At 35.8% G+C, this 288,358-nt stretch overlaps 1 protein-coding gene and 1 long non-coding RNA gene across 3 annotated transcripts; both read left to right on the top strand.

Moving 5' to 3' along the window:
- The first annotated feature begins 8,391 nt into the window (after positions 1-8,391).
- Positions 8,392-52,768, top strand: CRISPLD1 (cysteine rich secretory protein LCCL domain containing 1). 2 transcript variants are annotated; one of them, XM_079901914.1, is made up of 16 exons: positions 8,392-8,560; positions 8,948-9,133; positions 10,070-10,389; positions 34,700-34,818; positions 35,166-35,298; positions 36,330-36,445; positions 37,222-37,322; positions 38,979-39,119; positions 39,289-39,349; positions 39,459-39,525; positions 39,723-39,853; positions 41,685-41,728; positions 41,822-41,894; positions 44,914-44,989; positions 48,948-49,078; positions 51,718-52,768. In XM_079901914.1, exons 3-16 carry the CDS (start codon positions 10,132-10,134, stop codon positions 51,767-51,769), a joined length of 1,503 nt encoding a protein of 500 aa, XP_079758040.1. In that variant the 5' UTR covers positions 8,392-8,560; positions 8,948-9,133; positions 10,070-10,131; the 3' UTR covers positions 51,770-52,768. The 2 variants fall into 2 exon arrangements, with proteins under 2 accessions (XP_079758040.1, XP_079758039.1); XM_079901913.1 differs by lacking the exon at positions 8,392-8,560 and having other exon boundaries at positions 8,698-9,133.
- A 5,228-nt stretch (positions 52,769-57,996) lies between these two features.
- LOC307175939 lies at positions 57,997-199,132 on the top strand. The gene is made up of 6 exons (XR_013824558.1): positions 57,997-58,134; positions 59,123-59,190; positions 59,903-60,029; positions 115,206-115,355; positions 167,874-167,969; positions 196,614-199,132. It is a non-coding gene; the product is annotated as an uncharacterized lncRNA (long non-coding RNA).
- The last annotated feature ends 89,226 nt before the right edge of the window (positions 199,133-288,358 follow it).

The raw sequence follows: 288,358 nt of genomic DNA, 5'->3' as shown, positions 1-288,358 counted from the left end.
ACGTGGGATCTTCCTGGACCGGGGCACGAACCCATGTCCCCTCATTGGCAGGCGGACTCTCAACCACTGCACTACCAGGGAAGCCCACCTAGCAAATTTTTAAGTCAAGAAATTGTTTAGAGAAGTGATACGATTTTTCAAAGGAAGAGCAATCTCTCACTCTAGATAATTATGGAATATCATGATACATTTCATCCTTATTTACTCCTACTGGTCAGATCATGTAGACACCACTACTTATGTGTATTTGTTATTTTGTTAAGATATATCAATCAGCATTTTGCCAAGGCTCACAGAAATGTTCTCAAATGTTAAAAGTCACAGATGAGGGTATTTAGCCATGAACAAAATTTAGAAACTTCAAAACAAAATGCTTGGCGCACATGTTTTCTATTAGTTTGCTACTTCTTAACTCCTGTTCCCTACTTCCAATTTTTGCATTTTCTAAAGATTCTTTACTTGCACTGGAAAGAGAAAGAAGCAATGGGCTGGGGCAGAAGTGGTGGCAGAGAGAGAGATGTCATGGTAAGCACATTAGCTCTGAGGAAAAGATTTACCATCAAATGCTGCGCAGGTCACTTTATCTTTCTGAACATCAGTAATATGTGTTTCACAGGGTCGTTTTAATGTTGATATGTTAAATATAAAGGTATGTATCAGTCAGTCTTTTGTTGTGATAGTTTTGTGAAGCACTCAACATTAAAATCTTGGGGGTTATAGAAATATTTATTGAGTGTCTAGGGAATCTGACAAGTTGGCTCTGGTCTCAGCTGGATCCCAGGGTTTAGACTGGTTCAGTCCTACCTGAACTAAAGGACCAATGGCCACCTGGCCATGCTCTCCTCATGACAGGAGGCAGAAACTCCAAGAAGATGCCTCCAAAAGTCTTAGCTTTTACTCATAAAAGTATGAGTCTGTTGAGCAAAGCAAGTCACATGGCCAAGGTCAAAGGCAATGGTAAGAGAAAGATTTGTAGGCAAATACAGTTGACCCTTGAACAACTTGGGGCCTAAGGCCCCGCAACCCCACTTCACACAGTCAAAAATCCTTGTGTAACTTTCCAGTCGGCCCTTCCAATCCACAATTCAACCAACCCCGATTGTGTGGTATTTAATACTTATTTATTGAAAAAAGCTGTGTATAAGTGGACTAGTACTTATTTGTTTAGGGTCAACTGTAATTCAATATAACACCAGCTGGAATATGTGTGTTTTCAATGAATGTTTAAAACATAATGAAAACCCACTTCCATTTTTATACCTAAAATGTCACATTTTTATACCTAAACTCTAGAAAGTATATATGAAATTAAATTCTATATTATAAGCTTCTTCTGAATATAGTTTGCTATGTATTTCTTTTATATAAAAGAGTTTATTTTTTAAAAGATCCAAATATCTGGATCATCAGTGTAATTAAACCTTCACTTTAAGAATAGTGTCTTCTCAAGTCTAAAACACACGTTCTTACTCTCAACCTTCATTTTCTTTCCATGTTTTAGGGTCTACAGAAATCTAAGGGTATAGCTAGAACACTTCTATATAAGGACAATTAGGACAATTTCTTGAAAGAGTTAGGATTTGTGATGAAAACTTGAAAGGAAGGGGCAGACAGGTACATGCAGCAATTGAGGATCATGTTATAATTTGGGGCAGAATTTGGGCAAAGAGCACAAGGACAGGAATATTCAGGAGGCAGTGAAATGCCAAGAGTTAGTACCCCAGTTAAGGGAACAGCACGAAGCAAGACAGGACCAGAATACCTTCTATGAACAGTGCAGTTACACAGTATCGAGGTTATGAATGTTTCAGATCTGTTTGTGAATGCTGTTTATTTAAGTATATTTCCTATTTGTCCGTGCTCTGTTTATTATTTATAAAGTTATGATTTACAAAAACCAGTATTTGGTAGTTATTTCATTTTCTTTTCTTTTAATTCCAAAGCATTTCGAAAATCTCTGTTAATTCTTGTGCTTATTCTAGCAGAATACCTAAAGGTAACATATAGCAAGTAAACAGTAGCACATTTTCTTCCATATTTGCAGTGTGTTTCCCTACAACTTACCTAACTAAAATTAAATTTTCTTAATCTCTCTTGTTATCTAGTGAAATAATGCTTAACATTCAATTACTATCTACACATTTACATATATATAATTTTTATATTTTATAATTATATAAAAATCATTTAATTGTGGATGTTGTATTTGCAGAAAAACATCAGGGATTTTCATTTTTCCACTTTTGTTAAACATGGTTCCTTAAAATTGCCATTAAAAGTGGGCTGCAGGGTTTTTGCCAACTATTTCTTCATGGGTTAGCTAATGGTAGTTGAGAAAGTTTTTATCCTCCTTTTATTAGGATGAAAAGCCTGTCTCTGACATTAATGCTGTAGATGAAAGGGTAGATACTTTTCCTTTTATCATGCCTGCCTTTCAACAGCCCTTCCCAGTAAACCTGAAAGGCAACCTCTAACCCAGGCACATTGTGAAGCACTTCTGCAGATCTAGAAAGAGAAGTGATCATCAAAAGATGAAGCTGCAGCCAGAGTCCTCATGCCACCCTGAATGTACTTCAGAGACACTTCTTCAATTTAAAACGTTTCTAGCATTGCCTACTGTTGTGGATATTCTGATTTACAGAAATTAAAATATAATATTTCAACCGGGATGGAGTTTTTTATATCAATGAATAGCTCTTTTCAGTTTTGCATCTACAGCTGATGCTGTAATCTGCAATACTGCAGATGCTAACAATACACACGTGCCAGATCTTCATAAAAAGACATGCAGGGGATTCCTTGGTGGCGCAGTGGTTGAGAGTCCGCCTGCCGATGCAGGGGACACAGTTTCGTGCCCCGGTCTGGGAAGATCCCACATGCCGCGGAGCAGCTGGGCCCGTGAGCCATGGCCGCTGAGCCTGCGCGTCTGGAGCCTGTGCTCCGCAACGGGAGAGGCCACAACAGTGAGAGGCCCGCGTACCGCAAAAAAAAAAAAAAAAAAGAAAAATCTCTAGGTGAAAGTCATCTCCAGCATGATGTAGAGCTTTGTTTGCATTGTGTATTCTTGTGTTCCTGCCTACAAGCTTGTACATCCAGAGACATGTGTGTACTTTTCTGGTCAATAAGAATATTTCAAAAATCCAAATTCAATTGTTCATTTAACATATATTGTAAGTAATACAGAGGTCACATAAACATGATCTCTTTTCTCGAGGAGGTTTTAGCATTGTTGGAGAGCTAAGAAAATATAGGACTAGCCATAATTTATATAATAGAAATTGATAAGATTTAGAGGAAAATAAAATAGAGAAAATGGTTGATTGGATCAGTGATTTTCTTTGTGGAGAATGGTTAGAGTGTGAATATTCAGAAGAGAATGAATGGAAGAAACCTCAACCAGTGAGAACTTTACCAAGAAAGGCACAGAAGCATGCACAGAAATTATTGAACATATTTTTTTTCAAACGCGTAGAAGCAGTATTGGTGGTAGTAGATAACTTAAAAATGAATCATTGCATTTAGTGATTGCAGATCAGTCAAACTTCAAATGGATGACAAAATAGGTCCTCTGCAAATCTAAAAAGAAGCTTAAAATAATTACTTTCCTTTACATCAGGGGACAGATTAAGGAATTTTCAGGTTATGGCATCAACATGGATCTCAGCACTTGCATCTCTAAATAATCTGATTAAAGCATCGTAACTCTAAAGAACAAAGACATTTTTCTATCCCTTAATTCTGAAATTTACCTCTTTTCCAGAACAAATTCACGAAGAGTTTATAGTGATGCTTATAAGATATGCAAGCTTTTAATATAATCTCTGAAATCTTTCTATAAAAACTCAATTACTCCCTTGTCATAACATAAGAACCCATTCCAGATGGATCAAAGACCTTACAGTAAAACATAAAATAATAAAGCTAGAAGATAACATAGGAGATTTTTCTTCATGACTTTGGGATAGGCAAATATTTATCCAACAGGTCTTACACATCACTAACCATAAAGGAAAAGATTGAAAAACTGAACTTCATTAAAATTAGGACATTCTGTTCAAGAGACATGAGTAACAGAGTGAAAAGGCAAAAAAATGAAATGAATAAGAAATTTATAATATACTTTACATTTAAAAAGGACATGTTCACAACACTTACAAAAGATTCTTACAATTCAATAAGAAAAATGTATACAACTCAATTTACCTACTTAAATTGTACATAAGTATATGTTAGTACTCAGAAGTTCTACTCCAAGCTATACAGCCAATAAAAAAGGTGTGAATATGTGTACAAAAAGGCATGTACAGGAATGTCCTTAGCAGCATTAAGTCCTAAACAGAACTATTAAAATTCAGCAACAGAATGGGTAGAAAAATTGTAGAAGGCTCATAAAAAATAAGTAAAAGAACAAAGTATTGCTATGTACAACAACATGGATGAATCTTGCGGACATATTGAATGAAAGAAACAAGATACAAAAGAAGCCAGACAATGGGGGCTTCCCTGGTGGCGCAGTGGTTGAGAGTCCGCCTGCCGATGGGTTCGTGCCCCGGTCCGGGAAGATCCCACATGCCGCGGAGCAGCTGGGCCCGTGAGCCATGGCCGCTGAGCCTGCGCGTCCGGAGCCTGTGCTCCGCAACGGGAGAGACCACAACAGTGAGAGGCCCGCGTACCGCAAAAAAAAAAAAAAAACAAAAAAAAAGAAGCCAGACAATGAAATTGTCTCCTGTATGATTCCATGCACATAAAGATTAAAACCAATTTTGGGTAAGAAATTAGAATATTACTTACCTTTGGGGAGAATGCACCAAGAAGGAGGCACAAAGGAAACTTCTAGAAGATGGTTATGTTCTCTATCTGGATCCCAGTGGTTTTCACACAGTGTGTTAACTTTGTAAAATTTCATTGAGCTGTACACTTAAGATTTTTGCACTTTAATGCATGTATGTTACATTTCAAAAATAAGGTTATAATGATTGAACACTTGTAGTTAGAGTAGAAGGACTTATGTGTGACTATCTTGAGGCAGAGACAAATGGCTGCTTTGGAGAAAAATGGAAACTGTGTTCTACTGTAAACAGAACAGCTGTGAGAGGAAAATTCACTAAGCACTGCAAGAAACATTATAGATTATTTTTATCACGTGTATGGCCAGTTATTTCTATCTTCTACTTAAAAATTAAACTCTTATACTGCACAATACTTTGATTAAAGCCCATTGAGTTTATAAAATAGCAACTATAAATCCTCTACTTTAGTTCTCATAATAATAATATTTAACTCTTATTGGGTACTTTCTGTTTACCTGTTTTAAGTGCTTCCATGTATTAACTAATCTTAATACACAAAGTGAAACAGTGAGATAGCTACAGTTATTATTTTCTTTAAAGGGAAAAGGATCCAGGGCTGGTAGAGGCCAAGTAGCATAATCAAGGTCGAAGGACTAGTGACACGTCATGAAACTAACTCGGGCATCTTAATTTAAAATTACATGCTTTAAAACATTGTACTACACTGATTCCACCTCACGAAACATAACACAAATTCTATTCTTACATCCTCCAGTGGAAGATGGATTTACTAACAATATGGTGATAGAACACTCAGTGTGCCTCAGTTTTTTTTTTTTTTTTTTGCGGTACGTGGGCCTCTCACCGTTGTGGAGCACAGGCTCCGGACACGCAGGCTCAGCGGCCATGGCTCACGGGCCCAGCCGCTCCACGGCATGTGGGATCTTCCCGGACCTGGGCAATAACCCGTGTCCCCTGCATCGGCAGGCGAACTCTCAACCACTGCGCCGCCAGAGAAGCCCAGTGTGCCTCAGTCTGAGATTGAGGTTTGAGGTCATGAAACTATACAGTGGGTGAAATACCCAGAGATGAATATATACCCGAGTTTGCAATCATGGGGATAGACAAAACACATAAGAATATACTTAAAGATAATTCCTAAGTATGCACATGAGCAGAACATAATAGCAGCAGCAGCATGGAGAAAACATGACATTGCCAGAGGAAAGTATCTTCTTTGTAGAAATGTATCTATTAGAATGCTTTAAGCTGCAAGTAACTGAATTCCCAAGTCAGTGTGGCTTAAACAATACATTTACTGCTTTTTATGGCTAGAAAAACAGAGGCTAGGTGTTCAATGATTGTTCAGTGTCAGGGAGACTCAGGCACTATCTGCCTTTCTGCTCAGCCAAGGTGATAAGTCTGTCTTCAGGCTTGTCCCTCTTTGCACAACAACAGGTGCATCTTTCAATTTCACAAACTGATACGTCAGTGCCTGAAGGCACATTTCCTCTTTTTGCATCTTTTTATCACAAAAGAAAACCCTTGCCAACCCTCTCTTCACCCCCAAGCAGATTTCTTCCTTTTTTTCAGTAGCCAAGGTTGCAAGGCAAGCCCATGCTAAGTCAATTACTGGTAGCAGGGATGGAGTGTGATGATTGCCTTTGACCAATCAACATTCACCTCCTAAGGATGCCAGTTTGAGAGGATGTGAGAGGGCAAACACCCCCAGTGAATTGGAGGCTATGGGCTTGGAAGAAAGGGGGTGGGAGGCTGGTTTTGGGTTAGGCAACCAACAGTGTCTGCCACAAGAAAGTAGTAATGCTAAAAGCGACTGTGGCTTTATAAGTAACAGCCTTAGCCACAAACCAGAGTGGCTTTTGTGAATTCTGTGACATTTTCTTCTGTCTTTTACATGAATTCTGTGACATTTTCTTCTGTCTACACACAGATTTCTCAACAACAAATTAAAAAGTGAACACTATCATCTTTGAGTATTCCAGGATATTGTGTTTGATTACTCTTGAAGATGACATTTTCAGCATATATATTAAATCAGACATGACACGATGTATTATTGAAGTGTTAATACTTAATATTGTGAATGTTTAATTCTTTTATATAAAAATATGACCTGCAGTACCAAATTGGAAGCCGACAGAAACACTGAGACAAGGAATACAAACTTTTTTTTTTTCCTTACCTGGAGAAAGTTTTGGAATTAAAACCTTAAAGCCAAATCTAATTTTCTTTAATGTAAGCCTTTAGGTGTCTGATTTGTATATTGTGTGCAAAGGTTTATGATAGAAACATTCAAGAGTCAGTGCATTTTTCATTTCTTAGCATCTCAATTCCCTTCTTCACAACTTAAATTCTCTTTGAACATGTTACAAGTAATGTTATTACTTTTAACTGTTTTTTATTTGATACTCAGTATACTTTTCAATACCACATTAAAATTTCAGTATATAAACGTGTTCTTCATCCGATGTGACAAATGACAGTTCTTTTACCACATACTTTGGGGTCTTCCATCAGTTTCCAGGAAGGAAAACCAATGCATGAGAGTTATAAGTAACTCTGAAAAGTGCAAATGTCAGTCTTTTTTTGTGCTTAAGCTGCTACAAAATTGCAAAATTACACCTTCTATGAAAGTGGTACGTGCACCAAAACTTCACTTTCTGTGCCCTTCTGATAGGTCATGTTTCCCTTTTGTCTCTTTTCTGTATTGTGAGACGAAGGAAGGTCTCACATTCACCAGGGGCTTAGATTTGAATTTTTTGATCTGATAAAGTGTAATCGGGTGGTGTGGAAAGAGACAGGTTGCAACTTGTGATGATTTGGGAATTACTATCAGAATGTTTTACTTTCTTTTACCATAGGCCATAGACGCTAGCATTTAGAGAAAAAAAAATTGAGTTCATGGCTCACTACAGAAGGGAAGCAAAGGTAAGTAAATTAAATAAATGCTTAATAAAAAACATACCTGTAGAAGAGCACCACATTAATTAGGGTGAGCCTTTGTGAATTTAAAATGAGTAATTTTCCTACTTCCAAGTGTAGCGTGAACAACAGCGAAACTGACTCAGTTCACTATCAGTTCTAGGTTTGGATTTTGAATTCCTGTCAAGGTAGCGCTGATAAATTAACTGAGGCTACCCTTCATATCAACTCCATAAATGATTACATCATTAGGAAAAAAAAAAGTTCTGTGGTCACCTTAGGACCCGAATGCAACGCATTTTATGCATGAAGTGGAGCTCTCAACTGTCAGGTAATCCTGAGTCACAGATCACCCACCATTCTATGAAACCTCCTCCCCATTTGGTCATCATCATCAAGGTTTTAACAGAGCCAAAAAGAACAACTTCCCAATTCTAGACAATGGGTCTTGATAATGGAAGTGATGCCCTGGAGAAAATAAAAGGAAAAGACTTCTGCTCCCCAGGCTACCTTCTCCCCAGTCCCCTCTTCCCGCCCCAGTTCTCCTTCTAAATCTCCAAAACCCAACGTGTTAACCCCACCTCCACCCTCTCCGCAGGCCCTCTAGGGGGCAGCTCCTTTTCTGTAAGGGTTGTTAGAGCCATTTTAGCATCGAGTCAGGAAGGAACTAGAAGGACCTCTGAAAGCAGGGGAGCTGTGAGGGGCGGAAGGACTTGGGGGCCTCCTTGCATACGCCTCCCACAGGGTCCAGACCTTCCACGCCCGGGTCCCTGAAGCCCAAAGCACACGCACAAAGGCCAAGTGTCCCGGCTTCGCTGGGCCGAGGGGTGAGGGGCGTGGGGAGAAGCAGGGCGGCCTCTCGTCGCTCCCGCCGCGGGCCCCCGTCCAGGGCCGGGCAGAGGTGGGGTGGGCGAGGAGGGGGAGCTCACGTCACGTGCGCGCGCGCTAGGACCGCAATAAATGCCCGGGAGCTCGAGGAAGCGGCGGAAGCGCTCGGCGCCTGGCTCTGCGCGGGGCGGCTGCACCGAGCGGGGGAGCGAGGTCGTCTCCAGCCTTCGCCGCCCAGCCCGGCCCGGGTCCCCGCCCCTCGCGCCGACTGATAAGGCTCCGAGAAGCTCGGGCGCCCACCCTGGAGAGCTAACCGGGCAGCCGCTGTTCCGCCCCAGCCTCGGGCTCTTAACTTTGGAGCACTTTTTGCCTGCTCCTCTTTCCAGGTCCAGGGAGGAGCCGCGGAGGCCGGGGCCCACGTCCCCCTGCAGGCAGCGCCCCCGTCGCCCGAGGACGCGCCGTGCCCGGGTCCTGCCCGAACCGGGCTGTCTATGTGCAGTCGTGCGTGCGGGCTGCGGGAAGCCGGCCGTCTTGTTCGGCTCAGCTCTCGTAGGGAACTTCACGCTGGAGAGGTAAGGGCATTTCTAAAACCGCACCGCCTTCTCCAATCTACTTTTGGCTTCTTAAACTCTACTTAAAAAAAATAAAAAATCAACGTGCAGAGAATGGTCGGTCACTGAGGGTGGGTGGGCTGCTCGGAAAGCAGCCACGGTGGAGATTTGTGGGAGCTCCTTCTGAGTTTGTGAGTTTCACCTCCTCCCGTCGCGCCCTTTGGTTTAGGTTAAGTGAACAGTGCGCGCCTGCGGCGGGTGGGAGGAGAGGCTGTGAAGCTGCCCGCGTACTGTTGGATTTATCGGGTGCGGACCACAGGTTAGGCACACACTTTCTAGGAAATAAAGATTTTCTTCTTGACCTGTGGCTGTATAAGAAGAGACTTCCCCCAGCGACCGTAACTATTCACTCGCATTAATTCAGGGGTCCCTCTAGAAGTACCCATGGATATATGTGTGAATAACAGTTTGTACCTCTTTACAACATTCACCCTCAATTTCATAATTTCGTTGACATTCTGAACCAGAGATGGGACACTTGAGATAATACCTTAAAACAGAGAGAGAAACGTGAAGCTCTGGATTGATTGATAAAACATTCTAGGGACATCATACCCTTTGCAGGCTGTATGTAGTATCTAGCCATTTAAAGCTTTGTAATTCAGAAATTATTTTCAAGCTTTGGCTCCTCTCGGTTACTTTTGCCATTTATTTTTGGCGTCATGCACATTATCTTGGAAAATGTTGCTGTCTATTTTGTGGAAACAATTGTGAAAAGTCCTCTGGAGGAAAAATGGATGGGAGAAAATTTATTTCAAAAAGTGCATGTCCATTTGCTGGCATTGTATAAACAAATCAAACTGGCTCCATCCCTTTGTAACTGTTGGATTAGTTTTGTTATTAGAAAATTAATATCTGCTGGGATTTTCACCCTAATTACACTGCATGTCCTTATAGCCAGACGGAGTGGAAGAACCTTTCTTGGAGCTTTTCCCGGGGACATCCTGAGATCATTCATTATGAAGTGTACTGCGCGGGAGTGGCTCAGAGTAACCACAGTGCTATTCATGGCCAGAGCAATTCCAGCCATGGTGGTTCCTAATGCCACTTTATTGGACAAACTTTTGGAAAAGTACATGGATGAGGATGGTGAGTGGTGGATGGCAAAGCAAAGAGGGAAAAGGGCCATCACGGACAATGACATGCAGAGTATCCTGGACCTTCATAATAAGTTACGAAGTCAGGTGTATCCAGCAGCCTCTAATATGGAGTATATGGTAAGAAAAATTTTCAAATGGTATGTACATAGAAATGTTTAATAATGCTTTTAGCTTCCATGGTTAAATTCCATCATGCTAGTATTTAACCTTTTACTATTCGTCCTCTATAAAATTTCAGAAGAAAAAAAAGATTTTCTTCAAGAGTCTCTTCTTCCGCATACTCTTTTATTAGTGCTCCTTTCATTCTAAGAGCTCTTTGAATTTCAGAGTAGAAGTAAATACCTTTAGGTCTAATGTTCCTACTAAGTACTTTAAATTCTACTCTTAGGAGAAAGATTCCTATCCTGAAAGTGCTGATGGTTGGTGTATTTGCTTTTAAGTGACTTAGAATAATTGTTTCCTAATTCCTAACCGATGGAATCTTCTTATGAATGGTGGATCTGAAAAAAATCAAGGATCAGTAATTTGAAGATGCTTTCCAGATGGCTGATATACATATATGGATAGATAGGTAGATAGATATAGATATATGTCATTTCTTTTTTTTTCTAGAAAAGAGTATTTTTATTAACTGTCTAATGCCCCCATATTACCTTTTTTCCTACATTTTTTTTGAATTTTATTTTATTATTTTTTTATACAGCAGGTTGTTATTAATTATCCATTTTATACATATTAGTGTATATATATCAATCCCAATCTCCCAGTTCATCACACCACCACCACACCACCCCCTAATTTACCCCCTTTGGTGTCCATACGTTTGTTCTCTCCATCTGTATCTCTATTTCTGCCTTGCAAACTATATCATTTCTAATGGTCCATTGTTTCTTAGAAGTATGTAAATGACATATTGTAAAGTGTACATTTCTGTGGTTGCTTTTTGTTAAGGAATACTTTGGCAATGGTTTTTTTTCTTCTTCTGGATTTGTTTGTGAACTTTGATGTGTGAAAATAAGCCTGGGTGAAGGATTAAATAAAAATATGTGACTTATCCATAATAACCTTATATTCACTCAGAGTAAATTAGCAAGTTGGGGAAACAAAATTACTTTTTAAAGACTATTAGTTGTTACTCTTGTAAGACTATAACTCATTAATATTAGCATACTTCATACCCTAAATATTCAGAAAAAAATTCAAAAATCTATACTACTTGCATGAATTAGGAATGCACTAGCAAAGGCTGATAATAATCATTGGTGACCGGAAACTTAAGGAACAGTGGTGCTAACATTTCTCCTTTGGACACATTGCAGGGTACAGTTAATTTGAACACATTCTGGTTTTTACTTTTATTTTTGCACTTACATTAGTTTTGATAGGTATTCTCTATTTAGGTAACTTTCATGAAACATGGAAATTCTAAGGTAACATTACCCATTACAGAATATTTCATTATATTATTTTAACTTTTTCTAGCAAAATATTTTACCCTAAAGAAAGTAGGTAGCACTCAAGAGAACTCATCAGAGATTAAGAATCAGGGCCCAAACATCAGGCCATCAGGGTTTAAATTCTGGCACTGATACTAGCTAGGTGACTGTAGGCAACTTATAAATTTCCCTCTACTTCAGTTTCTTCATGTCTAGCACATGCACTCACCTCAGAGGGTTGTTGTGAGGATTATGTGAGGAATGAGATGACCTGTGTAAAGTTTAGCTCATTATCAGGCGTATTGCAATTACAAGGTCCCAGTACATGTTACTAAGACATATAACCAATTTTATGTCTCCTTATACTGTTTAAATAGAATATCTGACGAACTTGTTCGCTCTTTTCAAAATTCTGTGCACGATATGACATCTGTAATGTCTCACATTTCTGATTTTTGTGTATTTTAAAGTGTTTGTTCAAAGTACAAAATTCTATGACTTCTTCATCTGTGAGCTTTCAAACAGAGAGAGCCAGTCATGGAGCTTTTCCAAGTAGGCCACTGTATGCTTATTCCATGTGGATAGGTATTCAGTTGCTTTTTATTTAAAATAAGGAAGAACTTGAGAGTTTAAACTCGCAAAAAGAAATCTGAGAATATTTGTGTGTGTTTTAAGTAATATGGGAATAATGAAAGAACATTCTGTGATTTGTTTTCATGTCTGACTTCCAAAGAAAATAACTGCCTATTGTATGATGTCTGGTCTAAGATGTTTATATGAGTTTCTTTTTAGTTTCACTGGTTTCATTCTGTCCTTGAAATGTAGATTCAGAAACCAGCCAGGGTTTATGTTGTGTTGCCCTTAGATACTGTTAGTACTGGAACTATGTCCTGGCCAATAACTGGGCTGCAGAGGAGTTTATTTCCCAGTGGTAGTACTGGAACACATTTTCTAGAAAACATATTTATGGGAAAGTCTAAATGAACAATACTGTTTTATTTGAAATACTGTTGGTTTATATCTTACATATTAATAATGGAAGTACAGATGTAGATCAACCTGTGGAAACAAAATTTGTTCAAATAGTTGTTTAAAGTGTATTTATTTTGATAAAACAAAATTAAAAACTAACTAAAGAGCCACTTCCTATAAAATCTGCAATGCCCTATGATAAGTGCCACCACTTTTGGCCACTTACACTCTATGTGTCATATTATGTTAAAAATTTGCATAGCCAGTTACCTTATTTACATTTGGTGCTCATTTTAGTGTACTCTTTGTGCTTGAACTCCGGCAGCCAAGTCACATCCACGTTTATTAACATCACAATGCTACCCGTACTCTAATGCTCATTTAATAGGGTTAAAAATGGCTTCTGCAAGGCCACCTCTTCCCTTGAAGAGCTTATAGGCTGATTGAGAAGAAAGAATAGACATATTTGAAAATTTTCAAGTGAGCAAGGACACAGGGTTCTTTGTTCACATGTGTGAATAATGCCAGGGGAGCACAGAATAATGGAGAATAATTTAGGAATATTCCTAAGCGAGAGAGTTAATCAGTGGGGAAGATGAGGTTTATGTTGTTCCTGGAAGGTGATCAGGACCACAAATTGTGGGCAAGAGTGGAGGCCATTTCTCAGTTAGAAGAAGAGGAACCAACACACATGGAGTAAGTGGCAGGCTGGTTGTAGGAAACTAGAAGCAGAATAGGTTGATGGAAGCAAAGCCCTGTGGCAGAATCAGGAAGGGGAGAAACGAGTTGTTAATGATAGAAACCAGTGAACTTAAGGAGAGAGATTACCAGCATTTAACTTAGGATACATTGAAAACTGGGGCTTTTAGGTCATCAAATGAAGCTGTTACTGAAGAGGCAATGGATTTTTGAGGAAAAAACACTGGCGCTGGACCTAGGTTCTCGTGTTGTCTCTGCTGCTTACTGGTATGCGAAGTCTGACGGTCAGCAATCATTTTGGGCATTGCTTTTCTCATCGGTAAAATCGATGTAGGAATATAAAACCCACAGGCTGCAATGAGGTAAGAGATTTGACCCTGTTGAGCACACTCTTAGTTTTCTTCAAGCCTTTGCTTTCCATGGGTTTTGACCCCATCACTTGGTTCTTTTATTTTTCTGGTTATTTCTTCAGCATATTCTTGTTTGCTGTTCATCTCTTAAAACTTTACTTTTGGCCCCAACGGTTTTACTTTCGGCCTTCTCCCTTCCTACAGGACTTTATCTACTCCTTTGACTTTAAATACCATCCGTATATTGATGGCTCTGTAGTTGACACTCCATCCAACTGTCCTCTTTGAGCATTGTTTTCCTATTTCCTACTGCCCACTGGGTCCTCTCCATGTAATTTGACTCCCCAGTTACTTCAAGTTTAAGATTTCTAAAAAGCAAATGAGCTGCTTTTGTTCCATCCTTGCCCACGGTCCTACTTTTCTCCCTGGATGTCATGGACATCGGCTTAGTCCTCTCTAAACAGAAGACAAACAAACAAAAAGAAAACTGGGCACATCCTCAGCTGCTGCCTTGCTCTCATTCCCCCTACCCACTTCCACGTAAAATTCACGCACAAACATAAATACACAGTTACTTGCCAGATTCTCTAGATTCTGTCTCAGAAATGTCTTTTGAATCCACGTCTTCTGTTTCATCCTAACGGATGCTCGCGGTCTCACCCTCCTCCACCGTCCCCGTGATGGGTACCGCAGCTTCCCCTGCAATGGACTGTACCGTCTAGTCCTACTTTATTTCTACTTTAGTCCGCCTTCCTCTCTGTTATTCAGTCTGTCTTTTCCCTCAGACAAATCTCTGGTGGTCACTCAGCTGCCCAAAGCTTCTGTGAACTTCTGGCTGCTCGCAAGCTGAAGCGCACCTTGAATAACTTACAAAAGGTCTAGACCAGTATGCCCCATAGCCTCAACTCCTTTGCGTATCTTTGAATCTGTGTTCACACTTAAAATATACACTGTTCTTAGAGATGGTGGTTCCTCATGCCTCTGTGCCTCTTTGCTAGTTCAGTTTCCTCTGTGCCCGGAATGCCTGTGCATCCTGTCTCCTCCTGACAAATTCAAGAGTGCGCTCAGACTCTGTCTTTCTGTAAAGCTTCCTCTGATGCGCTCATTCCCCTGCCCCACTCCTTCTGTGCTCCTAAAGGATTTTATTCAAGCCTATTTATAGTATTGAAATTTTGTTGCAATTCGATATATACGTGTCTATTTCCCTTTCCAAAACTGAATTCCTAGAAGGGTAAGGATGTACCCTGCTTATATTTATAACCCTGTGCCTGATGCAAAGAAGTACTCAGTAAATATTTGTTGACTGAACATTGCTGAGTGATAGTAAATATGTGTTGAATAAAGGGAGGGATGGAAGAATAGGTAAGATTATATATGAGATAAATATGAAAGACAGGTGAGAAAGGGGAATTAAAATAATAAAAGTTCTGGAAGGTAGGATATCACCAACACCAGAGATAGTGACATGGAAACTGGAAATACCAGAGATGAAGGAATAAATAATCCAGGATTTTTTTTTAAATATTCATGCTATACTAAAAATCGTCCTGTAATATAGAGCTGCTGAGATAATACTCAAATGCTCTGGAATTTAAATAATAAATTAATTTAAATTAATTTAAATAATCATTTAATTACATAATTAAATTAATGAGTATTTACCCCTTCTAACAAATTTTTAATAGAGCCTCTAAAACTTATTGATTGGCTAAAATCCAAAATAGCTCACTGTGATAGAAAGCGTACCTAAGTCTAGAATGTATTTTAGCAACATAAGGACACGTTACCTAAAAATGACATGTGTCATTATATCATGCTAATTATATAAGCCATTTTCCACTATTATAACTATTTCCATGTCTTTTAGAGAACTGTTTTTTAATTTTAATTTTATTTATTTTTTATACAGCAGGTTCTTATTAGTTGTCTATTTTATACATATTAGTGTATATATGTCAATCTCAATCTCCCAGTTCATCCCACCACCACCATCCCCCCGTTGACAGATACTCTGCTCTGTGCCTGCTTGCTCTCACTTCACATATGGTGAGACTAGGGGCAGAAACTTTGCACAGCATTTTTCCAAATGTAGAACAAAATATATCTGGATATTTATCCTTTTGCTGGGCAACCAGAGGCTCCAAGCCAAATAGCCAGTGGTACTTGCAGTCCATGGTACATATTGATGCAAACAATGGCTTAGTTCCAGTTGTCACATATATTCTTTATATGGTCATGCTTAACACTGGAAATCCAGATATTTTTCTTCTGTGCTTCAGTGCAGCAGATAATTCCAGAAACTGGACAGGGGATAACCTAGTTTGCTGAACAGGGTGATGCTAGTCTGAGTTCTGCCCTATTTCTGACTTTCTGTAGCATGAATCCAAGCCTGAAAAAGTGATTTTTAGCTTGTGAGTTGCTCTCACAAAACAACTCTCATAACTTCACATTTTCTGACATTGTTTGCCACCAATGACATATATCCAGAATAAATGCAGAGAATGAAATGATGGCATCATAACTTATTTACCAAAGCTCAGTGTCTACACATTTCTCATCTTGCTAAAAGTGGCAGGAATTCACTATCAGGAAGGTTTTATTGCAACTCTTGATTCCTAAAACAATGATTCTTCTCTCTGTATACTGGCACTTGTCTGGTAGCTTTCAAAAGTTAAATATTTGCATCTCTTAATGACGTACAGTATAATCCATATGCACTTAGAGGTACATGAAATATCTTTCTTGCTTCAAAGAATGTTATTCTTATTTAAAGTTTATTCTATATTTAAAATAACATTTAATTTTCTTAAAGTGTTTTTATTTTACTTCACTAATGTTGTTTACTTCACTAATGTTGTTTAGATACAATAAAGCTATGTTTTGTTTATTCCTCTACTGAATTGAAAAGTTTTCAAAACCTTAATTTGATACATAGTTGTGTGTTTTTTTGTTTGTTTTTTTAAAGACATTGACACTTTAATGTAGTTTCCTTTTTGGAAGTTCCACTGTAGATGGCAGTACCTATAGGAAGAGAGTGACATTGTAGCTCAGTTCTACTGAATTTAGTAGTGACATTGTAGCTCAGTTCTACTACCCTGGAGTTCCGGGAGATTAAGATTCCTCATTAAATGTAAGCAGCAAACCTAGGATCTTAGAAAGGCAAGAGACGACAAGCAGTTTCATTAGGAGAGTGGAACACCCAGAGCCAGAAAAGTGTCACAAAATTTTAAAATTGTTATTGTTGCTTATTCCTTCATTCAGCAGGTATTAGGAATTTATCAAATACCAGGCACTGTCTAGGACCCAGCAGTAAACATAACAAACATTCTTCCTTTCCTGGAATAGGTGTAAAGATCCTCATATCCCAACTCAGCCAGGGGGCCCTTGTGGCTGACACAGAGTGAGTGTGGAAGTAATGCAGAAAATGAGGTCAGAGCTTTATCTGAGGAGAACAGATACACATCACTGTAGTCATTTTAAAGACTCACTCTGAGTCTGAGTGACAAGCCATTTGAGCCATTTGAACAGAGGAATATCACGGTCTTACTTATACTTACTCAGAATCGATTTGGTTTGTTGAGAACAGACTTTAAAGTGGTGGGAGGTGGGGCAATGGTGTGAGCAGGGATTCGAGGCTATTGCAACAATCATTCCAGCAACTGATGGTGGCTAGGAGTGGGATGGTAGCCTTGAAGGTGAAGAGAAGTGGCATGGTGTGAATCCACACTGAAACTCCTTTGTAGTCATGACATCAATATTGATAAATTCAAGGAAGCCTTGTTGCAAGACTAGTGCAATTGACTTGGCCAGCCAGGCAGCCAATAGGCTGGGAGTTACTGCATCTGGTGCAAGGTCTAAACCCACCCAAGCCCTGGCTGCGGTTTTTGAAAACTGGTGGCAGTTTCCATTCTGGTTTAAATATCGATGGGGAACTTTCAGCTTGTACTGACAGAGATTACAGAGGTTACAGAGATTCTAGAAATCAGCAGGTTACTGATACCCATTTTGCCAACCCAATTCCAAGAGATGAGAGGAGGTGGAAGCAAACTCTGCCTCCTTGCTTCCCAGGATAAAGGTGCTTGCTGTTTCTCCACGTGGTCTGCCCTCACCTCCAGTCTATTCTCCCACCCCCCCTAAAAACAAGAGAAGGTGAGAACTTTAGCAGAACAGGTCAGTGGCCCAGTTCCTGTTCATTAAGTACCAGTTGCACCATCATGGAGTGTGTTGTTGGGATTTTATTCCATCTTGGAGGTAACACAGACAGATTTTGGATGTGGGGTGTGGCTGTACAGATATTGCCTGAGGAACTGGAAGTATTGGAGTTACCATTTTTTAAGACAGGAAAGGATGTGGATAGACCAGCTTTTGGTAGAGAAAGATGGAGCTCAATTTTGGATAGATTAAATTTAAGATTTCCCTTAAATATCCAAGTGAATTTGTCATGTATGCAATTAGATATATATAGTCTAATCTGGACCATACAGTTAGGATTCATCAGAATTTAGATGGTATTTAAAGGCAGTAGAAGAGATGAGATCATCAAGGGAATGAGGACAGAAAGAAGAAATGTTCAAGAAGTGAGCCCTCGACATACTTTGCAGTGTAGACGTAGGGAAGGAGAGGAGCCGCAGCAAAGGGAATGGAGGACCAGGAAGAAAACCAGGGAAGCAACGTGTCCTGAAAACCAAGTGAAGAAAGGCAGAAAGGATTATCAACTCTGTTAAATGTTGCTTACAAAGATCAAGTAAAATGAGGACCCTTGAATTTTGAGATATGGAGGCCACACTGGAGGTCTGATAAAACAGTTAGGGTGGCATCATAGTGGTTCTAGGATGGTTCAAGGAAGAATGAACCACTTCCTGTGGGCCAGGTGGGCTCTGCAGCCTTAACTCTCTTCTAACCAAAAGTTTTAACTTAGTTTTAGAAGAGGTAGTTTAGTTAGGGAACATATCCCAAACTTATAATTATGGTCAGTAGGAAAATGCAGTTTCTTAGCTTAATTGTTTCTGTAGTTACCTTTACTGAATGCCTTCATTAAAAGCAAACGTGGTCATTTATAATCATTTATAATCACAATTAAGAGTGACGTTTAGTTCAAGAACATTCTTTGCTCTCGTTCAGCTTTGTTCTTTCACTTACTTCTTTTAGGAATTTATACAACCACATAACGGTACATGATTTAAAATTTAAATTCTCGTATTTTTGATGATTTTGACTAATTGAATTAAAGTTTATGAAACTAGCATAAATCTATGCTCGTTTTATATGTTATTATGTCTTTTATATATATATAATATATATATAACATAAAACATTTAGTTCATTGGAAGAAAATGTGAAAATTGAAGTGGTAATGACTTGTCTGGTGAAGGTATTACAGTAAGTATGCTTAATAACCCTTTCCTTATTTTTCTAAGTATTTGTTGTCTTCATAATTTCAAGAAGTTACAGAAAGGCATTTATAATTGATTAAAACAATTTGTTATTCTCATTGATAAATTTGTGATTAGAAAACATTTAATTCAACAACTACTGATTGAGCATTTTTGTGCCAGGCACTGTTTTTTGGTGCTGAAGCATACATTAGTGTGTAAAAGGTTCAACAAGCTAATGAAAATAAGCAAAGTGAGATGATAGAGAATGATAAAGGTGGAGCTAACATGTTAAACAGTTGCGGAAGACCTCTCTGAGTTAGTGGCTTTTGAGCTGAGAGCTGAATTACGAGAAGGAGTCAGCTAAACAAAGCTCCAGAGATCTAAGCAGAAGGAATACTGGGCAAAAGGTCTTTAAGTCAGGAATGAGGTAGGAGTCTTCAGGGACCACAAAGAAGGCTAGGGTGGCTGAATTTTATTTAGAAATGAGGAAAGTGTTAGAAAATGAAGTAGACATATAAGCAGGGGCGAGAATTCCTTTTGGGTCATTGGTGAAGAGAAATTTGGATTTTATTTTGAGTGAAACGGAAGGTCATTGGAAAATTCTTGGCAAGGGATTGACCCAGTCCTATTTCCTGTTTCATAAAATTACTCTATGTTATGGAGAGAGAGCTGCAGGAGGGTCACAGCTGAAAGCAGAGAGATAGTTAGGAAGCCACTGGTATCTTCTGAGTGAGAGATGATAGTGACTGAGACCAAGGTGACAGTGGTAAAGATGGAGAGAAGTGGGTAGTTTCAGGGTATGTTTAGATGGTATTGCTGATAGTTTTCTGATAGCTTTAATGTGAAGGGTGAAGGATAAGGATCTTAGATTTTTACTCAAGCACGTTGGTGGATAGTTGAAGCATTCGTTGAGACAGGAGGAGAAACAGAAAGGAGAAGGTGGCCGTGAAATCAGGCGTTTCTTTTTGGCCAAGCTTATCTTGCGATGCCATGTCATCCTCAGTTGAGTTTCATGGTCAGTGGAGAGGTGGGACTTGAGATAAAAATGTGGAAATCATGTAGATGCTGTTAGGGACCATCTTAACTGACTGAACAAAACCATCTGAGAAGATTTTTATGGACGGAGGTTGAACGCCTTGAATTGAGCCCTGGCCCAGCAACATATGGAGGTTGAGCAGAAAGGAGAAGCTAGCAAAGGAAGCTGAGAACAAGTGGTCAGTGAGGTTGGGGGAAAAGACAGGCTACCCTGGTGTCCCAGAAGCCAGGAGAAGAGAGTTCAACAGCTTCCATACTGCTGAGGAGTGAAGTAAGAGGAAGAAAAGTCAACAATGGTTTTGTGGACACAGAGGCTGCCGGTGACTTTGATAAGAGTCATTTCAGGGGTGGAGTATGACCTGAAGTCTCACTGAAGTGGGAGGAAGAGAACGAAAGGTGGGGAAGTTGAGAAGGAACTAAGTAACTCCTCAAGATACCGTTGCGGTGAAGATCTGAGAAATGGAACTAGCTAGCGCTACACGGGTATATGGCAGTGCTCTTGGTTTTGTTCTTTAAAGAGCATGCTTGTAAGTTGATGGAAATGCACAAGTTGAGAAAGCACTTGACATGGAAGGGAGAAAATATAACTCCAAAGTCAGTTCATTTGTTTTGACAGGAAAGGCTGAGGTTGTAGGTGCACAAGCAGGTCGTTTGGTGTATTTCATGGAAAAAGAATTTTCATGTGGGTGCTTCTGTCTTTCCCAGTGAAGTATGTAGCAAGATCGTCAGCTGAGATTGAGAAGGCAGGAATGGAGGGGTGTGAGGATAGGATATTATGAAATGGTAATTTTGGAGTTACTATCTAAAGATCTCTGTGGAGTCAAATGTATGAGATGTTTGGAAGTACTTTAAGTTCATTTGGTTCACCGTGCTTTAGGTTACAAAATTTAATAGATAGGGAGGAGGTTTACTAGGGTATGTGTTACTAGAGTATGTAGTAGTAAAGTATTTCCAAAAAGCAGGAAGATTTAAAGTAATGATTTCTCTGGTTTGCCGTAGGTCACCCCACTCTTTCCAGCCACATCGTGTGGTGTCACTTGCTTGACCTCTGAAGACATTTGACTAGGCAGCTCCTGGAGATGTGAAAGACATTAAAGGCATGTTAGCCCGGGTGGGGGGAGGGCGGTGGATTTTTTAAGTATTCAGATAGTACATAATACAGATCAAGTACAGATACAGATATAGACCAAATAATGTGTTTGAGGTTCAAATTGCAGAGTGAGGTTAAATACACATAGTTGGATGGGAACTCTAAAAATTAAATTATGGGAATGACCCAAATATGTGACTTGGATTAGTGGGTTATTAAACTCACCAAATGTAAGAACCTGGAACTATGATCCAGTGAAGCTTACTGTTTTTTTTTTCTTTTAACTAGTTAACAGAATCAATGAGGTGCAATTAAGTCAACTGCTTAGATATAACTTATTGGGAAAAAGGCAACAGATTTTCTCTATTAGAAACTCATTAACCTAAAGGCAATATATGAATATGGATACAATCTACTTAATAGTCTATATTAAATGCTTTATATTTTGTTTCGAATCAAAGAAAAATTTGAAGTCAAACGTCAGGAAATTGAGTAGCAAGTGTTTTTCATGGGAAAGCAGCTAGGTATGATTTGGGGAATAGAAAGAAGGGGTGCTTTAGTCTAGTGCCACTCAAACTTTACTGTGCATACGAATTCCCTGGAACCTTGTTAACATACAGATTTTGATTCAGTAGGTCTGGGTGGGCCCCAGTATTCTGCATTCCTAACCAGCTCCCAGGTGAAGAGGCAGCTGCTGTCTGGGATTGGAACTTTGAGTAGAAAGCTTTAGGCTCTCCGGAGAAAGCGAGGTCTAAATTAAGACAAGTTGACGCGAGGATCCGGATTCTTTCTTTTTCATCTCAACTCTCACATTCGCCTTCTCCTTTTTATAGCAACTCTAGCTATTAGTGCAGGAAAATAGAAACTCCTTTTCACTTCCTTTCATGAAGTGCTTAGAAACCACAAAGATAAAGAAGCTTGAACAGTAAGAGTGCCCAAGACTCAATGTTTAAATCAGCTTGGAGGAGGGGTAGAAAATGACCCCAAGACTCAATGTTTAAATCAGCTTGGAGGAGGGGTAGAAAATGACCCCAAGACTCAATGTTTAAATCAGCTTGGAGGAGGGGTAGAAAATGACCCCAAGACTCAATGTTTAAATCAGCTTGGAGGAGGGGTAGAAAATGACCCGAAGACTCAATGTTTAAATCAGCTTGGAGGAGGGGTAGAAAATGACCCCAAGACTCAATGTTTAAATCAGCTTGGAGGAGGGGTAGAAAATGACCCCAAGACTCAATGTTTAAATCAGCTTGGAGGAGGGGTAGAAAATGAAATGTCAAATTTAGCTGATGGCACAGTTCTGCAGGATGGTGGAAAGTGAAGTGCAGTCAGTGACAGGAGAGACTCTAAAGGCCATATGAGTGAGAAGGAAGTAGAATTCCAAAGCGAGCAAGAAAGGAGGTGGCTGTGTGGGGCTGGGAATGGTCAGCTAGATCAGTTAATGAGCTATTAGATAAGACCCAAGAACGAGCATGGGAGTTACTCTTTATAACTCTCCCCTTTGCGTTATTGTTGCAACTCAAACAGTACAAAGTAAGCAAACAGTACAAAGTAACCATCTAAACAGGGGAATAAAATATAAAACTATATCTTATGTTTGCTGAAGACATGGCAAATCCAAATCTGAAATACTGAAAGATTGACTGATATGCTCAAAAGAAGCTACCGTGAGATCAGATGTTGTCCAGAGGCAGGAAACCAAAGAGATAAAAAAGGTGGGGGGGGGGGGGAGACTTTTGAATGAAGATGGAATAAAAGCATCAGAACTCCTGTCTAGAAAGAAAGGGCTGAGAGAAGAGCTTTGTGAACTGAATTCCGTGAACGTAGTGAATACATCTAAACAAATAAAAAGCGGTGCTATTTCACAGGAACATCTGTACTGTTATTCCATATACCTTGGATTTTTTTATGCTGTAGGGATCTTGCCAAGCCCTGTTGCTTTTGCAGATGTTAGAATGACTTATGTGCATCTCGTTTTCTCTCTAGTGAATTTCTGCTCTTCCTTCAAGACTCACCTCTAAAGACGAATCTGCTCTTGTCTAAACCCTCCTGTACGGAGTTAGGTGCACTTCACCCCAGTTCCCTGGCTTCCACAGCGTTTCCTACCTGCCTTTGCCTCTGTTATTTACATCCTTGTCTCTTTCTCTAGCCTTACTTTCCTTTGTGGGAAGGAACTGTGCTTTCGTAATTTTTGCATTTCCCCGGCTGAGAGGCTGACACATGCTGTAAGCTCAGTTTATGCTAGTTGAAAGGGAAAAAATGGAATGAATGAATGAAAAAATAAAAAGATGATTGGATTTTCAACAGTGATTCTAAAATGGGTAGAATGAAAGAGGATTTGATTTGTTTTGACAAGAAAATACTATTAGAAAGTTGCAAAAGCATTCATTTCAAAGTGTTTATGTTTTATTTTTAAGTACATTAGCTTTTTGGTTAGGGTAAAATCATTCTAATAAGTATGACAAGTGGCTAAATTAGCATTGGATTTTAGTGACTTTTCAGAGTTATATTGGGTTATGGACACCGCTGTCTCATGAAGTGGGGATGCCCAGACCCTTCAGCAAGTAGGGATAGAGTCTTCCAGGAGATACAATGATCAGAATGCCATGGCTTTTGCTGGAGAACTGTTTTCAAAATGTAAATCAGAGTGTGATAAGAAGTACAAATGAATATATTTTAAACTGTATATAAATCTAAAAGTATTTCAGAATAAAGCAGTAACCAGGAAAGTCTTCTTAGAAGAGGTACATTTTGAAATAGTGTTTGGAAGACGTTATAGTCAATGTGTGGTAGGGGCCGTGGTTGAGGGCATTGGATGATGAGAACCTTAACTGATAAGATGTTGATATGAGAATATGTGTACAGTTGATTCAAAGAAGAGGGCATGGCTGTCATGATCTGTGAGAACAGCTGAAAAGATGAAAATAATCTTGCTCTATCAAGTGCGACTCATGGCAGACTTGAGCAACATAGCCCTATACATTTTCCTTCTCTGCATACCTATGAAGAAGCATTTTATTTGACATAATTTGGTATTAGTTTGACTTTTGTAAGTTATACAGTTATTACAAAGGATTTCCAAACTTTGATTATATTAACACTTTTTAAACTATTCCTCTGTGTGTGTGTGTGTGTGCGTGTGTGTGTGTACACTAAACTAAGCCTAAACTACACAGGTACTTACTTGGAGGCTTCAGTGGAAATATCATCCTGGAAATTTAATGGGAACAAAGGTCCTGACTTATAGAGTTGATTGTCAATAGATTCAAAGCAAAGCCAGGCATAACTTACTCTAAACTTCGTTTTATAACAGTGTGTTAAATTTGAATTCTAAGAAATTTACTTTTTCACTGGAAATTAGGTGACAGTGATTATCTTTTTTTAATCATTCAAAATTTGGGATTTAAATTTCTTCCTTAATCTCGTGAATATTAACAATGTGCCATAAAAAGATTATGTGAATCACAGCAAATGAAGCAGATTCTTAGAGGAACAGAGGAATAAGAGAACATTTATTAAGATATATTAGGTATCAGGTAATATGTTAGGCAGCTTACTAATACACATTCTGTGAGATGTTTTTATTCTCAGATATTATTTCTCGTTAGGAAAACAAATGCCACAATAACAAGGATTTAACGGGAAAAAATTAATGAAGGCTCTTTATGCAGAGTTGTGGGCAGGGCTTAGGCGAGCCACAAGGATGGGGGACACCCAGGCATGAATCGTGGTACCACAGCCTGGCGAGGACCAGAGCCTGATAGTAGGGCTGTATGAAAGGACACAGGCGCCATCACTGTGAGGCAGAGTACTCAGGGGATGAGTGGGGTTGAAGAGGGGGTAATACATACTTAAGTTCACCTCTCACCGTCTTACTTCCTGTGCATGTCTTCTACTGGCCAAATTCAACTAGAACCCAGGAGCCAAGAGAGCCTGAAGTAACTCAGGGTGTAGAGTTGAGCGTCTTGGAACATAGAGTATGGCAGCAAGTGGCTGAGAGTGACTATGTGGGAAAAAATGAAGAATATTTAACACAATATTCTTTCTCAAATTTTCAAATAAAGGCTTTGGTAAACCGTATTTTTTTTACATCATCTTCTTAGTCATTGTTTAGTTGTTGAAGACAAATGTATAGGCAAGTTCCTAAGGGACACCTAAACATCTGATTGACCATGCTATGGTTACTAAACCAGCTTTGAGTTTCCTAGCAGCCAAGGAAAACAGGAGACCATATGGTTTACATAGCTCTCAATGACTGTTTGGAAGCATAATAATTTATCGTTCTTGAAGCAGGAATTAGTGAAAACTTAACACAGAATTCCCAATATAGGAACAGTGAGCAACTTACTATAGCAGTTTCATTAAAAGTATGTAAACATATGCATTTAAATGTTTCTTATATTAGCCTTTGGTTTAAGTTGAAGTAATGGTGTTAAATTTTAGGTTTCGGTTTCTATTTGTCCAAAAACTTTATCTTTTACTAATTTTTCCAAAAAGAAGTTTTCATTCGTTAACCCATCTCTTTTTTCTTTTTGAAAATTAAAAAGACATCCCCGAAGACAATAAATAAACGCAATTAATATTTTATTTACTTGCAAAACTTGTTACTTTCAGTTTGCTATTTAAATATATGAACTGATGCATGCAGAGTGATTTATTATGAAAGTTTATCTTTCCTAGCATGCATATTTTAGGCTTGACTTTTAGATTAATCATATATCTATCTAAATTTATGAGCTATAAATAAATTAAAACATAGGTCCTCATTTTTATAAATTGGCTCACCTATCAGTTATTTAAGTAACTGATAGGTGGTACTGTACTTTCTCAAGTCTCCTTTGAGGTCTCCTTAAACATTCAAAATATAGTCTTGAAGATTAACTACTTCTCTCCTAAATGACAACAAAATAATGAAAGCATTATAGTGTTGAATCTATCACAAAGTCAATACAAAGATAGATATATATGACCTTTGCAAAAATAATCCGAGTTCAGCTTTTCAAGAATTACCTTTTGTTTAGCCTAGGTACATCATGAACACCCTTTCACCGGAGTTTATATCACACATGTATGTTTGACGCAGGGAATTTAGGTTCCTGTATCTCTGATCCAAGTTATTGCCCAGGACAGGCCAGCTGAGGCTGGAGATAATCGATGAGTACATATTGGCAACATATTATATGCCAGGTATATTAGGTGACATTAGGAAAACACAGAAAAAGTATGAGACAGTTTTTGATTTAAAATTCCAGTTTGAGAATTAAGACCGAAAGTAGTAGAAACAGATCTAGGAGAACATACAGTAATTGGTAAATTATATGTTTAAGAAGGTTCAGAGAAGGGTGAGATAAATGGAGTATGTATTGTGGTTGGAATGACTTCCAAGAGGAGAGTGATTGTGAACAGGACTTTGGTGAAAGGATAAAGTTTAAGTAACTAAGGAGGGGGGGAAAGAAAGAACAGTCCTGTAGGGGAAAATTTCTGATGGATTCAATGGCCGAGAAATATGAACAGACAGGTACTAGAACCTTGCTTCTTGAAGTATTCAGTGTATGGTTCTGGCACCAGTGTTAGAAATGTCATAACTTTTTGATTTCTCTCCTGACCTACCAAGTCAGAATCAGATCTTCTGATGATTTACCGGCACTTTAACGTTCCAGAGAGCCAGCAGTAGAGGACCCATGTTGAGGAGTGGGTTATAAGTGAGGTAGGTAAGTTATCGCCAGACTTGAGAGGGCCTTGGCAGGGAGATGAGAGATGAATCAGCAGATATTCTGTAGAAATGTAAGGATTTTGTTGAATTAATGCCTAGGCTGCCTCACAAAGACAATCTGCCCTACACCATGCATTCGGTCTATCTGTATAATATTGAAACAATGGGTTTAATTAAAATGATCTTGTCAGTTTATCCACACATTAAATTTTCATTCCAAAAATTATTTTAATTTTAGGAAAAGGAAGTGGCAATTCCCTAAATTATCTTTTTAAAGACTTTTAAGGCTTTGTTTTGAAGTAGATTTTAAGTAAAACTCTGCCTCATCTGCCTTGCATCTCTGTAATTTACAGGAGACCCTAATATGTGCATTGCCCTGAGGTAATGCTGCTACTTTCTCAGTACCTGGCAAAGCCTCTATGTCCTGAAACACAGGTGTTCCCTTTGAAATCTGAGCCTCGTGCATTTTCCTTGTAACTACAGTCTTTTCAAAGCAGGTGAAGCACAGAAGTTAAACACCGGAGGTAATATCTGAGTTGTAAGGAATGTACTACTACTGTTTTCTGTAGTGCTTTTTATACCAGATGACTTTGTCACAGAAACCTCATACACTCTTTCAGCGTAGATTGAGTGATTGATTAATTGATTTCATTGACGTCTATTTCTTTGTTATAGTTCTGATAATTCCACCATCGGGGAGAAAAGAAGGTGGCTAAGATTTTATAATGAGGCATTATTTTTGGAATTTGAATCTGAAGTTTTGCGAACCGTCAAATGTGTTACTTCCATAGAAAAACAAATTCTTTCCTGGAGATCAAGTTATTGCTATTGAGAGGATAACACTGACAGCTTATTCCATAAGATTTTGGGATTGCACTTTCTGGTTTAAGTAGGAAAACAACAGTGATTTGGGAGGGATTTATGTTGTGACATATGATGGATATTTACAAACCTGTTTTTCCAGAAGGTATGACAGGACAAGAATTATCTTTTTTTTTTTTTTTTTTTTTTGCGGTACGCGGGCCTCTCACTGTTGTGGCCTCTCCCGTTGCGGAGCACAGGCTCCGGACGCGCAGGCTCAGCGGCCATGGCTCACGGGCCCAGCTGCTCCGCGGCATGTGGGATCTTCCCGGACTGGGGTACGAACCCATGTCCCCTGCATCGGCAGGCGGACTCTAAGAATTATCTTTTAAAGGTTGTGTTTAGAAAGAGATGGCTCTATATGTCTTTGATTTTCTTCAACTGCTTCTATATTCATGAGCTGGTTGAAAAATCCTGGTGTTCCTTTTAGCTGTGTAGAAAAATTACGTGTGGAAGTCTGTGCCTTATTTCAAAGATTTTACCATTTGGTTTTCAGGACTAAGCTGAAGAGAGACCCATTTTGAACTTCTTACTGAGAATGTCTTCTTGTCGTATTCAATTATGTTGAAGTTTTACTGGGAAGTTTTATGGAAGGTTTTCAGTTGTATTTCTCTGTTTTGGACAATATTAAAACTTTCTCCAGTAGAGGTGATTCGGAAACAGTTCTCCTCTAGACTCATAATTTGAAGATTTGAAACCTTCTTGGCTTTGCAGTCTTGAAAATCACAAATCAACTTTTTCTTCTTAGCTAAGAAATAGCCTCTGTTGTCATCAGAAATATTATTTTATGTTTGAAAGTTTTCATGGGACTCTACAAGCAATACAGGGCACTCTAGAAGAGACTATAAGTACAAAATAATAGAATTTTAAAGCTAAAAGGAATTGAAGAGACTTACTCCAGCTTACTAATGTCAGAGACAAGGAAACAGAAGCCAAACTTGACATAATCAAAGAGATAAATTTGAAAGTACACAATTTAAATGGGAAAGAAGACTCTTCCAGGGTGTATCATGTATTTAATTAACCTTAGTTTGAATAATTGGAACAAGTACAAGCTTAGTTTTATCTCTGTCTATATAAAAAAAGGAAAGAAACACTTATCATTAATGACCTTGCTTGCGTATGTCTAGAAGACATAGCCCTAAGGAAAGAGTATTTTCAATACTCAAAGGTATTTTCAATATATGGAAAGCTGGAATGGTATCATTACTTCTGACAGCCAGTGACTGCTCAGAACTGAGGTAGGCTTAGAGACATGAGGGTGGTTTTCTGTATGCATATGTATATGTCTAAAAAGACAAATCTTTGTGGGATTCATTTTCAGGTTTTATTGCAAATGCTTATATAGTTTTTTAAAAATAATTTCATTGTTATTTATCATTTTTAGTAGGAAGGTAAGACCAGAGCTTTCAGCCTAGATTTGGATTTCCAGCGTAACTGCATTTTCAACACCACTGTGCTTTGATGTTGTTACTTTGCCAGAGAGCAATGCATATTTTAAAAGTCCATATTAAATTGCAAATTGTGTCATGGACTGGTGTTAATTGCCATTTAATTAAGATACCTAATAGTAAGATAGTCAAAGACCTTTTTTTTTTTTTTTGCATTTATCTTGGAAATCCAGTAAAGCTGTATCAATCCTGCAAAAAGTTATAATGAATTAAAACATTATTTCTAGAGAATGGTAGAAAATCTTGCAATCCTCTTTCTCCCTGCTTAGAATGACACTGAACAGTTATTAAATTATGTGAGAGTTTCCAGGCAGGAGATTATTTCTCTGTGCATTTAAAGGTATCAGATCATGCTGGTCAATTTCCTGTTAAAATTTCTTTGTTTACTCATATATTTTTTCATTGCTGAACTTAACTATATAAAATAAACTACTTCACAGCTTCAGTGTCACCTAGCGTATTTCCTTTGGTAGACTAACTATCATGATACCTTCACCAAGAAGTGCTTATCAATACCTTTGTGGATAAAGGGATTTCCATTATCTCCATCCCTACCTCTGATCTTTGAGGATTTATGTATGAAGAGTCTAATTACACAAATTTGCATCAAGCAGATAGTATCACAAAACTTTACTTCATGTGCTTTAATGCAATCTAAAATAATAATAATTAAAAAGTTCAGATTAATGTTTGACATATTTGAAAAAGAGTCTACTGTTCACTTTAGTTTTGTATACTAATATTTTTGAAGCCTCAGTTTTAAGAAAATGGTCTTCAGACAAATTCATAGTGACTAATTAACATTGGCTTTCAACTCTTGTTTAATGTACTACAATAATAATTATGACGCTATAAAGAGTCAGTGATTTCCAGGACATGAATCTTAGAATTATGTAAATCTGGAAAGAGCTATACATTTACAATAATCAAAGAATATATTTGAAAATACTTAATCCTTTGTAAGAGAGAAGCTATTCTCAATATCAAAGAGAAAGAAAGAGTCATATTACTAATGACTGTTTTTGCCTAATGTATAGGGATACAACTTCTGGTAAGCTAGCAATATTAACCCTATTAAAAACTACAATCCTGAGTGATTTGCAACTGTCATTGTTATTATAATAGAATAACAAGTATTCTGATAGGAATATGAATTGTTTATGCCCACCATATTTCACAAACGATAGCAGTCAATGGAATTTTCTGTACATGTCTAGCTGCATAATTTTTGATTTTTACAAACAGTATTTTAGTGCTGAAACGACTATATGCTTCTAGGTTTACTTTTGAAAGTCCTTTGTCAAGGTTTAAGGAAAGCGATAGGGCCACTATGGTGAACTGGTTGAAAAATGTCACTGGAGACAAAGTATGTTAATAGTATTCTAAATGTTTCTTTTAGTAATAAAACTTCAGTTAAAGACTTTACTATGTTCTCTGAAGGAACAGCTTACTTATGTAGATGGAAAATAGAGTGGTTTTTATTTCTGCACACCTCAAGTACCCATTCTATAAAGAAATGGTAATTTTAAGTGTGGCTTGGCTTTAAATTAGTCCTGGGTGAATAGTTCAGAGAGAAAAAATGAAGCCGGTTAGGCCATCTTGACTTAATTTGCAATCTAGAATTTAAATAGAAATGTATAGAGAGTAACCTGCATTTAAATGGGATGGGTATGAATTATTGCCAGTCTTAAAACATTATGTTGTAGCATAAAAATATACATTCCATGCTGTTGTCATGTTAAATGATGGTATTTCTTACAGGACAGCTATATTTTCAGTGATTTGTTTAAAAAGAATGTCCTTGATTTGTATTATTGAACTTGCCCTAAACACCAATGCTTGATTAGATTTTTCAAGTAATTACTTTGAAAATTGTCACTAACTAATATTTATTAAATATTGATAGCAAATTTTAGTTGCATGCCCTCTGCCTCAGTTCTTATATTAAAATAATGTATGTCCCTATTTTAATATTATAATAGTTAATTTTATATGCTCCACCCCCCCATTTTTAATGGATTAAATAGAAGACAAGTTATGCTATAAAACAACTTATCCATAATATATACTCAACAATTGATAACTCAGAGGGACCTGAGTTATCGTCTATCTCAACTGACACATTTTACAAATAAGAAAACATAGCTTAAAGCATTTTAATGATATGTCTTAGATTTTTTTTCCAGTTTCTACACAACAGATATATAAACAAACTTTGGAAATACAGCATATTTGTGAATTTGGAAATGGTTGTATATCTTCTCTAAAAACGATCCATCTTTAATTTCGTAAGAAAAACTGACATCTAAGGTTGTAGAATTGTGTGTAAAACAAGACTAAATTGACCTTGAATAAGGGTCTTAAGGACTCCCTTGGTGGGGTTTCTTGCTCTGGGTCTCTCACTTGTTTGCAGTGACCTGGACGTGCAAACTCACAGATCTCTTGACTGGGCTAGGAAAACTCAGACAGTGGGAACTCCTCTTGCATCTCTGTCTGTCTCTGTGTGGTCTCTCCATCTTATTTTTTTCAGCTACCTATTTAGGGTAGCTGAACTCCTAATTTGTGGACTCAGGTCTTTTAAGATGTGTGTCTTTAAAGAGAAAGAATCAGATAGAGTCTGTATTTCCTAACCTAGCTTGGGAAGTCTCACAGCGCCATTCTGTTTGTTGGAAGGGAATCACTATCTAGCTTAAATTGAAGTGAAGGGGAGGGAATTCAACTCTACCCTTTGTGGGAAGAGTGTTTTAAAACCATCCCAGTGGTTTCAAGGCTTTTTTTTTTTTTTTCCATCTAGGAACGTTTACGTTTTTCTTCTGGTTCCCGGCTGCTCTTTGACTATGAGATTGCTGTGTTGCTAGATTAGAAACCTATGGATAAGTATAGTTTCACTATGCTTATGACTAAAGTATTATATGAGAACCTGATTTCCAAGATTGAAAACAAAAATTTGATTGTCTCTTAAGGACAGCTTACTTTCCAGGGAACTCTACTTTGGAACATGTTTGCTTTTGAGAGATGACCATCTCTCCAACCTTCTGAAAACAAAAGGAAATCAGCATCTTACTCATTTTCTGGGACTTCAGCCAAATTCTTTGTTTCTTACCTAATTTGTCTGGGGATATAATGACAGCAAGTTGAATTATGCCTTTGCATATTACATAATACGTAATTATAAAAATTAGGTCTAACTTAAGTAATGAATTTAATTAATAGTATGCTTGTATTTGGCGAATAAAGTGCTTGCCTGATAAATACTTACTGATGTCTGTATCACAAAATCAGTCATCTTGAACATTTGATATTAATTCAAAGTGAAATTCAAGGTTTTACGAAAACCGGATACTTTTGCTGCTGTTAATTTTTTAGTGGCATGTAAATACACTTTTTTTGTGTGTGTTTTTGCTAGATAATAAAGATGCATTATAACGAAAATATACTTACCCTAATTTTGTATACATTTTACTTTTTGGCTTTGAAAGCATGATTTTATGTATTTCAGATCCACAAGTGAATGAGGAGGAATGTTTAATATGAAAAGATTATATGAAGAGTGAAGAAACTTCCCTTCCCCACACATACTTTCTTTTTGGTGCTTCTTTCTAGTGTCTTGTCCATTTGGCCTATAGTCATGATTAGGTTTCTTCCATCCTTAAAAATCAAAGAAAGTAAAATTCTCTCTAGAGCCTGGCATCAAATCTTTTTTGGCTTCTGCCCATCTTTCTTCTTCGTCTCTAAAGTATTAACAAAGTAAGTCCCACTTGCCTTCTCCACTTTCTCTTTCCAGTCACTTATTAACCTTCTGTGCTGTGATTTTCTGCCTAGGACAGATCTGAAATTGCTCTTAACAATGAATTAGCACCTAGCAGACCTCATCTTCCTTGACTTCTCTGTAACATTTGACCTTAATTGCCCACTGTCTTCTCCTGGAGTCTCTTGTCCTGTCACTTTTATAATTTAATCCTCTTTCAGTTTTCTCTTAACCGTTCTGATTCCATTTTCCCTAGTTCATCTTACTAACTCATTGTTTTTTTCTCCCCTTCAATTTTGATAACCCCAGACTTTTCTTTTCATTTCTTTTCTCATTCTGTATCATCTTCCTGAAGAAATTGATCTCTGAGTGAATAACTTCAAAATCCATATCTTCAGAGTGTATTTCTTTCCCCAGAACCCCAGTCATCTATTTCCACTTTCTACTTGACATATATACTGCATGTATCACAGACACCTCACACATCATCCTTGAAATATGCATTGAAGTGAATAGACATACACTTCTATTACAACAATCTATTTCTCTTTCTGTTTTTCTTTCTCACAGTTTGGTAACCTCATCAGTCTTCACCCTTTTTTTTTTTTCCCCCTCACCACCTTCCTTCAGTCATCCGTCAACTTCTACGAATTTAAATTCCTAAACATTATTTCAGACTGTCTGCTTTTCTCCAGTCTCACTGCTATCACCTTAGGTTGTGTCCTCATTTTCTAGTTCCAGGACTATTTTTCTACCCTCTTAACATGCCCAGAATCCTGTAATTGTGCCAATATTGAGTCCAGTTCTATCCAGCTCTTTGTTTTTACCACCACACTCACTATACTGCCTGATTTTCAAATTAACAAATTGAATATTAAACCCAGGACGTATGAAATTATTTCAGTAATAATTTTATAATTTTAAATATCACTTTATAAATTATTTAAAAAATATGAATTAATATTATTGAATTTTGTACACAAAAATGCATTTATATTTTATAGGATACAGATTCAATAACCATTCATGTATTGAGCAAATGTTTATTAACCACCTTGCCATATGGCAGACACAGATAATAGGCCGAAGGTACCAGCGTGAGTTAACTAACTGCCCCCAAGCAACTCACAGTCCCATGAAAGAGACATGTAGACGAATACTAACACTGCTGTGTAATAGCTGCTAAACAAAGGAGCATAACAAAGCTTTAAGAGCCCAAAGTAGGGAATAGCTTACTTCTAAGAGAACTGAAAATGTGTCAAGAATGTATTACATAAAGCTGTATTGTGAAGTAAGAGTTAGAGCCTGTTTGACAAATAATTGGGAGAAGGAAGTCTTAGGCAGAGGAAACGATGCCAGCAAAAGCAAGGAATAACATGTTTTATGACAGGGAACAGTATACAGAGATTTGTTGGATGCGGTTAGAGGAATCACTTAAGCGTATTTGTGTCCACTTAGGTAATTCTAATCACTTGTAGAGCAGATTGGAGGGATGAGAGGTGGATGAAAAGAGATTAATTAGGAGGCTAGTGCAAAAATCTATATGAGAGATGGAGAGAACCCAGACTAATATGCTGACTTTGCTAAGAAGAAGGGAGAAAACATAAGAACTGAGTAACATTATATTCTAAAGAAATATCCAAACTGTATATATACATTATCTGTTCGTGTCTGTATTTTGTTTTTGTTTTGAATTGTAGACATGGGATGTAGAACTGGAAAGATCTGCAGAATCCTGGGCTGAAACTTGTTTGTGGGAACATGGACCTGCAAGCATGCTTCCATCAATTGGACAGAATTTGGGAGCACATTGGGGAAGGTAGCTTAAAATACAACTTCTTGTTTCTGAAAACATAAGAGCTTGAAATGAAGTACTTACTAATTCATCTTTGTAAGTTTTCAAAGGCTTAGTGCCTAAAAGGAAAACAAGCAGTCACACCAAGACAAATAAAAAATAAATATCCTGCCAGAATGATCAGTAGTATTTTAAACTTATTTTTGTTTCAAGTAATTGATATATTAGTGATGTAAAGTGCAAAAGTATTTAATGTTAATAAGTTACCCAAAACTGCCTCTCTACCCAACTTCATCAATCTTTTTGGCAATATTTGGTTTTATATTTTCTCCAGCCTTACTTGATTTTTGTGGTTATTTTCTTTCAAATAGATATAGACCCCCAACATTTCATGTACAAGCATGGTATGATGAAGTCAAAGACTTTAGCTACCCATATGAACATGAGTGCAACCCGTATTGTCCATTCAGATGTTCTGGTCCTGTATGTACTCATTATACACAGGTTTGTTTTGGGTATATTACACTTTATTCGTTTAATTTGAGTTCATGTAAACTAACAAAGTTTTTGTGTGTGTGTGTGTGGGAGAACTTAGGATACTGAACATTTGCCTTCCTTATGTCATTTATATGGTTATTAAAAATATATTAATATTGATTTATGTAGAACAAGCTTATAAATTTTTATAAACAAGAATAATTATCGAAAAAAGTACAGACATTTCCTTAAAAATATTATTTCAATGATTTTACATATAAAATACTTTAATATGACCCCAGTAAGTGCAAAAGGGAAGAAATTCACCATCTTCAAATTCAGATGTCAATTTTTTTATTTTCAAAAAATAAAAATATGGTTTTATTTACCATGACATTCAATATTTACATGTGTGCAGCATTTATCATGTTTTTAAGTTTTCAGTGTTTGGATTGGGTATTGGACATGTTCTAAAACTTCTAAATCAAACAACAAATGGCAGATTTGACTAGATAAAGCTCACTACAGATCTGAGTTTCTAGAATTTCTATGACTGATTATTAGTGACTATAAAGCAAATGGTTCTGTATGCCTTTGCATGGGACAAGATTAAGATCAGTATTGGACTCCCTGATAGCCAGTGGCACAGTGAAAATGTCACATTGTATAAGAAATTTGAACACCTAAACTTTTGCTCCAGTACTTTCTGCTTTAAGATGAGAAATTCTGTTCATTTGGTAGGTAAGTTTCTTCACAGGAAAATTAATACGGCATTTAGGACTGTGAGGATGTAACATTTGAATTATTTAGTAATAAATAAGATGTTTATGTCTTATATCTGGATAGAGTTATAAACCTGTGCATCTCTTTTTTTTTTAAAGTTAAATTAAGTATTTCCCCAAGTCTCAGGAAAAATATTGTTTCTGACATTGCCTCATTTCATTTTGAATAGTAACTGTTGGTTGTCCAGTTCACTTTTATGCATTTTCTCTCAGATATGTTGCTGTCTTACTTCATCTCAGCCTACTTTTTCTAAGCCTTGCTTTTCTCTAATGTAGGTGGTGTGGGCAACAAGTAGCAGAATAGGCTGTGCCATTAATTTGTGCCATAACATGAACATCTGGGGGCAGATATGGCCCAAAGCTATCTACTTGGTGTGCAATTATTCCCCAAAGTAAGTAAACAAAACACTACTTGCATATGTAAGTATTTCTTAACAACATAAAAATAACTTTATATTTTTGATTTTTTTCCTTATTTTCAGTGTGTATTATTGAGTAAACTGCATTGTTTTAACTGAGTTTATGTCATATGGCAACAATTATGGTTGTCTAATGTGTAAAATTGGTGCTTAAAAGGAATATGAAAATTGAAAATATAATCTTTGTAAAGATAGGAATCATAGTTTTAGGGCTTCAGTTTTATTTATTGCACTACTATATTGTGTAAATGTTTAATAATTTTGGTTTATTAGAGATGAGAAACTATAGACCGAGAAATGTATTTTCACCTATGTAAAGACCCTTCAATTAATTACATTGAAAATATTGTACAACTGAACTTAGGGTCAAATCTACGTCTAAAATCTGTTTTTATTAAAACAAATGGGATATAGATGAATATTCCATAGCAGAGGTTAGTGTTTTGCAGAAGTTTGGTTTTTCAGTTTTTAGCAATATACATAACACATTATTTAGAATATTTTCAAAAGAATGAGGTAGCAGTGTATGTTTAAACTTAGTAATGAGATATCACTTCCCATCTGTCAGAATGGCTATCATTAAAAAGAACACAAATAACAAATGTTAGTGACGATGTAGAGAAAAGGGAACCCTTGTCCGCTCTTGGTGGGAATGTAAGTTAGTGCAGCCACTGTAGGAAAACAGTATGGAGGTTTCTCAAAAAACTAAAAATAGACCACCTCTTAATGGAGTGGATTATCTTTTGAAGGGGAAACTGGTGGGGCCACGCCCCCTACAAACATGGCCGGCCCTGTTCTGCTTGCCCACCTAGTTTTGGAGGAGGCTGTAGAGAAAATCTGTGCTACAAAGGTATGTGATATTGTGTTGTAATATTCAGTTTGATTTATATTTTCATCCAACTTCTGCATTAATTTGTGTTTGAAAGCCCAAAGCACATTTAATTATTACATGAAAAGTTTCTAGAACTCTATTTCAAATATTTAGAAGTCATTTAAAATATTTTTTTAAAATTTATAATATTAATAAGTCTATTATACCAACATGTATTTAAAGGAAAGATTCATGATTATTCCAGATAACCACTTAATTCTACTTTGAACTTATCCCAGAGTGACAAGTATATTTTCATTCTTAAAAGCCATCTTGATATAGTGTTGACTAGAATTATTTCCATAAATGTCATGATTTCTGAAGAATTTAGCAGTTTAACACAATTTATTTTAAGCACTTTAAGAGTTTTTGCCTAAATACCTATCCATGAATCTTACTGAACCATGCCCAATGAATTATACTAATTCTCTGCTTCTTACTGCAGAGTATACAATTTGTCATGCCAAAATAACAACAACAACAAAATATATATATATAATAGTATTATAAAACTGTTGTAAAAAATACTGTCTCAAATGTACTGGATGTCCTCAAAAATAAATATAAATATGATGTCCTTTTTATAACACATGAAGATAAAACTTACCTGACAAAGCTTTGTGAAAGTCATGCTTTTTATTGGGCATCCAAGTGAACATTTTTACACTCTTGTACTACTTTGTTCTTAATGATGACTAAATGAAGAATAATGCAGACCAGGTGTATTTGAAAATATGTGTAAATGCAGCCACTTTTCAGTACTTATAAAGAGATATCTTTTTTCCTTAATGATTGAGTGCTCACTAGCTATAATAAGTAGACAAGAAGTAAGCATATAGTTCACTGTGTAATATGAGCCATTTTTAATTCCTGAAAGCTTTTTTCATTGTGCCTGAGTCTGTTTTCCATCCCCCAAACCTCCAACCTGCTTGCTCCATTGCCAATGACCACAGTGTCTTACTAAAGCTGACTTTCCTCTGAATTCATACTTCCTTTTTCTAGATTCTGAATTCTTAGACATACATGCAAATAACCACATTTCCAAAATGTGCCCCTGTCAAGCCCTTAATACAAGCCAACCTGGAAAAAATATTAAATTCAAAGTTTGCATATTTTCCATTGTTAAGTTTAAATTTCTGCACATTGAATTTCCTTCTGCAGTAGAAACCTTTCCATGGAAACTGATATTGTGGTAAATAGCACAATTCTCCTTTCAGGAGAATTTTAAATGTGATCCTTTGGAGAATTTTAAGTGTTATCCTCCTGAAAATATGATTTCGTTTGAGAAAACAAATTCAAATTCACTAAGCCCGACTTCATTAGATCACTGTGTAGACCTCATGATGTCATTATGAAAGGTAATCACTGATACCACTTTAAAATATAAGTAAAGTTTAGAAATGATTCCATTTAATGTTAGCATAAATGAGTCAAGGGCTCAGAGGTTTATGCATCTGTTTTATTTATTCCAATTCAGTATGTAAGGTCACCACCTTAAGCCAAAACTTGTGCCAACATACAGTACTGATTTTTCTAGTATCTTTCAGCGTTAAACAGGCATATAAAGGTGTATCATGGGTAATTTGTGCACATTTAAGATGGATTCATATTTCCTAAATCCATTCTCTCTAACAGAAGGATCAGATAGCTATTACCCTCCTCAAGAAGAAGAAACAAATGAAATTGAACGACAGCAATCACAAGTCCATGACACCCACATCCGGACAATAGCAGATGATAGTAACAGAAACGAAGTCATAAGCACACAGCAAATGTGTAAGATCTCCGCATTATTTATATTTTAAAGTTTACATTGCTGGCATATTCAACTATATTTTATTAATCTGAACATTTTTAGAATGGCAAAAACTTGGCGTTAGACTGTATGGGATGAATTAGAGCAGCTGTTGCATCATCTAAATTATTATTATTTTCTAAATTTTAGCTCAAATTGTTTCTTGCGAAATAAGATTAAGAGACCAGTGCAAAGGCACAACCTGCAATAGGTAATATTTATTATTACTCTCAAAATTAACTGGCAAGATATAAAAAATATTTTCATTCTATATGGACATTCAGAGAAGCTAAATTTTGTTCCCCATTTCTTTTATTTAGATATGAATGCCCTGCTGGCTGTTTGGATAGTAAAGCTAAAGTTATTGGCAGTGTACATTATGAAATGGTAGGTATTATAAATGTCATTATTTGAGGATAGGATCCTTTCATATAATATTTTGATTTTTTAATGGGAAAAATAACAATTTATATATGTATAGCTATTTTGCTCAGAATTGTTTAAAGTCATACATAGTAACAAGTTGTATCCTATGCAGAATTCTTATCATTTTAACATCCTTTTATCCCTTCCTTTTCTCCCAGCAATCCAGCATCTGTAGAGCTGCAATTCATTATGGTATAATAGACAATGATGGTGGTTGGGTGGATATCACTAGACAAGGAAGAAAACATTATTTCATCAAATCCAATAGAAATGGTGTTCAAACAATTGGGTAAGTACCTAAATAATCCTTTGGACCAGAGGTTTTAAGTTGTAACAATAAGTTACATTCATTTAGAGCAAAGCATAGAAGAATTTAGTTTATAAAGAGAGAAGGTAATTTTCAAGGTTCATTTCAACTACATAATTTCCATGGGCAAAAAGAAGGAAAAGTATCTGAATTCAAAGTTGAACCCTTTTGCTTATAAAGATGATGCTAACATTCTAAATTTTCTAGTTTCATTAAGAATGTACAAATTTATAGTTTTTCCCATTGTGAAGCAATACATTTTTCAGCTATGATAAAAAGTGCCTGAGAAGGCTAATTGATTTGCATATTCTTCCTGCCCTGTTTGGGAGAATTATTTATTTCATGCAACAGTAACTTTGTTAATAAGATAGATTACTAGGTAAGAGAGCATTTTGCGAAGTCTCTAAATATGTAATACACTATGTCACCTTTCTTTTGTCTGTTAAAATGTGATTTGACCCAGTATAAAAGCATTGATTAACTTTTGAAATGTTTGTCATATTAAATATACTAAATGTATTATTATAAAACAACATATTTTCATATATACTCTATAGAAAGTAGAAAAATGTAGGCTTTTGAAATATCTTTGTAGTTTCTCTTTCTCCTATCTAAAATAATAGACATTATTGAACCTCATAATGGAATGCCTTTTCTTAGGAAATATGATAGTCTCCCTTCCTTTGTAACTGAACGATTGCATGATACTCCACAGTATAGAATTCATAATGATAAGAATTTGTTAAGAGTCCTTGTAAATTGGTGGAATGATGCCCCCTGTATACAATTTTATTCAAAGGCCTGATGTGTGGTTTTTAGCCATTAGTGATTAATCTCTTAAGTAAAAGCTTTACAGAAACACTTATGGATTAATTTATTCACTCAACAGATAGTTATCTTAAATAAATAATAAATATTAGTTTTTAGCTTTGGTAAGCCAAACATTGGGTGTTGCACTAAAGAACATTTATTTCCTATTATTTACCTTTTTCTTTTAACTTGTTTTTTTAATTGTTTATTATATAAACTCTCTTGAAACGTGTGTGTGTCATATTAAAGTACCATCACAAATAAGCATTACCTTTTGCAATAGATGTTTTTTATGAAAGCCTGGGTATAGATAAACTAATTAAAATACCTATTCTTATATTCTTGCTTTTTAATAAAACATATAAGGAGGAATTCATTCATTTATTGTAGACATTTTACTAGATACTAGGGGGAACAAAAAGATGAATGATACATATTCCTTTAAGGTCCTTATTATTTAGTAGTCTTTTTACACTGCCTTGTATTGACTATTTTGAAAGACTAAATTTTTGCTTCCATGGTAACAGGGAATGAGTATATTGAGAGTTTTAATTTTAATAGGAAACAAATATATAGATATAAATGTGTATTATTTTATGCTATTATGTATAAGTTTTTGAGATTGATAATGAAGAGATTTTTCTCTGATATCAAGAATGGTATTTATTTGCCTCATACTTGAACGTAATATGAATTTAGCATAAAACAGATGATTAATTCTTATACTGCTACATGTCTAGATATAGAATTCAAAGTTGAACCCTTTTGCTTATAAAGATCATGCTAACACTCTAAAATTTCTAGTTTCATTAAGAATGTACAAATTTATAGTTTTTCCCATTGTGAAGCAATACATTAAATAAGAACATTTAAGAGAATGTTCTTAAATAAGAACATTTAAGAAAAAATCAAACATTCATAGACTTAAAAAATATAAGAATTTATGTTGATGGTGATGCATGTAAGATGTTGACGATTGAAATTTTTATGTTTTTATCTTCAGCAAGTATCAGTCTGCTAATTCCTTCACAGTCTCTAAAGTAACAGGTTAGCACTTTTTTCGTCTTATTTTCTTACCACTCTGTTGCACATTATTCTTTCTAAAGGATTTGCTTATTGTTTTGTGTTTGAATTCTTCAGTTCAGGCTGTCACTTGTGAAACAACTGTGGAACAGCTCTGTCCTTTTCATAAGCCTGCTTCACATTGCCCAAGGTACTGTTTTCTAGATTTTCTCCATTTTTAACCTGTAAACAGGGGGCCTTTTACCCTGGATAACTGCTTTTGCCTGAGATTCTGGTGTCTCTAGGACTCAGAAGATGTATCATCTTGAACTGCTAGCAGCAGGGAGCAATGGACACCACAAACTGCATGCACTCTAGGCACTCCTAGTGTAGTTTCTCCAAAAAATGTGTGTGTGTGTTTTTTTTTTTTTTTTTGTCTCCACGAAAATCTTTATTTTAGCATTTAAAAGAAAGAATCACATGTTCATTCCCCTACAGCTTTATGAGGCTTGGCCACCCAGTAAGTTACAAGTTATGCACGTCAGGCACTTGTCTGGTCATTGCATGACTCTTTAATGGATCACATCAGGGCCAAGCAGCCCCTTTCCCTATGATTAGATGTAAAGGCAGGTACTGTTAAAATGTGTCAGCATTTTTATTCAAAGCATAACGGAAGTTGTAGACGAAGGAGTGTTTACTAGATCACTATCTACATTCTCACAAATATATAACAAGGTGTTAAAACCAGAGACTAGAACTCAGACAAGCAAAAAGCTCCTGCAGTCTTTCTTTGACCTGAACTTGCCTACGAAGAAATGAACTCAGTTTGAATCTACTGATCTTGGCCTTCCACAGACCAAGTGCTAAATATGGTTAAGGTAGAGCGTGCACAGCATGATCCTAAGGGCAGAACAGCTGGTTTTATCGCCATAGGGTGGGCAGTGAATGCGCAGCAGTTCTCAAATGCAAAAATAAAATTTTATAGTCAATGGGGACACCCTTCCTCCTACAGAAGACATTTTTTATAAAAATCAACCTTTAATTCAAAGTTATAAAAACTCATTCATTTATTACTTATATTTAAGTGGTTCTGGTTTAGATGCTAAAGTGTACTGTGTTATACGAATTTTAGGAACATGAAACTTAAATAAGAAATGTAGGCATTTCTTAAAAACTGTGTTGAAGAAGATCGGCTTCAATTGGTAAAGGTAGTTGCAATGAAGTTTTGTTTTTTTTTTTAAGAATACTTTTAGGAAACTAATTGATACTTTTATCAAACAATGATTTTCATATAGTCATTTTGTTGAGACTGATTTACTATGTAGAATGAATTATGTTTTTTCCAGTCTTAGCTTTGATTTCCTTTTAGTGTATGAGTGTGTGTACTTGCGTGTGTGTATGTGAATCCAGAAGAGCCAATCAATTTAAATAAGTGCCACTTGGCAGTTTCTTAAACTCTGGGAGTGAATTTTTAAAAATATCATGTGACTGACTGAACACTGATAATTGGACCCTATGTTTAAATAAAAGAACTTTTGGAAACTTTGAAAAAAGGCGCTGAAGTATCAGGAAGGGAGTAGGATATCTGGAGAAAGAACATTTCCATTCAGAGGGAAAGATAAACTCAAAGGCCCCGAGGATGAGATTATTCTGTATGTTTGAAGAATAACTATTAGGCCAGTGTGACAGAAGCTGGGTGAGAAAGTGAAAGAGGGGTAGGATATAATGTCAGAGAAAGACAGAATACTCAGGGCTTATTGGCTATTATAAGGATCCTGTCACTTGTTCTGAATTAGATGGAAAGCCACTAGAATATTTGGAGCAGAGGAATGATATGATTAGACTTGTATTCTTCAGTGTAAGTGTGTGGCAAAATAGATTGGAGGGGGCAAAATCGGAAGCAGGGAGACCATAGGGGAGCCTATTGCAGTGAGCTAGATATTGGAAGATAGAGCTCAGAGTTACAGTGATTGAGGTGCTTAAGGATGCTGTGATTTTATTTCAGTGTACAACGAATAGAAATTGGGTTGAATATTAGGTTGAGGTAAGGAAGGGAGTTAAGGATAGAATAAAGGTATTTTTTGGCCTGAGCACCTGAATAATGGAGTTGACATTTATTGTCGGAAGCCTACAGAAAGAAGATATTTGCGGACTGGGTGAGAAGATTAGGAATTTGGTTTCAAATATGCTAAATTTGAGATATTTATTAGGTCTACGTGGAGATATTCAGTAAGCAATAGGACATACAGATTTAGAATTAAGAGAAGAGGTCCAACTAGAGATACAAATTTGGAAATCAATAGTTTATAGATGATAATCAAAGCCATGAAATTGGATGAGATACCAAAGATGTGAACATAGAGAAAAGAACCTATGAGATGTCTGTGGCAGACAATGATTCAGTTTTTCCAAGTTATGTGTTTACTAAATTCTGCAGTCATATTGGGTACCAAATTCCCAGATACTGAGAGAGAGATACTTCCTGATGTTTCTTTCTGCTTTGGATACCCAAATTAGAAAGCTTCCTGGCTAAGCTTTTTTTTTTTTTTAAAGAAAAAGAAAGAGAAAAGAAACACATCTGTGCCAAAAGCTGGAAGTAGGTAAAGTAAGCAGAAGCAATTGTGCTTACTGCTGGGATTGTACAATTGACCTATTTCAGAAGGAAAACATGTGTATATATACACTGGAATGCTACTCAATCATAAAAAATAATGAAATTTTGCCATTTGCAACAACATGGATGGACTTGGAGGGCATTATGCTAAGTGAAATAAGATAGAGTAACACAAATACTTTATGATATCACTTCTATATGGAATCTAAAAAAAAAAATACAACAAACTAGTGAATATAACAAGAAAGAAACAGGCTCACAGGTACAGAGAACAAACTGGTGGTTACCAGTGGGGAGGTACAGTATAGGGGTAGAGGATTAAGAGGTACAAACTATTAGGTATAAAATAAGCTGCAAGGATATATTGTAAAACACAGAATATAGCCAATATTTTATACTAACTATAAATGGAGTATAACCTTTTAAAAACTGTGAATCACCATATTGTATACCTGTAACATATAATATTGTACATCAGCTATACTTCAATAAAAAATAATGAGTAGGATTTAGAATGCTGAGTTTACTTTTGTGTATGCATGTCTATGATCTTACTAATAAGAAAGACTGAAATAACCAGCTACTTAATATTTGTAAGCATGTTTTTATTTTTTAGAGTATACTGTCCTCGGAACTGTATGCAGGCAAATCCACATTATGCTCGTGTAATTGGAACTCGAATATATTCTGATGTAAGTACCCTAATCTATGCAGCTCTCAGTATCTATCTATATGCATGCACACGTGTTTAAATGTATATATGTACATTTCTATACAGAAAAAGGAACAGATTCTGTGTTGATATACATATTCTCGGAAAGGTCAATCATCAGTAACACTAAAAACTAAATATCTATATGCAAATATGCATGCATAATCATTTATCTTAACTAAATTTTTCTTCGTATCCTATCTATGTCTCTTATATCAGATACTAAATGAAATAGCTTGGATGCATCCTTGGGAAGGAAAAAGCATTTTATTTTTCTTTAACCTTCCTTTTGGTTCTTCAGTACTTGAAGTATAAACTGGATAATTAAGAGTTTGTCAAATGTATGAACAATATCTCCACTGCCAAATGGGCATTTAGCATGTAGCATAGAATCAAAACCAGGTAATCATTAAAATACATACAAAAGGAAACCAGTTGAGGGTGTATTGTAATGGATGCCAGGACTGGGGTTGGACGAGGAAGATTAGCTGTGATGGCTTCAGGGCCGATAAGTGCTTTCTGATCCAGGTTTCAAGTGTGGGTTGGTAAAGAGGATTAGTGCACATTTTAGGTGGGGTGAATGGCACCTACAAAGACATGGAGATGAGGTGAGAGCAAGTGAGCTGAAAGTGGGTGTGACTTGTAGGTTTGCTTGTATCTGAGCTGGTGAGATGTGAAGCTAAAAGGGGCTGCAGCCAACTTAGTGTGAGGGATGGAGGGAGGGATCCGGCTCTTGAAACATGTAATTGGAGAGTCTAAATACATGCTGATAAGTTTAGATTTTATGTGGCAGACATTTGGAAACCACTACCAATATCTAATCCAAAGAGTTCCAAAAGAAATATATTCTTGATGTACTTATTCAGTAGAATACTATGGAAATACAATTGTGAAGAGTCCTGAAATGTGAGTGTTACCACCACTTGGTGAATTCATTTCGGTTTCAGGTTTTTTTGTTTTTCAGTTCAGCTTTACCGTTAAAATTATTCTCCGAATCTAAGTCTCTCTCCCAGCTCCAGGTTTGCAGTATTCTTATCTGCAATTTCAATGTCCTGTTGGTATCAGAATTTGGTAGTCCTCACAATTTGTGCTTATCTTCTTGTCTCTGAAAACATGCTTTTTCTAATTTTTCTGTGAACATCATGGTCATTCTTTACCTTCTGAGTTATTGCCACTTTCTCTGTGAAGTGTATTGCTGGTTCTCCTAACCCAAGTATGGTGTTGCTTTTCTTTTTTATAAATTTATTTACTTTTTAAACTTTTTGGCTGTGTTGGGTCTTTGTTGCTGTGCGTGGGCTCTCTCTTGTTGCGGCGAGCGGGGGCTACTCTTTGTTGCGGTGCGCGGGCTTCTCACTGTCGTGGCTCCTCTTGTTGCGGAGCGCGGGCCCTAGGCACGCGGACTTCAGTGGTTGTGGCACGTGGGGTCAGTAGTTGTGGCTTATGGGCTCTAGAGCTCAGGCTCAGTAGTTGTGGTGCACGGGCTTAGTTGCTCCGTGGCGTGTGGGATCTTCCCGGACCAGGGCTCGAACCCGTGTCCCCTGCATTGGCAGGTGGATTCCTAACCACTGGACCACCAGGGAAGCCCGGTGTTGCTTTTCTTTAACCCTATTACTTTGTTTTTTCCTTTTATTTAGCACTTAACTGATTCTGTTAGGCGTTATGATTGTTTCCCCACCTCTTTTATTAATTTTTAAGTTTCTTGAAGGCAGCAGCTGGGCAAATTATGCATTATTTTTTCATCAACAATTTTACATGTGCCAAGATGTGAACAAGACAGGCCTAGTTCCTGCTTTAACAGAATTTAGAGTACGCAGTGATATCAGACATTTGGCAAACACCTTGAAACATAAATGTTTGTTTAAAAAAATTAATAAATATATATGAATGAGGAAATCTAGAATCATCAGAGATTTCCAAAGAAATCATTCTTCCCAGTTTGTCCCCTTAAGTAAAAAAACTTTTAATTTTACTCATGTCTGGTGAAAATCTTTCAAAATATCCTATACACTTCTGTACCTATAAGCCATCTCTTTGCTAGAGTTCAGGTTTTTATTAGAACTTATATCCTGAGATCATTTTATCTTTCTATCTCAGTGAAATGGGGTAAGAAATTTTGTATTACTATGTAGAACAAGTTGAAAATATATATTTTTTATGTGCTAAATACAGAATCAGAGATTCAGCCATTAATTAAGCAATCTTCCCATCCCTTACAAAATACATTATCTATTTAAATACAAGATATGGAAAAATGAGAAACAATCTATCAATCTCCCTCTGTCCCCCATCTTTCTCTCTTTCCATTTATAGAGTTACAACTTGTACATTCTATTGCTTTCAGCTTTTATTTCTCATTTATGACAGATGAAATTAATTTCTGCATTCATTAAAAATGTTCCACTGTTTTCACAGATATAGTTTTTTCTTTTCGTGGTATATTAGTTCTTACAATGTGCGGGTAGGAAAAGAAAAACTCTTCTGACCTTTGAACTCAAATCGTAATGCCTGCTGACTGCATAGTTATGGGCAAAACAATAGTTTCAAACCATATTAAGTGCTTGGATTTAGTGAATGTTATATCTAAGCACTTTTATTGCCTTGGGAAAAGTGCTGATGATAACCTTTTAACAGAACAGGATAAATACTGAGAAGTGTACAGTTATTTTTAATTCCATCTGTTATGAACCATATCGGACACAAATATTAATTCAGTGAGGGACTTTAAATGGTGAATAAAATGTGTCCTCAGAGTAAGGATATGGGGTTTTGGATGTATGGTATTTTGTGATATAGCAAAAACATGAAAAGTATTAGACAGCTTGGCATTCGGTCTCTCTGATCTAATAAATACTGACTGATGCCAGAGTTCAGAGCACAGTAATAAAGCAAGGTCACGTAAGATACACATGCTTATGTGAACTTAGAAAAGCACATTAGGTCACTCACATGTGCATAGAGATAAGAAAAGAATACACCAGTGGGTTCAGAAAAGACCCATCGGGATATGGGGTAGATTGCTTTATACTGAAACAGTTCAAGCGTTTCATTTTGTAGGATTTTGTCAGGCTATGCTCAGCTATTGACAAATTTTGGTAGAACATTTGGATGAAAGCAATTGTCAAAATCTACAGAAGACTTTAATTGGCCAAAAGAAAAGCGTTGACTTCTAGAATTCAGTCGTGTTAAAAAAATGGAAAGCGTTTGTTGGACCTGAGACAATTTTCTCCTTTATAGAAATTCCACTCAATTCAGATTATATAACTGGTACAATGCAAAAATAGAACTTCCTTAGTACCTCATGTCAGACCATTCAAACCAGAGTGATGTACATTGCAAATCTAGGTAGAGTGATGGTTATTCTTCATCTTTTTTTCTTCTTGGGCTTATTCTTCTGGGCAAGTTTTCTCTACATAGGTTATATTATCTAATAGGAAAAACCTCCTCATTTAATGTATGCCTGTATTTTGGAAAAGGGACTGTAGAGATATACAGAACTATGTTTGAGTTGCTCAAAGTCAAAACTGAATATAAATGAGGTCCAGATAATACCCCCTGTGAACGTTTGGTCGGAGTGACCTGAGTAGGAACTAGCAAAGGCTGAAATTTAAGAGTGATAAGTAGGCCCTTGAAGAGATAAAGGAGCTAATTTGCATTTTATTGCTTGGACAGTAGTAAAAGCTTGCTGTTTGGACAGATTAGCTGGTGAAAGGATCTTATCCTTGCAGCCACCCTTAAGATCTACCTTCAGGTGCGACTTGCTTGGCTCTAACTTTGTGTCTTTTAAAACATTCCTTTATGCACAAAACATCATCCTGTAACTGCTCACTGGGTATCCACACAGAGACAGATGTCAGCGACCTTGTGTCCAATAGAAGAGTAGGCTGGACAAGTTCAGCAGACGTTTTCTAATGATGGTGGTTTTTTCCTTTCTTCTTCAGCTGTCCAGTATCTGCAGAGCAGCTGTACATGCTGGCGTGGTTCAAAATCACGGGGGTTATGTTGACGTGATGCCTGTGGACAAAAGAAAGACTTACACTGCTTCCTTTCAGAATGGAATCTTCTCAGAAAGGTAAATAAATTGATATATATGTTTATAAACATATATATATTTAGATATATCATCTTTCCCATTATGCTGGCTTTACAACCAACTCTCCTTAGCATGGCTTTGAGGTTTCGTGACTGAGCCAGTGTGCTTCCTTTGCACGCTGTGTAATAGTACATCTTCCAGGGATGGGAGAAGCTGCAGTACCAGAGATGCCTGTCTCCTGCAGGCTTATAAAAATCAACATGAAAATCGGATTATGAGTCAGAACCACTCTTTTGTTAATTGATCTTATAATAAGGAAATTTCTTTCATCCTCTTTTAGATTTTCTAGGTTAGTTTTTACATGTAACTCTTTCTAGGTGAGCGAGGCACTGAATATTTCTCTACTCCAGTTATCTGACAAAGTATTTGACCAAAACAATGAGTCTGATTTTCCCCGGCACCAAATTCTCTTTTTGATTGGAAGTTCGATGCCGAATATGATGTAAATGAACTCTTTCAGGTCATCTGGTATTTGGCTCATTAGTAGTATATATTTCAGTGGTTTGAGAAAATTCATGTGACTTACTTTATTGAGTAATAATAAAAGTTAAGAGAAAAAAACCCTGTAGTGATTTTTTTTAAATCATTGGTACTTGGGGAAGTAATATTAAGTCCCGTGTATTTTGTATAGATACAGATAAATCCCTAACTTTTAAACATTTACTAGGTTCTTCAAAATTGCCAGTGGAGGGTTTGCACATATGGTAAAGTTTCTGTAAAGGACACAAAAGGATATGCCATGCAGGATACCTAGATTGCCTTCCACATAAGCCATCCTCATAAAATGACAGCTTTGTACTTAGCATCTATTTTCAGATGAGACTGTATCAGGAGGCCATTGTTAAGGAGGTGGCTTCTCCACAGCCTGACTTAGCTGGCTCATATCAATGCCCTAGAGTACTAACTTACCGTTTCTTAAGTCTGAAAAAATGTAAATTGTATTGCCATCATACTTAGTAATATTTTTAACATCTAAAAAAAATTTAGTGAGGAAATTTAATGGTCAAACCTGTAAGATCCTGAGAATTTCTTCACTGAAATGTAAACAGACACACAGAGCTCACTCCCCACACCCTTCCCCCATCTCTCTCCTTCTCTCTCTCTGTCTATATATATGAAAGGCACAATATATAAAGTAGATGGAGTTATAGAGTATGAGATGCAGTTTTATAAGCTAAACTGAGTAATGTGGCTTCATTTACCTGTCATATTTCTTAAATTTATTTTAAACCTATAAGGTAGATGATATCCTAAGAAAACTGAGAATAATAATTATTTATGAACATCTACTATGAATTTTCCAGATGCTCGAGGGCCCTTTAAGTATATTGACTCAGCTCTACCAGTAGCCTTACAAAGTCGGTTCTCTAAACTCTAATTTACAGACATGTTAACTGAGGCTCAGAAAGGTTAAATGATACGCCCAACGTCATATAACTAGTCAGTCTCAGAGCTCAGATTCAGAACTAGTTCTGTTGAGTTCAAAAATGTGTATTTTTCTGGTGTATCACTGTGTAAAAAGACACTTTCCAGGGCACTTTGTCAGTTTGTTTCCTACAAATAAAAATGGCTTTCAATTAGCTGTCTACTTGTATGAAAAACCTGGCTTGTGTATGTGTGTGTGTTTATTGTGTAATGTTGTGTGTGCACACTTGTGACATTCTCATCTCTTCTTCTAAAATTCTCCCCTTTCTTTCCTTACACGTGAATAAATATGTAAAAGAAATTGCACTTTGTCTCTCTCTTAGCATTTGTGTTTATCTCTAAAAGCTTTTTTGTATTATTAAGAAAATAATACTTTATGCAAAAAATATGGACTTCACAAGTTTACATTTGATTAGAATAAATAATAATTAATGCCATTATCAACCAGTTTTAACTTGAGGCATTTAAGCAAAACATACCTTGATTAATATTGTCAAATAAAATATAAATAATTTAATAAAGAGTAAAAGGAATGGTTTTGCATTGCTTTAAAGTCCTGTTTTAAAATACTTCTGAAATGAGATTGAGTGCTCTGTGTGTGTGTGTATGTTTCCATTTCAGTGAAGAAATACTTAGGACCTTCCAGATTTGACCATTAAATTTCCTCACTAAGATTTTTTTGAAACCACAGATGTTAAAATATTAATAAGTATGCTAGCTATATAATTTAAATTTTGTCAGACTTAGGGAATAATAAGTTAGTATTCCAGAGTATCTCTTAAGTATCTCCATCTCTTTAACTTGCAGTTAGCTTTTAACCATGCCGGTCAGTTGTAAACCTGTATCTTAGTATTTCCCCAGTAAAATGGCATAAGAGCCACTTAACTGTACTTTATTGGAACTAAAGGTGGTAATATATGAAAACATGACCTGAAATCTATAACGTTCTATATAAAGGACTATTATTACCACTATGCACCTTACATTTTTTTTAGCAAACTTGTGTACAGCCAAGATTTTAAGAATTATGTCATCCTCACTCAAGCTTTCCAATAACTATAAATCATAGTAGTCTAAGAAAGTTGGCCATCTGGATTCATAGAGCTGCTTTCTTGACTGTCATAAGAAAGCATGATTTGTTTGAAGGATTATATATGGAGATGACATCAATACACTCTGTGTATTTTTTGCAGTTTACAGAATCCTCCAGGAGGAAAGGCATTCAGAGTATTTGCTGTTGTGTGAAATGGAACACTTGGAGGAGGAACACTATTCCAAATGCCATATTTCTGAAGTTTGTATAAAACTGTAACATTACTGTACAGAAGATATCATCTATTTTCAACCCCCCATGAGTGTCAAATGCATATAAATTGTGATAGACTACGTCTATAAAATAAAACATGGGACATTATTAGTTTAGGGAAAAGTGATGAATATGTAATGGTTTTAGAAATCCTGTGTTAAATATTGCTATATTTTCTTAGCAGTTATTTCTACAGTATTACATAGTCATAATTGTTCTACATTTCATATGTTATATTATATGGTGCTTTGTATATGCCACTAGTAAAATGAAACTAAACATTGAATGTGAATGTTCCTCAGAAAATCATCTGGTGCATTTAAAAACAATAATAAAAATAGTAACTCTAAAAATGAAAAAAACACATACTGCATTTTCCCAAGTTCAATGCTATGATTACCTACTCCATATAATATCAAATTATTTTCCACATAATACCTGTATAGTTTTTCTCTTTTATTAAGTTTAGGCATATAGAATATTAAGTCCTGATATTGCACTTATTTTGTATAAAATAATTCCTTAATATCCAAGTGAATCTGTTAAAATGTTTGATTTCTTGGGAACGGTCTTAATAGTAAATGGAATTACGTCAGAGTAGTGGTACGAAAACATTTCTAGTGATCATATAATAAATGTAGGATTAAGCATGGGCAACCAGAGCTTTCTATGTATTGTTCAAACTGGGGTCACACATTTATATTGTATCCTGGCAAATACTCCTGCGGGCCAGGAAGTATAATAGCAAAAAGTTTAACAAACATGAACTGATGTATTGCATCACCATTGCCACTGATTTTCTTAATGGTAAATGGCCTTGTGTATAAATGTTGCCATATTATGGTATCTATAATGGTGATATATTTGTTTGTATGAAAAATGTATTGTGCTTTAAGACTAAAAAACTGTAAAATGTTAATTTTGGTAATTTTTTTTCTGCTGGTGAATTTACTCTTTCCTTGTAAACATATTAAAATTAATCATGTTTCAAAGTATTTTTTTTAGTCCCCTTTGTATCCTTATTTTGATTTAGAAATCATTTTCAGTTAACAAAATTATTGTAAGTCTTTTGAATTTGGGTTTTGACATTAATCTAAACAACACCCCTTATATCAGATGTTTCAGAGTCACCCTGATTATTTAGTTATTTGTTTGTGAAAGACGAGACAGACAATATATATTTAGAAACATTATATTAAGGGAAATTTCGAAAAAGAGAGATTTATTTATAAACTAGAAGGAAGGAATCTGAAAGATACAAAGTGATTATGAAAAATTGGCAACAAATACTTCAAATATTTTTAGAAAGGAAATGAGTAGGTGTTTAGGAACAGATAAAAGAGAGATAAATTACAGGAGGGATCAGAGAAAGCAAGAGATCTGGATTATACCAAAAAAGGAAAGAAAAGAGGGGCTCACATAAACAGCTGCTGGAGAGGCAATTGGTGAAGAAACTAACATCATGATCAGTTATCAAGTATTGGCTGGGAATTGGTTCAAAATGTAGGTAATCAAAAAGTAACCATTTATATATTAAAAATGTCAAAACTTAAAGCAAATTTTGTGGGATCATATTTTTTTCCAAAAGACACAGACACCTTCCTAAATACTGTGATTGAAATGTAAACACATATAGTGAGATTCATCTTCTGTTCCTCACTCCTCCCCGCCACCCCGAGTAGGGACGCCCCATTAATTCTGTCAGTATAAGAATTGTTATATTTGTCTCTCGTTTAGCTATTCATCATCAGTTTTCTGTACTATTGCCGTGTCTCCAAGTGGAGCCTTTTCATTTTGTTCCTCTCCATTCTTTTTCAGTGCATCATTAATTTTTACTGGAATTACTCTCTTCCATAAGTCCGTTATTTAAGAAAACCAAATCATCTTATAAAAGCATTTAAGACCCTCCATAGTCTTGCTCCATATTGCTTATCTCTGCTGTTCTACAGGGTGTGGCCTGGAGTAAGTTACATAACTTTCTATGCTTCAATTACCTCACCTGAAAAATGGGACAAATAATACCTCATAGGGATTGCTCTAAGAATTAATTGAGATATTATGTATAACCTACTTAAAAGAACATTAAACACAAAATATATGGTCAATATATGTTAGTTTTTATTACTAATATCTTTATAATCATTTTTGTTGTTATTTACCATGGGGAAACTATGCATCTGTCATAATACACTACTGATCCTTCAGCATTTAACTAAATGTGAAATCCTCCAGGAATTTTTCTGCAACTCTTCCGGTAAGAATAAAATAATGCTCTCTAATATGCCTTTTTAACTTAACCATATTAATTTTTAAATTTTGCCTTATATTTAGTTCTTTAAATTTAAGGATAAGCTCCTGGATAATGGTAATACTCTTATCTATCTCTGTACCCCAGAGACACAGTAATTTTTATCCTCTAAAAATAGTGGGTCAGTATTGTTGAATGAATAGTCCAACAATTCCTAATTTTATTCTTGATGACATAAGTAAACATTGTGCATGTTGTCACAGCAGAAATAAAATATTATAGCTAGTTAAAATAGTTTATTGATAAACATTCTAAATGTGGACTTAAAACAGAGTTCAATGCTTATATAATAGTATCAATATTAACATCATTATTTCAGCTTTCAAAGGTTAACAGACCACATGTTAACTATTACTTTAATGTTATGCATCTAATAAAAATAATGTGGGCATTTCAAGTAAAGCAGAGTAATCAAAATTTTTTTCTTTCCTAAATCTGTTGATAATTTACATGCTATAGTGTCTATTTTTCTATTCAATATTGTAACTTGAAGTCTTGACTTTTCTCTAGCATTTCTACTATGTTCTTAAATATAAACTCACTTGAAGAACATGGTGAGCTAAGAAAGAAACAGCAATGATTTTTGCAAACATACCAAACTTCAAGATTTAGGGTTTAAGCTAATTTATTGCACAAAGAATTACATTGTTCAGGTGGATTTAAAACACTTATCTGATGTGGTATTTCAACCCTGGCACCATAATATTTAGGAGTTGAAGAAATAGTTTAGTCAAATTACCTGAACCTCTTTCACTAATTTGCTGGAATTAAAGGCTAAATTATACTTTTGAGATTTTTAAAAGACAAACTTTTTAGAACTCTACTATTATGCCTACCAGTTAGATATTCTCTTTTTTTCTTGTTCTCCGATCCCTGTCATGTTCTGCAAAATAATGAGCGTAAAACAATGCTGATAAGCAAATATCTTTGTACTAGATCATTAAATTGTGAAAACTAATTTTTCAGCGACTACTAAAAAATACCTTCTAATTAAAACTCTAATTGTCGACTATATTTATGACTATGCTGATGAAGATGAAAACAGAGGGCCTACACAGGGCTGTATCTGATAAGCTCACTTTTAAAAAGGGACGTGTATGTAAGATGAAATAGAAATCAGGAATAAATATTTAAAAGTGTATGGATTGATTTAAAATAACATTAGGAGTGTTAAAATCCCAGCCTGACTGAGCTCTTAACTTATGCTAAAACCAAGATTTTTTTTTTTAAAGCCGTATGGGAACAACTTGGTTAGGAACAATACAATGAAAAACATGAATAAATGAACAGATAATAGCCCCTCCTGAAGCTTTCTGCTTTCATTTATTCTAGGAGAAGGGATGACATGTATTGAGCACCAACAATGTGTTAGAAACACTGCTTTAGATTTCATGTATATTATTTGATTTCTCACAACTTGTGAGGCAAGATTATTTTCCCAGATTTATGTATTAGAGTGTAGATTCTAAAAGGTTAAGTAACTTATCTCCATGTGAACTCTCAGAAGTTATTTAAATAAAGTTACGGACTTTATTTCAGATATTAATGAACTAGATTCAATCACTTTAAATCAAATTTATTAAGGTATAATTTACATTCAAGAATGTGTATGCATTTATTATACACTTTGATGAGTTGTATTAGTTTCCTAGTCCTGCTCTAATGAAGCAGCACAAAATGAGTGGTTTAAACAACAGGAATTTATTGTCTCACAGTTCTGGAGGCTAGAAGTCCCAGATCAAGGTGTTGGTACAGCTAGGCTCCCTCTGAATGCTCTAGGGAATGATGTGTTCCATGCCTCTCTTCTATCTTCTGTTGGTTTGCTGACATTTTTATGTATTCCCTTGGCATGTGGCATAAACCCAATATACACACGTTATCCTCTTTATGTGTGTGCCTGAGTCCAAATTTCCCTTTTGTATAAGTACACAAGTCATCCAATATGACCTCATCTTAACTGATTACATCAGCAATGACTCTATTTCCAAATAAGGTCACATTCTGAGGTACTGGGGATTGGGATTTAAACATGTGAATTTTGGAGAACACAATTCAACTACATTAGTGTTGACAAATTTATACATTTGTATTTACTACCATTATAAGGAGATATAAAACATTTCCATAAACCCCCCCAATTTTGTGTTGCTTATTTCCAGTCAATCCTCCAAACGCCCTCAGATTTGGCTATCACTGTTGTGCTTTTTATCAGTATTAGATTGAACACCTCTAGGGGTTCATATAAATATAATTATATAGTATGTACTGCTTTGTGCCTTGCTTCTTTTGCTCTGCATAATGTTTAATGTTTTTAAGATTTACTCATGTTGTTATATTTATCAGTAATTTTTCTTTTTTAAACATTGTATAGTACTCTGTTGTATGAATTCCCATCAATTTACTCATCCATTCATCTACTGCAGATGAATGTTCCATGTTTTAGGTAATATTGAATAAAGCTGCTACGAATATTCATGTACAAGGCTTTGCCTATACACATATTTTCATTTCTTTTAGATACATAGGTAGAAGAATTGCTGGGTTATGTAGCAAATATGTGTTTAAAATATTTTTGCTCACCTTTTTTTCAAAGTGGTTGTACCATCTTACAGTCCCACAAGTAATGTAGGAGAGCTCTTGGTTGCTCTACATGTTTGGCAAACTTGATTACATTTAATCTTTCTAATTTTAGCTGTTCAATACATGTGCAATCCTCTCTCATTTATGGTGGTTTTACTTTGCATTTACCTCATGAATAATAATGTTGAGCATTTTTTCATGTGCCATTTATATATCTACTCTGTGAAGTGTCTATTCAAACCCTTTGCCCATTTTTAAATGATTGGTTGTCTTTTATTATTGAATTATAATAGTTTTTTATATATCCTGGATATAAGGCTTTTGTCATATACATCCATATACATATAAGGATATGTATTTTAAGCAGTATATATGTAAATATGTATTTGCTACTTTAATGATGTTTTTTGGAGAGCAGAAAATTTAAATTTGATGGAGTGCAGCTTAATTTTTGTTTTGTTTTGTGTTTTATTACAAGTTTTCTTCAAAAGTCCTAATTTTGCTTTAATTTTTAAAAACTATTTTCACTGGATATAAGATTCTGTGTTGACAGTTGTTTGCTTTTAGTATCTTAAAGATGTCATGTCATTGCCTTCTGGCTTATGTATTTTCTGAAGAGAGCTTTGCAATCATTCTATTTGTATCCGTCTCTACATAATGGTTCTTTTTCCTCTGGCAGCTTTCAAGATTTTCTCTTTATCACTATGTAGAGATTGTTTAGTCTCATACTGAGGTCTAATCTTTTTGGGGTCTCTATGAAGTGCTCCCACTGATACGCAAGGAATAGCCACTCCGGATGCTCAGAACTTGTTTCCTGGGTCCTGGTGAGCTCTGGAAAAGCTTCCATTTATTCTTCTCTCATTGCTCTTTTTTGAGTCAGGCTGGTATTAAGCAAACACTCCAGGGGATCCTATGAACATTTGTGAACCTGGGCCGACCTTGCCCAGCGGCCATCTTCCTAGGGCTAGCGGCTCCCCCAACTGCACTCTAGAAGAGAAGCGAAGAACTTCCTTGCAGCCAGACTCAAGGCTCTGCGCCGTGAAGGTACGCAGAGCCAGAGTCAGGCCGCCCACGTGTCTCTCACCAGCCGACTTCCCGGTACTGCCTGGGATGGCAAGACTAAGGAGTTCCCCTGAGATCTGGCCCGGAGTCCCCGGCCAGATGGGCCTAGCCCTTCCCTACAAGGCGTCAATCTGGGACCGATCCGAAAGAGCCCGGATGCCGAGTCGCAGGATGCGCATGCGCAGTTTGGCAGTTCGCTCGCCCCGCCCCCCCTCGCCCCCCCTCCATCCTCACGGAGCACCTGCTCTCAGGCGTCCAGGAGCTGAAGGGCTGTGTGAACAGGGCCGGTCCAGCCTCGCAGCCCATCTTCCTGGGGTCAGCTGTTTCCCCCACTGCACTCCTGACGTGGAGCAGGTAAGGTCTTTGGAGCTAGACGCTCCGTGGCCCTGTGCCGGCAAGGTACACAGGGCGGCCTCTGTGGGAGTCAGGCCTCTGAGGCATCTCTCAGCAGCAGAGGACTTTCCCACGGGGCCCTGGACAGCAAGACTGAGGAGTTCCTTGGATCTGCTTCAGGGGAACAGGCGTCTCTGTTTTGGGGCGGGCTGGACCTTGGCAGCGCCTTGCTGCTCCGGAACTCCCAGCCTGCGGCCTGGCCTCTCCCGCCACTGCCCAGACCCGGCTGCGCAGCGGGCTGGACCTTGGCCCGACCTTGCAGTCTTAAAAATAAGCCAAATCCTGTATTTGCACTTAGCCGGGAGGTGAGTGTTCATCTATAGCTGTTAAATACAAATAACCTTTTTTTTTTTTTTTTTTCGGTACGCGGGCCTCTCACCGCTGCGGCCTCTCCCGCCGCGGAGCACGGGCTCCGGACGCGCAGGCCCAGCGGCCATGGCTCACGGGCCCAGCCGCTCCACTGCATGCGGGACCCTCCCGGACCGGGGCACGAACCCGCGTCCCCCGCATTGTTAGGCGGACTCCCAACCACTGCGCCACCAGGGAATCCCCTTTTATTTTAACTTAAAGAATTCCACTGGAAGTCTTTAATTGACTTCAGTTATCAAACATCAGAGAAGAAAAGAATTGGGAACTGTTGTCACTGCTCAATAATAAGATTTTTGCTCCTACTTGGCTCATTGCTCTGGCACTGCTGAGATGTGCAATGTAAGGAAATAATTATGATAATGTATCCAGAGCAGATGCGCTGGAAATTGTTCTATAACTTTGATACAGTTTTAATCGACCAAAAGAAAAAAAATCTTAGCTTCCTTTGAGAACTATAGTTGGACAACCTCTGTCTATGTTGTATATGAATTTATGTGTGTGTAAATTTACATTTTTTATAGAATGATGGTGTGTTAGATAAATGTCTTAGTGTTCATCTAACTACCATTCATCATCTCAGTTTGCAGGTGGAAAAACTGAATATGCACTGACTTGGCCTAAGTCTTATAGAGCTGTGAATAATTTTAAGTAAGTTCTTCAGACTTCCAATCATGTTTTCTATATTTCCCTGAGATAAAGCCAGGAACAAGCACACAAACCCAATGTTAGAGTCCCGATGCCTAAATGCTTTGAATACATCCTTGCACACTTCAGAAAGTATCAACAGTGATTATACTACAAACACTCTACCAGTAAGGGTGAGTACCATACTAATAAAGAATAAACCTAATTCGGTAATTTAATGTATCAATTTAGAAGCATATCTGTTTGTTGCATCAGAATCTCTTTTTTAAAAAGTAAAAAAAAAAACAACAAAAAAATTCACAACATATACACTAAGTCTGTAAGACATTAAAAAACTACCAGACAACTGGTATTGCTGTGTGAAATACTAAGAGGCCTATCAAATGATTTTATAAATAGTACTAGTAATAGCCATTTTCATAGAGTGCTTATTACGTGCCAGGCATTGTCCTAAACAGTTTATATGGAAACTCACACAGTCCACACTACAGTCCAGTGAGGAGAGGGCCATTATTATCATGTTCATTTATAGATGATAAGAGTTCAATAACTTCCTCAAAATCACCCATAAAGTAAATATTGGAGCCAGGATTTGAACTCCTAAAATATGGCTCTAGATTCTGGCCTCTTGTTAGTTATTTCTCTCCCACAGCCAGCATCTTTTATTAGCTGTATACACAGCCTAATAATCTCTTTATGCAAATATACTTTTCAGAATGGGTACAAGGTATGAAGATACTTTTATCATAAGCAAATGCCCTATAAAGTCATCTACTGCAGAGGAGGCTTCAATAACTAGGCCAACAAGCTCCCCACCTGGGTAAGCGACATCACCTAGACAAGTAAGTTTCCTGTTTTTCTGCCCCACGTTTTAGCCTCTAATTGGCCTTGTGTTGTGAGGGACTCCCCGTGAAAACCTGTCAGAGCTTTGACCAGTAAAGTTTGTGTGTGCTCCTGCCACCTTGTGGTTGTATATTGTTCCTTGGTCAGCTCTGAAATCCCCTACACTTGATATATATTTTCCATTTTGGTCATCTGTTTTTTATTCCTTTGTTCCTCCTTTCCTGTCTTCTTTTGGATGAGTCAGGTATATTTAATTATTCCATTTTTTTTTAACTTTTCCATTAACTTTTTAGCTCTATATTCATTTATTTTTCTCATAGTAGTAATTTATAGGGACTGTAATATGCATTTTTTATTATATTACTGTCTATCTTAAATTAGCACATTTGTCACTTCTAAATGCAAGTGCCTTCAAACAGTTTAATTCATTTACCACCACTCCTGCCTTTTGTGCTCGTGTTATCATAATTTTTACTTCTACATTTTTGATCTGCCTTATAAGACGTTGTTGTTCATTGAAGTAGTCAGTATTTATTTACATTTACTTTTTCCAGGGTTTGTTTACTTCAGAAGTTCTGTGTTTCCATATATTGTCATATTTTATTTAATATGAGAAAACATAATATACCGTAGTGTAGGCCACCTGCTCATGTATTTACTCAGCTTTTATTTATCTGATACATCTTTACTCCATCTTCAGTTTTGGAGGACATTTTTGCTAGAGAGAGATTTCTGAGTAACTTGTCTTTTTCCTTTTGATCACTTTAAAGATATTCCATGGTCTTCTGCCTTCTATAGTTATGATGACCATTAAGCTTTAAGTTTAATTTTTGTCCTTTTGAATGCAAAGTGTGATTTTCTTTGGCTGCTCTTAAAATTTTATCTTTATTTTTTGGCAATCAGACTGATAACCAATTGGTAACTAAAATACCTAAATCACCTGTAGATTTCTCTTTCCTTTTTTATTTTTCTTTGATTTGGGGTCATTTGTTTCTTTTCTTTTTGCATGCTTCGTATGTTTGAATTGGAGGAAAATTGTAGAAATTCTAAATGATGTTATCTTCCTCCAGGTGGGCTAAATTTTCTTTTGCAAAACAACCGCAGCACTATTGGATCACCTTGGTCCTATTAAGGCTTGGTTTTCGTCTTTGTTAGGGCTAGTTATTTTATTTTTGTCTTCATTCCCAAAGCCCTCACTATTAGAGCATAGCCTTTCTGGGGTCTCAAATTAAAGCACGGGGTAGTAACGAAAGCTACCCCTAACTTTGACTGGGTTTGAACTCCAGCTTTTCTCCCTAAATCATGTGGCTACTGCCATGTCTGCTTTAGCATTTTAACCTCCCAGATGCTACTTCTAGTAAGTTTTAAAAACATTTTTGAGTGTTACCCTGTGAGTGCACAGCAGGTCAGACAATGATTTAGGGGAGATGTGTATACTAATTTTTAAGCCCTCTCTCTGAGGTTTCCTTCTCCACTGGTGTTTGCCTATTAAATCCCAGCCAGTTTGGCAGCACCAACATCTGGCCTCAGTCTTCTCAACACAGTAAGACTTACACTTTCTGCTTCTGCTCTATCATCTCCCTTATCTGACATTTCATTATACAATTCCCTTCTCACAAGGGTTTTACCCCTTCAAGCCTGGACTATATTTGATGCTTTCCAAATCCATGTTTTATAGATTTTTTTCAGCTTTTATAGTTGTTCTGTGCTGGAAGGCTAGTCCAAAACAGGCTATTCTACACTGGCTGTAACCAAAAAGCTACAAATGTTTGTTTTTATAAGCTGTATTTTATTTGGAAGAGGTAATGAAGCCCATGGCAACAATAAAAAATTCAGATGTTCTAAAGATATATCATGAAAAGTATGTTACTTTGAATTTATAAAGTTTCTCTTTATAAATTCAACCAAGCCTCATATGGATTTACAGTCACAGATCTGCATGTCTTTGTATTTATGGATTTGTGCATACATGCATGTGAACTCTTAACCATTATGCTATTCTGTCTAATTAAGAAATTAACACCTCCTTATTAATTTAAAATATTTTGACCAGTCATTTTTCTTTTCATTTTTAAACTTGTATGTGTATGTTGTTAAATTTTTTAAAAAATTAATTAATTTATTTTTGGCTGTGTTGGGTCTTCGTTTCTGTGCGAGGGCTTTCTCTAGTTGCGGCAAGCGGGGGCCCCGCTTCATTGCAGTGCGCAGGCCTCTCACTATCGTGGCCTCTCTTGTTGCGGAGCACAGGCTCCAGACGCGCAGGCTCAGTAGTTGTGGCTCACGGGCCTAGTTGCTCCGCGGCATGTGGGATCTTCCCAGACCAGGGCTCAAACCCATGTCCCCTGCATTAGCAGGCAGATTCTCAACCACTGCGCCACCAGGGAAGCCCCTGTTGTTAAATTTTTTAAGTCTTTTCCTTAATGATTTCGGGTGTCATTCTGCTTAGAGGAGCCATTCTTACTTCAAGCATACATTAAAAAAAAAAAACTTCAACGTTTTCTTCAAGCACTTTAAAGTTTTTATTTATTATGTTTAAATATTGGATAAATCTAACATTTATTTTGGTATAAGGACTGAGGAAGGAGAAATCCAACTATATTTTTCCAAATGGCTCTCCATTTTTCCTAGCACTGTTGTTTGAATAATTCATCTTTCCCACATAAATCTGAACATGCTGTCTTATTTGAACTAAACTTCCATAAATATTGCTATAATTATTGGCTGTATCTTCTGATCTATCGATCTAGCTATCTATCAGCCAATACAAACATGCCTTGTTAATTTGCTTTGTAACATATTTTAATGTTTGGTATGGCTTATGGCTTACTACTTGTGTTTTTTAAAAATTGCCAGCGAGTCTCACATGTTTATATTTTCATAGGAAGTGTAAAAGTCATTTTTTGTCAGTTAATAGTCCAGTTTGAGACACAGGTATAATATTGGATGCCTTATGCTTTTGGTTATAGTTACAGTTTCTGCTACCATAATTTTTCTTCTTTTTATTAAACCAGATCAATGATATCCCCAGAGCCTATAATGTGAGGTCATATGTCATACACACTTCGTGATGTGGTGACATTCCTGCTCCCACTGTACACATCTTCGCTGCCCAGCAGAATACTTCTGGGAGAGATCATCCTTTTCTCTTTCTGTCTTGTTACAAAATAACTCTAATCCTTCTAAGTAGGATTTAGTAGACATAAATGTATAAAACATATCACAAAGAAGTATTTGATATAAATAGGCAGCAAGTTGTAGTCTCCACCAAAAAAGAATAACATAACCAGTATCTTTCAACATTGAGCTGTGCACTGAATTTAGAGAATGTTTTCACTTAGTTCCTGGTTCCCATTCTATCTGCTATAAATATGCATTGCACTGGAATATACACAAATTCTAAAACTTTGCAGCTTGTACCTTTTAAGTTATGATTCCAACCTACATTTTATGAAAGCAATAAATACCATAAAACTCATTTAATATTAACATTTTTCTTTTACATCCTTTAGTAGAGGAAAATGATCTTAATTTGATTTTTTGTTAGTCTGATGAACATGTCAAATAATAATTCCTCAAATTCCAGTAGTGTCTTAAAATTTACGAGCTTTTTTCACATGTAATATTTAATTTGAGTTTGACAAAAAGTCCATGAAATAGATGTTTATTTTTCCATTTTACAAATGGGGAAAGCAAAAGCAGAGATGTTAAATGGTTTTAGTGAACTCCAAAATGATTTGAAAATAAAATAAGATACTTCTGCTTTAAATATGATTGCTATTAATTTTGTTTATTAAAAAATATTAAGAACCTATGGAGCTGATTCTGAAATTTTCCATGCATTTACTGAAATAGTGAAATTATTGAAATAGTAGAGAGTGACATACACATTTTAACTGTTACTTATATCAGAATATTATATTGTCACAGGAGGTTCAAAAATATCACTTTTTTCTCAATCTAGAGCCTGTGAAATTTTTTACATCAAAAAAAAACAAACCATTGATAATCACAAAGACATAGAAAAGTGTTACAATCATACATTCCAAAAGGGGAAACTAAATATTTCTGTCATTTACTACTTTATTTGAAATATCTATCAACTTAATAAGGAGACATTTCTACCACATAATTTTTGAAACTGATGTTGAGTCTTTGAGAAGATTTCTGGTCTTGACTCATGTACCAAAAAAAGTATTATGTAGTTTAAGGATTTATATTGGATCTTAGTTCAGATTTTATTTTATGCTTATCATATAGTCTAAAATCATTAGAAATATTTCACCCAGAAATGCTTAAATGAAATAGTGTAGATAAAAATTGAGCAGAAGGTATGTTTGGAGAAAAGAATTAGAAGGGCAGAGAATTAGAAGAGGCTACTTTTATAAATGATTGGAAGACAAATGACCCTTGGTATATTTGGTTTTTTTCACAGAGTTAACAGATACAGATTAGAGACTGTTTTAAATATCCTCAGTGCTTGGAGATAATCCTTCATTCATTTGGTTGATGCTATATTGAAATACAGGGCTAGTGCAGTCACATAAGTAGGGCAGACACTTAGGATCAAAAGTCAATGAGTCGTTTTGCTGACAAGAAGTTAAGAGTTGAGAGCTTTGATAGTGTCAGGTCATTGGGGGAACCCAAGATCTGGAAGATCAAAAAATGGTGGGAAACTAGGTGGTTGATAAATTAGGCCAGAGTCTGGAATACCTAAAGTTGATAAAGTAGAATAAACAACAGAAAAATAAAAACAGTGAGAATACAGAAGAGAATAATAGTCTGGACAGGTTTATTTGTCTGTGATGTCAAAGAGAAACATATGGTTCAGTTGCCCTGAAGGCTTGTGTAGGATAGATGCAACAAAGGTAAGTGTGTCATGTGTGTCTTGTGTACATTACTCTAGGAGAATTTATCACTATACCTTTACTTGTTGAAATAGTGTTATTAACCAAAATGCTTGACCTTCTAACTGCTTTGTGTAAAAAAGAAGTAGTGATGCATGTGATCTGGTATGGACCCAACTAAGATTATTTAAGAGGATATTAGTCCATTACAATGTAAGTTCTACTTTGATGTATTGATTTTATTGCCTTTAAGAGACTTGTTACATTATAAATCAGGATTTCATTGAATACTGCCATATTTTAATCATTAATTTTTTTATTCATAGGATAGAGTTTATAAATACTTGTACATTTTGATTCATGTATAAGAATACACACACATAGTATATGCATATTAAGAACAATTTATGTCTGATCACAAGACCAATAATTTATTTTTTATGTATGTATTTTTTCTTTTTATCTGCACACACTCTATTTCCTTACAATACCACAGATGAAAAGTGTTGAAATTATAGCATCTCACATGTAATACAGTAAATGTGAAACTTTGCAAACATTTGAAAATAAGAATATAAATTAGGAAATCATTCATGTGCTCTTTATTAACAGGTATTGCTAAATATAAACTTTATTGCATGTGTTAAATTGTCTTTTCTGCTTTATACGAGTCATCTTGTTTAAACCATTTAAACATTTTCCTTTTGGCAATTGAAGAAATATAACAATTCCGAAAGGAAAGAAGGAATGTTCCTCCACAGTGAAAAAAAAAAAAATTAGACCAACCCACAGATAATTTCTGCTGGTTCTAATGGCTCTTACCCAGCTCTTTTGGTTAATAGGACATTCTGTTTGACAGTAGCCTTCAGTGTAGCACTGCCAGAGAAAGCTAGCCTGGGCACGCAGCAGCCAAATATTCTTCCACGTCGTCGCACGCTGAGTAAATCTTTGCTTACTGGCAGCCTTGCCCGCTGGTTGGAGCACTTGACTGGAAAGGAGAAACAGATATAGATGTGAAAACTTGGGCAGGGTGAAAGAGGAGAAATGGAAAAGTTCAGGAAAAAACAAGGGGAAAGGTTTTGAGAATTATTTTCCATAAAAATAAAAAAGTTAAAAAATTTTAGAATGATGAATCAAAGCGAGAAATGTTCTTGTGTAATTCATAGCCACACAACGATTGCTTCCATGGATTTTAAAAGCAAAGCAATACAATGAAAACAGTCTTTAGATAGAAGTATCAACAGTATTGACTTTTTTACAGGTTATTTACACTTAGATGAAACACAGTTCTAGCAAGAGTAGGATGAAGGTTTACTTCCAGGGAAACATGCCTCCATAATAAACAAGGAAGTACTGTCTTTGTTCTAATTATTTATGAGCAAAAATTTAGCATATATATTATTATTTAGATAATTTAAATATTGAAAATATTTAATTGTAGGGTAATAACCTAAGTAAAGCATAATTGAATTCCTGAGAATAATATAACCATAACTAACATAAACATTGTAATAATATTTATTGAGTGTCTGTTATGTTCTAGATGCATATAATTTATCCTACACCTTATATAATGAAGTGGATAAAACCTAAAAGGTTTCATTTTTGGAAAGATGACAGTGAGGATCAAGCACAAATAAGTCTTTGAAAGACAAATATCTTTTCAAGAGCATTATTGAAAATAACTACAAGTATAGATTAAAATATTTAGGAGTCTTAATGCCCCATGCTTCCTATCCTACAGCCATTCTTTTTTTTCTACAGCCATTTTTAAGCAAACCATTTCCATAAGTAAAATGTATACAGGTGATTGAATTTGTGTGAGGATAGAACAACAAACCACTGTCTTACAGTATCAGTGGTGACTAGACATCCATGAATGGAAAATGTATGAAAAACTGGCTAATAGCAACCCTTCCATCAGATTTGTCTATAAAGATACTAGACAGGAGAAGATAGATATGTAAATTTTCATAAGCATCAATTGTTCAAGGAGAGGTTTAGATATCTTGGAAGAGCTGGATGTGTCATATAAAGGATTAAAACAACAAAATATTACATAAAGAAATTAGGATTAATAGAATAATAAGGCATAAAATAAAAGGATGCACATGATGTGGGTGAGTTACGTTGAAGGCAGGACAGACATAGAAAGCAAATGAGAATAATGGAGCGGGTATCGGGGTTAAAGATCATGGTCTGAGATAGGGTAGCTGGAAAATAAAGGTATCCCTGAGCACTAATAGTAAGATTGATGTAGCTGGTGAATGAATGAGTTGAGAGATCAAATTAAGAAACTCTCCCAAAAAGCAGCATGATCGTATAAAGTTATAGAAAACATACAACAATTGCTAAGAGAGAGTGAGACCAGAAATAGAAATACATAAATCCACACAGAAACTTCAGAAAAAGAGAAAAATAAAAGTAAAAAAAGAATTTTGAAGAAACAATTTACATAAAATTTCCCAGGATTGAAAAATACATGTGAAAGACTTGTGATTGCAAGTATGCAGAGAGTACAAAACAGGAGAAAGGAAAATTCACACCTAGTATAGTGAATTTTAAGAATATCAAAGTCAAAGGGAAAATTCTAAATATTTTCAGGGAGAATGAAAAGACCTACAAAGGAATAAGTTTCAGATGAACATCAAGCATTTCAATAACACCACTGGGTACAAAATTTCAAAGGGGTAATATTTCTTAAGTTTTCAAAATAAAGAACTTAGAATTTTCTATTCAGACAGGTTGCTTAGGAAACTCAGGACTGGAGAGACTCCTTGGGGGTGAATTCCCTGGGTTTCTTTATTGCTTCACCCTGACATCTGGTTAGGGTGTTGCAGAAACCTCCAACCTGGAGCCATCTAAGGATACAGATATTTTTAAAAATTTCCAAGAAAAGGGTAGCCTAAAAAAGAAAACGTTTTTGGCAATATCTACTCAAACATCAACAGAACAACTGCCCCTGCCCCCATGGTTCCAGATAAGTGGAAGGTGAGGTTGATCTTTCAACCCACACCTGCCTCACAGAATCCAGTGATGCTCTGAATGCCCCCCCCCCCACCCCACCGAGTGCTGACAGGATCAAGTAGGCAGCTGACCTTCCCTCCTCAACCAGCTGAAGCAGGAGGTGTTTCCATTCCTTCGCTGGGGTGATGGCAGTGGGGCTGAGCAGAGCACTGATGTCTATTCCACACCCAGCAGAAGCAGGCAGCAGTCCCTCCAGCACTGCAGCCAGGTAGTGTCAGTGTGATCCAGTGGTGAAGTAAGCCTCCACTGCAACCTGGCATCAAAGACCCCGAACAAGGTGGTGCAAAGCCGGCTACTCACTCCTCTCCTCCAGATCAGTAGGTCTCAGTGGGGAGGGTGAGTATCTACCTTCACCCAGGATCAATGAGGCAAAAAGAAGTGGTAAGAAGTAAGGCTAGTCTGTATTCAGCTTCTCCCTCTTTCTTCCCCTAGTGGCAGGGAGCCCAGCGGGGAGTTGAGTTTGTACCCCTGGTTGGAGATGGTAATGCTGCACTAGTAGACACCCCACTTGTGTGAGGTAAGATGGTGAGGCCAAGCAAGAAGCTGATCCCAAATGCCTGCTTGGCCCTTGTGTATGTTTCAACATGGAAAAGGTCTGCTATAAATATGAGTACAATATATACACATATACTTATTTATTCCAGTGTCTTATAATGTCTGAAAGTCTAGAATGCAATAAAAACCATACCAAGAACCAGGGGAATATCATACTATGGATGAGAAAAGACAGTCAACAGATGTCAAAAAAGAAACAAATCAAACGTTGGAATTACCAGACAAGGATCTTAAAGTAGTTGTGATAAAAGCACTTAAACAAGCAATTAAAAGTTCTCTTGTAATGAATGAAAAAAAAAAACCAAAATCTCAGCAAAGAAAATATCAAAAAGGAACTAAATGGAAATTATTGAACTGAATAATACAATAACTTAATACATAATTCTCTGGATGGGTTCAGTAGTGGAGTGGAGATGTCAGAGGATAAAATAAGTGAACTTACGGACATATTCAATAAGATTTACCTGATTTAAGTAACAGAGAAAATGGAATAAAGAAAGTTAGTGGAGTCTGGGACTGTGGGACAAAAACTAAATAGCTACCATTCATATCATTGGAGTCCCAGAATGAAAGGAGAAAAAGAGTAAGACTAAAAATAATGACTCTCCTCTGCAAAAGACACTGTTAGAACAAGAAGACAAGTTACAGCCTAGGAGAAAATAGTTGCAAAACACATTTTGATAAAGGAAAATTATCCAAAATAAACAAAGGACTCTAAAAACTCAACAATAAGAAATCCAATTTAAAAATGGGAAAAAGGGCTTCCCTGGTGGCGCAGTGGTTGAGAGTCCACCTGCTGATGCAGGGGACACGGGTTTGTGCCCCGGTCCGGGAAGATCCCACATGCCGTGGAGCGGCTGGGCCCGTGAGCCATGGCTGCTGAGCCTGCGCGTCTGGAGCCTGTGCTCCACAATGGGAGAGGCCACAACAGTGAGAGGCCCGCGTACCGCAAAAAAAAATAATAATAAATAAAAATAAAATAACAAAAATGGGCAAAAGATCTGAATAGACCAAAGAGGATACACAAATGGCAAATTATGAAAAGATGCTCAATATCATATATCGTTAAGAAATTGCAAATTAAAATGGCCATGAGATATTACTACACAACTGTTAGAACTGGAGAAAATCCAAAATGCTGAGATCATCAAATCCTAGGGAGGACGTGGAGCAACAGGAACTCTTATTCACTGCTGGTTGGAATGCAAAACAGTACAGCCACTTTGGAAGACAATTTCTTTTTTCTTTCTTTTTTTTCCTACAAAACTAAGCATACTCTTGCCATACGATCCAGCAATTGCACTCCTTGGTATTTAAACAAATGAGATCAAATCTTATCTCCACATAAAACCTGCACATGGATGTTTATAGCAGATTTGTTTATAATTGCCAAAACTTGTAAACAACCAAGATGTTTTTAAGCAGATGATTGGACATAAACTGTGATACATCCAGACAATGGAATATCATTCAGTGCTAACAAATCAATGAGAAAAAAAATATATTGTTTAGTAGAAAGTTTTGGGAGAACTGGTTTATGATATGAAGAAGATTAAAAATGGATTCCAACCTAACCCAGTACTCACAGGTGAATGTCCAATGAATTAATGTCAGATGTCTTAATTAGGAAAGGTAAAATACTAAAGATAATAAAACTAAGGGAGGGCGCATATCTCTGCAACCTAGAAGGGAAAAACAACTTCTTCAAGATCACAAACCAAATCGATTCTTTTAGTCATACCAAAACTAAAATTTCTATTTAACAATACCATAGTAAAGAAATTGATAACTATCAGAATGAGAGAAAATATTTTTAATGTCTAGAATCAATAAGGGATTAAGATCTAAAATATACAAAAATCTCTTAAAAATTATATAAAATACGGCCCCAATGGAAAAAACAGACAAATTTATTTGTCAAAGAAGAAATCCAAAAAGCTCACAAAAATATGAAGACACACACTAACTCATAAGTGGGAAATACATGTTACAACAATACTGAGGTATCACTTTACACCTATTGGACTGGAAAAAAAGTAGAAAACTGGAGAATGGCGGGTGTGGGCAGGAGTGGGGGGATATAGGACCTCTGCTGGTGCAAAGTCTGACTATTGCAACCATTCTTAGAGCAATCTGGCATTACTTAGTCAAAGTGTGTATATGTATACCCTACCTGTACATCCTCCCTGACAGATTTACTTGCCCATTTATAGTTGGAATGTTGGTTGTCCTAATTTGGTACAACTTATGAATGAAGTTGCATGTTTATCGTTATCGTTGTGAGTTCAGTCACCCCCTCTTTTCTGTTTTTTTTCCTGCCTCTTTTTCCACTGTGCCTCACCTCAATAAGACATACAACTGCTACATTCATTTATTTTGCTTTAATGGAAAATTAATTTTAAATATTTGTTAGAAGAATATTAAGTGTGTGGTATAGAAAAAACCTGGTCAGTGGTAACATAACCTTGTTACTCGGTTTCAGATGAAAAAAAGTTGTTGTAAAGGTAATTTAAATGATATGGAAACTATTTCCAAAATGAGAGAGTCCACAAAGATCTCAGTTTTTCTTTTGATTCAGTGATAAGGTATGGAACTATTTGCTATCCCTGTCTGGAGGTCGGGGCACTAAAACTGTAGAGGTTGTGTATTTTGTTTCGATAAGTGAGTCTAAAGGAACAGGGTAGATTAAGTTTTTAGATTCTTGCATCATCTCATTGATAGTCACTATAACTAGAAATCATATAGTTTTTAAATGAGAGAAAAATGCAGTGCCTCAGGCAATACTGATGTTGAGTATTAGTCCCCTTTCACTAATAGTGTAGAGGTGGGTGGCAGTCTAGGGCAGGAAAGTAGCTCTGCTCCCCCTACGTCATTTAAGGACTGGGGTTCCTGTTTGTGTTCCTGTTGCTCTCTTCTTGGATGTTTCCCCCATCTGTATGGTTAAACCTGTGCCACTGCTGTGAACACATTTCAGCTTATCTGAAGGAGAAGGAGCAAAGATGAGGATAAGCTCTCTATCTTTCAAATGATGATAACAGGACATTTTTCCCATTACTTTTGTTCACATTAGTCTGAACGTTCTCATATGGTCACCCCTAGTTTCATGGAAACTGGGAAATGTAATTCTCATCTGCATGGCCATAACCTGCCTAGATCTCTGTTATTAAGCGTGGCAGAGACTGGCTAGCTACTCAGCAAACCCATTTTTTGGTAACCTTTATTAGTTCACTGTGGAAAAGGGAAAAACATTGTAGATGTGGGGCAACTAGTAGTGTGAAATGCCCTCCGTTATTCATTGTCAGATTGGATATAAAAGCAAGTTCCAACCAGCTACAAGAAAACCACTCTAAATGTAAATACACTAATATATTAAAGGAAAAATAATGGAAAATGATATGTCACGTAAGACTAATCAAAAGATAGCCAGAATGGCTATATTAGTGTCAGATAAAGTAAGCTTTATAACAAGGAATAGACATTTCATACTGATAAAGGGGTCAATTAATGAAAAGGATATAGAACTCCTAAATATGTATTCACCTAATAACACAGCTTCAAAATACATGAAACCAAAACTGATCTAAATTCAAAGAAAAATACAGAAATTTTAAATTATATTTGGTTAAAAAATGCACCCTTTCTCCTTATAATCAGAAGCAAGGTGATGATATCTGCTCTTACCACTTCATTAAACATTGTATTGTTTAATGCTGTTGGGTTCATATCCAAAAAGGGCCATATCCATATTGGCCCAGACCAATGTAAAGAAGATTTTCCCCTATGTTTTCTTCTAGCAGTTTTACAATTTCAGATCTTAGGTTTAAGTCTTTTATCCATTTTGTGTTGATTTTTATATGTGGTGTGAAATGTTCAATTTCATTCTTCTGCATGCCATCTTAGAATAAAATAGGGCAAGGAAAAGATATAGAAGTCATCCTATTTGGAAAGGAAGAAGTAAAGCCATCTCTGTTAACAGGAGTCATGATCTTCTGTGTTAAAAAATATATCATAAGGACTCTACAAAAAAGCAAATATAGTGGATAAGCTTATTAATCACATGCACACTAAAAACTCCCCCCAATATTTCTGAGGTGTATCAAAGACCTAAGTAAATGGAGAGATGAACCCATTCTCCTACATCTTTGTGGTCCATACTCTGGGACCCAGGGTGCCAGAGCAGTATCTAGAACATACCTGCTGACTCTGTTAAAAAGAAAGAAGAAGACTTTAGAGCAACTTTAAGGCTTGTAAATACATAGAACAAATATTTAAAAAAGCAAAAAGAAATTGACTCAATACTATTTCTTTTCACTTTCAAAATATAAAGAACAAAATAAAGATAAACATTGCAAGCTTAAAAGAAAAAAAAAAAGTGAGATGCTCTTAACTTTTAAAATCTTCCTTAATGTTTCTACCTACAAAATGGCTCATGTTACTTCTGCTCACATTTTATTAGCCAAAGCCACTGGTCAAGTTTATTTTAAAGGATGCAAGGAAGTATAATCTTTCCCCAGGAAGGGGCACCAGATATTGTTGAACAGTAATACAGTCTATCTTACCATCCAAGTTATTGATTAAAATAAAAAGGGGAAATTGCTCTGGGATTTAAGGTTTGGAGTTTTGGCAATGGAAACTAGTAAACCGTGTTTTCATTTTGGGAGACACCTCTAGGTTGACTTTAAATGTAGTACAGTCATATAAAATTCTTATCTTAATAAAGATGCAGAAAAAAAAAAAAGATGCAGAGGTCATTTCATAAATTGGGGCTGTTTTCAAGGAGTTCCTTCATTTTTCCTGTGGATCACCAGATATCCATCAGCTTTATACTCACTTGAGTTACTTCCACCTTTGCAGTTATGCAAGGATTCTTCTCATCTGAAAATCTTTATGGTATAGAATGACTTTTTTTGGTTCTTTGATTCCTTGCTGTCCCCAAATATGCACACATTTATTTTAGTTTAGGGTTTTATTACTAGTGATCTTAGAATGTAAGCTCCATGAGGGCAGGGAGTTTTGTCTGTCTGTTGCCGTATCCCCAATATGTGAAAGATTATAGTTCAATAAATATTTGTGGAATGAATAAAATTATAAGAAGTAAATGATTGCAACAGGTTTATTAATTAATTTATTTTTAGCTATGTTGGGTCTTCGTTTCTGTGCGAGGGCTTTCTCTGTGGCAAGCGGGGACCACTCTTCATCGCGGTGCGCGGGTCTCTCAGTATCGCGGCCTCTCTTGTTGCGGAGCACAGGCTGCAGACGCGCAGGCTCAGTAGTTGTGGCTCACGGGCTTAGTTGCTCCGCGGCATGTGGGATCTTCCCAGACCAGGGCTCGAACCCGTGTCCCCTGCATTGGCAGGTGGATTCTTAACCACAGCGCCACCAGGGAAGCCCGCAACAAGTTTAAATAATGATCTTATTATAGGGTTGTTCAAACTATCTTTCAAATTATACTGCCTTTTATAGAAAATCTCTTTTTTTGTTCTAAAAGAAGATACTAACTTGTATAAAATGTCATAGATCAGAGGAGACTAATGAGATGTAACAAATAAATGCATGTGGTATCCTGGAACAGAAAATGGAAATAGGTAGAAAAATTAAGGAATTCCGAATGAAGTCTGAAGTTCAGTTCATAGTATTTTACTAATGTTAATTTCTCAATTTTGATAATTGCATGATGGTTATGTAAGATTTTAACATTAAGGGAAGCTGAATAAAAGACAGGAACTTTTCTGTCCTATCTTTGCAACTTTTCTGTAGGTCTAAAATTATTTTGAAATAAAAAGTTAAAGGCATTTTTGTGACCATTAGGAAGTTTTGTACAACCTTAATTATATACTTTAGTATGTGTTTTTAATGTGATAAAAGTCTTGTTAGACTTCTTGAACATCCTCATCTGATAGTCATTAAAAAAATAAGTATTTAAGGATGGAACATTTCAGTTTTTGGATTTCCTTTAAATACTTCCACAAAATAGATAAGTGTATAGGTGAAAAAAACCTGGCAGAATATAGAAAATTATCAAAGCTGATAGATTGGTACAGGGGGTGGTTTCGTTTATTTATTCACTTTGCTTTAATATGTTTGAATTTTCCCTAATGAAACTTTACAAAAAGAATTAAGAAAAAAAAACACACACTGTTTATCTTTGTGTTTTGACAAATCTGTCTTTCATGAATACTCTGGAAAATGATACTGTTGGGCCTACCTAATACTCTTTCCTCATTTGTTTATAGAACCCCAATATTCTCAGGAGCTAAAATGCTCAAGGAAAGTGCATCCTTCCCTACTCCCCAGGGGATGAAGCATGAATATCTAAATGAAGCTTGGTTACCACATTTACTCTGTCACAGATTTTTTTAGAGATGATGAGGTGATTGAGTTACAGAAGAAGATATTTAAGGAGACATCTGCTTGGGGTCAAGGTGGCTCTGGTAAGGATTTTGCTCCATGGATATAAAGAGAGCAAGATAAACACACTCCTACCTTGAACAAAGTTCTGTGGCGATATGACAGCTTGGAGTTGTGCTTTTCATTATGTAGCTAAGAAGTGACAAGCATTTATTTTAATAAAAGCTAATATGCTGAGGATGGCAAAATGGAAAAACAGTGAGAACCTAGGACATTAATAATTTTGTTGAGTTATGACATCAGGCCTAAAACTTCCTATCTGCAAAGTTGTTAAACATCTTTATTTCATAAATCACCTTCTTTGAGCATTGTATTTCTTGCAGTCAGAACCATTTTCAGGGACTTCCCTGGTGGTGCAGTGGTTAAGAATCCGCCTGCCAGTGCAGGGGACACTGGTTTAATCCCTGGTCTGGGAAGATCTCACATGCTGTGGAGCAACTAAGCCCGTGTGCCACAACTACTGAAGCCTGCGCACCTAGAGCCTGTGCTCTGCAACAAGAGGAGCCACTGCAATGAGAAGCCCGCGCGCCGCAACGGGGAGAAAGCCAACGCGCCACAACGAAGATCCAACGCAGCCAAATAATTAAATAAATGAAAAAATACATACACTTGCAGCTGGCACAGTTACATAAACATTACTCATGATTGTTTCATGATCACCTCTAAATATTCTTTTATTTCCTTAAAATCAAATTTTCTGGGCCCACTTGAACTAATGTAAAACTATTAGGTCCTCTATTAGAATTTTTTTTTTTTTTCCGGCTTTATTGAGGTGATATTGACAAATAGAAGTTGTATATATTTTCAGTGTACAATGTGATATGTATGTATATATATGTATGTATAGATGTATATACATATGTGTATACATACATTGTGAAATGATTACCACAATTAAGCTAATTAACATAATCAGCTCCTCATGCAGTTATCAGTTTTTTTGTGTGTGGTGAGAACATGTAAGAACTACGCTCTTAGCAAATTTCAAGTATATTATATAGTATTATTAACTATAGTCAATATGCTGTACATTAGATCTCCAGAAATTATTCATCCTATACTACTGAAATTTTGTACCATTTGACTAAAATCTCCTCATTTTAAATGGGGACTAAAACCCCACCATACCCCCAGTCCTTGACAACTACCATTCTAATCTCTGTTTCTCTGAGTTCAAGTTTTTAAGATTCCACATACAAGTGGGATCATGCAGTATTTGTCTTTCTGTGCCTGGCTTATTTCATTTAGCATTATGTCATCCAGGTTCATCCATGTTGTCACAAATATAGAATTTCCTTCTTTTTTAAGACTGAAAAATATTGTGTTTATGATAGATAGATAGATAGATAGATAGTCACATTTTCTTTATTCATTCATTCCTCATTGGACACTTAGGTTTTTCTCCATATCTTGACTATTGTGAATCATGATACAATGAACATGGGAGTGCAAATATTTCTTCCTGATACTGATTTCATTTCCTTTGGACATACACCCACAAATGGGATTGCTGGATCATATGGTAGTTCTGTTTTTAGTTTGTTGAGGAATCTCCATACTGTTTTCCATAATGGCTGAACGAATTTACATTCCTACCAACAGTGCACAAGGATTCCTTTTTTTCCATATCCTCACCAACACTTATATCTTGTCTTTTTGATAATAGACATTCTCGCTGGTGTGAGGTAATGTCTCACTGTGGTTTTGATTTGCATTTCCCTGAAGATTATTAATATTGAGCATCTTTTGATACACCTGTTGGCCATTTGTGCATTTTCTTTTGAACAATGCTTATTCAGTCTTGGCACACTTTTTTAATCAGGTTATTATTATTATTGCTATTGAGTTGTTTGAGTTCCTTATATATTTTGGATATTGACCCCTTATTACATATATGATTTGCAAATATTTTCTCCCATTCCATAGGTTGTTCCTTTACTCTCTTGATTATTTCCTTTGATATGCAAGAGCTTGTAAGTTTGGTATAAACAATTTGTCTAATTTTACTTTTGTTGCCTGTGCTTTTGGGGTAATATCTAAAAATTATTGCCAAGGCCAGTATCAAGAAGCTTTTTTCCTATGTTTTTTCCTAGTAGTTTTACAGTTTTAGGTCTTATATTTAAGTCTTTAATCCATTTTGAGTTGATTTTTGTAGATGGTGTGAGATAAGGATACAATTTCATTTTCCTGAATATGGATATTCAGTTTTCTCATCACCATTTATTATTGAAGATACTGTCCTTTTCCCATTGTGTTCTTGTCACCATTGTCAAAGATCAATTGACTGTAAATGTGTGGATTTATTTTTGGGATCTTTATTCACTTCCATTGATCCATATGTCTGTTCTTATGCCAGTACCATGCTGTGTTGATTACCATAGCTTTGTAGTGTATTTTGAAATCAGATAGTGCAATGACTCCAGCATTGTTCTTTTTGCTCAGGATTGCTTCGGCTATAATGAAGGATAAAAATCATATGATCATCTCAAGAGATGCAGAAGAAACATTTGACAAAATTCAGTACCCTTTAATGATAAACATTCTCAACACTCTTTCATGATAAAAACTCAACAAATTGAAAACTGTCAGGTATATAGAAGGAATGTACTTCAATGTAATAAAGTCCATATATAACAAAACCATAGCTAACATCATACTCAATGGTGAAAAGCTGAAAGCTTTTTCTCTAAGATTAGGAACAAGACAAGGATGCCCCCTCTCACCACTTCTATTCAGTATAGTACTAGAAGTCCTGGCTGGAGCAATCAGGCAAGAAACAAAATTACAGTCATTCAAATCAGAAAGGAAGAAGTGAAATCGTCTTTATTTACAGTTGACATAATCTTATATGTAGAGCACCCTAAAGACTCCACTGAAAAACTGTGAGAACCAATACGCAAATTCAGTAAAGTTACAGGATACAAGATCACACAGAAATTACTCATGTTTCTATACACTACCTACGAACTATCTGAAAAAGCAATTAAGAAAACAATCCCCTTTGCAGTAGCACAAAAAAATACTTAGGAGTAGATTTAGCCATTGAAGTAAAAGATCTGTACACTGGAAACTATAAAACATTGTTGAAAGAAATTGAAGAAGACACAAATAAATGGAAAGATAGCCTGTGTTCATGGATTAGAATAAGCAATTTCCTCTTAATAATTTTTTCTAGCTACCCTGATCGAGAAATTGAAAAAAAATAGTGTTTAAACAGATCTGCCTTCTTTTTGATTTTCAACCATTGGACATTTCCTCTTCTTGTTTACTTTATTTCTTAAAACATGATGTAAAAGCCCTCTTTTGGGTAGGAAATTTTAAAAAGTAATCTTAGGTGCTTCTGTGTTTAAGTTTATTCACAATATTCTTATGTGTTTATGACTTTCCCCCCAGTTTATCATAGTTGAGAGATTTTCCTTTCTGTCTTTTGAATACACTGAACTACTTTTTTATTTATCTTAATTTTTTGGCTCTCTCAATTGTCAATTTACAGCAATATTATTTTTACAAAGAAAATTCAATTTCTGTACAAAATTTATAAAACTAAAACAAATAACTATTCAAATACTGAATTTATAGCATACATGGTGGCCCAAAGACTCTCTTTTAAAAAGTAAGGGAGAAGAAAACTGGCAGGAAAGCCCCAATTCTTTCTTCCTGGAAAACTGGGGGTATTAGCAATTTCTGATGTTTTCATTAGTTAAAAGAAAATACCAAAGTCATCATTCTGTGGTTCTGTCTTTTCTGACTTGAATCTGGGTTTCCATTTTTCCAGGCAGCAGTTCCTCGCTCCTTGGTACTTTACACTGGCAAGGATACTAGGCCTCTAAAGAAAATTTTGAATGAAACTGCTCAGGTATTAGGTAACCAGAGGGCTGCTAATCCTGTTACTAAACTGATTCATGAGTGGTCTTTTTAAATTATATTATATACCTGTCCCCTTCGTAGCCGTGTTATCCGCAGTGTCTCATGGTTTGCTAAGTTATAAATCTGATATATCACTTCCCTGCTTACAGCTCTAAGGCTCTCTATTGCTATGGGGTGATCCATGCTCCTTCTCAATCCATATAAAGTTTTCCATCTCCACGAAACGGGTTCTCCTCTCCAATTAGCCTCATCATTTACTACTCTGGGGTTGGAATTTATGGTCTAACTACACCAAGGTATCTGTAGATCTCCACAATTTGCATCATGCTTTTTACCTCTGCACTTCTGCTTATTGGTTTAGGAAGTCTTTCCCATTGGAATAAAAAACCCATATTAAATGAAGTCAACCATTTAAATCTACATGATATTTGAATAAACTTGACTCAAGCCCCCATATCTATATTCTGTTTCTGTATGTGTAAAGTGGGGGAGGGGTGCAGTATTTTAGTGTTTTCCTTAGATTGCTGTGCATTCCTAGGGCCTTTTTTTTTTTTTTATGGTTTCTCTGGGTCCTGATGTCTGGTTCTATTGAATATTCAGTTACACTCATGTCTTACTTCCTGGGACTGCTGTCTTCTCTTTGCTCCATACCAGTAAAGATGTAGGAAAAAAAAAAAAAGTCACTTTATTTGAGTTTCCTAAAACACAAGCATTTGTGTGTATGCCAGACCTTATCTTAGTCTAGGGTAATGGAAAATATTTAAACTAAGACAATAAAAATGATTCAAGGGCTTCCCTGGTGGCGCAGTGGTTGAGAGTCCGCCTATCGATGCAGGGGACACGGGTTCGTGCCCCGGTCCGGGAAGATCCCACATGCCGCGGAGCGAGTGGGCCCGTGAGCCATGGCCGCTGAGCCTGCGTGTCCGGAGCCTGTGCTCCGCAACGGGAGAGGCCACAACAATGAGAGGCCCACATACCACAAAAAAAAAAAAAAAAAAAAAAAAAAAAAAAAGACTCAAAATTGATTATAAGTTACTGTTATTTAATAATCCTTTAGGCATCATATCACTTGATCTTCTCAATAGGTGTCTTTTCCCCTAAGAACTTCAGTACCAGCCCTGTTGCTTCTTTTTTTTTTTTTTTTTTGCATCTTCAAAAGCAGCTTTATTGAATTATAGTTTACATATCATAAAATTCATCTAGTTTATACAATTCAGTGCTTTTTAGTAAATTTACAAAGTTGTGCATCACTACAATTTAGTTTTAAGATTTTTAGAAATTTCATGTAATGTCTGAAACATTTATATTAACATGTTTCCATGCAAATAACCCAAAGAAAGTTTAATGTTAGTTGTTTTTGTTTGTTTTTTTATACTGCAGGTTCTTATTAGTCATCAGTTTTATACACATCAGTGTATACATGTCAATCTCAATCTCCCAATTCAGCACACCACCAACCCCAGCCCACCATGGTTTTCCCCCCTTGGTGTCCAAACCTTTGTTCTCTACATCTGTGTCTCAACTTCTGCCCTGCAAACCGGTTCACGTACCATTTTTCTAGTTCCACATACATGCGTTAATATATGCTATTTGTTTTCCTCTTTCTGACTTACTTCACTCTCTATGACAGTCTCTAGATCCATCCACGTCTCAACAAATGACTCAATCTCGTTCCTTTTTATGGCTGAGTAATATTCCATTGTATATATGTACCACATTTTCTTTATCCATTCGTCTGTCAATGGGCATTTAGGTTGCTTCCATGACCTGGCTATTGTAAATAGTGCTGCAGTGAACACTGAGGTGCATGTTTCTTTTTGAATTATGGTTTTCCCAGGGTATATGCCCAGTAGTGGGATTGCTGGATCATATGGTAATTCTATTTTTAGTTTTTTAAGGAACTCCATTCTGTTCTCCATAGTGGCTGTATCAATTTACATTCCCAACAAGAGTGCAAGAAGGTTGCCTTTTCTCCACACCCTTTCCAGAATTTGTTTGTAGATTTTCTGATGATGCCCATTCTAACTGGTGTGAGGTGATACCTCATTGTAGTTTTGATTTGCATTTCTCTAATAATTAGTGATGTTGACCAGCTTTTCATGTGCTTCTTGGCCATCTGTATGTCTTCTTTGGAGAAATGTCTATTTAGGTCTTCTGCCCATTTTTGGATTGGTTTGTTTGTTTCTTTAATATTGAGCTGCATGAGCTGTTTGTATATTTCGGAGATTAGTGCTTTGTCCGTTGATTCACTTGTGAATATTTTCTCTCATTCTAAGGGTTGTCTTTTCATCTTGTTTGTGGTTTCCTTTGCTGTACAAAAGCTTCTAACTTTCACTAGGTCCCATTTGTTTATTTTTGTTTTTATTTCCATTACTCTAGGAGGTGGATCAAAAAAGATCTTGCTGTGATTTATGTCAAAGAGTGTTCTTCCTATGTTTTCCTCTAAGAGTTTTATAGTGTCTGGTCTTACATTTAGGTATCGAATCCATTTTGAGTTTATTTTTGTGTATGGTGTTAGGGAGTGTTCTAATTTCATTCTTTTACATGTAGCTGTCCAGTTTACCCAGCACCACTTATTGAAGAGACTGTCTTTTCTCCATTGTATATCTTTGCCTCCTTTGTCATAGATTAGTTGACCATAGGTGCATGGGTTTATCTCTGGGCTTTCTATCTTGTTCCATTGATCTATGTTTCTGTTTTTGTGCCAGCACTGTATTGTCTTGATTGCTGTAACTTCGTAGTATAGTCTGAAGTCAGGGAGTCTGATTCCTCCAGCTCCCTTTTTTTTCCCTCAAGACTGCTTTGGCTATTCAGGGTCTTTTGTGTTTCCATACAAATTTTAAGATGATTTGTTCTAGTTCTGTAAAAAAATGCCATTGGTAATTTGATAGGGATTCCATTGAATCTTTAGATTGCTTTGAGTAGTATAGTCATTTTCACAATACTGATCCTTCCAATCCAAGAACATGGTATATCTCTCCATCTGTTGGTATCATTTTCAGTTCCTTTCATCAGTGTTTTATAGTTTTCTGCATACAGATCTTTTCTTTCCCTAGGTAGGTTTATTCCTAGGTATTTTATTCTTTTTGTTGCAGTGGTAAATGGGAGTGTTTCCATAATTTCTCTTTCATATTTTTCATCATTAGTGTATAGGATTGCAAAAGATTACTGTGCATTAATTTTGTATCCTGCAACTTTACCAAATTCATTAATTAGCTCTAGTAGTTTTATGATGGCATTTTGAGGATTCTCTATGTACAGGATCATGTCATCTGCAAACAGTGACAGTTTTACTTCTTCTTATCCAATTTGTATTCCTTTTATTTCTTTTTCTTCTCTGATTGTCATGGCTAGGACTTCCAAAACTATGTTGAATAATACTGGTGAGAGTGGGCATCCTTGTCTTGTTCCTGATCTTAGAGGAAGTGCTTTCAGTTTTTCACCATTGAGAATGATGTTTGCTGTGGGTTTGTCATATATGTTCTTTATTATGTTGAGGTAAGTTCCCTCTATGCCTACTTTCTGGAGGGTTTTTATCATAAATTGGTGTTGAATTTTGTCAAAAGCTTTTTCTGCACCTATTGAGATGATCATATGGTTTTTCTTCTTCAGTTTGTTAATATGGTGTATCACATTGATTGATTTGTATATATTGAAGAATCCTTGCATCCCTGGGATAAATCCCACTTGATCATGGTGTATGATCCTTTTAATGTGTTGTTGGATTCTGTTTGCTACTATTTTGTTGAGGATTTTTGCATCTATATTCATCAGTGATATTGGTCTGTAATTTTCTTTTTCTTGTAGTATCTCTGTCTCGTTTTGGTTTCAGGGTGATGGTGGCCTTATAGAATGAGTTTGGGAGTGTTCCTCCCTCTGATATATTTTGGAAGAGTTTGAGAAGGATGGGTGTTAGCTCTTCTCTAAATGTATGATAGAATTCACCTGTGAAGCCATCTGGTCCTGGACTTTTGTTTGTTGGAAGATTTTTAATCACAGTTTAAATTTCATTACTTGTGATTGGTCTGTTCATATTTTCTGTTTTTTCCTGGTTCAGTCTTGGAAGGTTATACCTTTCTAAGAATTTGTCCATTTCTTCCAGGTTGTCCATTTTATTGGCATAGAGTTGCTTGTAGTAGTCTCTTAGGATGCTTTGTATTTCTGTGGTGTCTGTTGTAACTTCTCCTTCTTCATTTCTAATTTTACTGATTTGAGTCCTCTCCCTCTTTTTCTTGATGAGTCTGGCTAATGGTTTATCAATTTTGTTTATCTTCTCAACGAACCACTTTTAGTTTTATTGATCTTTGCTATTGTTTTCTTTGTTTCTATTTCATTTATTTCTGCTCTGATCTTTATGATTTCTTTCCTTCTGCTAACTTTGGGTTTTCTTTGTTCTTCTTTCTCTAGTTCCGTTAGGTGTAAGGTTAGATGGTTTATTTGAAATTTTTCTCGTTTCTTGAGGTAGGCTTGTATAGCTATAAACTTCCCTCTTAGAACTGCTTTTGCTGCATCCCATAGGTTTTGGATTGTCGTGTTTTCATGATCATTTGTCTCCAGGTATTTTTTGATTTCCTCTTTGATTTCTTCAGTGATCTCTTGGTTATTTAGTAATGTATTGTTTACCCTCCATGTGTTTGTGGTTTTTATGTTTTTTTCCCTGTAATTCATTTCTAATCTCATAGCATTATGTTCAGGTAAGATGCTTGATCTGATTTCAATTTTCTTAAGTTTACTAAGGCTTGATTTGTGACCCAAGATGTGATATATCCTGGAGAATGTCGTGCGCACTTGAGAAGAAAGTGTAATCTGCTGGTTTTGGATGGAATGTAGTAAAAATATCAATTAAATCTCTCTGGTCTATTGTGTCATTTAAAGCTTATGTTTCCCTATTTATTTTCATTTTGGATGATCTGTCCATTGGAGTAAGTGAGGTGTTAAAGTTCCCCACTATTATTTGTTACTGTCGATTTCCTCTTTTATAGCTATTAGCAGTTGCCTTATGTATTGAGGTGCTCCTATGTTGGGTGCATATATATTTATAATTGTTATATCTTCTTCTTGGATTGATCCCTTGATCATTATGTAGTGTCCTTCCTTATCCCTTGTAACATTCTTTATTTTAAAGTCTATTTTATCTGATATGAGTTTTGCTATTCCAGCTTTCTTTTAATTTCCATTTGCATAGAATATCTTTTTCCATCCTTTCACTTTCAGTCTGTATGTGTCCCTAGGTCTGAAGTGGGTCTCTTGTAGACAGCATATATATAGGTCTAGTTTTTGACTCCATCCAGCAAGCCTGTGTCTTTTGGTTGGAGCATTTAATCCATTAACGTTTAAGGTAATTATTGATATGTATGTCACTATGACCATTTTCTTAATTGTTTTGGGTTTATTTTTGTAGATCCTTTTCTTGTCTTGTGTTTCCCACTTAGAGAAGTTCCTTTAGCATTTGTTGTAGAACTGGTTTGGTGGTGCTGAATTCTCTTAGCTTTTGCTTGTCTGTAAAGCTTTTGATTTCTCCATCGAATCTGAATGAAATCCTTGCGAGGTAGAGTAATCTTGGTTGTAGTTTCTTCCCTTTCATCACTTTAAGCATATCATGCCACTCCCTTCTGGCTTGTAGCGTTTCTGCTGAGAAATTAGCTGTTAACCTTATGGGAATTCCCTTGTATGTTATTTTTCATTTTTCCCTTGCTGCTTTCAATAATTTTTCTTTGTTTTTAATTTTTGCCAATTTGATTCCTGTGTGTCTCGGTGTGTTTCTTCTTGGGTTTATCCTGTTTGGGGCTCGCTGTGCTTCCAGGACTTGGGTGGCTATTTCCTTTCCCATGTTAGGGAAGTTTTCAACTATAATCTCTTCAAATATTTTCTCTGGTTCTTTCTCTCTCTCTTCTCCTTCTGGGACCCCTATAATGCGAATGTTGTTGCATTTAATGTTGTCTCAGAGGTCTCTTAGGCTGTCTGCATTTATTTTCATTCTTTTTTCTTTATTCTATGCCGCAGCAGTGAATTCCACCATTCTGTCTTCCAGGTCACTTATCCATTCTTCTGCCTCAGTTATTCTGCTATTGATTCCTTGTCGTGTAGTTTTCATTTCAGTTATTGTATTGTTCATCTCTGTTTGTTTGTTCTTTAATTCTTCTAGGTCTTTGTTAAACATTTCTTGCATCTTCTTGATCTTTGCCTCCATTGTTTTTCCGAGGTCCTGGATCATCTTCACTCTCATTATTCTGAATTCTTTTTCTGGAAGGTTTCCTATCTCCACTTCATTTAGTTGTTTTTCTTGGGTTTTATCTTGTTCCTTCATCTGGTACATAGCCCTCTGCCTTTTCATCTTGTCTAACTTTCTGTGAATGTGGTTTTTGTTCCACAGGCTGCAGGATTGTAGTTCTTCTTGCTTCTGCTCTCTGCCCTCTGATGGATGAGGCTATCTAAGTGGCTTGATGGGACAGACTGGTGGTGGGTAGAGCTGACTGTTGCTCTGGTGGGCAGAGCTCAGTAAAACTTAATCCACTAGACTGTTGATGGGTGGGTCTGGGTTCCCTCCCTGTTTGTTGTTTGGCCTGAGGCAACCCAACACTGGAGCCTACCTGGGCTCTTTGGTGGGGCTAATGACAGACTCTGGGGGGGCTCACGCCAAGGAGGACTTCCCAGAACTTCTGCTGTCAGTGTCCTTGTCCCCACGGTGAGCCACAGCCCTCACCCCCTGCCTCTGCAGGAGACCCTCCAACACTAGCAGATAGGTCTGGTTCAGTCTACCCTGATGTCACTGCTCCTTCCCCTGGGTCCCGATACACACGGTACTTTGTATGTACCCTCCAAGAGTGGAGTCTCTGTTTCCCCCAGTCCTGTCGAAGTCCTGCAGTCAATTTTCACTAGGCTTCAAAGTCTGTGATTTTCTAGGAATTCCTCCTCCCTTTGCCAGACCCCCAGGTTGGGAAGGCTGACATGGGGCTCAGAACCTTCACTCCAGTGGGTGGACTTATGTGGTATAAGTGTTCTCCAGTCTGTGAGTCACCCACCCAGCAGTTATGAGATTTGATTTTACTGTGATTGCACCCCTCCTACCGTCTCATTGTGGCTTCTCCTTTGTGTTTGGATGTGGGGTATCTTTTTTGATGAGTTCCAGTGTCTTCCTGTCGATGATTGTCCAGCAGCTAATTGTGATTCTGGTGTTCTCCTAAGAGGGAGTGAGAGCACATCCTTCTACTCTGCCATCTTGGCTCCTCCTCCAGCCCTGTTGCTTTTAATCCCATTTCCAGGCCCTCTTCTCTATCAGGAGACTCATATCCTCTCACCTTACAATGTAAAGCAATTTCCACATAGTTCTTGACTCAGAATGGCTTCTCATAGTTAATTTAGGTAAACAAATGGACTTAGAGGTTCTGAAGTTTAGACTCATTTTTTTCCCATCCTTCAACAAATCTCTGTATATCGAAGTATAGACCTTATATTTTATTTGCTATGAATTAGGTTAGTTTTCATAGAAACATGGAGGAGAAACAGTACATTTAAGGTTTAAGATAAGTGTCTTTCTCTTCTCTACCCATCATTAAACACATGCCTTCCTTCTCTAAGCATACATCCTCTTACACATCTCTCAGCAAGATGGGAGGCTCTCTGATGGCAGGCTGCTCTGACTTTTTGTTCCTCAGATTTCAAGTGCCTGGATATTGTCTTATATGTAGTAGCAGTCAATATATATTTTAATTAAATGAAGTTTTGTCTATTTGCTGCATTTTTCCAAAACATTTTTGCTTCTTAAAGTTATCCAAAAGCTTGAATTTAATATTTAATTGTATTACTGTATAATATTATTTTTTAGTTATATAACACTTTAGAGTTCTAAATGCACTCTGATGTAAATTCGTTTTGCTTAATTCTTGCTTGGATTTTGTGGGGGCAAATATAATAGTTTACTATTATCCCTGTTTTGCAGATAAGGACACTGAGATACAAAAATATTGTTTTTCTAAACTAGTAAGTTGAACTCCAAACTTAAATCCATGTCTTTGTCCAGGATTTTTTCCCACTAATAAAGGATGCAATTTTTGTTAAATTGGAAAGTCTGTTTCTGCTTCTAAATTGCTCTTGTAGATTTGGAAATTATCAACAGAGCTATTTTATAAAAGCACACGTCAAAGCCAAAATGCTCTTTTCAATTAAAATTTTTAAATGGAATTTTTGAGGTTACCAATTTTTAAAAATGTATTGAGGTAGAAATCATATAACATAAAATTAACCATTTGAAAATGAATAATTCAGTGATATTTTAATACATTCACAATGTTGTGCAGCCACCACCTCTACCTAGTTCCAAACATTTTTGTCATCTCAAAATAAAACCCCATACACATTAAACAGTTTCTCCCCATTCTCCCTTACCCCCAGTTCTTGGCAACTACCAGTCTTCTTTCTCTATCTATGAATTTACCTATTCTGGATAGTTCACATAAATAGAATCATACAATATGTGACCTTTTATGTCTGGCTTATTTTACTTAGCATATTTTCAAGGTTCATCCACATTGTAACATGTTTCAGCATTTTGTTCTTTTTTTAATGCCCAAATAATTTTCCATTATGTATATTTGCCACAATTTATTTATCTCTTCAGCCATTGAAGGGCAATTGGGCTGTTCCTGTCTTTCAGTTGTTTTGATAGTGCTGCTATGAACATAAGTGTATATGTATTTGAGTGCCTCTTTTTAAATCTTTTGGGTACATATGAGAATTGGGATTTATGGGTTATGAGAATTCTGTGTCTGACTTTTTGAGGAGCTACCATAGTGTTTTCCACAGTAGCTGAACCATTATATATTCTCACCAGCAATGTATAATAGTTCCAATATCTCATTTCCTTACCAGTCCTGGTTATTTTTTGTTTTTCTGATTATATCCATACTAGTGGGTGTAAAGTGGTATCTCACTGTGGTTTTTATTTCATTTCCCTAGTGACCAGTGATGCTGAGCATCTTTTCATGTGCTTATTGGTAGTTTATATATCTTCTTTGGAAAAATGTCTATTCAAGTCCTTTGCCCATATTTTGATTGTGTTGTGTGACTTGTGCTTGTTGAGTTGTGAGAGTTCTTTATATATCCTGGATCCTAGACTCTTATCAGGTATATGATTTGAAAATACCATCTCCCATTCTATAGATTGACTTTTCACTTTCTTGGTAATGTCTTCTGATGCACAAAAGGTTCTAGTTTCAATTTAGTCCAATTTGTCTATTCTTTTTTCTGTTTTTCATGCTTCTGGTGATATATAGATATATAGATAATATTACATGCACACGTATTACATATACATGTGTTCAATACATATATAATAACACAGTATATATGGCACATTCTTTGTAGTAAATATACTACATTGTGAATTTATGAATTGTCTTAGAAGAAGTTATTTGAATTTAAATGGACAGCTGGGCCCACAACATGAAAACATTACTAAAAGCATAATTTCTTCACAAATCTCAATTTGGGCAAGAAGGAAGACTTGTGAATCTCTATTTTAAAGAATCATTTCATCTTCTCACTAAATTGTAGTCTTTCTGAGATTACAATAAAAAGTCTCTTAAAACTTGCTTTTTAACTTTTATGTTGCCACATAAGTAAAAGGAAATGATAGTGAAATATCAGCATCATTCTGTTTCAACATTACATTAAACAGAAACATTTAACTATGAAATCCAGGCATCATTAGTTGTCATCTGATTAAGATTTATTTCTAGTTATGTAAGCCAGATATTTACGGCAGCTTTCAAATGATCTAGAAGCTTTTTAAAAAATTTTATAGCACTTCATAAAATCATATATAAATTAGCTGCTTTGAGAAGAAAAAAATCCACACTTGATTGCCTCCTGCTGCTTTACAGATATCAGGTTGTATCATTGTATTAATAATTCGTTCGTTTCATGGAAGGCGTAAGACAACACAGAGCAAATATGTTGCTAAAAATTCATCATTCTAAAGTCAAGCACACCAGCTTTCTCAGGGGTGTGTGTGTGTGTTTGTGACTTTTGTCTTTTATGAAAGCGTTCATTGTGTAGTTACTACATAATAGGCACCATCCTAGTCCCTATAAATACAGAAAAGTTCCTTGCTTTCTTTGAGCTCTCATTCTAAAGATAGAAGACATACAATAAATATATTGATAAAATATCTAAATTAGATAGGAAGAAGATAATATATATGGAAAGTGTTCGATAAGTTTAAAAAATAAACTTCAAAATGAAATTCAACTGGTCTCATTTTGATGGGGAAGCTGTAGGCCCCCCAATTCAAGTCACAGTTCAGCAAACTTGGTGGTCAGTGATTGTCAATACATACCTTGTTTTTCTCATAAACTTCTTAAAACTGAATTGAAACTACATAGCTGGCAGAGCTAAGACATTATCACAGACACAATGGCAACAGCAATACTTTGTGTTTCATCCCAGTGACTGGTTACTTCTGGCCAAGGGAGCGATAATGTGCCTACTTAGACCTGAATCATCTTTTGTCAGGCTAGGAAAGAAAGCACTGATGCAGCCAGGTGTTCCTCTGGGCAGACGTCATTTGGGTTCTCTAATTTAATAGGGTGCAAATAGATCCTAAAATTAAAAACCCAGTTCTCTGTTTATTTCTTCTGATTGGGAAGCAGTCAATAAACTCCAGAAAACATGAGCTCTGTGCTATGTTTCCAATGTCAGCTGCCCCTGTAGCCAGCCAACTTTCACTTGCTATGAAAGGATTCCATTGAATTTCACCAACCAAAAACACAGGAGACTGACTATCCAGGAACCCCACTTTATTTTCAGTTATGGCTTCTTCTGTTTCCATATTTAAAAACAAAAAGTCTTTCTTAACTCTGGTTTTCCAGTTTAACCAGGTCTTCAATTTTACTAACAATAATGTGTTTATATGGTGTTTCAACCCAAAGGAAGCCCCAGTTCCTTATACGAATGTGTACATAGTCCCTCCTTCTTCTCCTCACCTCCCCGTCCCCCAACCCTATACACATGAATCTGGTCACATGTGAAATATGACCTCTCAAGGGTGGAGTATGCTTGATGCTGAAACAGCATATAACATTGGGTAGTATGACTGACTTCAGATGGGGTGTTGTAAGACCAACTAGCAAAAAAAAAAAAAAATTCATTAGAAATAGAACAAGGTGAAGAACTAAAAAGAAATACATGTATTTCTAGTTTAAGATTCAAAGAGAAAATTATTAGATAAGGATTAAAGAATGAAAAAAGGAAATCACATAAATTGGCATAAATAGCATAAAAACTATACTTTTATATAACTGGCAAACAATATAAAATTTGAAGAAAATACATTTTAATTAAGAAGTATTTCCTGGAACCTTAGATTAAGTAGATAGTGTCCTATGGCTACCAACATAGTTGAATTAGATAGATTCTGTTTGGAATTCTAAAAGTATGAAGGAGAATAATAAATAAGGGAGGTAAGGAAAATTCCACAAAGGAAATTTTAATGGTAAGAGGGGATTATACTGGATCCCTAATTATAACTGATCTTGGATTTGTGTAGTGAAAGCATTAAAACAGACACAGGCTCTTCTGGCAATTTTAGGAATAAAGATTCTCAAACAGGGCCTGATACGTGTGTACGTGCACGAGGGTATCAAGCAAACACTCTCCTTAAAAAGTGACAAAGCCACAAGGAGAGAGCATTCCTGTATACTCCGTACTCAACAACAAAAACAACAATAATATGCATCTGCTACAAAAGGAACAGAGGTGAAAAAAGAAATTTAGATTTATATTCCTTAAGTACAATTCCAGTTACATCCATATGCTTACCAAAAACATCAGTGACTGCATAGTGTATAGCAAAATGGATAAAACATTTTCATCCTAGCAGTTAAGCTTCTTTGTATTATGGCATAATTTATTTGTCTTGTATTATTTCTTACTCTTTCTGATACCCTTAGTGCCATTCCAAAGGAAAAAAGTACATTACCCTGCATGCTAAGAAAACAAAGGGCAGTTCTATTCACCATTCTACTCACTTTACACACTTTGTTTTTAATAAGTTGCTCTGTCTCATAATACAGTTTTGCATGTGGTATCTGTTATGCCTTAGCTAAAACGTTTATTTAGCATTTTAACATTAACACTTCAGAAAATCTCAGACCCATAGCATCTTAGTACTTAAAAGTTTTTTTAATTGAAGTACAGTTGATTTACGATGTTATATTAGTTTCAGGTGTACAACATAGTAATTAGATATTTGAATGGATCATACTCCATTTACAGTTATTAATATTTGTTATGTTCCTTGTGCTTTACATTATATCCTTGTGTCTTATTTATTTCATACCTAGTAATTTGTACCTCTTAATTCTCTTCCCTCATCTTGTCCTTCCCCCTACCCCTCTCCTCACTGGTAACCACTGGTTTGTTCTCTGTATCTGTGAGTCTGTTTCTATTTTGTTATATTCATTCATTTTTTTTATTTTTTAGGTTCCACCTATAAGTGAAAACGTACAGTATTTGTCTTTCTCTGTCTGACTTACCTCACTAAGCATAATACCCTCCAGGTCCACCCATGTTGTTGTAAATGACAAAAGTTCATTCTTTTTTATGACTGAGTAATATTCTTAGGTTGTGTCTGTATCTTGGCTATTGTAAATAATGGTACTATGAACATCAAGATGCATATGTCTTTTTAAATTAGTATTTTCGTTTTCTTCAGATATATACTCAGGAGTGGAGTTGCTGGATCGTATGGTAGTTCTATTTTTAATTTTTGGAGCAACTTCTACACTGTTTTTCCATAGTGGCTGTACCAATTGACATTCCCACCAATAGTGAACTAGGGTTCCCTTTTCTCAGCATCCTGGCCAACAATGATTATTTGTTGTCTTTTTGATGGTAGCTGCTCTGATGGCTGTGAGGTGGTGTCTCACTGTGGTTTCAATTTGTTGCATCTTAGTTTTTTAGATGTTCACAAGAACATTAATTTCAGCTCTTCTGTATTACAGGTGAGTCAAGTCCAGAGAGGGCAAAGAAATTTTCCAAGGTCACACAGTAAATAAGGGCAACAAAATAGGAACTAAACCCAGGTTTTCTGTCTTCCTGCTCTGAACTCTTTGCCAAACACACTTGATAGGCCCATCAACGTTTTCTTTTCTTAGCTATTCACTGAAAACCAGCAATTTGAGGACCAAACAAATCCATAAGGAGATGGGTTGTGATTTATTAAGTATCCAGTGTAATGTACACATTTGTGTGTGTTTACATGAAAATTTATGTTCTCTGAACTGGATATAATGAATAATTTGTGTATTTGATGGATGTAATGAGTCTTTTTTCTTCTTTAGACGCTTCTGTATTTTTTTTTACATTTTCTATCATAGAACCATTATTACTTTTTATCCTTGAAATGCTTTTTCTTTTTTCTATAATATGGGAGAAACAGCTAACAGGAACATTAAAGCTTGTTTACTGATGAAAGAAATTATTTTTAGACATTCTATTTAGTGTGGGTATTTTCAAAATCTGTGTGTTCTTGGCTTTGGGTCTTGCAGGGATTTTGCAGGAGGCCAACACAAATAGGGGAAGTAATGTGTTTCCCCAGCACAGGAGGAGACTGACATGGTGTAGGGTTGACTCCCAAAGAAGTGGCAAAAAGTCCAAATCATAATATGCATAAGACTGTGGCAAACTCCTGTTTGCACAGGGCTTAGATTGATAGCCACTGGTACCTAATTTTGTTTGGGGTAGCAGGAATTATGGGATGCAGTGATACTAATAATCACACAGTTAACACTCCTGTTACTGACTCCAGGCAAGTCTCTCTGGGTTAAAAAAGGACGCAAACCAGAGACAGGTGATAGAATACATCTTAGTAAAGGAAAGAGGGTAGTCAAAGTGAAATACTGAAACGATAGACAATATGGGCAATATGGCCCTGCTCTCCCTACCCCTTTCTTCTTTCTTAACCCAATCCCTTTATTAGTGCAAACCATGGCTTTAGGGCAGGCCTCTAATCCCAGCAGGCAGAGCTGTCCAAAGGTTTGGACAAACATTGAGAGGTAAGGGGATAGGAAAGGATTTGGAAGACTGCAACCCTGGAAAGAAAATCCAGGTCAGGGAGCCACAATGGCTTTGCATTGTGGTAGAATTCAGTGCCAGACCTCACCTGTTGGAGAGCCTGCAAGTCCTTTTGTACAGGCAGGCTGGGTTATTTTGGTTTATGTCCTGAGCAGAGCTTTGCCTGCAAGTTGAAGAACTTCAGTTCTCGTATTCTGACAAAAAATGAGAATGTAGAGGCCTACAGATATGATGGGATTGTTTCCTAAATGCAAAACTATGTTAGTCAGTTACTAAGTAGATTTCATTATTATGTAAATAAAAGTAGACCATTTGAAATGACAGATCTTTCTTAGAGCATTTATTCAATTCATGTTGTGTATATCTCTGTAGTATATAAAATAGATACATGTGTTGAAATATCAACTTACCAAAGAGAACTTATCTCCAGGCAGTTTTTCTGTTTGAAGAACTTAAATAAATAGTTCCTAAAATTATTTTTTTAACCTGGAAAAAAAATCTGTCAATCTGAGGAGTGTTATAAGCAAAATCATGTTGAATGTGATATCACAAGCAAGATTATATAGCTAATATTTGTACTATCCTAACATTAATTATGCACATTTATACATATTAACCTGTTAAATCTTTGCAAATACCCTGAGGGTAATTATTAGTATGGTAATTACACGAGCGAGAAAACTGAAATTCAAAGAAGTTGATCAAAATCATATAACCAGCTTATCTTACATTTTGAAATTCAGCCAGGTTATCCTACCTCTAATCAACACTTTAACATAAAACATTCAATTTTTCTAGATGCACAACTCTTCCTAGCTAGTATCTTCTTCTCTATTCCAAATAAAAGCATCCATTAAGAGAAACAGTAGTTGGGAACATTTCTGAGTAAATATATTTCCATCTTTGTTTAGTTCCTAAAACTCAAACAGATTATTCGAGGAAGACAAATTTAAACTGAATTGCTCAAGCTTTACCAAATTGTGGGTACGAATGAGCCTCTATACACAAAATTTCCTTGTTCATTACACAGTTTACACAGCTTCTAAGTCATCAACTCCCATCAAAACATTTCTGAGATGTCCCAGAAATATACTCATGAACAAAGCCCTGCATACTTGGTGCTGCTAAAATACTCTTCTCTGAGCAAAAGCCATTCTGTACTCTGCCCAGAAATGAGGACAGTTATTGTTCTCCTGGCCTCATTTTCAGGGTAGGCTCAGCCTAGGTCACCATGCTATACATTGGTGCAATAGCATGTGCTTTTGTAAATCTGAGCTAGAGTCTTAACTCCATCCTAAAGCAGCAATGTATTCTGAAAAGAGTATCACACTTGAAATCAGAATTTTCAGGTAAATTGGCCACATTTTCCCTGTGAGATCTTAAACAAGATATTTTATTGCTTTGAGCCTCAATTTATTCATCTTTAAAACTGGAGTAACAAAAATGCCAATCATAGGAGATAATTTGGGGATTTAAGAGAGATCACAAATGTGAGAACTTGATTTTACTACACACTTTAATGTAGGTATATTGCATTAGATGGGACTCTTTTGGTTCCAAGTGGCAAAACACCTTTTATTGTAACAGAAACAAAACAGAGTATGCATTGCAAATCTAAATGCAGCACAGCTGGGTCTGAAGCTTCCTTTGACTCTATTTCTTGGTGTGTCTTCCTTCTCTTCTTGGCTGTTCCTCTGCTTCACGTAGGTTCTCCCCACATGGAGGATAAGGTAGTAGCTGATAGGCTTACATCTTGAGCTTTAAAAAAAGAAAGACCCTTTCTCACCCTAGGTCTAGGTGATGCATTTCAAGAAGAGGTTGTGGTCAGCTGTGGTTGAACTATATGTCCAATTTTTTGACTGATTCTGTACCCAGCTTGGGTTACGGGGCCATAGTTAAGGGAAGGCATTCCAGAATCACACAGGGTGAGGGAAGGGCAGTTCTAGAGAGAGGGATGCTGGTGCTGGGCAGAAAAGAGACCATTGCCCACCGTAACTCTGCTACTGTTGTATCATAAGAATCTACATCCATCACATAGCTTTTTCTTATTTATTTAGTGTCCATTATTCTTCATCCCCACTGATGGCATTCAACACTAATCTACGAAACACTTCTTAAAATCCTACTCACTGCCAGTGGTGCCAAGTACTAAGAAAACAAAGACAAAACGGCATGGCTCTCAGTAGCTCACTCTCTAGTTGGGGAGACTGTGATGATACAGCATGACCTCTGTCCTACTAGAGATAAGCATAGAGTGCAGTGAAATACCACCCAGCGGAGTGTGGGGCTGGGTGGAGGAAGGTGCGGCAGAATGGGTCATGCTTCCCAAAGGACCTGAGTGTAAAATCAACCTTGAAAGATGAATAAGAATTAGCCAGGCAAAAATGGTGAGAAAGAAAATCTCTGTACAGTTTAACCAGCTGGTATTCTTTGCTACATATTTTTACCCCTCCTATTTTGATTGTAAGTTTCTTGATAGTGATCATGTCTAATAATTTTTTTGTACTATTCACAGTGCTTACACAATGACAACTACCTTATTGACTGTTGCTGTCTGATATAGTTAATGTTGGTGATTATTTTCATCACTGGCTATCTGGAACATTTTTTTTTCTTCTTCTTAGGAAAATGAGCTAATCATTAATAGTAACGGCATGGCATACAAAACAGTGTCTGTTTCCTGGAAAGCTTTTCAGATTTTGCCAGGTTTCATTTTTTTCACTCAATGATTCTTAATGCTACTCTTATAGCACCATTTTTAGCCAATTTAAGAAGCTACAACCATTCATACATGACAACTCCAAAGTGATGCCTCCTCTGAACCATCCCCTCAACTGAAGAAACGAAATCTGACTTTTGCCAACTGCTTTAGTCAAACTTTTGTTCAAAAAATATATTAAATTAGGAAAATAACATCATGTAGTAATGCCATGCCAGTAAAAATACCACCATGTCCAGAAAATACACTCATGGGTGGCTTGATTTGCCTAGAACAACTAATTAATTTTTTTCCCTTCCCCCAGTGACATACTCACATTCACAGATTGGTTGCTGGTAATATATGTGCTTCCAAAACCACTGATCTCAGATTTAATTCACATGCAAGACTTAGAAGCAAGAAAAAAAATACTGATTTTGAACACCCAGAGACAATTCTTTCTCTTTATGCATGTTTATCTATCTACATTTGGTGTGAGTGGCTTTAGATATATGCATACATAGATTGACCAGAATATTTATTCTTAATATATTGACTATTAGAGAGATTTTTACATTTAACTATATCAGTTGACTCAGCCCCCTCATGTGGTTGGGGTAATACAGATATTTTCTCTGTGAGTGTGGGGTAATTCTCACTTTTTGTGGATTTTGGATATAAGAAGGGAATGGGCAATAGAGACATGCCATCTCTGGAAACTCTGGCAGCATTTGCATTTTCCACGCCTGCTTTACCAATTCCACATCTAACCCTGTGAAGTTTGGGTTTTTTTGCACTTAGTTTTCATTTTGATTGTGTCAAAGAGATATGGACACAATCATATTCATTGACTCCAAGACGTCATTGGTAGAAAAATCTTTCTTTGAAATCCTCATTCAGTTCAATTACATTCAAGATATTTTTGAAAATGTTAAAAGGGATTTTTAAAAAACATGTATTTCTCTTTTCTGGGGCAAATAGGTGGTCCAGTGGTCTTTCCTTGCCTCCAGTGTGGAACTAGAGTGACATTGACCTGTGTGGTATGAGCACAAGAGAACCCAAAAAGATAAAATGAAAAGTATCCTTGATAAGAAAATGCGGAGTGTACATGACCCTGGAGCTCAAAACAGGACAAGCAGAAGGATAAATTCTGAGGCAAGTGGACAGCCTCAGCTTCAGGTTTTTAGGTTGCCTGGGGTGTGTCCCTGAATCGAGAGAAAGGTGTTAAGAATACTCTGGCAATACAGAAATTTTTCATACATTATGTGAAGTCAGGTTTCTTCACATGATGAATGCTTCTAATATACTTGGCATCATTTTCAGGATAGAACTCCTGTTACCACAATTACTTTTCTGGGCCGGGCCTTTCCCAGGGGGATAGGAAGTAGGCCAGCCATGGAGTCATACGATGTTTTACAGAGCTTCCCTCAATTTGACCTCCAGGAAAGGATACTGGCATTCAAAGTAAAGAGTAAGACCTCTGTGGGCTGAGAGTAAAAGGCAGTGTTGAAATATCTAGTGAATTCCCTTGCATGGAAGTTGAAGAAGCCAGAAAATAATGGGAGAATGACTTCCATCACAATGAGAAAGGCCCGGGAGGCATTTTACTTCTTCTCACTGGTCGGATCATACATGTAATGTAAAGAGGGTCAGATGCTACCTTCTACCTAGATATCTTTCTATGGGCCTCATGCCAGTCAGTATGCTTATTAAATGGCATTTACCCCCATCCTTACCCATTTTACAAAAATAATTCTGAGTAACCTATACTATGCTTGAGTTTTGATTAGCTGTCAATATTTTAGGGCATATGGGGAAATTGCATAGGTTTAAATGCTAAGTGCAATTAAGCAAGGATATTTTTGATAGATAAGGGCAGTAAGATAAAGCTAGAAAGGTGAAAGTGTTGTGCTGTTGATAGGAAAGATGCCCCTTCTGCTCAGTGGTGGTGTTCTCTCTTTAGACATCTGTCTGTGGATTGTGGGCCGTGGAATGTAAATATGGACTTGCAGAATATGAACTTCCTCCAAATCCAGGAGCCTATTGAGACCGTTGGTTGGGGAACTGATGATTGTAGGAATGGTTGGTATCCTAGGTAGGGTCTATGTGAGTTTATAGTAGCCTTCTCAGAAAGAGTGGCTCATGAACCTCCACTGCAGTTTGTGCTTGGCTGGAAGCTTGGAAAGGAAATGTGCCTGCTTTGAGAGCATGCAGGCACCAGGCTCTTGGAACCAATTTAATTGCAGTCTTCTTCACAGAAACATGTAATAGTTCTTGGCACATAGATATTTGTTGGATTCTATTAAAATTAAATTGAAACTCAGACATTTTGGTCTACATTTTATATTGTAACAGTGCTGATTCTAGAGGCACAGATACTTTTAATAACTTTTTCATCCATGTCTCGTATTTACTTGTTTGGAAGCTCTTTATAGATTGACCTAATTCCCTCTTATTATCTTATGGCTGGGTGAGATGTCAGCAAGTATCTCCAGGCTTATTCCTTTCAGCATATTGGCCCCATGAGAAAGAAAGTCTTCCCTACTATCTCTAACAGAAATTTTCTGAGGAATCACTGTTTTGATAGACACTGTTTGGCTTCAGTGGCCATTCTTGAATTAGGAATATCCTGACTGGCTAACCTTAGGTAACCCGCCCATTGTCATAGCTGCTGGGGAATGAAGGGCACGATACTGTGACTGACAACTCTGCTTAAACTTCATGGAGATCGGGAGAAGTTCTCCAAAAGGAAGACGTTATTGTTTCTAGTAGTAGAGGAATGATAGAGCATCCTGGGTAAATAAAACAAAAACTACCATAGTCTACAACATATGTGTTATCTCTTAATACTGGAAAGTTTCTACTTAGAATAAATAGAAGGATGTTCAGAAGTTCTCTTTATGTAAAACTCCAGTATAAGCTAATTTACTATCGTTTATTTCATTCCAGCCATTATAGGCAATCGACAATCAATACTTTTCAAGACAATATAAATTGGACTAGAAAAAAGGTAAAGCCCAAAATTACAGGGACATGGACAATGTTAATGAAATGATAGAATTCAGGCTTTGCAGTTGTACCATATTAGGACCATCTTGTACCTCAAAAGATAAACAAAACAGATGGAAATCAGATGTAGCCTAGTGAGTAGCAGGATTATGATGGTAGAAGAGTCAACAACTTTGAGCCCAAAATTGTCCTAGTTCCAGCCCTATCTTTCAAATTGATAATGGAAATAGAGTTCTAAATAGTCTTCTTGCCTTCAGTTTGTCCCACTTGCAATTTGTCATCGTTACCAATGTTATCAATCAAATACACATTTGTGCTCATTACAGTGTCCTGAAAGGCTATGGGGATGGAAATATTAACCACAGTGAGAAATATCAAGCTGGCTTGTCCTAGAAACTGTCTGTGAGGATCAGAGGAGTGATGTAAGCATCAGGTAGAACATGATATTAAGACAATTGGAGTGAGACAACAAGTCTTTCTAAGGCAAGTAAGTGACATTAGGCAGGACCGTAAGAGACAGCAGAATGCCCCAATAATGAAATAGGTAAAGACATCAATATTGAAATAAGGATATTGAAAAAGTGTGGCAGCAGGTATCAGGTATCATAATCAATGGCAAGGTGAATGTTACAGTTAGTGTCTGAAGCAGGGTTTGTAATCCTTAGAAGTTTATGGAAAGGCCTGAGGAGACCCAGGAAAATGGTATGTAGGACTTGACACATATGTGACCCATAACTTTTCACCAGTTTTTTAATGCTCCATATAACCCCTCAAATATTCACGCTGAAAACAAATCTCTATTCAATTTGCTTTTAACGTATAGAACTTATTTGATTTATTTATAGAATATTTAGAAAAAAGTGCCATTTAAATTACAGACATAATATTTGTTTAATGTTTATATGTGATTTTTAACCCAGAATAAGTTTTTGAAACTTTATATTCCAGTTTGAGTGACAATAATAACTTAATACCATGACTGTTTTTTCCACTCTGTTTTTCATTTTTATTCTCTACTTTTGGTTTATTTGGACAAAATAAACATTTTATAAAATGCATGATTAATCATTCCATTTGGAAGATTTATTTAAAAATTTTTTCCTCTCGTACATTTTAAAACAAAGTATTCTAGGAGACCTATTTTTCTTATGATAATAAGACATCATAGAGAAATCTAAGCTGTGTTTTTTTTGTTTTTTTTTTTGCGGTCCGCGGGCCTCTCACTGTTGTGGCCTCTCCCTTTGCGGAGCACAGGCTCCAGATGCGCAGGCTCAGCGGCCATGGTTCACGGGCCCAGCCGCTCCGCGGCATGTGGGATCTTCCCAGACCGGGGCACGAACCCACGTCCCCTGCATCGGCAGGCAGACTCTCAACCACTGCGCCACCAGGGAAGCCCTAAGCTGTTTTTAACAACTTAAATTTGTTCCCACTGCTAGTCACTTTTTAATGGCTGGGATAATAGAGTCATCTCTGTGCTTTCACACTCCAGTGGCTAGCACAATGGTTGGCGTGTAGTGGTTGTTCAATAAATATTTGTTGAACTGAATTGAAATGAATCAAATTGTAAATCTTTTCTAGTCACATGAGTGAAATTAAAAAATATACAACTGTTCTTGGTTGCCTTTGGGAGCTATTCTGATACTAATAATTAAACATTTGCCTTTGCGCCAAATTTTGAAATTTGAGTTGAGGTCACTAACCACATATAATCTGTTTCTTTCTGGAATAGATGATGAAAAAAGTTCAACCCTTGCCAACTCGTTTTTGGAAAGGAAATATGCGGATATAATAAAATTAGAGACAGCAGTATTTTATCCATTTTGAAAGTATTGATTCATAATTAAAATACTGCATGTTAAAAATTGTCAGCATTTACTCACCACAATATGTTGACATGAGGCCCTACCTGGAAGACACAAGAATTCTTAAAATCAAATTGTTGTACTACTCTACAGTGGATCAAATGTCATTCTATAGCTTTTACCCTAAAAGGATAAAACACTCCTCGAGTGCTTTCAATCTCATTTGTTCGAATTCTGTATTTGACAAGCAGCCTTAAGTGTACTCATTTTGTTTCTTAGGCATTTAATTTATTCCAGGAAGGGCTATATTTCATTATAGAAATAAATATTCTGATCCCTAGCATGGCATTATAAATAAGGATATTAAAATTCTGTCATTTCATTAGTTGACTGTTAAAATGACGTGTGTATGTATATATATAAAATTATATATATATACATACATATATACATAAAATTTGGGAGAAGAGATGACATCTATAAAGCTGAGGATCAGTTCCTAGGTCAGTAGTTAGCCTCCTGAGACAAAACTGCTAGGAGAAACAGAATTTGAAGAAGCTAATATCCTCTCTTGATATTTCTGAGTTACAATGTTTTTCTTACGGAATGATTTCTATCAAAATTTGAAAGTTAATAAAGGCCAGTTATGAGGGATGAGTTCTTTTCTTTATATGTGTCTATAACTAAGTTAGTGAATTTGGAATGAGGATTTCTCTTGTGGACTTTTGAAAAGGTAATGCCAAAATCTTAGGCTATATTGTTGTCAATGACACATTTTTTTCAATGAAAAACTTAATCACAACCTTTCAAAAGAGCACTCAAGGCTTTAACTTGTCTATACTCAGAATATAGACAGTTGTACAATCTAAGCCGAGTGCTTATCCAATTCAGTCTCTGAATTTAATATACCTCATATGAGAAAAAATTCATTTGTTTACATGGGGAAAAGAGTAGAGCAACCTAATACAAAATTATAGAATGGGAACCTTGTAATAGCCTCAGCTTTATACTCCAACATCTTGGCATGAGGTCAGTTTTGCTTATTATGATTGGCACAAGCAATAGACTGCCAAGTTAACCTAGTAGACTGGAGTAGATCTAGCTGTTTGCGTCATTAAATTTTGAATGATGGCGTATTTTTACTTTTTTCTGCCAACTTTACCTTTGATAAATAATTCTTAGGATCAATAATTTGTTAGCTGTGACAATCAGGAATTAATCCAGAGAAACTAATTCCATATTATTTATTTTACACCAAATTCTCAAGCTCTCCTAGGGGGACTCTGAGTTATTAGTGTGTATTAAAAGCAAAAACTGAATACAGTAGATTTTCAGTGAGCACTGAGTTCACTCCAGAAGCTTATATAAATGTTCTCATTAAGTTGCAGCTCTACAGCTGTATTAGAGAACTGTTTTATTTAATTCCAAAGCAACCTTTCCAGTGGTTGGCATATCTATCCCCAGGCTAAGGCCTTAAGGTCAGTTTTACACCTTTAAAAACATAATTAAAAAAATAAAATGAACAGCCCCCTCCAATTCTCCAAAAATCATTAATTAAGACAATCAATCCTATAGCAACTTTGGATTGGATTCATATCCCAAGGTGAGTTTTACAAAGAAAAGAACTGAAAAATGTCCTAAATTTCACAAATCTGACTGGTAAAAAATTTCTGGCTTTAGAATTAGATAACTGGAGGTTTGAATGCTAGCCCTGCTACTTCTTGGCTGTGGATTTGGGACAAATTACTTATCCTCTCTAAGCCTCAGTTTCTACTTCCCAATGTTGTTCTGAGTGTAAGTAAATAGAGTATGAAATTGCCTAATGAAAAGCATGGTGCAGTGTAGATATTTTATTTTGTTTACTGTCAGCCTTTCCCCATGATAAGGTGATTTACTTGACGACAGAGATTTTCATCTTTCTGTTTAAATGCTGTAACAGAATTCCATGAACATTCTGCCAGATAGGAATGCTCAGTAAGTATTTATTGAGTAGAATAAGTCTCAGTTTCTTCATTGCTAAAATGAAAGAGGAAATAATTTGCTACATATATTCTAATTTAAGGCCATATCATGATTACTTTTTTCCTATTATGGGGCATTTAATTTATTTCCAAAGTTTTAGAGTATGTGTCTGTACATCAGCATATTTTGTGACATAAACTTTTAAATTCTGTTTCAGCTGATTACCTAACTATAAATTAGTTGGTGTAGAATTATCACATCAAAATAAATCCATATTTTAAGGCTTGTAATATATGCAACAAAATATAATTCCAAAGATATTACTGATATATCAATTTATGATCTCAAAATAATGTGTGAGAATATCTGTTTAATCACACTATCATCAGAATTTTTTAAAATTTTGCCAATGTTAGACAATTTAATTTCATTATCTCTCGCTATCTTTGATTATATAAGATAAACGTATAATCTTATGAAGAAGTTTGCTGAGCTAACTCATGAGTTTTGACCACTGGTAATTTTAAAAGTCTTAACTATCCAATCATTGCTCAGTAAGGAGTGACTGAATGGGTGAGTGAATTAAGTAGTACACCCCAGCATGAAGGGTTATGTCAGCAATTTAAAAATACTGGATTCTTCAGACATCAACTTCTCCAAGTAGATTGAGTTATTGCTTTCTATGCATTGTGAGTATTGTGTACTGTGAGCATTATAATACTTTATGAGTATTTCTCATAAGATGGGGTATGATAAGTACTGTAATAGGAATTAAACAACATGCTGTGGGAGAGAGGAAGGGTTGAGGAGGATGGAAATATGGGCTTTGACTTGGATCTTAATATAAGATCACAGTAGTAAAAATGTTCACTGGTAGAGAGAGGGACTTCCTTGAAAGATAAAACAAGGGTGTCAGATTAGGAGCAAGTTATAAAAGATTCAGTTATTAGACTAAATGTACAGGTTTTTTTTCAAACCATGAATAACCATCAAACTTATTTCATCATGGGCTTCCCTGGTGGCACAGTGGTTGAGAGTTCGCCTGCTGATGCAGGGGACACGGGTTCGTGCCCCGGTCCGGGAAGATCCCTCATGCCGCGGAGCGGCTGGGCCCGTGAGCCATGGCCGCTGAGCCTGCGCGTCCGGAGCCCGTGCTCCGCAAGGGGAGAGGCACAGCAGTGAGAGGCCCGCGTACTGCAAAAAAAAAAAGAAGTTATTTCATCACCAGGTGGATTTTATCATTTACAATTTTCCAAAGCTAATTCTGGCAATGGTGTAGGGAAAGACACAGGGCTAAAGAGAGAGCCTGAATGTGTAGGTGCACTAGAGGAGATGGATTCAAATTTCTAACTCAAGTTAAGACAGTCTTTTCTGTCTTAAAAAACCCACACTTTATTCATGTGACAATATTAAAAAAAAAGACTGCCTGAGATGACTAGCTTCCTTTAATCTGCAAGATATTTATAAGCAATATGCAAATATTTAGTTCTTATTTTAATTCTTATATCACTTTGCTATAAAGTTAAAAGGTATCCTGAACTTGTACCTGAATTAGAGTATAGAAAATGCACAATTTAGGCTTTCTGTCACAACCTTTATATTTTTTCTAACAAATTATGGCTTGTCCTGAGAACTCTATTTTCTTCTTTGGTAGCAACAACAACAAAAAACCCTTCAAAGGCTCACAAATATGTGGTTTGTAACATTTATATAAGAAGTTATATGGAATACTTTCCTAGATTTTACAACTTATGTCATAAAAATAACTTCTAAGAAAACTTCCTAAATTTTCATATTTGAAATCCTTATCATTTTGGTCTTGCTCTTTCTCTATATCTTGTCAAAGTAGATTTTATGTATTCAACTGTTTGTGTAGATAAAGTATATAATTAAAGAGGAGTAAATTTCAACTACTCATTTGGGGGAAAATCACTTTTAAGCAAATTTACTGTACATGACTGTATAAACAGAAAAGTAGGATACATGCCGCTGCACAAAAACATATTTTGTTAGCTTGTAGGATGGCCACACAGGTTGACCGACCTTAAATCACTAGAAAATAAAGGCTTCTTGTTTTGAGCTGATCTACATTGGTTTGGGGCAGGAAACTCATTAGTGGTATTAAAAAACAGAATAGGCTTTTTAATTCATCACCTAACTTGATTTCAAGTTTTCTCTGTTGCTTGATTTTAATCTCTTGGGAGGGTGCCTTACTTTTCGCTGTTATCCAAGTCCCTTACTCTCAAAGAGATGTGAATAAGGACACTTCTGTACTGCCTTTCAAATGAGGATCCCCATGAGTCTTGCATGAAGTACTCATAGGCACCTTTTATAGTACAGGAAATGCAGGCAAATGGAGAGGTTAAGGAAACTGCTCAAGGACATTCAGCAAGTTGCCATCAAAGCCAGAAGTAGTACACAGGCCTTCAGTCAAAGCCAGAAGTAGTACACAGGCCTTCTGACTCCAAGTCCTTGGCACAACTGCCACATTTCAGTCCCTTTCTGATGTTGAGAGAGCAGCCATCTTGGAATCATTAATTTCAGTTAATCTTGCTGCTTAAGAAAGCAAGCGTGTAACAATAGACTTTGAGAGGAAAATAAAGCCCAGAGCAGAAGGTATTATTAAATTTAAATTTAATTCTTACCCTTCTTTAATCTTTCCTCCTGTTCTCAGTTGTCTGTTTCAAGAACCAAAGGTGAAAAATCAGATCGAGAGACAGTTTGTAATGGCGCAGGTGGGATGGCAGAAGTAGTACTGCGTTGGTGTTATTCACTTTATTCAACTCAGTTCAACATGTATGTTTTTTTTATTTTAATTTAATTTTGTATTGAGTATAATTACAACATTACATTAATTTCGGGCGTACCACAATGAGTTGACACCTGAATATATTGTGAAATAATCACAATAAGTGCAGCAAGTGTCCAACGTGTATGCTTGAAAGATTTATCCTGTCCCAGGAACTGCATGAAAACTCCAAACATGATTTAGACATTGCCCCTATCTTTGAGTAGCTGACAGTTTATCAGGAGAGACAGACATAAAAACATACATGTGGCAATAAAGTCTATGAAGTGTTAATATTCAGGACTGTATAGAGCATTATAGAAGCTAAGTGAATGGGTTCAGAATTTAAAATAAAATAAGCTATGAGTCTAGGGAATGTTCTTTTAGGGAAAGGATGCTTGGATTGAGCTTCGAAGGATTCTCATTGTGGCCAAAGAAAAAGTCTGAAGAGACCACAAACAAAAAGAATAAAATTGACAAATGCAAAGAGAAAGTCTGAAGAGACCACAAACAAAAAGAATAAAATTGACAAATGCAAAGAGAGGTGAATTACAAATTCATGCAAAGGGTTATTGTTTAATAATGAAACTGTAGAGGCAGGGAGTTGTGAAAGCTGAAATGAGAGAGGTAGGAAGAGGTAGGAAGAGACTTTGTATGATATGCTAAAGATCCTTCTAAAATCCTTGCCAGCAAATCCTCTTAGGAATGGGAGCCAGAGGGCATAGGGTATGATTTGCTTGTTAGATAGATTACCCTGGTTGCAGGGTGGAAGATGAGTTTAAAGAGGACAAAATTAAGTGGATCATGCAATAATCAAGAAAAGGTTGATAAGGCAATGACTAAGAAAATAGTAATCAGGATGATGACTGATGATGATAAGGTATGAAAAGATACAAATGAGTCTAGATAAGATATGAAAAGATGCAAATGAATCTAGACACAGACCTTACACCCGTCACAAGAATTAACTCAAAATGTATCATAGACCTAAATGTAAAATGCAAAACTATTAAACTTCTAGAAGATAACATAGGAGAAAATCTAGGTGACCTTGGGTATAGTGATAACTTTTGAGATACAACACCAAAGGCACAACCCATGAGAGAAAGAATTGATAAGCTTAACTTCATTAAAATTAAAAACTTCTGCTCGGTGAAAGACAATGTCAAGAGAATGAGAAGACAAGCCACAGATTGGAAGAAAATATTTGTAAGACACACATCTAATAAAGTCCTGTTATCCAAAATATACAAAGGACACTTAAAATCCAAGAATAAGGAAATGAATAAACTCTATTAAAAAATGAGCCAAAGATCTGAACAGACACCTCTTCAAAGAAGATATACAACTAAGCATATGAAAAGATATTTAACATAATTTTTCATCAGGGAATTGCAAATTAAAACAACAATGAAATGCCACTACACAGCTATGATAATGACCCAAATCCAGAACACTTACAATACCAAATGCTGGCAAAGATGTGGAGCAACAGGAACTCTCATTCACTGCGGGTGGGAATACAAAATGGTACAGACACTTCGGAAGACAGTTTGGTTGTTTCTTACAACACTAACATAATCTTAACAAACAATCCAGAAATTGTTCTCTCGGGTATTTACCCAAAGGAGATGAGAACTTATGTCCACACAAAATCATACAGATTTTTAAAAAATTTTTATTGGAGTATAGCTGATTTACATTGTTGTGTTAGTTTCAGGTGTACAGCAAAGTGAATCAGTTACACATATACATATATCCACTCTTTTTTAGATTCTTTTCCAATATAGGCCATTACAGAGTATTGAGTAGAGTTCCCTGTGCTATACAGCAGGTTCTTACTAGTTATCTATTTTATGTAGTCTAATGTGTATATGTCAGTCCCAATCTCCCAATTTATCCCTCCTCCCCTCCCTTATTCCCTGGTAACCATAAGTTTGTTTTCTATATCCATGACTCTACTTCTGCTTTGTAAATAAGTTCATTTGTACCCTTTTTTTTTTTAAGATTCCACATATAAGTGATATTGCATGATATTTGTCTTTCTGTGTCTGACTTACTTCACTCAGTATGACAATTTCTAGGTCCATCCATGTTGCTGCAAATGGCATTATTTTGTTCTTTTTTATGGCTGAGTAATATTCCACTGTATTTATGTACCACATCTTCTTTATCCTTTACTCTGTTGATGGACATTTAAATTGCTTCCATGTCCTGGCTATTGTAAATAGTGCTGCAATGAACATTGGGGTACATGTATCTTTTTAAATTATGGTTTTCTCCAGGTATATGCCCAGGAATGGGATTGCTGGGTCATATGGTAGTTCTATTTTTAGTTTTTTAAGGAATCTCCATACTGTTCTCCATAATGGCTGTACCAATTTACCTTCCCACCAACAGTGTAGGAGGGTTCCCGCACAGATTTTTATAACAACTTTATTCATAATTGCCAAAACTTGGAAGCAGTCAATATGTCCTTCAGTAGATGAATGGATAAATAAACTATGGTACATCCAGACAATGAAATATTATTCAGCTCTAAAAAGAAATGAGCTGTCAAACCATGAAAAGACATGGAGGAACGTTATCTCTATATTGCTAAGTGAAAGAAGCCAATTTGAAATGGTTACGTACTGTATGATTCCAATTATATGACATTCTGGAAAAAACTGTGGAGAGAGTAAAAAGATCAGTGGTTTCCAGAGGTTACTGGGAAGGGAGGGATGAATAGGTATAGCTCAAGAGATTTTTAGGGCAGTGAAACTATTCTGTAAAACACTACAGTGGTGGACATATGACATTATTTGTCAAAACCCATAGAATTTACAACACCAAAGGTGAACCTTAGTGTAAACTACAGACTGGGTTATAAGGATGTGTCAAGGGAGTTTCATGAATTTTAACAAATGTTCTAGTGTGGTGCGGGATATGAATAATGGGGGTGATGGTGTGCATGGACTGGGGGTAATCAAATAATGGAAAATCCCTGTACTTTCCACTCAATTTTTCTGTGAACCTGAAACTGCTCTAAAAATAAAGTTTATCAATTAAAAAAAAAGAGGTACAATTACTATAAGAGTGTGGTAATTGGCTGACTATAGTGTGAGGGAAAGGGAGGAGTCTATATGTTCTCCAGTTTCTGGCTTGTATAATTGCATAGACTATGGTGCTCCTAACTTTACTGAGAATATAGAAATAAAGGTTTTGGGAGAAAGGACAAATTAAATTAGGATTTGCGGGAACATACCATTGACTATATTCTTTAGTTAGCTCAAGATGTGACTCTGAGCCTCAGAAACTATGTCACAGCTGGAAACATTTCAAACTTCTAAGTGTATAAAAAAGATGAAATAAACCAAGAAATGGGACTGAGGAAAAAAGAATAGTGAACACATGATCAAGTGGGATTTATCCCAGAGATGCAGGGATTCTTCAATATATGCAAATCAAACAATGTGATACACCATATTAACAAATTGAAGAATAAAAACCATATGATAATCTCAACAGATGCAGAAAAAACTTTTGACAAAATTCAATACCCATTTATGATAAAAGCTCTCCAGAAAGTGGGCATAGAGGGAACCTACCTCAATATAATAAAGGCCATATACCACAAACTCAAAGCAAACATCATTCTCAATGGTGAAAAACTGAAAGCATTTCCTCTAAGATCAGGAAGAAGATAAGGATGTCCACTCGTCACTATTATTCAACATAGTTTTGGAAGTCCTAGCTACGGCAATCAGAGAAGAAAAAGAAATAAAAGGAATATAAATTGGAAAAGAAGTAAAACTGTCACTGTTTGCAGATGACATGATACTATACATAGAAAATCCTAAAGAAGCCACCACAAAACTACTAGAGCTAATGAATGAATTTGGTAAAGTTGCAGGACACAAAATCAATGCACAGAAATCTCTTACATTCCTATACACTAACAACGAAAGATCAGAAAGAGAAATTAAGGAAACAATCCCATTCAGCATTGCAACAAAAAGAACAAAATACCTAGGAATAAACCTACCTAAGGAGGTAAAAGACCTGTACTCAGAAAACTGTAAGACACTGATGAAAGAAATTGAAGATGACACAAACAGATGGAGAGACATACCATGTTCTTGGATTGGAAGAATTAATATTGTGAAAACAAGTATACTACCCAAAGCAATCTACAGATTCAGTGCAATCCCTATCAAACTACCAATGGCATTTTTCACAGAACTAGAACAAAAAAACCTTAAAATTTGTATGGAGACACAAAACACCCTGAATAGCCAAAGCAATCTTGAGGGAAAAAAATGGAGCTGGAGGAGTGAGGCTCCCTGACTTCAAACTATACTACAAAGCTACAGTAATCAAGACAATGTGGTACTGGCACAAAAGAGTAATGGAACAGGATAGAAAGCCCAGAGATAAACCCACGCACCTATGGTCAACTAATCTATGACAAAAGAGCCAAGGGTATACAATGGAAAAAAGACAGTCTCTTCAATAAGTGGTGCTGGGAAAACTGGACAGCTACATGTAAAAGAATGAAATTAGAACACTTCTAATACCATACACAAAAATAAACTCAAAATGGATTAAAGACCTAAATGTAAGGCCAGACACTATAAAACTCTTAGGAGAAAACATAGGCAGAACACTCTTTGACATAAATCACAGCAAGATCCTTTTTGACCCACCTCCTAAAGTAATGGAAATAAAAATCAACAAATGGGACCTAACTGAACATAAAGCTTTTGCACAGCAAAGGAAACCATAAACAAGATGAAAAGACGACCCTCAGAATGGGAGAAAATATTTGCAAGTGAATCAATTGACAAAGGACTAATCTCCAAAATATATAAACAGCTCACACAGCTCAATATCAAAAAAACAAACAATCCAATCAAAAAATGGGCAGGAGACCTAAATAGACATTTCTCCATAGAAGACCTACAGATGGGCAAGAGGCATATGAAAAGATGCTCAACATCACTAATTATTAGAGAAATGCAAATCAAAACTACAATGAGGTATCACCTCACACCCTTTAGAATGGGCATCATTACAAACAATAAATGCTTGAGAGGATGTGGAGAAAAAAACCTCCTGCACTGTTGGTGGGAATGTAAATTGATACAGCCACTATGGAGAACAGTATGGAGGTTCCTCCCAAAACTAAAAATAGAATTACCATATGACCCAGCAATCCCACTACTGGGCATATACTCAGAGAAAACCATAATTCAAAAAGACACATGCACCCCAGTGTTCATTGCAGCACTATTTACAATAGTCAGGTCATGGAAACAGTGTAAATGCCCGTCAACAGATGAATGGATAAAGAAGATGCAGTACATGAATATTACTCAGCCATCAAAAGGAATGAAATTGGGTCATTTGTAGAGATATGGATGAACCTAGAGACTGTCATACAGAGTGAAGTAAGTCAGAAAGAGAAAAACAAATATCGTATATTAACTCGTATCTGTGGAGTCTGGAAAAACGGTACTGATGAACTGGTTTGCAAGGCAGAAATAGAAACACTGATGTACAGAACAAACATATGGTCACCAAGGGGGGAAAGGGGGCGGAGGGATGAATTGGGAGATTGGGACTGACATATATACACTAATATGTATAAAATAGATAATTAATGAGAACTTGCTGTATAGCACACAGGACTGTACAGTAGAAACTAACACAACATTGTAAAACAACTATACCCCAATAAAAACAAAACAAACAAACAAAAAAAGAATAGTGAACCAGGAATGAATCTTGAGATACACCTGAGATTAAGTTTCTGGCAGAAAAGAAAAAAATATGGAAGAGACAAAAAAGGAATGATGAGAGCAGTAGGTATTTAAATTAGTCACTTAGATAACATGATTATGTTTGTATCGTAATTTTTTCAAAGAATCCTTTTATCAGAAATTTTACTTACATCTCATATTGAACATAGGAGAGAGAGGTAAGGTGTCAGTTCTGCAAATCCTTTTGACAAATTAAGAAACGAATAATTTCTTCATAATCTCCTTCACAGTTTTTATAATTTAGTGCAACCTTAAATGATAGTTCCATCTTTTTTTGTTTTCTATATTATTCCTAAATTATTTTCATATGTTCTACTTGCTTCTGTTTTTTCTATAAATTACTTACCCAAATCATTCTCCATAGTACAAAGATTCACATATCCAACTCTTTATTGAACATCTTCCCTAACTTTTTCCTTCTGGGTGCTCATCTCTGTCAATGGCAACATCATTAATCCAATTATCAAAGTCAGAAACTAAGAAATCACCTTGGCCTTCCTTCTCCTTCAGTCCCCACATCCAGTCCATCACCAAAGCCTATCACTTTTCCTTCCTACCGTTCAAGTAATTCCACTGTTTCCATTCTCTCTATGAATGTCTTTAGTTTAGGACATCATATTTTCTTCTGTAAGCTATTATAACCATTTCCTCATTCTGCCTTTAGTCTTTCCCCTTATGTATTCTGTTGTCAACACCATACACAAATTGAGCATGTCATCAACACCTGCTTAAAACCTCCCATTTTCCTACCTATTTCTTGAGGATAAATTCTAAAGCTCTTTCCATGGCATATATGGCTCTTCAAGACCTGGCCACTCTTACCCCTAAATTCATAACTAGCTTCTTACCGTATTCTGTGTTCCCACCATACTGAGGTACTTGCAGATCCTTGAACAAACGTTTATTCTTTCTCTGTCTCTCTCCTTCTCTTTCTCTCTCCCTTGGGCTTTCTATTCTATTTGCTTGTCATGCTCTTAGTTCTCTTTTATGTCTTTGAACACACACACATACATACGCACATACACACACACACTCTAGTAGTGAATGGATGCACTGGTGCTTCTTTTTGGCAGTACTCACTGATATATCTTCTCATGAAACTGTCCATCTCAAAGTCTGTTTCCAGGCAGCTCAATCTAAGATGCACGGTTTGTCTTTTCATGTCCAGTTAGGAAGCTTTCCATGATTAACCTTTGAGATACTTAGAGAACCTATAATTAGCTTATCTGTTATTTACAAACTATAATATAATCATTTTGCTTGCCAGTCAGTAAGCAACTTGAGGACAGAATTTATCTTTAATTATAGTATTCCCAATGTCTAGCACTGATGCACTTGATAATTCTTTTTTGGAATGAATGAACAGTATGCCCAAGACCATTTAAATATTTGCTGGCTTAAAGGTGCCTAAAATACAGGTTTCATGAGAACAAGTACCAGTGAACCACATGGCGGTGGTTACTCAATAAAATATGGGAGGAAAAACACTGGGAAGTATTCGTTGTAATTTTGCTATACCATTTTCAGACGTTGCTGTATTCCAGAGATCTGAATTCTTGAAAAGAGAATAGAAATATATCCACAATATTAAACGTGAGAGAGATTACACTAGAGATCCTCCCTCTTTCAGAAAACTCGTATAGTATTATGATATTAATTAATTATAGAGGCAAATCATAGGTGGTATAAAGACTATGTTATAATCCTGGAATGTTATAGCTGTAGTTCTATATACAAAGAAATAGGAATAGATTTACTTTCAAGAAATATATTTTTTCAAGCATACAGGCCATTGTCCAAAATTGGATCTGAGCATGCCTTTAGAGTTTCCTTTTACTTCATGTCTACATATATGTAAACATATTTTTAACTCAAGTTGTTTATATAAGATCAGCCAGAGGTCGTTGATAATGAAAAGTTAAAATTCAAAGTCCTACATTCAAAGTCTGTAGGCCATGAAATTATCACTATACTAAAAAAAAGTTATGTAGGTTTGCTGCATGAAAAATTAAAACATTAAGATACAAGAAAATGCATGTGAGAATAAAAAAATATTTGAGTAGAAACAAGGAATGTTGAGAGGAATGTGCTGAAAATAACATAGTAATTGAAACCAGGGAAAGGTGGGGTAAAATGACTGCTGTTAAAAATAACATTATTTTCAGTTATTGTTCTATATAAAGTACTTTCTTTTCAAAATTTATGTCTTTGACAAGTTCTTATACATATGTGAAATTGCCTGACAATTTCAATCACTGAGATGATTTTTATAATATGTATATAGGCACAAAAAAGCCATGCTTTTGTTTCTGTATGACTCTGTTATAGTTGCTGTTTTTTATAGCCAGTTGCCGTTTATAGTTCTATTTATTTTCTCAGTCTTTTATTTCAGCATGTAGTGTTTCTCAGAACTCGAGGATCATTACCATGGCTCTGTAACTGAATCATGCTTTAACATAAGAGTCATGTGCATATTTTCAGTGCTCTGACATACCAGACTTGCATATACTAATCTCATTCACTGTTCTTCACCCTCAACAAACCCATTTTAAATGATTTTCAAGGAGTTCTAGAGGTAGATTGAGAAACATGTGATGATAACAATGACTTATAATTTAATGACTCATGTAGCTAAGCTATTAACAAAAAAGCTGGATATACCATCTGTGATAGTTCACTAACAGCCACTTTTTTTTTTTTAATTTTAATTTTTGGCTATGTTGGGTCTTCATTGCTGTGCGCGAGCTTTCTCTAGTTGTGGCGAGCGGGGGCTACTGCTCATTGCAGTGTGCGGGCTTCTCGTGGTGGCTTCTGTTGTTGCCGAGCATGGGCTCTAGGCACTTGGCTTCAGTAGTTGTGGCTCGCGGGCTCTAGAGCGCAGGCTCAGTAGTTGTGGCACATGGGTTTAGTTGCCTCGCGGCATGTGGGATCTTCCCAGACCAGGGCTCGAACCCGTGTCCCCTGCATTGGCAGGCGGATTCTTAACCACCGCACCACCAGGGAAACTCCTACAACCATTTTTTGAAACAAATACAGAACAATAGAACTTCATTTAATCTGAAGCTTGGTTATATTTTGCCAGCTGTCTTATTGTCAACTGTCTAAGGACATGTTGATCTCATTTCCATTTTGGACATTATTTTCTAGTTGTCCTTTTAACTATCAGTTTTGTTGTAATATTATTGTTTCAAGTATATAGGGTTATAGTATAATTGAACTTTTAAAAAAGTTATTCCTTTTGTATTTGCCTCTTTGGATTAATTTATTGATATATGGATATGCCAGTAGTTGCTTAAAATATACTTGTTGGAATAAGTGAAATAATGCATTGTTAGGCAGCATTGTATTAAAAAATTAGTTGACATAATTGAGATATAGGAAACTTTCTAGTACCCAGTGATGACTTAAAATAAAAATTTAATTGTCAAATGATCTCCTGGTGATGTGGCAAGGCAGTAGATTTCAGTGCAGTTCCCAGACCAACAGCATCAGCCTCAATTGGGAAGTTGTTCAAGATGCAAATTGTCAAGACCCATCCCAGACCTACTGAATCAGAAACTCTGGGGGTGGGACCCAAATATCTGTGTTTGTAAAAAGCCCTCAGGTGATTCAGATGCATGGTAAAGTTTGAGAACCTCTGTCATAAATTACCCATCAGTATAAATCAGTGGAGGCTTTGAAAGATTTACATCAGAATGAGATATAATTTATTTACATTTACTATAATGCCACACTTCTTGTTATACTTACTATAATGCCACACTGCCATGTTACACTTACTATAATGCCACATGTAATTAATAGTTGTTCTCATCTAATTAATAGTTGAGCCATTCTGATGAGTTTTAACTATTTTTCATGAAAGACATCTTTGTCTTGCTAGTAGATTGATCCTTTTATCATTATACAATACACCTCTTTGTCGCTAATAATTTTCTTTGTTCTGAAGTCTACTCTACCTGAAATCAATACAGACAACTCCTCGTTTTCTCTTTTTCATTAATGTTTGCTTGGTACATTTTCTCCATCCTTTTACTTTCAGTCTACCTATGTTGTATTTGAAGTGAGTTTATTATAGTCAGCATGCTTTTGGATTGTTTGTTGTTTTTTTAATCCACTCTGCTAATGTCTATTTTTAAACCGGCATAGATGATTTGGATTTAAGAAATTGTTGATATGTTAAGGCTTAAGTTTGCCCTTTTATTTGTTTTCTGTTTTCTCTGTTTATCATTCCGCTCTTTCTCTCTCTTTTAACTTCTTACGGATTATTTGAATGGTTTTTAAGGATTCTATACTGATTTATTTATGCTTTTTTTTTTTTTTTTTTGCGGTACGCAGGCCTCACTGTTGTGGCCTCTCCCGTTGCAGAGCACAGTGGCCATGGCTCACGGGCCCAGCCGCCCTGCGGCATGTGGGATCTTCCTGGACCGGGGCACGAACCCGTGTCCCCTGCATCGGCAGGCGGACTCTCAACCACTGCGCCACCAGGTAAGCCCTATTTATGCATTTTTAAAATATATCCCCTTGTTAGTTTTCGTAGTTGTTGCTATAAACGTTACAGCATGCACTTTACCGATGCTGATGTTCTGCCGCTTTGAGTAAAGGGTAGAAAACATACTTCCATTACATCTTTTTACCCTTCTGAAACAGTTTCTCTACATACCTTGAGACCCACATCAGGTGGTATTATCATTTTGCTTCAACAATGAAGTATTATTTAAGAAACTCATGAGAAATAGGATAATCTACTATATTTACCCTGATTTTTAACATTCCTTTCTGAAGTTCCAAGTCTTCTATTAACATTTCTTTTCTGTTCAGAGAATTCCTTTAAGGCAGGTTTGCTAGCAACACATTCTTTTGGGGTTTGTTTTGGGTTTTTTTGTTTGTTTGTTTGTTTGTTTTCTTCTTTTCTTTGGAAATGAATTCATGAAGAAATCAGAAGCATGGCTTAATATTGATTCAGCAGCATTTCAAAACATTGTATTGATCTGAACAAAAGATTTCAAAGCCAAATTTGAAAGACATCTGGAGCCAGACTGCCTGATTTCTAAATCCCAGCACCACCATTTACTAGCTATGTGAATTTAGGCAAGTGACTTAATCTCCCTGTGCCTCAGCTTCCTGTTTGTAAAAGATACAAACGGTATCTGCCTTAAAAGGATTAACTCAGCTAATACATGTAAACTACATAGAACAGTGGCAGGCATGTGTGAGAAGTAAATGTCAGTAATTGTTTTTATTAGTGATTATGGAGCTAGATGCTCGTCACAGCATCTGAATTATTCAATTTCCTCTCCTGATTCCAGGCTGACGTAAAATTTTGCTTTAGATGTAGAACTAACAAATTATGGGTAGTGTGCTAATTATGTGGAAACACGAGTTTTAATTTAATTCCCAGTTCACGCCTCAATAGAACTTTGGCAGATTTCTTAAATTCTAAGGGCTCCTTTTTATTGTAACAAGAACAAGACTGCTCTTCTTCCTAAGGCCAATCCCTTCTTTGTATTTTGTTTCACATATAATATTGTGTTGTAAAGAACCTTTTGTTTTTAGTTATCTATTCTTACTCTCGTATTCATCAAATGTTTTTTCTCAATGGATTCTTCATATTACCTTTTATTTTTAAAGTATAATTTACATTCAATAAAATTTACCCACTTTAAGTCCAGTATGTTTTGACAAATGCATAGAATTGTGGAAACCACTACTACAATCAAGATATAGAATATTTCCATTATCTCAAAGAATTACTCTGTGTCCTACTGTGGATGAGTCCCTCCCCTATGTCAACTTCTGGGAACCACTGATCTTTCCTTCTGTCACTATAGTTTACCTTTCCTAGAATGTGTTATCTTTGGAGTCAAATAGTATGTAATCTTTTTGTGTCTCACTTGTTTCACTTAGCATAATACTCTCAAGAGTTTTTCATGTTGCTGTGTGTATTAGTATTTTCTCTCTTTTAATTATTGAGTAGTATTCCATTGTGTGAATATACTATATACTGTTTAACCATTCACTGGTCTATAGACATTTGGTTTGTTTCATGTGTTGGCTATTAAGGAAAAAGTTGCTATGAATATTTGGATATATGTCTCTGTGTGAATATGTGTTTTAACAGTTCGTGGTTGAATACCTAGAATTGTAATGGTTTGCTTGTATATTAGGTATATATTTAACATTTTAAGAGAATGCAAAACTTTTCCAAAATCCACTATAGTACTTTGCATTTTCACCAGCAGTGTATGATAGTTCCAGCTGCTCTACATCCTTTACCAACACTTGTTAATTTTAGCCATTTTAATGGAAACAAGTGAAAACAAGTTACCTTTTGATATTCTATACCTTTTCATGTGCTTATTAGCCAATTTGAATTTTGTTTTAGTGAAGTGTCTGAATCCATGGCCCATGTTTTTTGGGTGGGGGGAGGGGCTATTGGTCTTTTTATTGCTGTGGTCTGTTTTTCTGTATTCTGGAAATGTTCTTTATCAGATATGTGTTTAGTAAATATTTTCTCTCAGTGGGTAGTTTATCTTTTCATTTTCTTAAGAGTGTTTTTCGAAGAGAAGATTTTAATCTGGATGTCAGTGCAGTCCGTAGCTGAGCTGGATCTGACTTTTTTGTTTATTTAGTTCTCATGGGTAACCCACAAGCCTCAAATTCCTCGGGTGGTGGACTGAAGCCGCCTTGCTCTGAGTGTGAGGGCTGCAATGCTGGAGCGTGTTTCTCAATGTTCCTACTACACCCTCACCTTTAAGTAGGCTCTGCTACCTGTGACACACAGGTGTCTCTACCATCTTGCCCCTCCCCCAGCAGAAGCCAGCTGTTACTTGGCATACAGTTTAAGATCCTTGCACATGTGTATTTCTTGCACCTGCAGGTGGCTTTACCCAGTGTCAGGGCAGGTTGGTGGATAGGGCAAGTTTTATACCGGTTTCTTCCCCAGAGGCAGTAGACTTTTGCCTGCGATTGAGGGCCCTTCTCCCACTGGTCAAGCCCATTTCTTTTTTTTTATTGGAGTATACTTGATTTACAATATTGTGTTAGTTTCAGGGGTATAGCAAAGTGATTCAGTTGTGTGTATATATATACATTTCAGATTATTTTCCATTATAGGTTGTTATAAGATATCGAATATAGTTCCCTGTGCTATATATTAAATCCTTGATGCTTATTTATTTTATATATTGTAGTGTGTATCTGTTAATCCCATACTCCTAATTTATTCCATGTCCCCCTTTCTCCTTTGGTAACCATAAGTTTGTTTTCTATGGCTATGAGTCTGTTTCTGTTTTGTAAATAAATTCATTTGTCCTATTGTTTAGATTCCACATATAAGTGATGTCATATATTTGTTTTTGTCTGACTTCACTTAGTATGATATTCTCTAGGTCCATCCATGTTGTTGCAAATAGCAATATTTCATTCTTTTTTATGGCTGAGTAATATATATATATATATATATATATATATATATATATATATATATATAAAATTTCTTCTTTGTCCATTCATCTGTTGACAGACACTTAGGTTGCTTTCATATCTTGGCAATTGTAAATAGTGCTGCTAATAACATTGGGATGCATGTATCTTTTCGAATTAGAGTTTTTGTCTTTTTCAAATATATGCCCAGGAGTGGGATTGCTGGATCATATGGTAGCTATATTTTTAGTTTTTTAAGGAATCTCCATACTGTTTTCCATAGTAGTTGCACCAATTTACATTCCCACCAACAGTGTAGGAGGGTTCCCTTTTCTCCACACCCTCTCCAGCATTTGTTATTTGTTGTCTGTTTGATGATAGCCATTCTGACAGGTGTGAAATGATACCTCATTGTGGTTTAGATTTGCATTTCTCTAATAATTAGTGATCTGGAGAATCTTTTCATGTGCCTGTTGGCCATCAGGCATGGAGAAATGTTGGAGAAATGTCTATTTAGGTCTTCTGGCCATTTTTTGATTGGGTTGATTGTTATTTTGTTACTGAGTTGTATGAGCCATTTGTATATTTTGGAAATTAAGCCGTTGTTGATTGCGTCATTCACAAATATTTTCTCCTGTTCCACAGGTTGTTTTCTTGTTTTGTTTATGGTTTCCTCTGCTGTGCAAAAGCTTGTAAGTTTGATTAGGTCCTATTTGTCTATTTTTGCTTTTATTTCTTTTGCCTTGGTAGACTGATCTAAGAAAAATATTGCTACAATTTATGTCAGAGGATGTTTTGCCTATGTTCTCTTCTAGGAGTTTTATGGTATCGTATCTTATATTTAGGACTTTAAACCATTTTGAGTTTATTTTTGTATATGGTGTGAGAGAATTCTAATTTTATTGATTTACATGAGGTGTCCAGATTTCCCAACACCACTCGCCTAAGAGACTGTCTTTTCTCTATTGTGTATTCTTCCCTCCTTTGTTGAAGATTAAGTGACCATAGGTGTGTGAGTTTATTTCTGGCCTCTCTGTTCTGTCCCATTGATCTATATGTCATTTATGCCAATTCCATGCTGTTTTGATTATTGTAGCTTTGTAGTATTGTCTCAAGTCTGGGAGGGTTATGTCTCCAGCTGTGCTCTTTTTCCTTAAGTTTGCTTCGGAATTTCTGGGTCTCTTGTGGTTACATATACATTTTAGGATTATTTGATCTAGTTCTGTGAAAAATGTCATGGGTAGTTTGATAGGGATTGCATTAAATCTGTAGATTGCTTTGGGTAATAAGGCCATTTCTCTTAAAGCATTATCAGGTCTGGCAGTGGACAGGTTTCTTGCTCTTCCTCCAAGAGCAAGTGGCTTTCCATTTGTACTGGAGAAGTGTCCACAGTGCCAGTGGCTTTCAAGCCTGTGGACTAGTGGCTGCTGATCTCTACTTGGAACTCTCAGGGCCCACGGCTCAGATAGGCTTCTTCTGGTTCACCTGTGTCCCCCTCTAATCTTGGCAGGTGTTGCTCACCTGCACAGCTGATACTCCCAAAGCTTTGCTTTGCTCTTGTCCCCAGTCTTCCTCCCAGGCACTGGTGGAGGCCTGTAGGGAATGGTTGGCAATGGTTGTAGAATCCCCTTGCATCTGGGGCCCTAGAGATTTTAAGCTATCCTGGGCTGACACAGCCTTTAAGAGACTGGTAAAAATTTCAGTGTTTTTCTTCTTACTTTTGCGGTTGCCTCCTCTTCCTCTCATGTTCTGTTAAGATGAAATAGTTTATATGTCCCATCTCCTATTGGAGGGGCTTGTCACACTTTGGAATCTGAATAAGTTGGTTTATTTGTGACCTCAGGTCTCTGATAGGCTCCAAAAATTATGGCACATTTTTCCCTAGGATGGAAGTGACTTCCACTATGCCTGATTATACATCCTACGTCCCATGAACTTTTAAACAAGTGTCTCCTAAAGAAAAAGCAGGTTCCATGTCCCACATCTTCTTGCCACTGACTTTTGACTCTCATTCCCTCATAGTAGCCATATTTTTTTATTTTGTGAAGATTAAATGAAAAAAAAAGTTTGTAAAAATCTAGCAAACAACTAATGGTAGCTTTTAATGTCACTGTTAAATAAATACTGGACTACATTTAAACAAAAGTAACCCTACTTACATGGTCTTTCCATTCCAAAATATGGAATCATTCTTGTTAAAAGCAATATATTTTTCTTAATACTTATACATATCATTAGATTGAAATGTAGTGGTATAGGAAGCATTAAGATAAAAAAGTATATGATTACACTTGATCTTTACAATGTGCATCATTAAGTGTTATTGGGTAAATATTAACATTGAGAAAATATATCAGCTCCAATATTCATATTGATAAAAGATGTACATTTTAAAAAAAGAAATTTATTCATGTGTCTCAGGACATAAGGAATGTATCTCAAAGAAAAGCTGCAAAATTTGTACAACTAAAGATTTGCTGAAGTAAAAATGTTTTCTTTGGAATTAAAAGTTAGCCAGAATATTTATCTGTAGGAACAATGCTCAATATGAAATAACAAATGCAAATTTCATTTTATAATCCATTCAGGATTTAGAGGTTTGGTTTGGGGCATATTCAAATGTTTAATTAGGAAAGGAAATTCTCAAGCATCAGCTTTTTGTTTTTTAATAACCATTTCTATTTCATTTGGCAACATAGAGAGCATTTTTTTCCTTTTTCCTAGCAGCTAAATCTGGTTTCCAAGCTCTAGTCCAGAGAATTATTTTAGGCATAAATTCCTGTAACTTTTAAAAGTTTTAGTGAGAAAGTCTCAATTCAAAATTTTAGAAAGCTAGCACAAACCTTTTAGATTTAGTTTTCACGTAAAAAACCCTCACAGGTATGTCTAAGCTTTTGAATAATACATCAAAATCCCATAGCTCTCAGTTTAGAGATGATTGTTTTCATTTCTAGAAATGATTATGTCTCTCAAATTTGCATTAAATTATGGTTTGCTAATTTACTGAGGAATAAAAATATTTCAACATACATTTTTTACCTACAGGGTATAGGAAGCATTTGGGTCCATTACATTTCCATAACGTCAAATTTAGAAATTATAGCTCAAACTAGATACATTTCTTAAATGAATTTCTAAAAAGTCCATCAATGGATGACTTTTTCATAAACTTCTCTTTTCACAGAGTCATTTTAAATAATTAGAGGTTAAATATTATGCCCCAAATTATGTCTTATACAATGAATTAAACAGTTTTTTCCTTCACTTAGAGCTTTTATAATATTTACAAAATATATTTTAAAGGAATTTTTAAAATATGTCTTGTTTTCCTTATCACTTTCTTTAAAACACTAAATTCAGATTGCTCTTAACAAGTTTTGACCAAATTTTAAATTCTCAACCAATTATAACTGTCAGTGAGAATTGGTATCAGGACACATTATTGTCTCTAATATTCATTAGATATCATTATTCATTCATGATATGAAAATTCTACCTCAGAGTTCCTTAGGTAGAATTCCTGTTTTTATTCTCTTCATCCAATTAGAATTCCTGATATGTTAGCTTCCTTATTATGTTTCCTCTTATTTTTCAGTACAGATTTTGACAATAAGTTAATGGTATGCATAGGATGCCAGTATCAGATGATTCTGTAGAAAAGAAGGGGAGAGAGGGAGGGAGGGAGGGAGGGAGGAAGGAAGGAAAGGAGGGAGGGACAGAGGAATGGAGGAAAGGGGGACCTGGAAGACATTATGCTAAGTAGTTTAAGTCAGTCACAGAAGGACAGCTACTGAATGATTGCTGTTATATGAGGCATCTAAAATAGTCAAAGGTATAGAAGTAGACAATAGAATGGTGATTACCAAGGGATGAGAGTAGGAGGTTATGAGGAGTTGTTCAATGGATATAAAGTCCTTTGATCAGATCTGGTCTGGATAGTAATTCCTGTTATGACCTGTTCCCCGTGACCGCCTCATCCCACCAGGACAGTGGAGGTATTCTGGACTAAGATTCTGCTCCCTTATATAATGACCATTTTATATTCCTTTTCATAATGAGAAATAACAAGATCTTAAGGTCAACAATAAGGGAACACAATAATATTGACCGAAATAAGCGCCAGCAGCTAGTTCAGGGAGAGGTTTGGGGATAAGAAATGAGAGTACATTTCATTTGATCTGAGTAATCATTCTTGGGGAGCAAGTCTGTTTTAGAGCCTAGGGAATCACTAGAGGTGTCTTTTCATTGAGATTGGAAGAGAATAAGTAATATTGACAAAACTGTTAAATTAATATAAAACCTTCATTTTTTCCTATTCCTTTTCCTTATTTAATAAGCTTCTCAGGTTTCACTCTCCATGACAATTTTTTTTTGTCATTTTCATAACTATCAAATGACTTTTTTTTTAAAGCAAGAGTAGTTGGATAATAGTCTGAGAAGGAAAATCTGGACACTCTAACTCTACCACTGCCACCCACATGAGTGGAAAACATTTGGTTATTTTCTCTATTTTTGTTTCCTTTCAGAGCTTCTTATGTGGTTACTTCATCTTTGACCTAAATCTTAAGTAATTTTTTAAAGCAAAGTTATATTGTGCAGTTCTTATTTGGGAAAAAGGGAAAGAAAGACAAAAACAAAAACCATTTCTTTCAGTGGTCATTGGTTTCCAGATAAATTCAGATAATATATAAAATCCTGAAATAGAGTATCCTTGATACAAAATACAGAATATTAACAATTAATTTATTCTTAAAAATATTCAGCCACTACTTACTGATTGTTTTTATATACTAAACAAGGGCAAACCTAGGCTTTGTGGAGTATGAGCTCATCTATTTGGGTTGTCTTTATAAGATAAAGGATGCAAAAATATGCCTGCTATGTTAAAATACAAACACGAATATGTTATTTAAAATAAAAAATCATATTAAAATAAATCCAAAACCTTACAAATGCCACAAACATTACAAAATCCAGAAAAATAACATATTTTTATTAATAATTTCATAATCACCTTTATAAAATTTTTTCTTGTACTTTTGATGGCATATACTTTGATAGCCTCTTTATATAACAATTATTTTACAATATCATTCTCAGTAGAAGAAAAAGAACATAATTCTGTTTCTCCTTTAGCCTGGTTGATCAGTTTTTAAAATATTATTATTGACAGTATAGAAAAGTTTATTTGGGCCTCACAAACCATTCTGAATAATTTCATAAAAATGTTATAATTACTTTCAACTTTGGGAAACCTCAGTTAAGTTTCTTTCACACATGTCCCACTAAACCCAATCTAAATGTCTTTTCAACTCATATTTTCCTTAGGAGCGTTTCAAAAAATACAGCCACTCTGTCACAACCTGGCAGAAGGAAAAGTCTGATAGAGGAGAGATCAGACAGGGAAGAGACAATGTTCTTAACCAAATGTAGTTTAAAAATCTTAGCTTTTCAAATTTTATAAAAAAAATACTATTGTGTGGATGCATTATTAGGATCTCCCCCATAGCCTTGGGAAAGACACATGCAAGTGAGCACCCTGAAGCTTATAAACATTAGCTTCACAATAAACTACCTCTGATGATGTTACAGTGATGAACCAGATGAATTCCTGCGTTCTGTATATTTTTCATTCTGCTGTGAGAGAGAAAATAAGCATAGTACTTAAAAATAGATTATGGTAAAATGAAAATAAAAGGCAGGTACAACAGAGAATAATTTGGGAGAACTTCAAGATGGCAGAGGAGTAAGACGTGGAGATCACCTTCTCCCCACAAAGACATCAAAAATACATCTACATGTGGAACAACTCCTACAGAACACCTACTGAATGCTGGCAGAAGACCTTACATTTCCCAAAAGGCAAGAAACTCCCCACATACATGGGTAAGGCAAAAGAAAAAAGAAAAAACAGAGGCAAAAGAATAGGGACGGAACCTGCACCTCTGGGAGGGAGCTGTGAAGGAGGAAAGGTTTCCACACACTAGGAAGCCTCTTCACTGATGGAGACGGCAGGTGAGCGGGGGCGGGGAAGCTTTGGAGCCATGGAGGAGAGTGTAGCAACAGTGGTGCAGAGGGCAAAGCAGAGAGATTTCGGCACAGAGGATCAGTGCCGACTGATCACTCACCAGCCTGAGAGGCTTGTCTGCTCACCCGCCGTGGCGGATGGGGGCTGGGAGTTGAGGCTCGGGCTTTGGAGGTCAGATCCCAGGGAGAGGACTGGGGTTGGCTGCGTGAACACGGCCTAAAGGGGGTTAGTGCACCACAGCTAGCTGGGAGGGAATCCAGGAAAATGTCTGGACCTGCCTAAGTAAAGAGAGCTTAGTTGCTCTCTTCTCTCTTTTTTTTAATTTACTTTAAAATTTTAATAATATATCATTTTAATTTATTATTTTAATAATTAATTTTATTTTACTATTTTTCTTTCTTTCTTTTCTTCTTTTTCTCCCTTTTCTTCTGAGCCGTGTGGCTGACAGAGTCTTGGTTCTCCAGCCAGGTGTCAACCTTGAGCCTCTGAGATGGGAGAGCTGAGTTCAGGACATTGGTCCACCAGAGACCTCCTGGCCCCATGTAATATCAATTGGTGAGAGCTCTCACAGAGACCTCCATATCAAAGCTAAGATCCAGCTCCACTCAACTACCAGCATGTTCCAGTGCAGGACACCTCATGCCAAACAACTAGGAAGACAGGAACACAACCCCACAATTAGCAGAGAGGCTGCCTAAAATCATAGTAAGTTCACAGACACCCCCAAACACCCCACCGGACATGGACCTGCCCACCAGAAAGACAATATCCAGCCTCATCCACCAGAACACAGGTACCAGTTCCCTCCACCAGGAAGCCTACACAATCCACTGAACCAACCTTATGCACGGGGGGGCAGATGCCAAAAATAACACTAACTATGAACCTGCAGCTTGCAAAAAGGAGACCCCAAACGCAGTAAGTTAAGCAAAATGAGAAGACAGAGAAACACACAGCAGATGAAGGAGCAAGGTAAAAACCCACCAGACCAAACAAATGAAGAGGAAATAGTCAGTCTACCTGAAAAAGAATTCAGAGTAATGAGAGTAAAGATGATCCAAAATCTTGGGAACAGAATGGAGAAAATACAAGAAAGTTTTAACAAGGATTTAGAAGAACTAAAGAGCAATGAAACAGTGATGAACAATACAATAAATGAAATTTAAAATTCTCTAGAAGGATTCAGTAGCAGAAGAACTGAGGCAGAAGAATGGGTAAGTGACCTGGAAGATAAAATAGTGGAAATAACTATCACAGAGCAGAATAAAGAAAAAGGAATGAAAAGAATTGAGGACAGTCTCAGAAGCCTCTAGGACAACATTAAATGCACCAACATTCGAATTATAGGGGTCCCAGAAGAAGAAGAGAAAAACAAAGGGACTGAGAAAATATTTGAAGAGATTATAGTTGAAAATTTCCCTCATATGGGAAAGGAAATAATCAATTCCAGGAAATGCAGAGTCCCATACAGGATAAATCCAAGGAGAAACATGCCAAGACATATTAATCAAACTATCAAAAATTAAATACAAAGAAAAAATATTAAAAGCAGCAAGGGAAAAACAGCAAATAACATACAAGGGAATCCCCATAAGGTTAACAGCTGATGTTTCAGCAGAAACTCTGCAAGCCAGAAGGTAGTGGCAGGACATATTTAAAGTGATGAAAGGGAAAAACCTACAACCAAGATTACTCTACCCAGCAAGGATCTCATTCAGATTCAACAGAGAAATTAAAACCTTTACAGAGAAGCAAAAGCTAAGAGAATTCAGCACCACCAAACCAGCTTTACAACAAATGCTAAAGGAACTTTTCTAGGCAGGAAACACAAGAGAAGGAAAAGACCTGCTATAACAAACCCAAAACAATTAAGAAAATGGTAATAGGAACATACATATCAATAATTACCTTAAATGAAAATGGATTAAATGATCAAACCAAAAGACATAGACTGAATGAATGGATAAAGAAGACCCGTATATATGCTATCTACAAGAGATGAACTTCAGACCTAGGGACACATACAGACTGAAAGTAATGGGACAGAAAAATATATTCCATGCAAATGGAAATCAAAATAGAGCTGGAGTAGCACTTCTCATATCAGACAAGATAGACTTTAAAATAAAGACTATTACAAGAGACAAAGAAGAACACTACTTAATGATGAAGGGATCAATCCAAGAAGAAGATATAGCAATGGTAAATATTTACGCACCCAACATAGGAGCACCTCAATACATAAGGCAAATGCTAACGGCCATAAAAGGGGAAATCGACAGTAACACAATCATAGTAGGGGATTTTGGAACCTCACTTTCACCAATGGAAAGATCATCCAAAATGAAAATAAATAAGGAAACACAAGCTTTAAATGATACATTAAACAAGATGGACTTAATTGATATTTATAGAACATTCCATCCAAAACCAGCAGATTACACTTTCTTCTCAAGTGCTCATGGAACATTCTCCAGGATACATTGTATCTTGGGTCACACATCAAGCATTGGTAAATTTAAGGAAACGAAAAGTGTATCAAGTATCTTTTCTGACCACAGCACCTTGAGACTAGATATCAATTATAGGCAAAAATCTGTAAAAAAATCCAAACATATGGAGGCTTAACAATACACTACTAAATAACCACGAGATCACTGAAGAAATCAAAGAGGAAATCAAAAAATACCTAGAAACAAACGACAGTGAAAACACAATGACCCAAAACCTATGGGATGCACCAAAAGCAGTTCTAAGAAGGAAGTTTATAGCAACAAATCCTACCTGAAGAAACAAGAAACATCTCAAATAAACAACCTAACGTTACACCTAAAGCAATGAGAGAAACAAGAACAAAAAAACCCTGAAGTTAGCAGCAGGAAAGAAATCATAAAGATCAGATCAGAAATAAATGAAAAAGAAATGAAGGAAACAATAGCAAAGACCAATAAAACTAAAAGCTGGTTCTTTGAGAAAATAAAATAGAAGATAAAATAAAATTCATAAACCATTGCCCAGACTTATCAGGAAAAAAACGGAGAAGACTCAAATCAGTAGAATTAGAAATGAAAAAGAAGAAGTAACAACTGACATGGCAGGAATACAAAGGATCATGAGAGATTACTACAAGCAACTGTATGCCAGTAAAATGCACAACCTGGAAGAAATGGACAAATTCTTAGAAATGCACAACCAGCCAAGACTGAATCAGGAAGAAATAGAAAATATGAACAGACCAATCACAAGCACTGAAATTGAAACTGTGATTAAAAATCTTCCAACAAACAAAAGCCCAGGACCAGACGGCTTCACAGCCGAATTCTATCAAACATTTAGAGAAGAGCTAACACCCATCCTTCTCAAACTCTTCCAAAATATATCAGAGGGAGGAACACTCCCAAACTCATTCTGCGAGGCCACCATCACTCTGATACCAAAATCAGACAAAGATGTCATAAAGAAAGAAAGCTACAAGCCAATATCACTGATGAACATAGATGCAAAAATCCTCAACAAAATATTAGCAAACAGAATCCAACAGCACATTAAAAGGATCATACACCCTGATCAAGTGGGGTTTATTCCAGGAATGCAAGGATTCTTCAATATACGCAAATCAACCAACGTGATACACCATATTAACAAATTGAAGGAGAAAAACCATATGATCATCTCAATAGATGCAGAGAAAGCTTTCGACAAAATTCAACACCCATTTATGATAAAAACCCTGCAGAAAGTAGGCATAGAGGAAAGTTTCCTCAACATAATAAAGGCCATATATCACAAACCCACAACCAACATCGTCCTCAATGGTGAAAAACAGAAAGCATTTCCACTAAGATCAGGAAAAAGACAAGCTTGTCCACTCTCACCACTCTTATTCAACATAGTTTTGGAAGTTTTAGGCACAGCAATCAGAGAAGAAAAGGAAATAAAAGGAATGCAAATCGGAAAAGAAGAAGTAAAGTTGTCACTATTTGCAGAGAGTGGATCTTAAATGTTCTCACCACACACGAAAAAATGGTAACTAGGTGAGGGGTAAATGTATTAACTAACCTTATTGTTGTAATTGTTTTACAGTATATCCATGTATCAAGTCATCACAGTATACATTAAACTTACACAATGTTACATGCCAACTATATCTCCATAAACCTGGAAAAAAATTTCACTCCTTGTGGCTACAGTTCTTTTCTCTGTGCCATATCAAACTAAATGTGAGACACAGATCCACATTTGTCCCTACTCACTATTTAGTTCATCCAGAAATTAAATTAGTGATACCATGAGGTACTATGCATAGCAGAACTTTATCAAAAGTTGGAGTAAACAGAGTGGGTTGAAATTGCAAGCCGGCAATGCATTCAATATTTACTATTAGCTTACTGATTGGAAGGTATCTTTGCTTTTGCTTTTTACCAACCTTGGGAGTTTCTTACTGGGTCTCCACTCCCACCCCTCATGTTAATGGACCCTGTGTCTCTTCGTAGATTTCCTTCTCTTTTACCTAGTCTACCACTGTTCATTAAAAAGTTATTTTTTCTCATCAGCAAAGAGAGAATCAGTTTGAAGAAGTACCTCAAAAGGCAAGAGTTAGGGAAGGGTTTTTAGAGGGCTTTGAGGGTTGCGGTATTAGTCACTGGATGGTGTTAGGGCAGAAGTTAGGAAGAAAGATCTTATAAACTAAGAGATCTGCTGCGACAGTCAGTGGTCTTATTTTGGGGACATGTGTGTCCTTATAGGGTTACTCTTAAATCGGTTTGCCTTTGATCTTATATTGGAACACAAGAGTTTGTACTTCACACTGGTATTTAAAATAATTTAAGCTTTTAACTCTCTACCTCAAGTGATTTCAAGATTTATTTTGTACATCCAAAAGCTCTTTCAGGAACTTTCTAAAACAAAGAGCACTTCCCTTTGTTTCTCCATACTTCATCTGCATAAAGCATTTCCAGAAACGTAAAATTATAGCCTTTCCTTAAAATATGTATAGTTAAATTCTTAGAAATGGTGTTCTTTCTCCTCCAGTCTCTGTTAGGGACATAAAAACACCCCACTCTATTGGAAAGCAGAATGAAAAGACTTAAGTTTCTTTTGTTTAAAAATTACACATTTCCCTTCCTGCAGTGTTGTGGATTTTATTCTCTTTATTAGTCTCAATTTTCAGGTGAGGAAACTGATGCTTGTAGATGATAAGTAACTCACCTAAGGCATGACACAGAGATGTGGCCCCTCTGTGGTGTTAGAGTTGTGATTTGTTGAGAACCTGCTATGAGAAAGCACACAACATGAGACCCTTGCACACTCAATCCCCTCATTTCTCCAGTGTTTGGAACTTTTTTTAATAGGTAAAGCATACTATGGATTTATCTTCATGTCTTTGTCAGGGCAAAAATACAACTAATAATAATTCTGAAGTGTGAAATTTTTCAGTATAAAATACTTCCTGGAGTGAACTCTCCTAACTTTTGCCTTGGGAGAAGCAGAATTTACCTGTGGTTTACCCTATTTGTAAGGGGCTGATGAGAAATCCTGAGAACAACTGGTGTCTGTACATCCACTCTCCTCATCTTCATTCTCACCCAGGATCTGTCTCCACCCCAGAGCTTAAGGAGGAAATGTGCTTGGGAGCAATACCTCCTCTCTCTTTCTGTCACACCAGCCCCTGAGTCCATAAGGTCACCTACAACACGACCAACTACTTTCTTGAACGTTTACACTGTGACTGGCACTCTGCTGGAGTGTGGTTTCTAGACAAGTGTCCCTGCCACACCTGAATGGGCGTGCAAGTGTAATACGTATCAGAGAGAACACAGCCATCTAGCTTATAGGGAACATACTTGGAGTCCAGAGGATGTCTGAGAATTTTGTTACTGTTCAAATGAGATTTCCTTCAGACCTGCTTGACTTAGGTGTCCATTGTGGCAGGAAGGAGGGAAAGACTGACTTTTGTATGTGATATAGGGAAAATCATCTCTCCATTTCTCCATGACAAGAGGAAAATAGGAGTCTTCAGCATGGAGGGCCTCTTTCTTGCTAATACAGATCAACTCTCCAAGCATCACTTCAGCCAGCTAGGGTTGAGGACAGACGTGAAGAGTACATAGCACAGGGATCCTGTTCTCCTATACTTACATAATCATATTTAGTATTTACAAAACTCTATGATGTAGATATTTTAACAATCATCTAACAAATAAGGACACTGTTCCAAGAGAACAATTAATTTGCCAGAGGTAGTACAACTAGAAATTGAATTTGGAGTTGTATCCAGTTAGGTTAATAAACTGTCCAAAGTTAGTATGCTTGGGTTGACTTTGTAATCAACTCAGTTCAGTGTAAATCCAAAACCCAGGCTTATGTCCATTATACTCTGCCGCCCCTTCTATGTATTTTAAGACAAATTACCACATGGTTTCCTTATTACTAACCACTGTGCTTATTGGAATCCAAGTTTTTTAGGGTTTCTCTTCTCTATAATGTTTAGTAATGACTCATACTAACATAGCAATTATATGAAAATGTAAGCATCAGAAGTCTGAAATTAATGGAAGTAAATATTTTTTGGTTAAACTCATATTTGTCTACTAATTTTCCTTTAGGTCAAGCTAATTTATTACAAGCTGATGTTACTGGGTTGCAATACCCTGCATTATCTCTTATCATATCGCCAATTTCTTAGGAATTCACACATGTCCAAATCTTTTTGGAAGGTAATGAAAGTTGTACAGTGGTCAGACTTATAGACCACAGAAGAAGGGAGAAAAGTATTCTGGTTTCACTGGTGGCATGAATCAGTTCCTGGTACATAGCAGATAATCAACATTTTATTTAAACTTAAAATGAATCATTATTTAAATCAATATATAAAAATTAATCATTATTTTAAAAATCTGTTAATACTTTCAAGATTGAATGAAAGACTCTGCCGTCTTTAATCATGTTTCAAGGTGGCTTTTCTTGTTTGAAAACTCAGGAAGATAATATTGTTTCTGAAGTTAAAATTTAATCACTCATGAGGTGGAATTTACCATGTAAATTATGTAGGTCGTGTAAACATTGTTTCTTGCTCTCACAAAATATTGAGGACTTCACCATTTCCAGTTGGAAAATAAAGCCAAGCAAATGAAAATCAGGAAAGAGGATTGTAAAAAAACAGTGTTCCCTTTAGCTGGCTTCTTTCTGTGCTTATTCATTACAGCCATTATATTTACCGAACAGTTAAAGCAAGGAAAATTATCGTCAGGAAACCTCCTAGACACTCTTGTAACCATTCACTGAATCCAGGGCATGTGATTATTACCATCATTACTTAAGGAGCAAGAAGATCTGAAGTTTGCATATGTTTACAAAAAGATGGCTTACTTTACTTAGTAAATAAATAATTATTATTTTCTAGTAAATACAAAAGTATGTCACTAGTAAGTTAATTAGCATGTTCTGCCTCATAAATAATCAATGCACATAGCTTATTTCTATTTCCTTAGTCCCATGTTTCTCCATTTTAGCAGCCTGAATCATGTGGTAAAGCAGATTGCAGGATCCTGCCCCTAGAGAAATTGATTTAGTAAATCTGAGTTTGGGTCCAAGTATTTGCGTTCTGCTTTTCTAAAAATTCCCAAACGCTGCTGACTACTGGTCTGGGGACCACACTTGGGTAATCACCGTGTTAAACTGTGAGGAAACAGTTAGGAAATAAGCTATCATTTAAAAATAAATATCTAGTATTTTTTTTGAGAAATATTATTGCTTCAGCATTCTTAAACAGCTGCTTTATTTCTCACAAAGTGTACTCATCCAGGTAGACCTCAAACAGAAATTCTTACACCTACAGGGGATATTTAACCTGAAAAAGAAAGGATTAAGGGGAAAGAAAGTCTTCACAAAATCTTAGGATATCATATAGAAGAGAGAATAGACTCTTCCTGTTGTCCCACAAGCACAACTAAGATAAATAAACAGAAATTAACAGGAGTTAGATTTTGGCATGCATGAGGATTTTTGAAGTGGGTAACATCATGCAATAGGAGTTTTCTGTCAATGGAAATAGCCAGTCAGCACCTGGGACCACCTTCCAGTAAAACCAGTGAGAAGATTCCTACCCTAGGCTGCTTCTTACTTTCAAATCTAAGAGTCTATACTTTTTGATAATTAATATAGAATTTTTAAAAATATAGTTGAGGGGTTCAGAATCTAGAGAAATATAAATAACGCCTTAATACACTTGAACTCCATTTATAAGAAGTATTTAGTTACTCAGATGTCATATATGGAGAAGATTACTGGCCTCTCCTCCATCTATTGCCCTTTTTCCTGGGAAAATGGCTCCTCAGCCAGATTGTATTTCTCAGCTTCCCTGTGACTAGGTATGTCCAAGTATGACCATGAGGCTAGGTTCTAACCAATAGGATGTAAATGGCAATAATGTATACAACGTTCAATTCACTTAATAAGAAGACCCTTGCAGCGTACTGGCTCTTTCTTTTTCCTTCCTAATGGCTGAAGATGTTGACATCTGGAGCACCCATGGAAACCTAGTGCTTAACTGTGGATTTTTCTGGATTTCTGGAGCCATAGCCACGTCCTACTCATCCTTCACTGAGAAGGATACCAGTTAACCTGTTTAAAAGTTAACTTGTGGATCTTTTTGTTACTGTAGCATATCCTTCTCCCTACCTAATGCACTACAATTTAAGAACTTCAGGGGATAGTTTTGGCTTAAATACAAGAAAAAAAAAACAAACTTGATTTGGTGAGCTGGCCTAATGGTGTAGCAGTTATTTGTACAACAGTTGAAATTGAAAGGATACTTATTTGCATTCCATAAAAAGCCCTCTGAGTAAAACGCAGTACAGTTGACCCTTGAACAACGCAGGAGTTAAGGGTGCGAACCCTCTGTGAAGTTGGAAATCCACTTATAACTGATAGTCAGCCCTTCCCATAAACGGTTCCTCTGTATTCATGGTTCTGCATCCACAGATTCAACCAACTGTGGATCGTGTAGTGCTGTAGTATTTGCTATTGGAGAAGAATCTGCGTGTAAGTGGATCCACACTGCTCAAACCCCTGTTGTTCAAGGGTCAACTGTATGTGCGTATTACGAGCAGTCCTGGGGGAAAGTTCAGCAGCATATAATCTGAACCAGAATTACGGCTTATTTCTCATGATGATTTTATAAAAAATGATAAAATTCTCTAAATAGGATTTTTGCAGTACAACACGTGCTTTTAAAGATTGTACATTAGATTTCTCATTCATATATATTAGGTGGTATAGAAAATATGTACATTTTACAGTTCTAAACAATAATAAAACTATTGAATAATTCAGTGGAATTTTTAGCATAACACAAGAATTTAATAATCTATTTTTATTCTATTATTTGTACAATTAATAATTCATAAACCTTAGCTTTCGTGTGTGCTACCCTTGTCCTCATTATCTCTATCTTTATATCATTTACCTGAGAGTAATCTGAGACACACAGAGTGGTCTTTTTAAAGTCACACAGCTAGTTAGTAGTAGAGCCATAGGTTTGACACTCACATGTGGATGGCTCAGTTTTGTTTCTGTTCTCACTAATCATGCCACCTGAGTGAATTTAGTTGGTTCGTGTGGTAGATTGTTGCTATGATGGCCCCCAGTGGATAATGCCTGCATTTGTGTAGTCCCTCTCTCAATGATCTTGGCTTGTCTGTGTGACTTTCTGTGATGAATGGACATTAGTAAGTGGGATGCCAGCAGACATGTGAAAAGCCCTTCTGAACTGGGGCTTGGGCTGTCTTGCTCTTGGCAACACTGCTGACATGTAAAAGCCTGGCCTAGCTCACTTGAGGATAAAACCGTATGGAGCAGACATGAGCCTTCCCAGATGAGGCTCCAAGCTGACCCACCAGCTGACTGTAGCCACGTGAGTGACCACAGGCAAGACCAGCCACTGAACTAACAAGCTGGGCCTAGCCCAAATCATCAGCAAATAAAATGATTGTTCTTTTAAGTCACCAAGTTTTGGGGTGGTTTGATTCACAGAAATAGATAAGTGATAGAGCTTGCAATTTGAGGTGATTGTGGTGTATTTTCATTTAATCTGGCTAGTTTTCCATGACTTTCAGATATGGTAATCTACTGATAAAATTTCAATCTCATTCTTTGTAGCTTTCCCATCTTTCCTCTGAGGCTGTATGCTCTATTCAGAACACTCTATGACATAAATCACAGCAAGATCCTTTTTGACCCACCTCCTAGAGAAATGGAAATAAAAACAAAAATAAACAAATGGGACCTAATGAAACTTAAAAGCTTTTGCACAGCAAAGGAAACCATAAACAAGATGAAAAGACAACCCTCAGAATGGGAGAAAACATTTGCAAATGAAGCAACTGACAGAGGATTAGTCTCCAAAATTTACAAGCAACTCATGCAGCTCAATATCAAAAAAGCAAACAGGCTAATCCAAAAATGGGCAGAAGACCTAGACATTTCTCCAAAGAAGATATACAGATTGCCAACAAACACATGAAAGAATGCTCAACATCATTAATCATTAGAGAAATGCAAATCAAAACTACAACGTGATGTCATCTCACACTGGTCAGAATGGCCATAATCAAAAAATCTACAAACAATAAATGCTGGAGAGGGTATGGAGAAAAGGGAACCCTCTTGCACTGTTGGTGGGAATATAAATTGATACAGCCACTATGGAGGACAGTATGGAGGTTCCTTAAGCAACTAAAAATAGAACTACCATATGAGCCAGCAATTCCACTACTGGGCATATACCCTGGGAAAACCATAATTCAAAGAGTTATGTACCACAATGTTCATTGCAGCTCTATTTACAATAGCCAGGACATGGAAGCAACCTAAGTGTCCATCGACAGATGAATGGATAAAGAAGATGTGGTACATTTATACAATGGAATATTAGCCATAAAAAGAAACGAAACTGAGTTATTTGTAGTGAGGTGGATGGACCTAGAGTCTGTCATACAGAGTGAAGTGAGTCAGAAAGAGAAAAACAAATACTGTATGCTAATACATATGTATGGAATCTGCAAAAAAGAAGTGTCACGCAGAACCTAGGGGCAAGATGGGAATAAAGACATGGACGAAGAGAATGGACTTGAGGACACGGGGAGGGGGAAGGGTAAGCTGGGACAAAGTGAGAGAGTGGCATGGACATATATACACTACCAAATGTAAAATAGATAGCTAGTGGGAAGCAGCCGCATAGCACAGGGAGATCAGCTCGGTGATTTGCAATGACCTAGAGGGGTGGGATAGGGAGGGTGGGAGGGAGGGAGACGCAAGAGGGAGGAGATATGGGGATATATGTATATGTATAACTGATTCACTTTGTTATAAAGCAGAAAGTAACACACCATTGTAAAGCAATTATACTCCAATAAAGATGTTAAAAAAGAAGAGGCTCTATTCCATACGTTGAATTTCATTATTTTTTTCTAATCTTATTTGACTTGAAATCTTTCAAGAAACTAAATGTTAACTTAGTAGCTACAAGAGAATTGATAAGAGAGGTCTTAAAATTGCTTAATATGTACCCTTTTTTACATGTATTTTTTACATCATAAAGAAAGGGGGGAAAAGCTCACTAGAAGGTAATGAGAACAAGAGAATTTAGCACAATATTCACTAAACCAGTAGTTGGCCACTTCTTAAGAGAGGTATGCCATAGTTTTAGCCTGAGGGTGGTTATTTATTTATCTGTTTGCCAACTTGGAGAAGAGTCAACCAAACTGATTCTTAACTTTTATGTACAGAGAGTAAAAGTTATGTGGCTATTTTGTGACCATCAATTCTCCTGACAGTAGGAGCTGTCTCAGAAATATAAAGAAAATTGTGTAGGTGGTATGAAACATTGCCCCCCTACCCCACTGTCATGCTGTCTTTGGCACGTACATCATAGGATCTTGATTACTGCACTGAATCCTAAGACATAAGTGGAAGATTGTGTGTTGAAAAGTTTACAGGGCAGCATGGTTTTAATTTGATGTCTTTTTTTAAAAAGAAAGTTATATGCTACATAACAGTGATGAAAAGTTTAGTGAGTGTGGAATTAGTTTTGAGAACCAAGCTCTTGATAACCCTTCCAGGCCTGTCGACGTATAGTAACATTGGAACTGGCAAAAAAGGTTGGATAGTTTATTTTCTTTTAAAGTCAAAGAAGGTCAGTGTCTACCCATGTTCAAACATTGCATGTCATGCCTGTCCTAATAATAGTTGAGTCTTTTCACAGAGTGTTTTCACAGCAACATGTCATTTGATAAATTCATAAATGTAAGAATAAATGACTAAATGAAACGTACCTTAATCATATTTCTGTCTTTCTCTGATTTACTTTCTCTGCAATTTTTTCTATATTATTCCTGTTATTACAATTTTTAGTGTGTGTATGTCTAAAGTGAGCACTGACTTAAATCATATCATTTTGAGCCAAACTTTCTGTAAAAGCATAACTGAAATTTTAACAGTATGATCTGCAGATTGCAAGACTCTTTTGAATATATTACAGTAAACCATTATCATGTGTTACTATTATTATTATATAGTAATATGTTATTATTATCTTTCTATTGATGAAGAAACCAATTCAGAGAGTTAAATGACTTGTCCAAATTCCCACAGCCAGCAAGTGAAAGAAATGGTGCCCAAATCCAGGCTTGCTGGTCCAAAGTCACATGGCTCTTCTTCCTTAATGCTGTATTTGTGAGACAGAAGCCATACTTCCTGGCCCAATCCACCCCTACCTGTTCCCATAACTAAATGACCCATTTCCCCACCGGCTTGGAATGTTGGTGGCTGACAACTGTCAGCTGAGTCAGCAAGTCCTCTTTGGGATTTGCCCTAGCCCAAGAAGAACACAGCCTACCCCATGATCACACCTCTCAGGAGGATGTCAGTCCACGTCCAGTTACTAGTTGATACAAGAGCATAACAGCCTGTCACTCTCCCCAGCTCATAAGAGCCATTCTAGCTCTAGAGCTTCCCTAGTATGATTGGCTGATGCCTTTGTTGCAGATACATCACAATTCAACTTCCGTCACTGGCCAATCCCGGAGTTGATGCTGAGATCACCTGCCCATGAACTAATTGTACAGTTTCTGTCTTAGGGTCTGATTCCTGGGGAACCCAACAAGTGAACTTTCTTTGTAATGTGTTTCCTTTTTTAACGTATTTTATGCTTCTTTAGAACTGTATTCATTCAGTCAACAAAAATTGCCCTCATATGAGTCAGAAATGAATTACGAAAGACAGAAACCACTCTATTTTCAGCAAAAATGGATTTAATACAAGGAATTGGCTCTTTCCAAAACGTTGGAATGGCTGAGTCCCCATGACTGACCACCATCTCTGCTACAGTCCAAAAGATGACGATTAAACCATCATGTTGTACATCTCAACTACGTAGAAGTTTTATTTTTTAAAAAGAGAAGATGGAGAATCAGGAAGACTTGTCTAATTGATGAGTGCAGATCTCAGAACCTTAGTTAGCTGTAATTCCAAGATCAGAAAGCAACTACTAGAACCATTGGCTCCAAAGTCACATCAGATCTGCTAGATCTGCACCAGCAAAATTTGGACACCCTGTACAATCTCTGCTTCTTTCCCCAAGTAACATTTCAATTTCAAATAGATGCATGCAAATGATTCAAGAACATGAGTCACATCTGAAAACTTACCTGGAAAAGTTGGGGTTTTTTTGTTTGTTTGCTTGCTTTTTTTTTTTTTTAGTTTTCTGGCTTTTGCAGTGAAAGAAGTCACCCCAGAAGGAAATTGGGACAGAAGAAGTATGGGCCAGTCTACTGTATCTACCACACACTGTTTGCCTTCACCAGGCTTATATTTTAGACAAAATATAAACAAAAAAATAAGCAAATAGATATGACAAATTTATAACACTCTTAGGTAATATTATTAGAAGATCAACAGACTTTAAAAGTGAAAAATGTTTGTTTGGCAACAGTCAGCATAATTTGTTCCTTATAGTAATTCATATAAAAGTGTCAGTGTGATACAGTTAATTGAAATATACCATTTGGCAATGGTTATATGAATTGATTTGGGCCTTGAAGGGTAGTCTGCAAGTTTAGACGTGCACTACCACTTTTGAAAGAATTCTATTAGACTCAGCAAAACTGATTAATTAAATTTGAGGAACTCAAATTAACTCACATTTCTCCAGATTTTAGATGTGAAAAGATTAAGACTGAAGAATACAGAATATAGATTATCGTATCCAAGAAGTTTATATTTTGAACAAAATAATAATAATAAAGAAAAAAGTTCTTGCTGGGTAAGCCTGAGCAAATAATACAAAATTGAGTATAGAACACTGATGCTTAAGATGTTCTTGGTGAAAGATTCCTTTGAGAATCTTGTAAAAGCTATAAACTCATCATATTCCAGAAATGTACACACACACACACACACACACACACACACACACACACACACACACACACATATATATACATACACAAAATACTTCATAAATATCATCTGGTTCATAGACCCTTTGAACTCCTGAGATCTCCTAAAGTTCTTGGGTCTTGGCTTAAGAAGTTCTAGGCTAGGGGAATTCCCTGGCAGTCCAGTGGTTAAGACTCCGCACTCTCACTGCCAAGGGCCCGGGTTCGATCCCTGGTTGGGGAACTAAGATCCCTGCAAGCGGCGGTGCGGCCAAGAAAGTAATAATAATAATTTTTAAAAAGGGCAAACTCTAAAAAAAAAAGTTCTACTCTAGAGTGGCATGCTCTCTGAAATTTCTCAGGATTTTGTGAGTTTTCAGTTCTCAAAAAGTAATATGTATACAAGAATGATACACGTATGTGATGTATATATACATATATATCATTTAAGTACACGTATAATATATATGTACATATATATGTACTTGTACAATACAAATATATATATATATATATACACATAATATATTCTACTAAATATCATTCTGGCAAGGAAGTGTTGCCTAAGTTAGTTGTCTCAAAAGTTGTTACTTTTGAGTAAATGTAAAATGTTTTTGAGAATATTCTTCTCCCCAGTTTTCCATTTGTTTCTCTGCTTACCTCTTTTATAAACTAATAAAATAGAGGCAGATTACCTAATACCAACTGAGTAGTGGTCTGACCTTGAGCAAGTCGTGCATCTATTTTAGTCTTCATGTCTTCATCTCTAAATTTCTTTCATAATGTGATATATATTCTGTTTGCTGCTAAGATTTTTTAATTCTTTCAATTGCTCCTAAAATTCGGGATTGTATTTATTGGCTTTTTGGGATAGATGCAGGCAATGTATGGATCAGAGCAGGTCCTGCTATCCATTATGCTTCATCAATATGAAATATTAAACTAAAGGAAAAGGGATATTTCTTATGCTCAACCCACAAAATGAATGAATGAATGTGCCTCTCTTTAGGAACAAATAAAACCTCTTTAACTCATGATAATAAAACTATCATGGGGTCTATGACCCAAGTCGCAGATTGCCCAGAGCAGCATAGAATAGTGACGCTGCCCCACAGGACACTGTCTGTCTTTGATGCTAAATTTGCTAAAGGAATGGGGTAAGTAAGAAACTAAAATAGCCACACATTTAGCTGTGGCCCAATGTGCTTAGGCATGGAAATTTCTGGGGAGGGGCCTCAAAGACACTGATTAGCCAGGAAAGTATTAATAATCAGAGTGACCGTAACAAAGTTAGCTCAGGCCTGGGTAACAGTGTGCAAAGCTTAAGACTATCTGTGCCCGTCCCCCTCTAGGGAGTAGATTTAGAAAACTTGGTTCATTTTGTTGTTATTATAGTACGGAGAGCATGACATTAAAATGCTAGGTCGCCAATCCAAGAGGAGAGTGCTGGAATCAGGAACAGTATGACATTTGATAACAGGGCAGGTGGTTTAAGAGGGAGTCAGCATCGGTGGCTTTATAATTTGCTGTTTCATTTCTGTGTCTGGCTTCTGCTTCAGCCAGCTGGCATGAAGAGGCTCTCTGGTGTATGGAATCAAGAGGAGAATAAAACTCACTCAGGCTTTGCTACAGATAACCTGAACATTTTGAATCTGGTTCATGGCAAGAGAAATGTGTGCTTTGGGTTTACTTTTTTTTTTTTTTTTTTTTTTTTGCGGTACGCGGGCCTCTCTCCGTTGTGGCCTCTCCCGTTGCGGAGCACAGGCTCTGGATGCACAGGCTCAGCGGCCATGGCTCACGGGCCTAGCCGCTCCGCGGCATGTGGGATCTTCCCGGACCGGGGCATGAAACCGCATCCCCTGCATCAGCAGACGGACTCTCAACCACTGCGCCACCAGGGAAACCCTGGGTTTACTTTTTAATAGCGGTGTTATGTTGGCTGAGTTGAGTCTTCTTTATGACTTGGGAATTTGTTTGTAAAGTAGTGCCTGTATTTAAGATAAACAATATTTACTTACAGAAGGAAATTGTTGTATCAACTGAAAGCAATTGGCATCCATGAACAACGGCTGCTTAATAAGAAAGTATCTGTTGACAAGTAATAGAAATTGTTCAACTTTTATTGAAGGATTAAGCATGGTTCTTCCTCTTACCTTCCCCTTGGTCTATTAGATTGGTTTACTACTTGAATTTAGTCATTGTTATACAATCATGAAAAAGAGAAAATGTTGTGTATCCTTTGTCTTTGAAGTGATGTCTACTTTTTCTTTAATTTTTCTATCAATGTATAATGCATAACAAAAAATTTATGTATATAAAATCTTGTGTTCAGCTCAATTATCTTGATACGTTAATCCAGTCTTTGAATCCAGCACCCAGATCAAGATGTACAATATTACTAGAAGCTTCCCTTGAATTCTCCTAGACATCACCTTCCCCCAACTTCCCCAAAGAGAACAATTTTGACTTTCATCACACGGATTATTCCTGCTTAGCACATTTAAAGAAATGTAATCATATAGTATATATTTTTACATCTGGCTTCTTTCACTCAGTGCTATGTCTGTGAAACTATATATGTTGTTGCCTGTAGAAGTAGATTACTAATGTTCATTGCCATGCAACATTCCACTGTATCAATATTCTAAAATTATTTACATTCTTCTATTCATGAATATTTGGGTTGTTTCCAGTTTTTCACTATGTTAAATAACGGTCTCGTTAATTTTTGTACACGTCTTCCAATGCACATATATGCACATTTTCAGTACCTAGTGTATTTTCTGTGGCATAAGGTATTTATATCTTTTGTTTTAAGAGATACTGTTAGACACCTTTCCGAAGAGATTGTACCAATTTATACTCTCACTTGCAGTACTTGCCCTCAGCATTTCTGGTAGGTGTATAGTGGTGTCATTGTACGTATTATTATGTGCATTTGTGTGCTTGTGTGTTTCATCTAATCTCTTTTTTTAAACTTTAATTTTTTAGAGCCGTTTTAGGTTCACAGCAAACCAAGAGGAAGGTACAGATATTTCCCCTATATCCCCAGCCCATACACACATATAACCTCCCCAGTTGTCAACATGCTCTACCACAGTGGTACATTTACTATTGAAGACCTACATTAACACATCGTAATCACCCAGAAGTTCACTCTTGGTATTGTACAGTCTATGGGGTTTGGACGAATGTGTAATGACATGTATCCATCATTATAATACGATACAGAGTATTTTCACTGCCCTATAAATCCTCTGTGCTCTCCCTATTTATCCTCACCCCCTAACCCCTGGTAACCAATGATCTTTTTACTATTTCCACAGTTTTACCTTATCCACAATGTCATATAGTTGGAATCGTACAGTATATAGCCTTTTCAGATTGGCTTCCTTCACTTAGTAATATGCATTTAAAGTTCCTCCATGTCTTTTCGTGGCTTGATAGGCCATTTCTTGTTAGCACTGACTAATATTTCATTGTCTGGATGTATCACGGTTTATTAATCCATTCCCTTACTGAAGGACATAAAGGTTGCTTCCAAATTTTGGTAATTCTGGATAAAGCTGCTATAAACATTTGTGTGCAGGTTTTTGTATGGACAATAAGTTCTCAACTCCTTTGGGAAGTTACCAAGGAGAGTGATTGATTGCTGGATTTTATGTTAAGAGTATGTTAGTGTTGTATGAAACCACAGAACTGTCTTTCAGAGTGTCTGTACCACTTTGCATCCCCACCAGCAATGAGCGAGAGTTCCTGCTGTCCCACACCCTTGCTAGCATTTGGTGGTGTCAGTGTTTCAGATTTTGGCTATTCTCATAGATGTGTAGTGGTATCTCACTGTTGTTTTAATTTAACATTTTTCAGATGACATGTGATGTAGAGCTTCTTTTCATATGCTCACTTGTCATCTGTCTTCTTTGGAGAGGTATCTGTTAAGATTTTTGGCCCATTTTTAAATCAGTGCTTCATTTTCTTATTGTTGGGTTTTAAGGTCTCTTTGTATATTTTGGATAACAATCCTTTATCAGATGTGTCTTTTGCATATATTTTCTCCCAGTCTGTGGCTTATATTCTTATTTTCTTGACACGGTTTTTCACAGAAGTTTTAGTTTTAATGAAATCCAGCTTATCAATTTTTCTTTCCTGGATCATGCCCTTGGTGTTGTATCTAAAAGTCATTGCAACACCCAAGGCCATCGAGGTTTTCTCCCATATTAATCCTCTAGGGGTTTTATAGTTTTACATTTTATATTTAGGTCTATAATCCAGTTTAATTTCTGTGAAGGATGGTAAGGTCTGAGTTTTGTTTTTATGAATCTAGATTCATCATTTATCAACATGTATGTGTTCAGTTGTTCCAGTGACATTTGTTGAAGAGACTATGTTTGCTGCATTGTATTGCCTTTGCTTTCTTGTCAAAAATCAGTTGACTATATTTATATTGGTCTATTCCTGGGGTTGTTATTCTGTTCCATTGATCCACTGGTTTATTCTTTCTTGATTACTGTAACTTTACATTAAGTTTCCAAGTCAGGTTGTGTGAGTCTTTGACTTTGTTCTCCAACATTACATTGGCTATTCTGGATTTTTTGCCTCTCCATCCATACTTTAGAATCAGGTTGTCAGTATCCACAAAGTAAGTTGCTGAGACTTTCATTGGGATTGTACCAAATCTATAGATCAAGTTGGGAAGAACTGACATCTTGACAATACTGAGTCTTTCTGTCCATGAACATGGAATATCTCCCCATTTATTTAGTTCTTCTTTGATTTCATTCATCAGAGATTTATAGTGTTCGTCATGTGTATCTTGTACATATTTGTTGCATCGTGGTTTTAATTTGCATGTGCTTTATGGCTAATGGTATTGATCACTTTTACATGTGTTTATTAGCCATTTGGATATCCTCTTTGTGAAATGCCTGAAAAAGGGTTTTGCCTACTTTTTTCTGTTAGGTCATCTATTTTTTATTGAGTTGTAGAAGTTTGTTATATATTGTTTATTTTTCCTATATAAAAATATATATAGCAAATGTTTTCACCCTCTCTGCCTTTTAAACTATCTTCATGAAATATTTTGATAAACAGGAGATCTTAATTTCTATGAGGTACAAATAATTAGTGTTATCTTAAGCTAATGCTTTTTGTTTTCTCTTTAAGAAAACTTTACTATATTGGTCATCAAGATATTCACATACATTATCTTCTACAACCTTTATTGTATTATAGTTCAGATTTAGTTCTGCACTCCATCTGGAATCAATTTTGGTGTATTGAGGACATAAGGATTCAGATTCCTTAGCATAACTTTTTCTTCCACTGCAATGCAATGTCACCTAAGTAGATGGCTGTATACATGACTCTTTTTCTGGACTCTTTATTGCATGCCGTTGGTCAGTTTTTCTATTCCTGTGTCAATATCATAAAGTATTAATTATTGTGATTTTTTGATAGGTGTTGATATCTGGTAATGTTAATACTCTGACTTTCTTCTTATCCAAGATCACCTTGCCTTATCTTGGCCTTTTTGCATTTCCATATGAATTTTAAAATAAACTTATCAATATGTATAAAAATGATGCTATGACTTTAATTGGGATTACATTGAATCTATACATAATTTGAGGAAGAACTGATATATTTCCAATCCTTAATAAATTCCTGTTTATTTAGCTCTTCAGTTTTTCTCAGTAATATTTTGTAATTTTATGTATAAGGATTTTGCGCAAGTTTCATTAGATATATATTAGAAATTTGATGTGCTTGATATTAAAATTAATGCTTTCTTTTAACATTTTTATTTTCTAATTGTTTTTATCTAGCAGCCATATTAAATTTACTTATTGATTCTGTCATTTTACAAATGCTCTTGGATTTTTTTGTGTGTGCATATTCATGACATTTGCAAACAGCGTCCATTTATTTATTCCTCTGCAAACCTTATAATTTTCATTTCTTTTTATATTATTGCACAGGCTAGTGCATCTGGTACAAAGTTGAATAGGACTAATGATATCAGGCTTCATTATCTTGTTCCCAGTCTTAACAGGAAGTTTTTGATTTTTTTTTTTTTTTTTTTTTTTTTTTTTTGCGGTACGTGGGCCTCTCACTGTTGTGGCCTCTCCCGCTGCGGAGCACAGGCTCCGGACGCGCAGGCTCAGCGGCCATGGCTCACGGGCCTAGCCGCTCCGCGGCATGTGGGATCTTCCCGGACCAGGGCACGAACCCATGTCCCCTACATTGGCAGGCGGACTCTCAACCACTGCACCACCAGGGAAGCACTGATATGTTTTTATTAAATATAATTTTTGCTATGGACTTTTGTATTATAGATATCCTTTAGCAGATTAAGAAGATTCTTCTCTATTCCTATTTTGCTAAAATTTTTACCATAAAAGAATATTGAATTTTATTAAAAGCTTTTCCTACATCTATTGAGATAATTATGCCATTTTCCTCTTTATTCTATCAATGATATGAATTAGATTGATTGCTTTCTGAATATTAAACTTCTCTTACAGACCTAAAGTCAACCCTATTTAATGTTGTTATATTATCTTTTGATATGATTTGCTCACATTTCATTTAAGAATTTTCTACTATGTTCCTGAAAGAAATCTGTAATTTTTTTTTTTTCTTATAATATCCTTTTAAAATTTTAGAGTAAAGGCTATGCTGACCCCATAAGCTTAGCTGGGGACTGTTCCTTGTTTTTCTCTTCTCTGAAAATGTTGTGCAGAATTTTTATTTCTTTCTAAATGTGTGCAAGAATTCAATAGTGAAGCCTTCTGGGCTAGGGTTTATTTTTTTTTAATGAAAGTTTTAATAATATATTCAATTGTTTTAGTAGTTGATGGATAATCTGAATTTCTTTCCTTTTATCTGTCAGCTTTGGTATATTTTATTATTATTTTCCACCTGAGAAGTGTTTTTCCATTTCATTCAAATTAAAGAAAAATAACTAGGACCATATTTTATTATACAAAGCAAAAAATTTTGTGCATTTTATCAATTACATCAAATATATTAAATGCTATGTAATATTGATAGGATATTTTAGCAATAGGTAAACCTTAATGCTATTTTGAGCAAACGTCTTTATTTCCCAGTGAGATTTTAGGTTAATTAAAATAAGAATATGTTTTTGATAAATATGATTGGTAACCCATGTCCTCCACATTTCAATAACTGTGAAATCTACATAGTTCCAATAAAACCCAGTATTTTTGTTTGCAATTAGATGGTCTTAAGAGTTCTTTTCTATTTCCTTGATCATACATCTTCTTTAGGTTAAAGTGCTTGCTACTGTGAAAGACTTGTTAACAATTGGAAGTTGAATTACAAAATTCATGGCTTCATTGTCTCAATATCTCATAAAATATACTGTTCTTTATCTATTGCCTACATCTTAGCCACTGTCTAGAATTTCTCATAGTTTTAATTACATGTTCATTTATTTTTTCTCATTTAGATATTTTAAAAGATTATAAATTCTGTCTAGTTTTTTAAGAGAATTAATACAGATTCCAATTCCTCCAGAAATATCACCCTAGGTTGTAAAATCCCCTCAGCACTATTTACCTTTCTCTCCTTAGAAATGGGTCCAGAGTAGGGCAAACCACAGGTAAACTCACAGGGTTTCAGTAGTGATGGTGACATGAGGTGAGGAATAGTAAGGGCAACGTTCAGGATCTAGGTCAAGAATATTAGTGAGGGCTCCACCAATTCAAATTTAGGCTAACTTGTATGAAGTCCAGAGGCAAGGACTACACAGGCTGTCTTTATTAGGAGTTGGGTTATACAAGCTCTGGGACAGCTCCCATTCTTTGTGGCTATCCAGGCAAGTCATCTCACCTATTTAGTGTGGCTGGGTAGACCAAGGAAAGCACTGACAACTGGGTGTTTTTCATGGCTAATCCTGGCCTTGACTCACTCTGTGACCTCTCTTGGTGTGTTTCCTCAGCTGGAAAGTGAAGATAATAATAATGACCTATTTAACAAGGGGTGTTGTGTGGATTAACAGGTAATAACATGTTTCACAAGACAAGGCAGCATTGAGCTTGCAAATACTAATAGAAAGTTTCTCCATACTACAAAGTAAATTAGTGCTTCTCTTGAAGAAAACCCAATATGCCAAAACATGAACATATAAAGCAGTTGAAATAAGGTGAATTTTTACTTGACAGAAATAACTTCATTTTCTAAAAGAACACTCCACAGTTTTCCTTTTGATACTTGGTTCACCTTTGTGCACTTAGAAGCTTTTATAAACTTCATCTATACCTATTCTATTATTTTAGTAGGTAGGACTCAGAATACATTTTTGGTATGCTTGGATATGATTTTTTTCCAAAAATTCAGCTATGAATAAATATCATACAGCTTGTCACCTGTATATAATCTCAAGGTGTCTTTAAAGTCAACTTGGCTTATATAAGCCTTTTTGTTGTTTTGGTTGCTTCATCATGAAGGGTTTTTGTATTACTTGGAGAAATTGTGTTAAACTTAATGGATTTGAATTTATGCATAGCTTTCTACAGCTCTATAGTCTATTGCATCAGGTAATTTACTTGTAATAGTTTAGCACTGAGTCACCTGTCTGCAGACAAAATTATATGTGTCTGCCAAATTAATTCTTCATACAATGCATTCCATTTCCTTTGTGTCTACTTGTTTTGTTACTCACAAAGATGAAGAAAAGTCACAAATATAAATGTAAAAGAACTATTAATTTATTAAAAGAAAGTCAAAAGGTAGTGATAATTTCTAGCCACTAAAAGATGCTTGAATTCTGGAACTACTGTTGAAATTACCAAGGTGAGGTCAAATAGAAAGACAAAAAATTTTGCTGGTAAAGTATCTGTAAATAGAAACATTAAACCAAATGTTTAGTAAGTTTTGTTAAGATAATTTGAAAACATAAAAATGAATGACTAGACATGTAGTTGAAATTTTACCCAGGCTATGGCCTAATGTTGTCTTACACTGCTGTTAATAATTGTTTTCTTTTTGTAAGTTTATGGATATTTTAATGGGAATTTTAGAGGATTTAGATAATACACATCTTATTTGATCTTTACAAATAAACTACTTCTAAACTCATTAGTTCCCTTGATCTTTCCTGATAAAAGATCAGGTATTTTACTCAGGTAAGTTTCCTGAGTGATACAAAGAGTATATATATTACTTTTCTTTCTATAGAAGGAAGGTGAGACTGCAAGTTTGTGCATTTACCCAGGTTTTCAGTTTTTTCCAAAAAAATATTTATGAAGCCTTACTCATAGCCACACAACTAGCTAAAAATTATACTGAAATTATCTTTGAAATGTCAGTGAAGTCCTCCTTACTATGCTATATTGCTTCCTTTTTTACCATATAGATTATCTTTGCTCATTCCTCAGTCCTTTTGGTCTACTTCCAACTTCTTTCTACCATCTAACAAGATTAAGAGAGAAAGAGAGAGAGAGAAAAGTGCCTTATGATGAGCTTGTAAGGAACTACTTGTTTATTTTTTTGCTGTCAGTTTATTAAAATGTCATACCTAGAATTAGATATCAATTTTCTAAAAACAACATAATTTAAGATAAACTGCAGAATTATAGGAAATCTGTACTATTCTCATTATATACAATGATTAGCCTTTGAAAATGGAGAAGAGTCTTGGGATCAGGTGTTTGCAGAAAAGGTTCTGCCAGAGACTATATCTACCAGAGATATAATTTTGAAATTAATTTCTGCCATGACATAATTCTTAAACTTTGACTAAAAGTAATATTCCACTCCCATTAGACATGAAGCACAATAGAATAGAAACTTGGTCTTATTTACAACTACTCTGCTCTACTGCCAAAAGAGTCCAATATTTTAATACTATTTTGGAATGTGTCTATATAAAATTAAAGAGGTGAAGACTACTGGCAGAGGGCCTTCCTCAAGGACCACAACACAAATTTCATCACTCTGAACCTGGGAATGGGTAGTTGGGGACCATATTCATCCTACAATTCAAAAGTACAAAAATAGAAGAATATCTGACCCAAACTGTCGATAGTGCCAAAGCCAATAGTTGATAAACTCTGGTCTGGAATGAAAGCGATTCCAACGCTTCTTTTATTACTTAATTAAATATTTTAAAAATAATAAATATCCTTTCATAAGCAAAACATATCTCTAGATAACCTGATTATCTGATTTTTGTGTTTCTATTAAAACTACAACTGTATGAAATAGGCATTTGAGGTGGTTTCAGTTATAAAGTCACAAGTAGACAAATGTCATATTTTGTTATCTTTAATCAATGGTCATTTTTATGCTTTGGTTTGATGGCTGGCATCATTGAAGTACTATGGAATTAGGTAGCATGTAAGCTAGCGCAATGTCGTTGCATGAAGACCACACTTATCATAATGTCTCCCACACTTTGTGTGATATTGCAAACAATCTGTTTAAGGTTTAATTACGTTTGTAAAATGGATATAATACCTTACTCAAAGAATTCCTGAGTATTAGAGATAATAAAGGTAAAGAGCAAAAAGCACATCAACATAGAGTAAGTACCTAAAATATTAGCTGCTATTATTATTATTACTCACTGTACAAGTTCTCCTTTCCTGTAATTAGTATTAGAATTTTACCTGCAATTTATCCAGCTTTCACCAGATGTTGATGGCATTTTTATTATGATACACAAATCAAAATCTCACAAAAAAGCTGAAAGGACTACACTGGGGATATAATCAATCTGATTTAAAAAAAAAAAAAAACTTAATTAGAGGATCAGAATGAACATCAGATTACACTCCATACGAAAATCATGTATAATGGGAAATCGTCATGTTTTCGGTTATTTTGTATACTTTGTATGAGTACTACATGCCTGCTCTAGCATTCACTGAGTTTCTAAGGGCCATGTAGCTGCAGTTCAAGTAATTTGAACACTAGATGCCACTCTTGTATCCTTAAATAAATACAAATACACATTTCAATATTTTCAACAAATTAAGGCCCATGTTTAAACCTTTAATCAACTGTATTTTATATGAACTTCTAACATACTATAGCATTGTTTCTGTGATATACCCAAGGAAGTGGAATATACATCTAAAGTGTACTCAGGGCACACATAGACTCTGCAATTACTATGAAATTTACCACTAAAGTTTCTCAGTTTCTTTTCATGTTGAAAGGATGCTATAAATCAGTTTTGATTTTAGTTCTAAAACCTTAGCTAATACAACTATCTGGAAAGGCCTCCTTTCTTCAAGTAAGTTTCAAAAATTAGCTTTATTTTGATTATTTTTCTCTGATGGCCTAATACCTTAAGATTTTCACATTCTAAAACAAAACGTACACACACATACCCACAGACATATATACACACAAAGGAAGAGAAAACGCCTATATTAAACACATTTATTAAGACTATGAGAATCATGAAAACTGTTTTAAATACATTTGTTCACTAAATGTTCACAACTCCCATTTTACAGTTGCAGAAACAGACTCAGAGAGACTAAGGAATTTGCCCTACATCACATAGTTCACAAGTAAAACAACCCCTGATTTGAGCCCAAACTGTGACTAGAGAGCTGAGATACGTAGTGACTACATGAAATTCTTCTATTGTGCTTAACTTGCACTGTGCTTGATACCATATCACAACTCTTCTATCTAGCCAGTAATACTATGTACTATTCAGATATTGACTTTGGCATACACAGAACTTATTTAGGTACTGACATGATCATACCAATAGTAAAGTAACATCTGAGACAACTGGAGATGATAGTAAGAAGTTATTATTAATTTTTGTAGGTGATATAAGCATAGTGGTTATGTTAAAATATATTTATTATTTATAACTACATTCTGAAGTATTTATAATAGGTGAAAGCATGAGTCATTTGGGATATACTTTAAAATGCTTCAGAAAAATGAAATGGGGTGACAGATTAATTAAAATTAGTAAATTCTGATTATTGCGGATATTATATAACAGCTACATGAGAGTTCATTGTGTTATTTTTCTAATTTTGTGAATGTTTGAAAAGTTTTATGATAAAAGTTTAAAAGAATATTTATCAGTTCAAGGTACAAAACCATCTCAAGTAATCACTGTTAAAAACGATGTGCTCATCTTTAAGGAGTTTGTGGCATAGAGCTTTGCTTCTACAGTGAACTCATATCATAGAAACACTGCATAAGTTTTGTTAGATTAAAAAATTATTACTCTTCTTAGAGAAGAGTTAACACCTATTCTTCTCAAACTATTACAACAAATTGAAGAAAAAGAAATGCTTCCAAACTCATTTTAAGAGACCAGCATCACCTTGATAACCAAACCAGACACAGACACCACAAAAAAAGAAAATAACAGGTTAATATCACTGAACATAGATGCAAAATTTCTCAACAAAATATTAGCAAAATGAATTCAATAATACATTAAAAGACCTTGATCAAGTGAGATTTATCTGAGGGATGCAAGGATGGTTCAATATCCACAAATCAATCAACGTGATGCTCCATATTAACAAGGAAAGAAATAAAAATTATATGATCATCTCAATAGATGCAGAAAAGTCTTTTGACAAAATTCAACATCTGTTTACAATAAAAACTCTCAGCAGTGTGGATATGGAGAGAACATACTTCGACATAATAAAGGCCATATTTGACAAACCCACAGCTAACATCATATTCAACAGTTAGAATCTGAAAGCATTTCCTTGAATCAGAAACAGGACAAGGATGCTTAGTCTAACCACTTTTATTCAACATAGTATTGAAAGTCCTAGCCCCAGCAATCAGACAAGAAAAAAAAAATGAAAGGAGTCCAAATTGGAAAGTAAAAAGTAAAACTGTTGGGCTTCCCTGGTTGCACAGTGGTTGGGGGTCCGCCTGCTGATGGGGGGGACGCGGGTTTGTGCCCTGGTCTGGGAAGATCCCACATGCTCTTCCCACATGCAGCGGAGTGGCTGGGCCCGTGACCCATGGCCGCTGAGCATGTGCGTCCAGAGCCTGTGCTCTGCAGTGGGAGAGGCTGTGGCAGTGAGAGGCCCGCGTACTGCAAAAAAAAAAAAAAAAAAGTAAAACTGTCACTGTTTGCAGGTGACATGATAGTATATATAGAAAATCCTAAAGATACCAACATAAAACTTAGAACTAATAAATTAATTCAGTAAAGTTGCAGGATAAATAAACAGAAATATGTTGTGTGTCTATACACTAGTACTGAACTATCCGAAAGATAAATTAAGAAAACAATCCCATTTACAATTGCATCAAAAAGAATAAAATACCCAGGAATAAATCTAACCAAAGAGGTGAAAGACCTGTACTCAAAAAATTATAAGACATTGAAGTAAGAAATTGAAGACAACACAAACAATTGGAAGGAGATGCCATGTTCATGGATTGGAATAATCAGAATTGTTAAAGTGACCATATTACCCAAGGTAATCTACAGATTCAATGTAACCCCTATAAAAATGCCAGTGGTATTTTTCACATAACTGGAACAAATTATTCTAAAACTTGTATGGAAACACAAAAGACCCCAAATAGCCAAAACAATCTTGAGAAAGAAGAACAAAGCTGGAGGCACAATGCTCCCTGATTTCAAACTATACTACAAAGCTACAGTAATCAAAACAGTATGGTACTGGTGCAAAAACAGACTCATAGATCAATGGAACACAATAGAGGGCTCAGTAATAAACCCATATCTATATGGTAAATTAATCTATGATATAGGAGGCAAAAGCATACAATGGGGAAAAGACAGCCTCTTCAATAAAAGGTGTTGGGAAAACTGGACAGCCACATGCAAAAGAATTAAACTAGACTACTTTCTCACACCATATACAAAAATAAACTCAAATTGGATTAAAGATGTAAATGTAGATCTGAAACCATAAAACTCCTAGAGGAAAACTGAGGCAGTACACTATTTGACATTGATCTTAGCAATATTTTTGGGGATCTGTCTCCTCAGGCAAGGGAAACAAAAGAAAAAAATAAACAAGTGGGACTAGATCAAACTCAGAAGCTTTTGCACAGTGAAGGAAACTGTCAACAAAATGAAAAGGCAGCCTACTAAATGGGAGAAGATATTTGCAAATGATATATCTGTTTAGTCACTAATATCCAAAATCTACAAAGAATGCAAACAACTCAACATCGAAAAAACAAAAAACCTGATTAAAAAATTGGCAGAGTAACTGAATAGACATTTATCCAAAGAAGGCATATAGATGGCCAACAGACACATGAAAAGATGCACAAGATCACTAATCTCTGGGCAAATACAAAGCAGAACCACAATGAGATACCACTTCACACCTGTCAGAATGGCTGTCATCAAAAAGACAACAAATAACAAGTTTTGGCAAGGTTATGAGGAAAAGGGAATGCACACACAGTGAAGTATTACTCAGCCATAAAAAAGAATGACATCTTGGCATTTGTTACAAAATAGATGGATCTAGAGGGTATTATGATAAGTGACATAAGTCAGAGAAAGACAAATACTGTATGATTTCACTTATATGTGAAATCTAAAACACAAAACAGTACAAAAACAGACTCATAGGTACAGAACAGATAGTTGCCAGAGGGAAGAGGGGTTAGGGCGGGGGTGAAATATTAAAGGGGATTAAGAGGCACAAACCTCCAGTTATAAAATAAGCCATGGGGATATAATATACAGCATTAGGAATGTGGTCAATAATATTGTAATAACTTTGTATGGGGACAGATGGTTACTAGATTTATAGTAGCAATCATTTCATAATGTATGCAAATATCAAATCACTGTATACTATACCTGAATCTAACAAAAAATAAAATAATAAATAAAATTTTAAAAAATTAAAATTACTACCATAAGAATTAGATAGGAGTATATCATTGATTTCAGAAAGGGTAGGTTTTGATGAGAACCAGGAAAATGAAGGGGGAGGTTCATCAAGGGATCTGTCAAGAGAACATCTGAGTGTAACAGCAGGCAGAGGCACCATGACATTATCAGTCTCTGGTCATATCTGAATGGACAAAAGGAAGCATGGAAGGTGGAAAAAAAGCAATAAATGTTTATTTCACCATAATTTTGTTCATGGCATATGTCTGGTGATTTGGGGTACAGTAAAGAAAGATAACTATGTCTTAAATTTATTATTAACTCAGGTTTGTGTAAAAATAGCCCCCAAACATGTTATAGTAATGAATTACTAGGTAAACAAATTTAAAGAAAATTGTAATAGAGCATCCTAAGAGAATGGAGAAGAATGAGATACGTATAGATAATACCTATATGGGGAGAAGTAGAAAATAGTAAGTCTTGTCTCTGTCATAGTAACTGACATTTCTACCTTCAAATAATGTTTACTTTGATTAATCTGACTTTTAAAAAGTCACAAAATTGATTACTATGATTTATGTTCATCAATGCTTTGCACAATTTCAGGCATATGGAAGCTCAGTAAATATATGTTGAATGAATAAACGAATGAATGAATATGTGAATTAGGCTATAAATTACATAAACACATATGTGCCACAAATGTTAACTGGTCATTCTAGAGACCAAAATATAACCTGGATTTTATATTCAGTAAAATATTATTAATTTTAAATGTGTCATGAGAGAGATGAGTTAATTCATGAAAATTTTTAAGCTAACTCTGAATAGAGGGTAAGTGGAACCTACTGCTTTCCATGGATATGTGGTTCTCTTTCAGATAAATTTATTTTTATTTTCTCCCGAGTGTATTTTCAAGTTGAACTGTAGAGATTCTTTTCTATTTTAGATGAAAAATTTGCTGAGGCAAGAAAAAAATTAGACTATTGTTTTCCCTCATTTCAAAACCTTTTCCTGACAGTCCAAACAGAAGAAAATCAATTAATAAATCCTTATTCCAGTCACAATACATAAATGTCTTAGGCTTTTGGGAGACATTAAACATTAGAGCCTCTGTTAATTATAATGAACATTTATTTCTCTAGTAATAAGTGAGTTAAAAATGCATTGTTGGGTCATTTTAATGAGCAAGAAAAAGTACTACTTAGTGAAATCCATACAGTTCCTCCAGAAGTCTTTTTCTCCCCCAATTAGTTATTAAAATTAAAATGTAAAATAAAATATAAAAAATATAACTAAACAAATTAGACATATGAGAAAAATTTAAAAGATAGAATATAATTTTGACATAGTGAGAGTAGTCTTAGAGTTTCTAATGTGGTGTATTTTACTTCATAACTTTACTAATTATTTATGTACCTTTTTTAGAAGATGATGGAATACATCAAACTCTGTTTAAAGCTACTCTTATACAGTGGATGTCATAAAAACAGCATATTTTATTTTCATATGTATGAGTAATGCATTTTTAAGTAATAAATGTAATCAAAGGGCAGAAATCTGTGGTTCCAAGATCTAAGATTTAATTCATTTTATAGAAGGAGACTGAAAGTAAATTAAATATTCACATCCATTTTATTATAGATAAATACGTGGATTAATTGGGAAGATTTTATTTTTCATTTGTAACTCAGGAAGAAATTTAGAAGGTTTAAAAGAAATAAGCTTTGAAGCTATTGCTCAATACACAGTCCAAGAGTTTTTCACAAATAATAGTTAAATTTATAATATAAGAATAAATACATGGATGTTGAGAAATATTCCATAATTTGATTTTGAAAATTAAAGAAGCATAGTTGAAATTAAAGGGAAAATAAAAATATCTATCCGTGGCTACTGTTTGGTTCTCCCACTTTGGAAAATAAAGCCCCGCACTAAATTAACCTCTTCTGTCATTAGCTTTTTTTGGTGTTGTCCCTTTGTTTAGCTTCCTCAAATGAAAACACAAATCAGTAAAGGCCTCATTCCAGAAGGGCTCCTGAGAATAAACAAACATTAAAGAACAAAAATTGATTTCTCAGAAAGCATGAAGTTACTTTTAAAAGTCTATTTTGTGTTTATCAATATATATATAATTGATGATTATAGAATCATAGAATTTCCAGGATCGAAAGGAACCCGAAATATCTTTTGATAGAAAGGTACATGATGTGTATCTATGGAACATATTTCTTTGGATCTTGCTCCCATAATCCTTCACTAGTGCATTATATAATTGAATGTTTACAGGTTTTTAAAAGAAGGGATAATATTTGTGGAAGAAGAGACGGTTACTAGAATATTTCTTTTACCTTACAATTCCCTTTAGTACATATTGTCCCAGGGATCCTTCAACAGATATTAGCATTTCCCTGGCAGCAGCTAACAAAATTTTCAGAATAGTTTCTAGGAAAACATAATTAGACTCAAATATCCTAATTTTAATGTAATTAAAAACTCAACAAAAATAGTTTTAACTAAATCTCAGTTGTTACCTACTGTTTATTAATCTACCTCTGGTATTTTCTAGGACTAAATGGCCGATTTTCCTTTGTTTAGAGTCATTATTGAGTGGAGATCAATTATATCTTCTTTGTACAGCAAAGCAGCATGAAAGACTGAAGTTTGAAAGCTTGACTTTTTGCACTGACTTTCCCTCTTAGGCATGAGCACTTTGACTAAAACATTGTAGGTATATTTCCAGAGGATAAAATTTAACTTCCTCTAAAGATAGGCTTCCAGTTTCTTCAGTCTTTATGTGTGAGAAAGATTGGAAGAGATAAAAAAAAAAAAGCCCCTCTCCCCAAATCCAAAATCTTTGCAATGGAATGCACCCCAAAGTGTTAAATGTTGCTAATGAGGTGGCAATACTGTGAAACTTTTCTGTCTCTCAAACATCTTTTACTTTTGCATGTGAATACTTACAGTCATTCATTAACCATATGAGCTATCTTTTTGTTTTTGCTTCTTGAAAATTTTAAACACATCTAAAGAAAACTGGTAGTTTTTCCACAGATGCATTGAAAGCTATTGGAGGGAGGTTATTTTGACAGTGAAGTGATATTATTGTTTAGACATATACAAACCAGGGTCAAAGATGAAATATTAGAACAAAAAATTCTCCTAGCTCTTATCACTTAGCAAATTACAAGAGTTTTGGAGTTTCTGTGCCAGGAACTGGGGACAGAGACCAATATATGCATTATGTATAATCTCACAGGGTCTTTGCATAGTAAGTACTATACAAGTCTTTGTTAATTAAGCAATAAATAAATATAGACTCTTTAATGGGTATTGGAATTGCAGTGTAAGATTAAATATTTTCAACTTGTAACTGCTTATTTTTACAAATCAGTGTTTTTGCCCATATTTCTAATGATTAAATGATTTAGAGAATCTGTGTTTTTCAAATGACATTGCTGTAAAATTGGGTCTAATGTACGGGCAAAAGTGCAGTTATTTTACATTTGGACCGAGTAAACATGTCACTTATTCTTATATGTATAGCATTAAAATTACACCGTCTGAAAAAAGATGAGCTTCATAAAATTTCTCTTCTTATGTTGGTAAATATGAAATAACACATTCTCTTTAACTTTTCATTCATCAGGCTATAGAAATTCTCAAACGTTAAGTGTACTGTACTGAAACATATGTAAACTGAGAAACAGTGTGCATAATCCTAGCATTCAAAACTTGCTTTGTCAAACGTTTTTGACCTTGAACTGTACAACATGGAGCTTTGAAAATTTTCAAGTATAAAATACAACTTTTGATAGTGTAGAGCTGTAATCTTAGTATTACAAAATCCTATCTGATTATCTTGGTATGAATTGTAATTTTAAGTTTAGTTTTGTGATTCTTTTACTTAGTTTATACTTAAACTTTAAAATAACTGGATGTGTTTGAATATTCAGAGGTACATTATTATCTGTGCTTCTTTAAAAAAGTTGGAGTGGTTTCTTTTTTCCCTCAGAATCTGACCTGTCAATCACTCAACAGACCTTTTTTTCCTGTTCTTCTGTGCCAAAATCCACTACTTCTAGGTTTTTTGGCTCTTGGTTAGTCTTCAAAAGCTGAAATCCTACACTGAATAAACTGTCAATATTTGTTTTATAAGTCTCCTACTTTTATAGCAGAATGGTGGATCATGTGGTGGAGAAGTGAAATCTCAAGAGTGCTAATTAAATATTAAGAGCTCAAACCTATGTAAGATGCATTTTTCTAAATGGCACACTTCAGTTGGCCTCGAACTCCTTTAAGTTTCCGGGTGCAATACTTCTGAACCTCTTTGTTTATTCAAATATCCAGGAAGTACTGATCTATGACAGACCCATCAGCAAAGTTTTAGCTACCATGTGAGTTCTGAATGGGCTATACAAGAAGACATCAGCCACAACCCTGTATCTCATTCAGCCCAGAAGTTCATGTTGCTTTTGTTCTGCAGCTCTCTGGAGAATGTTATCCATATAAAGCCAAAGTATGAAAACGAGCCTATTTTAATGGGCTTCAGTAGTTGATTTGGGGTTAGTTTCCCTTACTTCATCATTTCTAAAAGGTACATGTTGAAACACCATGAAATTGAATGAATGTGTTGCTCAATTTTGGTTAAAAGAGGTGGTTTACTTTAGGGAAGTGGGCCCCAACTGGATCGTGGTTAGAGGATCTAAAAGTACATTAACAGCAGACTTGCCTGGGAAGTGAAACCTTAACTTTTCAGCAAGTGTGTGTGTGTGTGTGTGTGTGTGTGTGTGTGTGTTTGCATGTTTTTGTTTTTTGCCAGATTAAAGGTAACTGTTAATTTGCTACTGACTCAAATCATAATCTGGTTAAGGTATGTACATTTAAACTTCAGGCAAACTGGTGCTTTAAATTATCTTAAGTACCTTATATTTTTGTAGAGATAATGAGGATCTTGAGCATAGTGATGGTTTCATAAAGAATTTATATCCCTATAGTGAAATAATAAACATGAGTTTGTCCTTATCAGATGAATAGATAACAAAGTTTGGTGTTATATCTTCTGGTATTTACTTAAATTTTAAGATGCCAACATAAAAATCAGGTTTTCCATTATATTTTACTCATGCTGTTATCTATTCTTTAGAAAACCCTCTCACTCTCGTTTTATATTGTTTACATATTCTATACATATACAACATGTAGTATATTTTATAGATATAAATTTATATATTTTTTAAAAAATATAGGTAACTTGCCTAAAATTGTGTGAATGTCACTCTGCTGACAAAGTGGGACGAACACTCAGGAGCGGGAAAATTTGGTTCCTAATCTCAGTTTTGCTTCAAAACAGTTGTTGACCTAGAGCATTTCATACATCAGGAGAACCATCACCATGACCCTCTTTGTTCAGGTTCACTCTCTGTCTGAACTGCCTTTCACATCTGACATCACACAAGAAAATTCTACCCATCTTTTGTCTTTCAGAACCTATTCCTCCTTTGATGCTTTTTCCAACTACTGGCACAAACTGATCTCTCTCTTTTACAAATTGATAGAATCATAATATGTTAATATTAGAAATGTCTTACAAAATAACATAAGCCAACTTCCCAGTTAAAGCAGTTATCCATCCAACCACTTCCACAACAGATAAATCAGATTCCGCTTTAATACTGGCATTGACGAGGAGTTTAGAAAATTAGGAGAAATCCCATTTTAATCTCTCAAAAGCCCAACTATTAAGAACTTCACACTCAGGTTGCCCAAATTCCGTAGCAGAGCTAAAAAGAAAGTCAGTACACTGCATAAGTGGAAACATGCAAATATTCAAGCCAAATATATTTTTCTTTACCTTAACAAAACCACTTAATTTTCCCCAGAGAATGTCTACCTCTAGACCTCAAATATACCCTTTGTCTGAAAATGCAGAATATATCTGGCTGGAAACCAGATAGTATCTTTGCACTGTAAGAGGCATTTCCTCTCCTTCATAATGGGAACAGTGAAGGAAGAGGGCATTACCTTATGCGTGTGTGTGTGTGCACACACACACACACACACACGCCCTTAAACATACTTCCCTGCCTTTATCTTTGCAAAGCCAGTCCAAGTTGTGAGGAAGGATGTGGGAATTAACTTATTCACTCTACTCTTATAAAATGTATATTTACAAAATCATTTCTTGAGAAATAATAAAAAGATGAAAAATAAATCCTAATTGATAACAGACCTTCCCAATGATAAGGAATGCCCCCAACATCTTTTATTAGATAAATCAAGCTCACCAAGTCGCCCATGTTTTAGAATAGCTTACATTTTATTTTCAGAATCCAACAGAAATATTGGTAAAGCCAAATTGCTGCTTGTTCCCAGTTCTTGATCAGATGGACACAGTGGCATAAAATAGAAACTGTTTACTTGAATAGATGAAAAGAAACATATATATATATCCATATTCGTAACAGCCATTGTGCCATTGTGAAAAATGCTCTTTCAAATCTAACTAATGATTTTTTTGAATAATCAAATACTCAGTTCTAATAAAACTCAAAATGTACTTTAAAATTTTGACTGAGAAATTTTTGTTTGTCAAATATTAGTAATGTTAATTAGGTTTTGTTTTCCCAAACCTTTATAGAAATGTTCCTGGCTCTGCCAATTTGTACTGGTAAATTTGGAGATACTTTTTCCAGAAGAAAATCTGTCTTTGATTTTTATGACTAAGCATTTTCCCAGGATTTGAAAAAGGACTCCGGTCATACAACAAAATTACTTTGCAAGGAAAAGTGAACAGATTGGCAGATTAAGTTATTACACAAACCTGTAATGCTGAGAAAACAGTTGTATTTTATTACCCATCTTATCTCATTATCTCATTAGAAAGATTTGCCTCTGTGATATAAAAACAAAAATAGGAAGGTATGTCTAAAAATTGTAGGGATCAGTAAAAATCTAGTTTATCTTTGAGGATTTTCATTTTTTAAAAAATAATACAGGATGAAAAACAATTTGTAGTCATCCAGCACAATAAAAAAAATTTAATGCCTTGCATCGCAGAATTTATATCTCTAGAAAAACTCTCAGATATATATACAAAAATTTTTTTTGCAACATGACTGGTAAAAACAAAATAATAGTTAAAACTTAAAAGTCCATCAAGAGGGGATAGATAAAATATGTTATATGATGGGATATAGCATATCTGTTAAAATGAATGAACTAAAATTAATCTACCAGAAATAAATCTCAAAGTATAATGATAAAAGAATTACAAAATGATAAGATGATGCAGAAATGTATGGTACTGTTTATGTGTTGATATATTTGCAACAAAACACAAAAGTACTACATGCTCTTCAAAAATACATATACATGTATATGTAAAGTATTAAGAAATATTAAAAGTATATATACTAAGTTTATGATAATATTTATCTTAAGAGATAAATGACTAGATATGGAGGGAGAGACTTCAAATTTGTCTATAATATATAATATGTAAATGATTAGATAAAAACAGATAAAGCAAGTATCAACAAATTATAACCGTTCTAAATTCTGGTTGGTGGGTAAATGGTTATGCATTCTACTTTCTGTGAATATTTCTTCATTTTGGAATTTTTTAACAATAACCACAAGGAAACCCAGGGAATACATTTAGTAAAATGATAGTTATTTAAGTAAAGACAATCATCCCTTTTGTTGATTATTTGATGTATATAATATTAAGCAGCCTTTTATTTACCAACATTTGAAGAGGTATTTTAAACTATTTTTCTAGCCTGTATATATTCAGGATCACAGGAGTTTCAAGCCTTTATCCAAGACGTCTAGATATGAATTCATTTATGAGGGTACTGAGTTTAGTGGTGAAGCCAGAGGTAGATCCCAAGATTATCTGAAATGTTGACTGAAATAAGACAATATTATCAGCCTTCACTTTATACAAATACACTATTCTATATCTAGATCCAACTTACTGCTTGAGGAAAACTCGTGTTATTTTTCAGAAATCACCAAAAAGAGCTATTACTGTTTTGAAATGCCTATAATACTTAACCTTTTTTTTTTTTTTTTAGTCTGTAAATTGAGATTTGGAGTTTTCCCCAAACTTTGGTTTGAAATTGATTGAAATTTAACACACATAAAGTGTTTCCTTTCTGTGTTTCCCAGGCCCACATGGAGCTTTTAGGCATTGTTACAAATATAGTGCTTCCCTATTCCCCAGCTCCTAGGGCACATTCCTTGTGTTAAAAGGTGATTTCCACTACCTACCTCCATCATGGAAGATAAAGAGCTATCTCCTTTGGCGAGGATGATAGCACATGTCTAAAGCTCCACCAGTAAGACATTTTTGCCAGGGACTTTGAATATTGAATATGTAACTCCAAGCAGGGTCAATGAAGGGGTAAGGTCATTGCAGAAGTTTTGGTGGTACCAAGGACATTTTTGGTAGCAGCAAAATTCTCAGTAAAGCCTGCAGCTGCAGCAAAAATTGGCTGCATAATGCCAGTAACAGCAACTCCTTGGATGATCCTGTTTATGAACCAAGTACTTTGGCTGCAATTCTGTGAGCTAACTGAATAACTTTTCTGCTAACATGACCCAGAGTTGCTATCTGTTGTTTGCAACCACAAAGTCTGATCTATTAAATATTCAAGGTGAATGAAACCCCAAAAACAGTAGAAAATAGATGTTTTTAAAATTATGGCTATTTCTATACATTGTGGAAAAAAATGTAGAGAAAAGTAAAAAGGTCACTTTGAAATAGAATCTTGGGTACATAGTATATCTTTGTTTAAACAAACAGGAATTATTACTGGTATCAACATGTTTTTAATTTAACACACAAATATGAATTCACTTATCACCAAGAATGCAGTTACATTTAAAAAAAATTTTCCCATCCCTCTGTGCTAAATAGCCTTCACGTTTTCCATGCTAGATCCATGATATGAGAGGGATGTGAAGGGGAAAGCATTGAGCTGATCTCCGTGTCGCTTGGATGTTATTGCTAGAATTGGAAACCCATAAATAGCAAAGTGCCTTAAAAATAAAAAATTAGAAAAATACATATTCATTTCTCAATATCAGAGGAATTGGTAATTTATTATTTGATAACTAAAAATATAGTAGTTCCTGGAAGAACTAAACATATTCTTGTCCTTAGAGTTCATAGCTAACATGTATAAGTCTCTAAATTTTTCAGTCTTAATTTCATTTGGACTAAATCATTTCTAATCTCAGAGAAAGGGCAAATCATAGGCTGATATTCCAATTTTTGTGGTGTTGTTGCTGTTATGGATTGAACTGTATCTCCCTAAAATTCTTATGTTGAAACCCTAACCCCCAGTACTTCAGAATGTGACTGTATTTAGAGATAGGGCCTTTAAAGAGGTGATCAAGTTAAAATGAGGATCTTAGTGTAGACGCCAATTCAGTTTGACTGGTGTCCGTGTAAGAAGAAATTTGGACACTCGAAAGATACACCAGGGATGAATTCACACAGAGGAAAGACCATGTGAGGACAGAGCAACAAAGCAGCTATCTGCAAGCCATAGAGAGAGTCCTCAGGATGAGACAATCCTGCCAATAAGTTGATCTGGGACTTCTAGCCTCCAGAATTGTGAGAGAATACATTTCTGTTGTTTAAACCACCCAGTCTGTAGTATTTTGTTATGGCAGCCCAAGCAATTACATCAGATTTTCAGTGACTAATAAATAAAATGCTGGAATAAATAGTATCCAGATTGCTCTTTATGTCTGCTATAGAATAGAGATTCCAAACTTGCAAATATATCAAGAAATCAATTAAATAAATGTAATATGATAAAATGTTAGGTTATGGTTTTATTGTCTTTGCATTTATGTACGTTTATCACAATTTTTTTCTAGTTTTTGATTCTTGGATATGTCAGTGTATGGTGGCCAATTCTCCTTTTGAGGAAAGGGCAGGCTTCTATTTAGGGAATGAAGTCCTTTCTACTTTTAAATATTAATATGTCAGTTATTTTGTGACATTATGTTGGTTTTGATTGTATACCTTTTTTTTCTTTCATTGGTGTTCATTTCCTTTACTTAATAAAATAATAAGTCTATAACCCTCTGTCAGGATCGGTAAGAGAAATTTAACCACCTAGGAAACGAGAACTAAATTAATTCTCTACAGAGGTTGGCTGTAAAGAAAACAAACAATAGTAAAACTTAGTAGATTCATTAGGGGAATAAAAAAGAGACACATAGTTCCCTACTCCTTAGCCCACTTACCAGGAACAAAAATGAGAAAAAATATATTGGAGGTAAAATGATAGTCAAATACTTCTCAGGGAGGAAGAAAATGGTGTAAGGTAGAATTTATCAGACCACTCTTAATTTCTACCTCATTAAATTTTTGCACTCTGACTTAGAATTATTTAATTTTCAATTAAATTATGATAGATGGTATGTATTAAGTCAACTTGTTCAGTGTCCCATATATAACAGACATTCAATAAATGTTAGAGTCATTTCCTCCTTCCTTTGTGTAAATATCCAGGAAACATAAAATGCAAATCCTTTAGTAAAAAAGAAAAGAAAAAGGTTTTTAAAATTATCTTTAAGTAAAATTATCATGAATATGGTTATTTGAAGTGTTTGGACATATTAAGCAACAAAGAGCAATATGCAGAAAAGGGTAGATGAGAGATTTCATGGATTACATTTATGTGCAGAAAAGGCTATTTGAAAATGTATATGAATACTTTGAATTTCATATGCAAAGAAATACTGGCTTTGAAGGATTTGAAAAAGGAAGTAATGTGGGCAAAGCAATACATTTGAGAGATGATTTTGGCAGCAATGTCTGGCCACATGTTACAGAAACACAAAAATGTGGAGGAGAGTTGAGACTACATATGTGGAAGCTGTGGAGGTGAGATGAAATCAACCAGATGTGTACGATGCCACTGTAGAAACAGAAAAGGATGTTATGAAGGAAGAAACACTGACAGAATTTTTTCAGTTTGGGGCTAAATAATAATACCAAATGGCTGATTTTAGGATGTGGAGTCTTAAAAATAATACTAAGTGGTTGATTTTAGGATGTGGAGTCTTAAAAAAAATCTTAGGGATGGAAGAATAAAGCACTAGAGCGCAGAAAGATACAAATACCAACATTTGGTACCATAACGGAAATATTTTGAGTACAGTAGGTAATTTATTTATGTTGTAGAAAATTTAAAAATTAAAAATGAGAAAAAATATTATTTATTTTTCTAGGCAAGACTGTTAATTTTTTGGCATGTGTACTTCACACCATCCATATAATTTTATATATAATCTGTAACATTTTGTGTTATGTGTTTTAATTATCCATATATTTTGCATATTTGCCACAGTGCTAAATATCCTACAACATATTTATCACACATTGTTCTGCTAAACCTTGCCCCAAGAAATACTAATAAATTATTTATAAAAATAAGGTTCCAGGGTTAAATTAAATTTAGAAACATTCTATACAGTATCTCTTGCATTCGTCTATATGGTGAAACATAGTGGCTGTTAGAGTATTAACATAGCTGAGAATTAGTGACACCTAAATTTATATAATTTTACAGATTCAAAGTATTTTTTCATATAATTCATTCCAGGGACTAGTATTTCTTAATACAAGTTTGGGAAATATTATTTTATTTTAATGTTTATATTTTATTATAATCTGTAGATATAGTATATTTAGTCATTTTGCTATTATTAGACTTTGTTTCATTTTTTATTTACATAGAGTTAAGATGAGTTACCCTTATAAATTTTAGCGTTTATTTGATTATATTCTTATGGCACTTTTCTTTTGGTGGCCTTGTTAGTGTATACAGCTAAATATGGCTTTAAAGGTATGTTTTATATCATCGTTCAGAAAGTATATACTAATTTACCTTCCCATTAGCATTGTTTGTATATCTGCAAATTTGTCAATTATAAACTGATTTTGAAAAATAGAGCACTTGTCTAAGCTGTATTTATGGGATAGCTGTTGATGTTTTTATTTTAAACGTTTTGCTTTAATGTTAATTTTTAATCATTTTTTGTGTTAATAAAAATTGGAGAAGATATTGTCACACTCAGTATTAAAGCTGGAAGAGATTCCCTCAAAGTCACATAGTAAGTAACAGAACTGGTTCTGGAACACAAGTCTCCTTAGTCCCTGTCGTGTTCTCTAAACCACACTCCCTCAAAAAAGAAATTCCCTGTCATAGACTCATATCCAGCCAATAACAGGGAAAGTGCCAAGTCCTAGTTACTACACCACTGTAGTCAAGAAATATGGGTTTTGTTTCCCACCCTGCCATTCCCCAATTGTATGAACTTCAACACTCAGCTTATTGAGAATTTAGATTTCTTTTGTATAAAATGGAGTGGGTCCCTTATAGTGCAAACATTGTATAATAGCAAATGTGAATAAAAATATTATACCACCTTAGATGTGAATTTATTTAAATTGTTTATAACTGATCATTCCTTGTAATTTTGAGTAGCCTCCCTTTCTTTTTTAAATGTTGAAATTAAGTATTTTCTCATTCTATTTACTGTAAATAGTGTTTGCCATTTTATAGCCAGCTATTATTAGTTGGCATCTTCTACTAAACAAAATCAAGAATGAAAGAAAAAATAGAAAAATAAATTTTGAAGAAATGTAGATAATTATTAGTGGGAAAGGAACTAGTGCAGTTCTGAGAAAATAAATATTTATGAGCTACTTTAACTCATCATTACTTAATTTTTTTTCAAAATTTTTATTTACAGAAAAGTTGCACGAATAGTACTTAGAATTCCTGGACACCTTTCACCTAGAATCCCCCAAAGTTAGCATGTTACGATATTTACTTTTTCATTTTTTCTAGGTAGAATGTAGAAATTTTTCCCTGAACCATTCAAAAGTAAGTTGCAGACATGATGTCCCTTTACCATAAACACTTTAGTATTTATTTCCCAAGAATGTAACCATGGTGCAGTTTTCAAAAAAGCAAATTAATATTGATACAAGGCTGTATTGTGATTTCACTAATGTCTCTGTTAATGACCTCTGAGCAAAAGAAAAGCCAATATCATGTGTTATGTTCAGTTGTCACATAACTTTAGTTTCCTCTAATTTGGAAGAATTTATTAATTTTTTTGCATTTTTTTACAGCATTGACAGCTTTGAAGAATAGAAGATAGTTACTTTTTTACAATATTCCTCAATTTTAGCTTGTCTAGTGTTTTCTCATGATTACATTGAGAATATGCACTTTGAGTAGAAATACCCTAGAAGCGATGCTGAGTTCTCAGTATATTATACCTGAGGGCACTTGCTGTTGGTTTGTTTCATTACTGGCAATATTAATTTGATCATTTGGTTAAGGTGGTTCCCGTCAAATTTCGCCCCTTTAAAGTTACTGTTTTACATTTTGAGATATTAAGTATTCTGTGGGAAGATATGCCAAAATATTATAAATATTTTGTTATCTTGATGGACTAATTATCAGCATCCATTGATGATTGTTGACTGACAAAATCATTGTAATGGTGGTTTGCAAATGGTGATTTCAAATATTATTCTTGTATATGTTTTGTTAGCATGTTACTGAAAAGAAATAATTTTCCCTAGTTATGTATTCATTTATTTATATCAGTATGAATTATAGAATCCTATTTTATTGAATATAATCTCTTACTGTAATTATTTATTTTGATATTCATGTTGTAATGCTAGTAAGACCTCCTTCAAGTTGAGTCTGGGCCCTTTTGACAATTCCTCCATTATTCCTTATTCATTTCTTTACATTTTGGCTCAGAATTATTCCAGGATTATTATGTAGTTTCCCCACCCAGTTCTGGAATCAGCCATTTTTTTCTAAGTATTCCTGATTCCTTTGAGAGAAAAGTGGTATTTAGAAACTAAAAGGTAGGTATTCAGTGTGCTTATTGCTATTGGGGAGCCATTGCTTCTATACATTTTTAGAGTACAGAAAGAGTTATCACATTGATATGACCAAGCCCAATCCAAATCTACAGGCCTCATTCTGTCTTCTTAATTTCCATCTTTGTTACTCCCTTCTCTGAGTGAGAAACCTATCCCCCATTTCCATAAAGTTTTTATGTGTTCCATCCTAGAAAGTATAGAGCATGATTTTAGAACTGCTTATTCATGCTTTTATCATAAAAGAAGCCTTTAACTTGGATTTAAATTTATTGTGAGTACTTTTAGAAGATATTTTTCCTTTTCTCTTTAGCTTGAAGGCATGTAGTCTGACAACTGTGTTGAGAGGAACTCAGTTTTGATCTCAACCATCCTCCTTCAAGTTGTAACATTATTCATTTGAATACAGGTAAGTTAATATGTTTCTGTTTGTATTCTATTTTAGAGGTTTGTGGATTTTATTTATTTTTTTCTGAGTATATGAAACTTTAACATGACTATGAAAGATGTTTACAGAAAGATATATTCAGAGAATATACCAATAGAACATTTCTACCCACTCTTTGAAACTAACCAATCTCATTAGTATCTAGTTTATCCTTTCTTGTTTCTTTGTGCTTAAACAAGTAATTACATACATATATTTATTTTCTTCTGTTTTTTTACACCAGATACTCTTCTGTACTTATCCTTTTTCACATAACGATATATATTCTGAAAATTACTCCATACGAATTCTTCCTCATTCATTTTTATACTTTTACAGCATTCTATCAAATGTGCTGATATTATGTAGATATAGAGATACCAGAGGTTATTCAATTATTCCTCTGTGTATGGACATTATATTGTGTCCAATATTTTGCGATAATTATGTAGCAGTGATTATCCTTGAGCATGTTGTGTATTTTAGTGTTGCTGGAGATGTATCTTTAGATAAACTCTTAAAATTGGGATTACTGAATTAATAAGTCAACATCTATGTATTTTTTGGTGAGTTTTGCCAAATTCTCCTTCACAAGGTTTGTATAAATTTGTGTTCCCATAAACAATATATGAGAGTCTGTTTCTCCAGTCCCACCAATAGATGTGCTGTTTTACAGTTTAATATTTTCCAATTTGGTAGGTGAAAATACTATCTCAGTTATGTTTTAAATTGCTTTCTTCTAATTATGTATGATGTTGAACATACTTTTGTATGTTTAAGGATAACATTTTCATTTTTTGTTTGAGAAGTATCTGTTTGTATATTTTGTCCATTATACTTTTAGGCTTTTGTAATTTTTCTCTCAATTTTTAAGAGTTCTTTATATATTAGAAAGATTTAACCCTGTTTCTATGATATGTTGCAAATATCATCTTTCAGTTTGTCAGTTGTATTTTTATTTCATTTATGGTAACTTTGTTGTGCCAATTAAAAATTGTATAGCCAATTAACCATTCTTTTATTGCCCCAGATTTTTAGTCATAACTAGAAAGCCTTTTCCTACACCCAAGATAAAGAAGGATCCACCAATATTTTATTTTGCACTAGTTAAATCTTCACTTTATATTAATCAGTGCCACCTTATTCTTGCTAAAGTTTTTTTTTCTCATTTTAGCTATTAACTGTTTGATATTTAAGTATATCATCAATGTTTTTCACCTTTTTTTAGTACAGTTGAATTTTAGTTGATTTGCCATTGACAATAGTTTTGTGATCATTTTTGAGAGATAAGTGTCTACTATTAAAATTAATAATTTCTCATTATAGAATATCAAAATTTTTAAAATTTAAGAGCAGTTTATAGATCTAAATAGCACTAAGTTAATAAGTTCATGCTGACTTAAATGATGTGAGCTTGTTTAATTGAAAATGGTAATAAATGAAACCAGAGAAATACCAGGCATTAAGTTATTTAAGACCTTGTAAGATATTCTACTTAATTTGGACTTATTCCTAAGAGAAGAAATGAGTGTTTATAGGCTTTTAATTACTGAAGTGTCAGATACCATGGCTGTAATGTGAATAACAGAGTAGAGAATGTATAAAGCTTGAAAAAAGGAACCAAATTAACATACTGAAATATGATGGTGGTTTCTTCAAAGGAACTGGTATTTGTGAGAGAAGTGAATAGAATTAAGACATATTTGGAAAGCCAAAGCAACATGATTTAGAAATGGATGAATTTGGATGTGAATGACATGGAATAGTCCAAGATAAAGCTCAAAGTTTTTGTTTAGTTCAACTTCATGGAGTTATAGTAATCACTTAGGTATCAAAAGGTGGGAAGAGATGATAAGTTGAATTTTTGAAATGTTGAGTTTTAGATGACTAAGGGACCCCAAATTGGAGGTTCAATAAGTAGTTGGAGAAGTGGATCTGATTCCCAAGAGACTTTTCTTGGCTAAAGTTAATGCTTTAAACATCTTTAACACAGAAGAGGATAAGTTTTCTTGAGTAAATTGTGGAAGTGCTGTATCAGAGTTACTAAAAGTGACATTGTAGGAGGGAAAATGGACAAATACTAAAAGAAAATTTTCTTTCTTAATAATATTATATATACAGATGCATTTCAATGAATCTATTCATTTCAACAGAAACTCTGGGGATGTTGGGCTTGGAAAGAAAGCTTCAAACAGTTTGTGGGTAGGTCTAGCTTGAGGCCAGATTTTCTGGTCAACCAACTAGGACAATTATAGATGCAAAGATCTCATTTAGTGATGATGTTTTAAAAGCTGGACCAATAGACCACATGGTCTAAACAGAATCAATTCTTGACATGCCCTCCCCTGAAACCTTACAAAGCAACAATGGGAAATAGGAGAGGGAAGGGAGCAAACCTATCTGAACTCACACAGGATAACTGTTGAAGCTTAATGCAGGGGTCTGTGGCAACACAAAGCTTCTGACCTATATACTCTACACAGTGTTTTTAAATCACATATCTACTGAATACTTGTGAACTTTGAAAACATAATGTAGTAATGTATTTGAAATAGTTAGTGAGGGAAGTCAAGAGCAATAAAAGATCACAAGACAAGAAGGTCAGTCTAGCCAAAGAAAATGGTGATAAATTGTAACCAGGTGTCTTTATTTCCTGATCCCTCAAGTACTGCACACTCAGCTTTCTCTGCTAGAATGAGCAGCTTGTGAAATTCCATACAGCATTTGTCAGCTTCAATAATCCCTTGCAAGATCTCAGAATTATTTGCTTTAATCTCAACTACCTCAGAGGCAGATGAGATAAATCATTTGGAAATTATTGATAGATATGTAGTAAAAGAAAATCTACTGTTCATTGTGATTTAGGAACTTCATAGGAATACCTTATTGGCATTCTGATGTTTGCTATAATCATTCAGGACACAGTAGGTCTAATTGTGGCATTGCTCATGTGCACAGGTCAAAAGCCAAGTTGTGAAGTATTCCATGATTATGTACTGACTTTTCCAACAGAAATACTCAAATTCCTGTATTTCACTCATTATTCATACTCCCTCTGAGTTTCTTCATAAGGTCAACTTTTCTTTAATTGCATACTGCACTATATGTGGTATTCTTTGTTTTTGTATTGGTATCTGTTTTAGTCCATGTTATTTCACTAAATTACATGGACAGAAAAACATTCAAAGAATTCTTCAATCTAACAGACTGTATCTGTATCTGAGATACAGAGCAAAGAAACCATCTTGGAAGAAGCCAAGTATAAGAACATTTGCTGGTATTGGACCTAGAAAATTCACTGACCAGAATAAGGCAAGAAACAAGCCCTCATCACTGAAAGGCCTACAAGGCAAGATTCCTACCTCCCATCCATGGTTTGAGGAAAGGGATAAAATGATAGAAAAATCCATTGTATTTAAAATATCAGTACAGGAGAAGAAAGAACATTCTTCTTCTGCTGCACTGCAAGGAGATGCCCTTTTCTATGTGAGCATTTTCATGGAGCTGTTCATCAAAATATTGACTCCCAAAGTTACTCTCCTATGGGTGTTCCAGTCTTCAGGCATGAAGCCTCAGGGAATATTCTAGCCATATTGACCAGTGGGTAATTAACACATGATATCTTAAAAGATGCAGATATTTTAGAAAGGAGTATGTGACCTTCTAGTATCTGACAGTTCGGTGCTAACGGATGATTTGAGCCAGCAGTAGACAAGGATTCATTTTTTAAAATGCTTGAATATAGTTTCCATGAATAAAAATCATATGTACATTTCTTTTTATTCTTTCCTATTAAGGGTACTAGAGAAAAGAAGTTAGAATAAACTCGTTTTCAAATTAAATCCTCTTATTTCAAAAGATCTCTTTTATTTCAAAAATAGTTGTGAACTTAATGTAGGAAAAGAAAGTCACTCTGCCATGATCTGGTTATTTTCTATAAATTAAAAAAAAAAAAGGGAAAAGAAATAAAGTCAACTAATGACCTAAGAAATTGCCAAAAATGACAACCCATTACCAAATAACTGAGTTTGGGATATTTCAAGGCAATATTTTTTCAGAGGTTAGAGAAGAAGATATGTTCCTGGATGGGGATAAAGAAGTACATCAATATCATGTTTATGGGGAGTGGCAGGGATGAGTGGTTTGAAAAACATCCTACAACTCACCATTTAATAACATGCCTGGAACTAGAGAGTTTGCAACCACCCATATTAAAGGATAAGTTTCAAGTTATTAAATATGAATAATAAAAAGAAACAAACTGATACCAAAACTTGGAAGCAACTAAGATGCACTTCAGTGTATTAATGGATGAATAATAAACTGTGGTATATTCAGAAAATGGAATATTATTCAGCTCTAAAAGGAAATAAGCTATCAATGAAATGAAAAGATATAGGGATATTACTAGTGAAAGACCCCAATATGAAAAGACTATCTGCTGTATGATTCCCAACTATATGACACTGTGGAAAAGGGAAAACTATGGAGAGAGTAATAAGGGTGCCAGGATTAGTGAGGAAGCAGACATGAATAAGTAGAGTTCAGAGGATTTTTAAGGCAATGAGACTACTCTGTATAATACTACAATGGTGGATCATGTCCAAACCCATCAAATGTACAACAACAGGCTGAACCCTAACATGAGATATGTACATTGGGTGATTATGATGTGTCAGTGTAGATTTCATCAGTTATAACAAATGTACCATTTTGGTGGGGGATATCACTTGCAGCGTTGGGGGGAGCTGTGTATGTGTGCTGGGGATATATGGGAAATCCCTGTACCTTCTGCTCAACGTTACTGTGAACCTAAAGTTTCTCTTAAAAAAGAAAAAAAAAAGTTTTATTTAAAAAAAAGAAGGAAAGAAATGAGCTATTAAGCCATGAAAAGATGAGGAATAAACTTAAATGCATATTATTATGTGAAAGAAGCCAATCTGGAAATCCTGTACACCAAATGATTCCAACTACATGACATGCTGGAAAAGGCAAAGCTGTGGAGGCAGTAAAAGGATCAGTAGTCACTAGGGGTTAGTGAAGAGTGAGGGATAGATTACCAGAGCACAGAGGATCTTTAGAGCAGTAGAATTAGTCTGTATGATACTATAATGGAGGATACATGTCATTATACATTGATCCAAACCCATAGACTCTATCAGTACAACACCAAGAACTCAATGTCAACTATGGACTTCGGATGATAATGATGCATGAATATAGTTTCATTAATTATAACAAATGTATCACTCTGGTGGGGAATATTGATAGTAGGGAAGGTTATGCATGTGTGCAGGCAGGAGTTATATGGGAACTTTCCTCTTGATTTTTCTTTGAATCTAAAACTGCTCTAAAAAATAAAGTCTATTAAAAACAAAAAGAAAAAAGAAACAAAACGAAACTCAAGCAAACTGAAACTCAAAGAAGTGACTGATATTAAGTAGTTACCCAGAAGAAAAATTCTTGGCCTAGTCTGAAGCTTAATGACATGCAAATTATCCATTTCAATAAAAGAGGAACTTATTACTTTGGGATATTTTCTGAGGTATATCCTCAGAAAATATGCTACTTTGGGAGGTAGCATATTTTATAGGAATGTTTCAAATAATTCGTTGCTTAAAGACAAACATACAAGGAATGTTGATCTGTTTAATGAGCCCTATCTCAAGGATAGAAGCTGGTAGCCACACAAAATTGTGTAGGAGCCTCCCATTTTAGAAAGGAAAATTAATCATTTTCCATGAATCATGAATTAGGAAATTTATAACTTTAGCAACTCAGTTGTGTTTAATTTTGTAAAGTCTTTTTTTTTTCATCTTAGTGATTAGCAGTAAAGTCTACTGGCTTGTTTATTTTCACTGGCAACAAAGAAGGAACAAACGAGACAGCATCCCTATTTCACTTCAAGTTTGGGGGAAGAAAAATCCCCAAAGGATAGATTAGATGGTTGCAAACAACCAATGTAGAAATAGAGAAAAATTAGTCCCTCTGGCAAAGTGGATAAAGAAAAGAAAGGGGAAGGGGAGAGGTGGCTGTGACGGGGTTGAAGATGGACCCTAGGGCAATGCTTGTAAAAGGCCTTTGAAATCTGTAGTAACAATTCATCATGTAATTTCCAAATAACATTATCATCTTATAGACACTTGGGAGAAAGGAAAATGCTGATTATTTTTCTTGATGAGGATACTAGAAAGAAGAAGCTGAGCACAACTGAGAACAAATTCTTTAAATAGAATGTTGTTTATTCTTTAGATAAGGATTATTTCCAATAATCACTGTAATTTGTCACTGGTAAAGTGAAATGTAGAGTCAAACCTCCCACTACTTTTTTCTTCCTAATTTGCGTGGCAAAATAGGATATATTGGTACTAAACTACATCTCACTAACCTCTTTGCTTCAGCTATTGACACGACAAGTTGTTTTTATCTTGAAACTGTGCTAAAATACACTTGGCTTTGCCAGTGAGCTTAAAATGGCTCACTGTTTTCTTGCCAGAAAATAAGAAACTAGCAATTTTTAAAATAGGTAATAATTTATGCTCTGATGACTTACACCTACCTCATTTTGGGTAATATAGTGCTGTTTCATTTAAATGTTTTAATGTATTTAAACTTAATTTATTACTATTAAAAACTACTCAGTTGACATTCGTAAGACTGAACTGCTTTGTCTTTAACTACATAACAGGTACAGCAGGGGTATAATTTGGTAATATAAAATATTCTCCTTGATTGGATAGCACATCTACCTTGTGTTTGCTGGAATGGAAATCTCCAACTTCAGGACTGGGTATTATTTTTTTCAAGTTTCACTTTATTGTTATAGTGCATTAATAACAATGCAAAGTTCATTCTAGCTATCATAATGTGTGTATTTGATTATTGAGGAAGAGAGAAATAATAATTATAAATAATAAGATAACTTGCTCATAACACATAATTCATTCTAAATAACATGGGTAAGGAGCATAGGCCAAATAGAAATAAAAGCTTAAAAAACAAAGAACTTCCAGGGAGCTGAAGATAATAATGGCTAAGTTTGCATCTTTCAATATATCATCTCCAAACAATTCAAAACTATAAGAAGAAAGCAACAATAATAGCAAAACTATACCAAAAATATGCCTTAAGCATGACTTAAAGACAAAGAATGACCAAACTTCAAAATAACAGTAAATAAAAAAAGAAAAGCATCAAATCCCAGAAAACAATCTTTATATGATAGCACCACTGCCAGCCTCTGTGGTAAGCAAGGACAGGCCAAGAAAAGCAGAATAGAAAAGAGAAATTTGTGAGATAATTGGATAATAAAGGGGAAAATTTAGAGTCTTACCAGGCAAAAGAGCCAAATGTCAGAGACACACAACCTCTTTCCCAACCATAAAAAATAGAAGTAACAAAACCCATAAAGGTCTGGATTTTTATCTATTTTGATGTACTGATAAAAGAAGATGCTACTGAACTAGAAATTCTATTAGATACCTAAAGTTCACAACAATGAGCAAAAGAAAACTCTATAAATCTATACAGAATTATTATAAAAATCAGAAAATAAAATTTAATGAACTTTAACTGATGAAACTCTCCATCTCTCCAAAAAATAAAAAGAAGGAAATCATGTAGCAAAAAACAACTGTAAGGCAATACATTAAGTCCCCTACATACGAACCTTCAAGTTGCGAACTTTCAAAGATTTGAACGTGCGTTCGAATGTCCAGTCATGTAAGTTCACGCATCTGGCATACATTGTCACGTGCGTGCATCCTCTACCGGTGGGTGTGCTTTTGTGTACTTTACTGTGCAATACTGTAAGGAGTACGGTAGTACAGTATCTTTATTTCAAACCCAGGATCTGAGTGAGTGAAATTGCAGCTTGCCCTCCATCTCCTATTGCTGACTATCCTTCAGCTCTACCATCTCCCACCTCCTCTCCCTCCTCCAGTCAGTAACTCTTCTTGCCTGATCACTCAGTGCCAATCCCTGTATGCCAGCTGTTGTATTGTACTACTGTACTTTTCAAGATACTATACTGTAAGATTAAAAATGTTTTCTTTATTTTTTGTGTTTGTTTGTTTTTTATGTATTATTTGTGTGAAAAGTATTATAAACCTATTACAGTATAGTACTATGTAGCCGATTGTGTTAGTTGGGTACCTAGGCTAACTTTGTTGGACTTACGAACAAATTGGACTTACAAACGCGCTCTCGGAATGGAACTCGTTTGTATGTAAGGGACTTAGTGTACTTCAACTTAGTTAAATATACACAAAAAAAGTATTTAGTGGTACGGAAAAATCCCTTGCATTATAATTTAAAAATTAAGATGAGAAAAGAGCAGAAAAAGAGAAAAAGAAATGAAGGAAGGTGGATTAGATTCAGTATAGAAATGGAAGACATTGAAGAAATTATCTCAGAAATAAAAACAAATACATGATGCTCAAGGGAGAATAAAAATAAATAAAACTTCATAACAGTTAGGAAAAACAGGAGAACAACCAAAGATACAAAAATTAAAGAAGTGAAAAGAGCCAGTAAGAACATAGTAGAAATGGAAGACAGGAAAAGAAGGAATAATATTTGTGTAATTGGAGTTAGTAAAGACTAAAACAATGCATTCATACAAAATTAATATTTATAATTGTGATTGAAAAAAATTTCCAGAAATAGAAAGCCCAAGTCCGTATACTGAAAGGGCCAACTAGAAAACTGGGAAAATTATGTGGAATCATCAACCTTGAGAAATATGCTAGTAAAATTATTAGACTTCAAAGATAAAGAAAAATAATTCTCAAGGATACTACAAATAAGATAAAATAAATTGCAAGAAAAGTAATTATATTGGAGGCAGAATTTTCAGAATATTGATACAAAGTCTTTCTCTCCTTTTCTTCCTGAGTGTTCTTCAGTCTGTTTTGGAAAATTTTCAGGAACACTTGGGAGATAACCTTAGTGACAAATGAATGTGAATTATGAAATTGACTGAAGGGCTAGCCTTTTCTGATGAAGTAAACACAATAGAAATGCAGTTAAGGACAACTTTGGGCAGTTTCACTTCATCATGAAGACTCCAGTCCAAAGGATGTAAAATTGGTATCAGAAAAGTTTGATATACTCTGTTTCTTTCATTTCTCCCTAGTCTTCTGACAAACCCATTGTTCCTAACATGCAGTAACTGCCCCAGAACTTTTAATCCTCATAGGATCAATTCTCAAACATTCTTCTACTATTTCATACCCAGGACCATGTAGCTGAGGATACATACTAGGACAACTATGGTGGATTGGTGGATTGAAAATAATTTCTAATGTTACAAAAAAGAAGGAAATTTAGTTGTTTCATCTCCATTTCAGGTGGCTATAAAATGACCTCTTAATTAAATTTTCCTTTTATAGTCATTACTATCAGAACCAAAGAAACATCTCTTAAGTCAGTGAATTGCAGATCAGGAGCAAGGGAGGATTTTGCCTTAGCAATTTTGGAACTTCTCAAATCACTCCCATTTGGGAAGTATAATTATTTGTGTTACTTGTGACTAAAGTTTCCATAGGGAAAGTAGATATATAGCTTCTCATCTGGCATAATTATTTTGTATTATTTGAATATTCTTTGAGATATGGGTCTCTGTCTTTTAGCATTCATATTCTTATAAATTAAATTATTTTCCTTAAGAAACTTTTTCTCAGGACCTCAAATACATTAGTTATAAAAAGAAATATGTGAACCATATTATTTATATATATAATTTGAAATAAATTGAAATTATATAGTAAATAATATCAAATTTTCAACAGAAAAAGAAGAAATATAACTTTATATACTCTGTTATTACTTCCTTTTTTCCTCCCCTCCTTCCTTCATTCTTGAATAAATCAGTCCAAGATATACTCAGTAGGACTGAGTAAGGCAGGTATTCTCACAAGTAGAGGGAAGAGCCCAGTGTAGGGTGTCATCATCCAAGCAGGTTGGAAAGATCATCCATTCAGGAATGGGAATGGCTATGCTGAGGGCTGCCTAGTTTGGGGCATCAACACCCAGGTGAGTAAGGAGAGCCTCTACAGGAGGCATGGACGCAGCAGTCATCTAGCCAAGTATGTGGGATCTGAAGAGGAATGAAGGGCAGTATCCACAGTGAGTAGCAGTGGCACTGACATAAGATTGTTTACATTAAGAGGAAATTGATCAAATTTTTAAAATATTGAAAATAATTGGAACCAGATTTTTTACTTAATTTCAAGGCCCAAGAAACTCACAGATTGGTCCTTTGTACCTGCAAGGCCACCCGGAGGCTCCCACACTGAAATAGCACCCAGGGTTTTACTGTTGAAGACAAGAATACCAAATATATAAAGGGAGAAAACAAAATTCCACCCTGTGTATGTTGCACATTGTCTGATAATATACAGAGTGGAGGACACAGCATCATTTTAGTAAAATTGCCAGTGAAACATGTAAAATCTGAATCTAATCATGAGAAGACATCAGATAAATCAAACTTGAGAATAATTCTAAAAAATAACTGACCCATAATCTTCTCAGGTCAAAATCATGAAAGTCAAGGAAAAACTGAGAAGTTGCTTTGAATTGAAAGAGGCTAAAAGAAACATGGCAACTAAAGGAAAAAGTGGTCCTAAGCAAATTAATTCCAGGACATTATTGGCAAAATTGAATGCTCTCTGCAGGTTAGAGGTATCAGTGTTGGTTGTACTGTGATTACATGACAGAATATTCCTGTTGTTAGGAAGTACATATTGAAGCATTTGAGTACTAGGGCATTATACAGGTAATTTACTCTCAAAGGATTCAGGAAATAATTTTTTTTGGTATTATTCTTGCAGTTTTTTAATAAATTTAAAATTATTTCAAAATAAAATAAGGGCTTCCCTGGTGGCGCAGTGGTTGAGAGTCTGCCTGCTGATGTAGGGGACGCGGGTTCGTGCCCCGGTCCGGGAAGATCCCACATGCCGCGGAGCAGCTGGGCCCGTGAGCCATGGCCGCTGAGCCTGCGTGTCCGGAGCCTGTGCTCTGCAACGGGAGAGGCCACAACAGTGAGAGGCCCGCGTACCGCAAAAAAAATAAATAAATAAAAATAAATAAAATCACGCAATATAAAATATATTTAATTATATTTAAGAAGAAATACAGTTATTTCTAAAACCTACCAAAATCAATGGTTATTTATATAATTGAAAAATCACTTAGGAAAGAAGCTAAGTTCTGAAATAAATGTTGAGGTGGAGAGATTTTTCACAAATATTTATTATTTTTAGTAATCAATTTAAACAATATTTGCCTGCATCAGATAAATTAAATTTATTATTGATTAACAAAATAGAATCAATAAAATGCAATTTATAAAATCATATGTAAAATATTAAAAAAATACTTTAGCAGATAAATTATAATGCATTCAATGAGAGGAATTCTTCTATAGCTATGTGCTCATTATGTTAAGGAAAATTTACTGTTTTATGAAAGAAAGATAATATTTGTGAAAACTCACTCTTGAATAGGATAAAAACTCAAGACTTAAAAAAAAAATCAATTTCCAGAAAGAATTTTAAGCTATACTTCTGTTGTACAGAATTGCACTGAGCTCTGTCAGTGAGGCCTCTGATGAATGATCTTTTGGGACAGGGATAAATAGGGCTTGTTGAGTGTGAACCATTTTCGTGTGTTTTAGCCTTCTTTCCTCCTGATGATAACTCCTTGGCCTCTGAGACTTGGTTCTTCATCCCCTCTTCCACAGACTGTGAGCACAACTTGCAAGTTGGCTCAAGGAGACTTTTGAGTCCTGATTCCAGAGCAAATAAGATCCAATCTTTGGGGCTAGACTGCACTACTTCACTTCCCTGGTTTCATTCAAGGAAATTTTCCAGAAGTACTTTCTTAATCATGTAGCTAAGGGTTAGCAAACTGCTGCCTCCTCTGTGTTTTTGTATGGCCAGTGAGTTAAGAATGGTTTTCACAGGTTGCATTAGTCAGCTAGAGCTGCTTTAACAAAATATTACAGACAGGGTAGCTTAAAGAACAGAAATTTATTTTCTCACATTTCTGGAGGATAGAAGTCTAATATCAAGGTGTTGGTAATGTTGGTTTCTGGTGAGGACTCACTTCTTGGCTTGCAGATGCCTTTTTGCTCACATGGTCTTTCTTATGTGCTCGCACATCCCTGCTTTCTCCCCCTCTTCTTATAAGGACACCAGTTCTACTGGATTAAGGTCCCATTCTTATGATCTCACTTAACCTTTATTATATGCTTATAAACCCCATCTCCAAATACAGACACTTCGGAGATTATGGCTTCAACATAAGAACTCTGAGGAGACACAATTCAGTACACAAATGAGCACAACTGATAACACAAATGAAGATCTACAATCAACTTGATGATAGGGAACACTGACCTTGAACCCTAATTAAGCAAAATGTTGTATCCTCAAGAACGAGTTTTATTCTTTTCATTAGTAGACTTTTACTCCAAAAAGGAAATGGTACTCAATTATTATTTTTTAGTTTGAATTTTTTCAATAAAATTTTTGTGGAATTTGTTTTCTATCTTTTTATAAAGGTACCTATATTATGTTTTTGATTCTGCCTCTTGGCCTGCAAAGCCTAAAATACTTACTACTTGTTCCTTGACTGAAAAAGTTTCCCCACCTCCAACGTGGCCCAAGCAAGGTTGACTGATTCATTTTTAGTCTTCAAGCCTTTGTCTAAATTACAGACATCTGCTCAGTTAAACATTTGCTGCTTCTGATCTCTAAGTATTTGCTATAAGTTCCTATTTTGCTTTAGCTCTTTTCCCACAGAGATCCATCTCTTCCCATGAACTTGTTTTTTAGACTCCTGAACTGTTTTGACAAGCATGGCATTAGCTTGTGTAAAGCCCAGTTCTGTTGTAAATGTTTTAGGATTATAAGGGTGTTACAAAAAAAGAAAAAAAATCCACAGACTCAATTTATCAAGAGAATTTTCTCACAGTTAGCTCAAGGGGCCCCCAGTTTCCTAAATGCCTTCAATATTAGGAATGTTTAATCCAGATCTGGGTGCCAGGCGCACATAGGAGGGACTGGAGCAGGCTGTTTTTTTCCCACTGCATTCACCTAAATTTTTCTAGACCATTGTAGATTTGCCATAATAGAGAGAAGAGCAGTGGCTTTTGTATACAAATCCAATATCCTGGTTAGTTTTTAGCTCTGAGAAATATTTGAAAAATGTGTACAGAAAATCCTGCACAGAAAGGCCTCCTGATTTCATAGAGTACTATAACTTTGCCTTATGAAATACTTGAACAATAATAATAGCAAAACAATAATAATTGAAATGTACTGAGCATTTACTATATGATAATACTCTGTTAATATCTTTGTAATGTAAATGCTAATATGCTCCTTAATGTACCAATGAGAAAGTGTCTTATAAAATATGTATAATTAGCCTAAGGCCACACATGGTTACCATTTGGAGAGTTGTGTCTGAAACCCAAGGCTGTTTGACGTCAAATCTGTTTTTCAACCAATCTATTTGATTGCCTCCACGTACATGTTCCATATAAAAGTTATTCTAAGCAAGAATTAGAGAATTAGACTTATCATCCCTCTATGCAGTAATATGACCATGTTTTGACTCATTGGTACAAATTAAAATCACTGTATATAATGTCTGAACTTTCCCAATAGTAAGCATCAACTTTGTCACTCCTGAGAAATAGCAAAGAGAGTATTCGTTCCGCATTATGTCTATTCAAATCAGGTTTCAATATATTGGAGGAGGCAATGATTCTTCCTTTATACTTGACCCAAGTTATTTATCTCACATAGCAAAAATACCACAGGCTCTCTGGTCAGGATGGGTTCAGGTATTAGTCAGACCCACCACTTACCAGCAGTGTGCAAGGATGTTATTGGTTGTAGTTTATGGTGAGTTTTCTCTCAGAAATCCATTGTCTTTTAAAATCTGACCTCTGTGGGCTTCCTGGTATATTCCTGAATGCCATTGGTGGGAAGGCCCAATTACTTTGATCAGCAGGTATCCCACACCTGATATAAATCAGTGGATGAAAAATAATATAACAGGAGACGGGTTTGCCTCACTTCTCATCAGTATCATGACCCAGTTCATGCCCATCCAACATAGTCTGTTACATAAGTGTAAAGAAAGATATTTTAATGTATGCTTAAACTATTATTATGAGCCTACGAAAAAAATAAAAAAGACAAGTAGTGATTGGTATCGCTGATTAAGTGAGCTTATTCATTCTAATTATTGGGAATATAGAAATATTTTTAATTGTTATGTAATTCTGTGCTTAGAAACAAATGAGTATACTACTATTTAAGGTTGGCATGGTGAACTCATGCATTTATGTCTGTCCTCTGCCAAAATGTCAATACAATGATAATAAAATTATTTTTAATGAATCAACTGAAAAAAACAAATGAAGTAAAGCATGGAAGATTGAAAATGCTAAGTTGATAACTAGCTAGCAGACCCTAAGAAGCTGCCAGACATTCAACATCCAGGCAGAAGACTGGGAGTTGGTTTTTTTTGAGAAATTTAAGCAGAACAAAAATCAAAACAAAACAAAACAAAATCTAAAGATTCTCATGTAGGAGATTCTCCAAAGAATCAGCCTGGATAGATTATCCTACAATGGAATTCAGAGTCAGTAGTAAGTACTATAAGATTACACAAAGCTTCTAAATAGTTTTTTTTTTAATTGTTGTATTCTTAAATATGTCCATAATTAAAAGTGACCAAATACTTAAGTAAAGTCTCTTATATGAGAAGTAAATAATAAAAACAACAAACTTGGAAGAAACATATGAGGAATGGAAACAGAAGTAAAAAGAAAGCAAATTTTTTCAGAGATATTAAAAAAAAACACATTAATAGAAAACACTGAAGGTGTGATACAAAAAAAGGGAAGTATTTAGGGGAGAAAACAAGAATTCAACATAGTAGCAAAAAGAGATGGCAGTGAATGTTGGGGAAATATATATAGTAGATAAAACTGAAAATGAGTAAAAATAAAAAATATAAGGATATTAAAAGAAGGAAGGATCAAGTTAGAGAAAACAAAATGAAGTGTATCAAAGAAAAATGATAGTATCATGACTTACCTGTGAAGTGTATTTATAATTATAATATGCATGTTATATGCACATTATATATTAAAATACAAGTTTATACAAAATTATGATGCAGTGCTATTAGGAGGATGGGAGATTGGGAAGTCTGTGTTGAAGAGGCAGGATGCTGAGGGGTGAAAGAAAATTAACTTCTCATCTTCCATAGTGAAAGGCAATACAGACATTAAAATTGCAAGGCTTAGAAATTCAGGTCTATACTTTGTTATTAGAAATATGGAGGAAATTACCAAAAGAAGTGGCAAAAGGATTGAACTGGATCGCCCTTTGAGAGTGAGTAATTGGTGGGGTAGGACCTATCAATATATGATTCTCTAAATTGTGTTCATGTATCACCTAGATAAAAGTAAAAATTATAATAGAAACAGATGAGTAGTTTACTGAAGTAATGTTGCCAGTGTGGGCTTTCTGTGCTCTATTGTCAGTTATCTACATTAACTAAACAAATAACATCAACTCTGTCAAAGGATTAAGGTGGTTTTTACTTGCATTTTATTGAATTAACCCAAATTCACTTCCATCTCCATCTGAAATATAGCTTAGGGAACCCAAAACAGGAGAACTTAATCTAATTTGAAAATCAAGGAGAGACCTTCACGATGACAGAAGAGTAAGATGTGGAGATCACCTTCCTCCCCACAAATACATCAGAAATACATCTACATGTGGAACAACTCCTACAGAACACCTACTGAATGCTAGCAGAAGACCTCAGACCTCCCCAAAGACAAGAAACTCCCCACGTACCTGGGTAGGTCAGAAGAAAAAAGAAAAAACAGAGACAAAAGAATAGGGACGGGACCTGCACCAGTGGGAGGGAGCTGTGAAGGACGAAAGATTTCCCCATGCTAGTCTCCGTCTTCGCGGGCGGAGACTGCGGGTGGCAGAGAGGGGGAAGCTTCAGAGCCACGGAGGAGAGTGCAGCCACAGGAGTGCGGAGGGCAAAGCGGAGAGATTCCCACACAGAGGATCGGTGCCAACCGGCACTCACCAGCCCGAGAGGCTTGTCTGCTCACCTGCCGGGGCGGATGGGGGCTGGGAGCTGAGGCTCGGGCTTCGGTCGGATCCCAGGGAAAGGACTGGGGTTGGCTGCGTGAACACAGCCTGAAGGGGCTAGTGCGCCACGGCTGGCTGGGAGGTGTCCGGAAAAAAGTCTGGAACTGCCTAAGAGGCAAGAGACCATTGTCTGGGGGTGCGCAAGGAGAGGGGATTCAGAGCACCGCGTAAACGAGCTCCAGAGACAGGCGCAAGCCGCGGCTATCAGCGTGGACCCCAGATACGGGCATGAGACGCTAAGGCTGCTCCTGCTGCCACCAAGAAGCCTGTGTGCGAGCAAAGGTCACTATCCACACCTCCCCTCCCGGGAGCCTGTGCAGCCCACCACTGCCAGGGTCCCGTGATCCAGGGACAACTTCCCCGGGAGAACGCACGACGCACCTCAGGCTGGTGCAACGTCACGCCGGCCTCTGCCGCCGCAGGCTCACCCCGCATCCGTACCCCTCCCTCCCCACAGCCTGATTGAGCCAGAGCCCCGGAATCAGCTCCTTTAACCCTCTCCTGTCTGAGCGAAAAACAGACGCCCTTAGGCGACCTACACGCAGAGGGAGGTCCAAATCCAAAGCTGAACCCCAGGAGCTGTGTGAACAAAGAAGAAAAAGGGAAATCTCTCCCAGCAGCCTCAGGAGCAGCGGATTAAATCTCCACAATCAACTTGATGTAACCTGCATCTGTGGAATACATGAATAGACAAGGAATCATCCAAAATTGAGGAGGTGGACTTTGGCAGCAAAGAGATATATATATAGATATTTTTTTCCTTTTTCTCTTTTGTGAGTGTGTATGTGTATGCTTTTTTGTGTGATTTAGTCTGCATAGCTTTGCTTTTACCATTTGTCCTAGAGTTCTGTCTTTCCGTTTTGGTTTTTTTTTTTCAGTATAGATTTTAGCGCTTGTCACTGGGTTTGTTTTTAGCTTTGGTTGCTCTCTTCTTTCTTTCTTTTAAATTTTTTTTATTACTTTTTAAAACTTATTTTTTATTTTAATAACTTTATTTTATGTTTTCTTCCTTCCTGCCTGCCTTCCTTTTCTTCCTTCCTTCCTTCCTTCCTTCTTTCTCTCTCTCTCTCTTTCTCTCTTTCTCCCTTCCTTCCTTTCTTTCTTTCTTTCTTTCTTTCTTTCTTTCTTTCTTTCTTTCTTTCTTTCTTTCTTTTCTTTCTCTCCCTTTTCTTCTGAGCCATGTGGCTGACAGGGTCTTGGTACTCCAGCCGGATGTCAAGCCTGTGCCTCTGAGGTGGGAGAGCTGAGTTCATGACATCAGTCCACCAGAGACCTCCCGGCTCCACATAATATCACATGGTGAAACCTCTCCCAGAGATCTCCATCTCAACACTAAGACCCAGCTCCACTCAACGACCAGCAAGCTACAGTGCTGCACACCCTATGCCAAACAACTAGCAAGACAGGACACAACTCCACCCATTAGCAGAGAGGCTGCCTAAAATCATAATAAGGGCACAGACACCCCAAAACACACCACCGGATGAGGCCCTGCCACCAGAAAGACAAGATCCAGCCTCATCCACCAGAACACAGGCACTAGTCCCCTCCACCAGGAACCTACACAACCCACTGAACCAGCCTTAGCCACTGGGGGCAGACACCAAAAACAACAGGAATTACGAACCTGCAGCATGTGAAAAGGACACCCCAAACACAGTAAGTTAAGCAAAATGAGAAGACAGAGAAACACACAGGAGCAAGGAGCAAGGTAAAAACCCACCAGACCAAACAAATGAAGAGGAAATAGGCAATCTACCTGAAAAAGAATTCAGAGTAATGAGTAAAGATGATCAAAAATCTTGGAAATAGAATGGAGAAAATACAAGAAACGTTTAACAAGACCTAGAAGAACTAAAGAGCAAACAAACGATGAAGAACATGATAAATGAAATTAAAAATTATCAAGAAGGGATCAGTAGCAGAATAACTGAGGCAGAAGAATGGGTAAATGACCTGGAATATAGAATAGTGGAAATAACTATCACAGAGCAGAATAAAGAAAAAAGAATGAAAAAAATCGAGGACAGTCTCAGAAACCTCTGGGACAACATTAAACACACCAACATTCGAATTATAGGGGTCCCAGAAGAAGAAGAGAAAAACAAAGGGACTGAGAAAATATTTGAAGTGATTACAATTGAAAACTTCCCTATATATGGGAAAGGAAATAGTTAATCAATTCCAGGAAGTGCAGAGAGTCCATAAGGGATAAATCCGAGAAACATGCCAAGACACATATTAATCAAACTATCAAAAATTAAATACAAAGAAAACATATTGAAAGCAGCAAGGGAAAAACAGCAAATAACATACAAGGGAATCCCCATAAGGTTAACAGCTGATGTTTCACCTGAAACTCTGTAAGCCGGAAGGGAGTGGCAGGACATATTTAAAGTGATGAAAGGCAAAAACCTACAACCAAGATTACTCTACCCAGCAAGGATCTTATTCAGATTTAACAGAGAAATTAAAACTTTACAGAGAAGCAAAAGCTAAGAGAATTCAGCACCACCAAACCAGCTTTACAACAAATGCTAAAGGAACTTCTCTAAGCAGGAAACACAAGAGAAGGAAAAGACCTACTATAACAAACCCAAAACAAGTAAGAAAATGCTAATAGGAGCATACATATCGATAATTACCTTAAATGAAAATGGATTAAATGCTCCAACCAAAAGACATAGACTGGCTGAATGGATACAGAAACAAGACCCATATATATGCTGTCTACAAGAGACCCACATCAGACCTAGGGACACATACAGACTGAAAGTGAGGGGATGGAAAAAGATATTCCATGCAAATGGACATCAAAAGAAAGCTGGAGTAGCAATTCTCATATCAAACAAAATAGACTTTAAAATAAAGACTATTACAAGAGACAAAGAAGGACACTACATAATGATCAAGGGATCAATCCCAAAAGAAGATATAACAATTGTAAATATTTATACACCCAACATAGGAACACCTCAATACATAAGGCCAATGCTAACAGCCATAAAAGGGGAAATCGACAGTAACACAATAATAGTAGGGGACTTTGATACCCCATTTTCACCAATGGACAGATCATCCAAAATGAAAATAAATAAGGAAACACAAACTTTAAATGATACATTAAACAAGATGAACTTAATTGATATTTATAGGACATTCCATCCATAAACAACAGAATACACTTTCTTCTCAAGTGCTCATGGAACATTCTCCAGGATAGATCATATCTTGGGTCACAAATCAAGCCTTGGTAAATTTAAGAAAATTGAAAACACATCAAGTATCTTTTCCAACCTCAATGCTAGGAGATTAGATATCAATTACAGGCAAAAATCTGTAAAAAGTACAAACCCATGGAGGCTAAACAATACACTACTTAATAACCAAGAGATCACTGAAGAAATCAAAGAGGAAATCAAAAAATACCTAGAAACAAATGACAATGAAAATATAACGACCCAAAACCTATGGGATCCAGCAAAAGCAGTTCTAAGAGGGAAGTTTATAGCAATACAATCCTACCTCAAGAAACAGGGAAGATCTCAAATAAACAACCTAACCTTACACCTAAAGCAATTAGAGAAAGGAGAACAAAAAACCCCCAAAGTTAGCAGAAGGAAAGAAATCATAAATAGATCAGAAATAAATGAAAAATAAATGAAGGAAATGATAGCAAACATCAGTAAATCTAAAAGCTGCTTCCTTGATAAACAAAAGTGATAAACTATTAGCCAGACTCATCAAGAAAAAAAGGGAGAAGACTCATATCAATAGAATTAGAAGTTAAAAAGGAGAAGTAACAACTGACACTGCAGAAATACAAAGGATCATGAGAGATTACCACTAGCAACTATATACCAATAAAATGGACAAACTGGAAGAAATGAACACATTCTTAAAAAAGCACAACCTTCCAAGACTGAACCACGAAGAAATAGAAAATATGAACAGACCAATCACAGGCACTGAAATTGAAACTGTGATTAAGAATGTTCCAACAGGGCTTCCGTGGTGGCACAGTGGTTGAGAATCTGCCTGCCAGTGCAGAGGACACAGGTTCAAACCCTGGTCTGGGAAGATCGCACATGCCATGCCACGGAGCAACTAGGCCCGTGAGCCACAACTAATGAGCCTGCGCGTCTGGAGCCTGTGCCCTGCAACAAGAGAGGCCGCGACAGTGAAAGGCCCACGCACTGCGATAAAGAGTGGCCCCTGCTTGCCGCAACTAGGAAAGCCCTCGCACAGAAATGAAGACCCAACACAGCCAAAAATAAAATAAATAAATATATAAATAAATAAATAAAAATTAAAAAAAAAAAGAATGTTCCAACAAACAAAAGCCCAGGACCAGATGGTTTCACAGGTGAATTCTATCAAACATTTAGAGAAGAGCTAACACCCATCCTTCTCAAACTCTTCCAAAATATAGCAGAGGGAGGAACACTCCCAAACTCCTTCTATGAGGCCACCATCACTCTGATACCAACATCAGACAAAGATGTCATAAAGAAAGAAAACTACAGGCCAATATCCCTGATGAACATAGATGCAAAAATCCTCAACAAAATACTAGCAAACAGAATCCAACAGCACATTAAAAGGATCATGCACAATGGTCAGGTGGGGTTTATCCCAGAAGAATGCAAGGATTCTTCAATATATGCAAATCAATCAATGTGATACACCATCTTAACAAATTAAATCCCATATGATCATCTCAATAGATGCAGAGAAAGCTTTTGACAAAATTCAACACATTATGATAAAAACCCTCCAGAAAGTAGACCTAGAGGGAACTTACCTCAACGTAATAAAGACCATATATGACAAACCCACAGCCAACATTGTTCTCAGTGGTGAAAAACTGAAACCATTTCCACTTAGATCAGGAACAAGACAAGGTTAACCACTCTCACCACTATTATTCAACATAGTTTTGGAAGTTTTAGCCATAGCAATCAGACAAGAAAAAGAAATAAAAGGAATCAAAATTGGAAAAGAAGAAGTAAAGCTGTCACTGTTTGCAGATGACATGATACTATACATAGAGAATCCTAAAGAGGCTACCAGAAAACTACTAGAACTAATCAATGATTTTGGTAAAGTAGCAGGATACAAAATTAATGCACAGAACTCTCTTTCATTCCCATACATTAATGATAAAAATTCTGAAAGAGAAATTAAGGAAACACTCCAATTTACCATTGTAACAAAAAAAAATAAAATGCCTAGGAATAAACCTACCTAAGGAGACCAAACCTAGGCAGCTCATAACCTTAAGGAGCACAGATGCTAGAAGGGAGAGCTCTTGCGTGGCTGACTTCCTGACCCTGAAAGGACAGATAGGTGTATGTCATTTTCTTCCCACGTTTCCTCTCACATCCAGGCTATCGCATTCTTGGATTCTCGAGTCTAACCTTAAGGGACTAAGTGGCCTCCTCCTAAGACCAACTCCCAGCCTTCTCTGAGCAAGAGATTATCACTAAAGGACTAGGGAAGAGTGGTTTAAGTCCTCATAGGGACAGAGACTCAGGGATGCAGGGAATGTATCATGGGATCATTGTCACACAGTCACTTAAGAAAATTTTCTCCTCTCTTAACTAAAGTCCCTACATGAATGAAGTTAGTACTATTGTAGGAAAGAGGTAGCAAGGAAACCAATTTACTAGTTACTTGGGCAGGCTTTTCAAGGTAGCCTGAAAAATAGACATAAACCAACAATCTTAAAGAAATCACAAAAAAAGCACTAATCATAAAGAAAGTGACTGATAAACTGATTGCGTTAATACTGAGAAACCCTGAGGGATATACAGCAGCTCCCTATTATGGCAACTTTTCTTGAAGTGTAAACGTAGTTCAATATAAAATTTTAAAAATCAAAAAAAAAAGGAGACCAAAGACCTGGTTGCAGAAAACTATAAGACACTGATGAAAGAAATTAAAGATGATACAAAGAGGTGGAGAGATATACCATGTTCTTGGATTGGAAGAATCAACATTGTGAAAATGACTCTACTACTCAAAGCAATCTACAGATTCAATGCAATCCCTATCAAACTACCACTGGCATTTTTCACAGAACTAGAACAAAAAATTTCATAATTTGTATGGAAACACAAAAGACCCTGAATAGCCAAAGCAATCTTGAGAAAGAAAAACAGAGCTGGAGGGATCAGGCTCCCAGACTTCAGACTATACTACAAAGTTACAGTAATCAAGACAGTATGGTACTGGCACAAAAACAGAAATATAGATCAATGGAACAGGATAGAAAGCCCAGAGATAAACCCAAAGACATATGGTCACCTTATTTTTGATAAAGGAGGCAAGAATATACAATGGAGAAAAGACAGCCTCTTCAATAAATGATGCTGGGATAAACAGACAGCTGCATTGAAAAGAATGAAATTAGAACACTCCCTAACACCATACACAAAAATAAACTCAAAATGGATTAAAGACTTAAATGTAAGGCCAGACTCTATAAAACTCTTAGAGGAAAACATAGGCAGACCACTCTATGACATAAATCACAGAAAGATCCTTTTTGACCCACCTCCTAGAGTAATGGAAATAAAAACAAAAATAAACAAATGGGACCTAATGAAACTTAAAAGCTTTTGCACAGCAAAGGAAACCATAAACAAGACTAAAAGACAACCCTCAGAATGGGAGAAAATATTTGCAAATGAAGCAACTGACAAAGGATTAATCTCCAAAATTACAAGCAGCTCATGCAGCTCAATAACAAAAAAACAAACAACCCAATCCAAAAGTGGGCAGAAAACCTAAATAGACTTTTCTCCAAAGAATATACACAGATTGCCAACAAACACATGAAAGAATGCTCAACATCACTAATCATTAGAGAAATGCAAATCAAAACTACAATGGTATATCACTTCACACTGGTCAGAATTTCCGTCATCAAAAATTCTACAAACAATAAATCCTTGAGAGGGTGGGGAGAAAAGGGAACCCTCTTGTACTGTTGGTCAGAATGTAAATTGATACAGCCACTATGGAGGACAATATGGAGGTTCCTTAGAAAACTAAAAATAGAACTACCATACGACCCAGCAATCCCACTACTGGGCATATACCCTGGGAAAACCATATTTCAAAAAGAGTCATGTACCACAATGTTCATTGCAGCTCTATTTACAATAGCCAGGCCATAGAAGCAAACTAAGTGTCCATCTATAGATGAATGGATAAAGAAGATGTGGCACATATATACAATGGAGTATTACTTAGCCATAAAAAGAAATGAAATTGAGTTATTTGTAGTGAGGTGGATGGACCTAGAGTCTGTCATACGAGTGAAGTAAGTCAGAAAGAGAAAAACAAATACCATATGCTAACACATATATATGGAATAAAAAAAAAATGGTTTCAGGGAACCTAGGGGCAGGACAGGAATAAAGATGCAGATGTAGAGAATGGACTTGAGGACATGGGGAGGGGGAAGGGTAAGCTGGCACAAAGTGAGAGAGGGTCATGGACTTATATATACTACCAGTTGTAAAATAGATAGCTAGTGGGAAGCAGCTGCATAGCACAGGTAGATCAGCTCGGTGCTTTGTAACCACCTAGAGGGTGGGATAGGGAGGGTGGGAGAGAGACTCAAGAAGGAGGACATATGGGGATATATGTATATGAATAGCTGTTTCACTTTGTTATAAAGCAGAAACAAACACACCATTGTAAAGCAATTATACTCCAATAAAAATGTTAAAAAACATAAAAAAGAAACTCAAGGACATTTCTAAGGAATATATAATTTATTTTGGTCTTCAAGGATGAGAAATATTAAGCAGCAAAGAGGGAAAGAATAGCATGTACAAAGGACCTGAAGAGAAAGAAACTTGGAGCTGAATTCAGCAGCTCTTGTGGTGAGGGGGTGGCAGGGAGGTGGAGTCAGGACTGCTGTGGTGTAGGGATCCACGGGCCAAATGGCGTAATGAGGCTGGAGAGATAGCAGGAGCAAGATCGTTTAGGGCCTTGGGAGTCATGTTAAGGATATAAGTTCAGAAAGTTTTAGATGTTCTTTAAGAAGATAAACTTGGTGCAAGCAAGGAGAATATAAGTTAAGGAGAGAGAGAGAAAGAGAGAGAGAGAAAGGAAGAAGGGAAAGAAACTAATTATTAATACCAAAGAAAACAAAATGAAGCATAGAAAAGGAAAAATTATCATAATAGTGTTTATGACTTAGCTGTGAAGTACATTTTATGGTCATAATAATGTAAGCAAAATTTTGATACAACTCTATTGGGAGGAGATTGGAAAAGACAATTAGCACTGTTTAAATAGCAAAGTAATATTTTCATTACTTGTGTGACTTTCTTGAGAAAAGAGGTAGGACAAGGGAAGCTGAAAAACTTGAAAAGAAAACTCAGGATGAAATTTATTTGTATGCGCACGTAATAGCCATAAATGACGTTATATAAAAACTTGAGGGGAAAGTCTTTTCACAAAGGGAATAACCATTGTTAGTCAGTGAAATATGCTGTTTTCTTATAGCCCTTTCATTGTCCTGTACATGTTACATTTACCAAAGTGTTGTCAAGAGTAGAATCAAATCTGCTCTAGGAAAGCAAGCTGACTTACAAGGTATGAGAAATTCCCTTAGTCATCAGACATTATACTTGGATTCTTTTGCAGAAAATTAGCTTTGGGTAGCAAAATATTTAAGAATAAATTCATTTCTGTATTTACAGTCAGGTTGGAATATTCTATATTATTTTGAAGAGTTAGAATGGACATTGAAGAGCCTGTTCTTTATCAGAATCTCTGTTTTGGTCCCATGAGTATTAAAGGGCACATCTGCCCATGTGATGCAGCCTGGAGAAGGTATTTAAATATAACCCAAGTAGGTTAAAAAATATGTCGTGGATTTTGTGTGTCAAACCTATTAGATCCAACTGGTCAATGCAGTGATTCAAAAAGCTATGTAAAATAAGGAAGAATATTTTAAAGATACTTTTTAATAGACAATGAAAATTTTAAGGACTTTTTCAATAGAGAACACTAAAGAATGGAAAACATCAGAGATGCAGTAAGTGGAATATAGATGTAATAATAAAAAACAGTCCAAAACACTACTGTAGACATTTAGCCAAAGTTTGCCTTGTGAAACTGTCACTGAAGAAGTAAACTCGTACCCACAACCTATTCCAGGAAACTCTTAGAGCATACTTTAAACAGGTTAGTACACACTTAGGAAATGTGAAAAACTAATGTCACATTCATACAAGATTTCTCTGAGAGAATCTGGAGTTTTTTATTTAAATTCTTGGCATGGGGGAAAAGGTACTCCCTGAGTTTGATAATTATTGTGGTTTTGGTTTAAATTCTGGACATCACTCAAGTGTACACTTCGTTGTGTGGAATAAAAAATAAATAAAGAGAAAATGAGAAAAACAGAATATGAGAGAATGAGAGGAATGAAGGAAAGAAGGAAGCAAGGGAGGGATGAATAGGAAGGGAGAGGGGAAAGAAAAGAGAGGATGATTATGTTGAAGAAGCCTCAGATGAGCCTAAGGAGTCAGGGACATCTGCCAATCCAAGATGTTTCCCTAAGAACCCATGCTGTACAATCCCTTGTCTGACAGAGGAATTTCAGTGCAGTTGTATAATGGAGATATAGCGTGGTGTCACAGGCCACATTCCAGAGATTAGCCTGATCTTCCTATCTCAGTCCATTGTTTATAATTCAGAGACAGAGGCCAAGACAAGTGCAATGAAGCAAAACCCTAGAGGGATATGCAGACATTGCTAAGAGATAAAGTGAATACTGGGCCCAGATTTTACAATGATGATCACAGACACTCTTCCTGGTGTTGATTACTAATTAGTTCCCTCCAAATTAAATTAACAGATAGACAACTGTGATATTAGAGGACTTGCGTGGATTTTTATTGTGCCTGATTTAAAATGCTGGGGAGAACTCCGTGTTTGTTCAAGCCCTAAAGCAATTTCCAAGACCCCCTGCAGATAGGAGGTGGGCTGCTCATTTTGCAAGTCACAACTCTGAGACCACTTGTGAAGATAAGTGCCTAAAATAAGCAGGACCACAAATCTCTCTGAACCATAAAATCTTTATTTATACAGTACATGAAATCATTTTGATTTCATTTGGCACAAAACTGTTCTACATATTAAGCTTATCTCTATTTTCTTGTCATTAGACTAGTAATACATAACGTAAAACATGGTGGCATTCTCATGAGGTTAAAGATTTATTAAGAAACTAGTTTATCCTATAAAAGTGTACATTGATTATGAATTATACTTGAAAAAATGTTTTTCTCCATAATTGTAAAGAAAGTTCAAAAAGGTGCAAACACAGATTTGAGACTGTTATTGCCATTTAGAATTTAGAACAATCTAATAATTGAATGTGAAGCATTTTAGGGAGGTGATTACTCTGTACCCACATTACAAACACGAATGAAAAGGTATCATTCATAAAATAATAACAAATATGTTGTATATTGTTTTTAGATGACTAGCAACACGAGAGCAAACAAACTATGTTTCTGGCCATAATTATGTAACTGAGACTGGAATTAGCTTTTCTGTAAATAAGTAGAAACTTGAAAAAATACAGAATAAAATTGTTTTCAGACATTGTACAAAAACAGCACAGGAACAAGATCTATCTATATATGATAGAAGGGAAGTAAACAAGATAAGCCCTACAGTTGCCCTAAATTTCTGGGTAGGGGAACTTTCCACATTGCAGTACATGAAGGGTTATTACAAAAAGGTCATGCTGGTTTTACCAACATTGAAAAAAATATCTGGAAGGCTGGGCTTCCCTGGTAGCGCAGTGGTTGAGGGTCCACCTGCCGATGCGGGGGACGTGGGTTCGTGCCCTGGTCTGGGAGGATCCCACGTGCTGCGGATCGGCTGGGCCCGTGAGCCATGGCCGCTGAGCCTGCGCGTCCGGAGCCTGTGCTCCACAACGGGAGAGGCCACAGCAGTGAGAGACCCGCGTACCGCAAAAAAAAAAAAAAAAAAAATCTGGAAAGCTTATATATAGTACCTGATTTCAACACTTACTATAAAGCTGTTGCAGTCAATTGTGTGATATTGGTGTAAGAATACGTCAGTGGATCATTGGAACCAAACAGAGAGTTCAGAAATAGAGCAAAGCACAAATATTCAATTAATTTTTAAAAAGAATGTCTTCATTCTTAAAGAATCCTTTCATTGCATATAGAATTTTGATTAGTATTTATTTTATTTCAGCACTTTAAAGGGGTTGCTCCATTGTCTTCTAGCCTTTGTGATTTCTGATGAGAAGTTTGCTAGTATTCAATTTGTTGTTGTTCTCTATGAAGTTAGTGTGTCATTTTTCTGTGACTGCTTTCAAGATTTTCAGCAGGTTAACTATGATGGTCTTAGGTATGGTTCTCTGATTTTATCATATTTGGGTTTCCTAAGTTTCTTGAATCTGTAAATGTATGTATTTCATTAAATTTTGGAAGTTTTCAGACATTTTTTCAAAATTTTTTTTCTGCCCATTTCTCTTTCCTCCTTTTCTAAAACTTTAATTGCTCATATAATTGGCTTTTTGAAAATTTTCCACAAATCTCTGAGGATCTACTTGTTTGTTTTGTTTAATCTCCTTTCCTCTCGGTTCTTCAGATTGTATATTCGATTGATCTGTCTTTATTAACTCTTCCCTCTATCATTTCCCATTTTGCTATTGAGACTATTCAGTGAATTTACTTTTAGATATTGTATATTTTAATTCTAAAGTTTATATTTGGTTATTTTTTTAATAGTTTACATGTTGTTAAGACTTTATGTATTTTCATTTATAATGAGTACATTTGCTTTTACCTCATATTGACCTAAAACAAATAGATTGTGAGATATTTCCCCAGCAAAGGTATGTTTATTCAGGATGAGTAGAAAATTGCAATTTAGGATCTGCAACCATGATTAGCCACATGGAAGGGAAAGAGAATTCTTTTATAGAAGGGAAAATGTAGTTGGGAAGGCTATAGTAAACAAAGAGTTCATGAATTTTCATTGGCTGAGTCCTTGCTAAGAAAGAAGAAGAGTCTTTCTCCCTGTTGGGCTTTGCTATGGTCACAGGGTGTGAGAGCTCCCTCTTGTGGCCTACCAACTCTATATAATTGAAGTGTCTGTTTATTAATATATTTTTTTGCATTTCCCCCTTTTGATTAAGATAGTTCTGTGAATCATCATTGATGAAGTGCCAGGTTTTCCAGTTTCAGAGGATTTTTGTCCCTCAATGCCAGGAGGAAGCTTTCCTGGGTGTAGCGTCTCACATCAGAGGCAAAGTGCACAGATTGGAAACCTATTAAGGCCACATTTGAGTAACAAGTAGGAGTAGGAAGGAGTACTCTAAGGTACTTTTTTTTTTTTTTTTTTTTTGCAGTACGCGGGCCTCTCACTGTTGTGGCCTCTCCCGTTGCAGAGCACAGGCTCCAGGCGCGCGAGCTCAGTGGCCATGGCTCACGGGCCCAGCCACTCCGTGGCATGTGGGATCTTCCTGGACCGGGGCACGAACCCGTGTCCCCTGCATCGGCAGGCGGACTCTCAACCAGGGAAGTCCTCTCAGGTACTTTTTATCTAAAGTCCAGATATTATCAAGATAATAGACATTTCAGATCATCTGAAGTGCTATGTCATCATCAAAGATTTGGGAAATATTTACTTTCAGGTCATCAGATGATGTGCAGTTTCAGTCAGGGCTCAGTTTTCTTTATCTGTGTTACTTGCATCCAAGAGTATATTCTTTGGAGTCTGGTGGTACAAAGGTTGGTTAGCAGTACCTGACAGGGGCCTCTCCAGTGAGGTTGAAGAGAGTTCTGGACGTGTCTTTTTTAATCGCCAGGTTTTAAGGTCTTCAACTTCCAAGAAAGCACTGTGAAGAGGTTGCTCTACCAAGACATGCTTATTTTTTAATAGAAGCAGTGAGGCCTTTGCATTATTAGAGTATCTCTCCTTTTATAAGTTGTGGTTCAATAGAAGCAGAAGCCAAGTGCATTGGGTGTCTTGTAACTATCTCAAAGGGTGAGAGTTTATGAGTTTCCAAAGAGGAGGTGGATGTAAGATTTAGAAGGACCAACAGCAGTGCTTTTGTCCAAGATGTTTGGAGGGCCTCTACAAATTTTACCAATGGAGTCTTAATGCCGTTAGTGCATTCAACTAAACTAAAGGAATGAGAGTCATAAGCACAGTGAAAGTGTCATAAAACCAGCTAAACAACATGGATTTGTCAAAGATTTACTGGCCAGTAAAATGGGTTCCTTGATCACTATGAATTTTGAGAGGAGTTCCCCAGGTACGGGTAATCTTTTTCAAAGGAACTTTAGTCATAGAAGAGAAAGTAGCCTGTCTGCAAGGGAAACCTTCAGTCCAGTGTGAAAACATACAGACCATGACTAAAATATATATCTATGAGATGGAGGAATTTGTATGAAATCCATTTGCCGTATCTTGGATGGTCCATTAGATAGTTTAAAATGTCTGGGAACAGTACAAACAGGCTTTCTTGGTTTGTATTTCAGACAATTGGGACAAATGAGGTAGGCAGGTTTTGCAGGCTTATTAGTTTCCTTATCAATATTGATTCATGAAGGCTATCATTTTGTCAGTAGACCAATGGTTTAATGCATATACAGTGGTGAAGAGGGAGTTTTAAGAGTCTCTGGTAGGACTGGGTTATTTGGTCCAAACCAGAGCTTTCTCTTTTTATTAAACCAACAATTACTGAATTTCCAATCTTGTTTTTCCCTTTTGGGGCCAATTGTTGGGGCTCTCTAGCCAGTTTTTCTAAGTTATCATTTGGGGAAATATCCCTTTGTACTGTGACAGAGGTTTGGCTGCTCTTGGTCCCATTAAGGGCAGCATTCCTTGCAAAAGTGTCAACAAGATGATTTCCCTTAGCTTCCAGAGAGTCAAGTTTATAATGCCCTGGAATCTTAATAATAGCTAAAGTGGTAGGAAAAAGTGTTGCATTCAATAATTCCTGAACATAGGAGACATTATTTATTTTATTTCTGCAGGAAGTGAGGAAGCTATGTTGCTTCTACAGCATTCCAAAATCATGACTACTTCAAAAGCGTATCTACTATCAATATAAATATTGCAGTTTTGTCCTTGCCTAAAGTATAAGCCTGTGTAAGAGTATATAATTCAGCCTTTTGGGCTGAAGTAACAATAGGTAAAGATGCTGCTTCAACAACATCAAAAGGAGTTGCCATAGCATACCCAGCACAGTATTTTCCACCCCCATCTATTAAATAAGAACCATCAATGAACTATAAGAAGTCAGTGTTACTCAGAGGTATTTCCTGTAGATCATCATGAAGGGTCGGGAGGTGATCCATCAGCATTAAGCAGTCATAAGGAACTTCATTGGTGACTGAGAGGAGAAAAATATCAGGTTTAAGGTTATTACAATATAAAAGAATTATGTGAGAACCAGTTAACAAAAGGACTTCATAGAAGATGAGGCAGCCAAGTGAGAAATGTTGAGTGTGATGAGAATTCATTAGGGTTTCTATTGCATATGGTACAAAAATTGTTAAAGGCAGTCCCACAATAATTTTCTTGGCAGTTTTAAGCAAAAGAGCCATGGCTGTAATGACTCTAAAACAGGGGGAGTATCCACGTGCCACAGGGGCCAGTTGCTGGCTATAATACCCTAATGGTGGCCTCTGTGTTTTGTGACAAGTACCCCAAGGACATTCTATTCCTTTTCATATACAAAAAGGAAAAAGGGAATCTAATAATTGAAATGCCCAAGGGCAGAGGTGTTTGTAAGTTCTCCTTTAAGGCCTTAAAAGCCATGTCATCTGGTTTTTCCCATAAAATGCGGTCAGGGTTGTTGTTTAGTAAAGCATACAGAGGTTTGGCCATAAGAGAGACATTTGGAATCCAACTTTAGCAGTAACCAACTGGCCGAGGAAAACCTCACAGTTGGGACTTAGTTTTGGGTTTTGGGAAACTTAGGACACCATGAAGTCCAACTGGATCTAGGTGTAGCCCTTGTTCTGATATCAGATGCCCTAAATATTGAGTCTGGGTTTGAGCAAACTAATTTTTCTTAGGCGACTTTACTTCCCTTTAAGGCTAAAATCTTTAGCAAATGGATGTTGTCTTCCTGTAAGGAGGCTTGAGAAAAGAGCAAAGAAGCAAATAGTTCACATACTGTAGCAAAGTAGAACACTTAGGGAACTTCATGTCATCCAGATCAGCCTTTAGGATTTGTGAGAAATAAGAAAGACTCTCAGTACAACCCTGAGACATTACTGCTTAGGTGAATTGTTTTTCTTCCCAAGTGAAGGCAAAAAAGTATTGGCTAGCTTTATCAACAGGAATACTAAAAAACATATAACTCAATTACAGTGAAGAATTTACTTTTGGTGAGAATGGATGTTAGCAACATATGAAGGTTAGGGACAACAGGGTATGGAGGGATAACAATATTGTTTATTGCTCAGAGGTCCTGGACACAACCCTTCATCCTTAGCTCTTAGGTTTTCTCACCGGTAAAATAGGAGTATTACAGTTACTAATACAAAGGATAATTAGACCTTAATTCTTGTAATCTTCTATTTTCAGCCTTATGCCTCCAAGGCCTTCTTTATCTGCAGGATATTGATTAATTCTGGGAAGAGATTATAGAGGATCTATTTGAATCTTTATGGGACATGCACTATGAATTTTGCCAATATCAGTTAGATATTTTGCCCATAAGGAGGATGGTAGCTGATTCAATAAGAACAAATGATCAGTGTTTCAAGAATCAGCTCTTGTACAGTCAGAGCCAAAACAAATAAAAGATGTCAAAGGGTCATTTAATCCACCTGGTTGGTTATTTTGTGACTACTGTCAAATTCCAAAAAATTTTCCCCCTTTTGGGATAAAGAAATTTCAGCATGATACTTTTCTATGGAGCCTCAGCCTAGTAAATGGATGTGGCAGAAGAACTAAGGAGAAAAGTGTGTGTATCTGTCAAAGGGCCTAAACAAAAGGAAATCAGTTCAGAGACAGGAACCTCTTCAAATTCATTAGAGATCCCACTGTGTGCACCATTTTAGTACTCTGAGGTGGGGGCTGCTTTATAATAGGTTGAACACTGACAGTATGGTTCCAGGTCAATTAGGACTGGAAGAAATTCATCTCCAATCTGGAGAAATGTTTCTCCAATCTGATTAGGAGGGAAGATTGGAAAGAGCCCCTGTAGTTTCTCAGAGCCCCATCATTGAGAATTGGGAGGACAGAGAAAAGGCTGATTTGAGGGCTGAAAGTGCCTGAGGCACTTAAATTTGTAACAGTTTTCTTTTCTAATGTCCTGGCTCTTTGCAATAATAGCAGAAACTTGGAGGGTTTTGATTTAATTTAGGAGCTTTCAATAGCTAGAAATGATGATTAAGAATTTTAGCAGTCTTCCTTTTAGGTGACTCATCCAGAGTGTGAGAGAACTGGTTTGCCAGGTTAACTAAATTCAGAGTGGACAGAGTTTCCCATTCTATCCTGGTTCTTTTTACTGAAGGGAAAGCTCCTGATTCAGCCCATTAATAAACACAGAGTTTTAAAAACCTACCCAGGTGGAACATCTGAAGGAAAACCAGAATTTTCTTTAAAAAATAATCTGAAGTTGGTTGTAATAGTCATGAACAGGTTCATCAGATTTTTGTGTGCAAGGCTGAATTTTGTTCCAATCAACAGGGTTGGAAAAACCCTAGGAATTAATTGCCTGATGAAGTTATCTAGTGATTTCTCAAAACTGATCATTTAATAAGTGAGTGGGCTGGTCCCCCAGTTGTGATTCTAGAGACCTTTCAGGATTTTTCCCACTAGTGGTTTTCATTGAATACTGGACCTGGCCTACACTGACAAGCATATGAACTAACTAATGTAAGCTGGAGAAACCAGGTTGATAAATTTGAATGACTACATTACATTCCTCAGAAAATCTGTGAGGATCATTGTTACTTTGGAAAAATCTTTGACTATGGCTTGCTTTGGTCCAGGGAATATAAGAAATTAAGGGTATAGCCTATAGGTACTCAGAAGACTTAATTTTAGAGGGACAGGTTCTGATCGGTACAGAAGAAAAGGGAGTGGGAAAAGTTTCAGAGAAAAAGGGAAGTTTGGCAAGAGAATTAGTACAGGGGAACTGAGGGTATAAAGAAGGCAAGGTGAGCATAGAAAGGAAGGAGGAAGGTGGTACCAGAGGTGGAGTCTAACCACAAGGAGCTGAGGGACAGAGACAAGATGGCACCAAAGGCAGAGCCTGAGACAAAGAAACCAAGGAAGAAGAGCTTGAATCCTTGGGAGCCATTTTGTCTTTCTTTTATTTTTTTTAATTAAAAAAATTTTTTTTGTCTCAGTTAATCTTAAAAGCTTATTTTGCATAGAGGTAATTTTAGACTCCTGATAATGTTGGGAAGCCTCAAAATACCAATCAAAATAGGCATTCCATTTAGTTCTTGTGATTTTAGAGCTCTTGTAATCAAATTATAAGGTAACTAAGTGTGGGGATTTCAGAAGTTCCCCATAATGGCCACTGATTTTCTAATTGCCTTTGGTTAGGTCAGTCCATTTAGTTAGGGCCAGGGTCCCTAAGGAGGGACCATGATTTTTAAACATAAAATCATCCAGAGTTCTTGTAGGAGGGCACCCTGAAATATTTAGATAACCACTTTTCAGAGGTTTTTCTCTGGAGAAAAAGTAATTTTCAAACAGTTTAAACAGCTTACAGCTCAAACACCTAAATTTAAACATCTTGCAACTCAGACAGCCTGCAGGCCTAACATGAGCCAGTTCCAAGGAAACAGCTTGTCCCAGAGGGGCCAGGCCAAAAGCTTTTCAGCCAGTAACCATGGAACAGTCCCATTCCAAGGGAAAGGACCAAAGCCTGAAAAAACAGCACAGTTTCAGTGAAGCAGCCCCTGTTCCCAAAGGAGTGGGCTGAAGGTGTCTAAGCCAGCTTCAATTGTAACAGTCTGAACTCAAAATCAGATTGAACTGCCAAAGGAGTACACACATGCAGAGCAAAGTCTTAACCAGAATGAATAAAACTTTAAAATAAATCCTGAATAAAGTCTGGAGAGTACTCACATACAAAGCAAGGTCTTAACCATAAAGAACAAACCCTTAAAATAGATCCTGAATGAAACCTGGATAGCTTCAAATGCAAAGAGAGTGTGAGCTCGAATCCAGGAGAAAAACATGCCTTCAGGATAAGTGAGAAAACAGTGAGTGACAATGGACTGAATTGTGAGCGCCACACCTATTTGCTCACCAGGCTCAGAGCCTTTGGGGGCCTTCTGTGGTCCTCCTATGGGCCACCAAAATGTTGACCTAAAACAAATAGACTGCCAGATATTTCTCCAACAAATATAGGTTTATTTGGAATCAGCAAAGAATTGCGATTCGGGATCTGCAGCCATGGTGAGCCATGTGCAAGGGAAGGAAAACTCTTTTATAGAGGGGAAAAGGAAGTTGGGCTGGCTATAGTAAGCAAAGAGTCTGTGGGTTTTCATTGGCTGAGTCCTTGCTAGGAAATCAGTCTTTCTTCTTCCTGTCAGGCTTTGTTATTGTTGCAGGGCCTGAGAGCTCCCCCTCTGGTCTCTTGACTCTATTTAATTGAGGTTTCTGCTGATTAAATTTTTTTATTCTCACTAAGCAGAGTTAAAATAGCTGTTTTAAAGTTTTTGTAGTGCAATTTTTAGCATCTCTGTTAACTTCGGGTTGGCATCTTTTGATTGTCTTTTCCGTTGAGGTTGGGTCCCATTGTCCTGGTTCAATTTATGTTAAGTAATTTTTGTGTATATCCTAAACACTGTGAATATGACACTGTGTGGATTTCAGGTTATGTTATAATCTCCAGAGTGTTGATATGTTTGTTTTTATCAGATGACTAACTTGGTTAGACAGAAATCTGGGCAGCAACTCAGATGTCAGTTCAGTTCTTCAAACCTTAGTTGTTATCTGCATGCAGTTTGCCCTACACAGAAGTGGTTCAGGAAACAGCATGGACTTAATGGTGAATTTATGTGTGGTGTGAAATTAGGGACCTCTGGGCATCTTTTCTGGAGCTTCTTTCTCAATCTTCAGAGGCTGTTCTTGCCCCAAGAATACTTACTATATATAGTTCCAGAAAGATGGTGAAACTTTCTATCAGAATTGGAGTCACTTGACATTGTAGTCAAGGTCAAACTGCATATACCCTCAGTATAGAGAGAAAAAGAAAAAAGAAACTTGCTCTGTTGGATGTTTGTTCCAAGTTCTGACCCCTCTCCACAAATTGTCTGCTTTCATTCAGTCTCCAGAGCCTTCAGGTATTTTTGTTGCTGTTGTTTATTGTCTAGATTTATGGCTGGTATTTATGGGAGACTCAGTTTTTAGGATCTAATCTTTCTATGCCAGTTGACAATTTATTACTTTCTAAAGGAGAAAAGCCCAGGGAAATGTCTGCTTACTTTTTATATGCTTGTGACATAATAAAATTGGGCCCCTGTTGGAATGTTCTTATATCTTACATTTTGAAAGCAAGTAGCAAATATGTCCACCTGTAAATCTTGAGAATTTTTCCTAACTCCTTAATTTAAGGGAAATCTGACAATTGGTAATATGAGTTCTATGACCTAAAGAAGAGGCACAAAATTGTGTGTTAACTCTCTGTTGACTGACAAACCATACTTCCATTGTCCTGTTCCTCTCTTGGTCCCACCTGGTTTGTGGTTTTGCTTGGGTCTTTCTCCTCTCTCAAATATCCACTTGAATATTTCTTGATAGTGCCAGTGACTCTCCAGCCAAACATAACGTGTTTCTTGCCAGACGTTGTTCTGCTATCACAGGCTGTGTTCCAAAAAACCAAATTCTTTCTTCCACAGCATAAATATAGCTGACTATTCATTTTTCACATCGCCCCTCCTTTCTTCAAAATTACAATCTAGAGGAAGAGATACAAATACACAGTGAAATTAAATTAGAATTGAAAATTGAAGTGAACATACTTCACATTTCTTATTCAGGGGTTTAAATATTTTATCTATCCATTTCTATATTTTTCTTTCTTTTTTGTTTTGTTTTACAGTTTATTTTATAGATATTGTCAGGTTTCTTGATGCATTTTCTCTATGTCTCTTGTCAAGAGCCCCATTCACCAAAAGTGCTACATCAAAAAGTGGGTGACATTCTTTAAGAGATGTCTTAGAAGAGATTCCTACACTAATGAAAAGCTAGATTTAATGTCTCCAAGGTCACTTTCAGCTCTAAAGCACAAAGATATACTCTGCAACATTATCATATCACATTGGAAAGGAGCTATTACTTTTACTTAATTATGTATTTTAGAACTAATAAGTCCTTTGAATAAATAGAAATTATTCAAAGAATATTACATCTTTTCATACTATTCTAAAAAATACAAAATTAAAAGAACCTAGGTTAATCATAAGGGGCTGATTTATTGCTTTAGTACACAAGAAGTCTGCCATTAACCTAACAGAGGCTCCACACAGAAAAGTCATTCTGTAGTGGAGGAGGCCAAAAAGAAAATGAGCCCTATGCTGAAAGAGAACCCATTATGGGTGATTTGATGATATTAATGGCATTTTCCATCCTTTGCAGTATTGTAAAACCTAAACATTTTAATGGTGCTCATTTCCTTCCCTGGAAGGGAAAGATTACATTACTCTAAGCCTTTTGTAAATTTTAGAGCATATGTTATATAGTAATTTGATTCTTATACTTCACTGAGTTTAGGGAGCTTCATTCCTTTGATCAGAAGCTGTGAAGCAAGAGCCACTCGGGGCTCCAGATCCTGTCTGCCAACCACTGGACTTCATGATAGTTCATGCTGCCAAGTGGACAGAGACTGACTATTTTCTGGTTCCCAATTTCTGAGTCCTGCACTGTAGGTTAGACCAGCCCATAAAGTTGACTTTGTGTATACAGTACGCTGAAATGGCATAATCAACACATTCTTCTTTCTGCACATGGCAGCAGAAGAGAAGAACATGGCTCTATTAATTGATCTGCTGTAACCTTGGTCCACAGGGAAATAAATCTTTCAACCCTTGAGTTATAAGGACTGTAGTTTTCCTAGGGCAGTGAAGATCTTTTAATTTGCTTGTCTGTGTTAAGGCAAACCTTGGTTTTCAGTACTCCCATATATTCAGGAACACTAGAAATCATTCTTACCTATCCATTCTTTTAATAATTATACTTTCCAATATTAGATTCTCCTATTTTGCATGCCCAGAATGCATATTTACAACAATGATCTCCTTTAGAAGAGTAACAGTAGAGCAAATTAAAGATATGACTCTTCTTCAGTCTTAACCAACACACCCAATTATTCCGTCATTTCTATTATTGAAGAACCATTGAGAATCAAATTACCAATAAAATTTAAAAGATCCCTGTGGCAGGTGGAATTATTGTATATTAATTTTTCACCACTCTCTGAATTCATAACCTTTGTCACCTAATTTTACAAGTCCTTTCACAAAAGGTGGGCTCGGCTCACTTTTCACTCTTTTGGGTTTGGCCAATGAATATAAGTGAATGGACCTGGCCAAAAGCAAAGAAAGTGATGGTATGAATGGGCTTACTCTCTGGAATTTCTGCCATCAAGAGAAGAACATGCAGCTAGCTAGCCCTCTAGTCCAAGGGGACAGGATATCCTTGGGGGAGAGCTACATGGCTGATCTAAAAATCTGCAACATGAAGCATAGATTCAGCCTACGTCAGCTGATCCCCAACTGAATGAAACACAGACTCTTAACAAAGCTCAGCTATCAGTGAAGTTGCCCAGCCAATTTTCAGTCAGAGATAAGAGTGGTGAAGATTTATGAGAAAAATGTACTTTATTTTTTTCTATGAGTTTGTGATATCTTCTTACAGAGAATGTCATAGTAATGCTGTATACTTATAATTAAAATGATTATCACAAGTTTCAATTTACTAATGTCCAGGTCTTTAACTCATAGTTGATCTCCTTAATGCCCTTTTCAGAAACTCATTTACCTTAATCACCTGTAATTTTTAAAATGTGGTTTTAAGGTAAAAATGCAAAACTTTTGATGCATGAAAGGATGTATTCTTAGTTCTTTAGAGAATAAGCCCAGGATAACTCATTTTCCTTGAGTTACATATTGTTAACCATCACTAAAAAGTAATTAAAGTGTTTAATGACTTAAGTTAAAATCCTAGAAAAACTTGGTTTAGATGATAAGTAATAGCACTATGTGTCTATACAGAACACCTCATTCACTAAAGAGTTCAACATTGCCATTTCACATCAGTCCTTATAAGAATTGGCATGGCAATAGAAGAAAGACACACTTATTTTAGCTGATTGTGTCTCAAGGGCATGTGTTATTTTAGATATAAAAGAAATAGTGGAAATGATTTTGGTGTTGAATATTAAATGAAAGCATTTCAAATATAAGGGGAAATTCTTCCTGTTTATGGTCACCAAAAAGTATTTGTGACTTACTGATTTTAAACTTTGAGAGATAAAGTTTTTATTACCACCTATTCTACTTCAAAACTCTTATTATTTCGCCAAGGATTTCCTCATCAGTGTATTCTTATTTGGAGGAATGCAGATTTGAAGCTCATTGCTTTAAAGGCTTAACAGTAGGGAAAGGCCGTGCTTGGATGTAGTTGCTATAATCAGTCTCCATTGAGCAAATAAGGATTGCCAAGATTAATGAATTCTCACTATGAAGGCATTTTGTAGCAGTGACAGAAAAACTTTTTCCAAAGTTCTGTTTGTAAACCACAAGAGGCCTTTTTTGTTGTTGTTGTTGTTGTTCATCTGACCAAGTTTGGACTATTTGTAAGTATTCTGGCTCATAAATTTCTGTGTTCCTCTCCCCAACCCCATTATACAGAATCATTGCCATGCTCATTTATAATCATGCTTTCAGTTTATGACATTCTCTGTGCTTCCTGGTTGGTAGCAACCATCTCTAGGCCATTTCCCTGGAATTGGGAAAAATTTTGATACCTAGTGTGGTTATTTTCTTCACACCCTTACACTTGCCTTCTCTCACTACCACTTGAGGAACTTCTGTGTTTATATATACATAAAGAATAGCTTAGGTGAACGTCTATGAAGGAACACTCAGGTAAAAGTTGAACAAAAATGAGATTTCTCTCAATGAAGTAAAAAATATTCAGACAGAAATATCAAATGTTGTTTAAGCTACGACTGTGGTTCTGATGGACGTTTGACATTGATGGAAACTATAATTAAATCCCTTCCAAGAAAGCACCATAATAAGAAATATATATTTTATGTATTAACCTGACAATGGTATGTGTATGTAGCATTAGAGGATCTTCTAAAGTTAAAAATATCTCAACTTGTTATTCCTGAGTAGATATATTTTCAAAATTAGGAATGTTAGTACCCTGAAATTAGCCTTCCTATCAAGTGTATTAATTATTTCATTTAATATATATTTATTTAAAAATCTACCATAGACTAGATACGGTCTTAGTTGATAAGGGTATAGTGGTGAACATGTATCTGTGCATGGAGCTGACTTAGATTCTAGAGGAGGAGATAAAGAGTAAACAACAATTTTGTTAAGGCTTAGTTACATTTGTGGGAAATGCTATATTAAAAAAAAGAAAATGCAGAGTTTGAGAGTACATGACATGATACTACCTGGTAAAGGAGGGCAGAAAGTAACAGTAAGCTGAAATGAAATTTCTAAGATGGATTTAACTAAGTTAGTGAAAAGCTCTGGGTGCAGAATTTTCAAGGAGAGGAAAGAACACCCTGAGGCCAGTAGGAAAATGGTGTGTGTTGGTTTCCTAGTGCTGCTGGAGCAAAGTACCACAAACTGGGTGGATTAAAACAAATGAAATTTATTCTCCTGCAGTTCTGCAGATACAGGTAGAAATACAAGTTAATTTTAGACTTGGTTAGAAAGAAGAAAATTTGGGCATGCATGCTAAAAATTTAAGGGCTACCCCTAAAATAATATATTAGGTTGAACTAAAAATATAAGAACCTTTTTTACCAATCTAACTGTTGATAAATAAAGAGGAAAAAAGATGAAGAATAAGCATGGTAAACATAAAACCTTAATAATATGGTGGAATTATGTTCAAATATGTCATAAGCCACATGAATATTATTGTTGCCTACTTAGAAACTGAAAATCTCAGATATTATTTTTGAAGTGTTCACTTTGGCTAGCTTTACCTAGGAAAGATGAATCATGGGAGTTGAAGATAGATTGAAAAGGAGAAAAAGTGTAAAGGTCAAGAAAAGTTCAGAGAACATTTCAGTATTGGTGGTGAGAGTAGAAATGAAGTAAAATAGGTATTTTAAGGAAATACTTAGGAAGTAGGTTTAATAGTTTATTATATAATCCAAGGGTCAGTAACCCATGTATTCCTAAATCTTACAATCCTCTGAAGTCACCCTTACCACTGAACTTTTAAAATAACTTACTGGGGCAGGACAGGAGTAAAGATGCAGACCTACTAGAGAATGGACTTGAGGATACAGGGAGGGGGAAGGGTAAGCTGGGACAAAGTGAGAGAGTGGCATGGACATATAGACACTACCAAATGTAAAATCGATAGCTAGTGGGAAGCAGCCACATAGCACAGGGAGATCAACTCGGTGCTTTGTGACCACCTAGAGGGGTGGGATAGGGAGGGTGGGAGGGAGGGAGATGCAAGAAGGAAGAGATATGGGGATATATGTATATGTATAGCTGATTCACTTTGTTATAAAGCAGAAACTAACACACCATTGTAAAGCAATTATACTCCAATAAAGATGTTTAAAAAATAAATAAAGTAACTAACTGTAAGTCCCAGTCCCCCAAACTAAGAAATATAGTTCCCTCTTCCTACTTTACAGTATTTCTCAAGATTTGTAGGTAACTAATATGTCTCTTAGTGATCTGATACTTACATCCTTTCTCTTCTGAATTCCATCTTTATTATACATTCTGTTTCCCGTGACTTTCTTTCCACCTTGCCTCAAATGTGTCATAAAATTCATTTCTTTATTTCTAGTAACCAAAAATATTATAAAGCATTGTAGTATATTAAACTTTTATTCCAAATAGGGAGTGATGAAAGAGTGTACCAGAATAGCATCAAATTTTTAAAAAATTAGTCATTCTTTACCTTAAGGCTCCCTTAGGTAGCCTCCCTGACATCACAAATTTATCCCTGGTTGTCGTTAACCCTCGGGATTTGTCCCTAAACCACGTGATTCAGATGCACTCGTGTCCCTTCCTTGGTTCCCTCTCACACCCACACTCTTCATATCTTCTCATTCACCGTGATGGAGAAAGGACTCTCAACATGCCACTCAGGAATTTCAGTTTCTTCCATCTATCTCTCCGTTTTCTCTACCTTACGGTGTCCACCCACAAACACAGTCTCTGTGCGTGATTCTACATTCAGAACATCCAATGTCCTTACCTTGCTTTGCTGACTATTTTGCCTTGCAGAAGACAGAGAAATCATGGAGCAAACTATTTAGGAGAGTTGTTTAAACTTGTCCTCTTTAACATTTGTTCGAAATTGAGCCCATAGCCTGGAGGACAGGGCAAAATGTTCTGGGAGTTTTTCTTCATTCTACTCCTGATTGTTTGCTGTATATTTGGGCGATATTTTGGCATGTTGGAAAACATTGAGTGACAGTGTCTTAAATCATTTTCTCCTTTGGACTATGTTACCTTTCTCATAATTTAGGCTTTCTGATTTTAGCTTTCAAGTCATATCATTTTAAGATTACATATTATTCACATTCTCATTTTTATCATTTTGATTTGAAATAAAAATTTTATTTTGTTTTAGACTCCTTTAACTTTCTAATATTTTAGATGATTATTTCTTTTAGTTCCTTAAAATATGTTTTAATAACTTTATTTATTTTAATCTTTTTTTTAATGAAAAAGTAACAGCACATTAGTTGATTTAATGCACATGTAATATTAATTCAGTTAGAGTTAACTTTCTTTTTTTCCTATTCCTTTTTTATCGAAGTATAGTCGATTTACAATACTATATTAGTTTCAGGTATAAAGCATAGTGATTTTTATAGATAGATTTATATAGATATTTATAGATTATACTCCATTTCAAATTATTACAAAATAATGGCTATAATTCCCTATTCTGTACAATATATCCTGTGCTATGTATTTAGTAGTTTGCATAGTAGTTTGTATCTCTTAATCCCCTACTCCTGTCTTAACCCTCCCTCTTTCCCTCTCCCTGCTGGTATGCACAAGTTTGTTTTCTATATCTATGAGGTCTATTTCTGTTTTTCTATATACATAGGTCTGTTTAATTTTTTAGATTCCACATATAAATGACAACATACAGTATTTGTGCCTTTCTCTAACTTCACTAAGCATAATACTCTCTAGGTCCATCTACGTTGCTGCAAATATTTGTTCTTTAGATGTATCAATTGTTATCTATTTTAATTCATTCCTGAAATGCTTTAAAAGTTACAACTTTTAAAAACTGTTATTTTATTTCTTGTCTTATCTCTTTTAGCCTTTTTGCAGTCACAAATTTAGTAGTCTTACATTTTTGTCTTACCGATTTTATTATAATTTTGGCTTTGTCATAATTATACATTTTGATACTTCTGTTTTAATATTTTTCTGATTTAAAATTTTTTGATCTAATTTTAACCTTTCTTCAAACTTTAATTTTGGGCTTTGCTTTATAATTCTAACGTTGCTGACTTTTTTTCACCTTTTAAATTTAGTGTAAAATTTAACAGTTTCACCGTTTCATGATAGGTGTGGAAGCTCCAAATGTTGGTTGAGATATGTTTTCAGATATAACACAATATCGCAATAGGTGTACTGTTGAAGAGGAAGTGATTAATTCCAGCTGATAGAACGTAGGTTGACGACAGAGGAAATGGCATTTCAAGGACAAAAGAGAATCTACTTCATTGAGGTCTTTCTAGGTGTCCAGTATGATGAAAGTGCTTCACTCAGATTAGTCCCTTTATCTTCCCAACACTCAAGCATAGATGGTATTATTATATCCAATTTGCAAATGACTCAACTAGAGTTTCAGGAAGAGTAATTTCTCCTAGATTATCCAGCCAATAAAAAATATAAACCATGTCCATCTGACTTCTTTGCATCACATGTGCTCATTGACATGGTGGACCAGGCAATGACAGGGAGCTGCTTTGAACCTAATTACTACCAAGTGAGCAGAACCAGAACCCACTGATGCATCAACTGTGAGGATAATGACATTCTGAATAAAAATATGTTTGACATAACATGAATAAGTCTGCTTACTCTTTCAGGGTGGTTACAAAAGGTAGGTGAGGGTCTTATCTTTTATAATTTACTATATACACTTAGGATATTTTTATACTGAGAAGAAAAATTGCAGAGAAAGTGTCTTCTAGTTACTCTTTTTCCTCTCATCAAAATTCACATGTTTAAATCGCATTCACTAACATTGATAGAAAATGTAGTTCTACTTAGTAAAGTAACTACTAATTGAAATCTAATTACCTTAAAAATATGTTCCTGGGAAATGTGTCCATTTTATGAACTCATTGAATTCGTTATAAACTTTCGTTTAGAATTCTAAACTAGTACTACTATGCTCTTTAAGCTTTCCACTACTTTATAAACACTCTTGTTGGCCACAGAGTATATGCCAAACTTAATTCAACTAAGAGCCTGGATTTGTTTTTCAGTGTTTTGAAAACTGCATAAATTTTGATGATTGACTCTCAGGGTGTGATTCTTTTTCCTGGACTGAAAAATAAATGAAATCTTTCTACTTTTGAATGACAAATACCCACAATTTAAACAGAGTAAGAAGGCTTTGGTTATTTGTTTTTCAAAGTGCATTCACTATTAGAAAGTAGACCTAGAAGAAACAACCTTTTATGTTCATTTGATTTTAAAATTTCTCAGGGAAGATGCTAGTGACTTATATTAATACTCTTATAGTTCCCTTAAAGTTATCTATGCATTCCTTCTTAACCAAATCCATTAAATTCAGCATTATTACTAGTCTAGATTCAGTTTTTCTGATATTACCACGTGGGTTAACTTGTCAAGTAAACAGCATATGCGACTTACACTATTGTTATATATTTTGAATGTGATTCATATGTTACCTCTTAATGCATATTTCTATCTGAGTATGTAATCTTATCTATATTATATTGATTGTTAATTGAATTTTTAAATAATTATACTATTTTAAATAATTATTACTAATAACCTTTATCTTCAGCATATTGGGGTTATAAAACATTTTCTATAATTTAGTAACTTTCTTAATTAATTTTTTCCTTGGCAAGCAGATGCCATGATATTTAACAATGCTTAAAAAAAAATCCATACAAGTCAGGTAGTGAAAGCCATATGCAGTTTAGGTAAAGCAATAAGGAAGGTCAAAAATAATGGAAAATCACAAATATTATGATAGTAAATACTGAGGAGAAATACCTGGACTGTGATAGTATAAACCGCATGTGGAAAATAAACCACATTTCATTAGATAAAAAGACTGTCCAATGTTTGGTTTAGCCAGGAAGTTAACTTTTTGTTTAATCTCAATATCTCCTTAGTTCAGGGTTCTAGTAACTGCTCCCGATAACCTTTCATTTCTTCACTTTTTTCTCTTTCTCTCTTTATTTTATTTGCTTTATGTTTGCTTTTTTGTGATGTTGTTTCCCATGTATTCTCTGAGTTGGCTCTAGGAATTGGCGGGGGGGGGGAAGGATTTCTTATAAAAAATCACCACTACATTCAGTACAATTAGAATTAGCCAAAATAAGTGTTATTAACTTACTTATTAAAAACAAAAGAGGCCTAAATACACTGCTATACAAAAGGCACAGCAGAGAAATAATGAGAGCCGTCCACATCCATCACTTATCCAGTCCCTTGCTCCTGGTCCTTAACTAGAATAATCCCAGGATAGTGATAGCTGGTGAATGGATACATCATTAATTACTCCTTTTAGATAATGATTTGACTTCATTGGTGTCCTCTTTAATCCCTTGTTTTCAAATTGATGTAGATTGCGGTGGTGTGGTTAGAGAATATTAGTGTTAATATGGGTACCAGGCATCATCTCAACAAATAAGGTGTAAATGGAGCAACTGAACTCCCTTTCTGGATTTCAGCCCTGCTATTCTGCTCCCCCACTGCCTTCTACTCTCCATCAGGTCTTCTCTCTAATGTCATTGGATTAGAATTGGGGAGAGAGGACCTCTAAAATAGATTCATCAGGGTTGTCCCTTTGTTATGATTTCAGTTAGATTTTTTTCATTTGTAAATGATAGAAGATCAAAATAGCTTACACCCCCTCCCCCATTGTTACATCGTTGAACGGAAACAGGTAAAGGTGACCCATTTCAGCATAGCAGGATCCAGGAATGCAAATAACAGGTCTCTTTCTCCAGTTCTAGGCTGCTTATTCCTTTGTGTCAGTTTCATTCTCAAGTAAAAATGATCACCAGCAGCTCTAGACTTACATCAGATTTACAGTAATAGTCCCAAATCAAATAGAATGCCATTTCTCAGTTATTCCAATAAAATTTCCAAGGTTGGCTGATTACTCTAATTTGAATCACATGCCCATCTATGCTCCAATATCTATATTGATGTAAATGGGGTACTCTGGTCAGCTCTTGGTTTCTACTTAAATTTGTGTAGATCGGGGAACCTACCACAACTAAAACCAATAAACATCACAAAAAAGAGTGTCACTCTTTTACCAAAATGAGTGGCTACACATGCTGTGCAGACATAAGTAACTGCAGTGTTCTATAAAATATTGAAATTTTAAAAAAAGTTTTTGAAATAAAAATAGGGATTTTTGTAGAATATTTGAAATAGATTAGAATGTAACCAAGGGAATATTATTCTGAGAAACACTAGGAAAATTTTTACGAGTCTCTTTGTGTGTGTGTGTGTATATTTGAACTAGTTGTATTCAAATTGGATGAGTGAGTTCATAGCCTGTTTTTCCATTTACTTATTATGACAACTATTGATAGTTGTCTGTGTTACTAAAAACACTTTTATAAAAATTCAATGACTGTATAATATATTTTTAAATGATACAATATTTATTGCCATTTTCCTGTTTTTGTTTTTGTTTTTTTTTATTATTTTTAATGACACACATTTTCAAGCATGGGGTTATTTCTAAATTAAGATTAGTTTTATAGATGAATTCCTAAAGTGATATTTTTTCATTAAAGTATGTGAAAGTTTGTATAACTCTTAATTCATATTGACAAATTTATTTCCTGAGTTGCCCTATTTTTAAATGTTCTCTTAGGCTCTCTTTTCATCTAACTCTGCATATTCTCCCATGGCAAACTAATATACACCCATGGCTTTAATTACCATCTTTAGTCAAATGGTTGGTAAACCTGCATAACAAAATTGAGAATTGTCTCCTGAGCTCCTGACCTCCAATGCAACAGAATATTGACATCTCCGATTGGATGCTCACTGGGCTTCAAATTCATGACACGTATAAAACCTACGCGTTGTGATAGCCCCATCCTAAGGTGTGGGCTCTTTGGAATTGTTTTTCTTTTTTCCTTTCTTTTTCAGGAATCCTTTCTTTAATGCCTTTAATAGATGAAATCACAGCATTTCCACAGAGGTGATTGGGACACCTAGCCAAGTTTCCCCACTAATAGTTCTTCACCTTTTTCTGAAATAGAATTTAAATTTAAGGCCATAATAAAAATGAGTGCTGAGCGACTGCTTTTTTGACAATCCTGGTCATAAAATAAAGAAGAAGTATATGAGGTCTTTCATGTTGATTTAAAAGTGTTATTTATAACCAGAGTCTTAGTACTGAAGAATATAAGAAGTGAAATTATAGAAATCACAATATAAAATTAAAAATTACTGTTTTATAAACTCAGATAACTTTTTTAGTGTACAAAAACATTTCCTGTTTCCTTGAATAAAAAATAAATTAAATGGTAATGTTTCAGTGTACAAAACATCTCCTGCTCCCCAAATAAATATTAAATCAAATCTAAACAAATCATTATGCAGAAGGAGATGAAAACAAAGACCGTGAACAAAGGGATTGAATTCCTATATAGGCACATTCTTAGAATACTCATGATTGTAATATGTTTCCTGCTCAATATTGTGGTAATAGCAGAAAGTTTAATCTAATATCAGTCTAGAAAGCCACACTTTGCTATATAATTCTTATGGTCTGTTATTGTTGTTATTTGATGGTTTATATTTATAAACTTGTTAAATACCCTTTCAGAATGGAGGCATCTTATATTCTCTAGTTTTTATAAAGGTAGCAGCCAAAAAAGAGCAGCCAAAATAATGTTTCTCATGAACATTGGTACTGGTGTAGGTTGGAGTTTTTTATGTACTGAATTTGCAGAGAGGCATTTATTCATTTACTGAATAATTATTACAAACTCCAAACAAATATTCTAAGAAAATTTATAACTGTCTTTCATAGCTCATTAATTCTTCAGAATGATAGTGGACTCTTGCTATTGCTCATGATTTCATACTTTTTTGTGGCTCACCTGGCTTAGGAGATTTCAGGAGCTTGATTAAGTCTTCTTCTGGTCTGTCAGCAAGAGTAGACGGATAGTGAGCTGCTCAAGTTCTTTTTTTCCTTTTTATGTGAACAATGGAAGACAGAATAGTCTACTAATCTGAAACCATATCCTTCTTCCTTATAGTTATTTCATGTTTACAGATGTGTATTTCCTATCAAATGTATGGGTGCATGAATAATTAAATCATATCTTCTGGGTTGTCAGAAACCTATAACAAATTGATGGCAAATAGGGCAGGGATATCTCCATGTAAGATGAAATAAATGAAAACATGGCATAAATTCTTATATATTTACCTGGAATAATTTATAAAAATTCCATTTTTATATTCATGGAAACCTTCAAATTTGAGGTCTCTCTGTAAAGTTATTTGGGAGAAAATGATCAATAAAGAGAAAGGAGGTATTTAGTAATATTGCTTTTCAATCCGCTACTTCACTTAAGGAAACAACATATTTGGACTTAGTCTTTCAGTATTATATGAAATTTTATATAATTAGACCATCAAAAGCTGGGACCTGAATCATATACTCTTAAGGAATTAAATAAATAACTTAATAAAGACATTATTATTGCTAAAATTATTAACTGATTTCTCTTAAAAATTTATTAAGACTAAGTCTTGATAGTAAAAGTTCATGTTTTTTATTGTTCCATCTTTGAACACTTCTGAATCAGCTATGCTGGGATTTACCACAGAGTAACTCCAAGAGACTGCATGATAATATGGCATCAAGTCAAAAACCATCTTAAGTAAGAGTTTAGGTGTTCTAACATTGAGCAATGCCAATGGCAGTGTCTATTTAGAATTTCTACACCCTGTTCATATGGGAGAAAAAGGCTCTTAATGGATAATGCAGAACACATGGTCCAAGTTTGATAAATCCATCCTGAGTGCATTTTCCCATATGGTACCACACAGGCATTACTTGATTCAAACTCTGGGCATCTTGTCTTAATTTATGACCTACAAAAACTTTATAGTTTATATTTAATTAATATAATTAATAATTATATTATTAATAATTATAATTAATTAAAAAGTTTATATTTAATATGAGTATTGTGGTGAGTTATATAGCAGCTGATGTTTGCCATTCTAGAAGAAACTAAAAGGTTTTGGATGGAACAACCTGGAACTAAAAGTCAACATGACGAGACTGGCAGTACTAACTAGTGATGGATGGTATCATGAATAAAGACACACCTCAGAGATATTGAGGACTTGGTTCCAGACCACCACAATAGAGCAAATAAAGCAAGTCACACGAAGTTTTTGCTTTCCAAGTGCATAGAAAAAGTTATGTTTACACTATACTGAAGTCTTTTAGGTGTGAAACACCATTATATCTTAAAAAAAAGCAATGAACATACCTTAATTAAAAATACTTTATTGCTAAAAATGCTAACCATCATCTGAGCTTTCAGCAAGTCATAGTAGTAACATCAAAGATTACTGATCACAGATTACTATTACAAATATAATAATTTAAAAATTTGAAATATTGCAAGAATTAACAAAATGTGACACAGTAACACGAAGTGAGTAAATACTTTGTAAAAATGGCACCGATAGGGTTGCCAGAAGCCTTCAATTTGTAAAAAACAGAGTATCTGTGAAGCACAATAAAGTGAAGTGCAATAAAAAGAGGTATGTGTGTATATCACTTCAGACTTTAAAACCTTATAGCCACCTAGATTAAAACTATTCAAGAAAACTAGCTGGACTCACTCACCATGCGTTATACATGCAAAGTTGAAGTAAATTTAAGTAGTTCTTTTCAATGGATACCTTGCATCATTTTTCTCTTGTTTTCTCCAGTACTGGGGGGAAGATAACATTTTTCATGTTGGCAAGGAGACTCTACATGTAAGACAACTGCTTCTGTCCCTGAGACCAAAAGTGATAGGCTCTCAAAAACAGCGAATACATGTATCTGATTGCTGAAGTTTCCACGCCACAAAGATTCACAAAAACCTGAGATAATGTACTGAAATAGCTGCTGGTGGATACAAACTACTTGAAATACAAGGTCCTGAATTTAGTACAATATCAGAGGGAATTCTTATTTTGAAGGACAAGGCAAAATTAAAAGCTATAAAAGAAACTGTAAAATTTTACTACAGTTTAACAATATCTCCATTTCTATATTCATTTAAAACTTGTTTTGCATTCTATAAAGTTATATTTTAGGTAAAAAACTCAATGCCCATGAGAGATGATGACTAATATGTCACAAAGTCATCTGAAGATGATCCAGGTAATAATCCATGCCGACCAAATGACAGGTGAGTCATGAAAACTAAAGATTCATGATTCCGGCAGCCCATGCCCCCAGTATGTGTTCTGTCACCCCAGCTGTGTTTCGTAGCTGTCACAAAATAACTTTGAAAGTGTTAAAATTTTCAACTCCTCTGAAATCTCAGTAAAAGGATTTTAAGACCTGAGCCAATCTAAAATTACTGCATTTTCCATATAAATATTTTTGTTTTTCCCCTCAATGCTGCTTAGCTAGAAAAGAACAAAAATATAAATACTCCTCTATATTTACATTAGGTTAAAATGATCAATTTCATAAGAAACTACTAGGTAACTACGTGATAAAGGAAAAGCAAAATTATTTAGTGAAACAACAGTTTAAAATGTAACACAAGAAAAGTACAATTAAGTTCTAATATATATCTTTTAAAATTCTAAACAAGTACGCTAGATATCTTTCATTTGCTCATCTAGATTTACTCTCCTCTTCTCTTTACCCTGATTGGGTTTCTTGGGAAGCAACCTACATGCACTAAAGGAATAAGATGCTGATTCCCAGTTTGGTTCAGAGAAAGGGGACACCATCAGAAATCGGTGAGGGGAAGGAGAGTGAGTGAGGTCAAGCTATTCCCTCCTCCCTTCCATCAGGGTCACTGCAGGCTGCCTATGGTCCAGAGCTGAAGGTCACAGCAAAAGTCAGCCTTCAACCCCATTTTCTCTTGCCCATTGCTCATAACTGTTCCCACCCTTATCCTTAAGTGGGAAAATAATGACTCCCAGCTCTTTGAAAACCTTGTGGTTTTCATAAAGCTTACCAATGCCTTTTCAAACGCTCACTTTTAAAAAATCTCTTCGAATGTGCGTGTGACATTTATTTCTTGCTTAAACCCTCGTTGATACACAAGTAACAGATAACCAGGTATCTGGTGGCCATTCTTATTATCAAAAATGGAAATACAAGTATCTACTCAAAATTTAGTCTATATGGAATATAACCTAAGATTCATGGAATATAACTGGAGATTCTCTATGAAAAATTTATTCTTTAGAAAACCCCATATAATCTTGTGGGAAAAAAAAAAAAGAAACAGTTAAAATCAAGAGTAATCCTTTTCTAGGATTTGGATGACCTAGCGTTTCCTCACTCTTCCCAGAGTTTGTCAAAATACTATTAGACTTTTCATGTTTATGAAACTTTTTTCAATGACCTGAATGATGTTTGGTAAGAGGAAGCCTCACTATATAGACTTTCCAATTTCCAAATGAAAATTTATTTTGATTCTTAGCCAGTTGGCTTTGGAAATGCATAAAATACTTGGCCATTATCAGATTTCAGTAAAATTTGAACTTTGCCAAAACATACATTTGGTTTAAACCTGTATTATTTTGTTTTTAAAGGTTGGGGTTAAATGAAAATTTTCACATCTATGTTATCTTTATATTATTCATCTCTTTAACTGAAAAAATAAATGTTTTAAAAGAATTTCTTTTTACAGGTAGCTTTTCATTAATTGTTGTCACTGTGTTTCTATGAAAGTACTTATACAGTTCTTTATACTAAGTCTTTGAAGTCAGATGTGTTTGTTGCTGTTCATTTTACTAAAGGTGAACATTCAACAAAAAGAAGTTAATTAATTTGGACTGTTATTACTGTCATTAGTGTCACTTCTGTCTGCTTAAGTGCCTCTCTAATATTCCCTCACTTTTCATTCAGTTTACCCTTCTGAACTAACGCTCTCCTTGCCTGAGTTTGCATATTAATACACACTTTTGTATCTGATTTAAATTTTCTACCTGTCACTTTAGATAATGATGTTCTGAGATGGCTGGCCTGGGTAGAGCCCTGAAACTTTGATTTGTCTGTTAAAGGAATCTGCATTTAACAAATCTTTGAGTACCTACCATGAGCTATGCTAGACATTAGAGCAGCATTGTAGCTAGTCTATAAGTGCCTTTTCACAATTTAGAGAAAATCTCCCTTTTCCTCTAATGGTTGCAGCTCTTCACCAGGGCACACACATTGGGTATCAGTCTTGATACCCAATGACCACCTTGCTCAGAACAGTGCACATACAACACAACCCTACATAGGCAGTGCTACACGGAGAATAAAACAGATAAATTAAGTACAGGCTTTGCTTTTGAGGAATTCATAACTGAATTGGGCAGACAAGAATGTATGGGAAAATGTAGTATTAAAAATACTGTCTATGATTAAAGTATGAAAAATAGGTGCTATGGAAACTCATCATATGAAGTTAATAACTTAGAGAGTTAACACATTTCTACAACTCATATGTAACAAGGAATTGCAAGCCTAGGGTTTAAATTGCTGTGTTTTTTGAAAAATCTAAGACCACCCAATGTACTTTTCCTGGACTTGCTTACTCTCAGAGGATATCTTTTTGTGAGTACTGAGAACAATTAACTAATCTTAGTGCACCCTTATATACATGTAACATATAAAACTCTGCTTACTGCCAAAGAGCTCACAAATTCACACTTTCAGATAGACCCTCGTGGTAATAACAAAGCTTTCTTTTTTTCCTCACCTTTTTTCTGGCAGTTGCACTCTAAGAACCTGAATATAATACTGCTTTGTGGTGTCAGTAAGGTTTTCACAGAGAAGATGTACTTTATGTATTGTAAGATTTCAGGTGAACAGATTTCTGCTCAATGAGAGTAGATAGAGTGACAGGAGAGTATTTCCTTGTGGAAGAAGCACTAGGCCCAAATGCTCTGAACTGCAAAAGCACAAAGGGATGCAAGGATATTCAGCAAGGAGCTCTGACTTGCTGCAACCCAGAGTCTATATATGAGAACATATAGGGTGAAGAATATAGGTAAATAAACAAGCAAACAAATGAAAACCATGACACTTGTGGGGAATATGGTTTTTTCCTAAAAGGCAGTTGAGAGCCAGGAGGTCTTTAAAGGAATAAATGGATATAATCAGATTTGGTTTTTAGAAGATAAATTGGACAGTAGTGTGGAGCTGGTGATAGCGGGACAAGACTTGACAACAGTGAGAACACCCTGGAAGTGATCGCCATATAAAGGCCAATGGTGCTCAACCTGGGGCGATTTTGTCCCACAGGGAACACTCATCAATCCCTGGAGAAAGTTGAAGGGGAAGTGTGCTTCTGGAGTCTAGAGGCCAGGGATGCTGCTGAGCCCCACAATGCATAACACAGTCCCCAACAACAAAGACTTATCCTGAGCATAAGGCCAGTGGTGCCGAGAAAAACTGGTTTAAATAGGGTGGTAATGTGTAGTATCACATTGAGGGTTTAATTTGTGTTTCACTAACGGCTAATGCAGCAGGTTCTTATTAGTTATCCATTTTAAATTAAAGTGGGTGTTTTATAGAGAGAGAAAAAAAAAAGATGGACATAAATTCTTCCACTCAGGTTAAAAAGTGTGCTGCAAAAATACGAGATAGGGGGCTTCCCTGGTGGCGCAGAGGTTGAGAGTCTGCCTGCCGATGCAGGGGACGTGGGTTCGTGCCCCGGTCCGGGAAGATCCCACATGCCGCGGAGCGGCTGGGCCCGTGAGCCATGGCCTCTGAGCCTGCGCGTCCGGAGCCTGTTGCTCCGCAACGGGAGAGGCCACAACAGTGAGACGCCCGCGTACCACAAAAAAAAAAAAAAAAAAAAAAAAGACGAGATAGGAATTGGCAGCGGTTCACATGAACCAAGCTCGGCATGAGAATGTGCATGGTCCTTGGTTACAGCTAGATAAGCACATCAGTTAATGTGGATGAGGACTCTGAGGACACATACCGAAAAGCTAAGCAGTTGTGTTATGGGGGTGTCTTCCTCTATTTTCTAAAGCCTTTATATGTCATCCTGTTACTTTTATAATAAAAATGTAAATGCATACAATTGTTCTGAAGCAAAACAAGGAAGAAAAGGAAAAAGATCCAGAGGTCTTAGTCCACCACAAGCCTCAGGTGATCCCACAGCGTGAGGCAGCAGCTGAAAGAGGTAACTTGATCTCAGGCTGCACAAAGGCTGCCTGCCACCCAGGTCAGACCACCGGGGTTCACTTATTTCAGAGGCATGATGACAAAAGTATGACCGGCGGAGACAGCAGAGGATGAGAAGTCTAAGATGCTGAGGTTGTTCAGCTTTGGCGAGGCTGAGAGGCATCTGAAGGGCTGTTAAAATTGGATAGGGATGCAACAAATGTACCACACTAATGCAAGATGTGAGTAATAGGGGACACTGCATGGGGAAAGGGGGAACTCTCTGTACTTTCCTCAATTTTCTGTAAGCCTAAAACTGCTCTGAAAAATGTCTATTAAAAAAAATAATAATAGTAGCTAATGATGAGCACTTTTTCCTGTGCTTGACTAATACTGTTGAGTAACTTTTCATTGTATAGATATATCTTCTTTGGTGAACTGTTTGTTTAAACCATCCTTATGTTTTTAAAGACTGGGTTTTCTTATTCTTGCATTTTGAGAGGTCTTTATATATTTGGGATACCAGTCCTTTATCAGCAATGTGCTAAGTATATATTTTCTCCCAGTCTGATGCTTTTTTTTTTTCATACTCTCAGCCATGTCTTTATTGATGAGGTCTAATTTTCTATCTTTTTCCTTTATGGGTTATGCACTTCATGTTATATCTAGGAAATCTATGCCTAATTCAAGGCAATAAAGAACTTCTCCTATGTTGTTTTATAATTTTAGCTCTTACACTTAAATCACTGATACATTTTGGACTAACGTTTCTATATGGCACAAGGTGTGGATCAAAATTTTGTTTTGTTTGTTTCTTTGTTTTTGGTGGGGGTTGGGGAAGGGCGTAGATATCTGATTGTGCCAGAAAATTTTGTTGAAAAGACTGCTGTTTTTCCACTGAGTGCTAATGCAACTTCGGGGAAGAAATGACTTGGTCATATATAGGTGGGCCTGTTTCTGGATGTTCTGCTCTGTTTAATTGATCTATTTGTTTATCTTTATGCCAATACCAAATTGTCTTGATTATATTATGGCATTATAATAAGTCTTAAAGTCAGAGAGTGAAACTCCTCCAGCTTTACTCTTCTCTTTCACAGTTGTGTCTCTTTTAGGTCTTTTGCATTCTCATATGAATTTTATTTTATTTATTTATTTTAATTAATTAATGTATTTTTGGCTGCATTGGGTGTTCGTTGCTGTGCACGGGCTTTCTCTAGTTGCGGCGAGCAGGGGCTACTCTTAGTTGCGATGCTTGGACTTTGCCTCGCAGTGGCTTCTCTTGTTTTGGAGCACAGGCTGTAGGCACGAGGGCTTCAGTAGTTGTGGCACGCGACCTCAATAGTTGTGGCTCGTGGGCTCTAGAGTGCAGGCTTAGTTGTGGCACACAGGCTTAGTTGCTCAGCCGGCATGTGGGATCTTCCTAGACCAGGGCTCGAACCCGTGTCCCCTGCACTGGCAGGTGGATTCTTAACCACTGTGTCACCAGGGAAGTCCCCTCATATGAATTTTAGAATCAATTTGTCGATGTCTATAAAAAGTCTGCTGATATTTTGAATGGGATTGCACTATCCATAGATCAATATGAGAGAATTGTTATCTTAACAATATTGGGTCTCCTTATGCATGAGCTTAGTATGTATTGCCATTTATTTATGTCTTTTTAAAATTCTGTCAACAAGTTTTGTAAATTTTAGTGTACAGCTCTTTCCATGATTTTTCAGATTTATATCTAAGTATTTCACATATTTGGTGTTATTGTAACTGAACTTTTTTTAAAATTTCAGTTTCCAGTTGTTCTTTGTTATTCTAATGAAATACAAATTGTTTTTGTCTATTCGTCATATATTCTGCCACCCTGGTGATCTCAGTTATTACTTCTAGAAGCTTTTCACAGATTCTTTATGATTTTGTATACAATCACGTGACCTGCAAATAAAGACAATTTTAGTGCTTGCTTTCCAATTCAGATGCTTTTGTTGCCTCATTGTACTGAGTTGAATGTATGAATTATTATTTAGTTTTCAAAATTAGGCAGTTTTCCTTGTATATTTCTGTTACTGCTATCTAATTTATTTCCAATGTGGTGTGATACTTTGTACGACATGAATCCTTTAGTATTGACTGAGACTTGTTTTATAGCTCAGAATGTGGACCATATTGTTAAACGTTTTATATGCACTTGAAACTATCTAAACATATTCATTTTCTGAACACCTGGTCTATCAATTATTGTGAAAAGGGTGTTGAAAGATATGACTGTAACTGGATTTGCCTATTTCTCCTTACAGTTCAATCAGGTTTTTATTTATATTTTTGTAATTCTGTTATTAGTATATAACATTTACCATTATTATGTCCTCTTGATGAACTGACCTATCATTATAAAATGACCTAATTTATTCCTGGTAATATTTTTTTCTCTAAAATCTCCATTTTCTGATATTAATTTAGCCACTCCAGCTTTATTTTGATTAGTTAGTATGATATATCTTTATCTATGTTGTTACTTTTAATCTGTTTGTGTCTTTATGTTTAAAGGGGTTTTTATGGGCTTGGGTCTTTCTTTTTCTGTTCTAACTTGACAATCTCTGACTTTTAACTGGGGTGTTTAGACCATTTATACATACTGTTGATATGGTTGGAATTAAGCCTTTCGTCTGGATACTGGCTACTGATTTTCTATGTATCCCATCTGTTCTTTGTACACTTTCCTTTGTCTTCTGTTTTTTAAATTACTTGAATATTTTCATGATTTAATTTTATTTCCTCTGTTGACTAGATATAACTCCTCTGTTGTTATTTTAACGTTTGCTTTAGAATTTGTAGTATACCTGCTTCATTATTACACTCTACTTTCATTTTGATGTTATACCACATCACAAAGAGTATAAAAAAACTTATGACAGGGCTTCCCTGGTGGCGCAGTGGTTGAGAGTCCGCCTGCCGATGCAGGGGACACGGGTTCATGCCCCGGTCCGGGAAGATCCCACGTGCCGTGGAACAGCTGGGCCCATGAGCCATGGCCTCTGAGCCTGCGCATCCGGAGCCTGTGCTCCGCAACGGGAGAGGCCACAACAGTGAGAGGCCCGCGTACCGCAAAAAAAAAAAAAAAAAAAAAAAAAAAACTTATGACAGTATATATTTATTTCTGTCACCTTGACCTCTGTACTATTGTCACGCATTTTACTTCTATATGTTATAAATATCATAATGCATTTTTATTATTTTTCTTTTGAACAGTTAATAATCGTTTATGAAGACTCAAAAATAGTTAGGAAAAAGACCTCAACTGCAGAGATGGTTACTGTTTCTGGTATTCTTCATTTCCACCTGGTATAATTTTCCTTCTGTCTGAGGGTTTTCTTTAACGTTTCTTGGATTGCCAATCTACAGCTTATGAAATATTTCAGCTTCTATATATCTAGCAAAGCCTATTTATCTTTCATTTTTCAAAGATAATTTGACTGGAGAGAGAATTCCAGGTTGAGAATGCTGTAAAAATATTGTTCCTCTGCAGTCTCACTTGCTTTGTTTCCAATGAAAAATCTACTGCCATCTTTATCTCTGTTGCTCTGTGTGTTATATGTCTTTTTCTTATAGCTGCTTTTAATATTTTTCTTCATCACTCTTTTAAATTAATTTGACTATGATATAACTTAGTGTCATTCTCTTCATTACTTGTACTTGGGGTTCCTTGATTATCTTGGTTCTATGGATTTATACTTTTCATCAAGTTTGAAAAATGTCTGGCATTTATTTCTTCAAATATCTTTGTTCATTCTCTATTCATTCTTCTCCTTCAGGAACCATAATTACACATATATTTGACTATTAAGTTTCCCAGATCTGTCCATTTTTTCAGCCTCTTTTCCTTCTGTGTGTGTGTATGTATGTGTGTGTTTGGTTGGTTTTTATTGCTATATGTTCAAGTTCAACAGTCTTTTCTTCTGCAATGTCTCATCTACCATTAATACTGTTTAATGTATTTTTATCTGAAACATTTTAATTTTTACCTCTTTGATTTGGGTTTTTTTAATATTGTGCATGTTTCTGCTTATGTATCACATATTTCCTCTAGCTTCTTGAACATACGTAATACAATTATAATAACTATTTAGTGTCTTTGTCTATTAATTCTACCACCTGTATCATTTCTAGGTAGGTTTCAATTAATTAATTTTTCATGTCATAATGGGTTCTAGTTTTCACCTTCTTTGAATGTCTGATAATTTTGATTGGATGCCAGACATTGTTATTTTTACTTTGTTGGGTACTGTCTGTGTTTATATTTCTATAAATATTCTTGTGCTTTGTTTTAGAATAAAGTTACTTGGAAGTAATTTGGTTATTTTGGGTCTTGCTTGAAAACTTTATTTTTCAGGGCAAGAGCAATGTTTAGTCTAGGTTAATGGTTCTCAGTTAGAGGTGATTTTGTTGCCCAGTGTATATTTGGTAATATCTGGAGACATGTTTAAATGTTCACTGTTTAGGGATGGTGATGGCAGTGGGAGGCTTCTGGCATCTAGTGGGTACAGGCCAGTGCTGTTCCTAAACATCTTACAACCTCAGGAAAGCTCCTCCTACCTCAACAAAGAATCTTACAGCTCAGAATGTCAATAGTGCTGAGATAGAGATACCCTGGTCTGCGAAAATGATGATGAGTTTATGCACTAAGGAACTGACATGATAAAGAAGCCCAAATTGAGAATCATTTATGAGTCCAAAGTTACAGCATTTGACTCCCAATTGTATGAATATTCAAGAGAGAAGTCAGTGATTTTAAAAAAGTACTTTTTTTCCCTTGTAAACGTGGATGTTTATGATTCCACTAATTTGGATCAAGAACACTGAAAAAGAAGGTTTTAAGAGAAAATGAAGGAAGGCTCCAGAAGATGAAAATGGAGAAAATTGTCTTCTCTTCTGATAGGTTTGATGATTGTGGAAGAAAGCTAACAAAAGTTCTAATCACCACATTTATAGCAGTTGACGATTTCAGGCTACTGTGCAACCATGAAAAATGTCTGCGAAAATGAAGTAGAAAAACTTCTAAAATAAGTTTTTTTTTAATTCTTTGACTTTCATTTTTTGATTTATGATTTATTGCTCTGTCACATTGTGGACTTAACATAATAATATCAGGGACCATAATAATATCAGGGACCTGTTGGGATCAAGGTTCATATTTCAAAATGCAGGGTTCACATATCCTCTGCTCTCCCTGAATACCCTCCTCCAGTTAATGGAATGATGAGGTGGTACTATCTGCTAAATGGTTATGTATAGCTTCTTTTGACATTCCCATCTGTCTGTATAGTATCAGTGTTTGAATGTAAGAAAGTTATAGAAATAAGATACACTCTTACTATGGATAAATATAAAGCTATCCTGATAAAATATTCAGGAAAAATTCTTTCCCAAGAAAGTATCAGGAATTAATGTTGAACCTTTTAAGTTCATCTAGACTGGAAATATCCATTGGGAAGCTGAAATACAGATACTGAGTTTGGAAGAAAGGGTCAGGCTAGTAGCATAGCTAACCTTTAAGTGGAAACTTGGGGATGACAGAGAGCATCCAAAGAGACTGTGTAAAACAAGAAGGGATGATCCCAGGAAAATAAATCTGAAGCATTTTAATGTAACACAGAAAGCTCCTAAAACACAGTTCATAAAATTATCACCTTTATATAGACTATCAATAGTAAAACCTTAAGTTTCTTATGTCTTAAATCAGGGGCAAAAGGAAACTTAAATAGTTTTCTGATATATCTATAAACATAAACATCATGTGAATAGAAACAGTAAAGTTGAAAAAAGCTATAAAATTTTACAATGGTTTATTTTACAAGGCATATAGGAAAACTTAACATGATATGAATAATTATTGCACAGTGATTTGGATGAACCAGTTTCTTCTTAGCATAGTTTTGTCGTCTATCCACTGAGAGAAACAGTAGATATTAGGTGTTGAAATGGGCACCAGGCATCAAGATGTCTTGTATATGTTAATTCTTGAGATGATGACATGGACTCTTAGAGTTCCTTACTTGCAATCTCCACTATGACATCATAAAGAATTATTTAAAACTTTTATAATAACTGCCATAAAGAGGATTAATAAAGACCACTAACAGAATCTCTTAGAGACCAGGTTGTTGCTAAAATCCCAGTTAACTAAAGAGTCCTATAAGCATGTTGTCAATCTCTTTTCTCCCTTCAATTTTGACAGTTTTAGATCTTTTAGTTAATAAACAGTGTTCTCCCTTAACACCTGGGAATTATTTGTTCTCTAAAGCAGAAAAATAAAGTTAATTTTAAAGAAATGGTTCCATTATGAAATAAAATAAGATTTATTTTCCAAATAGCAAAAAGCATTAAAGATGTTGAACAAGAGGAATTCACGGTTACAGTGTTGCCATCTGTCTGCCCATTAGTGTTTCCTCACTGACTAAGCCTATGAAGAAAGGTGTTATTTAGAATTTGAAATATCATTACTGAGAAATTTTCTGGGAAAATTAATATATTGTGTGGGCTCAACTAGAATTTTCAAATATTTTGAAGTAGATTCTACTATGCTTATGTCTAGAATTTTATTAAAAATCAAATATTAAGCAGAATTTAGAGAACATTGTGCTCATTTGTCATATTTGCAGAAATGTCTACTTATGAGAATTAACATTTTCTAGATGTTAGAGTACATATTTTCCTAAGCAACTGAGCATATTTTATGGGACATAAAATATGTACCCCTGCATACACCGTATGTTAGAAAAGTTCTCACATGCAATAGTACTAATTATGCAGAAATCATAAATAATGTTTTTAATGGTGTTCATAAAGTTCAATATATTGATATAAATAGGGGAATATATAGTTTAGGGAAGATAACACATTTATTCATTCATAATTCATTAAAATATTTTCTGATTTTTTATTGTTTTATCAGTTCTAAGTACAAAATGGTAAACAGGTGAGCCATTAAAGACATTAGAAACTAGTGGAAAGGGGAAAGACAAGTTTAGAAGATGATTACCACCCCAAAATGATTATTATTTTGCCTATGCTGTTATGAGTCCTTTAATAAAAGAGAGCCAAAGTACAATACTTTTAATTTCACCTATACGTTGACTGATATTACTCTCAGTAACCTATATTTGTTCTTTTCACTCATTACAGGACTGCTACAATACTTCATAATAAATGATAATATCTTTTCAGAGAAACATCTATTTGTCACAAAATATATATATATATATTCATTATTCATTCTATACGTTTTTGAGAAATTGTCAAATATTTACTGAATATCTACTTCAGCCAGTATCTATTTTAGTTGAACGAGCACCAAACCTTCACTTGAGGAACTTATACAGTAGAGGAAATGACACCGAACAAGTTGTCTCAAGTGTGTTACATGTTGTAAAAGAGCCGTACAGTGTGCTACGGATGCATAGTGCAAAAGATCTAACCTATTTAAATGGCCAGGGCATATGTACTGAAAACATTAATTTAGGATGAGACCTGAAAAGGTGTAGGCTGTACGTTGGCAAAAGTGTTTGTGGTAGTGAAGAGAAATTGGGAACTACTCCTGGCAGAGGAAGGAATACGTGCAAAGATTATGAGACAAGAAAGAATATTTGAATAATAGTTCTGTGCCTGAAAGGAGAAGTGGTAGGTGATGAAAAGAGGGAGGATAGTCATGATGTAGATTCTGTTAGGACTTTTAAGCTATGTGAAATACTTTGGTCCTTATCCTAGAGCAAAAGACTTTCAAGAGGGAAGTGGTATAACCAGATTTGCTTTTCCCAGAAGATTGCTATAGATTAAAACAGGCAAGAATGGCTGCTCGGAGGCATTTCTGAGCTCAGTAACTGCATGGCTTGTAAGTACTATTTAATGAGCTAAGAAATACCAGATGAAAAACATATTTGGAGATGATGACTTCATTTTGAAGTGTTGCTTTTTAGGGCTGTAAGATTTTCAGGTGTAGATGAATAGTAGGTGGCTAGATATACACGGCTAGAATTCAGAAAATAGATCTTGATTTAAAATAAAAGTTTGGGAGTTAGTGGTTTACATAGAAGTTCAAGGAAGCCACAGAATGTATAAGGTTGCCCACAAGATTGTATAGAATGAGAACAGAGCCTAGAACAGAGCCCAGGTGCAAAACACAATTTTTTTCCTCTCACTCTTTTGGCCTGATTTGGTATACAGAAAGTCTAGGATGACCCCATTATTTTATATAGCCTTCTTGTCCCCCTCCATTTTACCCTTATTTATAGTATTTTATGCCACAAGAAAAAAGCAAACTAAAACAAAATTATCCCTCAGATAGATGAAACTTCAAAGAATGTCACACAATTATGGCAGATAAAAGAAACTGAAATATTTGAAATTTCTGTAATCCAATGAATTAATTGATGATGTAAATATTTTGGAAGTTCAAAAATAAGAAATAATCCCAGAAAAGCAAACTTCAGAACATCAGTTGTTAATGATGGTCATGGTCTTAGAAGGGAGCAGAATTAGGATACCAAAAAATGTCAGTATATAAAATACTTGTTGGGACACAGTGGGCATCATGATCTGCAGGCCAGATTGATCTCTGTCTTCTATCTAATAAGGTGCCACAATTACAAGGATAGGGGCTTTATATCAGCAACAATATAATTTTTTAAAAGGTTCAAAGGATGAAATGTGATTTAGTCAAATTATAAATATTTTCAAATTATATTGATTTTTGATCAAATGAGTAGTCAATAAATTAGACCAGAGTTTTGCAAACTATAGCCCATAGGTCAAATCTGGCTCCTTGCCTACTTTTTTTAAATAAAGTTTTATTGGAGCGTAGCTATTTGTTTACACATTAACTATGGCTGCTTTCTCAATACAGTGGCAAAGCTGTGTAGTTGTAACAGAGATCATATGTGTCCCACAAAGTCTATAAGTCTACTGTCTACTGAACCCTAATTTAGACAGTTTCCATTTTATATCACAATGTATTATAATAACAATAAACCATTCATTTTTGTATAGGTCTTTACAATTTATTAAACATTTTAACATAATCTGACTATACCTTTCAAGATAGGTAAGGAAGAATTTATTACTCTTCCAATGTAATAATGAGGTAAGTTCATAACATAATCAATTTATTCATATCCTTTGACTTGATTATTATGTTTTGAGGTATATGCCTTTAAAAATCAAAAGATAGAAAAAAGTATTATTATGCAATTAGTAGTTATGGTGCAATTTCCAATGGTAAAAAATGGAAGAAAATTATTAATTATGATTTAAGAACTGGACTAAATATTATGCAGTCATTAACTATTTTAATTAGGAAAAATATTCAGTATCATGGGAAAAGCCTATGATAGCCTATTTACACAAACCGAGTAAATATCAACATGATATACATTATGAATATAATTATCTATAATGGTACATTTTTAAAGACAAAATTATAATAATTATGTTAGAATAACGGGGTATGATAATCTTTTGATGTGTCAGCTTGACTAGGCTGTAGTTTCAAATTAGTTAATAAAACACAAACCTTAGGTGTGGCTGTGAAGGCATTCGTGGATGTGATTAAAATCCATTATCAGCTGACTTTAAAGTAGGAAAGATTATCCTAGATAATCCGGATGGGCTTGATTCAGTCTGTTGAGAAGCCTTAAAAGTAGAGCTCAAACTGCTATGATGAAAAATAAATTCCATCTATGGACAACATTTTCAGTCCTCACAGAGTTCCAGCCCCAGCGATCATATAAGTCAGTTCTTTGCAATAATTCTTTCAATATATATCTCCTAATGATCCGACTTGTCTGATTGAACCATGACTGATAGAGATTTTGGTAACTGGAAGTAGAATGCTGCTGTAACAAATAACTAAAAGGGTGGAAGTGGCTTTGGAATTGGGAAATAGGTAGAGGAAGAATTTTAAGAAAAATATTGAAAAAAAGCCTACATTGCCTTGAACAGATTATTAGTAGAAATATGGATGTTAACAGCTCTGCTAGTGAAGACTTAGAATGAAGGGAGGATCTTCGTAAAGAAAACATTCTGTCATACCCAAATCATCAGACACAGATTATTTATAGAAATAATAGACATTAAAGATGCTGCCAGTGAGGGCTAAGATGGAAAAGAGAAACTAGTTATTGGAAACGGAAGAAAAGGAAATCCTGGCTATATAGTGGCAGGAAACTTAACTGAATTGTATCCTTTAGGTATGTGGAAAGCAGAACTTGTAAGTGATAAGCTTGAATAATTTACTGAGTAGATTTCCAAGCAAAGTGTGAAAGGTGCAGCCTGGTTTCTTCATGATGCTTATAGTAAAACCAAGAGGGAAGATATAGTTTAACTGTTAACAGTTAATCAAAAAGAAACTAGGACTTGGTGGTTTTGGAAATTCTCATCCTTCTAGGTTGCAGAAAATGCTAAAATTAGGAGATTTTCTTTCAGGAAAGCATCCTCTTAAGAGAAAGCCAAAAGTGGCTGAAAACTTTTTCTAGTGCCTCAGAAGGATTGAAAGATCAGAGTATTCAGTCACACTGAGGGCTCTTTGAAGAGATTAAAATGTGACTTGTGAGGGCTTCCCTGGTGGCGCAGTGGTTAAGAGTCCACCTACTGATGCAGGGGACACAGGTTGGTGCCCCGGTCCGGGAAGATCCCACATGCCGCGGAGTGGCTGGGCCTGTGAGCCATGGCCGCTGAGCCTGCGCGTCTGGAGCCTGTGCTCCGCAATGGGAGAGGCCACAACAGTGAGAGGCCTGCGTACCGCAAAAAAAAAAAAAAAAAGTGACTTGTGGGCACCCTAGGCCATATCAGCAGAAGTCAAGAGTAGAGATATGGTTTTCCAAGAGAAACTTGTGGAGAACACTCTTTTCTAATGAAGTGATTTCTCATAGCATACATGGGAGACCCACAAAGTTCTTGATAATGTTATACTAATAGAAAAATTACCAGCTTGGGCCAAAAGGGACAGAGAGAGAGAGAGTACTTGCTGTCACATCCCCAACAGGTTGATAAAATAATCGACTGAAAACATACTCTATCTTTGAAGAGAAAGAAAATATGTCTCCTAGGGCAGAATCAGGAGCCCAGAAAGTGGAGCCACAAGCCACAAAGGAATATTTCCAAGACTTGAAATCAAATGGAGCTCTCCCAGATGATATCAAAATTGCTTGGGACCAGTGACACTTTAAAAACTTGTTTTCTCCCTTTTAAAATAATATGTTTATAAAATAGTATCTGATGCCCACCCACTATTTCATTTTGGATGCAAATTACTTTTTTCTTGAGTTTTACTGGTTCACAGCTAGAGATGAATTGTGACTCAGGATGAATTACAGCCAGTGCCTTAGCCATACCTGATTTAGATAACAAGATCTGGGGCTTTTGAAATGATGATATTTAGATGAGGTATTGAACTTTGAGTTGATGCTATAATTCGTTGAGACTCAGGAGGATATTAAAATGGGATGAATATATTTTGAATGTGAGACAGATGTGACTATTTCAGTGCTAGAGGGTAGACTGTGATAGGCAGAATAATGCCCTCATCTGAAATACATCTTTGTTCTAATCCCCAGAACTTGTGTTATGTTACATAGCAAGGGGGCATTAAAGTGGCAGATATAATTAAGTTTGCTAGTCAGCTAACCTTAAGATAAGGAGGTTGTCATGGATTATCTAAAATAAACAAGTAATGTAATTACAAGGGTCCTTCAATGCTGAGGAAGGAGCCAGAAGTGTCAGTGTCAGAGTGATGCAATACAGGAAGGACTCAGCTGGCCACTATTGGCTTTGAAGAGGAAGGGGTTAACTATCCAAGAAGGGCAGACAGCCTCTATCAGCTGGAAAAATCAAAAAAACAGATTCTGCCCTGAAGCCTCTAAAAAGTAATGCAGTCCTGAGGGTGTGTGGCCAACATGGCAGAGTAGGAATGCCCTGAGCCCACCTCCTCCCAGAAGCAACAAAAATGACAGCTGTTTATGGAGCAACTATCAATAAGAACGACCTGAAGACTAGCAGAAAACATTTTCCAAAACTAAAGATATAAAGAAGGAACCACAAAAGGTTAGGAGGGGTAAAGACATAGTACAGTCAAGACCCACACACCAGGTAGGCAACCCACAAACCCACAAAGGCAATTGAGGATAATCACAATTGCAGAGGTTCTCCCCAAGGGGCAAAGGGTCCAAGACCAACATCCAGTTCCCCAGTCCAGAGGTCTTGCAGTGGGAGGACGAACCCCCCAGAATTTCTGCTTTGAAGGCCAGTGGGGTTGCGCACTTTGCAGGAGAGAAGGGATGTACAGTTGACCCTTGAACAGTGTACGGGTTAGGGGCCCCAACCCCTACATAGCTGAAAATCTCCATATGACTTTACAGTTGGCCCTCTGTATCTGTGGCTCCACATCTACCAATTGGACCAACTGTGAATCATGTAGTACTATAGCACATATTTGCTGAAAAATATCTGCATGTAAGTGGACCCATGCAGTTCAAACCCATGTTGTTCAAGGGTCAACTGTATTTAAAGTAATGAAAGGAAAAAACCAAGAATACTGTACACAGCAAGGCTATCATTCAGATTTGACGGAGAGATAAAGTTTTACAGACAAGCAAAACTAAAAGAATTTAGCACCGCTAAACTGCTTTACAAGAAATGTCAAAGGGACTTCTCTAAGCAGAAAAGAAGAGACCACATCTAGAAATATGAAAAGTATGAAAGAAAAGTCTCATTGATAAAGGCAAAAATACAGTAAAGGTAGTAGATCAACCACTTATAAAGCTAGTAGGAAGCTTAAAAGACAAAAGTTGTAAAATCATCTATATCCACAATAGGTAGTTAAGGGATACACGAAACAAAAATATGTAAAACATGATGTCAAAAATGTTAAACACGGTGGGGAGAGTAAAAATGCAGGGTTGTTAGAATGTATTTGAACATAAGAGATCATCAACTTAAAATAATAGCCCACTTACATCCATGGACATCCATCATCCAGACAGAAAATCAATAGGGAAATGCTGGCCTTAAATGACACATTAGACTGGATGAACATAATAGATACATATAGAGAACATTGTATCCAAAAGCCTGGATGCCATTTTACAGGTTTATACATTCAATCAACAATGATTGTCCTTCTTCTAGGAGCTGCCTTTATGGAAAGCATTGAAAATACAAAGCTAATAAAATATTGTCTGCTTTAGAGAAGCTAAACGTCGAAATATGCGAACATTAGAAAGTCTAAACTTGCTACGATATGAAAGTCACCTTTTTTGTCGTGACAAAAAGGCTTGACTCATTAGGTAAGGATGCATATTGGGGAGTCAGGGAAATGAGTTCTGATATATTGGATGGGATGATATTCTGGGAGAGCTTACATATTAGAGGATTTTCACATTTGTGGGGTAGTAAAAAATCACTATGGATGTATTTGCTTGAGAGTATCATAATGAAATCATTATTTAAACAAGATTGATCTGGTAGTTTTATAGAAGGATATTCAAAAAGGGAAACAAAATAAGAGATACCAATTAAGAAAGTGTTGTAATAATTCAGATGCAAGGCCATGAGAGATTGAACAAAGAGTTGGCAGTAAAGAGAGAGGAAAAGGAATGAATACAAATAATTTTCAAAGGACATATTTACAGGTCTTCATAACTCTTTGACCTAATGAAACAAAAGAAATAATTGTTGTGACTCTACATGTACAATGTATGAGGCATGAAATCACATCAGACCTAGTCTGTATGTGTCAGTGTCTAAAGCAGAAAAGCTCAAGGTTTCTCTGAGATTAAATGAAAATTTTTAAAAAGAAAGAGATGGTTTGGGGAAAACAGTAGATCAGGGAATGGCGTTTAGGTCTGTCATAGGTAACATTTTCATGGAATGGAGTAGGTAATAGTCTGTGAAAAGGAAAATAAGTTCAATCCTTTGGGGTTTGGAGAAGACAGAATATGGGGGCAAAGTATCCAATGCTTGAAAGAAGAAATGGGCCTGAGGCTTAATCAGCAGAAGATCCTAAGAGGATTCCCCAACAAGCAACAGGCAGATGGAGGAGATGCCTTAGGCAGGTAGACCTTACCTCTGACACACCACAGGCTGTCACCTGGCCCTGAATTCCTAGAGAATATGATTTGACTGATACTATCACCTTATATCTAGCAAAGTGATACCTATGGAGTTGCACTATATACCTGTTAAAGTACCTAATGTTGGCTTTAATATAAATCTGAATTTTAAAATTAAAAAAATCTATGCTCATAAATGTAACAGTCAAAAAATATATTAGGATTCAAGGATAAGTGGGGGCTATTTCTATCTTCAAGAAACTTACAATTTAGTTTTACTTATTTACTCATTGATTCAGAGTCAAATACATTGCTATATTTAAAAATCTTATGTTGGGGGAAGAAAACTCCTATGTATTGAAAATTCGCAGAAAAGTGACTTTTAAGTGAATGAACTCACTTTTAATTAAGCTTAAGTATTTATATTTCAATGATGATGGTTTAAGTATAAGTTAGACTCCATTTCCTTATTTCTTAGACAAAATGTGACTACTTCTGCAATCAAAAGTCCTTGGTTTAAAAAAAAAAAAAATGTGGCAGATGTCGCATGCCCTCTAGTGGCCACAAAGTGCATCTTTACATCTTTCCGTAAGTTTCTGTGACTTTGTCAAGAATGCATTTTACATCACACATATTAATTTAACTAACATCATATTTTAAATATTTCATTAATTCTTCATCTTAACTGCAGTAACTCAAACTGAAATTCCAACCTCTCTGTGCATAGGAAAACATATCCTATATGTTTTCTAGAGAACACCCAGTTTCAAACCACAGAAAATTTTGTAAAGGTAACACAGTAAGGGCCACATCCAATAAAAACAGGAAAGAATATCTGGAGATTAAATTACCCCCAAACCATTTAAATAGTTCATATTGGAACATATGTATATGTATAACTGATTCACTTTGTTATAAAGCAGAAACTAACACACCATTGTAAAGCAATTATACCCCAATAAAGAAGTTAAATAAATAAATAAATAGTTCATATTATCCATTACATTGTGCTAATACGGACCAAGAGGATAACAGAGAACATCTGGTTACCAAGCTGCTTTACTAGTCAAGGTTCTACAGAGAAACAGAACCAATGCGATATATATATATTTCTCTCTCCCCTCTCTCTCTCCCTCCCTCTCTCTCTCTCTCTCTCTCTCTATATATATATATAGGGGGGGGGGAGAGAGGGAGAGAGAGAGAGAGAGGGAGAGGAGAGAGAGAAAGAGAAAGAGAGAGAGACAGAGAAAGAGAGAGAGATTTATTTTAAGGGATTGGCTCACATGCTTGTGGAAGCTGGTGAGTCTGAAATCCATAAGGCAGACCGGCAGGCTGGGAATTCATGTAAGAGTTACTGGTGCAGTCTAGAATCCAAAATCTGCGAGGCAGGACAGAAGACTGGGAACTCGGGCAGGAATTTTATGCTGCAGCCTTAAGATAAAATTCCTTTTTCTTTGGAAAACCTCTGTCTTTGTTTTTAAGGCCTTTAACTAATTGGAAAGGTTCACTTACACTATGGAGGTCAATCTGTTTTAAAGTCTAGTGATTGCACATGTTAATCCCATCCACAGATACCTTCACAGCAACATCTAGACTAGTATTTGACCAAACAACTAGGCACCATAGCCTAGCCAAGTTGACACATAATATAAACTACCACCATTGCCAAGCACAATTTTAGGTGCTTTAAATGTATTAACTCATTTTTTTTGTCCTCATCACAATCCTATGAGGCAGATGCTCTCAGTAACCAATTCAAAGGAAACTGAGGCACATGTTGGTAAAGTAACTTGCCCCAGGGTTATAGCTAGTAAGTGGAGGAGTTGGGATTGAACCAGAGTCCTTGTTTTAAATACTAAATATTGTTGTTTCAATGCATCTGTATTCTATTTTTCCTGAAATATTTCAGGTATATACAAAAAACAGAAAATGTTGAATATCTTTGCACCTCACAGTCACCTTTGTCAAATTTTACCGTTTGGCTTCATTTTATTTTGAGTTTTTTAAAATAAATAAATAGCACAAGGCACAGTTAAGATCAGTTGTATTTCTCTCCCTAATTCTATAACTCACTCTCCCCCTTCAGAAATAGCCACTATTCTGAATTTGGCATTTAACATTCCCTTGAACATTTTCTAGAAATTTTATGCACAGATTTTATTAATAAAAACATTATATCATTTTTCTTGTTTTTAGCTTTAAGTAAGTGGTACAATATGATTTTTGGTACAATTTATATTTTTTGAATTAAAAATACACTTTGGGGATTTCTCTGTGTTGATACATGAGGCTCTAGTTCATTCATTTTAACTCCTGTTTGGTATTTCATTATTTGAATGTACCACAATTTATTGTTCCATTCTCCTGATAATGGGCATTTGGGTTATTTCAAGTTTTTCACTATTACAAGTAATACTTCAATTAACACACCTCCTGTGAGAGTTTCTCAGAGTATATTAAGAAGTGCAATTACTAGTGAGGAGACAGACCCTAAAGGTTTAGCTCCAAAGGTTTTCCTATTCCTGGTGTCCACAGCTTTGTGTAACTGCCTCCCTTTGAGTGAGGTGCATCCCTGTGACTTACTTGTAACCAATAGGATATGGCAAAGGTAATGAGACATCACTCACGTGATTACGTTATGTTATGTAAGACTGTGACATAGCAGACTGGAGCAGGAGATTCTCCTTCAGTGGTTACTCTGGAGAAGCCCAAATGACAAGGAACTACAGATGGCCTCTAGGACCTGAGGGCCGTCTTCAGTCAGTAGCCAGCAAAAATCAAGATCTTCAGTTGTACAGTCACAAGGAGATTAATTTGACCAACAACTTGAACTTGGAAGGTGTAATAAGCTGAATAATGCCCCCCAAAGACTCTCACATTTTAATCCTTAGAACCTGTGAATGTCTTACCTTACATGGCAAAAGGGACTTTGTGGATATGGTAAAGGTTAAGGACCTTAGGATGGAAAGACCATCCTGGATTATGCAGCTGGACCTGATCTACTGATAGGAGATTTTAAGAACAGAGAACTTTAACTACCTTTTCCTAACTTAAAAAAAATACAATTATTGGAGTATAATCGATTTACAATGTTGTGTTAGTTTCTGCTGTACAGCAAATTGAATCAGTTATACATATACAGATATCCACTCTTTTTAAGATTCTTTTCACATATATGTCATTACAGAGTATTGAGTAGAGTTCCCTGTGCTATACAGTAGGTGCTTATTAGTTATCTATCTTATTTATAGTAGTGTGTATATGTCAATCCCAGTCACCCCAATTTATCCCTCCCTCTCTTTCCCCCCGGTAACCATAAGTTTGTTTTCTACATCAGTTACTCTATTTATGTTTTGTAAATAAGTTCATTTGTACCACTTTTTTTAGATTCCACATATAAGTGGGATCATATGATATTTGTCTTTCTCTGTTTTCCTAACTTTTTTTTTATTAAGAATTAATTATTTCTTTTTCTTTGCTTTTAAAATTTATTTATTTATGGCTGTGTTGGGTCTTCGTTTCTGTGCGAGGGCTTTCTCTAGTTGTGGCAAGCGGGAGCCACTCTTCATTGCAGCGCGCGGGCCTCTCACCATCGCGGCCTCTCGTTGCGGAGCACAGGCTCCAGATGCGCAGGCTCAGTAATTGTGGCTCACAGGCCTAGTTGCTCCGCGGCACGTGGGATCTTCCCAGACCAGGGCTCGAACCCGTGTCCCCTGCATTGGCAGGCAGATTCTCAACCACTGTGCCACCAGGGAAGCCCCCTAACTTTTTTTAATAGAAAGAGAGAGAGATGGAGCATCAGAGAGATGCAACATTGCTGGTTTGGAAGATGGAGAAAGGGGACTATGAGGCAAGGAATATAGGCAGCCTCTAGGGGCTGGAAACGTAGATTAAAGTCCATAATTGATATAGCTATCTGATAAACTTTCTTTTTATAAAATGTAGTAAATTCTTTACCCTAAATAAAGATCCTAGTATCCTTATTTTCTCTGGTAATAACAGTCTACTTATAGTTATAATGTGTCTGGTGTATCGTTTTCCATCTATCTTTTTTTTTTTATAGACTTTATTTTTTAGAGCAGTTTTAGGTTCACATAAAAGTACAGAGAGTTCCTATATACCTCTTGTTTCCATACATGCACAACCTTCCCTCCACTAGAGTGGTACATTTGTTACAGTTGATGAACCTACACTGAAACATCATTATTCCCAAACTCCACAGTTTATATTACGGTTCATTCTTGGTGTTGTATAATATATGGGTTTGAACAAGTGTATAATAATATGTGTCCACCAAAATAGCATCATATACTATTATTTCACTTCCCTGAAAATCATCTGTCCTCTCTGTCTACTCATTTCTGCCTCCCACAAATCCTGGCAACCGCTGATCATTTTACTCTCTTTATAGTTTTTTTTTTCCCAGAATGTCATATTTGAAATCATACAGTAGGTAGCCCTTTTAGAGTGGCTTGTTTTCCTTAGTGATATGCATTTAAGTTTCCTCCGTGTCTTTGCATGCCTTGATAGCTCATTTCTTTTTTGTTTGTTTCTTTTCAGCTTTGACATTTGTATTTTTTTAAGTGATTAAGGAATATATATTTTCATCTCAAGGCATTTTATAGTTGTGTCTACTTATGTTTTCTCTGTCACTTAAATGGCTTAGCACATAAGGAATGATTTTGACTCTACAAGACAATCACCAAAAGGGTTTCTAGTAGTATCTAGTTAATCGAATTATTTGTTTTGAAACCATCAATACAGGATATAGGTATATATTTTAAAATGGTATACCTGTAGTCTATAATAGGAGTTTAATATGATTTCTAAACAGTACATGATTCAGAAGCCTAAAAGTTTATACTTTTCTATTTTTTGATATACTAGCACTAGAAATTCTTTGACACACAACTTTTGAACGTTATGGAAAACAATAAAGGCTGATCTGTGGTATCTCTATCCATTGGTCCACGGATGCCACAAAACTGACCCTTGACCAAGATAGATATAACATCTACTAGCTTGTAATTTATAATGTGTTGTGTAGAGTCCACAGTTTCACTGGAGATACTCTGTCCCAGTTTGTCCACTTCGTTTATTGAAAATGTATAGATTAATGGCTTGTATCTATTTCACCTGTTTAAAACCAGTTTGGTTTTAGCTCCATGACCAGTGGAGTGTAAAAGACTCATCCAGTGACCTTATACATCTTGGCTCTGCTGAATCATGGTTTCCCACACTTATCTTGGTGGTCATATGATCCACAGATGAAGCATGTCCTGTGTCTGAGAAAAGAGTCTGGAAGCTGTGTCTAGAAATCTCCATTTCTTTCTCATGTTCGTCTATGCTTTTTATCTTCTGCTGTGTCATATCTTTCACTTTTACTGAAGCTTTATGAGTGTATCCTATGGAGTTGCATGAGTTCTTTCAATTATCTGATGCTGTGTAATTGCCGCAGCTAGCCCTCTGAGCAGGTTACGTGAAGTGGCCCTTGGTTCTATAATTAAAGAATGGAGAAGGCTTTGTTTGGAAGAAAGAAAGATAAAGGAATAGGGGATGAAGGACTCTGATGCCAGACTAGCTCCCCCAGGCTAGCCTACGTTTGACCACTGACAGCAGGATAAACATATCAGCTCGGAAGTGGGTAGATCTGGAGCTGAGGGAAATACCTAAATGGATGAAAAGAGAAATTCAGACAGAAGGGAAGCCAGCCAGGAATTCTGTGCCTTGGCTGCTTTTGGCTGCTCTGGCAAAAGTGAGACTAACGAAGAAAAAACACGAGGCTTCTCATCTGCCAAGTTACCACCATTGACTCTGTCTGTAATGAGAATGGACATGATGAAAGCAGGGAGTAGTACAAATATTTCTTTTGATCAGAATGTTAGCCTGAGTAACTGATAAACACTAAAAAGACTACATAGGCTTTGGGTGTGGTGAAGGGGAGGGTGGGGATTAAGAGGTACCCTAATGGTGGGATCATTCCAAAGGTTCATGCAGTGTACTTTTCACAGAAATGTGAATCTTCTAATCTGTTGAGGGTTATGCAAAAATACTTGGAGAGAGAGAATAGTCCAACTCCACCATTCTATACAAAATTGTATAATCCTGAGGGTGCTGAAATGTTGAAAATGAAAGCACTTTCAAATTGATTATATAATGATAAAGTATGCTCCAGTTTTAGGCCTTAGACCCAAGAAATGACTGATGTGATAAATGGGGCTTAAATGCTTGAGATTCTTATGTGACCCTCCTGTTGGAAGGAAAAGCCCATGAATAATGCTATCACAGACCTACTGGCTCAACTCTTTTTAAAGGGTTAAGTGATGGGAAAAAAGATTAGGAATATTCAGGGGACAAAAGGAACATTAAGATTAAAAGCGATGGAAAAAATCTCAGGATAATTAAACAGGGTGGAATGGTTCCGAATTTTAATTTAAAAAGTCATGAAAAATGAAGTGATAGATGGAATAAGTACTAAAATTTTAATAGATTGCTAGAGAGATTATGAGGTCCAACTGCTCCACTAACTTCAAAAATTATAGAGATTTTTTCAATTTATCTTAACCATGATGAATTTTTAAAATCTTATGGTGATACAAAAAAAAGAAAGAAAGAAAGAAAGAAAGAAAGAAAAAGATGTATCCTCATAACCAGCACTTATTAAAACAGGAGGTATGGGGATATATGTATACATATAGCTGATTCACTTTGTTATAAAGCAGAAACTAACACACCATTGTAAAGCAATTATACTCCAGTAAAGATGTTAAACAACAACAACAACAACAATGTGAGTTAAAGAAGATATAGCAGGATATCAGGTTGGTCCCAGCGTGAGGATGGTGGTGCTGTCCATAGCAGGGTATCTGAGGCCATTTGCACTGGTATGTAGGTGAAATGTCACAGACATGATGAAGAAATTTTATTGGAATTCTTCTACACTGGCTCATAACATATTGTCATAATCTAAACCTGATAATATAAAGTAAAAGGGCAACATAATTAAGTTATGGAGATGTGATACATTATCAATAACTTAAAATTGAACCTATGGCTTAAAGTAGAAATTTATGAACAGAAGTCATTTATTATGTGTATCAACTCTACCAGAATGTTTTATTGTATTGGAATGTATGTGACATGTTGAATGGGAGGGAGGTGAAGTTCTTCCCTTACTCAGACAAATGCGGAAAGGGATGTTGTAAAAATCTGCTCTAAGTCCTATTTTAATTGGGCATGCTAAATGCAAATCCTTACACTTAACTCCCCCACTCAAGAAGTTAATTTACAGCAACATAGCATACCTGTTGGTCACCAATAAATTCCTGATGTGGTTAAGGATATGTTAAAACAAGTATATTGTCATCCACAAAATACTGTTTTTAGTAATCCATTATGGCTTGTAAGAAAAGTTGGTGAATGCTGGAGGTTAATTGTCGACTATGGAGGACTGGATAAAATGGTTCCTCCAACAGCGTCGGCCATGCTGATAGGGAGTTAACACTTCAACCTTGCAACAAACTAAGGAGGATTGGTATCCTGTAGTTGATCGATTGATTTACGTAATGGTTTCTTTTTAAGTTTCAATTACAGATGAAAGTCAAAATCATTGTGCATTTCTTTTGGACAGAATATGATACACGTTTACTGAGCTTCCACAGGGTTATTTACATCCTCTTGTTACTTGCACAACCGGTTGCAAAGAGGCTTTGATTTGATTCAGTTGAAATGTACTGTTATGCATTACATATATTGATGATACAATGTTGATCTCAATCGAAGATCAAGTTAAGACAATTAGAAATTTTGATTAATCATGTCACTACCAGGGACTGGCTAATTAACCAGCTAAAATAGAGGTTCAAGAATACCTGGTAACATTCATAGGAATTACTTGGGCAGTGACGTTAGCAATATTCTTCAAACAACAAAAAATAAGCTATTGTTTCTGTCAGCTCAGAAATTGAAACAAAAATTAATTGGTTTGTTTTGTTTTATAATATTAGCCCCCACTAACAAAGTTACCAGGAAAAAAAGGCTGAATTTGAATGAGGCTCTGAACAACAGGAGTCTAGCTTAGAGTGTCAAAGGGCCATTACCCAGTGGATACTTTTGGGGTCCTACAACCTCAATGATGCTCAAGTGACAGAAATGCCAGCAGCTCCAACCGTACCCACATTTGGTCTTTGGAAATGACTTCTCGGTTATTGTAAGTGAGCAGCAGTGAAAGCATTTAAGCAATGCAATGACGAGCAGTCAACAATGTATCCTACTGTCCCCTGTGTGACTGAGAAAGGATTCTGGGAGCTGCACTGGGCAGTCTCAGACCTCTCCAATGTTTGTCTACACTTTGTTTCTACTGCTATTTAATATTATTTAGCTTCACTTAAAACCTGACATGAGTATGACTTGCGGAGTCTCCAGAGTCCTATCAATCATCTCTCTCTGTATAATTAGTATAACCATATAAACCAAATTTTAAAACATATTCAAACAATATTTCTGTTTTTTGAAGATCATGATTGTCTAATCTTGTTGTAGCTGAGTCTTCTAAATCTTATTTATGGTGGATTTCCTTTCATGTGTTTATTATTTAGTTTCAAGTGTGTGTTGCTCTTCAGTGGGGCTTTATGTAGAGTAATCCTGTGCAGCTAGGGTGGAGAATGCACAGAAGAAAATTCTATAATAGTTTTGTGTTTGCTTTTGCAAGGTGACCCAGGGATTCCACCTCCAGACTTTTTATATTAATTCAAGTTTAGAGATTTCTAGATTGCCTGACCTTGACAAATATAAATAGAAAATGCTTAAAAGACAGAGTATAAAGCACAGCAAGAGTGAGGTCAGCAAAAACTGCACAGCAGAGAATTCCAGGGGTCTGTCACTGACCTGAAACACTGAAAAACTGGCAAATCTGTCAGACACAATCTTATAGAAACTCTGGAAGATAGTCAAATATTTAAAGCAAACAAATGAATGTTTAGCAGGAGAAAGGCCACTGAAACATGACAGGAGAAGTTTTTGGCATTTTGACTTACCTTTGTTCCACCCTACTCTCTAGGATATTGGCAGTCCTAAAAACTGCAGCCCATGTTCCTCCTGTGAGTACCTGGCTCTAGAAGGAGCAGAATGGACCTTGTTCCCAAGGAACTTTGTTTTGACCCATCTGTGGGTTCCCTGAAGGACTGATGCAAGGGTTTAACCTTGGTTTCACCTAACTCAGAGCTAAGTGCAGAGAAGTGCCTGTGTGGAGCATGTTCATCAAAAACACTAAAAGGCAAGTGAACAGGTTGCTTGGGGAATAATATAATAGTTGTGGAAAACAATAGACATGCTGAAAGCTTGGATGGAAAATCTGGAGAATATATTTTGAGGTATAAGGACTTTAAAATCTTCCACATATTCTGGGGAATCTAGAAAGCCACATGCATGCACAGAGCAGGATGCTGCTCAGAAAACACCTGAGAAGAGCATATGCTTCTACTTCTGGCCGATCTTTAGGGTCACTGAAAACAAGAAATGAAGGATCAAATGGATAAATATGAGTTGTCTACCATCTTTCCCCCAGTGGCACTGATTTTGACAATCACCTGTGTGTGAGAGTACCTTTGTAGAAGTCCAGCAGTCCAGCAGAAGCATTCCAGCACACCATTAAAGCAAAAAAAAAAAATCCCAGATTAGATGCAATGAAGAGGCTAAAGAACAGTTTCACTCTACCTGTGTTACCCCTTCCCAAGGTGGCACAGCCTAGAGCCAAGAGAAGTTCCCTCAGGCCCATGATATCTCCCATGTGGGAGGGCAAGTGCATATGAGTGAGCACGTGGCTTCCCAGCCATGTGAAGCACTTGCAAGAGACCCATTTCTTTCTCACCTCATCAAAAACACTGAGGTGTGCTGCATGACTGGGGAGTGGGTGCAATTGAACTCATACCAGTTATCTTTGCTGACCACAATGGTAAGAAAATAGTAATCAATAGCAGGAGGAAAGCTGGAAATTTCAGAAAATGTGAAATTAAACAACATACTACTGAACAATAAATGGATCAAAGAATAAATCAAAAAGAAAATTAAAAAGAAGTGGAAACACAGCATACCAAAATCTATGGGATGCAGCAAAAGCTGTTCTAAGGGGGAAGGTTAGAGCAATAAGCACCCACATTAAGAAAAAAAAGAAATATCTCAAATGGAAAACCTAATTTTACGTGTCAAGGAACTACGAAAAGAACAAATAAAGCCCCTTGTTAGTGGAAGGAAGAAATAACAAAGATAAGAGCAAATATAAAAGAAATAGAGAACAGAAAAACAATAGAAAATAAGAGCTGTTTTTTCAAAGGATAAACAAAATTGTCAGCTAGACTAACAAAGAAAAAAAAAAGAAGGCTCAGATAAATAAAACCAGAAATGAAAAGGAGACATTACAGCTGTTACCCCAGAAAAACGAATGATCATAACAGAATACTATGAACAATATACACCAACAAATTGGGTAACCTAAAAAAAAAAATGGATAAAATTCTAGAAACATACAACCTACCAAGACTTAATCAAGAAGAAACAGACCAGTAATGAGTAAGGAAATTAAATGAGTAATCAAAGCCTCCCAAAAAAGAAAGGACAGGACCAGATGGTTTCATTGGTGAACTCTACCAAACATTTTTAAAAGACTTAATACCAATCCTTCTCAAACTCTTCCCCCAAAAATGAAGAAAAGGAAACATTCCCAAACACTTTTATAAGGACAGGATTACCCTGATACCAAAGCCAGAAAAGGACACTACAAGAAAAGAAAACTATAGGCCTATATCCCTGAAGAATATAGATGCAAAAAATTCTCAACAAAATACTAGCAGACCAAATTCAATAGCACATTAAAAGGATCATACACCATGATCAAGTGGGATTGTCCTGGGATGTAAGGATGGTTCAACATATGCAAATCGATAAATGTGTTACCCACATAAATAGAATGAAGAATAAAAATTATATGATTATCTTAATAGATGCAAAAAAAGCATTTGACAAATTTCAGTATCATTTAATAATTAAAAACTCTCAACAAATTGGATATAGGAGGAACGTAACTCAACTCAGTGCACTATGACAATATGACAAGACCATAGCTAACATCATACTCAGCAGTGAAAACTTGAAAGCTTTCCCTCTAAGATTAGGAACATAATAAGTGTGCCCACTTTCACCACTCCTATTCAACACAGTACTGGAAGTCTTTGCCAGGGCAGTCTGGCAGAGAAAAGAGATAAAAGGCATCCAAATCAGAAAGGAAGAAGTAAAATTGTCTCTCTTCACAGACTATATGATCTTATATATAGAAAACCCTAAAGACTCCACACACACACAAAAAAAAACTGTTAAAACTAATAAATGAATTCAGTAAAGTTGCAAAATCAACATTAAAAAATTATTTGTTTCTATACACTAATAACAAATTATGTGAAAAATAAAGAAGGCAATTTACATTTATTAGCATCAAAAATAACAAAATAGTTAGAAATAAATTTAATCAAGGAGGTAAAGGATCTGTACAGTAAAACTTTCTTCTTTGAAAATAAAATTGAAGAAGACGCAAGTAAATGGAAAGGTATTCTATGTTCATAGATGGGATAATTAATATCGTTAAAGTGTCTTTACTACCCAAAGTCTTCTATAGATTCATTGTAATGTCTATTAACATTTCAATGGCGTTTTTCCCAGAAATAGAAAAAAAATTCTGAAATGCGTATGGAATCCTAAAAGATCTCAAATAGTCAAAGCAGTCCTGAGAAAGAAGTACAAAAATGGAGTCATCATACTTCAAACTTTATTATGAAACTATAGTAATGAAAACAGTACAGTATGAGCATAAAGACAGACACATAGACTGATGGAATAAGATCAAGAGCCCAGTAGTGTCTCAGTAAATCTGGAAAAGGACCAAAAAAAAGTGAAACTAAGGCAAAGTTTAAAATTGCCTGGCTATGTGTGAAGGGAGTATGTCAACAAGGAGGACTTTAAATTTTTCTTTTGTTTTTGTTTGTTTTTTGAATCAAGGCATTTAAAGAAATCTGTCAAACCAATAGCTAATCACTAAGCTTAAAAAAAGAGACTTCAGAGACCATATACGATAAAAAATATAATGTTTACTGAAAAAGTTTAGAAAACTTACTAAACAAACAACTGCAACCCTACATAGAGCATAAATTAAAAATCCTGGAAAAATGTAGAATCTGATTTCCAGAGTTTCCATATCACAATATTTAAAATGCCCAGTTTTCAACAGTACCTTGTGAGATATTCCAATAAACAAGAACATGTGACCCATTCACAGGGGAAAAATAAAAGAATTTAACAGAGACTGTCCCTGAGGAAACACAGGCATTGGATTTACTCAACAAAGCCTTTAAATCAATTGTCTTAAATATGCTAAAATAGGTAAAGGAAACCATGGGCAAAAAAGTTACAGGAAGGCAGGGGAACAATATCTTAACAAAAAGAGAGTATCAGTAAGAAGATAGAAACTATAAAATAGAACCAAAAAGAAAATTTGAACCTCAAAAACACAATAACTTAAATGAAAAATTTATTATAGGATTTCAAAAACAAATTCAAGCAAGCAGAAGAAAGAACCAGCAAACTTAAAGTTAGGTCAATTAAAGTCATCTAGTCTGAAGTGTCAGAAAAAAAGAATGAAGAAAATTGAAAAGAGCCCAAGACACTTGTGGGACACCATCAAGTATACGAACATATGCATAGTGAGAGTTCCAGAAGAAAAGGAAAGAGAATGAGACAGAAAGAATATTTGAAAAAATAATGTCCAAAAGCTTCCCAAAGTTGATGAAAGATACAGAACTAAACATCCAAGAAGCTCAACAAATTCCAAGTAGGATAATCTAACAGAGATCCACAGACACATTATAATCAGATGATTAAAAAACAAAGACAAAGAAAGAATCTTGAAAGCCTCATAAGAAAAGCAAATCACCACATAAAAGGGAATCTTTAAGGTTAACATTTCATTTCTCATTAGAATCAGTGGAAGCCAGAAGGCAGCAGAATAATATATTTCAAGCACTGAAAAAAAAAAATCCTGTTAACCAAGAATTTTATATCTGGTATAATTGCCCTTGAAAATGAAGGAAAAATTAAAACACTCCCAGAAAAACAATAGCTGAGGCTGATCATTGCAAGTACACCTATCCTACAAACATGCTAAAGAGAATTTGTCAGCCTGAAATGAAAGGACGCTAGACGATAACTTACAGCCATATGAAACAATAAAAAATACAGTTAAAAGTAACTAAATGTGTAAATATAAAAACCAATATTATTGTATTTTTTGTTTGTAACTTTTTGTTTCTTTTATAATTTAAAAGACAAATGCCTAAAACAATAATTATAAACCTATTTTTAATAGGCACACAGCATATAATAATGTAATTGTGAAAATAACAATGTAGGGGGGAGGAATGGAGATGGGTTTGTGTACTATTAAAGCTAAGTTGGTATAATTTCAAAGTAGGTAACAAATTTCAAAGTAGGTTGTTATAAATTTAAGATGCTAATTATAATCCCAAAGGTAACCACAAGACTATAACTCAAAAATATTCACAAAAGGAACTGAGAAGGGAATCAAAATGGTATGCTACAAAAATAAATTAAAAATATAAGGAAATAGGGCTTCCCTGGTGGCGCAGTGGTTGAGAGTCTGCCTGCCGATGCAGGGGACACGGGTTCATGCCCCGGTCTGGGAAGATCCCACATGCCGCGGAGCGGCTGGGCCCGTGAGCCGTACCGCAAAAAAAAAAAAAAAAAAAAAAGGAATATTGTATCTAGATTTTTTGATGATGGCCATTCTGACTGGTGTGAGATGATATCTCATTGTAGTTTTGATTTGCATTTCTCTAATGATTAGTGATGTTGAGCATTCTTTCATGTGTTTGTTGGCAATCAGTATATCTTCTTTGGAGAAATGTCTGTTTAGGTCTTCTGCCCATTTTGGGATTGGGTTGTTTGTTTTTTTGTTATTGAGCTGCTTGTAAATCTTGGAGATTAATCCTTTGTCAGTTGCTTCATTTGCAAATATTTTCTCCCATTCTGAGGGTGGAGAGGGTGTGGAGAAAAGGGAACACTCCTGCACTGTTTGTGGGAATGTAAATTGTTACAGACACTATGGAGAACAGTATGGAGGTTCCTTAAAAAACTAAAAATAGAACTACTATATGACCCAGCAATCCCACCACTGGGCATATGCCCTGAGAAAACCATAATTCAAAAAAAGTCATGTACCAAAATGTTCATTGCAGCTCTGTTTACAATAGCCAGGACATGGAAACAACCTAAGTGTCCATCATCGGATGAATGGATAAAGAAGATGTGGCACATATATACAGTGGAATATTACTCAGCCATAAAAGAAATGAAGTTGAGATATTTGTAGTGAGGTGGGTGGACCTAGAGTCTGTCATACAGAGTGAAGTAAGTCAGAAAGAGAAAAACAAATACCGTATGCTAACACATATACATGGAATCTAAGAAAAAAAAAAGGTCATGAAGAACCTAGGGGTAAGATGGGAATAAAGACACAGACGTACTAGAGAAGGGACTTGAGGGTATGGGGAGGGGGAAGGGTAAGCTGTGACAAAGTAAGAGAGTGGCATGGACATATAGACACTACCAAACATAAAATAGATAGCTAGTGGGAAGCAGGCGCATAGCACAGGGAGATCAGCTCGGTGCTTTGTGACCACCTAGAGGGGTGGGATAGGGAGGGTGGGAGGGAGGGAGATACAAGAAGGAAGAGATATGGGAACATATGTATATGTACAACTGATTCACTTTTTTATAAAGCAGAAACTAACACACCATTGTAAAGCAATTATACTCCAATAAAGATGTTTAAAATAAAAGAATATTGTAATACATATACTTAATGTATACCTAACAAAAATATTTTAATGAATCACAAAAAGCGTATCATTGCAGCTAAAGAAATAGCTTCCCTTGCCTTCGCTATCATTCCCATTATTCTTTGATGTAAATAGACCAAATGTATCTCTAAGTAAAAGAAAATTAGCCCCCTGTAATATGACTCTGCCTCTGACATAATAGCTGGCACTGTAAAATCTAAAAGAGGAAAATGAAGGATGAGAAATATCTCCAACCATATTGGAGATGGTTATTTATCAAGAAAGCAAAAATAAATTTCAATGACTTTATACTGATTTAGGAAATAGCATGCTGGGGATAATTGCAGTAGATTGCACTGTGCTGACACCTAATGTTCATACAGAACTGTAAGAAGAGTTTGATTATGGACCTGGGCAGGAAGTCACATTTGGTCAACTAGCTGTATGGGTATCCTTTCAATGAGTTCCCTTGGGGGGAAAAAAAAAGTTGCATACTTGGCCAATATACATAAGTCATAGCAGTTAAACACCAAGAATGGCACTTGTTTGGATGAGTAAGTCTGGTTTTAAAAGTAACCTTTCCACAAGTCAATAATAAAGGCATGGGAAAAATGTAAAGATTAATCATTCTACTAAGTTTCGCTGAGTGCCCAATCAACGATTGGTATTGTAAAGATGAATGTGGCAATTAAAGCACTTTATAGGTGGATTTAGTCTTAGATACAGATATATCTTCTTTACAATATATCAATAGATCATGTTTACAGGGAATGGGAGAGTATACACACAACCTCTTAAGTTGGCTCTGAGACAGAGCTGAAGAGTCATACCAGCGGCATTAAACTTCCATTCAAAAATGTATCCCTATGGAAAGCCTTTGCACTATATTGTCTTCTGTCAATATACAGCATAATCAAAACTTACTTACATTAAAATTAAATGGCAAGGCTTTTTTATTCTCTTCCAATAAAGTGACATCTATCAACACATCAAAAGCTGGTTAAGGGTATTTGACTAGGCTTTAAAGGGGGAAAAAGGAAGCACAAACCCACTGGGCTTAAGATATTTCAAAGTCTTCATGATTAGCATATCAGATAGAGGATGGCTTGGCTTTCTTACTAAAAGGCATTGTCATCATTTCTTCTCTCATTTCCATGACAATAATATTAGAAATGTAAAATTTTGAAAAACCTTCAAATGTCAGTTCTGTTTAGTCTAAATGTGTTTCAACATCTGCCCCAATTTTTCCAGTTAGGCTGCAAATTCTACTCTCTGTGGCTGACTCAGTTGAAATCTAACCAGGTAGAACTATTGGAAAAATTGTTGAATATTCAGATGTGATTAAGAATATATTATAATTTGCCTATAAGTAAAGACTTAAAGGGAACTCATTACATTGTATTTCTCTTCCGGTGTCTTCTAAAATACATTAAATGGGAATCACTGCAATGTTAAGGATTTTGTTGTGGTTGTTTCTCAGGAGCAAATCTGTGGATCAGGGAACGTCACTACTTTTATATGCTTGTATCATATAAAAACACCGTATACTGTCTTTTGTTCAGTATACACCCTAGTCCATTGATAGAGGCTTGTATCTGAGTATAGAGTTACCTAAAATGTATGGATTCCTAAAAGCTGTAAACATGTTTAACATTTGGGGTAAGTGAATCTTTGTTATAAATGTTACTATTTGAAAAGGCAAGACTATTTAAGAGTATGAGACTGTTGGCTTTTAAATATACAGTTTTTCAAAGAAGAAATATTTTGGAAGTAAGGAAAGTTTATATTTTCTGCAGTGACTTTCAGGGTGTTGTTTTTTCCTCCTGAACTGAGAAACAGCAAGGGTGACTGAGTGCTGTAGGAAAAACCTCCTAATAAAGCCTTGTCTCATAACCAAACTTTTTCTTACTTTTCAGATCTCAGTTTGCCCAGTTCAATATTTCTCTATCCTTCAAAGAATAGCCTTAAATAACTTGATTTATTAGCATTATGGAAAGATTTTTTCCTTTCCCTCCTTTTTAATTTATACTAAGACTAGTAAAAGAAATAGCTGCTTAATCCTTTTCAAAAGAAATTGTATTTCTTTTCAAAATATTTTATATAGTTTATGACTCAACTATAAATCATCATGCCCAATGAAAAGAGGAACACTGTTATGGATAATCAAGAATAGTTGCTGATCCTAATATTACAAATAAATATTTTATGTACAAGGTCTATATTACAGGGAGCATAGATAAGTGAGTATCTTGATTTTCATTTCTTTCTCAACATCTGAAAAAATCCTACCCTAAACACCAGTCAAGGAGCACCTTGTTTGAGAAGTTGACCTGATTCTTACAGTTAATTGTTCTCTCCTCTATGTTTATTTCATAATACTTTGTGGATCACTTTGTATGATTTATGTCTGATTTATTTTAACTCCTGTCTAGACTGTGAGCTTCTTCAGGTTACTGGCCCTATTTTACTCTTGTGTATATTCTTAACACTCATTAACTGATTCTTTCATTCAACAAACATTTATTATTTGTTACATGAGAGACACTGTGCTAGGCACCGAGGTCAAAATAGTGTTGAAAAAACAATTGTTCCCTTCTTTCCAAAGCTTTAGTCTAGTAGAGAAGACAGAGATAACATTTTTGCTTGATTCTTCATAATAACTGATGTGTTAAGTTGAAAATATACATGATGCTCTGATAGTGATAAAGAGGGAGATATACAGCTGGTAAAAGGGTTAAAGCCTGAGCTGACATCTATAGCCTAAATAAGTTAACTAATCAAAATGTTGGAGGGGTGAGATGGGGGTAAGTTTTACGACTTGAGAAAGTTCAGGAAAACGCTATGTAATAAGAGGGAACATGGCCAGTCCAAGTGGCTGTCCCCAGAGTGATTAGACAACAAAACCAAGATTTAAGGATGAAGAGAAGCTGAAGAGGGGGTTAAGGCTAAGCCACTTAAAGGTCTTGTTCTCGTTAACGATCTCGTACTTTTTTCCCTCAGAGCATTAATAAATCAGTGAAGGGACTGAATGAGGCAATGTTCTACTAAGATCTGCCTTCGCTCCGGATTTTTCATGTGTTGATAGTTGTAGCATGAAAACCAGACTGGAGCAGTATAAGACCGGATGGTGGAAGTCAATGAATCCTGATCTTAGCCCAGTGCTTACATGATCAATGAATTGTTAAATCATCCCCAAATGCGTCTAAGTGGTTCACTCACAGATTTTTATAATCAAATGAGAAGAAACTCAGTGGGGACCAGAAAGGACTGCATTTGGGATTTTTAAAAAAATTCAGCCTGTAAGTAATTCACTGAGATTCTAGAAATCAAGAGAACTTGAAGAAGTGATAACAGTTGTTAAGAAAGATTATTTAGAGACCATTAATTTGATTTCGGTAATAGATGTGTAGAACGTACCGTTTATCTATCTTTTTAAAAGTTCCTCTGCATGTTTATTTGTTTTGTGTACTGTGAGACTCAATATACAAATGGATAATGGCCAGACTATATATAATATAGAACTCTGACCCACAACCTGCAGTAAACAGCCCAGGAACCCAGCCTGCTGTCTGTAAGTCAAACTTGTAGGAAGTCAGACTGTGATCTCTAGTAACAATCCAAGAGACAGACAATCGGATCCAAAAGATGAGACTTGATTAATAACTAAAAGTGTCCAATTTTTTTCCCAGTTTCCAACTTGTATTACTAACCAGATAAAGGAAATATGTACCTCTAACCAATCACATAAGATACCCCGCTTCCAGTTAGCCTGTCCACAGCTTCTCTCTGCCAACATATTCTACTCAGGGTATACCTGAAGCCTTCCTTTGTTTCCCACTCTTTGCCCACCTTTGAATCTGCCAAACCAGTAAGTGATGATGGCTAACTTCCTCGCTCTAACAAACTCTGAATAAGTAGCCCTTGCTTCCTCTCATTTGGTTGGTCTTCAGTTATTTCCACAATAGACTCTCTGTAGTAGAGAGTTCTATTGTAGAGGTAAGTGGTCATTTGCTAGTTCTAGCTATATATCCATTTAACCAGGATCGGAGATATTGAATGGATGGGTTACTATGTTTTTTTGCTAATATGTATATAAGTGTACATGTGAGAGGAAGAAACAGACAAAAACAAAGAAATGGAAAGAGTGTGAGCTGGGTATTTGGGAGAGGAAAGTTGGTCATATTCATTCATTCATTCAACTCATTTACATTGAGTGCCCACGAGGTGTCAGGCACCATTAAGGCCTTTTTTTTTTTTTTTTTGCGGTATGCGGGCCTCTCACTGTTGTGGCCTCTCCCGTTGCGGAGCGTAGGCTGCGGAGCGTAGGCTCCGGACGCGCAGGCTCCGGACGCGCAGGCTCAGCGGCCATGGCTCACGGGACCAGCCGCTTCGCGGCATGTAGGATCCTCCCGGACCGGGGCACGAACCCGTGCCCCCTGCATGGGTAGGCGGACTCTCAACCACTGCGCCACCAGGGAAGCCCCTTTAAGGCCTTTTTGATGCATAGGACAAACCAAAGATCCTCATGTCCTCATGGAGCTTACATTGCAGGAAACAGACAATAAACAATGAATATAATAAATAAGTGAATGTTATAGCATCTTAGAAGAAAGTAAGTATTATTTAAGAAATAAACAAAGGAAGGTAAAGAGATTATCAGGGGTCTGGGTGGGGAGTAAATTAAACTGGTGGTTAGGAAAGGTCACATTATGAGGGTGATGTTTGAACAAAAACTTGAAGAGTATGAAAAGTGAGATAAGCAGATATATTCGGTAGGAAACCTTTTTAAGCCGAGAAGAGCTAAAACAAGGACCTAAAGATGGAAAGTTGCCTAGTGTGTTCAAATAATAGCAGAGGTGAATGTGAGAGAGGGAGAGAAAGCTCTTAGGCCATCATAGGGATGTTTGCATTTTATCTGAAGTGGGGAGTTGCTGTAGAGTTCTGAGTAGACAAAGGGCTTGACAAATTTTAAACAGATCCTCTGCAGCCGCATGGAGAGTAGACTAGAGGAGGAAAGAGTGGCTTTAGAGTACAGTGTTGTGTTTACATTTAAATATTAGTATGTTCAATAATCTAGACATTCACTTAGTGGCTAAAAATATAACTAGACAATTCTGGAAACACCAGTTCCTCTTCATCCTCTTCCTGTTCCATCCAACTAGAAATCAGGCCAAGCCAAGCTACCCTTTCTCTCTAACCTTGACTACTCTAGAAATTCAGTAGACCTGAGAAAGTACATATGGCCTCAAATAAATTTATATTAAAATAAAATATTCCAATAATATCCCCTAAATTCAAAGCCCTATCTACAGATCAAACGGTGCCTACATCCTCTCTACAATTTTCAATCCATGTGGCAATTATATCCAGCATCACCCCACTGTAAATGATTGAGTCACATGCATTGAAAAGAGTAAGAATCATTAGAGGAAATTAAAATATATACATTCCGATGAAATTGTAATAACTGCTCATTTGTAAGAGGGGAAAACTAGAACTGAAATAAACTCGATTTAATCTTAACGTTAATCTTGAACTCCAAGAAACTTGCTCCCTCAGACTCTCCCCCATGGCCTGTGCCAGAAATTCCCTGTAGTTTCATGTTAAAGTGTTGCTGAAAAGCAGGTATATGACTGACTCCAATAGAAAAACAAGCACGTGTGCACAGAAAGCCGACTTATGCCATAAATGAAAAACAGAAAATGCCTAGTTCAGAGGAATTTATTACCCGAAAATTCAGTGTCTGTTTTCTAACTAATCTCATGTAAAGACAGCTTTGAGGTGGAGAAATGTAAAATGTCTTACATTTTGGCATCAAGAGGCTATTCTGCCTCTTTGTATTTTCATTGAAAAGAAAACTGTAGGAATCCAGAAAGAATGCATGTCCAGTTAACCTGGTTATGGCCTATTGGCAAGGCACTTCTTTCCAACCATAATTTTCTTCTGATGGTTGAGAGATATTCCAAGAGTATAACCTATTTAGATATTCAAATTAAATGAACAAATTCCATCTTCACTACTTTTTCTGAAATCAGTTTATCAACATGATTGCAGAATACAAAATTGCCATTATTATTTTTGGCCAACACATTAAACAGCACTAAAATTATTTACTTCAATTTCAAATACTCATGAGTTTCAACTAAACACTGTAAAAATAGATGTTATAAATAGCCCTCTACCCATTAAACTCATGCAATATACAAACGAAAACCTATTAAACTCCAAGGGACTAAAAATAGCCTGTGTTGAAATTATTGCTTAAAATAATTTAATTCTTAAATAGAGTTTGCAGATTCTATTTTCTTTCTGTCTTTGTTTTTAGGCCATTTATTGGAAATAGTATTAAGTACATAAATGGGGACTGTTAAGGCATCATTCAAAGAATCTAAAATTCTTTCCCATTGTGTGTCAGAGAATGTATCTGTTCTTCTTTCTTTTTTATTAACATGTAACTGACCCAGCATATGGCCCCCAGAATAAAAGCCATATTTCTAAACTTGTTTTGCAGTCAGGTGTGGTCATGCAACTAATTTTTCACCAGACTTTTAAATCACTGATTTGACTGTCTCTGTCTCTTAGCAGAAATTATAACACCACTAATACACATTATGAACACATCTTGCATAGCTGAGAGTAGAGATATAAGAATAAGTATGGCAAAGTGGAGAGCATTTGGAATGTGGCATCAGTGTATCTGAGTTCAAGTCCTACTCTGGTCATTTTCAATAGCTGTTAACTTATGGCAAGTCAGTTAACTTTCAGAGCTTTTGTTTCCTCACCTGTAAAAAAATGACGATAGTAAAAGTGATTTCATAATTTTGATAGGAATGAAAATGTCTTATAAGGTGAACCAGACTATAGAAATTCTAGTTACTATACTTACATGCCTATCTTGAATATATAAATAAATAGCTAAATTAAAGCACAAATTCTCTACATTTATGTTAACTTTATACTGAAAATATATACCTTATTGACGGTCTAAGAACTGCTAGTATTTTGGGGGGTTGTATTTGCTCATTATTAATTGATGGCAAAAACTAGGTGATAAAGATATGAAAAACTAGTACAATTTTCCTGTCAGTGTTCAGCCAAAAGATAACTGGAAGCACATGTGTGCACTCAGCTTTTTACAGTACAAATGTGAGTCGGTGGAAGAAACTTGATTGTGCTAAGTATGAGGTGAGATCCTTTAGTGCTACCTCATTTGCTGTTATAAGCAACCTACCTGCAAATATGACCCATGCATCTTATCTTTGACGTATACAACATTTCTGGAGAGTATCAGATTGAGGTAAGATTCATATAGCTAGGAAAACAGAATCTAATTACAGTAAGTCCCCTACATACAAACCTTCAGGTTGCAAACTTTCAAAGATGCAAACGTGCATTCGCATGTCCAATCACATAAGTTAGTTCACATGTCTGGTGTACATTGCCACGTGCGTGCATCCTCTACAAGTGGTTGTGCTTTTGTGTACTTTACAGTACTGTATAGAGTGCAGTATCTTTATTTCAATCCCAGGATATCCAGAAGCAAGCATAAAAGCAGTAGTGATGTAGCTGTTACTAATGTACTTTTCAAGGTACTGTACTGTAAGATTAAAACGATTTTCTTTATTTTTTGTGTTTGCTTTTTATGTATTCTTTGTGTGAAAAGTATTATAAACCTATTATAGTACAGTACTATATAGCCAATTGTGTTAGTTGGGTACCTAGGCTAACCTTGTTGGACTAATGAACAAATTAGACTTATGAACCCACTCTCAGAACAGAACTCGTTCATATGTAGGGGACTTACTGTAAAATCACTGGAGCCTCCCTTAGTCCCTAGAGTGCTTAATGGGTCATTCCATTGTCAATCACTGACTCATGCAGAGGCAAGGTCTCACCACATCTAGAACGGTCAGCACTTGCCACTGTATTGTTCATTCATCATACTGTGGGCTTATACCACTATTGTGAAAAAAATGTACGTAATAAATTGAGTGCTTCTGTTTAGGGAAACATTTATTCTGAACTCTTTTTGGTTTTGGAACAAGCACAGCATCAAAAAGGCCTTGTCCTTACTGGGTGGGTAGGGGGATAAAAATCAGTGCCCAACTAATCCTGAAGAGTGTGTCTCCTTCCAGATGCCCAGCCTATTTTCCCTGGTATGTATGCATATTCTTACATGCATATGCTTGTGTAAATATTTGTTTGTGAAGTCTGTGTATACATTACCATTACCTTAATGATATGTCAAAATATGTCACTATCAGCTATGAGCATTAATAAAAACATTTTCATCTAATCTCATTTCCTTCCTATTTACACACATAATCTATTTTAATGGATCCTAGTAGTTGACTTGAGGTTCAGTTAAAAAGCATAATTTAGTAGATTAGACCACAAATACAAACAAATCCCTAAATCTCCTCTCAATCCTCCATGAAAATTGAGGTAGATAATGATACAAAAATACAGAAGTAATTTCTCTTTAGGTCTGGAACCCATGCGCAGGCTCAGCGGCCATGGCTCACGGGCCCAGCCACTCCGCGGCATGTGGGATCTTCCCAGACCGGGGCACGAACCCGTATCCCCTGCATCGGCAGGCGGACTCTCAACCACTGCGCCACCAGGGAAGCCCTGTACTTTTTTTTAAAGACTGAGATGTCATGGTACTTTATTTCAAACTTAACAAAAAATAACTATGAAATCTAACTCAGAAGAATCTCAGGATTCATCCTAATACTTAGTCTTTATTGAAGCTCAAGTGCCACACCAGGTCCCCTCCCCTGTTGTGGGGAGGAATGTAGCAAAAATCACATATTAAATCAGTGTGGTCACAGTGCTCCTCTCCCTGGGCTCATGAGGCAGACAGTGGTGCAGGCATGAGTGAGGAGTAGGACACCAAGCAGGGAAAGAGGTGTGACATTCTCATGACCTCTATCCCTTTACATAGATCAGTTATTTAGGATTCTTGAGTTAGTCAACAAAGAAGTCCTCCTAAAACAAGTTTATCTGCTGATGCAAGCAAACAGACTGGAAAAATGCACTTGAATCAAGAAGTAAAAATAGAAAGGATATATCCATTATCATTCTTCATAAAGATATTATATATATATATATATATATGCACACATGTAAATGTATTATGTTTGGAGTTCCACTTTTTGCAGGTTGGATTATAGCATGCCAATAAAGTTCATTAAACATTTGCATTAACCACAGAACATTTACATTAACCACAGAACTGAAAGGCACTTGGAGGAATCATCTGTTGACATTTAAATATCTACTGGACAAGTGGAAAACAAGATTTGCATCCAACAATGCCACCTGGTTAATCCAGCAGTTTTTATAACCTGGCAAATTGTTCTTGTGCAATAGTACATTTTTATGAAATTAGGTGGATATTGTTAGTGTTATAATCAACCTTTTTTTCTCATCTCTCTTGCATTGGAGTAGCTCCATTGTAACAGATGTTTCCCTCTTTAGTGTTGAGGTAAAACTGCATGTATCTTGACACAGGCAGGCAGCACTTGGCTTTGGAACATTAAGTCTTCCATCAGGTTATTCCCTGTTTCAGTCATTGACTTAAATAGGACTGTTTCTTCCAAGCTCAACAACAGGTATCCAGACACTATTTTTCCATTAGTCACCTCGTTCCATACTCAAAAATGCAATTCAGACTTGGAAACAAGTGTGTAGTCATGACCTTTTAGGTCTAACATGGTCTGGTGGAAAGGGTATTGGAAGAGTGTTTGTCTCACCAACTTGCTAGGTGACCTTTGACAAATTACTTGACCCCAATGTGCTTCATTTTCCTTTCTACACAGGGAAGATGGAGCAGTAATATATAGCTTCCTGTTCTACCTTACAGGATTTTGTAAGGTTAAAATGAAATAACTGTTTGTTTATCTTCTGTTTTGACATGTTGATACTGCAATGTCCTCCCTTTCTGTTGTAGTAGAAACACATTGCCACATTTATATAAAAAAAAATTGTTGGAAAAGGATTCGGTAGAAACACAATACACTCCACTTTTACTCTCTAGAACACATTTATTCCATCCAATAATGATGTCTGGTATGTTTTAAAATGGTAAAAGCATAAGATTCAGAATTCAGACCTGGACTGAAGTTCTGACACAGCTGTTTCAAAGACCTCTGCTTCATTTCCAGGGACTTTGTCATGCCTATCTCCATATATCTGGGCCTACTAATGCCCTTCCACCTTAGCCTAATGCAGTATGAGTTAATCTTGACTGAGGTTTGGAGCATTCGAACAGCCAAAAACTGTCTTAATCCCCAACTCCAGTGACTCTCAGGCACCTGCTGGACTCCCACATTGTTCAGTTTGTCTACCTCCTTGCAAATAAGGTCCAGGAAACTATATTGCTAGTTACGATAGCCAGGGTATGTGCTTCAAACCATACCTCTACCAAACCCTATCCCCTTCTGGATGAGTAGTATAGTTCCCATTTAGTCTGGGGTTCTGTTAGTTTTTGGAATAGTTTTTGGAATACAGTAGGCAACTGACACTTTGTGATGATAATAGGACTCTCTATTCTGCCTTTTTTCCCCTGTCCTCCTCTCTAGGACTGATTCTTTTCCCTCATAAATTAGGGCCTGAGTTCCTAACTTACAGGATGTATCCTTTAAATGACAAACATCCATTCATCTGACAACTGTTGCTAAATTCCCCGAAGTTGTACTCCAAATTCCAAATGAAAATATCTTGATCTTACCATTTTCAGAGTCCTAATTTAGACTTTCAGGTCATCTGGACACCAACTGCCTGATCCCTGGAAACTCTGAAGTAAAGTTTTAAAGCCAGATCCATTCACTTTATCTCTCTTCATTTTGATTTGTGAATCTCCTAGAAAACAGAAACTCCTCCCAGGTATTCAAAAACATGAACTGATCATCCAGTGTCTGGGTGGAATTATAATGAGCTAACATGTATTTAATATTTGCTGTGTATTAAGATTTTTCTCGCTATTTCCTTCATCCTCCCAACAACCTCATGAGTAGGTAGTATTCCAATTTCCATTTGACAGATGGGAATTGAGACACAGGGAAGTTAAATTATTTGCCAAGGTTACATACCCGGTTAGGGCAGGGCTAGGCTCTGAATACTGGCAGCCTGATTCCAGAAACTACGCTCTTAAGCACTCTGCTATACTGAGAGGAGGGGGAGATTATACATTGCTTCCTGGAAGAGGTGATGTTTGAGATGGGATTTAAAGAGTAAGTAGAATGAACCAGGCAATGAATTGGGGAAAGAGCGTTCCCAAAAGACAAGACCATGTGCAGAGATTTAGGAGTGTGAGAGTATAAAACTGGTTTGGGAAGTATGAGAAATTTAGCATAGAACAAAGGTGTGGATTGAAGGAGCCATGACAGATAACTCTAGAGAGATGAGAAGGAACAACAAGAGTCATGTCTAGTGTCTAAGCTGTTTGGATTTTATCATGATGTCAATGATGGAAGGTCACCACTCTTAGACATGGGAAAGAGGGATCCCTGACCTGGAGCCACACATATCACAAACATACACACAAATTTTATTTAAAAAAAATACACATGGTAGAGTGATCAACTTGTCCAAGTTTGCCTGGGACTTTCTCAGTTTTAGCACTGAAAATCCTGCATCCCAGGAAAGCCCCACAGTCCCAGGCAAACCAGAAAGGATGGTCACTTCTTTTATTTGTAATCTACCCCAAACACCCACTTTTGCGACTAAACCCATTCAGGTTCCAGAGAAATGCTTCTCCACATGATTTTTGCCATACTTTCTCAAAACAATGGATGACTACATCTAAAAGCCTTGGAGGATTGTTGGTTGTGCTACTACTGATATTGCTGATAGACATTATGAACTGTGGGCAGAAATATTTAGATAAGAAAAAAGGCACATTTATACAACTTGTCAAATCCTTCCCTTCAGATATCATAAATATAATGGATATTTGAAATTACTTTATTGCTTTTCAGTTGTGCCAAGCACCCACATTTTTGCTTCTTTTTGTATTTCAATTCAAGGTATAGAGGCACTCACAAAATAATATGGTACATGCAATAGTTACATATGGCAACTGAGGAGTATTTTGCATTATTAAGCAATTTATAGCTCTAAAAATTATGTAAGAAGTAAGCATGATACACCATAAAAAAGGTATACATGTGATACCAAGGCTTTATATGAATAAATGGATTTAGATATTGCTTTAAGAGAAGACTAAAACTGTGATATTATTATTGATTTATATAACAAAATTCTAATACTTAGTAATATTTACTGCAATAATAATAATCTATCATGTGTAGCCCCACTTCAGAGTTTGAATATTATATATAAAATTTGTTGTTGTTCATCTCTGATTTAAGTATTTCTTGAAGAATTTTGTTGATAGTTCCAACTGCTACTGCTTTGGCAGAGAAAACTTTCTCCAAATTGCCATTAATAAAAAAATGTTTGAGAGCTACAGCAATTTAAGGAAAGCTTTCTGATTTGGTATTGCTAACAATAAAACTTGAATTATAAGAAAATTTTCATAATTATATAATTTATGATCTTCCTGAAATAAAGTCAAGAAACAAAATTTATTGGAAACTATAAAATAATTTTGTATACCTTTATTTGATTACTTATGTAAATATTATCATCCCAATAACAGAAAATCTAGACATAGGTAGTAATAAATGATTCTTTCAGTTATCTGATAATCTGCCAGATATTAGTTATATAAAACATAGCTTTGCATTATATTATGATATTTTTGTTATAAAAGTATATTCTTTAAGGTAGAAGGATAAAATTGATTTTATTTAACAGTTTGTTACATTCATGTATAACTTTTAAATTTTTAGACATATTATATGTGAACCCCTATTTGCACTCTTATTCTAATCCCCCTACTGTTGGCCGCAGGCCTGGGCACAGGTGGTTAAATATATATTTTGGAAAAATCATTTGCCAACAGTTTAAATCCTGGATTGGAGGACTGATAGTAAAGACAGAGAGATCAATTAAGAAGATTTTTAGTAACCCTAAGCTCATGGATGACTTTGAGATTTCTGGCTTGTACCAAAGATATGTATGCATATACATGTGTCATATGGGAATGCACATGTATGTGTGTGTGCGTATTTGTATATGGGACTGGAGTTTAGAAGAAGTATCAGCTCTACATTTACAACTGTGTGTCATTAGGATGAGTAAGAATCAGTTTCATAAGGAAGAATGTGTATAGTATAGAGTATAAAATGTCAGAAACAAAGGTAAGAGCTGGTTTTAAAAGGTAAGGGGAAGTTAAAGTATGTCAAATACTGAGATATACCAGAAAAAATTAAGAATTGAAAATTATCAACGAAGGACATTGAGAGCAAAAAGCAAATTGCAATGACTGAGGTGTAAATACGAGGTGAATAATTGGAGACTATGAGATTAGACTGTCTTTCTCAGAAGTTTGGCAGTGGAGGGAAAAAGGTTTTCTGCTGAGTGTAATTGTGACAATATAGCAAGGACTGAGAGAACCAAGAGTTCGAGAAAGATGTGTTGTTGTTTTTCAAAGCTGGAGTAGTGTAAGGATGTTTATATTGCAAGTGGAAAGAGATAGAAAATGAGGCTGAATAAAAGGAAGGAGTATTGATGACCAAGAGCAAAACAGAAGATTGGATCCAGAGCACATATAGAGAAGGAGATATAATAAAAGAGAAGCGACAGAAGAGAAACTATTCTATTGAAATTGGAGAGGAGAATGGTTGGATGTGAACACTTGCCTAAGTGGATTTTTTTTGGTTGCAAGTTACTGCAACCCGTTTGAACTAGTTTAATCAAAAGAGGTAGGGGATATAAGCTTCAGAGGTATCTGCTGGGACCTCAAAGCAGGAGACCCACCTCACTAGGGTTGGAAACAAGAACCAGAATCTCATCAGGATCCAAAATTACTCTCTCCATGGCAGAGCTGTGGGTCACGCATCTCTGCTTCCCTTGGAATCTCTGCCTCAGTGTCACTTTCTCTGCTTTTTCATGTGCCTATGGCTCCTGAGTTTACATAAGGCAGTTCAAACAATCATCAAAGACTGCCTATGACTGCCTCTGAAAGCAAATATCAAATTCCCAGAAGAGATAATCTAATTAGCCCAACTTGAGATGATATCCTGATACAGTCATCTCTGGTCAGGGGAACAGTAAGAGTCATGTTATTAAACTTCAGCAACAAAGAACACATCTCTGCAGGTAAATATCTGAAACCCTATCCCTTGGTCAAATAATATATTACAATGTAGGGAATTTGTTTGTGGGGAGGGACAAGAATTGAAAGAATTCCTGCCAAATAGCCTCTATTTAGTTATAGAGTTAGGAGGCAAGATTTTTGCTGAGTGTGATTGTGACAATGTTATATAAAATAATTTTAATGAGAGTAAAGAAGGTTAGAAGTGGCTGTTTTGAGAAATGGTAGCTGGCTCTTTATGGTGTCTTAAGAAATTTCAGTAAGACAGCACTAGGTTTCCAGGTGAGACTAAAGACCATGAGTCTATCACGGTGCCAATCCAAATGATTATCTGTATTCTTGGCAGGTCGGCTATAAGAGACAGCCTGAACAAGTAGACTAATCCAGGATTAGAATGTTTTCAGGGGGTATTGTAGAATTTTAAATTTGCGTAGAAGAACTAATAGGTAAGGCAATGGGATATTAGCAATCTAGTGGTTTAGGTAATGTGGTTTTAGGAGACTGAGAAAAAGAGAGAGAGAGAGAAAGAGAGGGAGAAATAGAGAAAGGAGAAGAGAGGAGAATCATGAACTAAATATCTCCAAGAGGTCAAAGTAAAAGAAATGTAAGCATGAAGATGTGAAAGAGCTTGATGGGGGTAAATCTGTGTTAGAGAGTAGAACATTAGAGATTGTAATTTAGGAATGTTGGGTAATTACTAGTGATGATCAGTTCCAAGGTATGGCCATGGGTGTGACTGGCCAAAGTAGAATTGAAATGTAAGTCATTGGCATTAAGAAAGGCAACACATTATGATACAAGGTTATTGGAGAGATCAGCATAGATATTGAAGCCATCTAGGACGATAGTGGGATTTATGAGTGAGAGAAGGCTTCAAGCCAGGTGCAATAAACAGTGTCTGATCATGAAGCCATTATATACCAGCGCTGAGGTGAAAGGTGGAATAGCATAATGGCATGAATCTAAAGAAGACGTTTTTATTTGAGTGGGGTGGGAAAATGTCTTTGGAGCAAAGAAGTAGAATTCTAACACTCTTTTCTTCTAGCCTGTAAAATATAGAATTCTGGACAATAAGCAATCTCCATATAAAGATATAATAGGGGAAACAGAATTCTTCAGAGGGTCTTGGTTTTGACCTTAATAAGAGACTGAAGGTTTAGACTAGTCAGAGGTTTCTTTGTCATGGAAGTGAATTATATTTGGCTCAGGTGTAATTGCATCATATCAGAAAATTATTGGAAGGTGGAAAGAGTATCAATAATAATGAAAATATTTTAGGTCCTTCTTATGTTCCAGCCACTTCCAAGCATCTTATATATAATGTTATCTCATTTTTAATCATCACAAGAACCTGCAGGAGATATATATATAGATATAGATATATATATAGATAGATATATATATAGATATATAGATATATAGATATATAATTTCACCTATTTTACAGGTAAGAGAATAGAGGCATCAAAGGGTTAAGCAACTTGTCCAAGCTCATTAGGTAGAAAAAGGTAGAACCACTGTTTCAAACCAGAAAGTCTGATACCTGGGCATACTCTTAACCATTATGTTATAATGATGGAAAGATGCAGGTTAAGAGAGAGAAGATGATGACAAATCTAAGAACTCAGTTATGGAAGTGAAAAGAGGACTGAAAGTACTTGTATTTTGGCTACTAGCACAAGTTGCAACAGTGTCAGGCACAGATTTATTAAGTACCAGTGCAAGTAAGTACCAACAAAATTAAGTACCAGTGTAAGAGGCACAACAGCTGCATCTCAAAACCTGCAGGCTACAGACTTTTCTCAAAGTTTCATAGAAACTGTTGGTGAGCGGGTGTTACATATCTCAGGGGGGCTGGGAGAACCCTAATTCTAGTCCAAGTATGTGGGTGGCAGGATTAGTTAAGGAACCTTCACCCTCTTTTAATTTTTTTCTATAATCCCTCCTCCAAAGATGAGTTTAAACGCTCAAATACCTTTGAAAGAATTCTAGTCTAGTTATATGTCTAACCTAATTAGTTACTTATTTTTTCCACTCTTACTTTCCTTAAATAGAAACCAATGGCTTTTACATCTTATCATATGACCCCAGGTTAGTTAAATCACATATTCTCTGTGAACATTAGTGCCCTCATTTGTAAAATACAAATAAATAATATAAATTTCAGAGTCATAAGGGAAAATATTAAACCATGCATATAAAACCTATTGAGAAACTGAAAATCACTAAATGAATAAAAGTTACTCCTATTAATACATAAGAATAGCTTTCATATTTGGAGCCCTTGTGATATATCCAGCATTTTATTATCATTTACACATATTATCTCATTAAATCCTCATAGCAATCTGTAGACATAAATATTACAATATCTCTACTTCACACATGGAGAAAATTACACTTAAATGCCAAATATTAAGTCATGTAGGTGGGATTCAGACCTATTCTGTCTGACTTCAAAGGAATGCTCTTAATATATACTATTCTCTTAATACTAATGAAGAATACCTTGGGTAAACATCGGTGCTACACAACGGTAAAAAGAATTATTGCAGGTCTTTGGTATCGACAGATTTCAAAATATAGTGCCCCTAGCTATGTGGCTTAAATATAAAGCATTTACTACGAAAGTGGAAAAATATTGTAAAACCTAGGGCAGTCATTATTTCCAGCAGTATCTTTTAGGGATAGCCATCTTAGCCCCAAATGACTAAGCCTTCATGCAATAGACATATATAGAGTCACATATTGTGTGACTGTAGGTCCCAGGTGGCCCAAGAAAGCTTGATTTGTACTATTGCCATGACGCAATGTATTATCTTTTATTCTCAAAAGCTTCCTGGTTTGGACAATGAATTATATGAATACCCTACTTTAATGTTTCTCACTAAACCTAGAGTGGTGAGATCCTACCATTGCTCTTACCATTGACAGACTCTACTTGCACTCATATAGAGAGTATACTCTCAAAGTCAGTAGAATATCTGTCCTCTGATAATGATGATACATTCATAGAATGCTCCCTGTATTCTTCAACACTTCTAATAGGTACCTAGGCTAATTTTAACTGGAAAAATAGTAACCGTAAATTAAAAGGAATAATAATTCACATCCCTATATTATTATATAGATATGATTTAAATATTATATAATATCTTTATCATATCAAATGTCATTACAGTTAAGTTTCTACTACATAGTTAATATGGGATAACCTGTGGTAACCTATCCCAAATGATATGTTTTCTAAAATAAAATGTCTTTTAAAATTTTTCAGTCAGAAAATTACTCTTTGTGTGACTTTACTCTGAATTTTGAACTTTCCCTTTGTACTGTTCTCTGTACGGTGAATATTGTAATTTCTCTTGCCTAAGGCAATACAATCCTGATCTGTAACACTTGAAGTTTTATCATGTCAAATTAAAGATACTATTATCTTTTCTTCTTATTCTGTCCTTTTCATATATTTTAAAATGATATTGATATAAGGTTTTTTAAAGTGTAATGCAGAATAATTCAAAGCATAATAAACACATAAAGAGTCTGAATTTTTCTTGTTTTTTGAAGCCTTCACAATCAAAAAGAGCTTACTCAATTCTTCCAGTTAAAGGGACTAAATTAGAATGATGGTTTGTGTCAATATGGAGGAATTAGGTCCAGTTCCTTTAACAAGACTGTTTTCTCCAAACAAGAAATAACAGCAAATAAGTTAAGAAGAGCTGTTTAGGTGAAGTAACTTGAAATTATTGAAATACAGGTAAATTTATAAGAAGAGTTAAATAATATTTACTAATATAGTAAGTCACACTGATGGATTTTGGAAAACAAATACCTTCTTTCTGAGTCTGATACACAGAGCTTTCCAGTAGAGGGCTCCACAAGACTGAGGGATGTTATATTCCACAGAACTGAGAAGGTTCCTCTTGAGAAGCCATTTTAGGATTACACCCAACATAGTAAATAATATTTTGAAACTCCACCCATAGCATTTTCTACAACCCCCTACAGTAGATTGAGACATTTTTTTGAAAAAATGGTGGTCCAAAACAGATTACAGTGAGATTCTTAGTTTGATTTTAACACTCTAAAGTATATGTAAATTAGCTGGCTAGTCTAGACTCTTGTCTGATGATACAAAGCAATCTACTGTCTGAACTGCAGGACACATATGGACAAAAAAAGCTGTTCCCTTGGAAACAGCTATATGAAAGCTCAAGGAACATCTCCCCCCCAGGAGTTAATTTGTTTCAGATGGGGAAGGGTGATTACTTATGAGCCACAGAGAAAGAGAGAGAGAGAAGCTCTTAGGTTTTTTCCTATCATCACTGTTACTTTTTTCAAAAATGTAGAGTAGATGGCAGCGGCAAGGATAAATATTAATGACATGTTCGCTGTGCAAGATTATAACTCTGCAGCAGGTTTTACTGATATGTGGAAGAAACAAAGTGGGGATACAAAAGGAAAATTTCCTAATTGAACCAACGTAGTCCAAATTGTGCTGCCGTTCCTTCCCAATTTCCCACTTTGCTGGAAGTTTTCCAATGCTCTGATTCACTTAATGTTGATCATTATGAAGTTCATATGTTTACCACTTAGGTAGAATTACCTATAAAAGATAATGATCTGTCATTTAATAGAAATGGAACTTCTGACTCATTGACTTGATTTTTTTCCCCAGTTGTAGTGAAGTACTAATCTTGCTAAATCTACTCTTTTGCTCTACTCCTTGCCTTCTTTGTTTCTCCTAGTGTGGATCCATTAAGTGTATTGTGTTCAGATCTACAGAAGCTTCCTCAATTTTGAACACATGGTAGAAGGCCTTCAGTAAGCCTCTGTTAGTTGATTGGTTAACTGTTGACATTGCTGACCATGGGTGAGTTGTGGTTTAGAGCTATAGAATTGAATAAAGCAAATCAATCAGTCCATATGTGGAAACAACTTAGGACCTATTTATTCTCTGGTATCACTTTTCTAATGAAACAAGTTAACCAGACAACAGAGATCACAACACAAATTAAGAGGATTCAGCAAAAACAAAGCACACTAAACAATTTCAGTACATAATTTTACTAAGAGCAGTGTTTACATAAGTTTACTAAAAGCAGTGTTCTTTATATTTTATAGAGCCTCTAAGCTCATATGGTCGAATATAAGGAAGTGTAAATTAACCTATAATATTTCAAAATCAAAGCCAGATGTTTACACTATAAATTCATGGGACAAGCAATACTGTACTTGGATAGTTGGCATTGATAATATTATCTCATCTTTTTCCACCGATTTTTTTAGAAATGTGAATTTGCATTTTCTGTAACTAGTTTAGCTAGTTAATAAAAATAACTAGTTTAATAAAATTTTAACTAGTTAATAAAAATAACTAGTTTAATAAAATTTTTTCCTTGCTATTCAACTATATTGTCATGTGAGAGTCTTAAATAATTCCCATAGAAATGAAAGAAATATTAATTCTTGGGGATGTTGATTAACATCTTTCAGATACTCTCAGTCTTATGTCTTCAAGTTCTTATAAGATATTCTAAATCAATAAACACAAAATATTATATAAATTATTGTTAGTTACTCTAAATATCAGGTAGTTCTGCTCATTCAAACATTGATAATATTGTTATTATTTGGAGAGTGTTATATTTTGTTTGACAGTAATGGAATTTTTAAATATCACCAATTTCCATAGAAAAGCTACTTGATCATCACAAATATATAGATGCACTGACCTTCAAAAGAGGAAGATGTATATTCTAAAAAGCATAATTCCATTTGCCTCTTTTCCCAAATATATAATCTAGGATAGCATAAACATGTACTTATGTATCATCCAAGCAACAATAATATTAAGATATATTTAAGTAAATAGGGTATCTATACTATTGCATTTGTGAGCTTGGGCTTCTTAAAAAAATACCATATATGGGGTGGCTTAAACAATCAACATTTATTTCTCATAATTCTGGAGGCTGGGACGTCCAAGATCAAGGTACAGGCAGATTCCTTATCTGGTGAGGGCCCTCCTCCTGGCTGTGTCCTCACATGGCAGAGAGAAAGAAAGAGCACCAGGCCCTTCCTCTTTTTAAAGGCACTAATCCCCTTATGGGGGCTACACTCTCATCACCTCATCTAAACCTAGTTATCTCCAAAGGCCCCACCTTGCAATACCATCACATTGGGTATTAAGGCTTCAACATCGGAATTTGTGTGGAGTTGGGCACAGGCATTCAGTCTTGAGCAATTATTTAATGTCTTATCTGTTCCTTTCAAGTCAGATAAAAATTGAAAACTCTGTTGAGAAGATTATAAATCACTCTTGAGCAGGGGTAAAATTCACAACTCTGGGCAGGTATGTTCTGAAAAAAACACACTTACCTCGAGCCCAACAAAATATTTGCTTTTTTCCAGAGTTACCTTTTAAAAGAGAGATGAATTTTTGTGTAAAATTTCATTAGAAAAAAAGTACTGTGTAAAGTATTGTGCTGCATAATACAAATATGGAATTCATCATAAAAAGAAATAGTCTTTTAAAATATAGGACAGGAAAATATTTCTCTTTCTTCTTATAGGTTTCTGTGGTATCTCTGAAAATTAAGGTATGTCTGTAGGTTTTGTGTATGGGTAAGTGTGTGTTTGACACAAAGAACTAACAGTGATATGCATAGGCTTTCGGAAAAATTGAACATAACTATGCCCTACATACCTGTACATTTATTCGACAATATTTATTATTCACTTGTGCTACATATTGTTTTAAATGATTGGATATATCACTAAACAACTAAATATTTCAGATTTTGTTTTGCTTTTATATTGATGGGAAGATCTTAACTGATATTACACTTGGAGTGCTACCATCATACTTCAATTGCTTGCAAGTACTATGAGTGTCAATAACAAACCCAGACAGTTCTTAAATTTTCAGTGCTAAAGGCTACCCTGATTTGGCCTGCTCAGATCAGCCCTCCATCTCTGACTAACATCCTACCTCACTACAACTACCATTGTCATACAATTCTTGACTTAGTAAGTCACATGTGTAGAAAGGTACTGCTTAACGAACATATGGACTGCCTGGTGTGGAATGGGAGAGAAGAGAGTTGGACCAACATTGAGGCCAAATCCCATAAGTGGCATGTGGCATCATGGTACCAAGAGAAACATGAGTTAAAGGCCAAAACCAGCAATGAGTGAAGAAAACAGTGGAATAGGAAGTGCTGACAGCTCAGAGGAACAGCTGTCAAATGAATAATGCCAAAAGGGATTTAAAACAACCCACTGTCTTTTTTTCCCCATAAAATACTACATTAAAGTAACTTTTATATGGTAGTAAGCCCTGATATTATATTTGCTACAGCTAACCCCATGGCCTTCTTCACAAGTTAATATACAATTAAGCATTCCCTTTTATGGAAGTATCATAATTCTATAAGCCTCAAAGTGACATCTTAAAATGTAGGTAAGAATGATAATTATTTTATTTATTGTTATGCTCTCAACAGCTAGCATTATGCTTTGCATATGGAAGGTGGGAGATACAGATTTAAGTAAGTGAATAAATCCACAGCCGACATTTTAATCTATTTATCACAAAGAAGGACTCTAAAATCTATGTAATTGTCTTGCAAAGATACTTCCTTTTTGAAAATGCCATGTAGCAAGTAGCTTAGTTCAGTTACTTAGGTTCATTTATAATTGGTTTGTTTTGGAAAGAAAGATGAAAATTAGGTATCATCTACATGCAAATTCTATGTCAAAATGTAGGGACTACGTGGCAGCTTTTGTGAATTTTCTTTTTGAATGTCTGAGAAGTAACTTTGATTACAGTTTTTGGCCTGAAACACTGGCTTTTGATCTCCTATTTGTATAAGAGCTTACCAGCATCTATATTCATACCAACCACTTTCTTCTGCTAATGCCCTGTTTTCTCTGGTTCTTTATACATCTTCATTCAGGTCCTAAATGTGGACCTTTCCCAAGGTTCTGTCTAGACTCTAACTTTGATCATTTCACACATCTTTTAATATAACACATGTGCAAATTGTATCCTAAAATGTTCACCAGTAGCTTTTATTTGTCACCACGTTTTATTGATATTTGCCTTGAAAGATCAAAAAACAAGACTTGTCTTTTCCATTCCTAATTATGCTTCTCCTCTTGAATTCAATATTTATCATATTGTTTTACTATTTTCCCAGTATTCCAAGATTAACTCCTTATACACATCTTCCCTCTCCTCGACTCTCAAAGTCAGTTGCTAAAAAGAAAAAAAATTCCTGTCAATTCTTTCTTTACCTTAATCTTTCACATCTTTATTCCATCACATTTACTCATTTTCCTCCTGTACTATTACTATTATATAATCTTCCAGTAGTACATTTTATGTCTTTTACTTTCATCTTATACATTACACTCAACAAAACAAAAAAGTACTACTTTGCTCGCGTCACGTACCTAATTTAACTAAATAAGATATAAATCCTAAACTTGACTTTCCAGAGCATCTATGTTAAGACTTTAGTATATTGTTTTAAATTCTAACCTCTACAAAATCTTCATGTGCATTATACTCCAGAAAACTCAAATAATTGCTTTTCCTCAAACACACCATGACGTTTCCTAGCTCTATGCCTTTCTTAGGCTAGTCCTTTCTTCCAAGTCCATTACCTGAAATTTTCTTCTCTTTCATGGCTCTCCTTGTAGTAGTAGTTAATTATGGTCGTGTGACAAATTACGCCAAAACTTAGCAGTTTAAAACAAAACATTCATTATGTCATAATTTCTTTGTATCAGGAGTCTAAGTATAATTTAGCTGGATGCCTCTGTCTCACTGTCTTTCACTAAGCTGCAGTCAAGGTGTCAGTCAGGGCTGCAGTTATCTTAAGGCTTGATGGGAAGAGAATCCACTTCCAAACTCACTTATGTGGTTGTTGGGATTCAGTCCACTGTGGACTATTGACTGAGGTTGTCACTGGCTTTTGATTACAAGCTGCCCTCAATTATTGGCCACTGCACAGAGCAGCTCCCAATATGGGGACTTGATCACCAGCACAAGCAAGAGAGCAACAGAGACCAAGAAAGATGGAAGCCAGTATAATTTTGTGATGTAATCTCAGAAGTGACATCAATCACCTTCGTAGTACTCTATCCATTAGTAGAGAATCTCCCCAAGGGAAAGGATATGAATATTAGGAGTCAGGGATCAGGGGGAGAGATCTTAGATGCTGTCTACCAACCACACTCCCCAATGGCCATCCCTTTCTTGTTTCTCACAGGCAAATCTTTGTTGGTATCTGAATTCGTATACTAGTTAATTTGCTTTTTTTTTTTTTTGCCACTAATCACTTTTCTCTTTTTATTAGAATGCTTTCATACATACTAGCTATTGACTATTGACTAGTGATAAATTTAATTCTCAGTGTATTTCTGTCTACCAACACATTGTACATGTAGTTTTTTTTTTTTTTTTTTTTTTTTGCAGTACGCGGGCCTCTCACTGTTGTGGCCTCTCCCGTTGTGGAGCACAGGCTCCGGACGCACAGGCTCAGCGGCCATGGCTCACGGGCCTAGCCGCTCTGCGGCATGTGGGATCTTCCCAGACCGGGGCATGAACCCGTGTCCCCTGCATCGACAGGCAGACTCTCAACCACTGCGCCACCAGGGAAGCCCTTACATGTAGTATTTTTGACTAAATATTGCTGAATGCTTTCTATTTCTGTCATAATGTCTCCTAACAGGAGAATCAGTTTCTTGCTACCTTCCTATGCAAACTGTCACCTCTAATATCATGAACTCTCCAACCAGAAAAACCAACATAAGCTTGCAAAATACCCAGTGGAAGAAAACTTGTGAAATGATCCAGCTTTTATTTTCCCATTCTGGACTCAAGGCATGATGCCATTGTGGTTTTTAACAGTGTAATATTTTTAAACAAACTTCTATTGCAACAAAATATTCTTCTTGAGATCAAGAAACAGTTCTAACTGTTTCTTGTCACATTGCTTTGAACATGGTGATTTACAAGTATTTGAATGTATGAATGACTAAAAAATCAAATAAGAATCATTTAGGAATCTATAAAAAAAGGAACAGTCCTAATGGCATTTCATCTGTATTTTCCACAAAAAGCACTTTGAAATTGCTGATTAGCACATGACCTTGAGATAAGTACACAGAATTTCTGTCTTCTGCCATATAGATACAAACCTTGTACACTGAAAAATTAATCTAAAACTTATTCTAAAGAAGACTGGTTTATAGGCTAACACCCATTCCATCTTATTGAAACCTAAATCTAGACAATAATTTTATAAAACATAGTGTAACAATTTCATAAAAAGTAGTCTAACAATGAACTGATATTGGCATCCTCACCTCATAAAATGTGGGGAAAGGAAGTAGTCATTATTTTTCACATATTACATTAGTCAATTAACACTCTATTTATTTCTGTAAATTCTTCTGTAAAATTTTTAATGTCTTTTTCAATAGCTTACAAATACATTGCGTACATTAAATTATACTCTCTTACCAGAAATGCTTGACTTGCTTTAAGAGAATCCAATACTGACCAATCACAAATGAATGCCTATTATAAGCCTGTTAAATGACAGTGATTATTATTTTCTTCTTAGAACATTGTCCTTTATTCATTTCTTTTAAAAATAATAAAATACCTTTAGATAGTTGTGCATGCTAATTATGAATATATTATTTCTATCATTTTTACTACTAGCATCAAAGAAAAGCACCGTTGTGTTTGATTTTAACCATTGATGATTTTCCCCCAAGGACACAGTCAATTGGAAGGCCAAAAGAATTGTTGGTGATGCTACAGAAACATTTAAAGAATAATATTGCCCCACATGATACACAGAGCTCTCATAAATTAAATGCACCATCTGCTGCTGTTTAAATGAAATAACGGTTTAAAAGCTCCACAAAACCTTATAGCAACTTCAGAAAACATATTTTTTACTACAAATATAAGATCTATAAAACTTGATTCCAGAAAAAAAGGAGGAAACCACAAAGTCCTTGAATTCCCTCTGAGATTAAGTTAGAATCCAGATCTTCCTGAATTCAATTCATTTTGCATCAGATCTTTAGTTGATCTGGTTTCCCAAAAGGTATAAGTTTCGCTTTCATAATTCATTCCCAGTTTGGCCTGGAATAAGATAGCTTACCTCCACATTCCTGGCAAGCAACATTTCTTTGCTGGAAGAAAAGTTCACCTCTTAACTGAATGTTTGGCTAGAGATCAGGAAAAAATAAGATCTGATTTCTTTTACACTTGACTTCCTTTTTCATATGACCCTTACACAGAATTGTCTTTATTCTTCACTCTGTCAGCTGGAATACAATAAATTATGCCAGTTCCTGTTGATCTAGCACCCTTAGGAATTCTTAAACATATTCCACAAATAATGTATCTTTCAGTTCATTGAAATCTAGCAGCTTGAGAATACATCTCAAACAAAGGGTGTGAAATGTGTCTTCTTTACTTCCTAAGAGGCTTAATGTACCAACTGCCTTTAAACTGGTGTTTGATTTTCCAGGCTTCTAACTAGTGCCAATGTTTCTTCTTTACAATGTTGCTGATTCCTCAGTTTTAGCCTCCTCTCTTCTTTCCTTCTGGGCCTGCAAATTTCCCTCATCCAATTTTTAAACTGCTGTTGCTTTATTTACACAAGGTAACAATCTCCTACCAACTCTCCTTCCTTTCTCCCCTCCTCAGTCCCGGAACAGCCTGGTCAACAAGGAAGGCATAGAGGAAGGAGATAGAGAAACCTGTGGGTTCTAAAGCGCATTTACATGAAGAGGATGGTTATAAATATTCCAGTTCAATATAAAGTTTTTGCTATGCCAGTTTATGAATGAGAGAATTGAACTATCCATGTATAATGAGTAAAAGATTACATTATGTCAATCTTATGATGAAATAAGACAAACATACCAAGAATGGTGTTTAATAAAATTTACCAATTGTTGAAATCATATAAATATTTTCTTGTTTGACAAAGTAGAATACAAGAGCTTATACTACATGGGAGGTCCTCTGTTATTGCTTAGCTCAGATATCTCTCTATATCTATACTGTATGTATGTATCTATACCTATCTACCTTTCTATCTATCTACCTATCTAGCTATCAAGAGAGAACACCACTGCTCCACTACTAATATTATATACCCCATAGGGTGTCTGGTACAATGTCTTGAACATTGCAGGCTCTCAGATCCTTGTTTAGTTGGTTTGAAGTGAGTTTTTGAGTAAACATATATAAAACAGAAGAATCTCCTGAAGATTCAATAGGAACAAAGGTCTATGAAGTGTTTTCAGCTGTATGTTTACAGTTAGAAGGAAAATAAAGAAATGTATTAGTCAGCGTCTAGTCAGGAAAACAGTGATTACACCAGCTATTTTAACGGAGAGAATTTAATACAGGAAATTAGTTAAACCAGTGCTGAAGGACTACAAAGGCAAAAAACGAAAAAAAAACCCCAACAACAACAAAAACTGAGATAACACAGAGAGAGTAATTTCAAGGGGCAGACTTCATCTCCAGGGCTAATGGAACAAAAGAGAACAAGTGGTCATTAGACCCTAGAAGCTTACACCAGGCTTCCCCTGTGGCTGAGACCCACAACTCTAAGGAAAGCTGCTGTCTGGTGATGCTGGTACCCAGGAACTCTGAAGAGGGACTCTGAACCCACACCTCTGAGGATCTGGGCACCAGGTGGCTGATGCTGGTATCTCTGATATGGCTAGGTAGGATGCAAAACAAATAAACAAAGAGAGAGTAGAAATTGTAGCCAGTTACCACCGGCACGAACTGTTTCCACCCCTAGTAAATGATCTGCACCACCCTGATTTATTTCTGACCTCTTGTCATGCTACCCTCTCCCTAGCTCACTCTGCATCAGCCACAGCTGCCTCTGTGTTCTTGTCTCAGGATTTGGCACTGGCTTTTGCCTTCATTGGAAGCCTCTTTTCCCAGATTCCCATGTGGCTCACCCCTCGCTTCCTTTAAACCTTTGCTCAATGGCACCTTCGCAGTGAAGTTTTCCTAACCAGAAGGAAAACCTTCTGGTTAAGAAGATTCTAGACTGCAAATCCATTTGTCCCTCACTCTCTCTTTCCTTGCTTTATTTTTCTACAGAGTCCTTACCACTTATAGTCTAATATATCAATATATAACTTATAATGTCTGCTCCATGAAGACAAGTTTTTGTCTGTTTTGTTTACTCTCTGTCCATAAGCACCTGGACAGGGTCAGCCACATGCTAGGTCTCAGAAAATATTGTTGAATGAGTGAATTGGGGCAGAATAAGACATTGCAAACACTGGCGTGCTGAAAAATGTTAGCTGTTAAAGAAAGGTAATGAAGCGTGAAGCAAAAGGAGGCTGGTGGATTTAGTGATTTTGTGGTCACTGATGACTATCAAGAGGTAGTTTTAACAGGAAATAGAAATCCTATTTTAAAAGCATGAGGAAAGCATGGGCATTAAGGCAATGAATGTGAAGTCTTTTTTTTCCCCAAAGATATTATTCCTTGAATGTACAGAAAGACATGGGAAAAAGTTATTAATTTTTAAGAAGATAATTTGGGACTATTTTTAGGTTGAGGAGTAATACAAAACAAGAATTTGATAGTTTTTAAAACACATTTTTGACGGAAAAGGAGGCAAATGATTGTGAGCATAAGTAACATAGTTAAGCTTAAAAAATAAATATTCTCTTCTGAGACTGGAAGAAAAGCAGGAAAGTGAAGGTAAAAAAATTTGTTTCAGGGCTAAGAGGAGAGTTGCCAAGTACCTCTGAATGCCTTAGAAAGTTAGGTCATCTAGTTATACCATCTGGTCAGAACGAGAAGGGACAAATGTTCTATAGCAGCAGGAGGGCCCCAGCAAGCGAGAACCACGAGTGCCCAGATTACCTGTCCTGCACGTTGAGGCTGTGGTAGAAGAACATTCACGTGGTTCCTCAACTTTCTGCAGCAGGGTTTCGCAGGGCAAGCGCAGGATTAGAGGAAGGCGATTTGCATTTGTCAACGTTGCTTCTGAATTGAACAAATGGCAATGATCTGAGAGCAACTGGTAGAAACAAGGCAGGTGTTGACTTAAGCTTTTCTCTTGGATTTGGCAAGTAGAAAGTGAGGTGGAAGGAAAGAGAATACCTGTCATTGGCTTAGGTTTTTGAGCAATGCAGGATGTGTGGTGGGGAAGATCCAGCTTTCATTTAACATAATTGGTAGAAAGAACTTTTTCAACAACATTAATAATGTAGGAGATGTCCCTTCAGCTGCAGCCAACTCATACCACCTAAGTACACAGCGGAAAGAGATAGATGGTTAGCCTGCAAAGAGAATTGGAAACAGGACTGGAAAAAGGCAATGAAAATTGCACAGAGTGTAGGTGAAGTAAGCCTTCTGGGATAGTGACCGAGGTCACATGATGAAGAAAACAAGTCTGTCAGGAGTAGTCTTGAGAGAATTTAGGAAAAAGTTAACCTCAAAGTAATGCATTCAGATGATGTATTTGTTCAGTGTGGCAATTCTCATGTTTGACCTTAGTAAGACCCTACATCCACTCCTCAGTTCACCTTGTGAGACAAACAAGTGATTCTATAAAACTCAAGGGACACTGCCAAAACATCAGTCTGTTAAAGTCACTTTTTTTATTTTTGAGAGTAAGAAATGCATTAATTAAAGTACATGATTTCTGTGATCATATGCTGATTGGTTGCTTTCAAACACAGATTTAAGATTATTTACAAACATTTTTGAAGTGCTTGAGCTCCTGAGATTTGTGGTAGATACATAATATATAAGGAGGTTAAAGCAATGTTGGTATACCAAAAACTAAATAGAGAACTTAGTTTGCGTCTGTATAAATCCCTGGGTTCTTTATCAGAAGTCCTTTCAGTTTTTCTTTCTATATTAAATTCTGAGTATTTCAGGGCATAAATTTCCCAGTATTTTAAATATGCTCCTAATATATTTAATTTTCTCATTTACATCATTTCAACTTCTTCAAAATAAAGTTTAAGAAATAAAATGTGATTTGTCATTTTACAGACTGATAGTATACAGTCCAAGATGGATATAATTAAGAACTATTGATAGGTGGTCACAAAGCACCGAGCTGATCTCCCTGTGCTATGCAGCTGCTTCCCACTAGCTATCTATTTTACATTTGGTAGTATATATATATGTCCATGCCACTCTCTCACTTCATGCTTTGTGACCACCTACAGGGGTGGGATGGGGGATGAGAGGGAGATGCAAGAGGGAGGAGATATGGGGATATATGTATACGTATAGCTGATTCACTTTGTTATAAAGCAGAAACTAACACACCATTGTAAAGCAATTATACTCCAATAAAACTGTTAAAAAAAAAGAACTGTTGATAGGAAACAGTATTAAATAATTCTACAATTAAAAAAATAATTACAAAAAGTCTAAATTTTTGAAGTCACTATACTCATACTAGTTATTTATTTTCTACAGCTCTGCATTATCCTGCTTTGGTCAACTCTCACATCTGTAATATTTTAGTCATGCTGTTTATTTGGCTGATAACATTGTATAATGCCTAGTATTATAGTATCTCTATTTCTCTTGATCTAATTAAGTTCACCTAGGAAAATTCTAGGAATGCAGCCTTCAAATGGGCACCATGTACAAAACATTTTTAACCAGTCTATGCTTGGGGTGGTAAGTCATCTATGAACAGCTCATACCTTAAAAGTTAGAAATGCCCACAAGGCTTTTAGTGTTGTTTATGAATGGTTATAAATAATGCAAACCATCCTTCCTTATCATGGAAGTTAACTAAAAATTTAATAATGTGTAATTGAGAATCTACTTATGTTTTTAGTTTTTTAAACTGTCTTCTTACTGTCATTCATTCGGAATATAGTATTTTGGAATTAAGTGGAAAAAGTCAAAAGGATTCTAAAATCTTCATGAGCGCTGTTAGAGTACAAAACTCCCTGCTCTTCATTTGACAGCAGAAACATTCATATTTGCTAAACGTACTGGACATGAGATGAAATATACATATAAACCATCTTTTAGTTCAGGCACATGTCCTAAAAATAGTCTATTTGTACTATTAATCCATCAACCACCTCTTTCTGTTAGCAGAATTTTATACACTGAAAACACATGCTCTTCAAAAATACACTCAACTTGTAAACCAGGCCCACAATGCTTTTAAAAGTACTTTCTTTATCAATGAAAGAATCTAAATAACATGCCAAAATGTACCTAGCCAACATATGCAAGATTTGACTTGATTTGGTTATGACTAGTCGAATTATTTACTCATCTGCTATATGACCTGTAATGTCACCTAATATTTCCTCACCACGCTTTGAGGTTTAGAAAAATGTGCCACCAGGATATAGTACTTTTCTAGAGGATAAACGTTGACTTTCTCATTAAACTCCTCCCCTACATTGTAACTATGCAGCGTCTTTGAAAATGTATGGCAGTTAATGTAATGAGACTGTAAAGAAGCTCATTGCCACGAGAGAAGTTTTTGTAAAGTTTTTTTTTTTTTTAGTATAGTGGGTGCTCAGCAAACATTTGTTTAAGAAATATTTCTTGACATCGAGGGAGAATTAAATGCCTGCGTGCAAAAGAGAATGAGACCTAGAGCAAGGCGGAGAAAGGGAGGGTGAAGGAGAGAGAGAGGGAATTGGGAGGGGACAGCTTTTGCTCAGCAAAATCCTTGGATAAAACTTTGATTGGACCAGTCTAAGTCACTTGACTATCTCTAACCAAACACTGTAGCCGTGGAAACCAAATACTTAGCCATATTCATATAGAGTCACATATTTTCTTTAGAACCACACAGATCCCCAAACAGAAGTCAGTGACCCCTGGGAAAAGAGAAGGAGGGAAAGGAATCAATAAAGGAATTTTTTAAATGAATGCAATGTAACTGTAATTACTTGGATTCAAATCAAGAAGGACAAACATGCCCTCTCAAAGTTCTTTCATGCTTTTCGCAGACATAGAGAGGCTATCTGCATCTGTCTATTTGACCAAAGACTTGCCCTCACCAGAAAACGTGCTCCATGAGGGCAGATACCCTGTCTTTTTTTTCTTGTGGCAGTTCATCCGTTTTATCTCCAAGGCTTAGTACAGTGGCTAGCACATATTAAGAGCTCAATATATATTTGAAGGAGTGAATAGAATAAATCTTAGGTCTCACCAAACATTTTAATACCCATGTAGCATACTTTCTGTTATATTCCAAAATATGTTGTTAAAATCAAAATTAATAAAATATCTGAAGAATTTTGAAAGGCAATTTTAATGGAAACATTTAAAAATTTTTTAAAAATATTCTGTTACCTTGAATATCCATCTACAGGGAAATGTTTTCCTAGGCTCTGGCTACACGACCACAGGTGAATTGGATCCGTGTTGAAAAACTAATTGAGCAGTTCAGCCAGTCTGTTTTGCTGAGGGCTGTTTACTATCAGGACGACTAGTACTTCTAGTTCCCCACTGCTGCATACAGGCATATAGATGAGTCATGATTCACCGTGCCAAGGCACTTTTCAGATTTTTCTGATTCTTAGTTTTAGTCCTCAAACCATGCTATTTGATATTCATGAGCATCTCACATTATTCACCAAAAGCCTGAAAGCGGCAGAAGTTATACCCATTCTTAGAGATTTTTCCAAGGCCCTTGATGAAAGCAAACACAGTAGCTTCAGAGTCAATGGAAGTGTCTTTCCTGTTGTATGTTTTGACTTAGATTTAGTTGTTTATATTCAATAGTTTTAGGTGATCATCTTAACACCTTTAAACCAATTTATTTTCTGCTAGAAAGAAAAATAAAGTCTAAATGTAATAGTTTTTAGTTTGACCATAAAGCAGGAAAATCACAAAGAGGATTCAATCATCATGTCCTAGTATAATGCACATGAAGCCTGACTGGTCTGCTCATGCATAGAAGTTGGCCTCAGGATAGTGTTTTATTAAAAGAACTCAGAGTCCAGCAATAGCAACAGATTCATTTAAAATAAATTGTCTAGTAGTCCTGGGGGGGGATCCTAGAACAGAAAATAGACATTACCAAGAAACTAATGAAACTTGAATTTAGTTTGGAGTTTATATAGTTAATAATACTGTAAACATTAATTAGGTGAGACAAATGTACCATAGTAATATAAGACGTTAACAAGAAGGGAAACTGGATGTGAAGTATATCTGTACTATCTTCGTAACTATTTTTTAAATGTAAAATTATCTAAAATAAAATTTTGTTTTGAAAGCAAATTACATTGAGATTACTCTCAAAGACACCGAAGATTCAATTCATTATACATGCCAAAAATAATTGAAATGTAATGCTTTTCATTCCTTTTTCCTTAGTATTTCACATATAACTGCCTCAAAGATTCTCTGCTATTCTACATGAAGATTCCTAAATTTTTATCCTACACATAGACTGCTGGAGTTAATTCATTCTCTTGCTGATCCTTTCTTCTTTCTCCTGTTTTTAATTCTTCCCATCAATATCTCAACTTCTCTGTTACCTGTCTCATTATTTAAACATATGCTATAAAATACTTACTTTGCAATCACTCAGCAAGACAGAATTCTTGGTTGTGTGTGAGACAACGACTACACATATTAATAATTTAGAAAGTTATAAATTATAACACAACAGGCTTTCGGCAAAACAATTTATTATAAAATAATTCAAATGTGGTTCACTAATGACTGAGAAACAATACTTCTTTTAAATAATCTACCTATATATATTGAAATATAAATGAAGGCTGGATATCATCAAGTTGTTAATTCTCTAAAAGTTAATGGGTGTAGTTAAAGAAACTCTAAAGAAATTCCTTCAGAATGTTTATCAAGCTTGAAAACTGATTCTAAAATTTGCATAGAATAGCGTGGCTTCAGAAGTAGCCTGGATAGTTCAGAAAAGAGAACAAGGATTAAGAGCTATTCTTATAAGGCAGAATTATCACCATCTGTTATACCTATATTTTATAGTATTTTCATGTCCCTTCTACAAATAAAAAATGTTTCCTAACTGAATATTGTCCTTTTTTTCCATTGCGGTACCTCTTGTTTCTATAACAATGCCTGGCACATAATATCACTTTAATATCTGTGTTATAAACCAGTTATACATTTATAGTCTTTAAGTCAGTGTAGTAATTGTGAAGAGTAGTCAAACAGAAAAAGACCAAGAAACAAGCCCAAGCATACCTGGACCTAGGAATATGTCAAAGGAGCTATTAAAAATCAGTCAGACTCAAAAGGAATCTGGGTTCCATGGTGAGTCCTGTCCAATTACGTAGCTGGGACATGAAAAGAAAAAAACCCTCAGCCTGAAACTTCTTTTTGTGCCAAAATATGAAGAAGCACTCAAAGAATTATGGGGATACGTGTAAAGGTAATAGAAGTCATCTTGAAGGGGCTATCTCTGGCCAAATCTGGGATAATTTATACATCAAAATAAATAATGGGGCTTCCCTGGTGGCACAGTGGTTGAGAGTCCGCCTGCCGATGTAGGGGACACGGGTTCGTGCCCCGGTCTGGGAAGATCCCACATGCCGCAGAGTGGCTGGGCCCATGAGCCATGGCTGCTGAGCCTGTGCGTCTGGAGCCTGTGCTCCGCAACGGGAGAGGCTACAACAGTGAAAGGCCCCGGTACCGCAAATAAATAAATAAATAATGATATTATAATCTATTGAACAAATAAGAATCATGAGTTGACATTGATATAATGAATGAATGGCACATGAATGAAAGAAGTGGGGGCATTCTTCCATGCTAACCCATAAATGTGGAAGAAATAATAGAAGTAGAAAATTACCATTTGCCAACCATCCTAAGGACTTAGATGCAAGAGGGGATTAAATGTAAACATATGGGTGAATTTAGAAAAATATTGACTATATAAAATACTAATAGTGTAGTTCAAGTTGTTGAGTTAAAATTAAACAAGCCAGAACTAAAACACCAGACAAACTGGGAGAGGTTGATGAGAGTTAAAGCATACTATTATATATTCTTTGCATTGATTGGAAGGAGAAAGAATAAAGGTTGATTTTGGAATTCATTAAGTTAAACATACATAGAAAATTTCTAGGTTTTTCACTAAAGGTTACAGACAAGTTGTTGGCTGAGGTTGCAGTGATCTAAAGACTGGATTGAGGCTGAAGAACCTCTTCCAAAGTAGCTCAGTTGCGTGACCGGCAACTTACTGCTGGTTGTTGGCAGAAGGCCTCGTTGCCTTGCCTCACAAACCTCTCCATAGGACCATTTTATAGGTTGTCTATTATATGTGCTTTTTAAAAATGTATATTCTACGATTATTGGATATGGTATCACAAATACACATTAGCTCAAGCTTTTTATTTGTATTGCTCAAATCATCTGTATTCTTATTTTTTAATTTTAAAATAATGTACAACGCAGGTATAATAAAGCACACGAATCTTAAAATTTCACAGATGCATACATCTGTGTAACTACCACCCAGATCAAGAAATAGAACATTACTAACACCCAGATATCTCCTTCAGGCCCCCTCTGAGTAACTACCTCCCCGAAGGAAACCAGTATTATGAATTTGAACACCGTAGTTTATTTTTTCCTGTCTTTTAAAAAAACTAAATGAATAAAATCACGTGATACACACTCTTTTATGCCTGGCTTCTTTTGCTCAATTTTATGAGTTTCAACCATGTTGATGCATATGACAATGGTTCATTCTCTTTCATTGCTATATAGCATTACCTGTATGTTTACATGAAAACATTAATTTTTTTAGCTGTTAATGTCTAGCTACTTTGCAACTATTACGAAGAATGCAACTACAGACAACTGCAGTTCTATAAAACTATATAAACTAGGATGAAAATGCTGCATTGGAGGTATGAATATGTTGAATTTGTTTGTTTTTGTTTTTGTTTTTGTTTTGCGGTACATGGTCCTCTCACTGTTGTGGCCTCTCCCATTGCGGAGCACAGGCTCCGGACGCGCAGGCTCAGAGGCCGTGGCTCACGGGCCCAGCCGCTCCGCGGCATGTGGGATCTTCCCGGACCGGGGCACGAACCCGTGTCCCCTACATCAGCAGGCGGACTCTCAACCACTGCGCCACCAGGGAAACCCTGAATATGTTGAATTTGAAAGGAATTTCCACATATTTTTCCCACATGGTTTTACCAAGCTATAGTGTTTTCAAAAGTATATGAATGTTCCAGGTGTTCCACATCCTCACCAGCCTTTTATATAAACAGTTTTTATATATTTTAAAATTTTAATCCGTCTGATGTATACATAGTAGAATGTGTTTTAATTTTAATTTGCGTCTCCCTGATATTTAGTCAGTGGTGCTGGTACAGATTCTAGGTGTTTGTTTTTTTCTCTCAACACTTTAAACATTTCACTCTATTCTCTTCTTGCTTGAATGGTTTCTGAGAAGTGAGATGTAATTTTTATATTTGTTCTTTTATAGGTAAAGTGTTTTTTTCCTCTGGCTTTTTTTGGATATTTTCCTTATCTTTGATTCTCTGTAGTTTAAAAATGATATACTTACAGGTAGTTTTCTTGGCACTTATCCTGCTTGGTGTTCTCTGAGCTTCCTGAATCTGTGGGTTGGTATCTAGCATCAATATGGGGAAATTCTCAGCCATTATTACTTCAAATATTTTGTATGTTTTCTCTCTTCTCCTTTGGTATTTCCATTATGATGTTACACCTTTTATAGTTGTCCCGTATTTCTTGGGTATCCTGTTCTGTATTTTTCAGTCTTTATTCTCCTTGATTTTTAATTTTGGGGGTTTCTATTGAGATATCCTCAAGCTCAGCGATTCTTTCTTGAGCCATGTCGGTCTACTAATGAACCTATCAAAGGCTTTCATCATTTCTGTTACACTGTTTTTGACCTCTAGCATTTCTTTTTGATTCATTTTTAGAACTTCCCTCTCTGCTTACATTGCCCATCTGTTCTTGCATGCTGTCTAGTTTATCCATTAGAGTTTTTATCATATTAATCTTTATCATTTTATATTCCTGGTCTCATAATTCCAATATTCTTGCCATATCTGAATCTGGTTCTGATTCTTGTTCTGTGTCTTCAAACTGTATTTTTTGCTTTTTAATATTCCTTGAAATTTTTTCTTGATAGCCACACATGATGTACTGGGTAAAATGGACTTTGATGAATAGGCCTTTAGCAATGTGGTGGTAGAAGGAGGGGAAGCATTCTATAGTCTTACAGTAGGTCTCAGTCTTCTAATGAGTCTATGCCTCTGGACTGTGAACTTCACAAGTGCTTCTTTCTTATCCCTCATCCCCCTACCTCATTATGTGGGACATGATGGTTACTGTGTGCTGGAGTTGGGTATTTCTCTTCCTCTCTGTGGAATACTAGAATCGGCTGAAGATGGTTATTTTCCTTCCCCAAAGCAGTCTAGGCTGTGATAAAACCCCAGTACTTTAGACTATGGTAAAATAGTTTCTCCTGAGTGTGACTCATTAAGAACCTTTTAGACATTATGCTAAGTGAATTAAGCCAGAACAGAAAGACAAATACTGCATGATGTCACTTGTATGCAGAATCTGAAAAGTAGAACTCATAGGAACAGAGGGTAGGATGGTGATTACTAGAAATCGAGGATGGAGGAAATGAAGAGATGTTGGTCAGAGGGGACAAAATTTCAGTAATAAGATGAATACATTCTGGAGACCTAATGTACAGTATGGTGACTATGTACAATACACAACATATATACTATACTATGTACATTATATTCAATAATGTATATTGGAAATTTGCTAAGAATAGATCTCTTGTTCTCACCTCACACACAAAAATACAATATTTTATATATTATATTATACTACATACAGTATACTTTATATAATAATAATGTATTACATACTTGAAATTTGCTAAGAGAGTAGATCTCAAGTGTTCCTACCACACACACCCACAAAAATGGTGACTATTTGAGGTGATGGATACGTTACTTAGTTTGATTGTGGTAATCATTTTACAATGTACACATATATCAAAACATCATGTTGTAC

Source organism: Stenella coeruleoalba (assembly GCF_951394435.1).
Source record: "Stenella coeruleoalba genome assembly, chromosome: 17".
In the NCBI taxonomy this organism is placed as follows: domain Eukaryota; kingdom Metazoa; phylum Chordata; class Mammalia; order Artiodactyla; family Delphinidae; genus Stenella; species Stenella coeruleoalba.
This window is presented reverse-complemented; position numbering and strand designations above follow the sequence as displayed.

Bases quoted from the DNA above. Each gene is read 5' to 3' on its own strand.
- CRISPLD1 (XM_079901914.1), top strand. From the start codon at position 10,132: ATGAAGTGTACTGCGCGGGAGTGGCTCAGAGTAACCACAGTGCTATTC. The intron at 37,323-38,978 runs GTATGTGATATT...TCTCTCTAACAG, and splicing joins AGAAAATCTGTGCTACAAAG to AAGGATCAGATAGCTATTAC. The intron at 49,079-51,717 runs GTAAATAAATTG...TATTTTTTGCAG, and splicing joins AATGGAATCTTCTCAGAAAG to TTTACAGAATCCTCCAGGAG.